At 44.8% G+C, this 288,358-nt stretch overlaps 3 protein-coding genes across 6 annotated transcripts; 2 read left to right on the top strand and 1 right to left on the bottom strand.

Moving 5' to 3' along the window:
• Positions 1-9,825: 9,825 nt before the first annotated feature.
• FAM181A (family with sequence similarity 181 member A) lies at positions 9,826-10,545 on the top strand. The gene has a single exon (XM_033951092.1). The coding sequence runs from the start codon at positions 9,826-9,828 to the stop codon at positions 10,543-10,545; it is 720 nt and encodes a 239-aa protein (XP_033806983.1).
• Positions 10,546-30,603: 20,058 nt separating this feature from the next.
• ASB2 (ankyrin repeat and SOCS box containing 2) lies at positions 30,604-106,416 on the bottom strand. Of its 4 annotated transcripts, XM_033953400.1 has the most exons (10): positions 106,182-106,416; positions 95,187-95,479; positions 81,387-81,485; positions 59,946-60,112; positions 57,929-58,084; positions 47,706-47,951; positions 46,859-47,033; positions 40,856-41,423; positions 34,631-34,784; positions 30,604-31,349 (listed from the first exon to the last, which is right to left on the bottom strand). In XM_033953400.1, the coding sequence occupies exons 2-10, from the start codon at positions 95,462-95,464 to the stop codon at positions 31,219-31,221; spliced, it is 1,974 nt and encodes a 657-aa protein (XP_033809291.1). In that variant the 5' UTR covers positions 95,465-95,479; positions 106,182-106,416; the 3' UTR covers positions 30,604-31,218. The 4 variants fall into 4 exon arrangements, with proteins under 4 accessions (XP_033809291.1, XP_033809293.1, XP_033809295.1 ...); XM_033953402.1 differs by lacking the exons at positions 95,187-95,479; positions 106,182-106,416 and adding an exon at positions 81,852-82,022; XM_033953404.1 differs by lacking the exons at positions 95,187-95,479; positions 106,182-106,416 and adding an exon at positions 81,761-81,969.
• Positions 106,417-145,740: 39,324 nt separating this feature from the next.
• Positions 145,741-285,752, top strand: CCDC197 (coiled-coil domain containing 197). The gene is made up of 9 exons (XM_033952631.1): positions 145,741-146,228; positions 152,212-152,257; positions 174,182-174,358; positions 198,022-198,179; positions 211,250-211,332; positions 221,819-221,991; positions 225,777-225,887; positions 262,703-262,819; positions 282,262-285,752. Exons 1-9 carry the CDS (start codon positions 146,122-146,124, stop codon positions 282,469-282,471), a joined length of 1,182 nt encoding a protein of 393 aa, XP_033808522.1. The 5' UTR covers positions 145,741-146,121; the 3' UTR covers positions 282,472-285,752.
• Positions 285,753-288,358: the final 2,606 nt, after the last annotated feature.

Below are 288,358 nucleotides of genomic sequence, written 5' to 3'. Positions count from 1 at the left end.
ATTGGACATTTCCGGGAACATTACAAATTAGGGTGCTGTGTACACGGTTGAGGCTTTGCTGGGAAATTTACAAGAGTGGGGAATGTCATGGAGATGTGCTAAGATTTCTCAATACATTTTTTGAATAGTGGGGGTTTTGATTTCTTTTCGAAATGATTTGCCGTCGGTCGTTGTCAGCAATGTTGGAGAGGTGGTGATCAAGTTTTGCTGCTTGTGTTAATAGTAGGTTGTCGTACATCTTCTTTTTTTTTTATTATTATAATTTTGAATACATTACAATATCCAATAATTCCAAAGGAAAAAAGGAAAAATCACACCAAACAATACATAATCAAATCATACATACATAGTTCCTTTTAAGCCCACATCAATGGGGAGAACACGTTACTATTTCTAATCAAATAAATTCAAGAAAACTAAAGGACAATAATTCTCGGTTCGTACTAGACCACCTTGAATCATTCCTTACTAAATGGGATATTAATTTAATTTCTCCTCTTATTCTCAGCTAGATGAAACAAACTCATTTCTGTTCTCTCGCAACTAAAAATTGTTGTAGTTGTATAGGATCCCAAAAAGCATACTCAATATCTTGTAACTTAACCAAACATTTACAAGGAAATTTCAGGTAAAAAGATGCCTCTAGGGCCAAAACTCTATCCTTCAATTTCAGAAATTCTTTCCTTCTCAATTGAGTGGTTCTAGAGACATCTGGAAAAATCCTAACTAAATCCCCACAAAATTTCATTAACCTGTTTTTAAAATAATCGTACATCTTCTTGTGCTGTTGTACCTTTGATTGGGAGGTGGGTAAGTGGGGTCTGAGTTCTCCCTGGATTGGTTGATTTGTTCCGGTTTGGGCAATTGATTAGGTAGGTGGGGGCAGTGCCGTTCATTACTTTGAATAATAGTAGAATTTAAATAGTATTCGCTCTTGGGTAGGTAGCCAGTGTGAGTCTAGGTAAGCGGTGGTGATGTTTACTTGCGTTGATATCCACATTTCCATTGTGCATATTATTGTTAATTATCTATACTGCATGTACTAATAAAAACTTTTTTTTTTTAAAGTAGACAAGGTTCTTTTTATGCCGGATTTGCTTTGCCTTGTTGTTTTGTTTTGTTATTTGAAAACATTTGTTCATTGAAACAGTATAAACAAACGCGAACACTTCTCCCTCCGTATTCGCGGGTCAGCTCCGCCCCTAACCCCCACGAATACGGAAAAATCGCAAATAATTTTTTATATGGAGAAAAGTGAAGCCAAGAGGGGTGGTGAAAAAAGAAACATAAAAAAGGGGGGGCTTACATAAAGTCGGAGCGCAGCCAGCGCGGTATGAATCAAGCAGTAGTGGCGAGGATGAAATGGGGAGCGGAACGTGACACGCAAAAACAAAAACTAATCGAATGAAAGGGAGAAAATAAGGTTCTGTGTGAGCACGACGGCGCTTGAGAGACCAGAGGTGAGGGGGATGTGGAAAGAGAAGATAGTGAAGGGTCTGTAGCAGGAAATCAGGGGTCAGAAAGGACCTGCCTCACCGCAGTTACAACAGTAGGACGCTGGTGAGACAAGGATGATATCATTTGGGGAGGAGCCCTTCTGTTCTTCCTTTTCCCTCTTGCATATACAAAGAACATGGGCCAAGCAGGGAAACACAAAAGGCTTACAGTGGCTTCTTGGGGTTCTGAACTGCCCAACCTGTGACTGACCTTCAAAAGACTAAAGGTCTTGTCACGTTAGACTACAAATTGCCACCTGCCAGGATTCTGATGTAAGTTGAAGAAAGTACGATATTCTGTCTTGATAAAGGAGTGCATATTGTGGCCAGGCCAGGCCCCAGGTGAGTGGGCAAACCCAGCTCGGACAGCAGGTAAGATTTATTTGTGCACCTTTTATATGGTGGGTGGAAGGAAAACCCGGACACTGGATTTCTTAACCAAAACTTAACTGGGTTTATTAAGGCAAAAGAAAAAATTCCCAAAATGAACAATTAGTTCTCCCAGGCATTGATTATGCAGTTCCTTTTCCCTTAAGTCCAGTGCACTCCCTCGGTGCCTCAGTCCAGGGACTGGATAGTCCTTATCAACAAAAGGATAAATCAAAAATCAAATCGGCTTTTCAGTCCCTTCAATGTCCAATATTCTCCCTTCTCAGGGCAGCTGGCTTCTATTAGCTACAGTTCTTGACAGCACAGCTGAGCACTGCCAGCCTTCCTTTCAAATATCTTTCCAGTCAGAGAGAAAAAGAAACATCCTCTCTCCCACTATTTTCCCTCTTTAGCACTTTGTCCCCTTTTAGGACGCTCACAGCCCTGCCTTGCAGGCTGTGTGGAGCAAGCCTCCCTGTACCAAGGTCTCCAGACCCACCCGATATGCCCCCTAACGTCCTTTAGCCTTAGTTCTTTGGGAACTTGGTGAAATGAAGTTTAAAGAACTACTGTTTTAATTAGGCACGGCTGCCTTCTCACTACCTGCAGCCTTACTCTAGCTCAGGTTTCTTTGGGCAGAGACTTGTCTCATTACTGGGAGGAAGAAAGTAACCACACACTGTTCAATTATATGTCCATGTCTTCCTCCAGCACACTTTCTACTAGGTCAGCTTCATTGTACATTTCCCATTCCCGTATCCCTGGGACTGGAGGTTTCCATTAAGTCCTCCACTTCCTGCTTTACTTCCCATCCCCCTCTCTGAGTGCTTGGGAACTTTTCTGAACAGTTTTCTTCATTATCATAATAAACTTCCAGCCCTTCACCCCAAGGCTTAGTTGGAAAGTTACTGTACCTCCCTGGAGTTAGACTTTCTTTCCTTGCTGGCTGGCCTCGTGAAAACCCTGATAGAGACGTTTAAAGGCCTACGTGGCATAAATGAACATGAGGCGAGTCTCTTTCAATCAAAGGAAACTCTGGAATGAGTAGACATATGATGCTAGTGAAAGGGGAAATTCAGAAGTAACCTCAGAAAATACTTTATCACGGATAGGGTGGTAAATGCTTGGAATGGTCTTCTGGTGGAGGTGGTGGAGACAAAAAGGCCCGGATTCCACAAACGGTGCCATTACCGTTGGCTGCCGAAAAAAACCAGCTGCCGATCACATGTCAACCACGCAATGGCGCTATTTGCAGAATTACAGCTAGGTGAAAGGTAAGCGCTGGAAACATAGGCAAGGGTTTTAAAGGCCTACATTTCTGCCACCTACCTATCATGAGACATGACGCCTACGAAGGTGCCTTACGATGCCCAAGTCCACTTCTGGTGTTAACCACATCTACAGTGGCGTTAGGTGTCATAAGGTGTCTCCTTAGGCAGGATAATGGTGATCTTTTGGGAGATGCCCTTTGGTGCCTCTGGTTTGTTTGTTTTTTTTTATTGAGTTTTGTTTTTTTAATCAATGCAGCCAATGAGTGCGCCGATTAAAGTTAGCTGGTGCTAGGGTGCCTACTGCCGCCAAACCTTGGGTGCAGTTTTAAGAATCGGGCCCAAAGTGTATCTGAATTCAAGAAAGCTTGGGACAAGTACTTTGGATCTCTAAGGGAAAGGAGGGGATAGTAGATGGCATAGTTAGGAAAATCAATTACCCCCAAAGCAGTCCCTTGGGCGAAACATGACTATGTCAGGCCCCAGGAGCATAAATTAGTGAATAAAAACTGCCATTATGCATGGTCTATGCTAGAGAATGACACGGTGACAAAATTCATCACCGTTCCTGTCCCCGCGGATAACCGCGGGAAATAATCCCATGTCATTTTCTAGTGTCTATTTCAGCCTCGGTCCTTCTACACCGGCATTCTTCAAAGCAAAGCTTGAGGGTCAGTGGTTGTGGTCATTTATACTCTGATTCTTATGTGAGCCAAGGATAATGAAGCCATTGTGACATCACTAATGTGACTGGCTCTTAGGCACTGGTGGAATGAGGCATTATGACATCACAATATCTGCTCTGGATACCAGAGACTGTCATTCTGATGTGTCTGTTTCAACCTCAGTCCTTCTACACCAGCATTCTTCAAAGCAAAGCTTGTGGGTCAGTAGTTGTGGCCAGTCATACTCTGATTCTTCCCTCTCTCCTTAAAGAATGACATGAAGATTGTTTACCGCGGTTATCCGCGGGGACGGGGACGGTAATGAATTTTGTCACCGTGTCATTCTCTACGCTTCTTTTTCACCCATAAGAACATAAGAATTGCCGTTGCTGGGTCAGACCAGTGGTCCATCGTGCCCCGCAGTCTGCTCATGCAGTGGCCATTAGGTCAAAGATCAGTGCCCTATTTGAGTCTAGCCATACCTGCGTACGTTCTGGTACAGCAGGAACTTATCTAACCTTTTCTTGAATCCCCTATAACAGCCTCCGGAAGAGCGTTCCAGATTTCTACCACTCTCTGGGTGAAGAAGAATTTCCTTACGTTTGTCCGGACTCTATCCCCTTGTATCTTGCAAACCCATCTGCCTTGTTATTTCATTAGATCTATTTGCAGTCTTGACAACTAGTACACAGTAACAATCCATGTGATAGCTGTCACAGCCAGCCACACCTCTACCGGAACCTGTCACGCCCAGATCCCGCTCACTCCCATCTAATGCACGGGCTTCCTTACTAGCTCACTAGGCAGCACTGGAAACTCTGCTCCTTAACATTTAGTGAAAAGGCCCCCTAGGTATAAAACAGGTGCCTGTTGTGACATTCCATGATAAAACCATCCACAAATTATATTTGCAAGGAATAAAGCTCTTGACTGTACAGGGATCCTGTAACTTAAAATATGCATTACATATTACAGCCAAATGCCAATGCTTAAGCTTCTTCTGTAAGTCAACTATCTGTCCCTGCAAATTGAATAGAATAGGCAAGTAGTTTGTTGCAGGGAGAAATGTTTATTAGAGAATGGCATAGGAACGGCTGCCCGTGGGGCAGAGACGGGGACAGAGCCCATAGGGACGGGGACAAGCTGTGTCCTGTGCTATTCTCTAATATTTTAAGCTTGAGACTAGCCTTAAACAGGCTGTTCCAACGAGATGGAACAGCATCTATAACATGCAAGTATCGATATGTAAAAACTTAACAAATCTTAGACAACTGGCAACTGAATTCATTGATTTTTTTTTTTTTTAAACTGCAGAAGTTGCTTTGGGATTTAAATGATCTCCTGTTAAATGATATCATTTGTGTCTTGTCTGCCTTTGAGGTGGCAACAAGTTTTGTCTGCTGATCCGATTCCTACCACCTGCAGTGTCATTCCATCATGTGCCCAATTGCTTAAGCATCTTACTGTTACTGCAACAAATTCATTCATTGTTGCTGACATCAAGGAATATTTCCCAACATTTAATAGATACATATTTTCCTGTTCATCCACTTCATTGTGTTGGTTCTCTTTTACACCAATGTCTGAAAGGCAATCCATTTATCTTCTCAGATGACAGGCAACCGAATCTTTCAGAAAGTTGTACCAAAACCAGTTGTACCAAAAGCTCTATTTGTGATTTACAAACAACACTTGAAGAGAATATTGTCCCTTTTTATATTTTAATAAAAAGATTTAAATATAAAATAAGGGACTCATAATCGAAACAGAAATACATCTAAAAACCCGCCCAGACGATCAGAAGGACAGGTCATCCAAATGTCGATAATCTTAATGTGATTGAATATATATAACACTTATTGTAATTTTGAAAATGAATAAAGAATTAAAAAAAAAAAAAAACACCTGCTTTTTAGACGTATCCAGAGACATTTTAGGCTTCAGAATCTCACTGTGCGCCTAGAACAGAAAGGGGCATTTTTGGAGGAGTGGTGTGGGTGGGAGGTGGGCCAACCTACACTTAGTCGTACTGATGGGATAATCGAAAGTTTGACAAGACCATTTAGATGGAACTTATACGTTGTGACTTAGGAGATCTAAACACAGGTCTAAGTGCCCAAAAGGTATCCAAAGTGACCAGATAACCACTGTAAGGACAAAGTACAGACCCAACTGCAGGGACAAAGTACAGACACACACACACTCCCCCCGTGTTCACTGACACCCCCACACCGCCATAAAAATCGGGGGGAAAACATATATACCTGCCTCCAGAACATCAGCACCTGGCATAGGAAAGCTTAGTAGAGCTGCACAGAGGTAGCTTAAGTAGTCTGGGGGTGGGCAACTGGACCATAGAGAGGAGGACCTGGGCCCATAACTCACTCTAACCACTACATTAATAATGCAAAATGTGAGGCCACCAAAAAAAAACCCAAACTCTACTGTACTGCAATATATAAGTGCCACCTGCAGCAATAAGGGCTATTGGGGTTGTAGACAGTTGGGTCTAGTAAATTTTGGGGGCTCACTATAAATTATAAAGGGGTTATGGTGAGATATACAGTGCATGTAGCACTCTTTTTGTGAAGTTCATAGCAGTGCCCTGTAAGATGCCCCACTGCTCTCTTGTTATGTCTGGGCAGCCAGTCCATCACTTTGCTGGGCCCCTCCCATGTCCAAGAGGTCTTGTTTTGGACATTTCTGACTTGGATGTATTTTTGGTTGAGAATATGGTATATAGATAGACATAGTGGCGGGCTGGACGATCAAACGCCCAGGACGTACAAATGGACGATTTTTGGAAAAAAAAACGTATACTTTAGACATATTTTTTGAGAATGGACATTTATGCCCTGCAGACTTTGGGCAACTAGCACCCTACATCCAAATTGGACTTAGATGTTTCTTTCTATCTATTATGCCCCTCCAAGGCTTGTGCGTCCGAGGACAGAGTCTATGGAGATGGAGACAAAGCCCACAGACGAATGTAGAGATGATGGGGTATACAAACTTAAGGTTTAGTTTAGTTTAGTCAGGGATGGAGACAAAGTGGGGACCAGGGACAGAGCCTGCGGGGATGGAGCAGAGATGGGGACAGAGCCTGCGGGGATGGGAGTAGAGCCTGTGGGGACGAGGACAAATTTTGTCCCCATGTCATTCTCTAATTGTTTACTCCATTACCGGGCCCTGGATTCTTGGTCTTGCATATCTAAATACTAAAAATCCTGGGTCCTAAAACATAAAGCGCTAATTCATTTGCCTGCTTGGTTTGCATCAGCTGTTTCTCCTGGAGCCTCTGACTTTGTGTCTCACGCAGGTTTACGCCTTCAAAATGCATGTTTGAACCCTAAGGCAGGTGTGTGATACGCCGAAACGCAGTGCTGTGTCGGATCTATGGGCTCCTTTTACTGAGGTGCGCTGGCATTTTTAGCGCATGCACAAGATTTGCGCGTGCTGTAGCGCGCACTAGCTGAAAAATGACCACCTGCTTAAATGGAGGCGGCCACGCGGCAATGTAGCACGTGCTATTCCGCGGGTTAAGGCCCTAACGCACCTTTGAAAAAGGAGCCCTATATCTTTGTGGATGGGCACAATAAATTTATGATTTTATTGATCCTCTTAGTTTCATCCCACTCCAGGAGAGTCTTCATATTTCTTGATGACCTTTCATTGTTTTTTTAAGTGTTACTGTAGTGTACTAAATGCTTCCCCTTGCCTTTCCTAACCTACCTGACGCTTTTCATTTAATCAAGTGACACAAGGAGCCGACAGCAAGGCCATCTGGAAGCAAATGGAAAGGAGAGACAGGGGAGATAGGATTCAGACGTTCAAATACTTGAAGGGTATTAACGTAGAACAAAATCTTTTCCAGAGAAAGGAAAATGGTAAAACCAGAGGACATAATTTGAGGTTGAGGGGTGGGAGACTCAAGAGCAATGTAAGGAAATTCTACTTTACGGAGAGGGTAGTGGACGCCTGGAATGCGCTCCCGAGAGAGGTGATGGAGAGGAAAACGGTGACGGAGTTCAAAGAAGCATGGGATGAACACAGAGGATTTAGAATCAGAAAATAAGATTAAATATTGAACTAAGGCCAGTACTGGGCAGACTTGCACGGTCTGTGTCTGTATATGGCCGTTTTGGGGAGGATGGGCTGGAGAGGGCTTCAGTGGCTGGGAGGGTGTAGATGGGCTGGAGTAGGTTTTGACGGAGATTTCGGCAGTTGGAACCCAAGCACAGTACCGGCTAGAGCTTTGGATCCTTGCCCAGAAATAGCTAAGAAGAAAAATTTTAAATTGAATCAGGTTGGGCAGACTGGATGGACCATTCGGGTCTTTATCTGCCGTCATCTACTATGTTACTATGTCTTTAAGCCCTAAACTAGCGGTAAATAATTTCCGCAGTCCTAATGAGGGCAGCCTTGTTTTTATACGCTCGAGAGTATTATTTCTCCTCTACTCACGCATCTCAGGGGAGCCATTTACATTGTGGCATTCCGATTATTTTCCTGTGCTCTTAAATTACTTTTACCTCTGAGGAAAAGCTCTAAAGCCAGAGGAGTCCCATAGCTCTCCATCAATGAAGGAAGCAGCTCAATTAGCATTTCACACGCTTTTCATTCCCTGCCCTTACCTTCCCTGTAGTGGGCATGCTTTTCCATTAAAAAAAAAAAAAAACAACAACCAACTGCCCTGTTTCTGCTCCTTACCAGCGTTGGCAGGGTGACAGTAGTCGAGTGTGCAAACTTGTGCTATTGTCCCTGGGCCAGAGGGAGCCATGGAGACTCGCTAATATGACACAGGAAAATGTTTGCTGATGGCAGTTCTATGGGCTTTGTCTAACTCTTTCTCCATCATGACGACTCGATTTAAGTCTCTGTTTGACTACAAATGAAAGAGTGCTATCCAGGTCCAGGCCTTTGTCCGCCAGGTTTGAATGGGTAATTCAGCTTTTGTGTGGCTCAATTGAAGGGGCAAACATAAAGACAAGGATTCTTAAGCGTTCAAGCTCCCTTTCCATGGATATCTGCACATCTCTTTAGAGATTTGTTCCTTTCCTACCTTTTCTGACATCATCCCCCCCTCCTTAAAAAAAAAACAACAACTCCTGATCAAGAACAGCTTACAAAAGTAGGCTCGCCTCATCCCCAAAGCTAGCATTGTCCAGTGGCACTGAAGCATAGCTACTGCCAGTCTTCAGACAGTTTTTCCACACTTTGGAGGGGGAGGGAAAAGGCGTCTGTTTCTTTACTCACCACAAACATATCATCATGTTTTTTTGGTTTTTTTTTTTTTTTTTTTTTAAGGGGGAAAGAGAGAGGGGAAGAGGGAGACAGAGAGACTGAGCTTAGTAGAAATAGCAAAGAAATTCTTGTATCTGTGAGTTGTCTTGGGGGGGGGGGGTCCTCATGGTGAGAATTTGTGATGGCAAAGAATGTGGGAACAGGGAGTCTAATGCCTGATTGGGGATGCTTTGTATTTGCAAAGTGGCTTCTGATTGGCCTAGAAAGCCCCCCTAACTAGAAGTGGTTGAGATTCATTCAGATTGCCCAAGTGCTAAACCCCCTCTAAACCCTTTGCAGCTCCTTAAAGGTTGGTAGTGTATAACCCGTCTAACAAGATTAGGCCGAGCTAACGTTTTTCCCAGTCTTCAGGGTGGGGTGGCTTTCAGAGCAGAATTGATGACCTTCTATGCTTAACCCAGCAACTTTTTCGAACAGATACAAGACTTACCGGCGACTGCGTTTAAACTTCGGTGTGGGTGGTCGAGTTCAAATCTTGTTCCTTGCAACATCTAATTATTTAATAGCCGGACAAAAAGGGTGGGGTTTGTTTTTTTTTTAGGAAAAGACACAATTTTGGCAGAAACTTTTTGGAAACAATTGACTCCTCAGGGTGTGGTTTTTTTTTGGTGTGTGTGTGGGGGTCGTTTTGGAAATATACCAGTCCATATCAAGCCTTTGGTGTCCGGATCTATCATTTGCTCGTTTTCATGGGCATCGCGACTTTGCAGAGCCTCCCGTGACATGGCCTCGGACAGCGAGGTGAAAACCCTGCTGAACTTCGTCAACCTGGCGTCCAGCGACATCAAAGCGGCCCTGGACAAGTCCGCTCCCTGCCGGCGATCCGTCGACCACCGCAAATACCTGCAGAAGCAGCTCAAGCGCTTCTCCCAGAAGTATTCGCGAATACCGCGGTGCCATCCCGGCAAGACGCCGGACTCGAGTGCCAAGAGGGGGGCGGAGGAGAGAACTCGGGGCGCCGATCACAGCCCCTGCGGGGGTCCGCAAGGAAGGTCCGAGAGGCCGGATCAGGTGCCCATGAGAAAGAGACAGCTTCCCGCCTCCTTCTGGGAAGAGCCCAGACCCGTCCCGGGGCTCCAAGGGCTCCCCGGGGGCAGGCACGACCCCCCCAGCGCCGCGTATGAGCGCAAGAACCCAGAGGCGGGGGGTCAGGAGAGCCCCGTCCCCGCGTCCCCCCCAAAAGAGCCCGTCCCGGCCAGGCTGAGCGGCTGCGGCTGTTGTCCATTTCAGTACCACGGACAGCCCGTCTACCAAAGCCAAGGGCCAATGCCTCCCTCTAGCTGGGCTCTCTGGAGGAAAACCACGGCTCCCCCCGGGGAGATCCCCCACTTTTGCAAAGACACCGTGAGCGGGCAGCAACTTTACAGACCTGTGGTCCTCAAGCCCATTCCTACCAAGCCTGCGGTCCCGGCTCCGGTGTTCAATGTGTTTGGATATATTTAAAGATGGCCAGGAACCGGACTGTAGCACTATATTGGTTCTTGAGAAGGAACTTAATGACTGATCTTATTGTACTAAAATGGGAATGGTGGCCTGTTTTGTTGGGGGAGGGAGGGGTCTTATATCAAAAGCACAGTTTGATATTTAAAAAAAAACTAACTCATTTGTAAATAAACTGTGAACCCTGTTTTCAAAGAGGTTTATCGCCATGGGGGGGGGGGGGAATGATAGAAGCCAGTTTGTTAGAATTTAAGTTATTTGTTTTTTGGGGGGGTTTTTTTCCAATGACAGTCTTGGAACCAGGCAAGGTGTTTATTTAGAAAGTAGAAAGGCCTCTCCGGATTGCATTGCCCTGGGTTCTCCAGTCCAACCATTCCAAATAATACCGGTTTGCAGCATAAGGAATTAAAGATAATATGCCTTAAAATAATTATTTGAATGGAAGCTTCTTGTTTCATAACAGTCTTTTTTTATGGCACTTTTGGAGCAGGCAGGGCTTACATTTAAGGAAGTTTTAAGGAGCTAAGAGAAGGGAAGAATATTTCCTTAACCAGGGCTCACATTGGGAATTGTTTCAGTTATTCTCCAAAAATGAGATCTGATTAAGAACGTTTGGCATTTTATACAAAATGAAGATACTGAATTATATTTTAAAATAAATACACACGGTAACTTTTTTTTAAAAATTATTATTCATAATGTATGGGTTTCTTTGGTTGCCTGTTTTGAAGGGAAAAATCTAGGTTTGCTTCCAGTATTTCTACTTGGTGTCCAGTACCTGCTATTTATTGCTTTTCACGCATGGATAAGGGATAATAATGTTATAAAGCTTTTCCTGACATATTAAGCATTTTCTACATGCAGAAAAGGTTTCTTATCAAATAGCTCTTGGGTTTACAAGTCCCCAAAGTAGACGCAATAAAATAACTATACATATCAGAGTACATCCCTAACTCAATGGCCCCAAAAATGCAAAGTCAAGTATTTATCTTTCTTGTCTTTAGGGCATTGTCTCCCTTTAATTATATCCTGTAGGCAAATTAAAGTTGGTTAAGAAAGACTCCCTCGTATGTTGATGCAATGAACTGGTCTTCTTAGGGCCCTCAAAGGCAAACCGTTAGGGAATGAGACATTAAAAGTGGTTATTTATCCAATTATATTTTTTATGAAATACATTTCAGTTTCTAAATGAACCAATCAGCAGGACAGTAGGTGCTGAAAAAGGGCACCAGCTCGAGCCCTAAAATAGAAATTCCCAATATTTGATTTGCGTAGATAGGACATGCTAAATAATGTGCATTGAAATTCTACCTAACCTCTGTAAAGAAAAAGTGTGTTTGGCTAAAGAAACATGTCCCCTAACCAAGATTAATTGAGGAAAGCTTACCCTGCCCAGGAAGCTGAAGGGGTGGGGCCGTTTCTCTGAACCCCCCTGACTCATTACAATATTTCTGTGGATTAGTCTGCTAGTCAGTGCATGTGGGAGTGTTAGGACCAAGCTCAAGAGTATTGTTCTTACTACACACAGATGCAGAATGATGAAACGCCCAGGGATGGCCCCATCTCTGCATTTTGCTGTCCATCTGCAACGTGTCCCCTTGCTTCTGAGCCGGGTAATTATCTGCCCGCCGATAAACTTGCCTCACGATATTGATGTGCGCTTTTCAGTACAGTATTTGCATTCACCCGGTTCAAGGCACAACGATTTCATAGTATCTCCATGTCGATAGTGTGTTGAGAAAAGTATAGTTAATATCTACTAAAGCATAGCAATAACTATAAGAATCTGCCTTGCTAGAGTGCCTTGTTTCATCCGACGTGAGTTTGGTAGGTCCGCAAAGGTAGCGTGTGATGGAATGACGTCATCAATTCGAAGTTGGACGGTCACGTTCCAGCCCTTCTCTCCATTCACACTTCTCTGCTCCGGGACAAAAGCCACGTTGCCTCTCTACACTTCCCTAATTAAGTAAGACTTAAACAGTTGTTTTATTTGAACGCTGTTGGCTTTTAGACTTTTCCCACACAAAGCTATAAAGTCTGAGGTGTAATGGGGTTGCTAACTCCGCTATATTCCACTCCTTAAAAAAAACCAAACCCAAACAAACCAACCAGAAATTCGGCTTTGCATATGTAATAAGATATTTATTAAAACTTAGTGTACATAAGAGTTGTGGCACCACAATTATAAATAATGGATGAATAAGAAAACAGAAATGTAAAAAGAGCTTCTGTACAAAAAACAACAACAACTATACAAACAGTGCATTTGTCAAGAAAACAAGTGAATTGCACATCTTGGTTTAAAAAAAAAAATGTAGTCTATCATTTCTATATATTTCATATCGCTACAATCGCACTTACTATATATACATTGTGACCAAAGTCTTGCCTACCACTCCTTTTACCTCAAATTCTGCAAATGCTCTTACATATATTTGTAGAATAAATCTCCTTTGTTACAGGACAGCTTTCTTAGCAAAAAATAAATAAATAAATAAATTGATTAAAGGTTCAGTATTCAAAAGGGGACCTTGTTCCAGTGCAAATGACTACATGTCACGCAAGCAGGGTAACTGGACCATTACAGTAGTGGTTGACAAGATAATGTCCAGTTCGTCTCTGGATCTGGCTTATATTTCACAGGGCATGCGCAAATTACTACCATTAGCCGTCTTGGTAGCAGAAATCCACTTCTTCTCTCACATCTGTAAACCACACGCCCTTAACTACTAGCAGCACATTTCTGTCCCAAAGGATCCTCTATAAATGCATCTTTATCAACAGACTTGTTACGTTATGACATAAAACCCAGCCCACAAAGTACCCTGGCTGCGATTAGGATGCATTCCCAAGTGACATTGAGGCAAAACAGACCAACCAAGCTATGTTCCAAATCAATTTCTTAACTCTCGCCAGACCTCTGCACAACTTTTTGCTCACCACAGACTCCAACCGCATGCTTTATTTCTATCGTTTAGATATCACTCTTCTGAATGAGGACATCGGGAGGATCATTTCTAAAGCCATTTACATGCATAAATCACCAAGGGTAAGGGTATACCTTGAATGTATAATAGCAATTTGGGTGTCCTTTTGCTAGCAGTGAAGAGAGGCGTTCATGGGAGTAGCGTATTTTCAGTGGGAAAGTATTTCTATGTTTTCTTATCCACAATGTGAATAATGGATGTATTTGGGAGGAAATTCTATAACATATATGTAAATATTATATGTGCATGTATACATACAGGCATTCATGCACTACTGAACCATATGAATATGAACATGTGTTGCACACATATCTGCAGTATTCATGGCTAGATATGCATTTCATAGGAAGTGCAGTTTTTGTGCATTAGAGAATGACATGGTGAGAAAATTCATCACTGTTCCAATCCCCATGGATAAATGTGGGAAACAATCCCATGCCATTCTTTGGAGTCTATCACAACCTCAGTCCTTCTACACCAGCATTCTTCAATGCAAGGTTTGAGGGTCAGTGGCTGGGCCCATTCGTACTCTGATTCTTATGTGAGCCAAGTATAGGATGAAGAAGCCATTGTGACATCACTGATGAGGTGGAAGGAGGCATTATGACATCACAATCTCAGATCTAGAATGTTGCTACTCTTTGGGTTTCTGTCAGGTACTTGTGACCTGGGTTAGCCATTACTAGAAACAGGATACTGGGCTTGATTGACCTTCAATCGGTCCCTGTATGGCAACGCTTATGGTCTTATGTTCTAACCATCTGGTGTCATTCTTTAGTGTCTATCTCAACCTCAGTCCTTCTATACCAGTGTTCTTCAAAGCAAGGCTTGAGGGGTCAGTGTCTGGGCCCATTCATACTCTGATTCTTCCCTCTCTCCTTAAAGAATGACATGGAGATGGTTTCCCGCGGTTATCAACAGGGACGGGAACTGTGATAAATTCTGTCACCATGTTATTCACTAATGCACATACATTAGTCACATCCCTTGCCCTTTTTTTCACTTTACTGTACTAGCATGCATATAATTTGCATCCTGTTTGCTTTGGACATTGGGGAGATAGTTTTCAGCGCTGTCCTTACACTTGGCTCTAGGACTAGAGTTTTGAGCATCGAGCCTTTAGAGAGTAATTTTATAAGAGTTCACTCAGGTTGAGAGCAAGAAGGCACCTAAGTGCCTATTTATCTTTATAAACTAAGTGACGGATATTGTATACCTCCCTTGCAGGCATGGACATTTGCACTTATTTTCTAGCCGGTATAATCGCTTGCACCGGTCCTAGATTATTCAAGCCTGGGCATAAATAAACATAAGAATTGCCGCTGCTGGGTCAGACCAGTGGTCCATCGTGCCCAGCAGTCCGCTCCTGTGGCGGCCCCTAGGTCAAAGACCAGCGCCCTAACTGAGACTAGCCCTACCTGTGTACGTTCTGGTTCAGCAGGAACTTGTTTAACTTTGTCTTGAATCCCTGGAGGGTGTTTTCCCCTATGATAGACTGGAAGAGTGTTCCAGTTTTCTACCACTCTGGGTGAAGAAGAACTTCCTTATGTTCGTACGGAATCTATCCCCTTTCAACTTTAGAGAGTGCCCTCTCATTCTCCCTACCTTGGAGAGGGTGAACAATCTGTCTTTATCTACTAAGTCTATCCCCTTCAGTACCTTGAATGTTTCGATCATGTCCCCTCTCAATCCCCTCTGTTCGAGGGAGAAAAGGCCCAATTTCTCTAATCTATCAAGTGGGGGAATGGGACTGTACACATCAGCCTTGGAAACAATAAGCTTTATTGATTATAAACACAGATATAAACTAAATACATGAACTCAGCATCCTTTACTTGTATGACCCGACACGGTGCACGTTTTGACCTCTAACAGGAAGGCTTCCTCAGGGGTGGAGTCAATCCAGGAGGTGCAGAAATCGCAGTCACGCAGCTTATGCATCGATTTATTTTTTATTTTTTCCAGTCGTTTACTTTCCTCAGCACCGCACTAGTGCTTGTGTACATTGCCACGGATTTGGAGCCTTCCTTTTGTGTGTCATAGCACCACCTACTGGATTGACTCCTTCAGCCCTGAGGCGGGCTTCCTGTTTGAGGTCGAAACGCGCAACGTATCGCATCATGCAAGTAAAGGACGTTGAGTTCCTGTATTTATGCATGCATGTAGTTTATAGCTGTGTTTATAATCAATCAAGTTTATTGCTTCCAAGGCTGACGTGTACAGCTCCATTCCCCGCTTGGTCCTTGTTCCGGTTTGTTTGACCTTGTTTTTGTGCTTTGCATAAATGAACTTATTTCATAAATACATTACATTATATTAGTGATTTCTATTCCGCCATTACCTTGCAGTTCAAGGCGGATTACATCCAAACTAAAACAAGAATTACATTCAAAATTTGAAGGAATAAAATAAGCGATGACATAAAATTTTTAAGGTAATAAAAATGTTGGGTAACAGAGTTACCAACGGGAAGTAGAAGTCTTTAGGAGATAGGAATAGGGTGAATTATGGGGTTTTAGATAACGTTTGGTAAATATAAGAATATTAGAGAGTATTAAGGGTATAATCTACTCCTGTACTTGCAAACTGTGCCCATTCTCCACTCAAACTCCATTCCTGCATCCACCCCACCATCCCCCCTTCTAGCAAAGCATGCACCATCATGTCACAGCTTGGAAATTTACAGGAGGGTGGTTCTGAAAAGTTTGGTAAAAAAAAAAACAAGTTAAACAATGTAGGACTAGGCACTTAGGGCTCCTTATAAGTAGGTGCGCTAGCGGTTTTAACGCATGCTACAATACCACGCGTGCTAGATGCTAACACCTCCATAGAGCTGGCGTTAGTATTTTCCGTGTCGTGCGGGGTTAGCGCGCACTAAAAACGCTAGCGCGCCTTCGTAAAAGGAGCCCTTAGTCCAGCGGGTTTCCAGGGTTTTTTTTGTAAGCTATTTTTCCTACAATATGGAAAAAAAAACTGGAATCTTGCTGGGCTAAGCGTAGGGCTCCTTTTACGAAGGCGCGTTAGCGGCTTGAGCGCGCGTGGCTTTTCATCACGCGCTAACCCCCGTGTTAGCTGAAAAACTACCACCTGCTCAAGAGGAGGCGGTAGCGGCTAGCGCGGCCGGTGGCTTAGCGCGCGCTATTACGTGCGTTCAACCGCTAACGGGCCTTCGTAAAAGGAGCCCTATGTGGTTGAATTTGCTTTTTTTTTTTTTTTTTTTACCATACTTTTCAAACCAGCCTGGTAGGTATGTTGCCATACATGTGCAAAAATGACTTTACAAAATTATCTCCCTGATGTCTATAGTTCTACCCCCTTAAGGAATAACTTACGGAAGGTTTGCGCTGTGTAGTGAAATCATAATCGGATAGTTCAGAGATGATGGATTACAAAATCATAGGGAAATAGGGAGGAAAACCGGTGCAAACTCAAATCCTTCTTGAAAATTTTTGGAAAGATGATTTTTTTTTTAAACAAATATCCTCCCCCAACATAGGGTACTTAAATCACTGAAACAAATTACTTAGGGAGGTGGTACAATCACATAACATAAGAACATAACATAAGCCAGTGATTCCCAACCCTGTGCTGGAGGAACACCAGGCCAATCGGGTTTTCAGGCTAGCCCTAATGAATATGCATGAGAGAGATTTGCATATGATGGAAGTGATAGGCATGCAAATTTGCTTCATGCATATTCATTAGGGCTAGCCTGAAAACCCAATGGGCCTGGTGTTCCTCCAGGACAGGGTTGGGAACCACTGACATAAGCAATGCCTCCGCTGGGTCAGACCTGAGGTCCATCTCTGTCACTGAATGTTTATCAGAGCAGATTACAGACGTTGGATCAAACGTAGACCTGTCTCTCTAAGAATGTACGATTACTTGACCTCATGCAAACTTATCTGAAATTTTAATTAAGTACAAACTTTATGTCCATAGAGTATGCAGACCTGCCATTGTTAATAAAATTAAAGTTCTAAAACACTGATGCCTCTCAAAACAATTCTTCCATGTTGTTACAGATGTACAATTCTGCTAAAATCTCTAGAGAGGTTCTTAGCTTCCAGAGTGTGCATTATAAGGAGGGTCACTGGGTGTGATTAGCATTATATTTGCACATGAACAGAGAAACTTGATGTACAGAAACTCTCTGCTAGTCACCTAGGCTCTGATTCTACAAATGACACCTAAAACAGTCACTGAGGAACTAGATAATGACATGAGGACAAATTTGGCCCATCCTCATGGGATCTATTTCCAGTCCCGTCCCCGGGAGTTCTATCCCTGTCCCTGCCTCATCCCTGCAAGCCCCGTCCTCATCTGCACAAGCCTCAAAAGCTTTAGAATCATAAGTAGCAACATTCTAGAGCTCAGATTGTGATGTCATAAGGCCTCATTCCACCAATGCCTAAGCTCCGTCCTCATCTGCACATGCCTCAAAACACTTTATAATCCTAAGTAGCAACATTCTAGAGCTCAGATTGTGATGTCATAATGCCTCATTCCACCAATGCCCAAGCTCTGTCCTGATCTGCACAAGCCTCAAACACTTTAAAATCATAAGTAGCAACATTCTAGAGCTCAGATTGTGATGTCATAATGCCTCATTCCACCAATGCCCAAGCTCTGTCCTGATCTGCACAAGCCTCAAACACTTTAAAATCATAAGTAGCAACATTCTAGAGCTCAGATTGTGATGTCATAATGCCTCATTCCACCAATGCCTAAGCTCCGTCCTCATCTGCACATGCCTCAAAACACTTTATAATCCTAAGTAGCAACATTCTAGAGCTCAGATTGTGATGTCATAATGCCTCATTCCACCAATGCCCAAGCTCTGTCCTGATCTGCACAAGCCTCAAACACTTTAAAATCATAAGTGTTCGAGGCTTGTGCAGATCAGGACAGAGCTTGCAGGGATGAGGCAGGGACAGGGACAGAACTCGTGGGGATGGGATGGGGGTGGAGATAGATCCCGCGGGGATGGGGACAAATCTCTCACTGCTCCTTGTGACCCTGGACAGTTCACTTAATCCCCTCATTGAACCAGGTACACTAGATAAAGTTTGAGCCCACCAGGACAGATAGAGAAATATGGTAAAGTACCTGAATGTAAAGCACTTAGGATATAAGTGGTAAATAAATAAATAAATAAATTTGTCCCCCGCATCATTTTCTACAGACCACATTAATCTTAAGTTTAGGTGCCGTTTACAGAATCACGCCTAGTGGCACATGCCCACGATCCACCCTTACCCACAACCCACTTTCTGGTAGGCACCTAGCAACCAATTAATTTTAATTTAAGCCAATTGTTGCTTGTTATCTGTGCCAATTAAGCTTTGAAAATAATTAAGTTAGGTACCTAACTTTAGGCATTTTTAGCTGGGCCCTACTATATAAACCAGGTAAGAATTCCAACTTAGGCTCAATGTAAAATTATGACAAGAGTGGAACTTTAGCTATTAGGAGATAGTTTTAAGAAAGTCCGTTTTGAACTATGGACCTTCTAATCCGGAATGTGAAACGTGCGAGGCTGAGCTGTCAAATATGTGCCTCAAAGCACAAGGAAGTTTTGCACCGAACCAGCAAAAAGGAAGAGCTTCTGCAATTGAGCGTGCAGCAGCCACCACTCTTACCAGACTTATAAATCCCCATGACAGCTATAAATTAGGTAACTGCGAATGCACAGTTTAGCCCTGAAACGCTGACAAATTGATCCCCCGAGTGATCTGCATAATGCCTTGGTGTCTCACCTTGCACGAGTCACAAAACCACACTTATGGAGTAAAAAAATAATCAATCTTTCCTTTTAAATAATGGCGAAAAAAACCTCAGACGCCCACAGTTATGCCATGTGCATCAAAGTAAGTACTGCTTACTCCGTGGCGTAGTAAGGGGAGGGGGTGGTCCGCCCCGGGCGCCATCTTGTGAGGGTGCGAGCACACATCCTCCTTTCTGTCTCCCCCGCCACGCTTGCGTGCCGTTTCCCCTTCCCCCCTATCTATAACCTTCCTGGCAAGAACAACCCCCAACCCGCTGTCGTGCTAGCGTCAGCTCTTCCTCTGATGTCACTTCCTGACATCAGAGGAAGAGGTGACATCAGAGGAAGAGCTGATGCTGGTGCTACAGCAGCTTGGGGGTTGCTGCTCGCACCAGGAACATTACAGAGGTACGGGGGAAGGGAAGCAGCACACATGTGGCAGGAGGGGGTGGGGAAGGAGCGTGGGGATGGGGGGGGAGCAGGTGGCCACCATCCCAGATGCCTCTCACCCTTGCTACACTATTGTACTTACAGCTGTATTATGACAGGTAGATGTCAATCACAGATTTAAAAAACCTTAAATTACTTAAACTGTCTTATTTTTCATACAGGATGCTAGGAATTATTTTAAAAAGACTAAGAATGTTATAATGCCTCTTTATCGCTCCATGGTGCAACCTCATCTGGAATATTGCATCCAATTCTGGTCTCCTTATCTCAAGAAAGATATAGCGGCACTAGAAAAGGTTCAAAGAAGAGCGACCAAGATGGTAAAGGGGATGGAACTCCTCTCGTTTGAGGAAAGATTAAAAAGGTTAGGGCTTTTCTGCTTGGAAAAGAGACGGCTGAGGGGAGATAGGATTGAAGCCTACAAAATCCTGAGTGGAGTAGAACAGGTACAAGTGGATCGATTTTTCACTCCGTCAGAAATTACAAAGACTAGGGGGACACTCGATGAAGTTATAGGGAAATACTTTTAAAACCAATAGGAGGAACTTTTTTTTTCACTCAGAGAATAGTTAAGCTCTGGAACGCATTGCCAGAGGATGTGGTAAGAGTGGATAGTGTAGCTGGTTTTAAGAAAGGTTTGAACAAGTTCCTGGAGGAAAAGTCCATAGTCTGTTATTGAGAAAGACATGGAGGAAGCCACTGCATGCCCTGTATTGGTAGCATGGAATGTTGCTACTCTGAGATTTTGGAATGTTGCTACTCTTTTGGGTTCTAGAATGTTGCTGCTCTTTGGGGTTCCGGAATCTTGCTATTCTTTGAGATTCTGTATGGAATGTTGCTACTCCTTGGGGTTTGGCCAGGTACTAGTGACCTGGATTGGCCACCGTGAGAATGGGCTACTGGGCTTGATGGACCCAGTAAGGCTATTCTTGACACACAAGCTGTTCCACTAGGTAAGTTCAGATGAATACCAAAAACAGTATGACAGTCTAACTTCCACAGACCAACAAGCCAATGCTTAGAACTCCAATCCTATTCGTTATAGCGCAGAAGCATACCACGAGAACAGCACTGAAAAATAACTTCCCAATGTTCAACACCAACAGTATGCAAATCATATGCATGCAATTACCACCCAAGCTAAGTACAAAACTATGCATAAATAATATTACTCTTCTCATTTTTGAGTGTAAATTTATTTGTAGTATGACCCAGTGAAGATTGAATGTGTAAAGCCAGTTGTTATGAAAGCTAGTTGAACAATTGGTGGCATTTCTGAGGGCCGATAGAGTGATTCTAATAGAAGGTTTTTTGGAGAGTTGAAAAACATCTTTCCTAAATTCAGATTGTATGCAATTAGTGTTAAGCATTGGGAAGTTATTTTTCAGTACGAAGGAGGAACATGCCCAGCGCATGCGTAGGAGAGTTGTGCAGCAAGCAAAGCTCTTGTGCGCATGCCCAAGGGAATGGGTGCAACAGAGATTGAAAGTACGGAGAGTCCAGACCGAGGAGTTTTACAAACCATTACTCTCCATTCGAACTCCTACTGCTTGTGTTTAGAGCTGAATCCTTGGCTGGAGGGACAGCAGGTCAGGCCTGAGCTAAGGTTCTCCAATTCCTCCCACCACTGGGCAAAACATTCTCATCAAAACCGTGAATCACCCCCTCACCTCTCCGGCCCTTGCACGTATCCTGGGTACAGGGAGGCTGCAAAGTCCCCAAACTGTGGTTCATCTGGGAGTTCAATCAGCAACCTGCCGCTGCAAGCACGAGAATGGCGAGAAGCCCTCGGCTGCTTCCCATCTCCCCGACACAGGGGCAGACCGTCCTATAAATGATTGCCGAGTGCCTTGATTGTAAGCTCTTCTGAGCAGGGACCGTCTATTGAATGTTAAATGCACAGCACTGCATACGCCTTTCATTCATTCGTTCAATTTTCTATACTGTTCGGTGCTCTAGAAATGATAAAACAGTAGTACCTGAGCGCTCACGCGCCTTTGCCAATCACCGACGGAGCTGAGAGATCCGTTTTTTGGAGGCTGACCAGAGTCTGCTGAAGATGGAGGGAGTGAAGGCAGAATTACTCTTAGCTACAGCTCCCCTGAAATCCTATCCTAATGCTAGCTCTGAGCTGGAGTTAGGTCTCCTGCGTTGAGGGCATAGTTTGACTTGTGCACTGTTTCTGAGCATTGGAAGGGAATATCTAAGCAGCTCGTTTGAATACATCCACATACTATTTGCAACTGTTCTTCATCGCCCGGGCTGTTTCCTGTGCTGGTGTCTTCTGAACGTTGCTTGTCCGCCGCTAACTGCCTCTAGCACTGGCGTTAGGTTCTGAGCATCGTCCTCAAGAGAAGCACAGAATAGCCTCTCCAGTGTTTGACCACATGAAGGATACGAAGTGATTCATTGCCCCAGAAGGACAAAGAGAGGCAGGGGCCTACTCATACTATAAAAATGATTTCTCTCCTTAAAAGTTATAGATAGTAATACTGAACAGGGTCTAGAGTATATGATCTGCAGCATGAACAAACCGGATGGCAGGAAAGATTTAGGAATACTATTAATTTACAGACCTCCCGGCAACTGGAATAAAATAAGAGGGTAAACCTTTAACTTGATCTCTCACTTTGCCAAACCCTTGATCTCACAAACTTTGCCACCTGATATTTTTAGAAGGCTTAAACCTACTGTACATTTGAAAATGCATGACAAACCCAAAGCTTGTACCTTTTAAAAACTTACTAGATCAGGGGTCTCAAAGTCCCTCCTTGAGGGCCGCAATCCACTCGCGTTTTCAGGATTTCCCCAATGAATATGCATGAGATCTATATGCATGCACTGCTTTCAATGCATATTCATTGGGGAAATCCTGAAAACCCGACTGGATTGCGGCCTTCAAGGAGGGACTTTGAAATCCCTGTACTAGATCAATTCAACTTTACTACTTTTCCATGTGATCCTATTTATAAAGACGGTCATTGTCTAGACTTCATATCGGGCATATCTAAAAACTTAAAAGTTTCCCCTTGGTAGACTATATTAAATGGGAACCAGTTATCTGGTCAGACCGTTACCTCTTAAATTTTTACCTGAAACTGACAAGTATATCAACAAATACAGAAGACTCGTCTATAATAAGGCAGGGCAAGATTCCAACAGATGAATTCTGGAGCACGATGGACCACTTAGAACCTATAGGGGAAGACGTAGATGAAGTTTTAACCTCTTCAGTTTTAGATAAGATCGCACCAACCAGACATGTAAAATTAAAACAGAAAAATAACCCATGGTTTTCTGAACCATTACTAGCCATTAGAACAAAAGTAAGAAGACTGGAAAGGCTCTGGAGGAAACACCAAAACAGAAACATTATATTACCTGGGGAGCAGAGAAATAAAACACTAAAAATGACCTATAATGGAAGCTAAGAAAGCATACTATGATAGCACTAGTCATTAAGCCCGTTACATTAACGGGTGCTAGAATAGATGCGTGTCTTTCTTTCTTTCTCTCTCTCCTTGGCCGCTGTCTGTCTGTCTTTCTTTCTTTCTTTTTCTCTCTTTCCTCGGCTGTCCACCACCACCCCTTGCCTGCTCCCCCTGTCCAGCAGCAGCCCTTCTCTCCTGGTTTTACCTCCCCCCCTGTCCAGCAGCACTTCTTCCCTGCTCCCCCTGTCCAGCAGCAGCCCTTCTCCCTTCCTTTTACATCCCCCCCTGTCCAGCAGCACCGCATCCCTGCTCACCCTGTCCACCCCTTCTCCTTTCCTTGCTTCCCCTGTCCAGCATCTGCTAGCCCAGGCAGCCCCCAGCACACCCCTCCACCCAAAGCAGCCCCCTTTCCCTCTCCCCCTCCACTTCTTACCAGCATGGGACACCTCGCAGCCTTTGCTGAGACAAACCACCACTTCTTACCAGCATGGGGCACCTCACAGTCGTTGCTGAGACAAACCACCGCTCAATCCACTGCACACGCCCCAAGCCGCCCCACGTGCCGCAATCTGCCCCAAGCCGGCGCACACGCCGCAAATGGAATGCGGCCACGGAGGCACACATCACGGCGGCAGGGATCACGGCCTCCTAAGTGCGCATGCGCGCTTAGGCTTTTATTAAAGAGGATGATCATTCAATTAGGGCTCGATGGCCTTCTCAAGATTTCCACTTCATTAATATCTACCAAAGATATAACAGCAAATTCCACCTTATACCAACCAGATGAATCCAAATTGGAACACTGTTTTCAAGAAAAGATTTAGGGCTCCTTTTACGAAGGCACGTTAGGGACTTAACGCGCGGAATAGCGTGTGCTAAAATGCAGAGTGCGCTAGCCGCTACTGCCTCTTGAGCAGTCGATAGTTTTTCGGCTAGTGCGCTAATCCAGTGTGTGCGCTAAAAACGCTAGCGCACCTTCGGAAAAGGAGCCCTTAGTTCGATAAAAATTTACACACTCCTTAATAGACAGTTTCAAGACAGCTAACAGAAACTGGAATAAATTCTCTCCTGTTACCTCATAAGATATCTTGGAATTACTGGAGAGAATCAATTTTGTTAATATATGCTTAGGAAGAGGTATATATCCTATAACTACAACATTATCAGCCATCACCCTGACTCTTAAACCTAAAGCATCAGGTAGGGATTTATCAAAAATCAAAAACTTTCGGCAGGTGGTTGGAACACCATGACCTGCAAAAATGTTGGAATTCTGTGTCAATATGAGTAAGACCAAGAGCTGGTCTCGACGTGTGGAAGTTAATATGGGGCTAGAAGGCCCGTGTGTCCACCCGCCTGGACTAGTTAGTCGGGGGAAGAGGAAAAGAAGGTGAGGACAGTGTGGGCTAGGGGATAAAGAGGGGGGAGTTGAAGTAGGGGCTTATTCCCACCTTGGTCAATCAAAACGTTTGGTTGGCCGAGGTCTGGAAGGTTCTGGGGAGGGGGGATGCTTAAGCCGGGACCTCCGTGAGGGTCAGGGCATTCCTGATCCTTGGAGGTGGCTTGGCAGCTTTTGTTTCCTTCAGCGGCAGCAGCATTACCTGGTCACAGGATTGAGGATATATGGCGGCATCTCAGAAGAGCCAAGAGACCAGGTCTAACGTCAGGCAGTTGGATGAGGAACCAGTGGACTTGTCCTTCCATGCCGGTGACTCCTTTGATGAAGAGCAGGTGTTGGATCAGGTAGGTGAGCCAGAGTCATTGTCACAGTGTCTCTCTATGCTCACGGCCCTGTTTGCTTTGGCTGCAGCATTGGCCGAGCAACAGGAGCACTGGGGCAGGAGAGGCAGTACCACAAGAGGACAGGGCCAGTCGGCTGGGGAACACATGGAGTGCACCGATATGCGCGGGTTGGTACAGCAACCTCAGCCAGGGCTTTGCGAGGAGGAGGTGCAGGGAGTTCCCAGGTCAGTGGCGGGTGTTATAGTTGGGGGGCACGGTGAGGCAGCGGTTCCCAGGGTGGGGTAACCCATAGGCTGGGTTCTTAGTGTATCCGGTGTAGTGCTGCAAGCGTATTTGGCTGTACGGCCTCAGATAAGCATGGTGGTGCTGCTGCATCAGAATGGCTCCCCCCTCACACGGTATCAGTTCCTGGCGGTGTTGAAGAAAACCTTACAGGGGTGCGAGATGGACCCTGCTAAATTTGGGATTCACTCCCTTAAAATCGGGATGGCCACGAGAGCAGGAGTGGCTGGTATGCCAGATCAAGGTATTCAGTGATTGAGAAGGTGGTCATCTGGAGCGTTAAAGGGGATATATTCAAGTGGAAAGGACTAGGGGGGTCAGTCCGAAGAGCCCGGGTTCAGTTGCTGGGTACATGGGGAGAGGGGGGATGAACAAGTTGGGAGGGGCTCATGTTTGCACTTGAACTCAAGACTTTTGCTCAATGGTTGCTGGCATGTGCTGTTACTAAATCGCTTGCTGTACCACATTCGCGCTGTGAACAGTTATGCTGTATTTTACAGATGCTAGGCCCACATACTATTCAGTGTGGATTGTCGTACACTCCTTAGTCCACAGAGGGGGTGGGGGGAGAGAGCTGCCTGTCGCCCGGAAGGCCTGCACCTTGGCCTACAGTGGCTGGGGGTACGAGTCTCCTCGTGAGGGCAGCGTGGAATGCAGTGGTCCCAGCCCTTGCAGTTATTGTATTCCCTGCAGGATCGACCTCGTCATCCAAACATGCTGATTCTCCACCTGGGTGGCAATGAAGTGGATGCGTGGACTGGAAAGAGGCTGATCGACACGGTTCAGGATGACTTGCGCCTGGTGCTAGCTTGGTTCCCTGGCACAAGGATAGTTTGGTCTGACGTCATGCCTCGCCCTTGCTGCCTAGGGTTTAAGCGGTGGACACTGGGGCTTACCAAGGTCAACTGTTGGCAGCTCAAGGGGGTTTACAGCTGTGCTATGATTGGATGGATGTCTTGTGCCTCGGTCTTTTTGCAGGGGATCAGGTGCATCTCTCCAATGTGGGTTTAGATCTGTTCTTGGATGGTTTTGCAGTTTGCTGTGAGAGGTGTCTTGCAGCTGATTGCGGTGGGTCACAGCCCTGTTGATTGGGGGGAGCCCGTAATGAATTACAGGCCAGTGGCGGTATCCCAAGCTACTGAGTGCTTGGGGGGGTGCTCATCCAGCGATAAGTGGTGAGAGGACGTGAGCTCAGAGAGCAAGCATCGGTGGCTGGGTAATAAGAACATAAGAAGTTGCCTCCGCTGAGGCAGACCAGAGGTCCATCTTGCCCAGCGGTCCGCTCCCACGGCAGCCCATCAGGCCTACTTGCCTGAACAGTGGTCCTTGACTAATTTTATAACCTACCTCTAATTCTCTAATCCTATTCCTATAACCTACCTCTACTCCTATCTGTACCCCTCAATCCCTTTGTCCTCCAGGTACCTATCCAAATCTTCTTGGAAGCCCTGTAGCGTGCTCCTGCTTATCACATCCTTCGGTAGCGCGTTCCATGTTTCCACTACCCTTTGGGTGAAAAAGAACTTCCTGGCGTTTGTTCTAAACCTTTCCCCTTTCAATTTCTCTGAGTGCCCCCTTGTAGTTGTGGTCCCCCATAATTTGAAAAATCTGCCCCTGTCTACTTTTTCTATGCCCTTCATGATCTTGATAAAGGGGCATGGAGGCTCATGCCACCCTCAGGCCCTAGCTGTGGATGGCGGGTTAAAATGGGAAGTTAAGTTTAAAGAACGTTTCTATGGTAGCTTGGATTCTGATGTTTCTGTTTGTAGAGTTATTATGGTTCCAAAAAAAAAAACAGGGCTGCGGCCTAGTTTCACCAACTGAAGTGTCAAGTGTTTTGTGTTCAGAATGTTTTAAATGCAGATTGTTCAGGGCACAGGATATTTATGAAGAACGTGGTGGGTGGGGGGGAGAGAGCGGGTGGCTGGGCCTTTCCAGGTCCAGATGTTAACAACTATCAGAATCCCTAAGCAAGGCTGATGGATTCTACAGTTTGCAACACGGTTTCAGGAAGCTGCATAGTACAGAATCATTACTACTTAAAATTGACATCAAAGGCAAAATCTTACCTACGCACAGGTAAACAATCCATATTACTACAGTTTGACATTTCGGCTGCATATGATGCTGTGAACCACTCTCTACTACTTCTAATGTTGAGTGAATTAGGCATACACAGAATGGTCCTAAAATGGTTTACCGAATTCTTAGAAAATAGGACCTATGAAGTACAAAAAGGAAATAAGAAGTCCCAAAAATGGAATATCTTCTCTGGAGTCCCATAAGGATCTCTGCTGTCTCCCTCCATGTTCAACATCTACTTAAGAGTTTTCGGAAAATTATTCTCCTCCCATCAAGTCCCCATATTTTTATACAAGGATGATATCTTCCTACTTTGTTTAGCCAAAAATTATTTTGCTGCCACCCTTCAACACTTAGCGAAGACCATTGAAGGTCTGAGCACATAGACACAAAAGAACTTCCTTCAACTTAATAAACTGAAGACCAGAGTGCTTTGGTTCAGTGATTACAACTCACTACTACACTTGGACCTGGATATTGACCACTGGTGAAATCCTTAAGATTGAAAACACTTCAAAAATACTAGGAATTACCCTAGATCAGGGGTAGGGAACTCCGGTCCTCGAGGGCCGTAATCCAGTTGGGTTTTCAGGATTTCCCCGATGAATATGCATTGAAAGCAGTGCATGCAAACAGATCTCATGCATATTCATTGGGGAAATCCTGAAATCCCGACTGGATTACGACCCTCGAGGACCAGAGTTCCCTACCCCTGTCCTAGAATGTAACTTAACATTTGAAGCCCAGATCAACTCCCTAGTCAAAAAAATTCTTTTCCAGACTAAGACAACTAAGGACGATAAGATCCCTTTTAGGCCAAGCTAATTTTAGAATTATTGTGCAGGCGGTCCTATTCCCAAACCAAGACTATTGCAATTCCTTATATTCATTGTATACAGCACCACTGAGAAGGAGCACAAGAGATTGCAACTGCTGCAGAATACGGTGGCCAGATTGATTTTTGGAGTAGGCAAATTCAAGAGAGCCAGCCCACTGCTGGAAGAATTACACTGGCTGCCAAAGAAAAAAAGGGTTCACTTCAAGATCACTTGCATGGTCTATAAAGCAATTTATGGTGAAAACTCAGACGGACTAGTATAGGACTAGTATAGTCAAGGTTCCTCACTCCTACAACTCAAGAATGAACGACACATCTTAAACTAACCTTTCCTTCCCCACGCCATGTTCACGGGAAAAAAATATTTGAGACTACCTTCGAACTCCTGGGCCCCAAAACCTAGAATAGTCTACCCTTATATTTGCGTCAGGCCCACTCCTACTATCTGTTTTTCTTGTAATGCCTGTTTACTAACCTCTACGCTCTCTAAACTCTTATTGTTAATTTAATAACTGATCCCAAATATTATTGCAAACCACAATGACTCCTTGCTGAAACTTGTGGGATATAAGAAACTATATGGTATGGTATGAAGCGTCCTTTCTGTGCTACAAAAATATTGTTACACATCTGGACAGTAAAGCTGAGACCGACAGTTTCCACTGGCCATTCTTACGTCCTCCTCATCAGCGACTTGACATATATGATGGAATTTAGATGAATTTGGGAAAGATCATTCAGAAAAGGAAACCCTAAGGGAAGTAATCAATGTGGGCCACCATCAAGATGTGCCATTTTACCACAGATCCACAGATTCTGCAGTGAGACCTGGTTATTAACTGGGATTAATAGAAAAATAACACGTCTGAACAGCAGCCTACGTTAATTAAGGAGAGGGGGGGGGAGTTATCAAGGAAAAAAGAAATGTCTCTAGAAAATGAAAGCACTGTTAATAAAAGTGAGCGAAGTACAGAGCAACGAAGCCATTGTGACATCACTAATGAGGTTGGCTCGTAGGCATTATGACATCACAATATTGTCTCTGGATACCAGAGACAGAAACTCTTCACACTAAGAGAGAAAGCTAGCAGTGGGGGGTTACTGTTAAGATGGGGTTACTTTACCACTACTAACTCGTACTATTTTAGTAGAGGTCCCATTTCATGCAATGAGACCTAGTTACTAATAACTGGGATTAACAGTACAATAATGTATCTTAACAGTGGCCCATTTTAGTAACTACACCCCTAACTAGTAGATCTTGACAGAAAGACATTAAGGGGTGTAGTTACTAACACAGGCTGCAATTAAGACATGTCATTTTACTGTTAACCCCAGGGAAAAGAACATGTCTCAACAGTAGCACGTCATTCACTGCACTCCTTGATGCACTGGTTAAGTGCAGTGGCGTAGTGAGGGTGATCAGCGCTTGGGGCAATGGCACCCCTCCCCCACATCCCTTACTCATCTTTGGAGGAAGCAGCCACCAACTTACTGCCCGTGTCGGCTTCGGCACTCTCTCCGATGTTAGGTGCGGGTCCTGGAAGTGATGTCAGAGAAGGCGCCAAAGCCAACGCAAGCAGCAAGTTGGTGGCTGCTTGCTCCAGAGTTAAAAGGGAAGGGGCGCGCGCGTGGCAGGGGGCGGAGAGGAAGGTGACGCCGGGATGGACCAACTACGCCACTGGTTAAGTGCCAGAAAGCTTTGTGGTGGCTAAGCCATGGAGAAGCCAAAGTTCAAAAACAGCGTTTCAGAAGTCTGTGTCTCTGTATTACAATGCTGGCAGAAGGCCGAAAGTATAGGAGAGCAAGGTCTAAAATTTCAAAGGCAGGGGTTGTCATTGTGGAATAAATTGACAGGATCATTAAGTGCACTTCTGTATTTACAAAAGTTTAAGAAAAGTACTGAAAACTACTTTGTTTGTGAAAGTTTTTAAACAAATGGATAGTAATATTTTTAAGGAGATAATGAGATTATTGTATATTTTATGTATGTTCCTGGAGGAAAAGTCCTTAGTCTGTTATTGAGAAACACAGGGGCGAAGCCACTGCTTGCCCTGTATCTGTAGCATGGAGTATTATGACACCTTGGGTTTTAGCCAGGTACTAGGGGCCTGGATTGGCCACCATGAGAACGGGCTACTGGACTTGATGGACCATTGGTCTGACCCAGTAAGGCTGTTCTTATGTATGTTTTAAAAATTATGATTGTGGTTTTGTGAGCTGCTTAGGTATAAGCGAGTAAGACATTTTGTTTAAATAAATAAAACAAAACACAGTCCATAATCTACCTGAAATACAAAATAACAGAAAGCAAAACCGGGCCTCGACTGAAGTCACAAGGTCAGGTCTCCATCTTAAAACTCTGTCATTCATGCTGACCTAGAGATACTTCTGAGCCACTGCCCTGGCCCTTATTAATAGGAACTTACAGTATAAGTCATAGAAATGGGAGGTTGAGGAGACTCGAGGAACTATTTTAAGTCACATTCCGGTACTTGTAATACTAAAGAACATGAGAACCCCCCTATACATTATAAAATATGTTTCAAGCAAAACATTAGATGATGTGTAAAACAAAGCTTCAGTCAAAGCAATATCATAGTGGATTAAAATGTGATCAAGTTTTCACTTTTGCTAGTCACTAACTTCAGACTCATTTCACCTTCCTCATCAAGGCCACAGGATCAAGAGGATCCAAATTATTCAGAAATTAATCTGGTTAATGATTGCCTCTTAATGGAAATACATTGTTCTATTTTTTTCCTTTTGCATGAACTGATGCACTGGATTTCTCAGATTGTTCCCCATCCTTCCAAATACCTCTTAAAAGCACTTTCTTCCTGTATCTGTCTCTCTCACCTGTCTTTTCCCTCTCTCTCTGTCCTTTACATCCTCTTTCCCCGGTTCTCTCGCTCCATCCCTACTCCCCCTCTTACAATTATGCATATTCTCCATTTCGACAGGTAAGCTGTGGCATTTCTCTTATGCCCTTCCATTCAATTTATAGACACATTTCCAGGATGGATATATTACTGTCTCTTAAATACATCAAGGCCCTTCCTCAGCCTCACTTCAAGAAGCTGTTGGTAAGCAGCATCAGCATTCGTACTTCAGATACTGGATCAGTCTCTGAGGAAGTGGCAAGTCCTCCAGCAGTGCAAAACGGTTCCTGCCAAGAATACTTCGGATTTTCAGGCGACAGAGATGAAAAAGAGATCTCGGAGGCTCTAGAAAAATAAAGCAAATGTTGATGAAGAGTGTTGGGGGATATTGTGACATCAGATGCAGAGAATTTGCCAGAACTAACGTCCATTCACACCAGGGCATTTTATTTTATATGTATGAAAAAATTAATCTGATTTAAATACATAAGTACATAAGCATTGCAATTCAACAATAGACCGAAGGACTATCAAGCCCAATATCCTGTTTCTTACAGTGGCTAATATAGGTCAGTACCTGGCATGACTCCAGTAGAACGGGGGTTCTCAACCCAGTTCTTGAGCCACATCTAGTCAGTCATGTTTTCAGGATACCTACAATGAAGGTGCGTGAAATAAATTTGCATGCCCTATCTCCATTGTATGCAAATTTATTTCATACACCTTCAATGTGGGTATCCTGAAAACCTGACTGGCTAAATATGGCACAAGAAGTGGGCTGAGAACCCCCTGCAATATACTAATAGATTCTATGCTGCTTATTACAGGAGTAAACAATGGATTTTCCCCTGTCTAGTTTAATGGTGTCAGGTCAAAAGCGTGCCGGACAAAGGCGCGTGGAGGTGTGCGCTGCAGAAAATTACTGTTTTTAGGGCTCTGACGGGGGGGATGTGGGGGGGGGAACCCCGCCACTTTACTTAATAGAGATCGCGCTGCGTTGGGGGGGCGTTGGGGGGGTTTGGGGGGTTGTAACCCCCCACATTTTACTGAAAACTTCACTTTTTCCCTGTTTTTAGGGAAAAAGTTAAGTTTACAGTAAAATGTGGAGGCTTACAACCCACCAAACCCCCCACAACGCCGGCGCGATCTCTATTAAGTAAACTGGGGGGGGCTCCCCAACAAAACCCCCCGTCGGAGCCCCTAAAAACTGTAATTTTCTTCGGCACGCGCCTCCGTCTTGCGCTCAGTTGTCGGCGCGCGCCTTTGTCTTTCGCGGGGTTGTCTATGAACCAGTTTAATAACGATTTATGGATCTCTTCCAGGAACTTGTCCAAGCCATTTTTAAACTCTGCTATGCTAATGACTTTGCCAGCAATGAATTCCAGAGCTTAATTATACACCGAGTAAATAAATATTTCCTCAGATTTGTTTGAAATGTTTATCATGTATTCCCTCTTTCCATTCCACTCCACTCAGTATTCTACAGACCTCTATCATCTCTCTCTTCAGCCACCTCTTCTCAAGCTGAAGAACACTAGCCTCCTTAGTCTTTCCTCATAGGGGAGTCGTGCCATTTCCTTTATCATTGCGGTTGCCTCTCTCTGTACTTTTTCTAATTCAGTTGTTTGTTTTAATTTGGTGACCAAAACTATAATTCATGGTGTGGTCACACCATGGAGCAATATAGATAAGAACATAAGAATACTGGGTCAGACCAACGGTCCATCAAGCCCAGTAGCCCGTTCTCACTGTGGCCAATCCAGGTTACTAATACCTGGCCAAAACCCAAGGAGTAGCAACATTCTAGAACCCTAAACAGTAGCAACATACCATGCTACCGATCCAGGGCAAGCAGTGGCTTCCCCCATGTCTTTCTCAATAAGAGTAAATTGTCCAAACTCTTCTTAAAACCAGCTACGCTCTCCACTCTTACTACAACCTCTGGCAATGCGTTCCAGAGCTTAACTATTCTCCGAGTGAAAAAAAGGTTCCTCCTATTGGTTTTAAAAGTATTTCTCTGCAACTTCATCGAGTGTCCCCTGTTTTATTCCCTATTCCTTTCCTAATAATCTCTAAACTTTTGTTAGCCTTCTTAGCTGCTGTTGCACACTGAGTAGAGGATTTATCGTCTTTTGTTATGGAATTTTTAAAAAAACGTTTTTAGGAAAATTAAAGATGAACCACAAATCCATACTAATGGATACCTGGATAATTAATTTGAGCGTGAAGCGTGTTAATGTTTTCAGGCAGATACATTTTTGTGGAATATTTTCCTTCATCAGTATGAACCATTGCATAGTCTGGAATGTTTCTGCAATTTTTTAAAACTTGAACTTTATTGAATTTTATCAAAGTTGGTATAAAGGTTCTAATGATATGATGGTACATTTGTTTGGCTGGTAGGAAAGTGCAGGGGCAGATGCATGCATATAATTTAAAAAATACATTAATCTATATGTATACTTTTAAATTATAGGCATAAATATTTGCACCAGCTCTAAGGCACACTTAAATGTCTGCACACAATGTATACAAGATTTCTGCCACTTACACTAGTACTTCATAATGACAAATAGTTGCCTACTTGTCTTTATAAAATTGACTTAAAATATGTACCCTTATAAAATTACCCTCTATATCTATTAAGTTGCCCTGCACAGCGAAATATTTTGCATGTAATTGCAGAAGACTTGCATAGCTTGGTGTTAGTGAGCCTTTTGTAAAATACACAAAAATTTGTGAACATCCTGACTTGGTCATGCCACTTTCTCTCTAGATGCCCCCCTAATCAAAATCAGACTTCATATGTATTGAGCAGCATTTTAGAAAGCACATTTTGTTCACAGGAACAAAAACAAAAACCCCCAGATTGCCTACCAACATCAAGCCTCTAAGATCAGATTTATTCCTAAAATAAAACTCAACATGGCCACGTTTTGCCCACAGGCTTCATCGGGAGTATTGCCTTACAGATGCAATACCCTTAATGAAGCCTGAAAGCAAAACTTGGCTATGCTGGATTTTATTTGGGGAATAAATTTGATCTTAAAGATTTGACATTGATGTGGCAAGCTGTTTTTTTTTGTCCCTAACCCACACATACAAAGCTACCTAACACTGCGGAAGAGGTTTCTACCATGGGCCAGTGAGGTAAATACTTCGATGCTCATAGGAAATCTATGAGCATCAGAGCATTTATCTCGCTGGCCTGCAGCAGAAACCTCTATCAAAGCTTTGTAAAAGTCAGTGTAATATTTTTAAACATTTTTTTGCACTTGCTGGGGACATACAGCCTTATAAACAGTACTTTAATCACTAGGGATCATTTCAGCAACATTTAGGATGGATACTTGGGGGGAGGGGTGGGCATGCTGCTTAAAGAATTCTTGAATTATAATTATTCTACTAACTTTGTGCACTGATTTTCATCTGCCTTTTTCTTGGTAAACAATACCATGGATTCCTAGAAAAATGCTGAATATAATTCAAAATAATTTCAAATGCTCTGGCACACCCTATGACAGCTAAATAAATGAATAAACCATGCAATGAAAAGACACGTATGTGAACAAAAGGAAAACAAAACCAAGTGTTGATTTTTTTTACTTCTGAATAAAAAGAGTTACCTGCTTTCCTCTTAATGTCAGCCCAGTCCTCATAACTATCTAAGTGCTCCTGTAACCTGGCACAGAGCCGCACGTTACCCACATAATCCAACAGTACATCGATGATCGGCCCCGCCCAGCGACTAAACTCGGGTGTAGAAACCATTTCACAAAACTGAAAGAAAAGCAAATCGTTGGGTCAGAATAAGCAGAGAAACAAGAGACACAAGGAGGCAGAGGCAACAGAGAACAGGATTATGTGAAACTGCAGGGAACAGGCCTAAAACCGCTCCTAAAGTACAAATTAAAGTGAAACATCTCACCTAAAATACAAAATACATAACATAATAAATATCTAATAGGACCTTTTACTAAACTCTGTTAGATGCTAACTCGCAGCTTAAATTGGCGTACACTCACATCCTGTGGCAAGTGCCAATTTAATGCATGCTAATCCCTGTGCTAAAAATTTTTTTCTAGTTTTTTGGACAGGGGTGAAATCAGGGGACATTCCCACTCTTAAGCAACAGCACCATGTGCTAACTGGTTAGCACAGGATTACCATGGGAGCCCTTACCACCCACAAAATGGATTCTGAAAGAAGGAGATCCCTAAGGGAAAGGGATTGGGACTTGTATACAAGTACTCTCCCGAAATTTGCGGGGGTTCCGCTCCAGGAACACCCGCGAACTATGAAAAACCGAGAATACAGTTTTCCAGCTGATCGAAGGCAGGAGAGGGCAGCTGGGGCGCCGGCGGGTGCTTAAATTGTACTTACGAAGCCGGGCGCATTTTCCGACCGCCTCTTCCTGGTACTAAAGTCATGGTTGCACCAATCAGGAGCTGCTTTGACACGCTATCTGGCGTGTCAAAGCAGCTCCTGATTGGTGTAACCATGACTTTAGTATCAGGAAGAGGCGGTCGGAAAATACTCCAAATTACTGAGTCTGCGATTTGCAAACCGCGAATTCACGGGGGTTTACTGTACTGCCTTTTTATAGTTATACAACCACTCTCAAAGCGGTTTACAAACAGGTACTTCAAGCATTTTCCCTATCTGTCCTGGCGGGCTCATAACCTATCTAATGTACCTGGGGCAGTAGAGGATTAAGTGACTTGCCCAGGTCACGGGGAGAAGCGTGGGGTTTGAACCCACAACTTCAAGGGTGCGAAGGCTGCAGTTCTAACCACTGCGCCACACTCTCCTCCTGAGTGGTGTAAAATGGGTACAAGTGGATCGATTTTTTACTGCATCAAGGTTTACAAAGACTAGGGGACACTCGAAGTTACAGAGTAATACTTTCAAAACCAATAGGAGGAAATATTTTTTCACTCAGAGAATAGATAAGCTCTGGAATGCGTTGCCAGAGGATGTGGTTAAGAGCAGTTAATGTAGCTGGTTTTAAGAAAGGTTTGGACAAGTTCCTGGAGGAAAAGTTCATAAACCTCTGTTGAGACTGACATGGGAGGCGCCACTGCTTGCTGTGGATCGGTGGCATGGAATGCTGCTACTATTTGGGTTCTTGCCACATACTTGTGACCTGGATTGGCCTCTATGAAGATGGGATAATGGGCTGGATGGACCCTTCTACTTGATTCCACATACTGTTATCCCTGCAATCTGTCATATCCTTAACATACTGTGTTTCTCCAAAAATAAGCCCTAGTCCCAGGATTCGCCGGCAGACTCCCTTCCCTCCCTCCCATCTCTTGTGCAGCAGAACACCCTTGAGCGAGCATCCGCCCCTGCCGCGCAGCCGAACCCCCATCATTCCCTCCCTCCCATCCGAACCCCGCTGACCACGAGCGAGCCCTACATACCTCCCTAAGCAGCGTTGGGCCGGCAGCACTCTAAACAGGCTGTTTCGGCCTTGTCCGCCCGTGAATTCACTCTGCCGTGTTACTGATGACACTTGTCTAATTTTCGGGGCAACACGGCATCCATTTCCACTGTAACTGTTCCCGAGGACTTCAACCATGCGGAGGTTAACCTGCTTCTCAAAAAACCATCATGGGACCCCTCCCAACTGCCCCTCCAACTATCGCCCTGCCTCCCTTCTTCTGTTCCTATCCGAGCTACTCGTGCATGCTGTTCTCTATTGCTGCCTTGACTTCCTTTCATCTTAACTGACTCTTGATTCTCTAAGCTATTTTTCCTATGATATGAAAAAAACTGGAAACTCACTGGACTAAGGGCCTGTTTTACAAAGCCGTGCATTAACGGCCCCGAAGCCCATAGAGATTTAAAAGGCTTCAGGGCTGTTGCCGTGCGGCTTTGTAAAACAGGCCCTAAGTATATAGCCCTCGATGGGAACTATTTTGTTTAACTTGCTTTTTTACCAAACTTTTCAAGCCACCCTCATATTGTGTGACAGATTGTTTTTTCTCTCCTTGATACGGTAGTATTGTTGTTATGTAGCATTTTCCTTTTTCTTTTGCCTGCAATTGCTCTGAAAATGTAATGATTGTAAAAAGCAAATATCTAATTTACAAAAAAAGTCAAAAATATGCTAAAAGACCGAGTCCGTTTGTTCACAGAGTTTTGAGATTGTGCTTCTTTCACCCAACTACTTCATTCCCTGAAGCTTCAGAAAGATTTTTTTAAAATTAAAATTGTGCCATTCTGCTTAATGTAAAATGTCATGTATCCCAGAGGAGATCAAAGACACAACAGGTCTTTTATCCCAAAGGTTTAAATTCTTTCACCCAACTAAACCTAACCCAACTAAACAGAACCCTAAAGCCCTCAATGTGCAGCGGCGGCGAAGAAAGGAAACAGGATGTTGGGCATGATTAAGAAGGGGATCACGAGTAGATCGGAAGAGGTCATAATGCCACTTTACAGAGCAATGGTCAGACCGCACTTGGAATACTGTGTCCAACACTGGTCTCCATACCTTAAGAAGGATATAACTCTGCTGGAGAGGGTGCAGAGGCGAGCCACGAAACTAGTCAAAGGTATGGAGAATTTGAGCTACAAAGAATGTCTCAGAAAACTGGGACTGTTCACCCTAGAGAAGAGAAGACTGCGAGGGGATTTGATAGAGACTTTTAAAATATTAAAAGGATTTGATAAAATAGACCAGGAAGCAGCATTGCTAACATTTTTGGAAGTGACACGGACACGGGGTCACAGCCTGAAACTGAGTGGCAGCAGGTTCAGGACAAACGTCAGGAAGTTCTGTTTCTCACAGCGAGTGGTTGGCGCTTGGAATGCTCTCCCGGAAGAGGTTGTGGCGGAGAATACTGTTCTGGGTTTCAAGCGCAAGTTGGATGCACACCTTCTTGTAAATCATATTGAGGGATACGGGAAATCCGGGTCTCCAAAAAGGAGAACCTAAATGGGCCACCGCGTGGCGGATCGCCGGACAAGATGGACCTCAGTCTGATCCGGTGAAGGCGTTTCTTATGTTCTTAACTACTTAGGGCTAGATTCACTAAGCAAACCGATCGGTTTGCGACCGCTCTGCGACTCGACTTTACTCCGGCCCGATTCCGATCCATGCATGCAAATGAGAACAGCACGCAAAGTAGGCAGGGACACGATTCACTACAGAAATCTTGCCACAGACTGGGTTGGCTGATCAACACAAGAAGCGACTGCTGTAGACCAGTCGCAAACGTCCTTTCCGACTGTCCTCGGCCTGAAATCCCAGCCCTGCAGCCCATCTCTGCCACTCTGCTTCCTGCCCCTTCCACCCATCGAAGACACAGCAAACGCCCTTTCCAGCCGAGCCCTGCTCTTGCCGCCCCAACTCCCTGCTCTCTGCTGCCCTTCTCCGCAGTGTGAGCCCGTGGTTTTAAAGCAAGTTTGCACTTCAGGGAAGGGTGGCAGAGAGCAGGAGAGTCAATTGCCTGCTTTAAACGTCTTTTGTAACTGAGGGATAGGGTCACAATTGAATTGACTTCCAGCTGTCTTTTTATTTCTGCCTAATAACATCTCCTCCTTTAAGAGCAGCCTGCCGCCGGGGATCGGTCTATTTCTGCCTCATAACATCTCCTCCTTTACGAGCAGCCTGCCGCCGGGGATCGCTCTATTTCTGCCTCATAACATCTCCTCCTTTACGAGCAGCCAGCCACTGGGGATCACCCTATTTCTGCCTCATAACATCTCCTCCTTTATGAGCAGCCTGCCACCGGGGATCGCCCTATTTCTGTCTCATAACATCTCCTCCTTTATGAGCAGCCTGCCGCCGGGGATCGCCCTTCCAGAGCAGGAGAGACGGAGCCAGTTAAAACTCCCTCCTCAGCTAAAAACGAACACCAAACACATGCGCAGACCATGTACAGGGAAAGCAGATGGTGTGCGCATACGTCAGGATCGAACACTAGCGATCCATGTCGACGTATGGGGCGTTCCTCTGATCACCCCCATTAGAATATTATTGACTAGTCTTTAAGCCCGTTACATTAATGGATGCTAGAATAGATGTGTCTGTCTGTCTGTGTTTCTTTCTCTCTCTCTCTCCTTGGCCGCTGTCTGTATCCTTCTGTCTCCCCCCACCCCCCTGAGCAAAGATGTCTGCCCCAGGACACACCTTCCCCCCAAAGCAGGCCCCTTTCCCTCTCCCTGTCTCTCCATGGTCCTCTTCTGTCTCCCCCCACCCCGAGCAAAGCTGTCTCCCCCCCCAGCACACCCCTCCCCCCAAAGCAGCCCCCTTTCCCTCTCCCTATCCATGGCCCCTTCTGTCTCCCCCAGCACACCCCTCCCGCCAAAGCAGCCCCCTTTCCCTTTCCCCCTGGCTCCCGGTATTGATTCCCTTCTTACCCTCCCAACATCCAGGCGTCTTCTGGCCTGCTCCTCTTCACCAAAGCAGCCTGCGATCATGGTGGCCGGCTTTAGTTAACTTCGCAGGCTGCTCTCCAACTCGGTAGCACATTCCCTCTGACGTGATCCCGTGCGTCAGAGGGAGCGTGCTACTGAAGCTGGAGAGCGGCATGCGAGGTTCTTTAAAGCCGGCCACGATCGCAGGCTGCTCTGAAGAGGAGGATCAGCGGCGGCAGTGGCGAGTGAGGGCGGGAGGTGACACGGAAACTCCTTCTTCTGCACGGAGGTGGAGAGCGGCTTGCGAGGTTCGCTACAGCGGCTGGCGAACCTCAGCAGGCTGCTTTGAAGAGGAGCGGGAGGGAGGAGTCGCTGGTGTCTTCTACACAGTCACGCGCAGGCGCCGTGAGGACTGGCACAGAAGCACACCTCACGGCGCCACCGCTCACGAATTTTCAAGAGCGCACGCGCCTCTAGCATTTTATTATTATTGATTGCAGAATCCATCGGACATGGATCGGTCACGATTGATCAGGTTAGTGAATTTAGCCCTTAATTTCCTGAAGCTTCAGAAAGATTTTTTAAATATTAAAATTGTGCTTAATTTAAAATGGCATTTATCCCAAAGGAGATCAAAGGAACAACAGGTCTTTTATCCCAAAGGTTTAAATTTAAGGGATGGACAGAAGGCCTGCAGAGAGCTTCCTCATTCAGTTTTATTTGCAAAATATTTTCTATTGCGGAATATTTTTCCCCAATTAAAATAAATTGTAGAAAATGACGAACAAGTAATGAAGAATTTAGGGAATGGAGGACAGGAAACTGAATTAGATATTTGCATCCTTAAAATTCCACAAACTCTCAAATACTTCTAGGGTAAATCAATCTGCTTTATCGATAAACATTGCTTGCAAAAATGAACTATTTGCAAGAGGAAGTGATCTCCTTGTTCTAGTGAGACCATGGGGCTCATTTTCAAAGCACTTAGACTTACAAATTTCCACAGGTTACTAAATCAAGTTTCAAGTTTATAAGTGTTCAAAGCGATGAACATACATAAAAAAAACATTTAAAATTACAATATTAAAAAGTAATACAATATTTAACATAAACATTAAAATGAACTAGACTATATACAAACTTAACAAACAAGAAAAAAAAGGACGAAAGGGATTTGAACTACAAATTATTATAGAAAGAGTGGTCGGGAAAAACACAAGGTCGGGGATATAAGATGTCTGGTCAAATTCAACATAGTTAATAAATCCCAGGTTGAGAATTATTACTCAAAAGCATCTTTGAAAAGGAATGTTTTTAAATTAGTCTTAAATTTATCAATATTGTGTTCTTCTCTTAAATAAATTGTAAGTCTAAGTGCTTTGGCAATATCCCTCTATATCACATCTCAGAGTCAATTACAGCAATCTGACTCTTACATAGCAAAAGTGAGAAGCTATCTTGGGAAGTTTCAGTTACCTTACCTGTATAATCTTGGGTTGTTTATTGGCTGTATCCTGAGATTCATACTCTCTCCGTCTGACATCTTCTATTGGAGGGTGGAGTCCACAACCATACTCGCAGTTAAAACAGGAATATGCATCACAGCCAAGATCCATTAAGTACTTTAACAAACTAAGGTACTTCATTGAAAACATGATGGTGGCAGGGAACGATGTGGGATGAGTGGCAATGTATGCATCAATATTTGCCCCATGATCAAGAAGCATATTCATTGTCTTGAGGCAGCCATGGCGGATTGAGATTAAAAGAGGGTTGATAAGGTCCACATTAGGATTAGCTCCAGCATCCAGGAGCATTTCTGTGGCATCAATGTTGTTATTAATAACGGAGAAGTAGAGAGCAGTGCTGCGCCTGTCCTCGTACAATCTGGCACGTTCAAAAGACAGAGTGGCGTTGATGTCATAGCCGGCGTCAATCAGCTCTTCCAAACTGCTATCGTTATTACGCTCTGCAGCAATGTGGAGAGGGCTGATACCACTGCGCTTGATCCGAATCCGACTTGTCACAGGGATCAGCATGGACACAATCCTATGGAAGACAATTCATTGAACAAGACATTACACTGTGGATTGACACAAACTAGACAAAGAATCCAGAGTTTCCTCTAATCTGGGCAAAGAAAGAATATAATGGTTATCAAAAAGGGTAGCTTTCCCTTCTACAGCTCACCAGAAGGCTTGGATTAAAACCAATGGCTTCCCATACATAAAACAAAAACAACAAGCAAAAAAACCTCCAACTCCACTTGTTGCAAAGAGAGCAACAAAACAATGCCGACAATCAAAAGATGGCAAAGTGGAGTCGATGCACTGAATGGTCACAGGTTTATTAAACACACAAAAATACTATGTAAATTAAAATCAATAAAACCAATTCCAAATAGTGCAAATAAAAATAAAAGAGTGATCCTTTCCCCCTCTCCAGTTATCCTTACTCTTCAAAGCCTCAAGAATGTCAACTGCTTCCCAAACTGTATATACTGGAACTGCACTATCTCCGATTTGTACATCTCCCCAAATTGTAAATCTACTGGAATAATCCAATCTTCTTTGCTATATCCCATTCCCAAAACTGTAATTCACCTATCTTATTGTAATATCTCCTGGAAATGTCCAGATGTCTCTTTTGTAATCCGCCCAGAACTGCAAGGTACGGGCGGAATAGAAGTCAGTAATTTAATGTAATGTAATGTAATGTGTCAGTTTATATTGAAATCACACACAGTCTTATGCGCTTAAAGAGATGCCTCTTGGATATTGGTTCCAGTTTCAGCAAATCAAAATGGCCGACAAATGGCATGGCGATAGAATGGACATCAATCGATGAATGAAATCTTATGACCCTACACGGTCCGTGTTTCGGCTTGCGCAATTGCCTTCATCAGAGGTCCATGGCTGGAAATTGAATATCAAAGATGAACATTTATTTAAAAGCGCACAGGAGATGTAAAGCGTTACAGGTTACACAGAATACGGCAGCAAGATTGATAATAGGTCTGCCTAAATATGATCATATTTTGCCTCATCTCCAAAAATGCATTGGCTACCAGTCACCTTCAAAATGCAGTACAAAGTTTTAATGATCTGTCATCAATTTTTGTACAGAAATATTCCAGAATTGATTAAAAATCTAGTTATATTCCAAAAAGATCTTTGCGTTCTGAGAATTTGGCCTTGCTGAAGGCAATTATGAATCTAAGGTTAGTTGATACTAGCAAAAAGACCTTTTGCTGTGCAGGAGCTAGGATCTAGAACTCTCAGATAGGACAGCTACGGATTTGCTGTGAGAGAGGTATGTTTAGAAAATTACTTAAAACAGAATTATTTGTTGATGCTTTCTTTTAGACATACCTTTTTTTGGTAGACCTGATGAATTGTTTATGATCAACAGTTACGTTACTAATTCATGTCTATGGTATGCCGTTAATTATGTTGTTCTTAAGTTCTGTTTCTATACAAACTCATTTTAGTATTTTTTAGCTATGAATTTTAAGGCTTGTTTGTATGTTTATTTTATTACTAGTCTTTTAGCCCGTTACATTAACGGATGCTAGAATATATGCCTGTCTGTCTTTCTTTCTTTCTGTCTCTCTCTCTCTCTCTCTGTCTTTCTCTCTCCTTGGCCCTTTTTCTTTGTCTGTCTTTGTATGTGTTTCCCTGCCCCCTGTGCAGCAGCAGCAGCAGCAGCAGCATTTCCCCCCACCACCCCTTCTCTTCCCATGGTCTGGCCTTCGGCCCCCCCTTCCCTTCCCGCGGTCTGGCCTTCTCCGTTATTGCCTTGTTCCTCCCCTTCCTCCTGACCCCCCACCCATCTTTTGTAGTCTACACATCTATCTCTCCTCCTCTCCACTGGATCAGCATTTCTTCCTTCTGCAACTGCACCCCCCCAATCTAGCATCTGCCCCCTCTCTTAACTCTCCCCTTATGCTCCAGGTTTCTCTCTCTTTCCCTTCCCTCAGCTCCCACAAACCTAGGCCTAGCATTTCTCCCCCACTCCTGGGTCCAGTTTGTCTCCCCACCCTCCCCCTCCCTGTGCCTGGGTCCAGTATTTGTTGTGCCTCCTTTCCCAGGTCTCCAAACTCTGTATTGGATTTCAGTAGAAACAGAGCTGAAAGCTGTATACTTCATATCTGCGCCCAACTTTTTGATTATTATAAAGGATCATTGCTCTGCAGCATCTGTCCAGAGAGGAGCATGTGAGCAGCCGGCATTACTGTCCCTTTAAGAAAGTTTTCACAGCTCCCACGATCACTGCCACCGCTTCAGTCCATCGGGTCCCTCCGAGGAGAGGGGCGGGGAAACCAAGGTCCGCACGCCGGCGAGCCGCTAGGAGAAACGGAACTGATTCCAGGGGTGGGGAGGAGGTGGGGGGGACGGTTGCATGTGAGCTCCCACCTCCTCCTCCCCCACCCCTTCCCAGGTCACCGCCAGACAATGAAGGGCTGCTGCGCCTTGGGAGCTGAGCGCGTGCGGTGGAGCTGAGCGCGTGCGGCGGGGCCGCGGCATGAGCCATTTGGTCAGTTTGCGCAGGCGGCCGTCCTCGCGCTCGGTCCACCGTGTGCGCGGGCTGCCTCTGCCCTCAGGGTTGCTCGGCAGCGATGCCTTCTCCCTCGGCGCCGGTCCCTCTCCTCTGACCCCCCCCCCCCCCCCCAGCAGCATTCTCCGGGAGCTCCCTTGGCGATCCTCCAGTAACGGGCTTGTGGAGGCGATCGGCAGCTGTCTGCGGTCCCAGCTTGTGGAGTGGATTCTGGTGACGTATTAAGCGCGCATGCGCACTCTCACCTAGCGCGACAGATCGGATCTCAGGGAATACGCGGCAATAATGCGCATGCGCGGCTAGCATTTTATTATTATAGATGTTTTAAGATTATGTATGTATATTCTGTTAACCGATTAGTTGTAAGCGGTATAGAAATTCTCAAAATAAATAAACGCAGACAACGCCAACGCTGAGCAATTGCTGGGCAGACAATTTTATATACAGGTGCCTAAATTTAGGAGCCAACAGTGTTCCTAGTTTATAAAACACCAGGGTTTACATAATATGGTTGGTGCCAAAAATTGACACTTATATGCACAAGTGCAAGGTACTCTAAGCCAATGGTTCCCAACCCTGTCCTGGAAGACCACTAGGCCAGTCAGGTTTTCAGGACAGCCCTAATGAATATGCATGTAGCAGATTTGCATAACTGACACCTCCATTATATGCAGATCTCTCTCATGCATATTCATTAGGGCTGTCCTGAAAACCCGACTGGCCTAGTGGTCCTCCAGGACAGGGTTGGAAACCACTGCTCTAAGCAGTCTGCTCAATATTCAGAAATATTTAACTGGCCAGGAACAGCTCCTGGCTGGTTAAATAGCATTTAGCCGGCTCAGCACCAAAATTCAGCACCAGATGACTGTTGAATATTAGCATTTAGCCCAGGCGACACAGCCAGTTAACGCCAATATTCACTGACTGACCAGCTAAGTTGAGTGGCCAGATAACAAATATTAGTTAAACTGGCTACGTTAAAAGCAGCTAAAATAGACCAGAAATTCAATGCCGGTCACCAGATGTGGCTCAGTACTTAATTTCCAGGTTCGCTGCCCACCACGAGAGTCAGCCAGGCTATATCACTTGATCTGAAAATCGAGCCTAGTGTGTTTAACTCCATTACCACGTAGTTGTCAGCAGGCTATACACATGTCACATCATGGGCAACTCATGGCATGACACAAGCAATATGTGAGTTTACAGAACACTATCAGCTGGTTCACAAGATGGGCCCTCTGATGCCAGCCACTAGCCAATTTTAAGTAGGTGCACCTAATGTTTATCATGCCAATGCAGCTTTGAATTAATATTCTCTGATGACTTAGGCATGTCCTTAAGCCATTACAGAATTAGTGCTAAGCCCGCCCCCTTTGTAGTACCTAAAATGAGACACCAATTTATAGAACTGCTGCCATAGTCTACAAAACCCTTAGCAAGCTCTGGATTCTGAACGTAACTAAAACATAATCTAGATCTCAGATTAAGGACCTGAAACATCAAGATTACTTCCCTAGAAACACAGACTGGGAGAAGAGTCGTAGGTGGCAGTTCTGTAAGTGGCACCTAATGAGCACTCTTAGTTCAATTCTATAATGGCTTTGGGGTGCACTTAAGTTGTTTCAGACTAGTAGAATAAATTCACTTTGGTGTGCCTAAAGATAAAAGGAATGGGGCGACTTCCCTATGAGAAAGGTTAAATAGTGGTGTAGCGAAGGTGGCTGGGATGGTGGCATTGCTGTGCCATGCACACCTCCTCTCTTACTTGCTGCATGAGTGCGCCCCCCCTGCCCCCACATACCTCTTAAAATGTTCACTAGTGTGAGCTGCAACTTCCATATGCTGCTCATGCCGGCCTTGGCTTCTTTCTGACATCACTTCCTGGTCCCACAACCAGGAAGAACATTTAAAGAGGTGCACAGGGGGCGGAGAGGGTCTGTTGCTTGATCCCACAATTCCTCCCCCCCGGGCCTACCAAGGTACTCCTCATGGCTGCCTTCTAAAATAGCTGCTGCGACCTCTTATGGCAGCTCGCATTACAGGAAATGCCACGAGCAGATGTGAAAGAGCACAGGAGCCATTTTAGAAGGCAGTTGCATGGAGGCAGAAGCGAGAGGGTTGCACTCCTGCAACAAAGACCACGCTGGACTACCAGGTACCTCGGTAGGTCTGGGATGTGGAGGATTGGGGGGTTGGGGGGGATTAAAGGGTCGAGGCTTGGAGAGGGGAGAGAACCTTGGCTATGGATTAGGAGGAGGGGGAGGGAGGGAGAGAAGAAAGGCGCAGAGACCTACAAGGGGTTGAAGGGAAGAAAGAGAGGCGAGAAGCTAGACTTTGGGTAATGAAGAGAAAGCGAGAGACCTAGAATCTCTCAAACTCCCTTTTCTATCCCTTTGCGGTTCTTTGTAAATCTTGGGTCAAATTTTTAGGATAAATTTGCTCTTTGCTTTAAAAGTTTGCCGACCCCTGATCTATTCTAGAAATTAATGCACAGAAATGGTGGATCTCTTATAGAATTGCCCTAAACATATGTAAACATTTTGATTAATATTTGTTGCAGATATCCTATAATCTAGAGGAGATGTGCACAGTGGCTTTCTCATCTCCGAATGGTATCTGATATAGTATTATAAATTTGCTATTCCACTTGCTATAATGCCAACGACTTCAGTCTAAGTCAGCGGATGCATTCAATCACTCTCATACTACATTTAGAATTTCATTATATAGTAAATTTAGTTCAAAATGAGAACGAAGAGGGAGGAACAGAAGAATGAAAGAAAAAGAAACTAAAAGAGGAAAAAGGAAGCGGAGAAAGAGAAGGAAAATTCATATGGCATAAATTATATCTAATTTGTGTTCTTGTTACTCTTTTGTTACACAGCGAACCCACCCAACAGATGGAACCTGCAATCAATTACACGTACTCTTCATTGTCCTTCTTCTTTGCCGCTACGTGAAGTGGCAGAAAACCATCCTTGTTGGCTCTGTTAGCGTCTGCACCTTGAGACAACAGGAACTCCACAATGCTAGTGTGTCCATTCTTACCGGCTTCATAGAGAGCAGAGGCACTGTCGTTGGCCTGGGTATTAATCTCAGCGCCTACAAAACCAAACCAAGCTTATTATATATAGCAGGACTGTTAATAATAATAATAACAGCTTTATTTTTCTATACAGTGCTTCCCCGCAAATTTGCGGTTGGCGATCCCGGTCATTCGAGGTATTTTCCGACCGCGAATGACCAGGCAGGAGAGGGCAGCCGGAGCACCGGTGAGTGAAGGAAATCACTCGCTGTATGCTCCGACCGCTTCTTCCTGTACTAAAGTCGGGCCTTAACAATCAGGAGCTACGTGTCAAAGTCATGACTCACTGAATCGGCGAGTCTGATTTTTTTTAAAATAGTGAATCAATTTGAATCGATTCACCGAGGTGAATCAATTCAAATAGGCGAATCGGGAAGCACTAAAGCTCACTCCTTCCCACCACTGTCAAGCAACCCCCTCCCCCCAGTAGCAGGAGGGATGCCCACTCCCTCCCGCCACCACTGTCAAGCACCCCCCGGGTTTTGAAAAACCATCTGGACACGTCCAGGGAAATCTAGACGTTTGGTAACCCTACAGATGCATGTCTAACTTACAATACACTTTTAAGTTAGACATACTGTATAGGAGGAAGCCCCACTTATATTCCACCCAGGCTCCAACCATATAAATGGTCAGTGTCTGTGGTACGTGCATAAGTGAAAGATGGTGTTTTCATTTTTTTTACTCACCACACTTAGCAAGGTATCGCAAGGCATCCAGCTGCCCGCTCTGGGCTGCCACAAATAAGGGTGTGATGCCATATGCATTCTTTGCTTCAATCTTTGCTCCTCCTGTCACCAAAATATCAGTGACCTCAAGGTCATTGCGAGCCACAGCCTCATGCAAGGCCGTCCAGCCCCGATTACAGCGGTGGTTCACGTCAGCATTGAACTGGACCAGCAACTTCACAGCTTCCAAATTTTTGCGCTCACAGGCTGTTTAAAAAAAAAAAAAGGAAAGATGTGCAAATTTAAGCAGTAATATATGATTGTGCAAAAAAAGAATTAAGCATACTTCCTGGTAGAGCAACGAGTCTCAAGGTCTATAGCACTCAGGAAGGAGAAGGAATTGCATTGATGCCTTGTACTCAGGCAAGTCACTGCCTCATGTGCCCATTAGACTGTAAGATTCTTGAGTCAAGAGATGTGAAAGGCCATTCTAGAAATTGGCACTTAATCTTAGAGACTCGACTCATGAATATTTACATTACGTAGGTATTTAAACGTCTCTATCATATGTCCCCTCTCCCGCCTTTCCTCCAAAGTATACAGATTAAGATCTTTAAGTCTGTCCCCTTATGTCTTCATCATTAGGCATATGAGGACAGGCTTAAAGAACTCAATCTGTATATTTAGGAGAAAAGGCAGGAGAGGGGACATATGATAGAGACGTTTAAATACCTACGTAATGTAAATATTCATGAGTCGAGTCTCTTTCATTTGAAAGGAAACTCTGGAATGAGAGGGCATGTTAAGAGGAGGATAGGCTCCGGAGTAATCTGAGGAAATACGTTTTTACGGAAAGGGTGGTAGATGCGTAGAACAGTCTCCCGGAAGAGGTGGTGGAGACAGAGACTGTGTCTGAATTCAAGAGGGCCTGGGATAGGCACGTGGGATCTCTCAAAGAGAGAAAGAGATAATGGTTACTGCGGATGGGCAGACTAGATGGGCCATTTGGCCTTTAACTGCCATCATGTTTCTATGACACCAATAGTGTGACTCGTTTATAGACTTCTAACCCTTAGGTGCATAATTAGTGGCACAAATTGATAGTTTCAAAAAAAAACATGAGAATCTAAAGTTACTCAAAAATTAAATCTTAAATACAAAAAACATAGAGTATACTTGTACAAAATTAATCTGAGGACCTCATACACCCGGGACATAACTCACCGTTTCACGCCTTGGTTTCAGCACCACACCACTGAAGCTGAATTTCAAGATGTCATATTATTTTTTCTTGAAACCGCACAAGCTCATACAATTTCAGCCGATCCTTGCTTACAGGCGTGAAACGGTTGAGTAACCGTTAGGCTAAAGTTAAGTGCTTCTTCCATTTCTTTGATACACACATCATATTGAAAATTCAACAAAAAAGAAAAAATGGAAATGTATAAGTAGGACCGATAATGAATGCACCACCCCAGGAAGAGCATGGAAGAAATTCGAGTAATGTCCCAGGTGTATGAGGTCCTCTATTAGGTTAATATTGCACAAGTTTACAAACTGATAGTTCTGCACGAAAATGCTAAGTGCTATCTTACAAGCAGTGCACCTAACTCGCTTAACACACCACTGTCGGGGGTATAGACATAGGAGGACCGTACATGTAGGCTTGTCATGGGCATATTGACACATGCAACTTGCAGAATTCTATCAGTTGGACACACTGCATGGTGCGGTTGGGCACGCCCACTTATGCTAGCCTTTGACCTGTTGTAATTAGGCGCATCTAGCTTTTGCCACATCAATGCAGCTTTGTGGTAATATTCCATAATGCCTTTTGTGCCCTTAGGCCATTAAAGAATTGGCACCAAGAGCCAGATTCTGTAATGGGTGCCTAAAAAAGCATGTCAATCACACTTAGGCGTCCATTACAGAATCATGCTTAGCGGCGCCTAACTTTTAAAAGCTTCAGCACCTGTAATGTAGGCCAGAGTTTTAAAGGCCTACGTTATAGGCACCTAAATCCTTTAGAGCAGTGGTTCCCAACCCTGTCCTGGAGGACCACCAGGCCAATCGGGTTTTCAGGCTAGCCCTAATGAATATGTATTGAGCAGATTTGCATGCCTGTCACTTCCATGCATGCATATTCATTAGGGCTAGCCTGAAAACCCGATTGGCCTGATGGTCCCCCAGGACAGATTTGGGAACCACTGCTCTAAGGAATATGCATGGAGCAGATTTGCATGCCTGTCACTTCCATTATATGCTAATCTCTCTCATGCATATTCATTAGGGCTAGCCTGAAAACCCAATGGGCCTGGTGGTCCTCCAGGACAGGGTTGGGAACTACTTGCTTTAGAGAATCGTGCCTAGCAGCGCCAAAATTCTTCTCCACCCCTAAACATGCCTGCTTTGGAGTTAGGTGTTGATAGGCGCATTGGGTGCCTAACTTTTAAGCGTTCATTCATTTAGGCACTTATCTTTAGACTTCTTTTACTACTACTATTGTTATTTCTATAACGCTACCAGACGCACACAGCGCTGCACAGAGTCACAAAGAAGAAGAAAACAGTCCCTGCTCAAAAGAGCTTACAATCTAAACAGGATGTCATGGATAATCAGCTGGCTGGGTTGGAGGTCAGAGGAATAGGGTTAAGGATTGGAGGCTCTATCAAAAAGGTGGGTTTTCAGTCTGCTTTTAATCAAGGGAAGGGGCTTGACGGACAAACTCGGGTAATTTATTCCAGGCATAGGGGGCAGCTAGATGAAAGGAACGAAGTCTGGAATTGGCAGTGGAGGAGCGGCTTATCTGAGGAATGAAGTTCTCTGGGAGGTGTATAAGGAGAGAGAAGCGAGGAGAGATATTGAGGGGCAGCAGAATGGACATATTTGTAAGTCAGCAATTTTCCCCCAAGTGTATCCCATTGTGGTACCTAAGATGAGGTACCAATTTATAGAATTGCTGCCAAAGTATAGCTGAAAATGTTTCTGCGCTGAAATGCTGTGCACGTCCAGTAGCACCATAAACATGCTACAATTTATTACTATCACGCCCTAACTCATGTTTCTCCAGTATTCTGTGACAAAAAGTGACGATTTTCTTTGAATCGCATTTCTTTTGTCTTTTTATTATTGAGTTTTAAAACATGTGGGCAGAGGGTGCAAAATGCTGAGGAGCGACTCATGAAAGCTCTAGGTCCTTTTGACCATATTTCTTCTGCTGTTTGATGCTCATTGGCTTTTGTAAAAAAAAAAAAAGTATTTAAGGTTTTAGTGTTAGCTTTTAAATTCTTTCATGAAATGGATCCACATTACCCCCCTCCCCCCTTTATACAATACCGCTCAGCTAGCTCGGTTTTGTAAAAAGGGGGGGGGGGGGTATATGCTGGAAAGGTTACCTGTATATCATCCAAAGTGGTCCTTGAGTTTACAACAAGAGCAACGTTTCTGCATCCCCTCTGCGAGTGGGCTCGTAAATGAGCCTACTCCCGGTTTATGACTTAGCTGTGGAACCAACTCCATTTTTTTTGCATCAAATCGCTAGACAATGTGATGATTTTCGAAGAGCTGTTAAAAACGCATTTCTTTGGTTTCTAGATAAGTGGCTAAATTCACGGTTTAGAAGTATTGTAAATATGATTTAACTAGACATAGTACATTGGATTTTAAATCTTGATGAGAATGTGAAATTTAAATTTAGATTTATTATGATGGCATCACTGTATTTAACAGTGTTCCCGCTAAGCTGCGCTGGCCTGCGCTCGCGCACAAAATATTACATCGCAGCGCAAAGTTTCTCTTCACAGCGCACACACGCGTCGGTAAGGTAAGGGGACGCATTGGGGGGATTGCACTTCCCCACAATTGCCATGCTTCGGTTCCTCTTCTTCCTTCCTTCCTCCCCCCCCCCCGCGGGACCCTGCGGCACCATCAACTCTTACTCCCTCTAATGTCGGCCCTGCAGCTCCAGACTTCCTCGCACCTTCTCCCCTCCCCCTTTGGATCGCTATTATTTTAAATGTTATAGCCGCGGAGCTGTATCCATCAGTGGAGATGTCTAACCTCGGCCTGCCCCGGAACTCTTACTGCAACAGTGACTTCCTGTTCCTGCCTAGACGGGCGTCTGCTGCAGTAAGAGTTCCGGGGCAGGCCGAGGTTAGACATCTCCACTGATGGATACAGCTCCGCGGCTATAACATTTAAAATAATAGCGATCCAAAGGGGGAGGGGAGAAGGTGCGAGGAAGTCTGGAGCTGCAGGGCCTACATTAGAGGGAGTAAGAGTTGATGGTGCCGCAGGGTCCCGCGGGGGGGGGGGGGAGGAAGGAAGGAAGAAGAGGAACCGAAGCATGGCAATTGTGGGGAAGTGCAGAGCTGCAGGGAAGAGTGTTGCGGTACCCAGCTGGAGGGAGAAGGAAGATGAGGGAGGGAATTAAAGGAGATGCCAGGGCTTGGAGCGTAGGAGGAAGGTATGCCAGTCTAAGGGAAAAGGAAGGGGGAGATGTGAGAGCATGGAGGGGGAGCGAAAGATGGAAGAAAAGGAAAGGAGAGAGATGCCAGAGAATCAGGGAAGGGGAGATACCAGACTATGAGGAGAGGTGTGGGAGAGGGAAGGCGAGGAGAGAGATGCCAGACCAATGGGGTGAAAGGAGAGATGGAAGGGGGAGGCATACAGTTTCTGGAAGGGGCATAGAAGGAGAGAAGATGCCATATAGGGGAAGAGAGACGGCAGACAGTGGATGGAAGGAAGAGAGTTACAAGAAGATGAGGAAAGGAGAAACCACAGAAGACAAAGGTAGAAAAAAATTTCTATTTATTTATTGCTTTAGGAGACATGTGTCACTGTTTCTGTGAAGCATTGTATGCAGAGTCCAGCTTCTTGCTGGTTCAATTTAACCTTTGTCTATGTATTTTTATTTTATCCCCCCTTTTACAAAACTGTGAAGCGTTTTTAGCACCAGCCTTGGTGGTAGCAGCTCTGATGCTCAGAATTTTATGAGCATCAGAGCTGTTACCTCCGTAGCTAAAATCCACACTACAGTTATGTAAAAGAGGGAGGGGTTAGTTTGTGATTACATATTCCTTACTAGGCGAAGGTGTTTTCTGTGTTCTGTGTGTTCGAAAGACATGGTTTTCTGTTAGGATTGACGGTGTAGGATTGATCTGTGCTGGTCTGGCTTGTTTAGTTTTACAATGGGTGTATTGATGTACTGCTCACTGCAATATGTAAGATGCTGCCTTTTCCTAGGTACTCATGTGTGACGTGTGGTTTGTTACTAAAAATCATGTTTTTCTTACAGATGGGGGGGGGGGTGCCAAAAAATGATGGGCCCCGGATGTTACATATGCTAGGTACGCCACTGTATGTAAAGATACCAGAAAGCTGGCGTAGCAAAAACTTCTAAGTTTTGAGTATTTAACCCTCCCACAATCTCACGGGCACTCGTTTCAAGTTTATTGAGATTTTGATTTAAACGCAATATCAAATATTTTCAATGCGTATAACAAAAATAAATTTGGGGAAATAAATAAAACCATTTGAACCAGTGTTCCCGCTAAGCTGCGCTGGCGTGCGCTGGCGCACAAAATATTACATCGCAGCGCACACGTTTCTCGTCACAGCGCACGATCGGAAGAGGCGTACGGCAGATGGCAGGGCGGCGAGAGGAGAATCGGGCGAGTTGGCTCATAACTTGCTGGCGCCCGATATTTTTGGCTCACGGTGAAAAAAGTTTGCTCACAACACCCGCCCGCTTAGAGGGAACACTGCATAGGCCCCCTTTTATCCAGCTGCGTTAAGGGTTTTTTCATCGTGGGTAGCTGCGGTAAAAGCTACGACGCTCATAGGAATTCTATGAGTGTCAGAGCTTTTACCACAGTGGCCAGCAATAAAAAAAAAAAACCAACGCGACTTGATAGAAGGAAGCCATAATTTGTTATGTGTTTGTCATGATAAATATGGATGTATTCACGTAACCCATTCTGGGCTACCCTGGGAGGATGGGCTAGAAAATTAAACAAACCTAAACCATCTGCTATTCTCAGAGAAAATGCAGTGAGACTAGAGTGCATTGTGATGTCATCAGGCATTAAGAGAACTCTCTTTCCATTGGTTGATCGTCACCTGATATTCTCAGCGTTCAGAGAAGAGTTGGAACATGTGATGTCAAATAACTGAAGTGGAATTTTCTGATATTTTAATATTTGCGCATAAACAAAAGGTGGAAGAGACAGAGCCACAGACTATTTGAGCTCTTGTGCTAGTGCTGCCACTTTTAAGAAGTAACCTGAGGACCTCAAACCTGGATATTACAGGTAAGGCACATTTAAAGGTTCCATTTGGTCCTCCAAGGGACACATTTAGGGCAAAGTGAATGTCAATATGTTCTGACTCGCACATCTGAGCTTAAACTAAAGCATATTCATGGAGCTAAGAGAAGATTAGGTACTTACTTCGATAATCTTCTTTCTAGTAATGTAATGTAATGTAATTTATTTCTTATATACCGCTACATCCGTTAGGTTCTAAGCGGTTTACAGAAAATATACATTAAGATTAGAAATAAGAAAGGTACTTGAAAAATTCCCTTACTGTCCCGAAGGCTCACAATCTAACTAAAGTACCTGGAGGGTAATAGAGAAGTGAAAAGTAGAGTTAGAGGAAAAATAAAAATAAAATAAACATTTTAACAAGACAGCATTGATCTAAATACTTTGGAAGGTAGAAGAGAGGAGAGAAAGGAATAGAAGCAGAAGGGGGAGCCGTTGAACAGTAGAATTCTGGAGAAATTTAAATGATAGAAATAGAACAAAACAAAGACAAAAGGCAAAACAATAGATAAGATTAAAGATAAATCATAAGCTGGAAAGAAAAATAAAATAAAACTTTGTCTTCAATCCACGGTTTCAGCGTCAGTGATGAAGTGGAGCAAGTAAGTTTAGGAGGAGCGATTGACGTTTCCAGAAAGGCATGTGTGTCTTGGAACAGTGAATTGTGTACCCCTACTCACGAGTTTGTATAAAAGGCATCATCTACATTTTTCAGCTCCACCTCTTCTGACACTGTTCTGTGCTCCTCAGTTCGTACCAAAGCAGGGAGCCTATGAGCATTGAGAGCAGCGAAGGGCATTCAGCGCAGTTTCCTGCGTTAAAAACCGCTATCACGGTTTAGTAAAAGGGGAGAGGGTATATTTGTCTATTTTTGCATAGTTGTTACTGAGGTGACATTGCATATTTTAAAGTCATCTGCCTTGACCTCTGAAAACCCCCCGAATACAAATGATAATTAACATTTTCTCTGCGTACAGTGTGCTTTGTGTTTTTTAAAATTTTATTCTTGGCAGATCATTTTGACTTGGTCATTTTAAAAGTAGCTCGCAAGCCAAAAAAGTGTGGGCACCCCTGCTCTAGACACATGCCTCTGGGCCCACCCTGTTCCACCTCCCAGGCCCGCCGCATTCTACCCCCCAGCCCTGCCTCCACAAAGCCTCCTCTCTTCTTCCCCAACAAACTCCGGCCGCGTCTGGAGGGCCTGGAGCATGAGCGGACGTGTGCGACATCATCCATGCACACTCAGAGGCCCTCCAGATGCAGCTGGAGCTCTCCAAAACCTGGACAAACTGCTGGGTTTTGGAAAGGCCATCCAAGCACCTGGACAATCCTTTAAAAAGAGGACATGCCCTGGTTTTCCCGGACATCTGGTAACCCTAGGCTAGTCCTTCTGCTTTTCCTAGTCAGGTTCTATAGACGGGAGCTATGCACCAGGGATCCTTCCACAACTCTACACCGTGGGCTCTAAATCTGTGATTAAACCAACCTCTTCCTTGTTTTTACCATGCTAAAAAGTGCTAGAAAGAAGAAATCTTTTAAGAGCTACGGTTAATATAACTTAGTGTGTGGTTTCTGGTTTAACTAGGCCTTCTAGCTCTAAAGAGCATTTTCAGCTACAAAACTGGCTGATCTGGAAGGTGTATATTGCAAAAACGTACCACTAAAGCAATTTTTTTTAAATTCTTATTTCTCTCTGTTAATATTAAAACAAATTTGACCCTCCTGCTTTGATCACTGTCATAGGGTCCCTGGTGGGGTCACATGGCAGGAAGTTAATTTCCCCAAAGGTTGTCTGACTCCACATCTAGGCCCAGAAGTACGTGAATCTTAGCCAAAAATCTGTGAATTGTATTTTGCAACACCAGAATGAAGTATTCTGGTGCTTGACACATTTAGCAGGTAAAGAAATATAGCCTCTGGCGAGGATTGCTCTGTTCAACCAGCAGCACTGGAAATGCATCATAAAATTTTCGGTCACCCCAACCTATTTCTGTTCCAGCGGGAACAAAATGTTTATGTTCGGTTCTATAATGCAAGGCCTAGCTCTGGGTTCCATGTACACAGCTGTCCTTCAACCTTGTCTTTCGCCTAGAATCAGTGGCGTAGCGAAGTAGAGAGGCGCCCAGGGCAGTGGTGCTGCTCCCATGCCCTCTTCTCTGCCCCCCCACCCCTATCCGCTCCTTCCCTGCTCCCTCCTGCCGTGCACACGCACCCCCTTCCCCCGAACCTCTTCAACGTTCACGACGCAAGCAGCAACCCCAATCTGCTGCTCATGCCAGCGTCAGCTCTTCCTCCGATTTCACTTCCTAGGAAGTGACATCAGAGGAATAGCCAATGCTGGTGGGAGCAGCAGGTTGGGATTGCTGCTCGCGCTGTGAACATTAAAGAGATACGAGGGAAGGGAAGCATGCACGTGGTAGGGGGGGTCGGATAGGAGGACGTGTACCAGCAGCCCCACCAAGACAACGCCCGGAGCAGATCACCCCCCCCCCCCCGTCCTTACTACATCACTGCCTAGAATGAAGCTATGGTGGAGTGATGTATTGCTCTAACAAGCAGTGGCATATTTGGTGGAGCAAAAACCCGAGGCGGAGTATCTCCTGCACCAGGCAGTGGAAGGTGCATGGATTGGTCATGGGTTACCTGCACGCAGCCGTCAGCTCTGCTGGTTCCCTGCCCTGGATCAAGAAGTTGACATCAGAGGGGGTGGGGGCCAGTAGAGCCAATGGCCACTAGCAGGCAGACTGCAGACCCGCAACTGCTCCAGCAACTCCGAGCTCCCTGCACCTGGGGCAAACCACCCCCTGCCTCACCCTAGATACGCCATTGCCGATAGGCTAACCAGCATATGACACTCTGAAGGGGAAGAGGCTTACAAGTTCTTTTTTTTTATAAGTTTATCCTCTTTATTAACTTTTTCACAACCAAATACACTTCTCTCTCCATATTCGCAGTTTCAGCATTCACAGTTTCGATTATTCACGGTTTTTAGCTTGCTGGCTCCTCCCCCCAATTACATCAGCTTGCATAGAGAAATCACCGATTTCCGGTACTCTCTTCACCATGTTTTGTCTCTCCTTCAGGAACAGGCCAGGTCTCCCACCATGTTATTTGCGGTTTTACCATATTCACGATGGTTTTTAATAGAAAACAGCGAATAACATATGAAAAAGTTATTCGCGGTTTTTCTGTATTCACGGGTCTGTTAATCCCCTATCACAGCGAATACGGAGGGAGAAGTGTGTAGGACAGTGCATTTCATGTGAACATGATTTATCAGTCCTCCATTTTTCACTCTCTCCCCTCTCCTTATCCACCTTATCTTCCTTACCCCTTGCCCTCTCTTTTTCCCCCTTCCCACCCTGCCAATATTTTGCCATCCCTGCCCATTCTCCACCTCTTTATTTTACTGATTATTCCTAAAATCTGTTAATCTTTCCAACCTTGTTACCAGTTCTAAAATGTTCTCTCCAACTTTGAAGTGTAAGGGCTTCGCAAAGATCTGACATACAAAGCCTTGAATTACAGAAATAATTATTTATTGAAAAAAGCAATGTTTCCATTGGAAGGAATATAGCACTGCACAGTCCCAGCAAGTATTTCAGTTTAGCCTATTTCAGTATTATTTTCACTTCCAGAGTGTTTGAAATTGTATAACTGCCTCTCCCACAGAGCTGCTCAGTTCAACAAGGAAGATATTAGGCCAGTCCAGGATTTCTGACAACCTGATCCCGATTCATTATGGAATCTGCCATGCTGGTTTTGGTGGGTAGGATCAGGGATTATATGTACCACACTGCTTTTGGGAATTAAGATCAGAAACAGGACTGGCCAAAAATAATCAACTTCCTGGAACTTGATAACTTCGCATTCTAACTATCCCTTACAAAAATCTGACAGAGTTTACGTTACTCTTACCCTTATAGAGAGGAGTTTCTCTAGATTTATTTGCGATGTCAGGTTCAGCACCACACTGCAGCAAATAATGTATGCACTCATTATGCCCCCTTATGGTCGCTAGGTATAGCGCAGTTTCCTCTTGAAGTGTCCTCCGATCAATTGCTGCAGGGCAAGCTGTTCAAAGAATCAACAAAAAACTGTATTTTGAAAACAGACAGAAAAATATGAATAGAAATACATACAAAGGCCACAAAATCTGTCTAGTTTGCCCCAACAGAAACTTTGCAAATTCTGGCAAGTTTCAAGAATTCTGCAAATGCTGAAAAAAATCATCCTACAAATCTCAAAGTACCAAAAAATAACACGTTAGAAACACTTATGAATCAATTACTGGGGATAGAGGTAAATTCTGGCCACAACATGCTCCTTAACATATGTCAAAAATGGCAATAACATGTGTTATATTATCATAATGCACATTAATATTAGTTACCATGGCAGCCTGGCGCCTAGCTGTAAGTGCCACAAGACTACCACCAGGGGTTGCTGGTGCCATTTTGCACCCAGCACCAGGAGGGGCAGAAGCAACTGTGGATCGCTCTTGCCCCATACTCCCTAGATCCCAGGGATTTATACGGGTAGGCCCAGGGTGGCTTACATGAAAGAAGGAGTCATTGTTGGAAAGAGGGGCTCTTTGAGGGGGTTGTGATAGAAGAGATCTTCTAGGGAATTATGAGGCAGGGAAGTAGTTTGGGAAAGGGGATGTGATGCAGGAGGGGGCTTCAGAGAAGAGAGAGATTATGCATTATTGCCCATCCCCTTTAAGATGTGATTCAAGCGCTTTGTCTCTCACTCATTAGGAGCACACCCATTAGGAGTGTGTCACACTCATTGGAAGGCTCTCTCACTCTCAAATTTTTTGAGCCTGTTCCCATCACACTCATTTGAAAGCTCTCCACTCATTTGAGCCTATTCTCCCTGTGAGAGAGATGAGTGGGAAAAAAAAGGTTAAACAGCATGCACAAATAGGCCCAGATTCTCTAATATCGCTAGTAAATTGATTGGGTCGATGTAGTACCTGCAAATTGTCTGATTTCAAAATGGCAATCGATGTTGAAACAATTTCACATGAATGCAAATGAGTTTCACGGAGATCTGCCATAATCCCATCCAATCACTCACTGGAAAAGCGACTGACACATGCGAGGAGCTGGCAGGGGAAGCCCGAACAGTTGAGCAGCAAGGAAAGGCCCGAAGCAGCCTCCTGCCACTCAGCTGTTCGAGGAAGGAAGATTTTCTTTTTTTCTAGTAGGCACAGATGTTTTGCAGGTTACAAACACACACACAATATCTACCCCCATTAAAAAAAAAGTTGTGTTGTCTGCCCCCCCCCAAAGGACCCCTCCCAATGACAGCCTCTTGTGAATATTGGTAGGAGGGATGGTCACTCCCTCCTGCCTCAGTGGCCATCCAGACCCCCCCATGCTCCCCGATCCACCCCCCCGTACCTTATTCAGAAAGCAGGAGGGATGCCCACTCCCCTCCTGCCAGCATGCCTGCCTCTACAAAATGGCGGCCCTTCCCCTTCCTGGTGCATCCTGAGATGCGATAGCGATGTCAAAATAGTATTATCCTAGAGCCCCTGATTCAAGGCTTATCAAAGCTGGGGCCCTTGTCAGGACTTTGGAAGGGAATCTGGACCACTGTTTTATAATTATTATTTATGAGATATATTATGTGGATGTAGTCAATGACCTGTGGCTCCAACAGTAATTTTAAGTTCAATAAATTCTCAAATATAATTATGCAATGGACCTATGATTGTAGTTTACAAACCAGTATCTAGAGATAAATGAGAAGATTTTGGGCAGTTTCATGTATGATGTTCCTTCATTAATTTTATATCCCTTGCATTATGTAATATCACAACTGTAGATTACATCACAGTGGTTTTATTTTCTTCCCTTTTTCGGATATTTGCTGTGGTTTTCTTTCTCTGTGCTGTTCAGATGGTTTTTACCAGTTTTATCCTTACCTTTTAGCAAAAGCTTTAAGCATTCCAGTTGCCCGTAGTATGATGCTTCATGCAAAGGCAGCCACCCGTCTTTATCAGGCTCCGCAGGGTTTCTCTCCGATTTGATTATATTAGTCAATGTGTTGACATCTCCATTCATAATCGCTATCACTATTGGGTCTTGTTCCCTGTAAAATGTAGAGAAATGTTAAATGGCACTGTGTAAAGCTGCAGCAGCTATCACTTATTAAGTGTTTGTGAAGCAGAAAAAAGGATCTGAAAATGATGTAACTAGAAAACCACCAATGCCTGAAAACTAAAAGCTTGCACCTTTCACTAAGCATTACAAAGTTGTTTGGGAAAAACCAAGTTCCCCCAGATGACAGCAAGAAAATACTGCAACCCATCCACATGATACTGTTCTTCCTTTCTACACTACTGAAATTATAGAGTGACTGCTTAGATTAGACGATATCTCTCCTTATGTTATACAGTTACCATCATGTTTCTAAGGACTCTATCTTGAGTCAAGAGTGTACATACAAGAGTTCCTGCTTAGACCACACCCAGTATTCCTCCTTTCCCATATCCACCACAAGACTTTGTAGTTAATTAAAGAGCCAAACATCTGGCTTCCTACATTCCTGTGGCCTTTGCTGGATATTACTTCACTACTATGAGGGAGTCATACCACCCCCTTTTGCTGGATACTTCCTCACATTATCAGAGCCACCGTGACATAGGTAGCTCCTCTTCAGGAGGAAGTGATATGGGCAGGAGGAGTCAGGGAAGCTGCTGCCAGGAACTTGAAGTATATAAGGCAGGGACAGAACTAAGTTTGACAGGCCAAAGGGAGTAGGAGGAAGTGGCCCCAGCACTAGGATTACCAGATTTTTCATCTGGTAAAAGAGGATGTGTGGCCCCGCCCCCATTCCACCCCCGGGTCTGCCCCAGATGCACTCCAGCCCCAGCCCCGATCACACCAGCGCGGTAGAGGGAAGGCCGTGAAGCAGCCCGTTCAGAGCATTGCCGCCACTGTTTTTGGATGCCTCGGAGGTATGTCAGTCTCACAGTGGGAGGGTTGGTGGGGTTCTGCTGCACAGGGGGATGGATGGGCAAGAGGGGAGGAAAGATGCTGCACATGGGGAGGGTGAAATGAAAGAGGAAGAATTGGGGTAGAGGAGAGGAAGGGAAAGATGACATGAGAACAAAAAAAAAAAGACATCCCCTGAAAATAAGCCCAAATGCATTTTTTGGAGCTAAACTCAATATAAGATCCTGTCTTATTTTCAGGGAAACAAGGTAGTATCCTCTAGTTCAGTGATTCCCAACCCTGTCCTGGAGGAACACCAGGCCAATCGGGTTTTCAGGCTAGCCCTAATGAATATGCATGAGAGAGATTTGCATATGATGGAAGTGATAGGCATGCAAATTTGCTTCATGCATATTCATTAGGGCTAGCCTGAAAACCCAATTGGCCTGGTGTTCCTCCAGGACAGGGTTGGGAACCACTGCTCTAGTTGATTGTCATATTATCAAATAGTTTAAATATATTCTCTAACTTATTCTCAAGTATGATGTTAGTGAGTTGGGGGGTGGGGGAAACTACATTTGAGGCAGTCGTTGCTGTGAGGTTTGTCAGTTTTGCTGGAATTTTGAACAATTTCATTAAGTCTGATTTGTCCACCTCAATCATATCTGAGTACCATTTTCATTTGTCTGTTATAATATCCATGTTGTTTCCTCGCTCGATTCCTGCTTTTCTCCAAGCTCTGTCTAGCTTTCGGCATTCTCTTTTCAGGCTTCTCAGTTCTGCCGAGTACCATGATTTCTTCTTGCTTCTAGGTACTAGTAAGTCTGAGTGAATTTTCTTTCCGTGCTCTTTAATCTTCTTGAATAGTCAGTGAGGGTTGCTGGACCTCCTAATAACTGTAGGAATTAGGCTTTTGTGACCATTCCTGGACAAATTTTGTAGATGGGCTGCCTTTATAATTTTTCCAAATTGATCGCTACATTCTCTCTCCTCCCCGATTCCAGTGCTCTCCTGCTCCCCTCAATCCTCCATTAATACGATGCTGCCTACTCTCTCCTACTTCTTTTGGTCTATGTGGGCCAATGTAAGCATACCTCCACTTTCTTCTGGCTCACATGAATCCATGCAAATCCCTCCTGCTGCCTTCAGAATAAAATATGGGGTAGAGGGCCGTGGAAGGGTCTAGGTGACCAAGGAGGGAGTAGGCATCTCCGCCATGGGGAGTGGTCGAAGGATCCCGTGGGTCTAGCGGGTGGCTGAGGCACGAGGGACACGCATAAAACACACCTTTAAAACACTTGTATATGTCCCTCCTCCCTGGTCACAAGGAGCAGCATGGGTTTGAACCCACCACCTGAGGGTATAGCTTTAACCATTGCACCACACTCTCTCCACAATGAATATTGAGGACATAAATACTGCACAAATGTCATTTCCACCTTCTGTTTCACACTGTTTTGTTAATTATCAGAGTTAACATCAGGAATAAGGAGACTACACAATTATGGAGGGCCTCCAGGCTGTTCATTGGGGCCTTTTGACTCACTTATTATCCATGCTTCTCTTCCGTTCACCCCCCCCCCAAACACACACTGCCACTGTTAATTATTGCTGCAAGTTCTAATCTGAGAAAGCAGAACACTTGATTGTACACTTAGGAAGATGTTGCCTCAGCATAGCTTTGTTCAGTGGAGTAACTCTGTGTGGTCTGGTAGAGCCCTGGGAATCAGTGTAATTAGTCTAAAAGCCTCTTCAGCTGGTGCATCATTAGCTCCCCCCAAGTTCTTTGGTTGAGCCAGTGGTCTCTCTTTACGCACATCTATTTGTTCCGGAAAATATAGAGAAGAAAATGCGGCTGATTAGTTAATGGCCACCTGTGGAATTGTTGCTGTTTTTTTTAATTATTCTAATTCACTGTCAAATAAGAATAGGAAGCACCCATGGCACAGCCAGGACTAAATGGGCCCTGGGTGGAAAAATTAAGATGGACTCCTAAAACACCATCTCTCCCAAGGTGGCAGGAGTTGAAGGAGAAGGAATCCATTCAGAGCTGCAGGAAACAAACCCTGCAAAAAAGCATACACATTCCAGGCCTATACAGAAAACCTGTCATAGTGATAAACATAGAAACCGACATGCAAGAAACTCACATTTTAGAACAAAATCAGAAAAAAAATACTTTTTTTTTTTTTTTAACCTTTGTTATCTGAGCATTGCTTTGGTCCCAGTGTCTCTTTTCTCGGTTCTTTCTTAACTCTCTTTCTTAGATCTCCTGTCCCTTTGAAATTTCTTCATTCTCTATGTCCAATTTCCATCTTTCTTCCACATACCTATCTACCCTGCCCAGCATCTCCCTTTTGTGCCCCTGTCCTCCTACCATCGTTTTCGCCATCTGCAAGCACTTTGCGCTGCTGGATAGGTGGACTTACACGCCTTTCAGGCTTCACTTGTTTTGTCAGGTTCTCTGCGTCATTGTATATAGAAATTTCAGACCCCTGAGGAAGGAGTGTTTTCCAAAACACGGACCATGTCGGGTCCTGTGGACTCACACCTGAGAACCAATAGATTTTATTTGAATGCTACATTGGACCATCTTCAATAAAAGATTGGTTTTTACACCTTGTACACTGTATCTGAAGTTTTTTTCTGTTTTTGTTCCTACCATGTTCAGCATCTGCCCTCTTAGTATCCCTATCTTCTCTCCTTATTCAGCATATCTCCTCTGTGTCCCTATCTTACTCTATTCAGTATCTCTCCTCTGTAACTCTTTCCCTCCCCTTGGGTTCAACATCACACCTCTGTATCCCTATGTCTCTATCTTCTCTTGTCTGTGGTCTGTCCCTCCCTATGTCCAACTTCTCCCCTCTCTTCCCTTCCTCCTGCCTTCCCCTGAAGTTCTGTAGTCCAGTATCTCTCTCTTTCCCTTCTCCCATTAGTCCAGTGTCAGCAAACCCTTTCTTCCCTCTGCTTCCCATCCCAGGTCCTGCATCTCTCCCCTCCCCAGGTCTGGAATCTCTTTATCGCCCACCCCACTCCTATGTGCGCTGGAATCTCTCTGTAGCACCCCTCCCTCCATGGGTTCCCTAAACATGCAGCAAATCACTAGCAGAAGCAGTGACAAAAAAAGGCTGCCTCCGGCTGGCCCCACTATAATCCAACCCATAGGGAGATGCATCAGAGAATCTTGACACTGCACGAGGAAGGCCCTAGTGGGGATGGCTAGAGGTAGCCTGTTCTCATCACTTCCTCTGCTATGGTTTTGGAGGACAGTGAGGGGAAGCAGCTAGAGATGCCAGATATATGAGGGGGGGGAACAGAGGAAGAGAAGAATGTCAGAACTGAGATGAGAATGATTCAACTGCCAGGCAGCCCCTACCACTGGGCAGCTCTGGACATTTTGCAGAACTCACTCAGTGGTAGCTATGCCTCTGGAATATACCATGTTCTTTAAATTGCAAGGGAAAACAGAAAGGGTATGCAGGTTTCATACATCTGCCACTGTCATAGCAAAATTTGATTTTATTCTAAAGCCAAGCTCAATGTGACTTATAATCAGGACTTTGCTTAGATGCCTTGACTCCATTGGCATTTCTGGTCAGGTACTAAATTGGTTCTTAGATTTCCTAAAAAAACATTCTTACCAGGTTTACAGTGAAGGAACTTTCTCTCCAGCTTGGAGTAACCCCTGCGGAGTTCCTCAGGGCTCCCCACTCTCCCCTTCACTTTTCAATATCTACATGGCATCATTGGGAAATATGCTATCCGATTTAAAATTGAAATCATATATATACGCGGATGACATCACAATAATTATTCCCATAACCTCACTGACCCAAGAGACAAAACAATTCACCTCATCTGTCCTTACCAAAGTAGAACAATGGACTATGCAATTTAAACTAAAACTGAATTTGGAAAAAACTAAGTTTTTCTTTTTATCAAGTCCCAATAACCTCTCTGAGATTAAATGGGTCAGACTACCCAATTAACTCTACAATCAAAATCCTTGGTGTCATCTTGGAGCGAAGCCTGACTTTTGAGGATCACACCAACGCTCAGGTTAAAAAATGTTTTTACACTTTATGGAAACTTCGTACTATTAAACATTACTTTGATTTCCTCTTTTCAACTGCTGATTCAATCTCTCATCATAAATACCCTAAACTATTGCAATATCATATACTTGGGATCTTTAAAGAAAACCATCAAACGACTGAGAATTGTCCAGAACACTGCAATCCGTCTCATCTTTGGCCTCAAGAAATCGGATCATGTAAGCCCATATTACAAAAAACTACACTGGCTGCCTGTGGAAGCCAGGGTCATCTTTAAGTTTGCTTGCCTTTGCTTCAAAACCATAACAGGTTCATCCCCAATCTACCTGTCTCACCATTTCGAATTTTCAGGCACAACCTATACACTTAGGCCCTGATTCTTTAAAGTGCATCCTGATTTTAGGCGTCCTACAGCTGTCTAATCAGCCAATCGGGATGCACGTTTTTAAAAAAAAAATGCTCCCCAGGCAAGCCTGAAGGCACCTCCGGGAGCCTAGGGAGACCCGCAAGATGCCTAAGCTCGTCTAAGGGCCTTAGGCTGAACCTAGGTGGCCCTACGCGTCTCCCTAGTAGAGGAGAAGCTTAAAATGTAGGCCAGCAAAATGCTGGCCTACATTGTAAGTAGACGCGGCCGCTATACTTATCGCGGCAAGGGATCTCCCTGCCGCGATAAGTATAGCGGGCCGCGGCCCCCTGACCAGGAGGGTGCCCAAACCCTCTGCCCGAAGACGCACCCCCCCCGACACTACCGACCGCCCCCCGACACTACCGACCGCCCCCCCCTGACACTACCGATCCCCCCCCCGACAATATCGATAGCTGGCAGGAGGGTGCCCAATCCCTCCTGCCCGAAGATGCACCCCCCCGGCGCTAACCCCCCCCAAACCTCCACTCCACCAAACCTGTTCTTAGAAGGGTCTTGCACGTCTTGAGCCGGCAGGCACGCCTCATCGAAATGAAGTGGGCCCGCCCCATCCCGCCGAAGCCTAAGGCCTGATTGGCCCAGGCTCTAGAAGCCTGGACCAATCAGGCCTTAGGCATAGCGGGTCCGCCCATCCCCACTTAATCTAAGGCCTGATTGGCGTGAACGGACTGCTGGGCACGATGGACCACTGGTCTGACCCAGCAGCAACAATTCTTATGTTCTTATGTTCTCCATTGCCCCAGGTACGTTAGATAGATAGTGAGCCTGCCAGGATAGATAGGGAGAACATAAGAAGTTGCCTCCGCTGAGTCAGACCAGAGATCCATCTCGCCCAGCGGTCCGCTCCCGCGGCGGCCCATCAGGCCCATTGCCTGAGCAGTGGTCCTTGACTATTTTTATAATCTATCTCTACTCCTATCCCTATCCTTAATTCTTATCTGTACCCCTCAATTCCCTTGTTCTCTAGGAACCTATCCAAACCTTCTTTGAAGCCATGTAACTTGTTCTGGCCTTTCACAGCTTCTGGAAGTGCGTTCCACATATCCACCACCCTTTGGGTGAAAAAGTACTTCCTAGCGTTTGTTCTAAACCTGTCTCCTTTCTATTTCTCTGAGTGCCCCCTTGTACTTGTGCTTCCCCATAATCTGAAAAATCTGTCCCTGTCCACTTTTTCTATGCCTTTCAGGATCTTGAAGGTTTCTATCATGTCTCCTCTAAGTCTCCGCTTCTCAAGGGAGAATAGCCCCAGCTTTTTTAGCCTGTCAGTATATGAGAGGTTTTCCATACCCTTTATCAGTTTAGTTGCTCTTCTCTGGACTCCCTCGAGTACTGCCATATCTTTCTTGAGGTGCGGTGACCAATACTGGACACAGTACTCCAGATGTGGGCGCACCATTGCGCGATAAAGTGGCAGGATGACTTCCTTTGTCCTGGCCGTGATGCCCTTCTTAATGATTCCAAGCATTTTGTTTGCTTTCCTTGAGGCTGTGGCGCATTGTGCCGATGCCTTCAGTGTTGTATCAACCATTACTCCCAGGTCTCTTTCAAGGTTACTTACCCCCAGCAGTGATCCCCCCATTTTGTAGCTGAACATCGGGTTCTTTTTTCCTACATGCATGACCTTACACTTCCCTATGTTAAAACTCATTTGCCACTTATTGGCCCACTCTTCCAGTGTCGTCAGATCCTTTTGGAGATTTTCGCAGTCTTCCGTTGTTTCAACCCTGCTGTATAGTTTGGTGTCGTCTGCAAATTTAATGACCTCGCATTTTGTTCCCGCCTCCAGGTCATTTATAAATATATTGAAAAGGAGCGGTCCCAACACCGACCCCTGCGGCACCCCGCTCGTGACCCATTTCCAATCTGAATAGTGACCCTTCACTCCAACCCTCTGTTTTCTGCCTGCCAGCCAGTTTTTGATCCATCGGTGGACCTCCCCTTGTACCCCGTGGTTCCATAGTTTCTTAAGCAGTCTTTCGTGTGGTACCTTGTCGAAGGCCTTTTGGAAGTCAAGGTAAATGATATATATGGATTCCCCTTTATCCACCTGTCTGTTCACCCCTTCAAAGAAGTGTAATAAGTTAGTGAGGCATGACCTACCCTTGCAGAAGCCATGCTGACTTGATTTAAGCTGTCCATTGGCTTCGATGTGTTCACAGATGCTGTCCTTGATCAGCGCTACCATCATCTTTCCCGGGACCGAGGTCAAGCTCACCGGCCTGTAGTTTCCCGGGTCGCCCCTCGAACCCTTCTTGAAGATTGGCGTGACATTTGCTATTTTCCAGTCCTCTGGGATCTCTCCAGTTTAAGGATAAGTTGCATATTTGTCGAAGTGGCTCTGCTATTTCGTTCCTCAGTTCCTTGAGTACCCTTGGGTGAAAGCCGTCTGGACCTGGTGATCTGTCGCTCTTTAGCCTGTCTATCTGCCTGAGGACATCCTCTTGACTTACCTCTAGTTGGGCCAGCTTATCTTCCTGATCACCATTTACGATCTCTTCTGGCTCCGGAATGTTGGTTGTGTCCTCCCTCGTGAAGACTGACGTGAAAAACTCATTTAACTTGTCAGCCATCTCTTTTTCCTCTTTTACCACCCCCTTTCTGTCTCCATCGTCCAAGGGTCCCACTTCCTCCCTTGCTGGTTGCTTCCCCTTAACGTAAGGGAGAAATACTTGAGTACCTGGGAGGGGAAGGACCACCATTTTGAAGAGACGGGCCTGCTGGCCAGAAGGGGTACGCCTCCCTCTGGACAGACTTTGTAAACAAGGGGGATTTAGGGGAGTCATCGGGGGCACGATGGTGGTAACAGGAGGGAATGGGCAACTCTCCCACTGCCGGGGAGAGGGGGGGTCAGGGGTTGTTGCATGACAGGAGGAGGGAGTGAGCATCTCTCTCGCTGCAGGGGGGGGGGAGTTGGTTACATTACATTACATTACATTAGTGATTTCTATTCCGCTTGTGCCTTGCGGTTCTAAGCGGATTACATTAGAAGATGGCTGGTCATTTCCAGGCGATGACAATACAATTATTTGTATAACTTTACAAACTTTGCATACCTAACTTTACATAACTTTTCGTACATAACTTTACATAACTTTACGAATTGTAGACTCTGCAGGACCCCAAGAGGGAAAGAAACATCAGTTGGTTGTTTTTTGTTTTTTTTTCAGCATGTCCTTTATAAGCTGAACTCTGGGGCAGCATGTCTCCTACTGGGGGGAGAGGTCTGCAGGTCCCCTCCAAGGGAAAGAAGCATGGGAGATTCTTTCTCCTTAAATTCAGATTGGGAGGAGGGTGGGGCAGAGCCCTCGGGGCTGCAACAGATTATCAGAGGTTTTCCCAAAAACAAGCAGATAGGACTTACCTTTGAACCCCAATCGGCTCCCTTCAGAGGCCGGCTGTAAGAGGCAGCATGCCGTCTGGAGGGTGAAAGCCCCGATCTGTTGCTTGCAGAGGCTGTGGATTTACGCAGCAGCATGCAAGACTCCTATCGGCTGCCCTGCAGAGGATGGCTGCGTGGCAACATGCAAGGATTCCTGGAGAGATCTCTCGGTCTGGCGAGACTCCTATCGGCTGCCCTGCAGAGGTTGGTTCTAAGCGGCAACATGCAGGGACTCCGGGAGATATTTCTCTACCGGGCCAAGTGCAGGCGGGGGGATTAGCTGAGCCAGGGCATCCTGGAGGCTCCTTGCCACTGTAGCATGTGGATCCCCCGCTGCTGCATTCTGATGAGGATGGCTGCTGGAGGAAGATTCTCGGGCCTCACTTCTCTTCATGCCCTGCGGAGGCTGGCTGTCAGCAGCAACATGCAGGAACTCCTGGAGAGATCTCTCGGTCTGGTGAGACTCCTATCGGCTTCCTGCAGGGGCCGACGGCTAGCGACAGCATGCAAGACTTCCGGGAGAGATTTCTCGACCGGGCAAGTTGCAGTCGGGGGGGTTGACTGAGCCAGGACGTCCTGGAGGCTCCTCACCGGATTCGTCTGTGGATCCCCCGCTGCTACGCTCCGATGAGGATGGCTGCTGGAGGGAGATTCTCGGGCCTCACTTCTCTTCATGAAGTCTCTCAGTGCCCTCTTCCTTAGCTTGCGTGCACGTGGTGACATGTGCGCACAATGCAAGCCACACGGAAACCTCGAGCGCCGGATCCAATCAGTGGGCGCACAATTCATGAGGATCCAGTGTGTTCATCCTCCTCCTGCATCCCAGTTGTTTCTTTAGATGATTCAGGCATCTTCAGGTTGAGTAGAAAAGTTGTAATGGAGAGCTGTAGAAAAATCCGACCGATGGGAACGGGCGGAAACTAAAGACTGGTTGTCAGCAGAAAAGCTTTCTGGCAGGTCTGAGCTATCAAGCCTTATCCTGTCAATGTCCGAGCTAATCAGCACTCAGGCAATGACCAGAAAGTAAGGCTACGACAGCTCAAACCTGCTGAAAAATTTGCTCACAAATGTAGGACAGCAAGGTTAGGGAATCACCCAGCAATAACAGAGACATGCCCGGAGTGCTTCTTTAAATATTAATGACCTCATTGTAATACATTTACATGGCAGAGTCGGAGGCCGTTTTGATAATCCACCACTAAAATAAATGAACGCTAAACCGACTGGAACTGGTTTAGGAACCACATTAAAAGTTCTGAGAATCCTCCCCTCTGTTTCCAAGTAACTAACTGCACAGAAATTCTTTTTTTTTGCAATTATTTTGTTTGAGGGCGTGCGGCAGCAGCAGAGAGCAGGTGTTCCTGCATCGACATTACCATGTGCTAACTGGCTAGCGTACAGTTAATGCAGGAGCCCTTATCGTCTCCTAAATAGGTTGTGGTAAGTGTTCCCATGGTAATTTCTTTATATGACCAATTCTAAATGGTAGCATTATTGCACAACCATTAATAAAAATAATAGAAAACAAGGCTTTTTATATATATATATATATATATATATATACACAGTTGCAGTAAAAATAGCCTTAGCACACAGGAAAGACTCTCGTAAGGGTGTGCTAAAGTAAATTCTTACCCAGCATTGGAAAAGGACCCCTTAGTGTTCTAGAATGTTTCCCATCAGACCCCCCAGAGCTTTGGCTACTTTTACTAAAACAATTTTATTGATGAGTTGAATACCATATAACAGCTGATTTATGGAAAAAGCAAATTCGACCACGTGACTCCATTGGCTCCCAGTTTATCTCAGAATCCAGTTTAAATGTTTTTGTATTATTTTCAAAATTTTATATGGTATTTTTCTTCCTCTTCTATGGAATGTTTATAGATTTTCATATGCGAGAGGAACTCAACGATTTAAACTTTCCCTCCCTTCTAGGAAAGGAACTCAAGGAATCAAGAATTTTAGCCTTTCTCTGGCTTTTAAATTTCCCCCAATTATGGAATGAACTTCCTTTAATTTTGAGGAGTCCCAGCTCTTTTCAATCTTTCCATAAATCTTTAAAAACATTTCTATTTGCTAAACATTTTAAAAATTAATCCTCTTGTATTTTAGCTTATTTTTTTAACTTATTGTTAACCGCGTCGAGCTTCCTCTGGTTGAAGACCCGGTATATAAAATTAAGTTTTAGTTTAGTTAGAAACATGTCAATCAGACACTGTACAAGCAAAGGGCATCATCAAAAAGAAAATAGAATCCAACATCATCAGCCATTTTAGCAAAATTTCACCCACAAAAAAACCAACCCCCTTCTCACCCCTACCCCTTCTATCTAACCTTCCCCCGTTATGGAGAACATGATATGAAAAACCGACAAAAATACAGCAACAATATGTTCTTCAAGGAAATCCAAAGAAGAAACACATGCTTAACCCCTTTCCCCCTATTAAGTCTTGCATGGGTCACAGGTAATAGGAAACTGAGCTCTAAAGCAGAGGTGTCAAATGTCAGTCCTAGAGAATGACACGGTGACAAAATTCATCACCGTTCCCGTCCCCGCGGATAACCACGGGAAATAATCCCATGTCATTTTCTAGTGTCTATTTCAACCTCGGTCCTTCTACACCAGCATTCTTCAAAGCAAAGCTTGCGGGTCAGTGGTTGTGGCCATTCATACTCTGATTCTTATGGGAGCCAAGGATAATGAAGCCATTGTGACATCACTGATGTGATTGGCTCTTAGGCACTGGTGGAATGAGGCATTATGACATCACAATATCTGCTCTGGATACCAGAGACTGTCATTCTGTTGTGTCTATCTCAACCTAAGTCCTTCTACACCAGCATTCTTCAAAGCAAAGCTTGCGGGTCAGTGGTTGTGGCCATTCATACTCTGATTCTTCCCTCTCTCTTTAAAGAATGACATGAAGATGGTTTGCCACGGTTATCCGTGGGGACGGGAACGGTGATTAATTTTGTCACCGTGTCATTCTCTAGTCAGTCCTCGAGGGTCGCAATCCAGTCGGGATTTCCTCAATGAATATGCACGAGATCTATTTGCATGCACTGCTTTCATTGTATGCTAAAAGATCTCATGCATATTCATTGGGGAAATCCTGAAAACCTGACTGGATTGCAGCCCTCGCGGACTGACATTTGACACCGCTGTTCTAAAGGTTCTGAAGTTGCGAAGAATATAACATTCACCTTTAAGAGTACAGTGCTAACCTCGGTCATTCGCGGTTGGCAATTCATGGTCCCAGTCATTTGCGGTATTTTCCGACCATGAATGACCGGGCAGGAGAGAGCAGCCGGAGCACTAGTGAGTGAAGGAAATCACTCGTGGTATGCTCCGACCGCCTCTTCCTGCACTAAAGTCGGGCCTCACCAATCAGGAGCTGCGTGTCAAAGCATCTCCTGATTGGTGAGACCTGACTTTAGTGCAAGAAGAAGCGGTTGGAGCATACCGCGAGTGATTTCCTTCACTTGCCAGCGCTCCGACTGCTCTCTCCTGCCCGGTCATTCGCGGTCGGAAAATACCGGGTCGGCTGCCCTCTCCTGTCTCCCTCACTGAAAACCGTATTCGCGGTTTTTCAAGATTCGCAGGGGTTCCTGGAACAGAAATCCCACGAATATTGGGGGAGTACTGTATAGGGAAGGTCACCCACACAACTAATCTCCCCCTCCCAACCAAAACAATCTACTCATTGCAGAAGTCAATCCCAGAGGCTTGGACTCTTAATAGCCTCCAGTGCTGCCTTGTCTACTTTTAAATATACCAGTATCTGTAACTCTACTTCCATGATGAGCCTATTAAGTCCTTGCCTTGTGCCTGTGTTGTCCTTCTGCTTTGATACCAAGCAGAAGTGTGTATTCAAAATATCTGCTTTCTTTACTAAACCATCCATCTTCCTCTTTGAATCTTGTGGTTCTCCTTTCGATCTTCCTCTTTCATTTACATATCTGAAAAACCTTTTGCCCCTGCCTTTGCTGACTGAGCAGTGTATTGCTTCGGTTTGAACCTTTGCTAGACTGTGCTCTTCCTGCCTCCCTTTGGTTCTCCTATAAATTTGACTATCCTCCTCCTTCTCTACCTGTTTATGTTTTCAGCATTCCTGATTTTCCTGCTTTTAGTTTTTCTGTTAATCCACAGGTGCAAGTGACGCTCTGCTGTAAAAGTCTCGGTTGAACAGTGTCTGCAAATGATTTTTTTATATACATTTCCACAGTTGCTTTACTAAGTGCCACCAAGAATGATCCCAACTGAGCCATTCCTGAAGTCTCTTATCTGCCTTATCTGTGAGTTAACGCTAAAGCGGGGACTGTGTTATATTTGAACCTCTAAAGTACATGACAGGAGTGGAGTGGAGCAGCAGGTAGAGAACCAGGGGAGCCCAGTTCAAATACTTATGACCTTGGGCAAATCACTTAATCCTCCACTGCCTCAGATACAAACTCAGATTGGAAGTCATTCAGGGATAGAAAAACTGCCTACTGTACTGTATATCAGTGCACTCTGCTTTAATGGCCTTCAGGTTTGCAAACAGTAAATACAAAAAAAAATTAAATTACATAATAATCATAGTTTTACTGGGGACAACAGCGCTGCGTGCATCTGGTAGCGCAGAGATAGGCAATTCTGGTCCTCGAGAGCCGGAGCCAGGTCAGGTTTTCAGGATATCCACAATGAATATGTACAAGATGTATTTGCAAGCACTGCCTCTTTGAGATGCAAATCTATCTCATGCATATTTATTGTGGATATCCTGAAAACCTGACCTGGCTCCGGCTCTCGAGGACCGGAATTGCCTACCCCTATGGTAGCGCTATAGAAAGTTCTTTTTGGCAAGTCCCAATAACAAGATCACAAATTCCTCTGAGATTAAATGGGTCAGACCACCCAATTAATTCTACCATCAAAATCCTGGGTGTCATCTTGGATCGAAGCTTGACTTTCGAAGATCTCACTAACTCTCAGGTAAAAAAAAAAAATGTTTTTTCACTTTATGGAAACTACGTACCATTAAACACTATTTTGATTTCTTCTCTTTTCGACTGCTGGTTCAATCTTTGATCTTGCGTATCTTAGACCATTGCAATATTATATACTTGGGATTGGGATCCTTTAAGAAAACCATCAAACGACTGAGAATCGTTCAGTCCGTCTCATGTACGATCTCAAGAAATCAGATCATTAAGCTCCTATTACAAAAAAACTACACTGGCTGCCCTTGGAAGCAGAGGTTATTTTTAAGTTTGCTTGCCTTTGCTGCGAAACCATAACAGGCTCACCCCCAATCTATCTATTCCATCATTTCAAATTTCTAGGCACAACTTGCACACGTGTAGTGCCTACTTGATCGCCTTTCCATCCTTGAAGGGCTGTATAACACCATACGCTCAAATGCTGGGCATGCTCCTACCCTGCCCAGGCATCTCCCTCAGCCATGGCCCTTTGGAGTTGGGCGCATGGAACTTAGATATGCTGGTTGTTGCCAATCAGCGCTTGTCAAGGCCAATTACTGATCACTGGTACCAGTTTACATATATATCTGATAATCACACGAATGCCTTTTATCAAATTCCCCAGAATGTCTGAGATAAAGCTATGCTTCTTGTCTTCTCTTTTCAGGTTTTTGTGGCACCCAAATCTACTTCTTTTAGCAAATTCTATGTATTTTCATGCTGAGAATACTTTGTGAATGAATATATTATTTGGGGGAAAAGTCTCAAAAGCCTGCCTAAAGATACATTCCAGGAATCACCGTCCCCTAAGCAGAGTGGGAGTCCTCCAACTGCATAGCTGCTGGTGGGTAGGGGGAGAGGGGTGCTTCAATATTTTATTTCCAGTCACTAGGGGCAGGCAGAGCTAGCCTGTCCCTCACTATTAAAAATGTGAAACATAGATGGCAGATAAAGGCCAAATGGCCGATCCAGTATGCCCATCCGCAGCATTCACTATCTACTCCTCTAAGAGACCCTACATGCCTGTCCCACGTTTTCTTGAATTAAAAGTCTTTGTCTCCACCACCTTTACTGGGACCCTATTCCACACATCTACCACCCTTTCTGTAAAAAAAAGTATTTCCTTAGATTACTCCTGAGCCTATTGCCTCTTAACTTCCTTTCAGATGAAAAAGACTTGCCTCATAAGTAGGTATTTAACGTCTATCATATCTCCCCTCTCCTCCAAAGTATACATATTGACATCTTTAAGTCTGTCCCCATACGCCTTATGATGAAGACCACACACCATTTTAGTAGACTTCCTCTGGACCTACTCCATCCTTTTTATATCTTTTTGAAGGTGCGGTCTCCAGACTTGTACACAATATTCTAAATGAGGTCTTACCAGAGTCTTATACAGGGGCATCAATTTCTCCTTTTTCCTACTGACCATACCTCTCCCTATGCACCCTAGCATCCTTCTAGCTTTCACCATCACCTTTTCAACCAGTTTGGCCACCTTAAGATCATCACTTACTATCACACCCAAGTCTTGCTCCTCTTTCCTACACAAAAGTTCTTCACCGTCTAAACTATACCATTCCCTTGGGTTTTTGCAGCCCAAATAAATGACCTTGCATTTCTTAGCATTAAATATTAGCTGCCAAATTTCAAACTATTCTCCAAGCTTCGCTAAGTCCTTCTTTATGATATTCACACTATCTCAGGTGTCTATTACAGATTTTGGTATTATCCACAAAGAAGCAAATTTTACCCAACAGCTCTTCAGCATTATCATTTATAAAAATGTTAAAAAGAACAGGCCCAAGAACCGAATCCTGAGGCACACTACCGGTAACATCCCTTTCTTCAGTGATCTCCATTGACCTTCTCTTGCCTTCCACTCAACCAGTTCCTACCCAGTCCATCACTTTTAGGACCCATACCAAGGGCATGCAGTTAATGAGCGGCATTCAATAATTTATCTACCTCAGTAGGAAAGAAAAGTTTTCAAAAAATTTTGTTTTATTTTTAATATAGCTCCCCTGATAGCTCCATACACTTCATCCACTCTTCCTGAAGTGACATTAACCCCTTTGAAAAGAATTCTTCCATCTGATTTTCAAACCAGGCTGTCCCAGCTTCCTTGTCATCTTTATCACTTGAAAACCGCCGTCCATGGAGAGATTTCTTCAAAACTCGCAGTAAATAATGAGGGAGACAGGTAAGGACTGCAGGGTGGATGATTCAGCTGCTGAAACCCACATTCTTGGATGGTAGCCTATGATTGTCATGACATGTGTACTGGTGTATTGTTGTAAAGGAACAGCATGCCTGCTATGAGTTTTCCTCATCTTTTCTCCTTTACTGACTCCAGCAAAGCGATTATGTTAGTGTAACTCTCCCCAGTTATGATTGTCTTGTATGGCATGAACTCCAGAAGCAAACGTCCATCATCCAAGAAGATAGTTGCCATGACTGCCTGCAGATTTTTCTGTCTTTAATTTTTTTGGAGTGGGGGATGACTTGTGCTTCCACTGCATCAACTCCATTTTGGACTCAGGATTAGACCCAAGTCTTTCATCTCCAGTCACCAAACGATGAAAAAAATTCACTTAGTCTTCACAGAGCATCTCTAAGTTCTCCTGAGAGCACTGGAGCTTTGTGGCTTTCTGACATGGTGTCAGCATTCTTGGAATCCATCTTGCACTAACCTTTGACATGCCCAACTTTTCATTAATTATTTTCCAAACTGTACCTGCCAAGATGCCCATGTCTTCAGCTATTGGGGAAACCTTAATTTATCTGTCTGACAAAATTAAATCCTTGACTTTCTTGCATATTTCTGTGGAAGTTGCTTCCCGATTCAGGGAAAAAATTTTGATTTGATTTTCCTGCCCATTTGGGTGTTTTTTTTCAAACATTCTGGCAGGTTTATTTTGTAGCCTCTTCACCCTATCCAACCCCACACCTGTGCTGTGGTGTAAACAAAATAAACAAACAAAAAAGATTTTTCTTCTCTCACACTCACTAACACCAGCTCTGGCAGGATACATGTCAAATCTGACATATTGTAATCACAAAATAGAAAATAATATTATTTTTTCTATCTTTTTATTGTCTGGTCATTTTATTATTCAAATCATGTTGGTCCCAGGTTCTGGTTTCTCTTTGCCTTCCATTAACTCGCTCACCAGGATCTCCTGTCCATTTGACATTTCCTTCTCTGTACCTTTCATTCCACTGCCATATTCAACATTTCTTTCTTGCTGTCTACCATCTCTCTCTCCCTGCTTTGTGCCTTGCGTCAAACTTCTCTATTCACCTCCATGCAGCATCTCTCCCTTCCTCCCTTCCATTATCATGTGAAATATTTCTCTCCATGTACCACCTCTCCCTGCCCTCTACTCAGTGTCCAACATTTCTCCCTGTCTTCTCTAGGTGTATCTCCATCCCCTCTACCATATGCAGGATTTCTCCCTCTCACCTCTTTTTCTTACACTCCCTTCCTCTCCTCCACCCCATGTCCAACAATTCTATTCTTCCTCTTCCCTGTGCGGCAGCTTTCCGTTCCTCCCTCCCATTCCCCTGTGCAGCACTTGCCGACTGAGCCCACGCCCCCTGGAGATCTGACATACCGTCGTTGCAGAAGCAGGCTCTGAACAGGATGTTCACGGCCTGCTCTGCCAGGGCTTCCCTCTGCCACATCATCAGATATGTCATCAATGACATGGCAGAAGGAAGGCCCTGGCGGGGCAGGTCACGAGCAGCCTGTTCAGAGCCTGCCTCTGCTAGTCATCCACTGCTGCTGCTTTAGGAGGCCCTGGAGGTATGTCAGGCCTCACTTAGGGGATGGGGGAGGGTTTTTCACTGAATTGGTGAGTCCAGATTTTGGGGAAACAAATTGGTTTGAATCGATTTACCAAAGTGAATCAATTCAAATTAATTGGTCACCAAAGTGAATCGGTGAATCGATTTGAATCAGGCAGCACTATTATCCAGTGTGAGGGTCATTTTCAGTGGACTCTCTACCACCACACAAACTGCTTGCTCCAAAATTTTACTTCGTAGGATGATAAGGCAGACTCACCATAAACTGCAGGCATGCGTTAATGGATCTCCTTTGGCTTCATCCCTTCTTTTGTGACAAATTTTAATCACTGAATGGTGCTCCAAATCTAGCAGTTTCTTACTTGATTCGCACAAGGACTCTCCTGACATCCTGTGTCTTGGAATGTTAGACTCGTACTGAGCCGCAACTGTGCATGAGTAACCTTGAAACATGCCACAACATGCACAGACTTGTTTCAAACCACCTTGCTAAGTTTCTTTCATATTCAGGTAGATAAATTCTTGGATGCCCATTGTATTTATTAGATCCCCTGTGTGGAACACCGTCAAAGGCTTTGCTAAATACACCATATCTAGTGCACTCCCTCAAGTCAATTCTCTGGTCACCCAGTCAAAGAAATTTATCAGATTTATCTGACAAGACTTGCCTCTAGTAAATCCATGTTGCCTCAGATCTTGTAATCCACAGCTAGAACTGTAGCTGAAGGACTCCCGCTCAGCTTAGAGCAGGTGTCTCTCAAACTGTGTGCCCCAAAGAGATTCCAGGTGTGCTATGAGAGATTCCAGAGTTTTACAAAATGCCCTTCATAAGTATACACTAGAACAGATGACATGTACTTTGTACAATGCATTTGCAAGAGTCTGTCAATGTTATGAGCATCTGTGGGCATAAGGATACAATCGCCCAGACAAGCATCATTCTTTGATGTGATTGGTCCTTGAAAACTAACGTCAAGTAATTTTTGTTTTATTTTTTAAGCAGTAGTTATCCTAATTTGAGCAGCAAAGCAATCAATGTTTTGTTACCATTTGGATCTTCTTATCTTTGCAAACTTGGATTTTCCGCTCCAACAGAAATTAAATTAAAAAAAAGAGAATGGCTGCAGCTGGTGGATGATGAAATGCGTGTTTGCTTGTCGACAAATCGAGCCGCGTTTTAAGCTCATTGCACTCAAAAACGAGCACATCCATCGCATTGATTAGCAATTCTATTCTATCTACTTTATTTTTTATTTAATAATCTTTTTATTTTAGTTTATTATAATCTTTTTATTGCAATCAAAGAACAGTACAACAACCACACCAAGACAATAAAATTCTGTAAAAATAACCCATCCAATCCCCCCCACCTATACAGGACTCTCTATTATATCTACTTTAGTTTCACTGTTGTTACAATTACCCATACATAGCTTGAAGAACTTTAAATAAATAACTCAAATTTAAATTTTTGTTGGTTTTGCAATTTTATAATTTCAATTATAACGTATGGCAAAAAACATTTACTCCATTCAGTGTGCCGCAACTAAAAATGTTTGAGACATTGGCTTGCCTTAGTGGGTACAGTGGCCAGGATGACGGTGTCAGGTCAAAAGGACGCCGGGAAAAAGGCGCGCACAACGCGGAGGTGCGCACCGAAGAAAATGACTGTTTTAAAGGGCTCCAACGGGGGGCGTGGGGGGGAAACCCCCCCCCACACACACTTTATACAGACCGCGCCGCGTTGTGGGGGGTTTGGGGGGTTGTAACCCCCCACATTTTACTGAAAACTTCACTTTTTCCCTAAAAAACAGGGAAACAGTTAAGTTTCCAGTATAATGAGGGGGGCTACAACCCCCCAAACCCCTCACAACGCCGCCGCGATCTGTATTAAAGTGTGGGGGGGGGGTTTCCCCAACAAAATCCCCCATCGGAGCCCCTAAAAACACTCTATCTTCGGCGCGCGCTTCCATCTTGCGCTCAGTTGTCGACGCGCGCCTTTGTCTTCGGCGGTTTTGTCTATGAACCCAGGATGATGAGTGCGAAGCACAAATTCTATATCTGCAATTACACACTTAATTGCCATTCTACAATACTAGTAATAGTCCTGAGTTATGAATTTAACTAAGTCTGAGCACATAAACTAGCTCAAGAGGTGGTGTAAACTCCTGCTGAACTACTGTTGGTAAAAGTACCATATGCATTGATTATACTTTCAGCTTGTGTGGCTGTCTACATCTATTGTTCTGTGTTGGCTGCAGTTGATCTAGGCTCCCTCCTCTTTGAAGCTGTACCTAGTCTTGCTAATAGGCCAACTCTGAATCACAGTCAGTTATTGGTTTAACACTGTGGTCTCAAATTTGCAGCACGGGGGGCCACATGCAACCCACCAGGTATTATTTTGCGGCCCCCAGTCTGTACTAGTGCTGCCCGCTCTTTGCAGCATCCTCCGGCTTCGCCACTGGCCTCCTGCTCTTACCTTCAGATAATTACCGTATCCTGCAGATAGGATTGCCGTGCTGTAGCGATCTTTGCAGGCTGCCATCGTCCTCAGCAGCACATTCCCTCTGCTGCGATCCTGCCCCTGACATCATAGGAGGGGCGGGACCACGGCAGAGGGAACGTGTTGCGGAGGCCGATGGCATCCTGCAAGGAACGCTACAGCACCAGCGATCCTCTCTGCAGGCTGTGGTAATTAGGTGAAACTAAGACAGGGTGGCTAGGGGGGAAGCTGGAGGATGCTGCAAAAAAGGGGGGAACATGTAGGCCTTCGGTGGGGGGGATTTATAAACTATAAAGAGTTTTACCTTATGCAAAATTATCATTAACTATTTTTTCTGCGGCCCTCCAAATCCAAAATGTGGCCCTGCAAAGGGCTTGAGTTTGAGACCACTGCTTTAACATAAACTCCCAAAAGATCTCAGATAGAATGAGTGGATAAGCAAGTCCTGCCACAGTGTGTGCAGCCAGTGTTAGTCCTTGTGTGTGAGTAGTTGATTAGTTTCTTCTTCCATTAAAAGGTTTTTCCTTTTAAGTTGTGCACCTAACAAACAATGCAATCTCAGCAGTAGCCTGAAAACATGATAAACATTTAAAACATGCAATGAACTTTCTATGCTTAAAACTGCTTTACTGTAGATGTACTTTTGCAAGATAATGAAGGCCCCCATTACTGGCAGGGAATCTTTAATAGCTGTGTACTGGTCACACAGCTGTCCATGAACAGAAGGGGGCTTCCTTTGCAAGCTGTTCTCTAGCTACCATAACAGGAGGTAAAAGCTGTCATAGAAAGAGATCCTAGGAGAATTTTTTTTTCTGCCAGCCAGAAGTCTGGTTTTAAGCTAATGTAATTACTGCAGATCTGGGCCCTGGACGTTAATTAAAGCTCTCAATTGTTTCACTTTAATTCCAGAACAGCAAATATCTCGTTCAAAGCCATGTTTGAAGGTTATATCTCACAAAGAGTAAAATCCCAAAATGAGCATTTTTATAGTCTCTATAACCTTCTGTGCTAAGGGTAATTTCTTTACAGGTGTAGTGCAAAAAAATCTGTTGCTTTCACACTGGTGCTGAGTTAGATTCAGCTGGTGGCAGCAGAGCAGACCCCTTCCTAACCCTCACCCAGTCTTATAGAGAGGGATTGGAGTGCATCGATAAGACACAGATGCTGCTTTTTTTTTTTTGGGGGGGGGGGGGAGTGGGGAAATCAAGGGGCCCATAGTAGTTTTCTGAATAATAACACCACACATTCATTGCACCGCCGATCACAGCAAAGGCAGAAGGAATCACTTACACAGGGTGCGGGTTGATGAAGAGGCTGCCATCGTATCGCCTCCTGACCCCTCGGCTAGACCCGGCGCTGGGAGGCTGCGATCCACTGGACTGGACGGGCCTGGAGAGAGAGGGACAGCAATGAAACAAAGCCAGATAGCGCGAGTACGAGAAGCAGGTCATGGCTGGCTCGGCAGGCAGCTGCGGGTATTTTTGGTGCAGAGAGGAAGGATCGGGATGACCATATAAGAGAAAGAGGAAGGCTGGGGAGAGGGCTGCTGCCCTTCCGCCTCCCCCTAGGGGGATGCTCCCAGCGGTGACCCGGGAAGAGGACCTGAGCTTTTAGGATGCTGCTAAACCAGCGTAGGGTTCTCTCTGGGCTTCCGAAAGAGAAACCTCGCAGCTTGCACCTTGGCAAAAAAACCTTAAGCCAGAGAACCCATCGCAAGGTGCACGAGACCAGCAATAGGAAGGATTTCTGAAGAACACCTCAACCCCCCTTCGAATCTTCGCGAGCAGGCTAGTCTGCGCGACGGCCTCGTCCTTCCTTCTGACGTTACTTCCTTTTCGCGGGACCAGGAAGTGATAGAAGGAAGGCGCAGCCGACGCTTCGAATCTTCGCGAGCAGGCTAATTTGTGCGCCGGCCTCATCCCTCCCTCTGACGTCACTTCCTTTTCGCGGGACCAAGTGGCGTTAGAAGGAAGGCGCTGGTGGCGAAGAGGTGCAGTTACGGGGGAATGCCTAGTATCTGTACAGTGGCATACCTAGGGTATGTGGCACCCGGGGCCCATCATTTTTTGACACCCCCCCATGTAAAAAAATATTTTTTGTAATGACCATGAAACGGAATAAATGGTCAGAATAGAAACAGGCAGTGAAAATTTTCTTATATTCCAAACATAACATAACATAAATTATGTCTGAATTGTCATGACATCAGAAGTACATATGGAGTAGTTGCAGGTGATGCTTGGGACAGTTCTGATTGTGTTAGTTCGGTTTTATGTGTTTTTTGAATAGAAGGGTTTTTATTTCTTTTTGAAGGTTTTGCAGTCTGTGGTCGATGTCAATTGGTTGTAGAGTTGGGGGTCGAGTGTTGCAGCTCGAATGGCTAGGAGGTTGTCGAACAGTTTTTTTCTTTTGACGTTTTTGGTTGGAAGGTGTGTGAATGGTGCGTGAGTTCTCCTATGTCTGTTTGAAGTGGATTGAATTATTTAGCTGAAGAAATTAGTTACCCACTCATCCCACACACATTAATTCTCTTCCATTTTTGTTCCCATTATAAAAAACACTGAGTTCCCAGAAAAAAAATACATTAAAATAAGAAGTGAAAACAAAGGCCCCTACAGATGAGAACATAACATAAGAATAGCCTAACTGGGTCAGTCCAATGGTCCATCATGCCCAGTAGCCCATTCTCATGGTAGCCAATCCAGGATACTAATACCTGGTCAAAACCCAAAGAGTAGCAACATTCCATGCTACCGATCCAGGGCAAGCAGACACTTCCCCCATGTCTTAATAACAGATTATGGACTTTTCCTCCAGGAATTTGTCCAAATCTTTCTTAAAACCAGCTACACTATCTGCTTTTACCATAACTTCTGGCCACTTCATTTTTAAGTTTAGATCTTTCCTTTCAAACAGAGACCTTGCTAGATGTCAAATACAGCACAAGGTAACTTCACATGGACTTAGCTGTGCAGGAAATGTGAATCTCCTCATACACCCACCATATAGTGCAAAAATGTGCAAAGGTCTGTTTTTTTCTTTCGATCACTACATAGCCTAATGCCACACAAGCAGCGCTGTTACAAACATATTCTGTAGGTCAATGCTTAGGATAACAAAGTTTTTTTCCTTCCTTGGACCAGAAGGAGATACTGATAAACCACTGGAAGAGATCCCAACACAACACCCAAAGACCCACTCAGTGTGTGAACCAGTTGAGTGGAGTGGACTAACTGGGGGGTGGAAATGGGCCCGGAGTTTGCTCAGCAGAATTTCCCAGACCTCCTCTTCCTCTCAACACATTGACACGCTGCCACCACCACCACTAGAAACACCTCACTGGGTAGGCCAGCTATGCTATAAACTTTATAAAACACATTATTATATTTTCTTATAAAGCACATATTTTAACTGAACTCTCTGACATCCTCAGCCTTTCCATTCACAAAAATAGAAGGAAGAAAAGTTCCCATTTCCTGCTGTTTCATGTCCCCAGCCTATACAATATTTTTTTTCTGCAGACCCTTCAAAAGTCTGACCAAATCCTCGTTTCACTTGCATTATAAAGTACTGAGGATGCCATCTCTCCCCAATCCCAGGTCCTAAAGTCTAAGACAGTAGCGCAAACTAATGCTGCCAGATTCAGGAAAAAAAATTTCGATTCGATTCAGCCTATTGAATTGGTTTTTCAATTCAATTTTCTTGCCCAGTTGGGTGATTTTTTTCAAAACTCCTGGTGGGTTTTATAGCTTTTTCACCCCCTTTGGCTTCTCCTAACCACACTGGCGCTGTGGTGTAAATAAAATAAAGAAACAAAAAGAACTTTTCCTCTCTCTGTTAAATCCTAGCTCACGTTTGCAGTCCAACACCAGCTCTGGCAGGATACACATTTCAAATCTGACATATTATAATCACAAAACAGAAAATAAAATTAATTTTTCTACCTTTTGTTGTCTGGTTATATTTCAAATCTTGTTGGTCCAAGGCTCTGGTTTTCTTCTGATAACTTGCTTGCCAGGGTCTCCTTCTTTCTGCGTGCTAACCATCCATCTGCCAACTCTGTCCTCCCTTTCCATTTCCCTTCCCTCCCCAGGAAGTCTGGTATCTTTCCTTTTTTCATCTCCCTCCACAGATCCACCTTTTCTTAACTACCCTTTCATCCGGCATCTCTCCCTCCTTCCCCACCACCCCAGAGTCCACCATCTCTCCCTTTCTTTTCCCAATTACCCTCCTATCCAGTATCTCTATCCCTCCTCCACACCATCACTTGTGTCCAATTTCTCTCCCTTTCAGTTCCTTCCCTCCCTAAATCCCATGGTCCATCATTTCTCTCCCTCTCCTCTATTTTCAGACCCATTATTTCTTCATCCCCCCCCCCAAAGTTTGGCATATGCACGTCTCTTTGAACACCCCCTTCCCTCCGTGTACTTCTAAACCAGGGTCCCCCCCAAAGGCCTGTCCCCCCTTAAAGGTCTGCCTGTCCCCCCTTGAAGGCCTGTCCCACCCCCTTGTAGGCCTGTCCCTCCCCCTTGTAGGCCTGTCCCCCCACCTTGAAGACCTGCCTGCCTGTCCCCCCCTTGAAGGCCTGTCCCCCCCCTTGAAGGTCTGCACCCTCCCCCGAAGGCCTGCCCCCCCTTGAAGGCCTGTCCCACCCCCTTGTAGGCCTGTCCCCCCCTTGAAGGCCTGCCTGCCTGTCCCCCCCTTGAAGGCCTGCCTGCCTGTCCCCCCCTTGAAGGCCTGCCTGCCTGTCCCCCCCCTTGAAGGCCTGTCCCCCCCTTAAAGGCCTGTCTCCCCCTTGAAGGCCTGCACCCCCCCTGAAGGCCTGCACCCCCCCCTGAAGGCCTGTCCCACCCCCTTGTAGGCCTGCCCACCCCCTTGTAGACCTGTCCCCCCTTGTAGACCAGTCCCCCCTTGAAGGTCTGCACCCCCCCCCCCGAAGGCCTGTCACCCCCCTTGAAGGCCTGCCTGCCTGTCACCCCCCTCCCCCTTGAATGCCTGCCTGCCTGCCCACCCGCCCCACCCCGAAGGACCGCTCGCCCCCCTGGCCTCCCCGCACCACCTATGAAGCAACACTACCTATGCTCCCGGCCTTGCCGTTCAGTCCCCACCACCACCACCACCACCCCCGAAGGACCGCTCGCCCCACTGACCTTCCTGCACCACCTATGAAGCAGCCGCAGCAGGATCGCGACGTCAGCTATCCCTGCGCTGCTTAGGTGCTGCTTCCTGCGCCACGTTCCCACCCCTCCTCTGACGTCAGAGGAGGGGCGGGACCGCGGCGCAGGAAACAGCGCCCAAGCAGCTCAGGGATAGCTGACCTCGCGATCCTGCTGCTTGCTGCTTCACAGGTGGTGCAGGAAGGTCAGTGGGGCGAGCGGTCCTTCGGGGGTGTGGGGGGACTGAATGGCAAGGCCGGGAGCACCCCTTCAGGGCTGGCACCCGGGGCGGACCGCCCCTCTCGCCCCCCCCTTGGTACGCCACTGTGTGTTAACCTAAGATTATTTAATTACTGCCTCCGTTTCGGAAACCAGGCCGGATGAAAAGTTTTCGGCGTGGTTTCCTGAGCTCGGCTCTGATCAAAGGCTCCCGGTGTAGGAAGGAACCGAACGAGCCCCAATTGGTTGGAAATCCGGGGTAGTTTGTAAAGGTGCTGAGAAAAAAAAAATTCAGACAGTCCTTCTCAGACCCATGGAGAATATATGCTGTGCGAGCGTCAGAGATCACGGATTTTTATATTTCTTGAAGCCCGAGAGTTATTGCAGTCAGTCCGTGGGGGAATAGGAGGAAATGATGAATCGACTCGTATCAGAGAAAGTGGTGTAACTGGCAGGACTCACTAAATCGAAAGTGAATCGAATCTGACAGCACTACTGACTAGGATTGGTTACAAGTTTGAAATGGGCACGTTTCCAGCAGGGTTATACAAGGCTGGAAAGGGGAGCATTTACCGTGAGCTGCTAAGGCTAGAGAGGAACAATACAGATTGAATTCCCACTAAACCAGAAAGGAAAGGTCCGTGGTTCCCAATAGAGAAAGACACAGGGGACAAATTTGTCCCCCCTCCCTCCAGGAACTCAATTTCCCCATCCCGTCCACATGCGTTTTGTCCCTGCCCCATTACTGTAAGCTCAGCCTTAACTGCACAAGCTCCAAACACTTATGATTTTAATGTGTTTGAGTCCTGTGCAGATGAGGACAGAGCTGGCAGGAATGGGAAAATGAGTTCCCACAGGACAGGGAAAAATTTGGCCCCTTGTCATTCTCTAGTTCCCCAAAACCTTTAACAGGCTAAGATACAAGTCCAAGCAATTCCCAACTGGGACTATAAGAGAGAATTAGAGGAATCTCAAGCGCTCACAGCTAAAAGCTCAATGTATCTTGAGAGCTGATAACCATAGGGTGAGCAATCATTGATCCTTTTAGATTCTCCCATAATATAATTATTTATCAAAACACTCTGTGTATTTTTTTATATTTTTCGCAAAAAAGTTTTTTATATATATATATACATCTTCTTCTTATAATTTAATTGTTGGTACTTTTAAATTTCTCTATATAAATCTTAAAGAAGGGGAGGAGAAAAAGGTGGAAAATTTTGGCAGGGGAAGATCTGAGAAGTTCAAGTGTCAAAGAGTGATAACGTCAGTTTTTCCTGATGAAGCTCTTGTAAAATCAACCAGAGCGAAACGGAGATCTTCCGTAGCTATCATGTCACTACGCTATTAAGTTAAGTTCTTTAAGATTTATATAGAGAAATTTAAAAGTACCAACAATTAAATTATAAGAAGAAGATGTATATATATATATAAAAAACTTTTTTGCGAAAAATATTTAAAAAATACACAGAGTGTTTTGATAAATAATTATATTATGGGAGAATCTAAAAGGATCAATGATTGCTCACCCTATGGTTATCAGCTCTCAAGATACATTGAGCTTTTAGCTGTGAGCGCTTGAGATTCCTCTAATTCTCTCTTATAGTCCCAGTTGGGAATTGCTTGGACTTGTATCTTAGCCTGTTAAAGGTTTTGGTGTGTTTCACATATTTTTTTGAGGTTATTTAATTCTCTAGTTCCCAACAAGTCAGGTTTTCAGGATATTCACAATGAATATTCATGAGGGAGATTTGCATGCATTGCCTCCACTGTATGCACATCTCTCATTGAGTATTCATTATGGATATCCTTATTACTGGTAAGCCCCCCCGGCTAGGCTTGGTGGGAACTGATTTAGGAAATATAGGTTAATCTGGGATATATGCTGTCACTGTCCCCTAAACCCAAAACATACAGCTCAGTTTCTGCCTTCATATGTTCCACTATGTAGCCTTTTCAGCCTAGTTTGGCTATACAGTACCGGTAAATATTCTTAGATGTACAATTATGTATTAAAAAATAACTGCTCTCACTCTTTACCACTATCAGGTTGGATCTCAGTAATCTGAGAGCATTTTAAACATTTCAAATAAGTAATATTTTAATGGGGGCGAATGTGAACGATTCCTTCAGAAAATGTTTTCCCAGATATTTATAGATCTCAACCTGAGTTTACAGGGTTAGGACAGAATTAATGCATAGGCACGTGTCTAGGGCTCAAAGTCAGGAGGACTCCAAATCTCCTACCAAAGAGTGGTAAATTTCTGACAGACGTGGGCTACTTGGGGTCAGGAGAGGGTCCCTAAGCAGTGGTTGTAATTAAGGGAGGCCAGTGACTGATAGAACGTTTAGACGGAAATATAATTTTTAGCAACATGCCAGTGGTCTGTATCCCTAGCCATGGCTATGCATTATTGTCCTATTTCCATCTGTATGTCTCTTTCCAGATCCCCTGACTCCAAATCTTTGGTTACAGCCTACCTATTCTTCCTTACCTTTACATTTTACAGAGACTCCCCACCAATCCTTCCTTAGTCACTACTAAGGCTGACTTAATCTATGGACCATGTGAGGCTCTGGCCCAGGGCGCCGGCACTCAAGGGTGTCAAATTCCTGAACCTATGATGTAATTGGCCTATAAGTTAAGTTTGGCTTCTCACTTTGAGCAACAGCGGTCTGCAGTCCCAAATCTTGACTCCCAACATACAGGCAGGAGGCAGATACAGGATGCAGCTTCAGTTCTTCCCTTTTTCCCTCCATTAATGCTTTCTTTGGTGATGTGCCTGACATTCCACCTCCCCCCTTGCAGCTGTTGGTCTGTGAGGCTGCTGGGGCATCCCCCCCCCCCAGCTGGAGTTAGCCTCTGATAGATGCACAAAGCACCTTGGAATGGCCCCCCTCCACCTCTGTCACCCCCCTCCCAGAAGACATGCCAGTTGGCCCCAAGATGGGGGCAGGGGTGGGACATGTTGAGGGGCAACAAAGCAAAAGTTGGTCCAGGGTACCACAACCTCTTGAGCCAGCCTTGTTTGCTACTCTCCCAAACCCTATACTACCCTCACTGATGTTTCTAGAGCAGCCCAAAGAAGCTACAAGGGCTAGTCCTCCTGAGTATGGTAAAAGGTTGTGGCTTGTGAGTACAATGATTAAAATAGTGTGTTCTCACAGGCTGCATCCTGCTTCTGGATTTTATGCAGGAGGCAGGAGCTGTAAGCATAAGAATTACAATACTGGGACAGACCAAAGGTCCAACAAGCTCCATGTCCTGTTTCCAACAGTGGCCAACCCAGGTCCCAAGTCCCTAGCTTTTACTTTTTAGTTCAAAACTCTGCTTTTTTAGCAAAGTTCATTTAGGCAATAGTGTAGCCTTTAGAGTCTCGGGGTTTTTATATAAAAAGTGTTTGAGTCTAGATTAATATTCTAGGATGCATTTCAGAGCATAATATCAGATTAGGGCACAGATACTGTAACAGTTAAGAACATAAGTATTGCCTCTGCCGGGTCAGACCAGGGGTCCATCGTGCCCAGCAGCCTGCTCCCACGGCAGCCCTCCCGGTCCTTGACCTGTAAGTTCCCACCACTTGAATTGTTTATGCCCTAATCCTGAAGTACCCTGTATAGTACCCCTCTATCTATACCCTGTAATCCCTTTCTCCTTCAAGAAGTCATCCAGGCCCTTTTTGAAACCCATTATTGTACTCTGTCCTATCACCTCTCCTGGAAGCACATTCCAGGTATCCACCACCCTCTGAGTGAAGAAGTACTTCCTAGCATTCGTCTTAACTCAGGGGATGGTGGAGGAGGGAGCCGGCAAGATGGTAAACACCCAGGGGCAGCAGAGGAAAACACTGCATCGCCCTCAACCGGGGCCACACAAAATCCTTCACGGGGCCGCAGGTTGGACACCTCTGCTTTATATGATGTCATTAGTCATGAGCAAGGTGTCGGCATATGCAGTTTCTGCCTGCCGCATGCTCTGGAACAGACAATGGGTGAGCAATTCAGCCTTCAAAACTACCTTAAACAGACTGCCCTTCAGAGGGCAGATGCTATTTGGTAAGGGCCTCAACGACCTTATGGCCAGTGTGGCAGATTGCCGCCACTACAAATCTACCCAATAGCAGACCTCGCTGACCTGCTGGAATAGTGTCCTGCAAACTTTGTTGAACCACTGCACACTAAACGTAGTGGCCGTGGCTTGAGGCATTCGGAAGTGCGCAGATGTCACCGTGATGACCTCACGGTGACATTTGCACATGTGTGAAAACCCTCCAGATGGACCCTAAGCTGCCAGTGGGGGGTGCCAGCAGGGAAGAGGGCCGGAAAGGAGAAGAGGCGCTGGCTGATTGCGTACAGCACATGCCTCTCCTGCCCAGTGTGTTGTGGCACACCTGAAACCTCAGGAGGCCCAGTAGTGTGCCGCGGCACAAAGTTTGCAATACACTGCTCTGGGGAAGCAAAGTCAATTTTCATCCCTCATAATGTTCCCACCAATTTTTATGCAGGTTCCTCTATTCGGAGATCTTATCTGGGGTCCAGACAATGGTTTGGCAACTCTAGACGCAGGCAACCCTCAGGATCTCATGTCAGGACAACAACCTCCAAGAAATCACAATAACTCTAGGTCGGTTGCTATGCTCCTGCACATTGGTGGGAGATTGTCTGCATTCTGGAGGGAATGGGAGCAAATTTTCTTGGACCGTTGGGTTCTAGATCTTATTTGAGAGGATCACAAGATTAAATGTTATTGCCTTCCTTCAGATCTGTTTGACTCTCCAGATGGATGGACGGACAGAAAAAGTAGCTAGAGTGATGGTGCAAAGGCTATTGGACATTCAAGTTATAGAACCAGTTCTCAAAGAAGAATCGGGCTTTGGCAACCGAAGCACTAAACGCTGCCTCCACATGCGCCCCCACATCCAACAGTAATGCTGAGATAAAGTATTCTTGGAAGACCAAGTAGCCGCATGACAAAACTCCTCCAAGGAAAAACCTGTGGACTATGTCCAAGTAGCCGCCATTGCTCTGGCTGAATGGTCATGAACTTCTTCCGCCAACTAAGTGTAAAGAATGTCCTCCTGGACCCTTCGAGCGATGGAGGCTTTGGACGCTGCCATACGTTTGTCGCATCCCTTGAAAAAGAGCTGATCTAAATGACTAAAAGTAGTTAGAAACCTACAGATTGCGGAGAATGCTACGCACTTTTAAAAAATGCAGTGATGAAAAGCTCGCCTCCCCATTCCTTCTCTCAGGAAGAAGGAAGGAAAAGTAAGAGCGGCATAAAAGAAAGGATGACACTACCTTAGAAAGAAATTGTGGTACTGTCCGAACTGACACCCCAGAATTTGTAAATCAGAAATAAGAATCCCCGCTGTACAAGGCCTGCAACTCAGAAAACCTTCAAGCTGAAGCCATGGCCACAAGAAACACTGTGTTCAACGTCACAGCCTTTTAGAGTTTCAAAAGACAAGGTTGAAACGAAGCCTTCTGTAAACTGCAAAGAAGTTCCTTAAGACTGTACTCTGGACAGGGCTTCTTAAGAAGTGTACAAATATACTGTACTCCTTTTAGCAACTGAACTACATGAAGCTGAGAAGGAAAAGCCTCCAAACGGAAGCATAAGCCACAGGTGAAGATGTCTGTATCGCTTGGAGAAGAGAAGAAATAACCTGCTTCACATAAACCTTACACATCAGCCATGACTTTTCAAAAGCTAGGTCGTAATTCCAAAATAGGACAAATATCCATGTTGATCGAACCCTAGGTGAGTAAATCTGGAGATACCAGAAATCTCAACATGTGAAAGCAAGCCGAAGTTCCCAGTGGAGTCACCACCATAGATCCTAGAACCTGTACAGAATCCCATACTCTTGTTCTTAGTGACTGAAGAAGGCAAACCTGAGACTGTAACTGTCGCCCCAGTCTCTGGGAAGAAACACATTCCTCTCCTACGTGAACAACATCCCCTGATATTCTAATAATTAGTACAGGAGAAAAGAGCTTCCACGAGATGGATCTCAGAACTGTAGGCTCTTTCCTACAGAGAGCCCTTCCTAAGGATCTCGGAGGCTGGGATTTCTCTGCACACAGTACCTTCTTTCCTACCGAAGGTTGTGTCTGCCTTTCATGTCAACCAAGAGGTCTGTTTACCTGCTTTTTATCCTACTGGTTCGACCAAGCAAGATGTGATATTGCAGCAGCTGGCTGTGTGAAGAATTTTACTCCACTACTTGGAAAGGACAAATGAGTTTTGCCTTTCGACCATCTTTTTGTTCTAACCAGTCAGTCCCAATGAGGCAGACCAGCTTCCAAGGCCAGATGCATTTGCATGGCAATTTTGTTGGTGTACAGTGGCAAGCAGCCACCTATTTCCTTCAAAGCTCATTTGACCAAAAGTGTGGTATCTTCATGGGTGGAGTCCCGGGCAATTCCACGTGAAGAGATCTGGTCCACTCTCCATATCTTTAAAGCCCGCCCTGTGCATTCTGCAATTTGCCTGCTTTCTACCTTGGACAACTCTATGGTCCAGAACTGGAGTAGTTCTCCTGTCAGTATGATTAACTTGTTATTGAGCTTTGGAGTTCTTTGAGTTAGTGCTAGCTGCACACAGCAGGTTGGTTCATTGATACACTTATGTTGCAAGTTCATGCTAATAATTGTTCTTTTTCATGAGTTATACAGGAGAACAGATGTATATTCTTTCTGGGGAGCTGTACTCTACTAGTGAATGAGGAGGAGCTGAAAGATATGATTGACACCCTTCTGCAAGTGGTTTGCAAGCATGGATTAATATGAGACCATAAGAAGTGCCATCTCCGGAATAGACCCTAGGTCCATCAAGTCCGGCGATCTGCACACGCGGAGGCCCCGCCAGGTGTACCCTGGCATAGTTTTAGTCCCCATATCACTCCAAGCTTCTCCTAAGGAGATGTGCATCTAGCTTACCCTTACCTATGTCACCTTATGCCACTCATAAGGAGATGTACATCTAACTTACCCTTAAATCCTAGAACGGTGGATTCCGCACTTACCTCTTCTGGGAGAGCATTCCAGGTATCCACCACTCGTTGCGTGAAGCCAAACTTCCTGATATATGTCCTGAACTTGTCCCCCCTTAGCTTCAGTCCATGTCCTCTTGTCTGTGTCACATTGGACATTGTAAATAATTTTTTTTTCCTTCTCTATTTTGTCGATTCCTTTCAGTATTTTGAAAGTCTCGATCATATCCCCTCGCAGTCTCTTCTCAAGGGAGAACAATCCCAGTTTCTTAAGTCGTTCCTTGTATTCCAAGTTCTCCATGCCCTTTATTAGCTTCGTTGCTCATCTCTGCACCCTCTCGAGTATTTTTATATCCTTCTTTAGGTATGGATACCAATGTTGGACGCAGTATTCCAAGTGTGGTCTGACCATCGTTCTATAAAGCGGCAGTATTACTTTCTCCGATCTGCTCTTGATTTCCTTCTTTATCATGCCTAGCATTCTATTCGCGTTCTTTTGCTGCCGCTGCGCATTGCGCCGACGGCTTCAGGGTCCTATCGATTAATACGCCCAGGTCTCTTTCCTGTTCGGTTTTTCCCAGAGTTGCACCTAACATACTATACTTGTGTTCCTTATTTTTTCTGTCTAAGTGCATCGCTTTGCATTTTTCCACATTAAACTTCATCTGCCATTTATCTGCTCAATTTTCCAATCGGCTCAAATCACTCTGGATTTCCTCACTGTCCTTCTGTGATTTGATTGCCCGGCATAGCTTTGTGTCATCTGCAAACTTGATGATCTCACTGGATGTTCCATCCTCCAGGTCATTTATGAAGATATTAAATAAGATGGGCTCAAGTACTGAGCCCTGGGGCACACCGCTAGTCACAGTCTCCCAATCTGAGAATTTCCCATTTATGCCCACTCTCTGCCTTCTGTTCTCCAGCCATTTACCTATCCACCTTAGTATGTCTCCTTCTATTCCATGGCCTTGTAGTTTCCTGAGGAGTCTTACATGTGGAACCTTGTCGAACGCTTTCTGAAAATCCAAGTATATAATATCCACTGGTTCTCCATTATCAATTTGTCTGTTCACTGTCTCAAAAAATTGAAGTAGGTTCGTCAAACATGACTTCCCTTTCCTGAATCCATGTTGGCTGGCTCTCATCAGGTCGTGTGTGTCTAAGTGCCGGGCTATGCTATCCTTGATCAGCGCCTCAACCATCTTCCCAGGGACCGACATGAGACTTAACAGGTCTTTAGTTGCCCGGTACTCCTCTTGATCCTTTTTTAAATATCAGCGTGATGTTCGCTATCTTCCAGTCATCCGGTATCTGTCCTGTTTTGATTGACAGGTTGGCAAGTTTTTGCAATAGTTCTCCGATTTCCACTTTTAGCTCTTTCAAGACTCTTGGATGAATTCCGTCCAGTCCAGGAGATTTGTCACTTTTGAGTTTGTCGATCTGGTGGTAAATCTAGTCCAAGTCCACTTCTACTGTTGTAAGGATGTCCTCTGTTACTCCTTTGAACACTTTTACTGCTTCTGGAATTGTTGCAGTGTCTTCCTTGTAAAGACAGACGCAAAGAAGGAATTTAGTCTGTCTGCGATTTGTTTGTCTTCCTTGATGTACCCTTTCCTTCCCTGGTCATCCAGCGGTCCCACTGCCTCTCTTGTGGGTTTTCTCCCTTTCACATACCTGAAGAAGGGCTTGAGGTTTTTGGCCTCCTGCGCTATTTCTCCTCGTAGTCCTTTTTGGCATCCCTCACCGCCCTGTGACACTTCTTCTGATCATCCTTGTGTTTGTTCCAAGTTTCGGTTGTTTTCGTGTGTTTCAATGCTTTGAAGGAGTCCTTCTTTTCTTTTATGGCTTCCTTAACCTCTTTAGTAAGCCATGCCGGCTCTCTTTTGCCTTTGGTTTTCTTTGCTTTGGACATCCGCAGAATGTAGAGGCTTTGTGCTTTCGTGATAGTATTTTTCAGAAGGGACCATGCCTGTTCTACCGTTTTGACTTTGCCCATTTTTTTCTTGATCCGTTGCTTCACAATGGTTCTCGTGCTATCGTATCTTCCCCTTTTAAAGTTTAAAGTCGTGGTTGACGTTTTAGTATCTTTCCCCTTTCCGACATCGAGTTTGAAGTTGATCCTGTTGTGATCACTCGTCCCCAGCGGGACTGTGACTTCTACTTCCTTGATCGCCTAATGTGTGGATTTTGGATATATTAACAGAAACAAGATTATGCAGGTAAGAACCTAATCTTTCAATATTCACGCAAACTGTTTGCACAGCAAAATCTGCGCAGGACTTTTACCATATTTGACATAAAATCTAAATATCAGTTAGCTCCTGAAGCAATTAGTAGAAAATGCTGAGCAAGTCTGGGATTTTTTTTCTTTAAAATTCACTTAGTTGTGGGCCCAGGAAACTTGGCCCAAATTTCAAAGCCTGGTTGCTCCTGGGCAAGGGGAAGCTAGGGGCTCTGCAGAGGCAGTACTTACAGCCCCCTCTCCTCTTCTCCCAGGGAGTCCCAATCATTGCTGAAATTCAGGATTTGTCCAGTAGGCAAGGACTGTTGTGATAGCCTAAGTGGAAAAGATTAAAAATGGAAGAAAATGCCACACCTTTGTGAGTGGGGAGTTATGACCTTGTGATATTAAACTGAACTCAAAAGCCCAAATGCAGAATTAAAACTCAGGACCAAAAATCCATGATTACATACTCATGTTGCAGCCTGCTCACCTGCTCTTGGGGTTAGGCTGGCACTGGGAGTTCTGGACCCAAGTAGACGAATGAGATGCTCTGTTGGGTCGACTGACTGTGGCAGCCTCTGCACTTGCTGCTACGACCATCTTCTGATGGCCCTGCGCTGCTGCTGTTTGGCCCGAAGAGGTGTCCATCAGACTCTGTTCTATAGCCATCTGGATCAGTTCCTCCTCACTCATGCTGCTGTACAAACTGTACTCTTCAGAGCCCAGTGTACTAGTCTGGGGCCTTGAGGCTGAAATTTCTGTAGCCATTCCAAATTCCAATCACTACAGGACAAGAAAACACAAAACAAAATTAAGCAACAGAAAACATCTTTTCTGAAAATTAATTCCACAACCTTTTTCTTTTTTTTTTCTTCTAAGTATTCTCTTTAAAATAAAAATTTGTCTGTTTTTTTCCAAATTATCTGGCATTCTTAAGAGAGCTATTGCATCTGGGCTATAGAGGTTCTGCTCTTTCCCACACTGTCTCCTATAGACAGGTTGAAAGCTCACATTAATTTTGATATTTAACACTGCAGAATGCATTTCCTGAAACATTAGGAATGTGCATTCATTAGCATGAATTTTAGTATGAACATAAGAATAGCCATCCTGGGCCAGACAAAGGTCCGTCTAGCCCAGTATCCTGCTTCCAACAGTGACCAATCCAGGACACAAATACCTGGCAAAATCCCCCAAAGCAGCAAAATTTCATTTAGCACGGTATCTTGCATCTTTTTTTTTTTTTTGTACCTATTTAATTACACCGGTACTTTTGCAGCCAAACCAGATCCGTGTACCATGACCATTGCAGCCAGTCTGGAGCAACCAGGATTACTAACTCCAGGTGTGTCGCTATTCTTTGAATGATCTTGCTTATTATCAGCCATGGAGGAAACAGCAGCCCTGTTCCCAGCCAGGGTTGTATGAAAGCGTCCATGCCTACTGTTATTTATCATTTCTATAGCGCTGAAAGGCATACATGGTGCTGTACATTTAACATTCAATAGACTTCCTGCTCGGAAGAGCTTACAATCTAATTTGGACAGACAGGACATCTTAGGGTTGGGGAGTTTCTAGCAGAAGGAATGATACAATACACACATCCCAACAGCTTTCCTTAACATAAACTCTCTAAATGATATCCCCCCCCCCCAACATACTATCAAAAATCATCTGGCACAGAGACACCCACCTCCTAGCTCTCACACAAACTCCATCTCTTTTTCAACATCTCTATACAACCCCTTTATAGCCCTCTCTTACACCCTCATGCACTTACTGTGATTATCTCCAGGGTCTAAGACTCTCTTGATTGGCCTGGGTACCTAAGGCCCCTCTCATAGGAGGAACTTAAGGTATCCAGGCCAATCAGGGCCTTAGGTCCCTCCCCAGTGCATCCCAGGATGCACCGGGAAGGGGAAGGCCCACCATTTTGAAGAGGCGAGCCTGCTGGCAAGAGGAGGTGGGCACCTGGGTATCCCCCCAAAAAAAACAGTACAAAAATTAAGATTAGTGCAAAACACTGCAGTTTGCTTGATCTTCGGACTGAGAAAAAAAGACCACATTAGCCCCTATTACAAAAAATTGCACTGGCTACCAGTGGAGGCGTGAATACTGTTCAAATTTGCTTGTATCTGCTTCAAACAAGTCTGGGGCCTAGCACCTTCCTACCTGCAAACACACTTCACTCTACACAACCCCACACAAACAACCAGAAACAAAAACATCTTTGCATACCCGAAGATCACAGGCTGCAAATACAAATCCTTCCTAGACAGAACCTTCATATTCTAAGCAAACAGACAGAGCAATCCTGGCTGGGAAATCACATAAATAAAGCCAGACAGACCTACAACACATTCCGAAAATCAATTAAAACTGTTCTATTTGGCAAATTCCTTGCTTAATCAGATCACCTCTCTCAAGTATTTTTTTTTTTTAATTATTTTTTTTTCTCCCCCTTATAACCTCATTGTATTATGTAACATCTTTCTTTTCTCATGTATTTTTCCCCCATGCTTCTCCAATTCATGATGTAACTTCATTCTTCTTGCATTTTGTAATTCGCTGATTGTCCAACTTCTTTCTATGTGAACCACCTAGAAGTCAGTTTGACTATGGCGGTTTAGAAAAATAAAGTTATTATGATTATCTCCCTTGCTGGCTTCTACAATAAGGTACAGGGGAGGGGCTATGGGGTTCTGAGCTGCCCCCCCCCCCAGACCCCTAAGGCTGTCTTGTTGGTGGGAGGGGAGATATTCATGTAGGGTGAAGAGGCATGTGGGGGAGTGTCATGAGGGGGTTTCAGGTGGCCTGGATGCACAACTGGGTTGCTAAGGCAGGAGGGAGTGGGCATCCCTCCTGTCTCTCTGTCTTGGGGGCAGCTATCGTCTGCGGGAGAGCGCATATGGTATCAAGGATCGGCAGCTGTGGTCGGGAGGGGATGGAATACACAACCTTTTTTTTTTATGGGAACAGATATTGTGCTTGGTTAACATTATCCACAACATCTGTGCCCATTAAAAGAAAAAAAAAAAAAAAAGGTTTCCTGCCCTGAACAGCTGAGGCAGGAGGCTGCTTTGGGGCTTCCCCTGCCTCTCAGCTGTTTGGGCTTCTCTTGCCGGCTCTGTACATGTGTGAAAATAGCTTTTTCAGTGACTGGTGGGGTGGGATTATGGCCCACCACCATGAAACTAATTTGCATTGAAAGTCTGTTGTACATCAGTCGCCGTTTTAAAATTGCTCAATGAATCGGTCAACAGCGACCCACTTGGCTAGAGTGACATTCAAATAACCACTGACACAGCCTTAGGGCGCAATGTGGCCACGTCGGGTGCTGGTAATTAATAAACCGCATACATCATATTTCAGTTGGTCTGCTTTGTGTTTTTGCTGTCACTTGTGGTTTTGCAGATTTGTCCATCTTCATGTGTTAGTACCGGATTTTGCAAAACTACACATCTAAGGGAAGCCAAGTAAGAAGCAGATTTCCAAAATTCAACTTTTTTTTTGCAGTTTGAGGTCATTCTGAACACCAAGGAGGTAAGCAGCACTCTTCCTCAATCACAACAGATACATTTTAAGTATTCATATATTTTCATTGCAAAAAAGGAGATACAAGTATAATTTTAAGGTCTACTCAAATCACAGGACACAACCTCTTAAGTTCCAGATACATACACACATAAGTAGCGCCTCTTCTGAAATAGAGTTTTTTCACACGCGTAGACATTCTAAAATTGCTTTCATAATAAGAGGATAGCTGCCTGTGGAAAAAACCTTGTTTAGCCCAACCAATTGGCTTATACTACTGAGACTCTATCACAGTGGTCTCAAACTTGTGGCCCAGGGGCGCACCCGCCAGGTACTATTTTGAGGCCCTCGGTATAATTATCATAATCAGAAAAGTAAAATAAAACAGTTTCTTGATCATATGACTCTCTAGCTATAAATTACAATATTATTATTAAGACTTAGCCAAAAGGAAAGATTTATAAACTATAAAGATTTTTACCTCATGCAAAATTGTTATTTCTTTAATAAGACATTAACTATTTTTTTCTGAATCTGTCCAAGTACCTACAAATCCAAAATGTGGCCCTGCAAAGGGTTTGAGTTTGAGCCCTCACCACCATCCTCTGCAATTCTCTCAGGCACACGCGTATCTTGTCAGTTACAGCTATCCATCTATGTAGGTGATTCCAGGTGTCCACTACCCTTTCAGTATATTAGTGTTTCCTCATATTGCCTTCCTTTCTATTTGATATCTGCTATTGAGATAGATATGGGAGAAGCCATTGCTTGCCCTGGGATTGGTAGCATGGAGTGTTGCTACTATTTGGGGTTTTGCCAGGTACTTATGACCTGGATTGGTCACTATGGAAACATGACACTGGACTAGCTGTACCATTGGTGTGACCCAGTATGGCTATTCGTAGGGTGCATGGAATCTGGTAATTAGTTCCACAGTCTACAAGTAGGACCAACAATTGACCACATCCTTGTTTACTTCTTGTTCTTGCAGTCTAAGAACTAGTTAGTCCCAACCGACCGTGTAGCAAATCTTAGAATATACCACTGTAACTGAAAGGCTTTGCTATGTACAACCTTGAAATATGGAAAAGAATCCACAGCCAATACAATACCTTCAATTCTTGATCTTGGATTCTGGAGCTTCCTTTTCTAAGGAAAATGCTCTCACTTCTGCTTCTGCTTCAAAGCACTACATGGACTTGCCCCTAAATACATAACTGACCTTTTCTTCTTCTCAGCCAACAGACACAAGAGAAGCTCACATTCCAATTTCGTTTCCCCTCCAGTGAGAGGTTGTAAACTGAAAAAACACCATGAACACCTTCTCTCACACCAAGCAGCATCATGGGGTAAAGACCTAGAACAATTGCTTTCGCCCACTACTTATGAGGAATTTAGGAAATGTCTAAAAACACACTTGTTCATAAAGCATCTAGACAACTGATCCTCTCTTTTCTCTCCCCTCTATAGTGATTAACTTATCCTATTGATCACTCTCTCCTCAACAATGAATTTCCTGTCCTATTAATTCTCTTTCTTCCTCCCCTCTTAAAGTCAATCAATTTGTTACCTTTGCTTAATCTTCTGTAAACCGCATAGAACTTCACGGTATTGCGGTATATAAGCTGTTATTATTAATGAAGCCTCCTGGATAGCTGAAAATTTCTATCATATCCCTCTTTTTCTTCTTTTCTCCAGAGTAAATTTTGAGCTGCCCAGTCACCCTTCCTCATTGACTGAGCTGCTTGCACAATGAGCAAAGTATCCAAACAATATTCAGATGTTCTCTTAACCCCAAATACTAAGCATTAACTCCATTTAATTGCATGAAGTTCCACAAACTCCGAGATGTGAATAATCAGAACATGATTTTTTTGGAGGGAGCCACTGCAATTCCTACTTTGTTACTAGGCTAGCTTTGATCTCTGCAGCCTCTTTTGCTCAGGATTCTTCTCAAACCTCTCATTTATCTTCCTTGAGGAAATGATGGCAGACTGCTCCCTCTGAGGGTTAATAGGGATTAATGAATGTACAAACGGGCACTTCCTTACACAAGAGTGGGCTTGATGTATTAGCCATTTTTCCCACTGGCACTGAGTGACAAAAACTTCAGTAAACAGGACCTGCTGTGTTCTAGATGATTTCTTATAAAGTAGGCACTTAAACGACAGAAACGGTACCTCTCATCTCTTTCCAATTTTTTTCACATCTATTAGACACCTGCTGGCAGCAAAGAGTTGCAGTCACACAAAAGGCTTTCTCATACAACAATGCCCTCTGGCTCATGGCCCTGGGGCAGTGACTTTATCAGCAGTTTTCCTTTCTGGCTTCACAGAGTGGTCCCAGCATATTTGCCGGTTATGTTTTCATTTCACATCTCAGCCCGGCAAGCATTCTTGAGTCCAAATTTGGCCTTGTAAGGGCAAATGTGAGCTTTCTACCATCTATTCCCCAATTTTAATTTGATCCTTTTACATTCATGGGTATAAGACAAGATGAAGTGCTTCTGTAAAATTATTTAAGCATTCCTTCCTCTGAAGCAAAAATATAAGTTAATATTTGAATTATATAGGTGAAGCCTTACGCTGTCTTGAGTGGTAGATGGCACAGGTAAATAACTCTTTTAAATAATTATTTTTAGTGCAGTATTTTGGCAAATGCAGCACTGGACTCAAAAATCCTTGTTCGAAGTGCCTCAAAGTCATCAATCACACCAGCTCCAGAGAACATTTAGGTTCCTAAAAATGCCCCACTCATTAGTATCATACAGTACATATGAAATGTATATTTCAGCTGAATCTTAGAGAGACTGAATTTATCTTAAAAGTCAAAAAGTGTTCTACACACCTACTATAAAAATTGTCTGAACAGCCCTGCAGGGACAGTTCAAGGCTACGAATGGGGATCGTTAGTTATTGTATGTGCAGGGAAGCTTATATGATAAAAATAAATAGATAAAGTTATGGCACTATATGCAATGTCATTTGTCCAGAAAATGAATAAAATAGAGCAACACCATATGTGGGTATACTGTATGCCACTACCACCCATTTCTATAGTGCTACTAGGCGTATGCCAAGTCCAAAGTGGTGAATGGCAACAAAATGAAAAACTCCACTAAGGGCTCCTTTTACTAAGCTGCGATAGCGGTTTTAGCGTGCGCGCTAGACGCTAACACCAGCATCGAGCTGGCGTTAGTTCTAGCCACGTAGCGCGGGTTTAGCGCACACTAAAAACGCTATCGCAGCTTAGTAAAAGGAGCCCTAAGTCTTGACGCAATAGCGCTGAAATCTCAATATAAACGTCACACTATAAAAGATCCTCAGAACGCCAACCAAGTGACGTAACTCAGCGTGGCAGCACTCCTCATTGATCCTTGTGACCCGGTGAAATATTTAAACCTTCTTTGAATTTTTACTTTTAACTTGTGACGTTCTTGGTTACAGTAAATAGCTTAAACTTAGCTTTAAATGTTGCTGCACCACCCCTCGCCGACACGTTTCATTGCTTCATCAGGGTCAGGGGATGATACCAGAGCAGAAAGAACAGCTCATTAGCCTGTCAAAAAAACCGCAGAGGTTTTAAATAATTCACTGGGTCACAAGAATCGATGAGTCCTTCTCCAAGGACCCTCAGCCACAAGAGGGCATCCGCTTAAACTCAGGGGCGGGAAATTTCATGGGGACACCAGAAAGTATTTCTTCACCGAAAGAGTGGTTGATCATTGGAACAAGCTTCCGATACAGGTGATCGAGGCCAACAGCGTGCCAGATTTTAAGGGTAAATGGGATGCCCATATGGGATCCTTAAGAGGGTGGAGTTAAGGATGGGTCATTAGGAGAGGGATCTCCAGGAGAGCAGACTCAGGGGGGTGGGTCTGTGGAGTGGGCAGACTTGATGCCGTCATTTTTCTATGTTTCTATGTTTCTATGCCACGTTGAGTCACATTACTTGGCTGGTGTTCTGAGGATCCTTTATTGTGTGACATTTATATTGAGATTTCAGCGCTATTGTGTTGAGACTAGGCATATGCAGCACTATACACATTATATGCAGGTACTTTATCTGGCAGACCAACAGACAAACTTAGATTGCATAAGATTCAGAATGCAGCTGTATGTTTGATTTTTGATTTAAAGAAATTGGATCACGTTACTCCCTACTACAGACAGCTCCGTTGGTTACCATTTGAGGCCAGGGTATTGTTTAAATTTGGGACTTTTTGTTATAAGGCCCTACATGGCCAGGCACCCGGATATTTCCTGGATCAATTTACACTTTTCAAAGTAGATCATCCGCTATGGCTAACTTTTTTTTATTTGTGTTTCCTTCTGTGCGAGGCTGTCATTATAAGAAATTCTTGCATCGAACAATTGCATACCCAGGCTGCTAGTTGGGACACAGAGCTACATACTTTGCTTGTTTCCTTGGTCTCATATATGCTCTCTCTTTGTAAGATTTATGGGAAAATAAGGAATGTGCATTATTTTTGCAATTTGCTGTTTTGTACAGTTTCTTGATTATGTAAACCACATTGATCTGGAAGGTTTTGCAGTCTAGAAATGTATTTTAATTTAATGTATTGCTAGTGGGCTCAAAATCTAGGGGTCTCTTTTACAAGGCCAAGGTAGCAATGCTAGCGTAGTAAATGCACTAAAGGCCAATCAATTCCTATGGGTTTAGGTACATTTACAGCAGCATCGCTACCCCAGCTTTGTATAAGATCCCCTAAGTATTTTTTTTTTTTTGCACTTGGGACAACAGAGGGTTAAGTGACTTGCCCAGGGTCATAATGAGCCGCAGTTTGAATTGAAACCAGTCCTAAATCAAATAAAGATGTACTGTGGGATCAACTTGAACCTGTCAATACTACAATAACATCCCACTCGTTTCATATACAATAAATTACTAATAGAAAAGAAAAGGATCTCAGAAATGAGCTTGGTTGTCAGGAACTTTGATCTAGACCAGGGGCAGGCAATTCCGGTCCTCAAGAGCCACAAGCTGATCAGGTTTTCAGAAGATCCACAATGAATATGAGTATGAGATGGATTTGCAAGCACTGCCTCCTTCAGATGCAAATCTATCTCATGCATATTTATTGTTGATATACTGAGAACCTGACCTGCCTGTAGCTCTCTAGGACCGGAATTGCCTACCCTTGATCTAGACCAAGTCTTACAAGGTTCCACGTTTCTATCATGGATCCTGAAAAACCTCTCCAGAAATTCATACTAATTTATGATATATAACAGCCCACACTTATCTGCAATCTAGCAGGCAACCCTGTCCTGACTGGACCCGTTTTGCCTTGATTCACAGGCTTCTTCAAGGGTTCACACTTGGTTGTTTTGGACTGTTTTACAAAACTGACACCACTCTAAAGACTGCTGCTGGCAAAATGTGATAGATCAAAGTTTCTAGCAACCAAGCTGGTTTCTGAGATCCTTTTCCTCTCTGATAGTAATTTATTGTATATGAAAGGAGTGGGGTGTTATTGTACTATTGATAATTGAAACCAGTTCCTCAGCATCAAAGCCTACTGCACTAACCAGTAGGCTAGTTCTCCACTCCAGTGTGTGCTGGTTTTCTGCATGTGCACACACAGGCCTAGATTCACTAAGGGCACGGATCGGATCCGTGAGGGATCCGATCTGATCCGTGTCTGGGGGGCTGATTCACGAATAGCCCTCATGCAAATGAGGGCGATTGGAATCACGCCCCAACCGCCTGCCCAGATTGCTCTATAGCGATCCCAACGCATGCGCAGACCATCTGTAGATGGTCTGTGCATACGCTAGCCCTCCGTGCCCAGCAGAGCTTAATTTTACTTTTTTTTACTGTTTTTTTACTTTTTTGCAAGCCCGTAGTCTTAACCACAGCGGGGAAGGGCAGGAGAGTTGGGAAGAATCGGGGCAGGAGAACTGGGCAGAAGATTTGGGGCAGAGCAGGGCGGCAGGAGAATCACAGCTTGAGCTAGGGCAGAGAGCAGGAGATTCGGGACAGAGCAGGGGCAGGAGAATTGTGGCTTGAGTTGGGGCAGAGAGCAGGAGATTTGGGACAGGGCAGTTGGAAATGACATGAACAACTGGTCCCCAGCAGCTGCTTGTTTGCTGATCGGCCAGCCCAGTCAGTGTTGCTTTTTTTTTTTTTTTTTTAAGTGAATCGCTGCCTGCCTACATTTGAATGCCATTCCCCCTCATTTGCATGCGCAGATCAGAAGATGATCGGGACAAAGGTTAATGAATTGGGTCGGAGGGAAGTCGGGTCGCAAAGGGGTCGCTAAGTGGTCTGAATTTGATCTGTGGGCTTAGTGAATCTAGCCAATAGTAGTATATATGCAGATATCCTGCAGGTTTAAAATGGCCGCTATTACTTCCTGTGGTAGCCTCAGAAGACAAATCTATATCATGTATATTTATTGTGGATATCCTGAAAACCTGACCTGCCTGTGGCTCTCGAGGACCGGAATTGCCTACCCCTGTTCTAGACTATGCTGCCATATGCACACTAGGATCATCTTGATGTCTTCTCCTAGATACAAACTTATCCCCCCCTTTTATGAAGCTGCATTAAGCTTTTTTTTATCGCCAGAGCTAATACCGCCGCAGCCAGAAATTCGTAAAAGGAGGCCTTAGATTATAAGCCCTCTCGAGACAGGGAAATACTTATTGTGCCTGAATCTAACATGCCTTGACCTACACCTGAAAAAGGCAGCTAAATCCAATTCCAGTTTCCAATGTAGAATTTTCCTGGTGCTTCCTGAGGTCTTCCCAGAGAATATGATGCCAAATAGGCAGCATGCAGCTTACAACATTACACTTGAGCAACACCAGTTGATGCAATCCTATAAAGTCAAAATATCAGGTTATGGCTCCTGAGCAAGCAGTTTAGGGATCTGCGAGTAAACAAAACCATGTAATCCTCAGCTGTCAGGACAGATCAAACTGTTTATACAGCAGAGGTGCTCCCATGCAGTTTGTCATGTCACTGTGTTTATCAAGTGCAGTCTCGGAGAACCAGCAGTAGGGCCCTTTTCGAAGTACTTTTGTGTACCGTTGGCCTTAGGTTTTTTGCATTTTTGCAGCATCTAAATTTAGGCATCTTGACATACATGATGAGCGTATTCTATGATGACATTTGAGTGTGCATTATAGAATACTGGCATGCCTTATACAAATGTACCCATAATTACTCCAGCCATAGACTTAGTTCCTCATCGGGTGTTTAAATCCAGCAAGGGCATGTGTAACTTACAATAATCTGCAAGTAGGGCACGTATGTGGCAGAACTGCTTATACATCTCTCATGCTCTGCCCATGTGAGCGCCCCATGCATTTATATTCTATGCCCTGTTCACGTACCCTCAGAGTTAGCACTTAGTCACTTTGCTACCATTTAAGTGTGCAAGTGAAAAAGTGACAGTATTCTATTAATCTGCACAAATGTCATCTAAATTCAGTTATATATTGCCCTTATAATGTCTAGACTGTCCCACCATGTGCAGACTGGGGTCACCTGATATCCTCCGGTTTAGAAAAGGCTTCTCCTTAATTTGCTACTTGGATATAGAGTTGGGGGAGCAAGGGGAATGTGTTTATAAAGCAGGCATCAAGAACATTGAATTTCCCAAATTATGTTCCTAGCGTGCAGATACTGTGTATTTGTTCAACATAATATCTGCAACTGTAACGGCAGATTAAACACACACAGAAATGCAATGGCATGCAGCGTTCTCGAAATAAACACCATCTTTTTGGTTAGCTTCCAGCAAGTCTGGCCTTGACAATCACGCAGTTTGCTTTAGACACACATTTAAGGACTAAATTCTACTCAATAACATATCAACATTAAGTTCGTGCTTGGAATAAAACTAGTTTGAACATGTAGCTTCCCCTGGTATTTTTTTTTCTTTTTCTAAAACAAATTCAACACAGAAAATAACCACTACCTGGATTGCTTGAATCGTATTGTTTATCTCCCAGCTTTTTTCCTGGTAAGAGGTTGTCCTCATCTACTGTGCTGGAGTCCTGCGCCACTCTCTTTGAAGACTGGTGTTTATTTCTGGACCACCGCATGATCAGCGGTGACAAGCCAAAACTTCACTTGCTCCATATCTCAGATTTCCCATGTGAAGATTACAGGCAGAAAGCTGTGATCCTCGCCCCTTTGTGGGATTACACTGTGTAGAACTTCATAAAGAATCCTGCACTTAAAAACATAAAAAGTTGATTTTATTTAAATATATATATATATATATATATATATATATATATATAAAACATCATTATTCATTGCCCTTGACAACTCAGCCATATATGGATAAGTTGCTGTAACTGAAGGTTAAAAAAAAGGTTTATTACAATAAACATTTCCAAGTGAAGAAAACTGGCCTGAAGGGTTTACAGTGCTCTCATTAAGACTGGATTCTTTTTCTTTTTTTTTTCCATTTGCCTGCTCTTCTGTAGAGGATCACTTTCTGAGAAATTTGCATTTTCACAGTAAGCTATTTAAACTTTGTATGAAGTTGGAGGAAAATACCCGTTTGCAGTTCTGATTTACAGAGTCTAAAACTTACAGCTATCTGTCTAAATCTGCTCTCAACATAAGCTCAGAAAAGTATTGCAGTTTCTTTTACTGTATGTTCAGTCCTAAGTAAACAGACTTGCAGCATATGATAACCTAGTCCTAAAATCAGCTTCAGAGGTTTCAGAGGAGGGATTCATAGGGGTTGGTCCCTCTTCTATCTTTCTCTACTCCTTTCCTATGTATTATAAGGCTTTCTCTGATTCTTAAGGTAATTAAGCATTAATTAAAGTTTAGAGAAAATAACCCACCCCCCTTTATGAATTCTGAGTGTCAGAGCTAATACCACCGCAGCCAGTGATAAAAAAAGGACTAGCTCGGCTTTGTAAAGGGGGAGGGGTAAATGAAGCAAATATACAAAATTATTTTGGTGTGAGGTGAAGCTGACTGCAAAAATATAAGACTATATGAATGCACCTTTTGTTATCTTATTACCTGTAATAATTGTCTTTTTTTATTATAATCTAATCTAATACACAACTTATTCATGGCACTATACCAAAAAGGTTCAAGGCGATTACATCCAAAGAAGCCGTAAAATCTAAAGGAGAATACAAAAGCAATCAAAATATCATCATACCATGAATGAAGCACTTTAATAAAAAAAAAAAGAAAAATATATCCCTGGCATTTAAAAAAATTTTTTTTAATTCTTTATTTAATTTTTCAAATACATTTCCAAGCATAATCATCTTGAACAGAAAGATCGACAGAAATTAAGATCTCAGATATGTGAGTCATAAAAACACTAAATCACATTTAAAGAAATATCAAACAACTTTCTGTCATTCTCAAGTCCTCAATTATAAGGGGTTCCAAGATTCAGGGCTCCTTTTATCAAGCCACGCTAGCAGGGTTAACGCGTGCAACTTTTCATCACGCATTAACCCCCTGCGCTGGCCAAAAACTACCGCCTGCTCAAAAGGAGGCGGTAGCGGCTAGTACGGCCAGCGGTTTAGCACGGCTTGATAAAAGGAGCCCTCAATTAAGTGACTAAATAAATTCAATATACTTAAGTCAAAAGGAAAAAAAAAAGACAGCCTGTAATGGTAGGAGATTAACCTTTTCCTATCGTGTGAACCGGATGACGGGACATTCCAAAAATGACATAGTCGGTGGATAAACAGTCTGTATGGACTAATAAAGAGCCAGGAACACAAAATATTTGAATTTACAGTCTTATGACTTATTTACATTATGTTTACAATAGCCATAAATGATAACGGTGAATAACACAAAACTTTGCTAAAATAATTACGATTGGAACCAGCGTAATGTAAAATTTATTACGATAGGAAAAGGTTAATTCTTCATTTAGAGCAGTGGTCTCAAACTCAAACCCTTTGCAGGGCCACATTTTGGATTTGTCAGTACTCGGAGGGCCACAGAAAAAAATAATGTCTTATTAAAGAAATGACAATTTTGCATGAGGTAAAACTCTTTATAGTTTATAAATCTTTCCTTTTCGCTAAGTCTTAATAATAATATTGTAATTTATAGCTAAAGAAACATATGATCAAGAAACTTTTATTTTACTTTTGTGATTAGGATAAACATACCGAGGGCCTCAAAATAGTACCTGGTGGGCCGTATGTGGCCCCCGGGCCGCAAGTTTGAGACCACTGATTTAGAGGTTGTTATAGCTTATTCTTTATCAAGGCATTTTAGAGACAAAAATCCAGTCAGCTGGGATGGATCAAAGAAAACATATTTAAATAATTTATATCTAATTATGCACTTGCACGATTAGCGCAGGAAAAAATCTCCACCAATAGAAGTTACTGCAGATCTCATCAGCAAAAATTCTCGCCTTCTTTAGAGACATTAGAGAAATTCTCGCTGAGTATCTTTAGAGACATCAGGAAACATCAATATTTTTTGACCCCAAAATTTTTTAGACTTCGGTGCGGCAGGGAGGCACGCAGGCTGGCTGGCTTTAGGGGAGGAGTGGGACAAAGGCTGGAAGGCAGTGAGGGGGGACATAGGAAGGAGGGAGGGAGGCAGAGAAGGGGGGGGGTTGTAAGCAGAAGAAGGACTAGAGAGAGAAAGGCCTGGATTAAAGGGGAAAGGCAAGAGGCAGATGCTGGACTATGTGAGGTGCAGACAAAGTAGGAGAGACCCTGAGGAAGAACAGAGAGATGGAAGGTCATAACAGTAGAGGGAGAGCAAGGGAGACCTGGAACAGAGGTGGTAGGTACAAAGGAGAACTGACACTAGATCTGGGGAGGGTAACAGGGAAAAGAGAGAGAGACCTGGATGGGGCTGGATTGTGAAAGAAATGTTGGATAAGAAAGAAAGAAAGATTGGATGCACTGTCAGAAGGAAGTGCAACCAGAGACTCATGAAATCACCAGACAACAAAGGTAGGAAAAATGATTTTATTTTCAATTTAGTGATCAAAATGTGTCAGTTTTGAGAATTTATATCTGCTGTCTATATTTTGTACTATATTTGTCTATTTTTCTATAGTTACTGAGGTGACATTGCATATTTTAAAGTCATCTGCTTTGACATTTTTTAAAAAAAACCTGAAACTCATAAATAATTAACATTTTCTCTGCGTACAGTGTGCTTTGTGGGTTTTAAAAAAAAATTTATGTTTACCATTATGAATTAATAAGATATTGTGTGTATAAGAAAAATGAATGGAAGAAATTGGGGGTGGGGCTGGGTCAACAATTCAAGCTGTCCTGTCCATCTAGTAAAGGTATTAAAAGAGTCAAGACTCTTTGTCAATTTCTGCCTTTTAAGTTTACCCGACTTCGCTTAAGAAGTTCTGGTTCCCTTCCCTTTTTTCATAAGTCTCTGAAAACCATTCTGTTTACTAAACATTTTGGAAACTAATCTTTCTTGATAATTCTCTATATGCCCTTATTGGCCTAACTTAATCAATGTAAACCGAGTCGAGCTTTCCTGGATTGAAGTCTCGGTATACAAAGCTAAGCATAAGATTAGATTAGGATTGGGGTGTGGCTAGATCGGGATTGGGGTGGGGCTGAATATTAATAGATGTCCAGTTTTGATGAAAAAAATTAATGGTCACGTTAGTTATAACCAGTTTTGCTGACTATTTTAAAGCTCATAGCATGTAAACTGCAGTTACTTCCTGTTAGTTTCAATTCTGAATGTTATAGGTCATCCCTTTGCATATGATCCTTCCTTCCTCTCTGGGAAAGAGAAAGACCTGCTTAGGCCTATTTCAGTCCTCTTTCAGATGTCTTTTCTCATTAGTCCTGGGCTCCACCTTTTTGCCTTCTGGATATGCCTGCTTCCCATTCTATGTGCAAGGAGCAAAAGAAAAGTTAGATAGTAAGTAGAGAATGACAAATGGACAAATTTTTTCCCATCCCTGCAGGAACTAATTTTCCCGTCCCAGAGAGTTCTTTTCCTGTCCCTGCCCCTGCCCCATTTCTGCAAGCTCTGTCCTCATCTGTACAAGCCTCAAACACTTTAAAATCATAAGTGTTCAGGGCTTGTGGATTACAGGATTGGGACAGAGACAGGGACAGTGACAATAGATCTTCTGGTCGAAAGGTGTTGAACTGAAGTAAACCTACTTATTCTACCTGAGAGAACTCCTCTAGTTCACCTACACCTTTATACAGTAATGGCTAGATTTACTTGAAATTAAGTGCTGAGTAGTGTGGTGCTAAGTGCGATCCTATAATAAGTTAGAGTTACCAGATTTTTGTCTGGAGAAACCTGGACACATGGCTCCACCCAGTTCCGCCCCTAGTCATGCCCTGTTCTGCCTCCAGCCACGCCCCATTCCGCCTCTAGCCCTACCCCCCTACCCCCCCCAGCCTCATCTTTGTTTTCCAACCTCCGGGCCACATCTGGAGGGTCTTTGAACATGCGCAGAAGCATGTGACATCATTCATGCATGCTCAGAGGCCCTCCAGATGCGGCTGGGAGGTTGGGGATTTCCAAAACCCGGAAAACTGCTGAGTTTTGGAAAGTCAATTAAAGCACCCAGACAGTCCTCTAAAAAGAAGATGTCCGGGTTTTCCCAGAAGTCTGGTAACCTTAAATAAGTGCACTGTATAGAATCATGTTTAATGCTGCCTAAGCGGCATGAGGTTAGGGCCAGTGGCGTAGGAAGCAACCCCCATGCCCTCCTCTCTGTTCCCCCTGCTCCTTCCATACCCCCCACTCCACACTCGCACCTTCCCACCCCGTACCTCTTTACATCTTTGCCAGCACGAGCAGCTTCTCCAGCTAGCTGCTCACATTGGCGTTCCCTCTGACATAACTTCCTGGCCCCATGACCTGGAAGTGATTTCAGAGGGAGCAGTACAGAGAGGAAGACCCAATGCTGGTGGCAAGAACAATGAGTTGTGAAGGTTACACTGCCGATGGGGAGGGGGGTGGGTACCCTCGGGAGGAGGGGAGGAGAAGAGAAAGGAGGAAGGGAAAAAAAAGGAGAAGAAAGACCATGGAATGGGAAAGGAGGAAGAGATGCCAGACCTTGGGAAAGGGGGTGAGGGAAAGGAAGGAAGGAAATGAGATGCTAGACCATGGAGGGGAGGGAGAGATGCCAGGGCATTGGGGGAGGAAAGGGAAGGAAACAGACAGTGGCGTACCTAGTATATTTGATACCCAGGGTGATCATTTTTTAATACTCCTTTCTTTTTCCTCCTCTCTATAAAAAATATATATTTTTAGTAATAATCCAAAAGTCACACAACAGTGGTGTACCTATCAAAAGGCAGCATCTTAAAACACTTCAGTGAGCACTAGGACTTCAATACACCGATTGTCAAACTAAACAAACCAAATTAATACAGATCGATCTTGCACATTCAATGATAACAGAAAACCATGTCCTTTTCAAACACACAGAACACAGACACATCCTTATCCAGTATGGAATAAGTAATCACTAAAAATAGAAATATTTAGACAAAAGTTAAACTAAACTGCCAAGAAGCCAGACTCTGCATACAATACAACTCCACTGAAACAGTGACACATGTCCTCTAATACTTTGCAAAATATAAAGATAGCAGATGTAAATGTGAAAAAACTGACAAATAATCACTTTACAAATCAGCAAATAGAAATAAAATAGGGAAAATAATAAAATACCATTTTATTGGACTAACATATTTTTCAATTAGCTGTCAGAGGCCAAATCTCCTTCCTCAGATCAGTAAAGTATACTGCTGTTACAGTATCCTGTCCTGATGAAAGAGGTTTTGATCTCCGAAAGTTAGTAATCCAATAAAAAGATTATCTTATTTCCATTTTCTATTTATATAAACATTTATCAATACAGCTACAATACCACTTTATTCTAAAGCAACAAATACTATTTTATTCTAAAGCAACATAAGAACATAAGAAGTGCCTCTGCTGGTTCAGACCAGAGGTCCATCATGCCCAGCAGTCCGCTCACGCGGGGTCCACCAGGTCCAGGACCTGTATAGTAACCCTCTATCTATACCCTTCTATCCCCTTTTCCTTCAGAAAATTGTCCAAACCCTTCTTGAACTCCAATACCGTACCTTGTCTTATTGCACCCTCTGGAAGCGCATTCCAGGTATCCACCACCCGTTGGGTGAAGAACTTCCTAGCATTGGTTCTGAATCTGTCCCCTCTTAATTTTTCCGAATGGCCTCTCGTTTTTGTAGTTTTCGAAAGTTTGAAGAATCTGTCCTTCTCCACTTTCTCCATGCCCTTCAAGATCTTGTAAGTCTCTATCATGTCCCCTCTAAGTCTCCGCTTCTCCAGGGAAAAAAGCCCCAGTTTCCAATCTTTCGGCTTATGAAAGGTTTTCCATACCTTTTATCAAATATGTCGCTCTCTTCTGAACCCTCTTGAGTGTCGCCATATCCTTCTTTAGGTATGGCAACCAATATTGGACACAGTACTCCAGATGCGGGCGCACCATCGCCCGATACAACGGCAGGATAACTGCTTTTGTCCTGGTTGTAATACCCTTCTTGATTATACCTAGCATTCTATTTGCTTTCTTAGTGGCCGCTGCGCACTGTGCCGTCGGCTTCATTGTCTTGTCGACAATTACCCCCAAGTCCCTTTCTTGGGTACTCTCACTCAATAACAACCTTCCATCGTGTAGCTGTATCTCGGGTTTCTGTTTCCTATGTGCAAGACTTTACATTTCTCTACACTGAACTTCATCTGCCATCTCATCGCCCACTTCCCTAGTTTGTTCAGGTCCCTTTGTAAACCTTCGCAGTCCTCTATAGTCCTAGCCCCACCAAACAGTTTGGTGTCATCTGTGAATTTTATATCTTTTTTTATACCTTTGTCATTTCTCCTTTAATCATCTTCTCTTCACACTCTCTTCTTTTTATCCAGTGTCTGTCCTCTCTCTCCCTTCCAAGCAACATCTGACCCCCCTCTCTCTGCCCCTTTCATCCACTGTCCAACCTCTCTGCTCCTTCAATTCACCATCTCCCCCCTCTCTCTCTGCCCCTACCACCCACTGTACATTCTCTCTCCCTTCCATCTGGTGTCTTCCTTCTCCTTTCATATGGCATCTTCCCTCTTTCAATGCCCCTTCCATAAACAGTCTGTCCTGTGCCTCTTCTCTCGTATATACAGTACATGATTCTTTACAGAATCCTCCCTCCCTCGAGATTTCTCTCTCTGTCTCCACTCCTTTCCCCATGCTTTAGCATCTCTCTCTTCTCCTTTCTTTCCTTCTTCCCCTCCACCCCCACCCCACAGTCTGGCATCTCTGTCTCCTTCCCTCCCCTTATCTCCATCACAAGCCTTGTTATTACTTCCTCTCCTTCCCTTCTATCTCTCCCTCCCCTTCCATGCTCTGGAATGTCCTTCCTTTCCTGCCCTCCCTCTTTTCCCCCTGGTCTGGTATCTCTCTCTTTTCCCTCCCTCTCCCTCCATTCTGGAGCAGCATTGCTCTCCTCCTCCCCTCCCCCAATGGGTACCTCCCTCCTTTTCTCTTTCTTTATCACATCCCCTTACTGCCAGAAGCACAGCCTTCACAACTCGCTGCTCTTGCCAGCGTCAGGCCTTCCTCTCTGCCAATCTCACCTACTTCCTGCTTCCACGAAGGCAGGACCCAGCAGAGAGGAAGGCTGAACGCCAGTAGAGCAGCAAGTTATGAAGGCTTCCGGCGCCTCTGCTGGAAGGGGAAGACATTCCCAACCTTGATTCCAGTCCTCATGGCACCCCCTTATAGGCTGCACCCAGGGCGGTCCACTCCCCCCCACCCCAGTACACCAGTGGAAGTTTCTGTCTGCAATCTGCATCTTGATTTTGTTCAGTGTATTTGAGAATTGACTCACAAAGCTGATCTGCTGTTTGTTCCCACAGCTGTTATAGGGCCTGAAGTGATCTCAGTGGCTGTTTTCCAGGCACATGGTTCCTTGGAATGATCACCATGTTTTTTGGTTCTAGATACAGGAATGGGTCCATTGGGTGATTTGTTGGTCATCAAGACTTTCTGAGGTGGTTTTTTTTTTTTTTGTGTTTATTTTTTTTACTGAAACAGTAATAAAAGGAATATTAAGAACAAAAGTTATTTTCCATTCACTCTTCTGCTTGTCAGTCCTCATTGTCCTTGCAAAAATTTTTTATGGTTACACTGTGCTCATATATCCACATCAATAGTCCTCTAGGGGCAGAGTAATATTAATATAGATTGTAAGCTCTTTGGGTCAGGGATTCATTGTATTTTTGGGCGTGATTTCTAGAATTTCAATGGGGCCTGCAAACTCAGTTTCAAAAGAAAATGTTTTATAAAACTACTACTACCTAGGGAATGAACCAGGACAATAGCCCCCCTTCGTAATACCATCCCAAAACCGAACTTGTAAACTGTTAACCCCTAATCACTAACTATGAATACTCCATTCAATTTATGGAATTTTTCTAATTCTTTGTAAGCCGCATGGCCCTGCAGCATACGAACTGTTGTTATCACGATTAATGTTGTTATAATCAGATGTACACTGCTATACTCTGTAATTCGCTGTCTGTACAATTTCTCTTTATTGTAAACCGCCTAGAAGTCGCAAGATTGTTGGCGGTATATAAGAATAAAGTTATTATTATTATTATTATCAAGGTTGTGAAGTTGTAGTATGGGAATTTTGTTGCCGCTGCTGTTAGTAGCAATAAGTTGGAAGCTCTGTCTTATGTGGGCCTCTGGGACTAGCAGTCAAGTCTTATTCTTGATCAGATTGTTCTGCAGTGGGAAGTAGTAATCAGAGTCTCTGTAAATTTGTGTGGGTTTAGGTTTTTTGAGGGGTTGGTATTGAAATGCTGGGAAGTTAGGCATGCAAGTGCAGATGAAACTGCAGTATCGGTGTTTAAGAAATTGGTATCATTATAATTGGTTAGCAAAGTTACACCTGAGAATGGAGTGGATACCGCACCAGTCACAGAAGAAAGTGTTTATGAACAACTTGGGAAAAATTGAAGGTGGACAAAGCTATGGGACCGAACGGGATCCATCCCAGGATATTGAAGGAGCTCTGAGAGGTTCTGGCGGGTCCTCTTAAAGAGTTGTTCAGTACTTCTGTAGAGATGGGAGAGGTTCCACGGTACTGGAGTAGAGCAGATATGGTCCCTCTTCACAAAAGTGGTTGCAGAGATGAAGTGGAAAACTACAGGCCGGTAAGCCTCACTTCGGTTATTGGAAAAATAATGGAAACATTGCTGAAGGAAGGGATAGTGAAATTCTTAGAAACTAATGGATTACAAGATCTGAGGCAACATGGGTTTACTAAAGGTAAATCATACCAAACGAATTTGACTGGGTGACCAGAGAATTGGATCAAGGATGTGTGCTAGATGTAATTTACTTGGATTTCAGCAAAGCCTTTGGCATGATTCCTCATAGAAGGCTCTTGAATAAACTCCATGGGCTGAAGTTAGGCCCCAAAGTGGTGAACTGGATTAGAAACTGGTTGATGGACAAACACTGGAGGGTGCTGCTTAATGTAATTAGCTGGGCGGAGGGAAAGGTGAGTAGTGGAATGCCTCAGAGATTGGTGCTGGGACTGATTCTGTTCAATATGTTTGTGAGTGACATTGCTAAAGGGTTAGAAGGTAAGGTTAGCCTTTTTGCAGATGATACCAAGATTTGTAACAGAGTGGACGCCTCAGAGGGAGCGGCAAACATGAAGAAGGATCTAACATCTGGCAACTAAAATTCAATGTGAAGAAATGCAGAGTGATTCATTTGAGGGGTAGAAATTCAAGGGAACCATATGTGCTGGGAGGTGAGAGTCTGATAAGCACAGATGGAGAAAGGGACCTTGGGATGATTATGTCTGAGAATCTGAAGGCATATAAACAGTGTGATAAGGCGGTGGCTGTAGCCAGATGGATGCTAGGCTGTATAGAAATAGGCGAACCCACAAGTGTTGATGCCACTGTACAGGTCATTGGTGAAGCTACATTTGGAGTATTGTGTTCAGTTTTGGAGGCCATATCTGGCGAAGGATATAAAAAGACTTGAAGTGTTCCAGAGGAAGGCAACAAAAATGGTAGGAGGTTGGTGCCAAAAGACGTATGAGGAGAGACTGGAAGCCCTGAATATGTATACCCTAGAGCAGGGGTGTCCAATGTCGGTCCTCGAGGGCCGCAGTCCAGTCGGATTTTCAAGATTTCCCCAATGAATATTCATGAGATCTATTTGCATGCACTGCTTTCATTGTATGCTAATAGATCTCATGCATATTCATTGGGGAAATCCTGAAAACCCGACTGGATTGCGGCCCTCGAGGACCGACATTGGACACCCCTGCCCTAGAGGAAAGGAGGGACAGGGGAGATATGATTCAGACGTTCAAATATGTAAAAAGGTATTAATGTAAAACACAATCTTTTCCAGAGAGGGGTAAATGGTAAAAACCAGAGGGCATAATTTGAGGTTGAGGGGTGGTAGACTCAAGAATAATGTTAGGAAATTCTTCTTTACGGAGAAGCTGGTTGATGCATGGAATGCACTCCTGAGGGAGGTGGTGGAGAGGAAAACGGTGACAGAGTTTAAAAAAAAAAAAAAAAAGGGAAAACGGCAGACTTGAACGGTCTGTGTCCCGTATATGGACATTCAGTTGAGGATGGGCTGGGGAGGCTTCGATGGCTGGGATAGTTTAGATGGGCTGGAGTGAATTTTGACAGAGACTCCAGTATATAGAACCTAGAACTCTGGGTTTCTGGCCCAGAAATATCTAAGAAAAAGGACTATTTAAATTAAATGATTAATTTATAGAGGAGAGGAGGGCCAGGTGAGATAAGATTAGATAAAGACAATTAAATACTTGAAAGGTATTAATATAGAACCAAATATTTTCCAGAGAAGGGAAAATGGTAACGAGGGCATAACTTGAGGTTGTGAGGAGGAAAACTTAGGAGTAATGTTAGGAAATTATGTCCTCCTGAGGGAGGTGGTGTAGAGGAAAACAGTGATGGAATTATTAAAAGCATGTGATAAACACAGAGGATCTCTAATTAGAAAACAAATGGTATAAATTAAAGAACTAAGGCTGATACTGGACAGACTTGTACGGTTTTTGACCTATTTATGATAATTCGGTGTAGGATGGGCTGAGGAGGGCATCAATGGGAACTCCATTAACTGGGACATAAGGACATTACTGGCCAGACTTTATAGTAGATATCCTGCAAACAACGGGATGGTTGGATTAGCTGGAGTGAGCTTAGATGGCAACTTCAGCAGTTGGAACCTAGGACAAGATCAGGTGGACTTTGATCTATGGCCCTGAAATATCAAAGAAGAGACAAGTTAATTTAATCATGTATATTTAATGAGAATAACTAATGGGCAGATTAGATGGACCATTCAGATCTTTTATCTGCCATCATTTACTATGTTACTATATTTTGTTTTGATGAGGTTGTGTGATATTTAGGGCTACAGAAGCCTACTGGATGCATATTGAATGGATGTCCTCCTTAGATTTTGATAATTTTCAAAGAGGACTTGGTCCTGTCATTGTTTTTTTATTATTTATTCTTCTTTGAGATTTAGGTTAGTCCCTAGTGGGCTAAAGCAAGCTGTTGTAGTTCCACTCATATTCTGGGTGGATTGTGCTAACTTGTCAGCCAACATTACACTTTTGGAAAAGCGTGTGTTTTGTCAGTTAGGGGAATTAGTGATGGGATCAGGGTTGCCTACATGGTTTGCAGAGTGAATTTGTTGCAGGGCACAGCACTGAGACAGTTTTGGTTGCTTCTCTGAAATGTGCTGGCATTACTTGATGTGGCTGACAAATAGAACATAAATTATTGTGGTAGCAACTGCTTGAGCTGGGCATTTCTGAGACAGTGCAAAATTGGCTTGGCTCCTTTTTGTTAGCATGCATACAGAAAATGATTCCTGGAATGATCCAGGATGTGTCGAGTTAGGATAAAACTTGTATTTAAAAAAACTTTACTGTAACCATGGCAAATTATAACCCATTAACTATATTATGTATGTTAACCTGTAATCCCCAACATACCCCTCTTCCTTTTTACCTTGCTTCCCTCCATTTATTCCCACCCAAACCCATGTTGTCTTATCCCATACACCTGTACTCTCCACAAACCTCTAAATGTAATTGTAACTGTACCAGTACCAAGTAATAATAATAGCTTTATTTATATCCCGTCATACCTTTTCAGTTCAAGACGGTGTACAATAATAACAGGGTACAGTGAGCTTACAGTGCGAATAGTTAGGCATAGATATTACAGCATTATAGAGGGAACAAACAAGTAGAGCTTATAGCAAAAAAAGAGAAATGGCATTGGATAAAGAGAGGTGCCTTTGAATGCATCGTTAGAGTGGGAACGAGCAAGCAGAGGGTACGCATTGGAATTGGCGTGGGATTGAGCAAGTTGTGGGGATTATGCAAACTGGAGTATTTCAGATGTGGGGAGGGCGTGTAGCTTAGGAAGTGAGGTGGGGGGAAAATGGCTGGAATTGGGGCTCAGGCTGTTAGATGAATTTGTCGAATAGGTTGGTTTTTAGTGCTTTTCTAAATGAGTGGTATAATAATAATAATAATAACTTTATTTTTATATACCGCCAGCTATCTTGCGACTTCTAGGCGGTTTACAATAAAAGAAACTGTGAATACAATGAAGGAAAATGTAAATACAATAAAGAGATACTTTACGTACAATGAATTAAAGAGTATAGCAGTGTATATCTCAATACAATAAAGGGAAACTTTACGTACAATGAATTAAAGAATATAGCAGTATACATCTCGTACAATGGATTAAAGAGTATAGCAGTATACATTTGATAATATTAATAATGTTAGTAACCGTTTGTGTGTTGCAAGGCCAGGAAGTGCCAAGCTGTTTGCATAGAGGTAGAAATGTTCCGTAAATTGAATAGAGTGTTCATAGTTAGTGGTTAGGGGTTCAGGAGGAGGCCACTTAGGGTGGTGATCCAGATTCCTGCTTGAAAGGCTAGAGTTCGGTCCAGGAATCTCTTGAAATGACAGCCTCTTGGCGTGGGGAATGTGAAAAGTAAAGGTCTTCGGAGAGGCAGGGTTTGTCTGGCCTATAACCCTTCATTGGAGTTCCTCTTCTATCCCAATTCCTGTAAACCATGCCGAGCTCTACGATCGTGGAGAGGTTGCAGTATACAAACCTAAGGTTTAGTTTTGTAGGGAAAAGTGGCTCAGGAGATAGGTTGGAGCAGTGCCAGATAGTGTTTTGTAGCATAGGCAGCCGAATTTGAATATGATTCTTGCCTTGATTGGAAGCCAGTGAAGTTTCTTGAAGTACGGGGTGATATGGTCGAATTTTTTCAGGCCAAAGATCAAACATACCGCCGTGTTTTGGATTAACCTCAGTTTCATGATGGATTTCTTGTGGGATCCAAGGTAAATAATGTTGCAGTAATCTAGGGATCCTAGGATGAGGGATTGAACTAGCAATCTGAATGATGTGAAGTCGAAGAGAGGCTTTAGTGTGCGTAGTTTCCACAGTATGTTACAGCATTTTTTTATTAGGATGTTGGTATGGGCCTCAAGTGTCAGATGTTGGTCAAAGGTGAATCCTAGGATTTTTATTGTGGGGTTGATGATGAATTTTGTTCCGTTTAGGTCAATTGAGGGTTCAATGGCTCTGTTTGCTTCAGTACTGTATACCGTCTTGAAATGAAAAGGTATGACAGGATATAAATAAAGCTATTATCATTATTAACCCGTTCTGAGCTTGTTGGGGAGAATGGGATAGAAAGTGAATTTAATAAATAAATTAATAAATGAAGGAATCTGTGTGGAAACCCCTCGTTTCAGGGGTTCTGCAGGGATCCTCTTTATCTGTTGTGTTGTTTAATATCCATTTGTAGTCTCTGGTCACTTATTTATTGGGGCCAGGATTTTTTTTTCATTTATCTACACTAATGATGTGAAAATTCTGATTCCATCTGAGTGGGACTCAATAGTTTGATGTGTGGCCCCTACCATCTGGAATTTACTGCCAATAGATTCATTGCATTAGCCTGAAAGTATAACAAGAAATTGTAAAAATGTACTTTTTGATTAAAATGGTACTTGATACGTAATTTTAAACGTGATTTTCGTGATCAGCAGCCAAAAATCTGTGCAATACACCCGCAAGTGTTGAAGAAGCAAAAACTTTGTTGTCCGGTGTATCCATTGTGCGACCTCCCTTCTTAAATTTAAAACCAGAGCTGTGGAGTTGGTAGATAAATCCTTCGACTCTGACGCCTCAGTTTCTGGTACCCACAACTCCGACTCCAGTACCCAAAAATGACTCTGACTCCACAGCCCTGTTTAAAACCCTGCTGTAGACCTGATTTTTACATCCAGCCTTATCAGATTACATTCAGTGCTAGGACATTGTCTTCCTATTGTGGAAAGACTAGTTTTTAATGCTCCTTTGGACCTTTTGGTCCCCCTTTCCTACTGGGTGCTGCTGGATAAGCGTTTAATAAAATATTTTGAATAAACAATAAACAATATTATGGTTTTGATTTTGTACTACTACTACTACTCCTCTTTCTAGCCCTTGGGTCATGTGATTATTTCGTATGTTCCATTGTGCTTATCCTATTGTTCACTGTCATGTTGAATCCCAAATGGCAGTATACCAAAATAAAATAAAAGCTGTTAACAGTCAAGGACTGAAGTTGCCTTCACCTATTGCAGAGACTTTAACATGAATTTATATAGAAACATGATGGCAGATAAAAGGCCAAATGGCCCATTCACAGTCACCATTATCTTTTCCTCTCTCTGAGAGATCCCACCTGCCTATTCCAGGCTTTCTTGAAATCAGACACAATCTCTATCTCCACCACCTCTTATGGGAGACTGTTCCACGCATCTACCACCCTTTCTGTAAAAAAACGTATTTCCTTAGATTACTCCTGAGCCTATCACCTCTTATAGAAACATAGAAACATGGCAGATCCACTTTTCTCTTTTAGTTCTCCTTTTCTTAGTCAACAGCCAGCAACACTGCGAAGGGACAGGGAGCTTGAATTACTATCCTGGAAGACTTCCTGTCCTCTGGTGATAGGGAAGACCTTCCTTTGCACAACACAACTCTTTGACTGCTGACTCAGGCCAGAACCGATAGAGAGTTAACCTTACGGGAACCCCCTGCTGTCACAGCCTCACTCCAATACCATGCTAAGGTCACTTTTTTAGATGCAAGTGGAATGAGAAGAAGAGGGAAGAATGACTTGATCGCACCAAAAGCTAATCCATTTAAATCCAACCACACTTGAGAATGGAATGACAAAACTGGAAATATCTAAGGCACATATTCTGATTCACGGTACCAAAAGGGACTAAAGATGTTGCATAATAAAGCTAAGGCAGCAAAAGGCATCATGTTTTGGAACATGACACGTATTTGAATTACCTAATCATCTTTATTTACTTGTCACAGAAGCAATAAGTGGACATGTATCTAATTTAATAAAGTGCAACCAAATGCATGACATGTGTGAGATCATTAATGCATGGCTGCACTAGATACTTTGGATTAAATTTTCTGTTCTGTTTTACATACAAGCAGTACTATAGATATTTCCCTTATGGTTCTGACATCTCAATAGTTTACACCAGATCACTTATCAGAAGCTAAATTAAGCACAAGTGTCTGAGCAGAGTAGCACATGATATTAATACATTCCTGTTGCACAATGTATCATAGGGACTTGATAAAAATAGCTGTGAATATGCGACTACTAAAATCTTTGATTACATTTATTTTCCACAGAATAAAATCTTTAGAAATACAAGCACTAACGTGTTAAAGATAGTGCAAGTCTTCATTTCAAGCAAGAAATGGTAGAAAATTCCATTAGGAGATGCAATTTGCGGATTAGTGTTTTCTATGTCTGCAATAGTTAGGTTTCTAAGCGTTATCTAAATGAAGTTCTGAAAGTACCTGAGTCCTTTTATCCACCTCTATAAAAATATATTATTTACCTAGGAGAGTTACTGTATTTTTCGCTCCATAAGATGCACTTTATCCCAGGACAAGCAGGCAGCTATTCTTGACTGATGGGTGACGGCACCGACGGAGCCCCGGTACGGACAATTTTAGAGTGATTGCACTCTAAGAACTTAGAAAGTTCTGGTAGGCCGCACCGCGCACGCGCGAGTGCCTTCCCGCCCGACAGAGGCGCGCGGTCCCCAGTTTCTTAGTTTCCGCGGAGCTAAGAAGACGCGTCTCTCTCAACGGCTGTTGTGAGAGGATTTTTTGTGAACTTCCCGCTCGCGTAAACTTTTTGAGGAATATTATTTCCTTTCCTTTTTTCTTTATTTTCTTTCTTAAAAAAAAAAAAAAAAAAAACAACATTTTGTTTTTTTGCCTGTTTTTCGACCTTGCCCCGGCGGGGCCTTTAGCCACCATCGAGGCCTCGGCCTTCGATTTGGCTGAAGCCGTTTTTACATTCATGCCCCCCCAACCCGGCTTCAAAAAGTGCCAGCGGTGTGCACGACCAATTTCACTAACTGATCCTCATAATTGGTGTCTCCAGTGTCTTGGTCCCGACCATCGAGCGTCAACCTGCACCCGCTGTGCAACTTTAAAAAAGAGAACTCTTAAAAATCGAGAGATTCAACAAAAATTATTGTTTGGTGCCGAGATGTCTGATTCTACACCGGCACCGACATCGGCACCGGCGCAGTCGGCACCCACATCATCGACACCACGCGATACCGCGGCGGTGTCGACTCCAGGTAAGCCGGCTAAGAAGCCTTCCCCGTTGGAGCGTCCTCCGGTCTCGATGGCAGCGAGTCCAATTCTGCCGACCTCGAGGCGCCCACGGAAGCGCTCCGCTCCAATAGAGGTGAGCCCCTCGACATCGGGGTCCTCATCCTCGGAGCGTAGAGCGGCACCGCAGGTACCATTAAAGAAAAAGACGGTACCGGTGCCTTCCCTTGAGGAGCGTATAGCTGCTGTTCTGAAGGAACAACTTAAAGAACAGCTACAGCACCTCCTACCTCCAGCCCTGGCATCGAATTTGCCGGTACCAGTCCGGTCTGAGCCACCGGTACCGATAGTGGACCGTCCTATTTTATCGACGTCCACTCTATCGGTACCGGTACAGTCGGTTTCCTCGGTCTCCATGCCGATTCTGGCGCCGGAGCCGAGAGCTCACCATCAAGCTGTACAAACTTCGGCTCCGGTGCGTACTGTAGCATCTCCCGGTACCGAATCGGGCAGGTCAGGGAAGTCTCTTCACAAGTCCCGGCATTTAGAGCCTTCCACTCCAGAGTCTCGAGACCGGAGTTCTCAGGTTCGAGACCCTGACTTATGGGGTGACTCGGAGGATCCTCTTCTTTCGGAGGGAGAATGCTCTTCTGGTGATGAGGACCCGTCTCTTTTAGAAGCCTCCTCTAAACCAGAAGTATCTTCCTTTTCTTCATTTTTGAAGGAAATGTGTGATTCTCTCTCCATTCCTTTGGAGGCTGAGTCAAAGAAATCCAAGGCTTTCCTTGATGCCTTGGACTTTGACCAGCCTCCAAAGGAATACCTTAAACTCCCTCTCCATGATATATTGAGAGAGACGTTTTATAAAAATCTGGAATCTCCTTTAACTATTCCTGGAGCGCCTAGAAAGTTGGATTCCTTGTATAAAGTCATTCCTATTCCTGGGTTTGACAAGCCCCAATTAGCTCATGAGTCCCTTTTGGTTGAGTCCACTTTGAAAAAGTCCAAAGGGGCTAGTGTATATGCCTCAGTCCCTCCTGGCAGAGAGGGCAAATCTATGGACAAGTTTGGTAAAAGGCTATACCAAAATGCTATGTTAGCAAATCGATCAGGAAATTATGCATTCCATTTCTCTTTTTATCTTAAGCACTTAATACAAAATATCACTGCTTTTGAGAAATATCTTCCTGATAGGAAAAAGTCTGCTTTTCACCACACTTGTTCATCTCTTTTACAGCTTCGAAAATTCATGGTAAGATCTATCTATGATACTTTCGAGCTGACCTCCAGAGCCACGGCCATCTCAGTGGCCATGCGAAGGCTAGCCTGGCTTCGTGTTTCAGAACTGGACGTTAATCACCAGGATAGGCTAGCCAATACACCTTGCTTAGGGGATGAGCTGTTTGGAGATTCCATGGACTCCACTACCCAGAAATTATCGGCTCATGAGACCAGATGGGACACGCTTCTTAAACCTAAGAAGCCTCCACCAACTAGGCCCTTTCGTCCACAATCAACCTACCAACGTAGATTTGTGGCTCGTCCTCTGCCTCAAACTGCTCAACAACCTAGGCGTCAGAGGCAACAGCGTCCAGCTGCTAGACAACCTCAGCAACAACAGCAGGTAAAATCTACTCCTGCACAAAAGTCTACTCAACCCTTTTGACTTGGTTCTCCAGAACATAGCCAGTCTTCTCCCTCCTATTCAACTTCCACAGCCTATAGGAGGACGTCTTTCTTATTTCATAAGCCGTTGGGAACTTATCACGTCAGATCAGTGGGTTCTGAACATCATCCACCACGGCTACTCTCTCAACTTTCAAACTCTACCTCCTCCAAGTCAACCAAAAGAGTCTGCTTCGCACAATCAGTCTTTCCTTCTTCTCCAGGAGGTTCAATCCCTTCTCCTTTTGAACGCCATAGAGGAGGTTCCTCTAGATCAAAAGGGACAGGGATTCTACTCCCGTTACTTTTTAGTCCCCAAAAAAACAGGAGATCTCAGACCAATTCTAGATCTCCGCGATCTCAACAAATGTTTGGTCAAAGAAAAGTTCAAAATGCTCTCTCTAGCCACTCTTTATCCTCTTCTAAATCAAGGCGACTGGCTATGTTCTCTCGATCTCAAAGAAGCGTACACTCATATACCGGTCAATCTGGCCTCCAGACAATACCTACGCTTCATGATCAATCGTTGTCATTACCAATACAAGGTGCTACCCTTCGGTCTTGCCTCCTCTCCGAGAGTATTCACCAAATGTCTGATTGTGGTGGCTGCCTTCCTGCGATCTCACCACCTTCAGGTCTTTCCTTACCTGGACGATTGGTTGATAAAGGCCAATTCATCTCAGACTGTTCTCCTGGCCACCAACCAAACCATCAGGTTTCTTCAACTTCTGGGGTTCGAGATCAATCTACCCAAATCTCATCTCATCCCCACTCAGAGACTTCAATTCATAGGAGCTGTCTTGGACACAATCCTCATGAGAGCGTTCCTGCCGTCCAATCGTCTTCAAACGCTTCACTCTCTATGTCAGCAGGTGCTTCCACAGCGTTCCATCACAGCAAAGCAAATGATGATTCTCTTGGGTCACATGGCCTCCACAGTTCATGTCACGCCTCTTGCACGTCTTCACCTGCGCACTCCTCAATGGACACTAGCTACCCAGTGGTCCCAAGCGACGGATCCTTGCTCACGTCACATATCTGTGACATCATCTCTTCGTCAGTCTCTACAATGGTGGTTGGTATCCTCAAATCTGTCCAGAGGTCTTCTGTTCCATCAACCTCCTCATCAACTAGTCATCACCACCGATGCCTCCCCTTATGCATGGGGAGCTCATTTGAACGAGTTCCAAACTCAAGGTCTTTGGACTGCCCAGGAAAAGAAGCGTCACATCAATTTCCTGGAACTCAGAGCGATGTTTTATGCCCTCAAGGCCTTCCAACATCTTCTTTTTCCTCAAGTTGTCCTGTTGTGCACAGACAATCAAGTTGCGATGTACTACATCAACAAACAGGGTGGGACGGGCTCTCGCCTCTTATGCCAGGAAGCCCAAAAGATCTGGACTTGGGCCACAAATCACCATCTATTCCTGAAAGCTATTTACATTCAGGGAGAGGAGAATTCCTTAGCGGACAAGCTCAGCAGAGTTCTCCAACCTCACGAATGGACAATCGATCCTGTAACTCTACAATCCATCTTCGCTCAATGGGGCACCCCTCAGATAGACCTCTTTGCAGCTCCTCACAATCATCAGCTGCCCCTATTCTGCTCCAGACTCTACTCACCTCACCGTCTGGCAGCGGATGCTTTTCTCCTCGATTGGTCCAATCTGTTCCTGTACGCTTTCCCTCCTCTGCCTCTCATGTTGAGAACCTTATTCAAGCTCAAGAGGGATCAAGCAACCATGATTCTGATTGCTCCGAGGTGGCCCAGGCAACATTGGTTCTCCCTTCTACTTCAACTCAGTTCCAGGGAACCTTTTCTTCTGCCTCTGTATCCTTCTCTGCTTACTCAGCATCAGGAAACTCTCCTACACCCCAACCTACAGTCTCTGCACCTGACAGCTTGGTATCTCTCGGGCTGACTTCTCATGATACACTCTTGTCTCAGCCTGTTCGTTCGATTCTGGATGCCTCCAGGAAACCGGCCACTCTTCAATGTTACCATCAGAAGTGGACACGGTTTTCTTCATGGTGTTTTCTCCATCATTATGATCCCACTTCCCTTGCAGTGGAGACATTATTGGATTATCTCCTTTCTTTGTCAGACTCTGGCCTCAAGTCCACTTCAATCAGAGTCCATCTTAGTGCTATAGCAGCTTTTCATGAGCCAATCCAGGGAAAACTCCTCTCAGCTCATCCCTTAGTGTCCAGGTTCATGCGGGGTCTTTTTAATGTGAAACCACCTCTTAAAGCCCCTCCTGTTATCTGGGATCTTAATGTAGTTCTTTCCGCTTTAATGAAGCCTCCATTTGAACCCTTGGCTACTGCTTCTTTCAAGTTTCTCACTTGGAAGGTGCTTTTTCTTATTGCTCTTACCTCTGCCAGGAGGGTCAGTGAGCTCCATGCACTAGTGTCGGATCCACCTTTTACAGTCTTTCATCATGACAAGGTGGTTCTGCGTACTCATCCAAAGTTTCTCCCGAAGGTTGTCTCTGGATTCCATCTCAACCAATCCATTGTTCTGCCTGTCTTTTTTCCAAAACCTCACTCTCATTCTGGTGAACAGGCTTTACATACTTTGGACTGTAAGAGGGCTCTGGCTTACTATTTAGACCGTACTAAGCCTCACAGATCATTCCCTCAACTCTTTCTGTCCTTTGATCCAAATAAATTGGGACGTCCTGTTTCTAAACGTACGTTGTCTAATTGGCTGGCAGCGTGCATTTCATTCTGTTATGCTCAGACCGGACTGACACTGGAAGGTTCTGTCACAGCCCATAAAGTCCGAGCTATGGCAGCATCTGTAGCTTTCCTCCGATCCACGCCCATTGAGGAAATCTGCAAAGCTGCCACTTGGTCCTCAGTTCATACTTTTACATCTCATTATTGTCTGGACACATTTTCCAGACGGGATGGACACTTCGGCCAATCTGTTTTGCAAAATTTGTTTTCCTAATGGCCAACCTTCCCTCCATCCCTCTTTTATTAGCTTGGAGGTCACCCATCAGTCAAGAATAGCTGCCTGCTTGTCCTGGGATAAAGCACAGTTACTTACCGTAACAGGTGTTATCCAGGGACAGCAGGCAGATATTCTTGCGTCCCTCCCTCCTCCCCGGGTTGGCTTCTTAGCTGGCTTATCATAACTGGGGACCGCGCGCCTCTGTCGGGCGGGAAGGCACTCGCGCGTGCGCGGTGCGGCCTACCAGAACTTTCTAAGTTCTTAGAGTGCAATCACTCTAAAATTGTCCGTACCGGGGCTCCGTCGGTGCCGTCACCCATCAGTCAAGAATATCTGCCTGCTGTCCCTGGATAACACCTGTTACGGTAAGTAACTGTGCTTTTTTTCCCCCCAAAAAAAGTGGGTGGAAATAAGGGTGCGTATTATGCAGTGAATAACCCTCCCCCCGGTACCTTTATGTAATCCTGGTGGTCTAGTGCTGCATTGGCAGGCTCCCATGCTGGATGGCCACCCGAGTCCCCATCTGCCGCGGCAGTGAGAGGCAGGCGCGAGCCCCTAGCGCACCTGCCTGGTCCTGTGCTGCTGCCTGAATGGTGCCGTTGGTTCTCAGGAGACTCACGGAAACTGACGGCACCATTCGAGCAGCTGTGTGGGACCAGGCAGGAGCGCGCCTACCTCTCACTGGAGCAAAAAATACGGAATTTTTGTTCCTGGAGTGCTCACACACACACAAAAAGTAGTTAATGGTATTTTAACCTGGGTCCCTTAGTTTAATCTACTGCACTAAACACCAGGCTGCCCTGCTCTGGAGGGACATCTTTGTGTCTTTTCTAAGAATGCTGTCAGACTTTCATTGTCCCTTCTTTTTTATTGTTTAATTTGTTGGAAGTTCCAAGTTGTAAAATGGCTGTTCAAACCAGGCACCTGTTGTGGATGTTATGAGCCGGACTTCTCTATTCTTATTTTGCTGTCCTTTTGAAAATGCCCTCCACATGTAATATCTGTGTTGCTTTTTTTTTTTTTTAATTTAAAAAAAAAGCCTTTGTAGCTGTTCTAAGAATGCTATCAGACTTTCATTGTCCCTGCTTTTTTAGTGTTTAATTTACTGGAGGTACCAGGGGAGGGGGGAGGTCCTGCAGAAAGGTACTGGGAAAGGGGGCCCACCTGCTGGAATTATAGTAAATTTACAACAAATGTACAGCTGAGACAAGAGGCCTTGTGCTGGACATGTGAATTGCTTTAAAAAAAGAGGAAATAAAAATGTAAAGGCATTTTCCAAAGCTGAGCAAGAAACAGAAAGAATTCCCTACATGCTAGCCACTAGGCACTTCCCTGTGCCCTGTCCCGGCCTACCACTAGACGGGGCACAGGGTGCAGAGCCTGGCAAGGAGTGTGGGGTTGGGTGCAGAGCCTGGCAGGGAGAATTTGGTTCAGAATGGGTTTTTTTCCTCTAAATCTAGGGTGCGTCTTATGGTCAGATGCGTCATATGGAGCGAAAAATATGGTAGGTCTCAAAATCCTAATCAGCAGAATTTATCTGCTGATAGTTTGGATTTATCTAATTTCCTGAAGAGGTTGGGTACCGAGACTCGTGTTTCTGCTACTCGTGTTTTGCTATTGATTCTGATAGGGAATGGATGCTTAAATTGTTCAAATATAAAGATGTTATCTTTTTGTCAAATATTATATAAATGTATTCAGATGTCTCTCATCCTACCCAGACGAGAAGGAAACCGTTTCTTATTTTGAGACCTCAAGTGGTGCAGTTAAGGGCGACTTTTGTTCTGAAATACCCCTTTAAGTGTATTTTGGCATATAAAGAGAACAGGTATGCTTTCTATGAGCCATGGCAGTTACCTAAATTTATTTCATCTAAGGACAGTATGTAATCATTTATGGTCCTAGCTTCTTTCAAATCTGCTCAGAGAGGAATAGTTCGAGGGCAGTCGAGCCTCATCTTTAAGTTTTCCTTAATATTTCTTTGATGGTTAATTTCAGCTAATTTTTCAGCTCCGTCTTTATTAGATTGTGGACTACGTATACTGTGTAATGTGATATTTACCTATGCATTATGATTCAGTATATATTGTATGAATATAAGAACATAAGAAGTGTTTTAAGTTTCCAGTTGACCGCACCGCGCATGCGCGAGTGCCTTCCCGCCCAGCGTAGGGTGTGTCTCCTCAGTTCACATAGCTAGCAGAGAAGCCAACCAGGGGAGGTGGGTGGGTTGTGAGAATAGCTGCCTGCTGTCCCTGGATAAAGCACAGTTACTTACCGTAACAGGTGTTATCCAGGGACAGCAGGCAGATATTCTTGACTGATGGGTGACGGCACCGACGGAGCCCCGGTACGGACAATTTTAGAGTGATTGCACTCTAAGAACTTTAGAAAGTTCTAGCTCGGCCGCACCGCGCACGCGCGAGTGCCTTCCCGCCCGACAGAGGCGCGCGGTCCCTCAGTTAGTATAAGCCAGCTAAGAAGCCAACCCGGGGAGGAGGGTGGGACGCAAGAATATCTGCCTGCTGTCCCTGGATAACACCTGTTACGGTAAGTAACTGTGCTTTATCCCAGGACAAGCAGGCAGCATATTCTTGACTGATGGGTGACCTCCAAGCTAACAAAAAGAGGGATGGAGGGAAGGTTGGCCATTATGAAAACAAATTTTGCAAAACAGATTGGCCGAAGTGACCATCCCGTCTGGAGAATGCATCCAGACAATAATGAGATGTAAAAGTGTGAACTGAGGACCAAGTAGCAGCTTTGCAGATTTCCTCAATAGGAGTGGAACGGAGGAAAGCTACAGATGCTGCCATAGCTCTGACTCTATGGGCCGTGACAGAACCTTCCAGTGTCAGTCCAGTCTGAGCATAACAGAATGAAATGCACGCTGCCAGCCAATTAGACAACGTACGTTTAGAAACAGGACGTCCCAATTTATTCGGATCAAAGGACAGAAAAAGTTGAGGAACTGATCTGTGGGGTTTCGTACGCTCTAGATAGTAAGCTAGAGCCCGTTTACAATCCAAAGTATGCAGAGCTTGTTCCCCAGAATGAGAATGAGGTTTTGGAAAGAAAACCGGCAGAACAATGGATTGGTTGAGATGGAATTCAGAGACAACCTTAGGGAGAAACTTTGGATGTGTACGCAAAACCACCTTGTCATGGTGAAAAACCGTAAAAGGTGGATCTGCGACAAGTGCATGAAGCTCACTGACCCTCCTGGCAGAGGTAAGAGCAATAAGGAAAAGCACTTTCCAAGTGAGAAACTTGAAAGGAGATGTAGCCAATGGTTCAAATGGAGGCTTCATCAAGGCGGAAAGAACCACATTGAGATCCCAGATAACAGGAGGGGCTTTAAGAGGTGGTTTCACATTGAAAAGCCCATGCATGAACCTGGATACCAAGGGATGAGCTGAAAGAAGTTTTCCATGGACTGGCTCATGAAAAGCTGCAATGGCACTGAGGTGGACTCTGATGGAAGAGGACTTAAGGCCAGAGTCAGACAAAGAAAGTAAATAATCCAACAACGTCTCCACTGCCAGGGAAGTGGGATCAAGATGATGAAGAAGACACCAGGAAGAAAATCTCGTCCACTTTTGATGGTAACATTGTAGAGTGGCTGGTTTCCTGGAGGCATCCAGAATGGAACGAACGGGCTGCGACAAAAGAGTATCAGTCGAAGTCAGCCCGAGAGATACCAAGCTGTCAGGTGTAGAGACTGGAGGTTGGGATGTAGAAGGGTTCCCTGCTGTTGCGTAAGCAGAGATGGAAACAGAGGAAGAAGAAAAGGTTCCCTGGAACTGAGTTGAAGTAGAAGGGAGAACCAATGTTGCCTGGGCCACCTCGGAGCAATCAGAATCATGGTGGCTCGTTCCCTCTTGAGCTTGAACAAGGTTCTCAACATGAGAGGCAGAGGAGGGAAGGCGTACAGGAACAGATTCGACCAGTCGAGGAGAAAAGCATCTGCTGCTAGACGGTGCGGAGAGTAAAGTCTGGAGCAGAATAGGGGCAGCTGATGATTGTGAGGAGCTGCAAAGAGGTCTATCTGAGGAGTGCCCCATTGAGTGAAGATAGACTGCAGAGTTACAGGATCGAGTGTCCACTCGTGAGGTTGGAGAATTCTGCTGAGTTTGTCCGCTAAAGAATTCTGTGCCCCCTGAATGTATATAGCTTTCAGGAAGAGATGGCGATCTATGGCCCAAGTCCAGATCTTCTGGGCTTCCTGGCATAAAAGGCGAGAGCCTGTCCCACCCTGTTTGTTGATGTAGTACATCGCAACCTGATTGTCTGTGCACAACAGAAGGACCTGAGGAAAGAGAAGATGTTGGAAGGCCTTGAGGGCGTAAAACATCGCTCTGAGTTCCAGGAAATTGATTTGATGCTTCTTTTCCTGGGCTGTCCAAAGACCTTGAGTCTGGAACTCGTTCAAGTGAGCTCCCCATGCATACAGAGAGGCGTCGGTGGTGATGACTAGTTGATGAGGAGGCTGATGGAACAGAAGACCTCTGGATAGATTTGAGGATACCAACCACCATTGAAGAGACTGACGAAGAGATAATGTCACAGATATGTGTCGTGAGCAAGGATCCGACGCTTGGGACCACTGAGTAGCAAGGGTCCATTGAGGAGTGCGCAGGTGAAGACGTGCGTGAGGTGTGACATGAACTGTGGATGCCATGTGCCCCAAGAGTACCATCATTTGTCTGGCTGAGATGGAAGGTAGTGAAAGCACCTGCTGACATAGAGACTGAAGGGTCTGAAGACGGTTGGATGGTAGGAAAGCTCTCATTTGGAGTGTATCTAGGATCGCTCCAATGAATTGAAGTCTTTGAGTGGGGATGATATGAGATTTGGGTAGATTGATCTCGAACCCCAGAAGTTGTAGAAACTGGATGGTTTGGTTGGTGGCCAGGAGAACTGCTTGAGCGGATGTGGCTTTGATCAACCAGTCGTCCAGGTAAGGAAATACATGAAGGTGGTGAGAGCGTAGAAATGCCGCTACCACAATGAGACATTTGGTGAATACCCTTGGAGATGAGGCTAGACCGAAGGGCAGTACCTTGTATTGGTAATGACAATGATTGATCATGAATCGGAGATATGGTCTTGAGGTTACATTGATCGGTATGTGAGTGTAAGCCTCTTTGAGATCGAGGGAGCATAGCCAGTCGTTTTGATTTAGAAGGGGATAAAGGATGGCTAAAGAAAGCATCTTGAATTTTTCTTTTACCAGATGTTTGTTGAGATCGCGAAGATCTAGGATGGGTCTGAGATCTCCTGTTTTTTTGGGGACTAGAAAATAACGGGAGTAGAATCCCTGCCCCTTTTGATCTAGAGGAACTTCTTCTATAGCGTTCAGAAGGAGGAGGGATTGGACCTCCTGAATAAGGAGGGCCGATTGAGGACTGTTCAAAGCAGACTCTTTTGGCAGGCTTTGAGGTGGAAGAGTCTGAAAGTTGAGAGAGTAGCCGTGGCGGATGATGTTGAGGACCCATTGGTCCGACGTGATTACTTCCCACCGGCTGAGGAACAGAGAAAGTCGACCTCCTATAGGCTGAGGCAGGAGAGCAGGAATAGGGATACTGGCTATACTGTGGAGAATGAAGTCAAAAGGGCTGTGACTTCTGCTGAGGAGGTTGTTTCACAGATTGTTGCTGCTGCTGCTGTCTGGGAGGCTGACGTTGTTGTTGCCTCTGACGCCTGGGTTGCTGAGCAGTGGTAGTTAATGGACGAGCTGTGAAGCGGCGTTGATAGGCCGACTGCTGTCTATATGGTTTTGGCGGAGGAGGCTTCTTTTTATTTTTAAGCAGGGTATCCCAGCGCGTCTCATGAGCCGAGAGCTTTTGTGTGGTTGAGTCCATGGAATCCCCAAAGAGCTCATCCCCTAGGCACGGGGCGTTGGCTAACCGATCTTGATGGTTAACATCAAGCTCGGATACCCGAAGCCAGGCCAAACGGCGCATAGCCACCGACATTGCTGTCGCTCTGGATGTAAGTTCAAAGGTGTCATATATGGATCTAACCATAAACTTACGTAATTGGAAAAGAGACGACAAGCAGGTGTGGAAGGATTGATGCTTTCGTGAAGGAAGATATTTTTCGAAAGAAGCCATGGTGGTAAGGAGATGCTTTAAATAAAAAGAAAAATGAAAAGCATAATTACTAGCCCTATTTGCTAACATAGCATTTTGGTAGAGCCTCTTACCAAATTTATCCATGGCCCTTCCTTCTCTGCCAGGAGGGACAGATGCATATACACTGGCTCCTGAAGTCTTTTTAAGGGTGGACTCGACAAATAATGATTCGTGTGGAAGTTGAGGTTTGTCGAACCCAGAAATGGGAATTACTTTATATAGAGAATCCAGTTTACGTGGGGCCCCTGGGACAGTTAAAGGAGTCTCTAAATTCTTATAGAAAGTTTCCCTCAAGATGTCATGAAGGGGAAGTTTCAAAAATTCCTTTGGAGGCTGATCAAAATCAAGGGCATCCAAAAAAGCTTTAGACTTTTTGGATTCAGCCTCCAAAGGAATGGACAAGGATTCACACATCTCTTTCAAAAAACAGGAGAAAGAGGAAGTGACCTGTTTGGAGGATGGGTCAGGGACAGCCGAATCCTCCTCCTCTGAGGAACATGCGCCTTCAGAAAGAAAGGGTTCCTCTGAGTCTCCCCACAGATCAGGGTCTCTGACATGGGAAGAATGGTCCTGAGACTCAGGTGTCGACGTTTGTATGTGTCGGGTTTTGCGCACCGACTTACCCGACCTCATCGATACCGAGTCAGGAGATGTTATCGGTCGCACCGATGCCGAAGTCTGTACCGATTGATGGTGAGCTCTCGGTTCCGGTGCAAGGACTGGCATCGATACCGATGAGGTTAGGTGAAGCGGTACCGAAACAGTGGAAGCGAGTAACACGGGTTCCACAATCGGTATCGATACGGGTTGTTCCACAACCGGTACCGATAGCTCGGTGCGGGCCGGCACCGGAAGGTTCGGTGTCATGATAGCAGGAAGGAGCCTTTCTAATTGCTCCTTAAGCTGCACCTGAAGGATGGCCGTAATGCGGTCATCGAGGGATGGCACCGGTACCGCTTTTTTCTTCTGCGGTACCTGCGGTGCCGCTCGACGCCCCGGAGATGAGGAGCCCGATGTCGAGGGACTCACCTCTATAGGAGCGGAGCGCTTCCGCTGGCGTCTTACAGGCGGCAGGATTGGACTCACTGCACTCGAGGCCGGAAGACGTTCCAGCGGGGAAGGCTTCTTAGCCGGCTTACCTGACTGTTGAGATGCCGGTGTGGAATCACGCGGCGTCGAAGACGAGGGTGCCGACTGAATCGGTGCCGAAGCCGGAGTCGAAGGAACGGGGTCGGACATCTCGGTACCGAACAGTAATCGCTGCTGTATCTGGCGATTTTTTAATGTCCGTTTTTTTAGAGTAGCACAGCGGGTGCAAGTAGAGGCCTGATGCTCAGGACCCAAACACTGTAAACACCAGTTGTGTGGGTCCGTGAGAGATATAGGCCTAGCACACCGCTGGCACTTTTTAAAACCCGGTTGAGGGGGCATGAAAGGAAAAACGGCTTCCGCCAAATCGAAGGCCGAGGCTTCGATGGTGGCAGAAGGCCCCGCCGGGGAAAATCAAATTAAGAAAAGAAAAAATATTTTTTTTTTTTTTTACAAAAAAGAAAAAAAAAGAAACGAAATAAGGCCAAAAGCCAAAAAGTTTACGCGAGCGGGAAGGCAATAGAAAAAAAGTTTCAACAGCCGTTGAAAAAAACGCGTCTTCTTAGCTCCGCGGAAACTAAGAAACTGAGGGACCGCGCGCCTCTGTCGGGCGGGAAGGCACTCGCGCGTGCGCGGTGCGGCCGAGCTAGAACTTTCTAAAGTTCTTAGAGTGCAATCACTCTAAAATTGTCCGTACCGGGGCTCCGTCGGTGCCGTCACCCATCAGTCAAGAATATGCTGCCTGCTTGTCCTGGGATAACACCTGTTACGGTAAGTAACTGTGCTTTATCCCAGGACAAGCAGGCAGGTATTCTCACATATGGGTGACCTCCAAGCTAACCAGAATGGGATGGTGGGAGCGTTGGCAAATTAGGAGAATAAATTTTGTAATACTCTCTGGCCAACATGGCCACCCCGTCTGGAGAAAGTATCCAGACAATAGTGAGAGGTGAAAGTATGAACCAAGGACCAAGTAGCAGCTTTGCAAATTTCCTCAATAGGTATAGATCTGAGAAAAGCTACCGTAGCTGCCATTGCTCTGACTTTATGGGCTGTGATTCAACTCTGTAGGTGTAATCCAGCCTGGGCATAGCAGAAAGAGATACAAGCAGCCATCCAGTTGGAGATGATACGCTTAGAGATTGGATGCCCCAACTTGTTTGGATCGAAGGAGACAAAAAGTTGAGCAGTTCTGTGTGGTTTGGTGCGTTCCAAATAGAAGGCCAAAGCACGTTTACAGTCTAGAGTATGAAGGGCTGATTCTCCAGGGTGAGAATGAAGCCTTGGAAAGAACACTGGAAGAACAATGGATTGGTTGAGATGAAATTCTGAAACCACTTTAGGTAGGAATTTAGGATGAGTATGGAGGACCACCTTGTCATGATGGAAGACAGTGAAAGGTGGGTCAGCTACTAAAGCTTGCAGCTCACTGACTCGTTGAGCAGATGTGAGGGCAATGAGAAACACCACTTTCAAAGTGAGATACTTTTTGGAGTCGTGGAGGCAGGAGGACACTCGGTCGAAGGTGGAACCAAAGCCGCTTTCGAAGTCGAGGGAGTTGTTGAAGAATCCATCCCGAAAAGCTTCTTCACTAAAATCTGACGATGTTTAAGGGCTCAAGGTTGAAGAATAGCACAGCGCTCGCACGACTTCGGTTGATGGTCCGGCCCAAGGCACTTGAGGTGCCAATGGTGCATGCTGGCACTGGCTACACTTCTTGAAGCCCGTTGTTGCCAGGACATAGAAGGAAAAATAGCCGTCGCAAAGTTGAAGCCCACGGGCTGCGGCCAAGCGGCCTGCCCCGGCAGTCGAACAGAAGATTAAAAATTTTTTTTTAAAAACTAAAAAATCTATAATAATAAAACCCTAAGCGCACATGAGCACTCTTACCGGCGTGTTCCGGGATCCTTGATCTGTAAGTCCGTGGCCGGCATGCGCGCTTACAAAGTTCCCTCTGTCGCAGACCCCATACTCCACAACATGGCGAAGTTTACGATGCAGGCAGGGATCAAGAGAGGAGCCACTGCGGCAACTTTAAACGGCCAAAGTGAAGTTTACAATGCAGGCGGGGATCAAGAGAGGAGCCGCCGTGGCAACTTTAAACGGCCAAAGTTTATTTTTAAGTTCAAAGCTGCTGCCGCGGCTCCTTTTACAAGCCACACCTGCGTCGGAGAAGGCTTCCGACGCAGGTGGCAATCGTGAAAGGAGCCGCGGCGGCACATTTAAACTTAAAAATAAACAACATCCTGTCTCTGGTTCACTATGAAACCTCACACAACTTTATTGGCCTGACAATTGCACGTACCTAGACCAATGCGAACAACGCCTGTGCTGCTGAACCAACTCTGGCCATTGGAGAAGGTGCCTACGTCAAAGGAAAAGCTTCCGGTGTCAATAACACACACACTCCTCCCTACTGAAAGCAACAAAACAAACTGTAAGAGTCTTTTAAAACAGTACAAGTCAGGAAGCTACAGACAACATTTTGTTGATTATTCAGTGGTGCGCGATAAATCGGTGAGTGTATTTGCTTTCGTAGCTCTGTGCAGCTGCACAGGGAAATGGAAGGAAGGGAAATGCTGCTGCTGCACAGGGAAGTGGGTTGGGGGGAAATGCTGCTGCACAGGGAAATGAGGAGGGAGGGAATGCTGCTATGGCTAATGCACAGGGAAGTGGGGGAAGAGAAATGCTGCTGCATAGGGGGCAGGGAGAGAGACAGAAAGAAAGACAGACAGACAGACAGCGGGTGGGAGGGAGAAAGAAAGATAGACAGCGGGAGGGAGACAGAAAGAAAGGAAGAAAGACACAGGGGCAGGGAGACAGAAAGACAGACAGAGAGACAAAGGGGGCCAGGGAGAAAGACAGACAGCAGGAGGGAGAGAGACAGAAAGAAAGACAGACAGACATATATTCTAGCACCCATTAATGTAATGGGCTAAAAGACTAGTAAAAGAAATAACAGCGATTCGTAAAGAAAATAAACACAAACCACGGTGAGAGAAGGCACGAAATAACAAAGTTAAACGCAGAGTCAAAGACGGATTTCTCGGCTCCGCAGAAAACTGAGGAGACACGTCCTGCACTGGGCGGGAAGGTACTTGCGCATGCGTGGTGCGGCTGACTCGAAACTTCTAGTTTCTACAAGCAAGTCTGCATGCGAGGCTGTCCACATCCGGGCACCGTCAGTGACATCACACATATGTGAGAATAGCTGCCTGCTTGTCCTGGGATAAAGTCTTTAACGTGGATAACCCCCCCCTCACAGCACAGTTACTTTCCATAACAGGTGTTATCCGGGGACAGCAGGCAGCTATTCTCACATATGGATGACGTCATCGACGGAGCCCGGATGCGGACACCTCACAAGCAGACTTGCTTGAAGAAACTCGAAGTTTCGAGTTGCCCACACCGCGAATGCGCGAGTGCCTTCCCGCCCAGTGCAGGGCGCGTCTCCTCAGTTCAGATAGCTAGCAGAGAAGCCAACCAGGGGAAGTGGGTGGGTTGTGAGAATAGCTGCCTGCTGTCCCTGGATAACACCTGTTACGGTAAGTAACTGTGCATTATCCCAGGACATGTAGGCAGGTATTCTCACATATGGGTGACCTCCAAGCTAACCAGAAAGGGATGGTGGGAGTGTTGGCAATTTGGGAGAATAAATTTTGTAATACTGTTTGGCCAAATTGTCCATCCTGTCTGGAGAAAACATCCAGACAATAGTGAGAAGTGAAAGTATGAACCGAGGACTAAGTAGCAACCTTGCAAATCTCCTCAATAGGCGTAGATCTGAGGAAAGCTACTGAAGCTGCCATTGCTCTGACTTTATGGGCTGTGACTCTACTGTGTAGGGGTAATCCAGCCTGGGCATAGCAGAAAGAGATGCAAGCAGCCATCCAGTTGGAGATGGTACGCTTAGAGATGGGATGTCCCAACTTGTTTGAATCGAAGGAGACAAAAAGTTGAGGAGCAGTTCTGTGTGGTTTGGTGCGTTCCAAGTAGAAGGCCAAAGCACGTTTACAGTCCAGAGTATGAAGAGCTGATTCTCCAGGATGAGAATGAAGCTTAGGAAAAAACACTGGAAGAACAATGGATTGGTTGAGATGAAATTATGAAACCACCTTAGGGAGGAATTTAGGATGAGTACGGAGAACCATGTCATGATGGAAGACAGTGAAAGGTGGATCAGCAACTAAAGCTTGCAGCTCACTGACTCTTCGAGCAGAAGTGAGGGCAATGAGAAACACCACTTTCCAAGTGAGATACTTCAGATGAGCCTTATCAATTGGTTCAAATGGAGGCTTCATTAGTTGAGCAAGGACAACATTGAGGTCCCAACCACAGGAGGCGGTTTGAGAGGAGGTTTGACATTTTAAAATCCTTTCATGAATCTGGAAACCACTGGATGAGCAGAGAGGGGTTTCCCTTCAATAGGCTGATGGGAAGCTGCAATTGCACTGAGATGGACTCGTATAGATGTAGTCTTGAGACCAGAATTGGATAAGTGCAAAAGGTAGTCCAAAACAGAAGATAAGGAGGAATGTTGAGGCTCCTTATGATGAGAAAAACACCACGTAAAAAATCTAGTCCACTTTTGGTGATAGCATTATCTAGTGGTAGGTTTCCTTGAAGCTTCTAAAATGTCTCTTACAGCTTGAGAAAACTGAAGAGGGGGTTATGTTGAGAGGTACCAAGCTGTCAGGTGTAGAGACTGCAGGTTGGGATGAAGCAGAGATGGAAAAATTGGTAGAAGATATGGCTCCCTGCTGAGTTTAAGTAGAAGGGAGTACCAAGGTTGTCTTGGCCACCAAGGAGCAATTAGAATCATGGTGGCATGATCGTTCTTCAACTTGACCAGAGTCTTGAGAATGAGAGAGAATGGAGGGAATGCATAGAGGAAGAGATTCGTCCATTCCAGAAGAAAAGCATCTGCCTCGAGGCGGTGAGGAGAGTATATCCTGGAGCAGAATTGAGGCAGTTTGAAGTTCCAAAAAGGCAGTTTGTAGCTGCAAAAAGGTCTATCTGAGGCATTCCCCACTGTGAAAAAATGTGATGAAGAGGGGAGGAATGGAGTGTCCATTCGTGAGGCTGCAGTAGACGACTCAAGTTGTCCGTCAAGCAATTCTTCACCCCTTGAATGTAGACTGCTTTGAGGAAGGTGTTGTGGCAGATTGCCCAGTCCCAAACCTTCAGAGCTTCTTGACAAAGGGAGGCAGACCACGTTCCTCCCTGTTTGTTGACATAATACATGGCGACTTGGTTGTCCGTCCAAATGAGGATTACTTGGTCGTGAAGCAGATGTTGAAAAGCATTGAGAGCTTTGAGGATCGCTCTGAGTTCCAACAGATTGATATGACACTGACGATCCGTACTGGTCCAGAGGCCTTGAGTACGAAGACCATCGAGATGAGCACCCCAAGCGTAGGTCGAAGAGTATGTCGTGAGGACCTTCTGATGGGGGGGAGGCGTTTGAAAAAGCAAGCCTCTGGAAAGATTGGAAGAGAGCATCCACCAACGGTGAGACTGATTCAATGAACGAGTGACTGATATGTGTTGAGAAAGATGGTTGCAAACTTGCATCCATTGAGATGTCAGGGTCCACTGAGGAATTCTGAGGTGAAGTCTGGCAAAAGGAGTCACATGTACTGTGCAGGCCATGTGACCCAGAAGTACCATCATGTGTCTCGCTGAGATGGAAGAGCGGGAAGACACTGTATGACAGAGTTGAAGAAGAGCTTCCATTTGTTGTTGTGGAAGGAATGCTCTGAGTTGGACAGTGTCCAGAAAAGCTCCAATGAATTGTAGATTCTGCGAGGGCTGAAGTTGAGATTTGGGAAAGTTGATTTCGAAACCCAAACTTTGTAGGAACCAGGTAGTCCGTTGGGTCGCTACAATAACTCCTTGAGATGTGGAATCTTTGAGCCAGTCGTCGAGGTAGGAAAATACCTGAAGACCATGATTCCGTAGAGCTGCTGCTACCACTACCAGGCACTTGGTGAACACTCTAAGAGACGAGGCCTGGCCAAAGGGTAGTAAACATAGAAACATAGAATATGACGGCAGAAAAGGGCCTACGGCCCAACAAGTCTGCCCACTCAAATAACCCTCCCCTCTAAGTTCCTCTTTGAAGTGAGCCCACGTGTTGATCCCATTTGATCTTAAAATCAGTCACGTTACTGGCCTCAACTACCTGAAGTGGAAGATTATTCCAACGGTCGACCACTCTTTCGGTGAAGAAGTACTTCCTAGTGTCACCATGGAACCTCCCGCCCCTGATTTTCAGCAGATGCCCCCTTGTCGCCATAGGGCCTGTAAGGAAGAAGATATCTTCTTCCACCTCAATGCGGCCAGTAATGTATTTGAACGTCTCTATCATGTCACCCCTCTCTCTGCGTTCCTCGAGAGAGTAAAGGTGCAACTTACCTAGTCGTTCTTCATAAGGGTCATCCTTGAGCCCTGAGACCATCTTGGTGGCCAATCGTTGAACCGATTCCATTCTTAGCACATCCTTCCGATAGTGTGGCCTCCAAAACTGTACACAGTACTCCAGATGTGGTCTCACCATGGACCTGTACAGCGGCATCACCACCTTGGGCCTTCGGCTGACAAAACTTCTCCGGATGCAACCCAGCATTTGTCTAGCTTTAGATGAGGCTTTCTCCACCTGATTGGCTGCCTTCATATCTTCACTAATGATTACTCCCAGGTCTTGTTCTGGTTCTGGTTAAGGTCTCACCATTCAGAGTGTAGATTCTGCATGGGTTTCTGCCACCAAGGTGTATTATCTTACACTTTTTGGCATTGAAATTCAGCTGCCAAAGAGTAGACCAGTGTTCCAGAACAAGTATGTCCTGTGTCATAGCATCGGGCATGGCATCTCCGCTCACTATGTTGCACAATTTAGCATCATCGGCAAATAATGCAATTTTCCCCCGAAGTCCCTGAGGCAGATCTTGTATGAAGATATTAAATAGGATTGGGCCCAGGACCGAGCCCTGCGGTACTCCACTGTGCACTTCCGACTTTTCAGAGGGGGTACCGTTTACCACCACCCTCTGATGTCTACCACTGAGCCAGTCTTTAACCCATGCAGTTAATATTTCTCCTAGCCCCAATGAACTCATCTTATTCAAAAGTCTACGGTGTGGGACGCTGTCAAAAGCCTTGCTGAAGTCCAGATACAACACATCCAGGGACTATCCTTTATCCAGTTCTTTTGTTACCCCGTCGAAGAAGCTGATCAAGTTGGATTGGCAGCATCTCCCCTTAGTAAATCCATGCTGGTGTGGATCCCTCAGTCTCTCGTCATCCATAACTGTGTCTAATTTGTGTTTAATCAATGTTTCCATAAGCTTGCACACTATTGACGTGAGACTTACCAGTCTGTAATTTGCAGTGTCTAACCTGCATCCCTTTTTATGGAGCGGAATGACGTTAGCTGTTTTCCAGTCTAGTGGAACTTTTCCCGTGCAGATTCCCCACCCGAAATCTGAGGTATTGTCGGGAGGCCGGATGAATGGGGATATGAGTGTAGGCCTCCTTGAGATCCAGAGAGCTTAACCAATCGTTCTGCTCGAGAAGGGGATAAATGGATGCCAAGGACAACATTCAAAACTTCTTTGACTAAAAATTTGTTGAGAGCCCTGAGATCCAGAACGGGCCGCAGATCGCCAGTCTTCTTCTGAACAAGGAAGTAACGGGAGTAAAACCCCCCTGTTCTGCTGTTCCAAAGGAACTGGTTCGATGGCATGGAGATGAAGCAGAGCTTGAGCTTCCTGAAGAAGAAGGGCGGTCTGGGATGGATTGGAAGGATACTCTCTTGGAGGAAACTCTGGTGGAATCTGAGAGAAATGAAGAGAGTATCCTTCCCTGATGATGGAAAGTACCCAGAGGTCGGATGTAATTGTCGTCCATCAATGGTAAAAATGATGGAGACGACTTCCTATAGGGGGAAAAGAAGACAGAGTCAGAACGGTGAAGGTTATGCTCTGTTTTAAACAGTCAAAAAGGCTGAGGAGCCTTAGTGCAGCCTTAGTTGAAGTTTTTGTTGCTTTTGAGGTTGCTGTTTCTTTAGAGGGCGATTATAAGGAGCCATCCTCGGAGTAAAACGCCGCTGATAGATAGGAGCAGGACGTGCAGGTTTGGCAGGAGCTGGCTTTGGCTTGGGTCTGACAATAGAAGCAAAAGATTTTTCATGGTCAGACAGTTTCTTGGTGGCTGCCTTGATGGATTCACAAGGGATATTAGCCAAGCGGTCTAGAAGATTAGGGTCCATGTCAATGATACGAAGCCAGGCAAGACGACGCATAGCTACAGAGCAAGCAGCTGCTCGGGCAGAGAACTCGAAGGCATCATAAGAGGACTGTAGGAGATGTAATCTGAGTTGAGATAAAGAAGCCAGGACTTCTTGGAATTCAAGGTGCTTTTGAGTATCCAAATAAGTCAAGAACTTTGGTAATAGAGAAATAAAGAATTCAAATAAGTAATAAAATGAAAATTATAATAGAGGACATCATGGCATTTTGATAGATGTGAAGTCCGAATTTGTCCATCGTTTTCCCTTCCCTTCCAGGAGGAACTGTGGCATAAACCTTGGAAGGATGGGACCTCTTTAAAGAGGACTTGACAAGCAAGGATTGATGAGATAACTGTGAATTGTCAAACCCTTTGCGATGCACAGTCCAATTTTCCTGGAACAGCTGGTATGGAAAAAGGTGTTTCCATGCATCGACCAAAAGTCTTATTCAAAAGCTTATGAAGAGGAAGTTTAGAGACTCTGCCGGGGGTTGAGGAAGATGCATGACTTATAGATACTCCTTAGAGTATTTGGAGCCAGTATCTAATTGGAGATCCAAGTCCACAGCCATCTGAAGAAGAAAAGATGAAAAAGAAAGCTGATCTGCCAACGCTTTGCCTTGAGAAGGACTCGAGGACATCGAGGCAGCCTGGGTTGAATATGAAGCTTCGGCAGAAAAAAGGCATCAAAGGAATATGGTGACTTGGACAAGGCAATGGAAACCGGGACATCCTAGATGACATCCTTGGAGTAGATCGAGGCTTAGTGGAAGAAGGTCTTTCTTTAGAAGAACTATGCCTGGAAGGATGCCTTGATGAAGGCCTCAATCGTTGATGAGAACTGTGCCTGGAAGCAGATCTCGAAGATCGAGGAGACTTCTCCTCGGAGATGGAAGCAGCCGATGGTAGCAAAGAATGTATAGGCTGTAGATTGAAGCTCCAGAGGCTTGGTGGAGGAAACTCTATGCACTCCCAAAGACTCTGCTCCTTGTATAGAGTGTGAGGATTCCTTCCGAGGCACTTGCAAAGAATCTGCTCCTTGCTGTACATGCTTTGATGCCAGACCAGACACTCGCAGAGACTCTGCTCCCTGCAAAGAGTGTGTAAGCTCAGACTGAGGCAGGGAAAGCGGCTCGACCTCGCGGAGTCTGCTGAATACCCAGGCTGGATAAGAGGAAGAAGCTTCGGTCCCATATTAGTAAGGAACTGAATGAATTGCTTCTCTAACATGGTCTGGAAAGAAGCCGGCAAGGATGGGTCCACGTCTGAAACCGGACCACCTGCTTTGGCTGGAGGTTCCTTTGAGGTAGTGTGAGTGTGCTTCGACTTGGAAGTCTTAGCCACTTTAATCACTACCGCTGGAGCTGACTGCTGAGCTATCTGACTTGAGGAAACAGGTAAAGATACAGCAGATGTCGTCGAAGAAAGAGCCGCTGCAAACGACGAAGGTCTGATGAGGCTCGAGATGGAAGCAGTAGAAGCAGGAGGAACCTCGGTAGGAGTCGAGGCCGAGGTCATCTTTGAAGTCGAGGGATCAGAAGATTCCATCTCGAAGAGCTTGTCCACCAAAATACGACGACGAGTAAAGGCTCGAGGCTAAAGCATAGCACAGCGCAGGCACGACCTCGGTTGATGTTTTGGCCCAAGGCACTTGAGGCAGCGACGGTGTGGGTCCGTAAGAGAGATCGCGCGCTGGCACTTGCTATACTTCTTGAAGCCCGTGACAGGCCGGGACATAGAAGTAAAAATAGCTGCCGCAAGATCGAAGCCCTTGGGCTGCGGCCGAGCGGCCTGTCCGGGAAACAGACGGAAGAGGAAAATTTTTTTTTTTTAACTAAAAATGAAAGAAATAAAATAAGAACAGCAATTCGAGAGGAAATAAATACAAACCGCGGTTCAGAGAAGGCACAAAGTAACGAAGTTAAACGCAGAGAGTCAAAGACGGACTTCTTGGCTCCGCGGAGAACTGAGGAGACGCGCCCTGTGCTGGGCGGGAAGGCACTCGCACATGCGCGGTGCGGGTGACTAAAAACTTTGAGTTTCTTCAAGCAAGTTTGCTTGTGAGGCGTCCGCATCCGGGCCTCGTCGATGGCGTCACCCATATGTGAGAATACCTGCCTGCTTGTCCTGGGATAAAAAAGGATATCAAAGCAGATCAGAATCACACCTTCTCAACTTGCTTGCAGTTCGGAAAAAAAAACTGGAAGGGACTCTATAGCACTGGAGAAAGACTCATATGTCCTTTACACCAGAAAGGCCACTGCTCTAAACATTCAGGGCCACATTTTATAAATGGTGCAACTTGGCACAATTAGCAATCAACTACTAAATGCCGCCTAGTGGCTCCTAGGGCTAGGCTTAGATATATTAGGCCAGGTTTTACTTCCTCGTATTTACCGGTGCCTAACTCGGATACCTAAGTCAACCACACTCTGGCCTTCAGTGCTCTTTAACAATTCTTGGAGGAGTAATGTGAACTTCGGCGGAAATACAAAGAGACCTTCCGAGCAGCCCTGGTCACAACAGCGTCAGAGGCTGGCGCGTCTGCTGTTTACACGCATTCCCACTCTCACCCCTTTTTTTTTTTTGCTTTGCACTTCGGGGTGCAGCTCGCGAAGCCTTAAGGTTCCAGGGACCTAACGTTCTATGGCGCGAGCCGGACAGTTTGAAGGGGTGATAGGAAGAAAGGGCAAGAGAGAACGTCCCCGTAGCAACGTGAATGGGATTGGCCAGATACCTAGACATCGAAGTACATGTTGCCATGGCAGCACAATGCTGGCCTGGGGGGGTCCGTGCGGTGTCGCTGCACCAATACCCAAGTAGCAACGTGAGTTCTGCTGTTCCGGCCATTGCGACTTTGCAGTTCGGGTTTTCCGTCTCGGTTCCCATCGCTCCGCCTTCCCGGTATTCCAACCGCACGAACACAAGTTTCACTGCACAGGGCTTGCGTGCTCTGAGCCCCTTCCGAACGGCGAGGAAAAAAAAGTTAGCTGTGGCTTTCCACCATGAGCGGCAAGGACTCGCCGGGGCTGAGTGAACTTGAGCGCCACTACAGTCTGCACATTGCAAAACCCAGGAGAAACGTTTTCGTGACACAATTAGAAGAGGGAAGGTAAAAACACTTCTCTTTCTCTTTTAGGGGTTTTGTTGTTGTTGTTGTTTTTTTTTTTTTTTGGGGGGGGGGGGGGGTTGACTTAACCACTAGGCTGAATTAGGTCGTCGCCAAGGGTGGCAGGGGTGCAGCCAAACCAAATGCAGTCAAAGAGAAACAATAGTCTCTTTAACACCCAACACATTGAACTGTCAGCGCCAACCTTTTGACTAATAGCCACGTAGCTGAAAGAAAGGTGTTTGCAAGTTATTCTCTTAAATATAGGTATTCGAGAAGCAAAGCTTTAATATTTAAAGGCATGATATGTAATGTTTGTGTTAATCAAGTTTTCTATTCAAGGTCGGATTAAATTACAAGAGGTTGGGTCAAGTTACCCAGGAAGTTACAATGGGCAGTTTTGACACAGACATTCTATAGTGTTGATAGTATTGTATAGGTAGATCAGCACAGTTAATAATACAGTTGGGTCATATATTCATAGTTACAAGTAGGTCATCGTTGGCTCATTGTTATGTCCCAGGAGTTGCATTAGACAGTTCAGAAATGAGCTTTTACAATTACCATTTCAATTACTTCAGAGTTGTCTCCCTGTCTTGGTATAGAAAAGCTTTTAAAAGTTCCCTGAACCCGAGATAATGGTCACAAGATCATAGGACTAGATTCACTAATCTGATCCGTGGCCAGGGGGCTGATTCATAAGTCACAAATGAGGACGATCGGAATCACGCCCCCCAACTGACCGCAAGGATCGCTCTTCAGCGATCCCGACGCATGCGCAGACCATCTGTAGATGGTCTGCGCATGCGCTGGCCCTCCGTGCCCGGCAGAGCTAAAGAAAACTTTGTTTTACTACTTTTGTTTTTTACTTTTTCGCGAGGCCGTGGTTTTAACCTGCTTAAAACCCGCGGGTTAAAACCACGGGCTCGCACTGCGGGGGGAAGGCAAGGAGAGTCGGTGCAGAAGAACACTTCAGAAAAGGACATTAAGCATCCAACAAGAGGCAGGATTTCAGGGCGGCAAAGAGAAGGAAAGGACAGTTGCGGCAGAGAGCAGGGCAGTCGGAAAGAGTCTGAGCTACTGGTCCTCAGCAGTTGCTTCTTTTTTGATCGGCCAGCCCAGTCGGTGTCCCTCATTTTTTTTTTTTTTAGTGAATTGCTGCCTGCCTATATTTGCATGCGCGGATCAGATCGGACGTGGATTGGATCTGGAGTAAGGTTAGTGAATTAAGTCGGGGTCGCTAATTGGTCGGGACTTGATCAGTGGGCTTAGTGAATCTAGCCCTTTGTTAGGTAGTCGGGTGCATTGCCTATCTGGATCATAACGGCAGTGATGCCTAATTTCAACTTGATCCTTGCGGTTATGGGCAGCCAATGTAGTTTCTTATAGTAAGGCTATAGATGTTCTGATTTCCATAATCCATGTATGAGACTTACTTCTGCATTTTGAACTAGTTGTAGATTCAATAGCAACGTTTTAGAGCAAAGAACTAGTGTTACGGTAACAGGGCCGCCATCAGAAATTTCTGGGCCCCTTACTGAGCAATCCTATTGGGCCCCCCATGCATCCCTTTCCCCCCCCCCGACGCCCCCCTCTTCTTCCATGGGCCGAATACACACATACTTTTCTGCTAATGCTCCACCTAAGCCAGTCCCGTAAAATCTTCTCGCGTCCATTGGGTGATTTGGCATAGAGGAGATATTAATAAAAAGAACGTCTGTTAAGATCTTTACTCATAGACTGTGCCATTTGCTTTAAATCATCTTCCATCATTAATCCAAATTGCACAATTCTTTCTCTGTCTTTGTCCTGAATGGCATCTGGCCACATTGCTGGATCCTTCCAGTCAACAAATTTATGAGCAGGCGCGGAGAACGCATTTTTAAACAAATGTAGTTTATCCTTGTACTCTTTATGTAATTTTAATCATCTATGGATATGTTTGTATGTTTATTGTTCAAATGGTTTTATTTATTTCCCCAAATTTATTTTTGTTGTACGCATTGAAAATATTTGATATTGCGTTTAAATTAAAATCTCAATAAACTTGAAACTTGAAACGAGTGCCCGTGAGATTGTGGGAGGGTTAAATACTCAAAACTTAGAAGAATAACAATTTACTTAAAGTTTTTGCTACGCCAGCTTTCTGGTATCTTTACATACAGTGGCGTACGTAGCATATGTAACGCCCGGGGCCCATCATTTTTTGGCACCCCCCCCATCTGTAAGAAAAACATGATTTTTAGTAACAAACCACACGTCACACATGAGTACCTAGGAAAAGGCAGCATCTTACATATTGCAGTGAGCAGTACATCAATACACCCATTGTAAAACTAAACAAGCCAGACCAATCAATCCTACACCGTCAATCCTAACAGAAAACCATGTCTTTCGAACACACAGAACACAGAAAACACCTTCGCCTAGTATGGAATATGTCATCACAAACTAACCCCTCACTCTTTTACAAAACTGTAGTGTGGATTTTAGCCACAGTGGTAACAGCCCTGATGCTCATAGAATTCTGAGCATCAGAGCTGCTACCACCACGGCTGGTGCTAAAAAACGCTCCACAGTTTTGTAAAAGGGGGGATAAAATAGAAATACACACTTTCAACGCTCTAGCTCAGAGATGCCCAAACTTTTTGAGCTTGTGAGCTACTTTAAAATGACCAAGTCAAAATGATCTACCAACAATAAAATTTAAAAACACAAAGCACACTATACGCTGAGAAAATGTTAATTATCATTCCTATTCTGGGTTTTTTTCAAAGAGGTCAAGGCAGATGACTGTATGCACTGTCACCTCAGTAACAACCATACAAAAATAGACAAATATACCCTCCATCCTTTTTATTAAACCACAATAGCAGTTTTTAGCGCAGGGAGCTGCGCTGAATGCCCAGCGCTGCTCTTGACACTCATAGGCTCCCTGCGCTAAAAACCACTATTGCGGTTTAGTAAAAGGGGACCATATTGTAAAATATAGACAGCAGATATAAATTCAGAACTGTGCATAGTAAGTGAAGGGAAGTTTTCATCTCTGGGAATTTACCCAGTTAACTATTAAGTTATTTGGGCAAATTCCTTTGAAAACTGTGGTAATACTGCCTCCACTTTGCTAAATTTAAAATAAAATAATTTTTCCTACCTTGTCTGGTGATTTCATGAGTCTCTGGTTGCACTTTCTTCTTCTGACTGTACATCCAATCTTTCTTCCCTTCTATCAGCCTGTATGCTTTCTCTCCTCCACACCTCATTCCCTCCCCCAACTTTTTCTTCCTCTCTCCCTGACCTTTCTTTCTTTTTTTCTGTTTCTCTTCTTTCCTTCTGTTTCCCTGCCTGCCCCCTTTCTTTCTTTCTCCCAGCTGTTCCCCAAGCCACTGCCGCTGCCATCGGGGAACAGGACCCACCAATGGATAACAGGCCCCAAAGCCGACGCCGACGCATGCTCTCCCTGCTTCGGGCCGATCAGTCTTCCTCTCCCCGACGTCAATTCTGCCGTCGGAGAGGAAGTTCCGCCCAGCCAGGCAGCGATTGGCTGGCCCGAACTTCCTCTCCGACTGCAGAATTGACGTCGGGGAGAGGAAGACTGATCGGCCCGATAGATTAGATCGCCAAGACAAAGTGAGTCCTGGGTGATCGACTCACTTTGCCTTGGCGAGCTACTGGTGCCCCTGCCTTAGAACACTGCCTAGGACCCTGGGGGAGGCCGGGCTCCCTGTCAGCTCCGGGCCCCTGAATGCAGGACTGGTAGTACTGCCCTGATGGCGGCCCTGTACGGTAGTCTAGTCGAGATAGGATTAGGGATTGCACTAAAATTCAGAAAGCCTCTGTTTCAATAAGATCTTAGCTTTCTCATCATGAGGAAAGATTGTTTTATATTATTGATTGTACGTGGCTCTTCATTGATACAGGTTGTTATGAATTTCTACTACTAAGATTTGGGATTGTAGTTCTAATAGAAAGTCTGTGTCATCTACTGTAATCCTTGGAGTGTAGCATGGGTCAGATGAGGGTCCTAGCCAAAGGAATTTGGTTTTGTTCTTATTTAGTTTAAGGCAGTGGGTTGAGGTCCAGTTTTCTATGATGTAGACACATTTTTTGACATTGGTAAGGGTGGTTGTCTAATGCAGCTGTTACAGGTAGCATGATCATTATCTGCTAGGTGAAATGTTTTATTCATGTGAGATCTAGATTGGCTTCAAAGGAATCCCTTCCTGTTTTATCCCTCCCCTTTTTCCTTCCTTTTATTTTTTTATTTACATAATGTAATTAAAAATCTTCCTCTCCCCCTTTTCCCTCTTGCCACCTACCTATCTCAATTATGTCCTTGTCTTGGCCTCAATCTCCCCCATTTTTTTTTTAATTTCAATTTATTATTTTCTTTAAGCAATTTAAAATATCTTTTTAATTTCTATTATTGTAAACCGACCAGATACTTGTGATGGTCAGTATATCAAGCTATAAATAAACTTGAAACTTGATTAGAACAGGGGTGCCCACACTTTTTGGGCTTGCGAGCTATTTTTAAAATGACTAAGTCAAAATGATCTACCTGAAAACCCTACTGGAATACGGCACTCGAGGACCGGAGTTCCCTACACCTGATCTAAATGCTGTGCATCTAAAAATTATGACACACACTGGTGCTTAGCACGATTATATAAAAGAAATGTGCATCTTATAGAATCATATAGAGTCAGCATTTGACTTTTTTGTTGCTATATATAGAATATGACCCATAATGTGTGTATATTGGATACATGCATGCATTTATGTATCCCCAAAACCGATCCCTGCAACTATATCCCATACATATGTTTCATAAAGTTTGTCAATAACTTATGAATTTGTATGTGTGAATATATATATATATATATTCACACATACAAATTCATAAGTTATTGACAAACTTTATGAAACATATGTATGGGATATAGTTGCAGGGATCGGTTTTGGGGATACATAAATGCATGCATGTATCCAATATACACACATTATGGGTCATATTCTATATATAGCAACAAAAAAGTCAAATGCTGACTCTATATGATTCTATAAGATGCACATTTCTTTTATATAATCGTGCTAAGCACCAGTGTGTGTCATAATTTTTAGATGCACAGCATTTAGATCAGGTGTAGGGAACTCCGGTCCTCGAGTGCCGTATTCCAGTAGGGTTTTCAGGTAGATCATTTTGACTTAGTCATTTTAAAAATAGCTCGCAAGCCCAAAAAGTGTGGGCACCCCTGTTCTAATCAAGTTTCAAGTTTATTTATAGCTTGATATACTGACCATCACAAGTATCTGGTCGGTTTACAATAATAGAAATATATATATATATATATATTCAACACACACACAAATTCATATTGGCTCATAACATAAATGAACCTATTGGAGGTACTTTAAATAATGCCCATATATATATAATGTGAGATCAAGATCTATTTATTTAAACAATCTGTATGAAATTCTTCTTAATTTAGGAGCAAAACCAACACAAGTAGAGATGGAGGAGATATATCAACTGGGACTTTATTGTATTTTAAAAACAAACAAACAACTGATTCAGCATGGCTAGTGTTTCAGCACCTAAGTGCCTTCCTCAGAAGTCAAAACTGCTGCTATATTGTGGTGTTTTGATAGATGATAATTCATATAATGAGGAAAAATTCCCAAACACTGTAATGTCATCCATCTGGACACAATGAAATAGCTTGCTCATGGCACCCACTACACCTTATGATTGGCTTCCCTGCTACTGACAATAACATAACATGACCGAAACACTGGCCGTGTTGAGTCAGTTATTTGTTTTCTGAAATGCAGTAAAGTATCAGATGATACATCTTCTCCATCTCTACTTGTGTTGGTTTTGCTTGATTTTTTCTAGAGGTGTTCTCGCCATTCCTTGATTCTGCTTTAGGAGCAAACCAGACATTACTAAGAAGGCTTAACTCTGTCCTTGTTTTTACAGGGATGAAGAGGAAGGTGATGTAAACTATATCCCTATAATAAGAGAGGTAAGATGTTCAGTCAGTGTTTTAGATTCCAGCACAGGGGCTTATGAAAAAATATAAACCACATTCCATAGAACATTTATGCATATGCTATACCTTTGCCTGGTTGTTCAGTCAAAGTTCTAGGTTCCAGCACAGGGGCTTATGTTCATGAAAGGAATATAAACCGCATTCCACAGAACACATATTTAAAAATGTAAATAACTCTCAGCTTTAAACAGAATAAAAAAGCTTAAAGTAAAAAAAATACGAGTAGCATATCTCCTTAAAACCACACATGAAGCTTTACAAAGCGAAGTCACAAATCATGAATCTAGTGAATAGCACTAAGAATATTACAAAAAATTATATTATAGTACAGTAGAATCTGTTAACTGGCTCTTCTTGTACAATCCGCCAGGGTTCTTGTAGGTCTGGTAGCTTCTGCTGCTGGGCTACTAAAACTTGATCCCTCCCCTTTGGGCTACCTGCCTGAGAGTTTCCTGTCATGCTCAGTTTTGTACCTGCAGTTTCTCTGCATGGTTTAAAAAATCAGTCTCTTCTGCTTGTAATTTGTTTTCAATTCCTAGTCTTTTTTTATTTAGTTTGCGGGTTTGCCCACGTGCTGCGGATCAACTCTGTGTGAGTGATCCTTCGGTGGGAGATCACAGACATTTTAAATTTTGTCTGCTTCTGGAATGTGCTCTGTAAGCTTAACCTGCAGTAAGCTTTTTGGATAGCCTGCAGATTGGATCAGATCTCCGGGATCAGGAACCATCTCTCCCCTGGTTTGTCCATAAAGGGATAGAGTGCAGGCTGCTGCAGTTCCTTGGAGGTACGCCGTGATCAGAACCGTGCCTCTTGTCTTCCCTAATTTCCCTGAGGGGTCCTGGTGGTCGTGATCTGAAGTGACAGGGAAGGTGACGCAGTCAGAAGGCCTGAAAATTCAGTTTAGTCAGTTCCTGAGGTACTGATCTCCTTGCTTGTACTGTGTATTGCAGGCTGCCGTAGACTTTCATTGCAGCACTTGTTTCAGTGGTGTCTGTGAGTCAGAGTTTGCCAATTTTGAGGGGTGTTCAAATCGGGGTTTTGGGTGGTTTCCCTGCATGCCCTGGTGGCCCCCCCCACCTGTAAAATCCTAAAATTGCACTTCCTGCTATTGCCTCGGTGCCTGCGTCAATTTCTATGCTATTGCTGTTGGCATGGCTCTTCGGTGGGTTCTGCTGACGTGGCTAGCTTAGTGGATCTCGGGGATTCCCAGAACTCTAATTTCTGCGATCTGGGAGAAGATCAGATGGTGTGCAAGCTCTTTAAGTCCAGTCACCTTCCTGGTCTTATCTCTGAATCCCTGCGGACATTGAGACTTGATTCAGACTCAGCGATTCAGGCAGAGTTCTTGTATGTCTGGTAGCTTCTGGTGCAGGGCTACTAAAACTTGATCCCTCCCCTTTGGACTGCTTGCCCGGGAGTTTCCTGTCATGTTCAGTTAGTAGAAAAGCCAGGTAGATCTATGACAACAGGAAACAAGAAAAGAAAGAGAGCGCAGGCACCCCACCAACCCTTAAACCTTACAAAAGGGAATACGCATGTAATTCTTAGGGAGGTTGGTTAAAGACAGAAATCCAGCTTACCAGTTACTGAAGAGGCGACCTGCAAATCGGACAAAACAGATGGGCGGGAGTTCAGCCTCCAGAGGAGATTTACAAGAAGGAAGATTAGCAGAGGTAAGAAACCTTATCTTTCATTCTTGTACAATCCCTCTGGAGGTTGAACTCGAGGGACATACCAAAGCAGTTGCAAATCTCAGGGGGAGCCCGATGAGCTTACTGCGAGAACAGAAGCGCCAAAGGCCGTATCATCCTTAGCCGCCACATCAAGCTGGTAAAATCTGGAAAAAAGGTATGAAGGGAAGCCCACGTGGCCGCCTGACAAATCTCCTCAGCTGAGACCACATGAGATTCAGCTCATGAGGAAGCCATTCCTCTGGTAGGGTGAACCTTCACACCAAGAGAAGGCTTCTTCCCCGCCACTACATAGGCCGTGGAAATGGCTACACGTATCCAACGCGAAATGGTAGCTTTGGAAGCAGGCCGACCCCGATGCGCAGGGCCTGCCAGGACAAACAGATGGTCCGACAGACGGAAGTTGTTAGTGGCCTCTAGGTATCTCAAAATGAGATGCCGTACATCCAGAAACTGCAAAACACGGTCCTGAGACTTGGAACCCGAAGGAACAAAGGCTGGCAAACAAACTTCCTGGTTGACGTGGAAAGTGGAAACCACTTTCAGAAGAAAAGAAGGCACAGTCCTCAAAATCACCGCAGACTCCATGATGCGAAGAAAAGAATCTCTGCATGACAAAGCCTGAAGCTCGGACACTCGCCGTGCTGATGTGACCGCCACCAGGAAGACGGTCTTAATGGTAAGATCTACCAGAGAGATTCCATCCAGGGGTTCATAGGGCAGACGAGTCAGGGAGCATAGGACCAAATTCAGGTTCCATGACTGGCAAGGCAGTCGCAAGGGAGGCCTCAGCCTCCCGGCCCCCCTCAAGAACCGGATAACATCCGGGTGAGAAGCCAGAGAACCCCTGAACAAAGAGGGACCTAAACAGGAGAGTTCTGCATTCTGAACACATAGAAAAGAGACCGCCAGACACTTTTCTGAGGCCAGCTTGCAGGAAGTCCAGACCATGAGTCACACACCAAGCCTGAAAACACCTCCAGGCTTTCGCATAGGCTGATACAGTCTATTTCCGCTTGCTCTGAAGGAGCATGGCGATAACCGCAGAGGAATAACCCCTAGCCGTCAAGGCTGCCAGCTCAAGCGCCAGGCCGTAAGACCAAAGCGGTCTTGAAGTGCAATCAGCCCCTGCGTGAGCAACTTCCAGTGGCAAGGAAGACACAGATCCTTCTCTGAGGACAACCTCACAAGGTCTGTGTACCAAGGTCTCCTGGGCCAGTCCGGAGCCACAAGGATCACCGAACTCCTGTGAGAGGACACCCAGCGCAGCACACGCCCTATCATAGGCCATGGGGGAAAGAAGTACAGAAATTCCCTTTCAGGCCAAGGTTGAACCAGCTCATCGAGTCCTTCACTGCCAACTTCCTTTCGTCGCCTGAAAAATCTGTCAGCCTTCCTGTTCTGAGAAGATGCCATCAGATTGAAGGTAGGACGACCCCAGTGGCGCACTATGGCCTCGAACGCCAGCCCGGACAGGGACCATTCTCCCTGGTCCAGAGTCTGACGACTGAGAAAGTCTGCCTGAACGTCCCTTCTGGATTCCATACGCTAGAGGGCTCATAATCGAAACTTAAACACATCTAAAAACCTACCCAAGTAGGCACTTGGATGACCTAAAAGACAAGTTGTCCAAGTGCCAATAATCAAACCAAATTTCTGGATGCATCCAGGAACATTTAAGGCCTCTGAATGCCACTGTGCGCCCAGAGCTGGCTGGATGTGCTGACCTAAACTTGGTCGTCCTGCAGGGATAATCTAATGTTTCACGAGACTTCCTGGATGAAACTTATACGTTGTGACTTAGATGATGTAAAAGCTTGTAGAAACTTTTAGAAGTTTCGAGTTGCCCACATCGCGCATGCACGAGTGCCTTCCCGCCCAATGCACCGGGCACATCTCCTCAGTTCTTTCTCTTCCGCGGAGCTGAGAAGTCTGTCTTTGACTCTCTGCGCGAAGTTCCTTCACTTGTGCCTTCTGTGCCCGCTCATTATTGTTGGCTCACATTGCGGAGCTTTTTCGGCCTATGTCCCGACCTGTTACCGGTTTTAAAAAGTGTGTCAAGTGCCAGCGCGTGATTTCGTTGACGGACCCTCATCGATGCTGTCTTCAGTGTCTCGGGCCTCAACATCTTCCGAAATCATGCCGGCCTTGCTCCACACTTACAGCACGTGCTTTTAAGCGTCGCTGCATTTTGTGGGAGTCGCTGTTCAGCATGGAGGCGTCCCCGGAGCTGCCCTCATCGCAGAGCGCCATGCCTTCGACTTCTGCATCAACATCTTCGGCCTCGAGTCTGCTCAAGCCTGTCTCGTTCGTGCCGGCTTCGACTCCGACGTCTGCTGCGGTGCCTTCCGCTGTCTCCTCAGATCAGGTAATGCAGCCTCCCATTCCTCCAGTGGTGCTCAAGGTGCCCAAGGCTTCTAAGCCCAAGCCCCCTGGCGGCCGAGTTAGCGATGTCCGTGCTGGAGGTCCCATTGCGGATGTGGATCCCTCTTTGCCGGCTTCGTTCCATGCCATGGTGGAGAAGCGATTTGTCGAGCTCTTTACTAAGATTGGGCCGACGCTTCTCTCCCAGATCCAGCCTGGGCACGCGGAAGCCTCCCGCGAGGTCAAGCTGCCTCTGGTGCCTCCTCAGCGCACATTCTCGCTGCTGGGAGCAGAGTGTGGTCTGGCTTCGGGGCATGCCTCGCAAGGAGCAGAGTCTTTGGCCATGCCACCTTTGGAACCGATATCCTCGATGCATGGCGCATCCATCTTGCCTGGACCGGAACCTTCCTCCTTGATGCCGAGCCTCAAGCCTTGGGGAGCGCCTCGGGGGGCTTCGCCTCAGCCTCCGCTGCTTCGATCCACAGCCTCCAGTCCCATCTACTCGGTGGCTGCCTCGTCTGGGCTTCGCTCGCCTCGACGCTCGAGGCCTGCTTCTCGACACAGTTCCAGTCGTCGATCAAGGCATTCATCGAGGCATGCCTCGCCTCGCCTCGTCGTAAGCAGCCTTTTCGGGAGTTTTCACCGGATTACTCGCCTCTTCCTCCTATGCCGGAACTCGAGGACTTCGTGGGTTCGTTCTCTCCCTGCCGGTCCTCGGCCTCAGCGGACCAGGCCGCCTCATCTTCGAGCCCGTCTCGAGGCCCGGCCCTGGCTGACCAGTTGTCCTTCTCATCCTTTCTGAGGCAGATGATGGTGGATCTGGATATCACCCTGGATTCGGGTTCCAAGTTTTCTAAGGAGTATTTGGAGACGATGCATCTTCCCCAACCTCCTGCTGAGTCTCTCCGTCTGCCTCTCCATAAGCTTCTGGACCAGACTTTCATGAGATGCTTCGAGAATCCATACTCCATCCCTGTGGTCCCAGGGAAGTTGGATGCCAGGTACCGCACGGTGCACCATAAGGGCTTTGACGGGGTGCAGCTCTCTCACCAGTCCCTATTAGTTGAATCCTCCTTGAAGCAGTCTCATCCCTCCCAGGTCTATGCCTCCACTCCTCCTGGCCGGGAGGGCAAAACCATGGACAGACTTGGCAGGCGCATCTACCAGAACTCGATGATGGCTTCTCGAGTCCTGAATTACAGCTTTCATTTTGCGACCTACTTTGAGTTTGTTCTCTCCATTCTTCACAAGTTTTTGCCCTATCTGGACTCTCAGTCTCGCTTCGAGTACTCGGAGGTCCTGGCGTCGTTGTCCCAACTCCGCCTGCAGATGATGCAATCGTCTTACGACGCCTTTGAACTCTCGGCCAGAGCTGCTGCTTGTTCGGTGGCCATGAGACGCTTGGCGTGGCTCCGGACCATTGATATGGACCCGAATCTCCAGGACAGGCTAGCGAACGTTCCCTGTGCGGGAGCGGACCTTTTCGACGAGTCCATTGAGGCAGCGATGGAGAAGCTGTCCAAACATGAAAAATCTTTTCAATCTATTCTCCGCCAGAAGCCCAAGCCTGCTATCACTTGTCCGTCTCGCCCGCCTATGATCTATCAGAGGCGCTACCCGCCGAAGCAGACCCCCACCATCCGTCCGCCTGTGAAGAGACAGCACCAGCAGAAGCCCCAACAAAAGCCTCAACCTTCTGCTGTCCCCAAGGCTCCCCAGCCTTATTGACTGTCTCGTAGGAAGCATAGCTATCATCATTCTGCCCTTCCCGTTTTTTCCCATTGGAGGTCGTCTCCATTACTTTTACCATCGATGGACGACTATCGCCACCAACCTCTGGGTCCTTTCCATCGTAAGAGAGGGATATTCTCTTCAGTTCCATCAAGTTCCTTCGGAACATCCTCCAAGAGAGTATCCTTCCAACTTAACCCAGACCGCCCTTCTTCTTCAGGAAGCTCAGGCTTTGCTCCGGCTTCGTGCCGTCGAGCCAGTCCCTGTGAACCAACAGAACAAGGTTTTTACTCCCTGTACTTCCTTGTTCTGAAGAAAACGGGCGACCTGCGTCCTATTTTGGACCTCAGGGTGCTCAACAAGTTTCTGGTCAGGGAGAAGTTTCGCATGTTGACCCTGGCTTCTCTCTATCCCCTCCTCGAGCAGAACGACTGGTTATGCTCTCTGGATCTCAAGGAGGCCTACCCTCATATTCCCATCCACCGGTCTCCCGTCAATACCTCAGATTTCGGGTGGGACATCTTCATCTTTAGTACAGAGTGCTCCCTTTCGGCCTAGATTCGTCGCCCAGAGTCTTCACCAAGTGCCTGGTTGTGGTGGCCGCAGCACTCAGGAACGATGGTCTACAGGTGTTTCCCTACCTCGACGACTGGCTCATCAAAGATTCCACGTCTCAGGGGGTCGTCCAGGCCACTCAGAGGACGATCTGGTTTCTGCAGAGTCTGGGATTCGAGATCAACTTTCCCAAATCCCATCTTCAACCTTCACAGACTCTTCCCTTCATCGGAGCTGTTCTGGATACTATTCAACTCAGAGCGTTCCTTCCTCCTCAATGCCTGGCGGCTCTTCTTCATCTTTGTCACTCTGTCTCTTCTCGCCCGTCTATCTTGGCGAGACACATGATGGTGCTCCTGGGCCACATGGCCTCTACAGTTCACGTGACTCCTTTTGCCAGACTTCACCTGCGGATTCCTCAGTGGACCCTGGCATCTCATTGGTCGCAGATCTCCGACCCTCTGACTTGCCACATTCAGGTCACTCCTGCTCTGCTGCAGTCGCTTCGCTGGTGGATGCTCTCTTCCAATCTTTCCAGAGGTTTGCTGTTTCACATGCCTCCCCATCAGAAAGTCCTCATGACCGACTCCTCGAACTATGCTTGGGGGGCTCATCTGGACGGTCTCCGCAATCAGGGCTGTTGGACGAGTGCAGATCGTCTGTGCCATATCAATCTCCTGGAACTAAGGGCAATTTACAATACTCTCACTGCTTTTCAGCATCTGCTTCACGACATGGTGGTCCTCATTCGCACGGACAATCAGGTCGCCATGTATTATGTCAACAAGCAGGGAGGCACGGGATCGGCCCCCCTCTGTCAGGAAGCTCTGAAAGTTTGGGATTGGGTGATTCGCCACAACACCTTCCTCAAAGCTGTCTACATTCAGGGGGCGGACAATGCCTTGGCGGACAACTTGAGTCGTCTTCTCCAGCCTCACGAATGGACTCTCCATTCCACGCCCCTTCATCACATCTTCTCCCTGTGGGGAACGCCTCAGATAGACCTCTTTGCAGCTCCCCACAACTTCAAACTGCCTCATTTCTGCTCCAGGATCTACACTCCTCATCATCTTGAGGCAGATGCTTTTCTTCTGGACTGGGGGAATCTCTTTCTGTATGCGTTTCCTCCGTTTCCTGTCATTCAAAAGACTCTGGTCAAGCTCAAGTCCGACTGGGCCACCATGATTCTGATTGCTCCTCGGTGGCCCAGGCAACCTTGGTACTCCCTTCTTCTGCAACTCAGCAGCAGGGAGCCCTTCCTTCTACCAGTGTTTCCATCTCTGCTTACGCAGCATCAGGGATCTCTGCTTCATCCCAACCTGCAGTCGCTACACCTTACAGCTTGGTTCCTCTCAGCGTAATTTTCACCAGCTGTGCGGGATGTTTTGGAAGCTTCAAGGAAGCCTGCTACTAGAATATGCTATTGCCAGAAATGGTCTAGATTCTCTACTTGGTGTTTTTCTCATCACAAGGAGCCTCTGCATGCCTCCTTGTCCTCTGTTTTGGACTACCTTTTGCACCTGTCTCAATCTGGCCTCAAGTCTACATCGATTAGAGTCCATCTTAGTGCAATTGCTGCTTTTCATCAGCCTCTTCAGGGGAAACCTCTTTCTGCACATCCTGTGGTTTCCAAATTCATGAAAGGACTTTTCCATGTCAATCCTCCCCTCAAACCGCCTCCAGTGGTTTGGGACCTCAATGTTGTTCTTTCTCAACTTATGAAGCCTCCATTTGAACCTCTTAACAAGGCTCCTCTGAAATTTCTCATTTGGAAAGCGGTGCTTCTCATTGGTCTCACTTCTGCTCATCGAGTGAGTGAACTTCAAGCATTGGTTGCGGATCTGCCCTTTACAGTGTTTCATCATGACAAGGTGGTCCTTCGCACTCATCCCAAATTCCACCTCAAGGTGGTCTCGGAATTTCATCTGAATCAATCAATTGTTCTTCCTGTGTTTTTTCCAAAGCCTCATTCTCATCCTGGAGAATCAGCTCTTCACACTGGACTGTAAACGTGCTTTGGCTTTCTACCTGGAACGCACCAAGCCTCATAGAACTGCACCTCAACTTTTCATCTCCTTCGATCCGAACAAGTTGAGACGCCCTATCTCTAAGCGCACCATCTCCAACTGGATGGCGGCTTGTATTCTTTCTGCTATGCCCAGGCTGGATTACCCCTTCACAGTAAAGTCACAGCCCATAAGGTCAGAGCAATGGCAACCTCTGTAGCTTTCCTCAGATCGACACCGATTGAGGAGATTTGTAAAGCTGCCACTTGGTCCTCGGTTCATACCTTCACCTCACACTATTGTCTGGATACCTTCACCTCACACTATTGTCTGGATACCTTCTCCAGACGGGATGGACAGCTATCTTTTTCATCTTTTCTTCATCAGATGCTGTTGACTTGGATCTTCAATTAGATGCTGGTTCCAAATACTCTAAGGAGTATCTCGAAGTCATGCATCTTCCGCAACCTCCAGCAGAGTCACTTAAGCTCCCGCTTCACAAGCTTTTGTCTCAGACTTTTGGTCGATGCCTGGAGACCCCTTATACCATTCCAGCTGTTCCAGGCAAATTGGACTTTAGATATAAAACTCTCCATCGCAAAGGGTTTGACAACTCACAGTTATCTCATCAATCCCTGCTTGTGGAGTCATCCTTAAAGAGGTCCCATCCTTCCAAAGTTTATACCACCGTTCCTCCTGGAAGGGAAGGGAAAACTATGGAGAAATACGGACGTCGCATCTATCAAAATTCTATGATGTCCTTAATTATAATTTTCATTTTATTACTTATTTTGAGTTCCTCATAACTCTTTTGCCTAAATTTTTGAGTTATTTGGATACTCAAAAGCACTTTGAATTTCAAGAAGTCATTGCTTCTCTATCACAACTCAGATTACATCTCCTTCATTCGTCTTATGATGCCTTCGAGTTGTCTGCCCGGGTGGCTGCTTGCCTTGCTTTGTACCATTGACATGGATCCTAATCTTCAGGACCACTTGGCTAATATTCCTTGTGCAGGCAATGACCGCTTTGATGAATCTATCAAGGCAGCCACCAAGAAGTTGTCTGAACATGAAAAATCTTTCGCTTCTATTGTCAGACCTAAGCCCAAGCCAACTCCTGCCAAGTCTACATGTCCTCCTCCCATTTACCAGAGGCGTTTTGCTCCAAGGGCGGCTCCTTATACTCGCCCCCCCTCCTAAGAATCAGCAGCCTCAGAAGCAATAAAAATCTCAACCTTCTGCTGCACCTAAGGCTTCACAGCTTTTTTGACTGTTTACAACAGAGCAAAACCTCCATCGTTCTGTCTCTGACTTCTCTTTCCCCTATAGGAGGTAGTCTCCATTATTTTTACCACCGACAATTACATCCGATCTCTGGGTGCTGACCATCATCAGGGAAGAATACTCTCTTCATTTCACTCAGGTTCCACCAGAGCTTCCTCCAATTGAGTATCCTTCTAATCCATCCCAAACTGCCCTTCTTCTGAAAGCTCAAGCTCTACTTCGTCTCCATGCCATCAAACCAGTTCCTTTGGAACAGCAGAACAGGGGTTTTTACTCCCGTTACTTCCTTGTTCCGAAGAAGATGGGTGATCTGCGGCCCATTCTGGATCTCAGGGCTCTCAACAAATTTTTGATCAAAGAAAAATTTCTAATGTTGTCCCTGGCATCCCTTTATCCCCTTCTTGAGCAGAACGACTGATTATGCTGTCTGGATCTCAAGGAGGCCTACACTCATATTCCCATTCATCTGGCCTCCCGTCAATATCTCAGATTTTGTGTGGGGAATCTACATTATCAATACAGAGTGCTGCCCTTCGGCCTGGCTTCATCTCCCAGAGTGTTCACCAAGTGCCTGGTAGTGGTAGCAGCAGCTCTAAGGAACCATGGTCTTCAGGTATTTCCCTACCTCGACGACTGGCTCATCAAAGATTCAGCATCTCAGGGGGTTATTGTAGTGACCCAACAGACTACCTGGTTCCTACAAAGTTTGGGATTTTAAATCAACTTTCCCAAATCCCTACTTCAGCCCTCCCAGAATCTACAATTCATTGGAGCTGTTCCGGATACTGTCCAACTCAGAGGATTCCTTCGACAACAACGTCTAGAAGCTCTTCTTCAACTCTGTCATACAGTATCTTCCCGCTCTTCCATCTCAGCGAGACACATGATGGTACTCCTAGGTCACATGGCATCCACAGTACACGTGACTCCTTTTGCCAGACTTCACCTCAGAATTCCTCAGTAGAACCTGGTATCTCAATGGACGCAGGTTTGCGACCCACTTTCTCGACAAATAACATTGAAGCAGTCTTTCCGTTGGTGGATGCTCTCTTCCAAACTCTCCAGAGGCTTGCTTTTTCAAATGCCCCCCCATCAGAAGGTCCTCACAACAGATTCTTTAATCTACGCTTGGGGCGCTCATCTCAATGGTATCCATACACAAGGCCACTGGACCAGTACGGATCGTCAGCGTCATATCAATCTATTGGAACTCAGAGCGATCCTCAAGGCTCTCAACGCTTTTCAACATCTTCTTCACGACCAGGTAGTCCTCATTCGGAAGGACAACCAAGTCGCCATGTATTATGTCAACAAACAGGGGGGGACGAGATCAATGTTCCCTCTAATTTTTCATAGGCTGTGTGCGCAAAAAATTTCATCTGTGCGCATTTTAAAGAAAAACTAAATTTGTGTGCGCTATAAAAATGATTGCCAGAGGGCCCGGAGTTCAGTTATGGGCAGGTCTTTGAGTTTAGTCTGAATTAAAGAAAACACAATGTAATTTTAGTTACACTTTATGTTAGTTACACTTTATGTAACATAAAGTCTCATTTCAATAAACATAAATTATGTTTCATTGAGCGCTACCTATAAATAAGGTATCATTGTATTTTATACTTAAAATTTAGAAAATAACAGCAATTTAGTTTTCAAAGTTTTTCCCTGCGATCTTTCATATTTATCCAGTCCGAATAAATTCTGTCAAGATCTGTTGAGCCTCCATCTTGAAGGTGACTCTTAACACGCATCAGCATTTCCAAATGCTCTAAATGTAAACGATTCCTTTGTTTAGTCTTCAAATTGTTCATTAGACTAAAACCACGCTCACAATCTGAACTAGATGCTAAGAATGTGGCACCAATGTCCATCAATTTTGCTAAATCTGCAAATTGATTATTCTGAAATGCAAATTTCGTCATATCTGGAAAGCTGTTTATCAGATTGCTTTTGATTTTTTTCTGCAACAATGAATTTAAAGTCATTGTATTGCTGAATAATAACACTTTCCTCCGGAAGAAATTGTTTATATTTTAAACAAAGAGATCTGATATGTCCATTTCCGAAATCAAAGTCACATTGTGATATTGCTGTACAGTCAAAAGCAGACCATTCCTCAACTTAATTTTCAGGAAATCTTTCACCCAGATGCAAACATAGGATGTTGATGAAGGTTAATATGGAATTAGTATCCACTGAAATTTTTTCTCCAGACCTCATCCTGTTGTCAAGAAGACTGTTGACTTTATCATTCCACTTAACTTTGTCGCCTAAGTATTGCATTCGAAGTTTGTTCAATTTATCCTGTGCAAGATGATAAGCTCCCAATGGTGTCAAACCACGTTTTTGAAATGCCATGGTTAAGGAAGCCAGTTATGATAAGACATCATTCAAAACTTCAAGTGTAATATGAAATTGTTCACTGTTCAGCTTCTTATAGCAGTACTTTGCAATAGGATCATTATCTTTGTTTTCTTCAAAATATTTTAGCATTTCGAATAATTGCTTTAAGTGCAAAGTGTCTAGATGACCAGCGCACTTCATTCAGAGGTCTGAAAGCAATTGATTCACATTCGGATGCATCTGCTATTTCTTGAAATTTGCATTGTTTAGTAGAAGACCAACAGAACACCGTGTACACAGTTCTCATTACAGTTTCTACTTCTTTCATCAATTTTACTTCTTTCCATGAATCAGAAAGTCCTAAATCTTAAAGTTAAAAAAAAAAAAAAGAAAGTCCTAAATCTTTCCGATGTGCAACACAATGTTGCTGCACTAAATGTGGAATGTCTTTTCTCAGCTGTGCTGCAACACCATCTATTTTGCCCAACATAACAGAGGCACCATCAGAGGTGAACATAACCATTTTATTCAGGTCAAGTTCATGTTTCCTATAGAATTCCCTAATTGCTGTTACTATTGATGTAGCATCACATGCTTCCAACTGTAGCATCCCACCAAATGATGTCCTATACTCATTTGAATTGACTGGTCGATACTTAAAGTAGAGTATTAAGTACTTGTTGCTAATTTAATGTCTGCTATACGATCATCTTGCACGATGCCATTGATAATTCCAAGAAATTCAAACGCATAGTTTTTGCTTCTTCAGCTATCAGGTATACTAACATACTTTGTCATGTGCTCATTGATATCTTGAACAGAGAGCATTGAGATAGTCATCTTAATGGCCAGCACAACACTGTCGACAAGAACCTTAATTTCATCAGGACTGGAATGCTTCCGTTCATTACTAATTTGCCTGTTTTCTTTTTTGGTTGGGCTTTCAAGCAACATGTTAACCAGTCCCCCTCTTAAATTTGGATTTTTACTTCTGAGTTTCCTAATACTGTCGGTGTGAGATTTACTTGATAGATGGCATTTCAGAAAGTCCAATTTCCAAACATCATCCCATATTTTTCCAGTAGAGAATTTTCCAGTTGCTTTGGCATCTTGAGAATAACAACACACAACTCCATCGTCTTCATCATAGGTAAATATTTCACACAGTCTAGCACACATTGTATTTCGAGATTCCGGTGTCTCCGTTTCAACAATTTCTTCAAGCCATTCAGACCTAAAAGCTGTTGCAGCTCTCTTGCGTTTTACACTTTTCACCATTCGCAGTTTAGACATTTTAAGAGTTATATCTGGTTGCAATTTAATAAACGAATACAGTTATACAACCGCAGTACCATGTTGCACACTACGATTCCACGAAATAAACAATATGGCGGAACTTCAGGAAGTCAAAGAATTGGAAGTGTTTCATATCCTATGGGCCATAGGCTATGGCCCTATGGGGCACGTGACGTGTCAAGTTGAACTGCCAAAGATAATGGAATCACGTGAATGACTTAAAATTTATATTATAGCGCTTCAATAAATGTAATAAATGGGAAATCGGAACAGCTGGTCTTCTGCAACATTTCATTTTAGCAGTGAAAATCATTTTAGGCAAAAATTTATTTTTTTGTGCGCGCTATATATTAATTTGTGTGCGCGGGTTCAGCAAGTTGTGTGCGTGCGCACAGCTTAGAGGGAACATTGGACGGGATCTGCCTCCCTTTGTCAAGAAGCTCTGAAGGTTTGGGATTGGGTGAATAATTGCTTGGCGGACAACTTGAGTCATTTTCTGCAACCTCACGAATGGACACTCCATTCCTTGCCTCTTCATCACAATTTTTCACAGTGGGGAACGCCCCAGATAGACATCTTTGCAGCTTCCCACAACTACAAACTGCCTCAGTTCTGCTCCAAGATATACTCTCCTCATCGCCTCGAGGCAGATGTTTTTCTTCTGGAATGGATGAATCTCTTCCTATACACATTCCCTCCATTCCCTCTCATTCTCAAGACTTTGGTCAAGTTGAAGAATGATCTTGCCACCATGATTCTGATAGCTTCTCAGTGGCTGAGACAACCTTTGTACTCCCTTCTACTTCAACTCAGCAGCAGGGAGCCATACCTTCTACCAGTTTTTCCATCTCTGCTTACACAGAGTTAAGAGTCTCTCCTTCATCTCAACCTGTAGTCTCTATACCTGACAGCTTGGTACTCCTCTTCAGTTTTCTCAATCTGTAAGAGACGTTTTAGAGGCTTCTAGGAAGCCTACCACTAGACAATGCTATCACCAGAAATGGACTAGATTTTCTACGTGGTGTTTTTCTCACGATAAGGAGCCTCAACATTCCTCCTTATCTTCTGTTTTGGATTATCTTTTGCATTTATCCACTTCTGGCCTCAAGTCTACATCGATCCGAGTCCATCTCAGTGCAATTGCAGGTTTCCATCAGCCTATTGAAGGGAAACCCCTCTCTGCTCATCTGGTGGTTTCCAGATTCATGAAAGGACTTTTCAATGTCAAACCTCCTCTCAAACCGCCTCCTGTGGTTTGGGACCTCAGTGTTGTTCTTGCTCAATTGATGAAGCCTCCTTTTGAACCAATAGATTCGGCTCATTTGAAGTATCTCACTTGGAAAGTGGTGTTTCTCATTGCCCTCACTTCTGCTCGAAGAGTCAGTGAGCTGCAAGCTTTAGTTGCTGATCCACCTTTCACTGTCTTCCATCATGACATGGTTCTCCGTACTCATCCTAAATTCCTCCCTAAGGTGGTTTCATAATTTCATCTCAACCAATCCATTGTTCTTCCAGTGTTTTTTCCTAAGCTTCATTCTCATCCTGGAGAATCAGCTCTTCATACTCTGGACTGTAAACGTGCTTTGGCCTTCTACTTGGAACGCACCAAACCACACAGAACTGCTCCTCAACTTTTTGTCTCCTTCGATTCAAACAAGTTGGGACATCCCATCTCTAAGCGTACCATCTCCAACTAGATGGCTGCTTGCATCTCTTTCTGCTATGCCCAGGCTGGATTACCCCTACACAGTAGAGTCACAGCCCATAAAGTAAGAGCAATGGTAGCTTCAGTAGCTTTCCTCAGATCTACGCCTATTGAGGAGATTTGCAAGGTTGCTACTTAGTCCTCGGTTCATACTTTCACTTCTCACTATTGTCTGGATGTTTTCTCCAGACGGGATGGCCAGTTTGGTCAGACAGTATTACAAAATTTATTCTCCTAAATTGCAAACACTCCCACCATCCCATTCTGGTTAGCTTGGAGGTCACCCATATGTGAGAATAGGCTGCCTGCTTATCCTGGAATAAAGCACAGTTACTTATCATTACAGGTGTTATCCAGGGACAGCAGGTAGCTATTCTCATAACCCACCCACTTCCCCTGGTTGACTTCTCTGCTAGCTATCTGAACTGAGGAGACGCGCCCTACGCTGGGCGGGTAGGCACTCGCGCATGCGCGGTGTGGTCGACTCAAAACTTCTAGTTTCTTCAAGCAAGTCTGCTTGTGAGCTTCCGCATCCGGGCTCCGCTGATGACGTCACCCCATATGTGAGAATAGCTGCCTGCTGTCCCTGGATAACAGCTGTTACGTTAAGTAACTGTGCTATTTTAGAACTCCTGGACTAGACTAAAAGAAGTAAAAAAAAGTGTCTTCATTTGGGGTTTTTTTTTTCTACAAAATGTTTGTCTTTAGTACTGTAGCTTTGTGACTGATCCAGTAAAACAGAAGCTGATAAAGGTAAGGCTGAATTGCTAAATAAATATTTCTGTTCTTTGTTCACAGCTGAAGTGTTGGGAGCAGAACTGCAAAATACAAAAGCAAATAGGGCTGGAAGTTTGGTAGACCCTGACTGATTTTCAGAGGATTGTGTTTGTAAGGAGCTAGCTTAACTAAAAGTGGACAAAGCAATGGGTTGGATAATGTACATCTGAGGGTACTGAAGGAACTTAGGGAAGTTCTGGCAGCTCCACTTTCTGACCTTTTCAATGCTTCTTTAGAGTTAAGTGGTACTGGAGAAGGGTAGATGTGGTCCCTCTCCATAAAAGTGGAAGTAAGGAAGAAATAGGGAACTACAGGCCTACAAGTCTGACTTCTGTGGTAAGTAAATTAATAGAAACTCTTTTAAAACAGAGAATAGTAATGTTTCTGGAGTCCAGCAGATTACAGGACCCAAGGAAACATGGATTCACTAGAAACAAGTCTTGTCAGACAAATCTGATCAATTTCTTTGACTGGATAACTAGAGAATTGGATAGAGAGAGAGAGTGCTGGATGTGGTATATTTAGATTATTAACAAAGGCTTTGAAAGTGTTCCACACAGACGTCTAATAAATAAACTTAATCTCCTTGGTATGTACCCCAAAGGGCTAGATTCACTAAACCTCCGATCCGTGTCCGATCCGTATGTGATTGGAGGCAGGCCGACCGATTCACCAACCATCTGCAAGCAAATGGGGGCGATCGCAGGCACGCCTCCAACCGACTGCACGGATTGCTAGAGCCCTGACAGTAGTGACAGGAGAAACAGCCTCCCTTCACTGCTGTCAAGGCTTCTGCCGGTTTTTAAATTTTTTTAAAATCGGGCAGATATTTTGCTTGTTTTACACATGCAAAATATCAGCCCAATTTAAAAAAAATTAAATCCCCTTCCCTCTCTCGACAAGTGCCCCTTCCCCTCTCCCTCCCTGAACCAAAAAATCAAAGCTGCTTTTAAAATTATGGCAGGAGGGTTCCCACTCCCTCCTGCCATCTTTACTATTTACCCTACCCCCAAAAACAAATGGCAGAAGGGATCCCGATGCCCTCCTGCCACCAAAGGGACGCCCCCTCCCAGATCCTGGCCAGACCACCCCTCTCCCCATACCTTTAAAAATGGAAGCAGGAGGGGTAGCCAGTCCTTCTTGCTCCTTAGGCCTCCAGTGATCTGATTTTCGGGAGCAGGAGGAAGCACAAAGTTCTCCTGCTGCTCTGCCGGGCCACGATGCAATACCAGCCTTTGGCCATGCCCCGGTACATCATGTGATGCACAGAGAGGGGCCTAAGGCCCTGATTGGCTGAGGCGCCTCAGGCTCCTCCCTTGGGAGGGGTCTGCGGTATCTCAGCCAATCAGGGACTTCCTTAGGGAAGAGTCTAAGGAAGTCCCTGATTGGCTGAGGTGCCCCCAGGCCCCTCCCAAAGGAGGAGCCCAAGGCGCCTCAGCCAGTCAGGGCCTTAGGCCCCTCCCCGTACATCGCACGATGCAACAGGGTGTGGCCTAAGGCCGGTATTGCATCATGGCCCAGCAGAGCAGCAGGAGCAGGAGGACTTTGCGCTTTCTCCTGCTCCTGAAAATCAGATCATTGGAGGCCTAAGGAGCAGGAGGGACTGGGCACCCCTCCTGCTCCCAACATTTTTAAAGGTACGGGGAGGGGGGGTGGGTACGGCGGGCCGGTGGCAGGAAGGAGGCCTACAGAGCAGGAGGGACGGTGCACCCCTCCTGCTGCCAACTTTTGCGTATGGGGTGAGTGTCGGGCCAGGTTGGGGATGGGCCATATTTGACTCTCCTGCTCTCTGCCGCCCTCCCTGCAGTGCAGCCCCGCTTTAAAAACATGGACTCGCACTGCGGGGAAGGGCGGCAGAGAGCAGGAGAGTTGGGGGAGCTAAAGAGAGTTGGGGCAGGCAGAGAGCACGAGAGTCGGGGGAGGCAGAGAGACAAGAATTGGGGCAGAGCAGTTTTTTACACAAGCAACTGGTCCTCACCAGTCGCTTGTTCTTGATTGGCCAGCCAGTCGTTGTGTAGGGAAAAAAGTGTAGTGAATCACGTCCTTCCTGCTTTGCATGTTAATTCCCCTCATTTGCATGCACGGATCTGGATGGGATTGCTACACAGGTTAGTGAATCGGGTCGGAGGGAAATTGGGTTGCAAAGGGCTCGCAAACTGATCGGTACACGATCGGTTTGCTTAGTGAATCTAGCCCAAAGTGACAGACTGGGTCAGGAACTGGTTGAGTGGAAGGCGAGAGAGGATAGTGGTCAATCACGATCGCTCTGAGGAAAGGGATGTTACCAGTGGTGTGCCTCAAGGTTCAGTTCTTGGGCCTATTATTTTTAACATTTTTGTAAGCGATTTAGCTAAAGGGCTGTTTGATAAGATTTGCATGTTGGTGGATGATACCCAAATCTGCAATAAAGTAGACACCCCTGATGGTGTAGAAAACATGAGGAAAGACCAAGTGAAGCTTGAGGAATGATCTGAAATTTGGCAGCTAAGATTTAATGCTAAGAAATGCAAGGTCATGCTTTTGGGTTGCAAAAACCCAAGTTAGGGGGTAAAGAACTTTTCTGCCAAACGAGGAGTAAGAATTGGGTGTGATAGTATGTGATGATCTTAAGTTGGCCAAACATGTTGAAAAAGCAATGGCGAAAGCTAGAAGGATGCTTGGGTGCATAGGAAGAGGAATGGCCAGTAGGAAAAAGGAGGTATTGATGCCCTGTATAAGACTCTGGTGAGACCTCATTTAGAATATTATATACAGTTTTGGAGGCCGCACTTTCAAAAAGATGATGGATGGAGTTGGTCCACAGAAAGGCTACTAAAATGGTCATTGGTCTAGGTTATAAGGCGTATGGGAACAGACTTAAAGATCTCAATATTATATTACATTAGTGTCTTCTAGTCCACCAATACCTTTCGGTTTTAGGTGGATTACAAAATAATTTGTCTGGGCATACCAAGTGAAATTACAAGATAATTAGAAGAAGCATTAGGGTCCTGGGATTTATTGAGGTTAGTTTGACTTGATAAATTTCCTAAATAACTTGGTTTTTAATTCTCTCCTGAAGGTTTTGTAGTTGGACATTGTGATCTGTAGGTTGGAGATGTGTTGGTCTAGTTTCGCTGCTTGGGTGGCTAGTAGGCCGTTTTTTCTTAAGTTGTATGCCTTTGATTGGGGGGTGAGTGAAGGGTGTCTGTGTTCTCCTTGGTCTGAATGTGTTGTTCCTGGTTAGATGACTGTTTAGATAGATTGGTTCATTGCCATTCAGGGCTTTGAATAGCGTGCAGTAAAATTTGTAGAGTATGCGTGCTTATACAGGGAGCTAATGTGAGTCTTGGAAGGCAATGGTAATGTGGTCGTATTTTTTCAACGAGTGTATCATTCTGAGGGGCTGTATTTTACACTGCTTGTAATTGTTTTATCATGTTGGCAGAGCATGACAGGTATAGGATGTTACAGTAGTCTTGAGTCCTAGAACCAGGGACTGAATCAGGAGTCTGAATTGTTTTTTGTTAAAGTATTTTCGGATTTATCTTAAGTTGTGCATGACTGCAAAGGCTTACTGGACTATTTTGTTTATTCGACGTTGCATGGTGCAGCCTTTTTGTCTATCACTGTTCCCAGCAGTTTTAGATTGGGTTGCAAGGGGTATGTGATTGAGTTTATTTCACAGTTTGTTGTGGTTTTGGTTTTTTCGAGGAGTAGGAATTTAGTTTTGTCTTGGTTCAGCTTTAGTTTGTGGTCTTTTATCCATTTTGTAACTGTTTCTAGTGTTATGTGTAGTATGTTTGTTGTGTTGGAGGTATGTTAGTTGAAAGGAAGGAGGATGGTGATGTCCAACCTGCTTGATGACAACAAGCAATTTCAAATCTTTTCGCAAAGAAATCAAAACCCATCTATTCAAAAAATTTATACAGATGTCATAACTCCAACCTGGATTCCCCTCAGTGTGACTCCCCCATCCTCCCTTCTTCATCAGTTACCCTTCCCCTCAAAGCCCAAGCTTGTCAACTGCTTCCCTAAATGCATATATACTGAAACTGCACTATATCCTATCTGTACAGCATCCCGAATTGTATATCCACTGGAATAGCCCAATCCTCCTTGCCGTATCTCATTCCCTAAACTATACTACACCATTCTTCTTGTTAACTCCTCTGGAAATGTTCTTCTTCTTGTAACTCTTCTGGAAAAGTCCAGAAGTCTCTTTGTAATCATCCTGGAAATGTCCAGATGTCTCTTTTGTAATCCGCCCAGAACTGCAAGGTTGAGGCGGAATAGAAATCAGTAATGTAATGTAATTTGTGTAGCTGTATGAAGTTATGCCTAGTTTGTCCAAGCAAGTACCGAGTGTGGCTATGTAGAGATTGAAGAGTGTTGGAGATAGTGGAGAGCCTTGGGGGACTTCACAGGGGTTGGTCCAGGAATCCAATTTTTCTTTGTTTGTTTTAACTCTATATCTCCTGGATTGAAGGAATCCTTGAAACCATGTGTAAACTCAACTTGTGATTCCTATTGCTTCCATTGTTTGCAGTAGGATATCATGGTCTACCAGGTCAAATGCTGCAGTGAGATCAAGTTGTATGACTAGCATTTTTTTGCCTTTATTTAGATGTTGTCTAGTAGAGAGTCTAGTAGTGTCTCTGTGCTATAGTTGGCCCTGAAGCCTGATTGTGAGGGGTGGAGTATGTTATGGTTTTCTAGGTAGTCAGTGAGAAGTTTTGCCACAAGGCCTTCCATTAGTTTGATGTGTAGCGGTATGGAGGCTAGGGGGGTCTGTAATTGGATGGCTGATCTGTTATGCCCTTTGGGTCTTTCAGAATAGGGGTGATAATGATTTTATTGAGATCTTGTGGGAATTGGCCATCTGTAAGCATGCAACTCATCCATTGCAAGAGGTGAGTACGGAATTTTGTTCTGGAGGTTTTTAACAGGTATGGGGAGCAGTGGTTGAGGTCGCATGCTGCATGGCTTTATTTTTTGTATAGTCTGTTCAGGTCAGACCATTGTATATCTGGAAAGTCTGACCAGGTTCTGTCTGCACAGGACTCTTTTTCTGTGGGGTGTAGTGTGATCTAGTCAAGGTGGTTTGAGGTCCCGGTGAAGGTATTCCTGGCTATTGAGATTTTGTTTCTAAAGAATTCATCCAGTTTGGTTGGGGGGTGGAGTCTTTTGTGGCCAAGTAAGATTTGGGCCAGGCAGAGAGTGAGTTTCCTTAGTAATTTTAAAAGTTTCTTGGTGTCTTGGATTTGGAGGAAAGACGGGAGAGGGAAAATATGATAGAAACATTAAATACCTAAGTGTCTTAAATACACATGAAACGAGTGAATTTTGAAAGGAAACTTTATCCCATACCCTCTCACTCTGGAGTTAAGATGTGATAGGCTTAGAAGAAATCTAAAGAAATACTTTTCTATAGAAAGGGTGGGAATAGTCTGGCAGAGGTGGTGGAGACAAATGCTCTGTCTGAATTCAAGAAAGTGTGGAACAGGACATGGGATCTATTAGGGAGAAGAGGAAATAGTAGATGCTGCAGATGAGCAGACTAGATGGACCATTTGATCTTTATCTGCTGTTATGCTTCTGTGTTTCTATAGTGAAGGAATTAAAGGTTTCAAAGGATGGACTATGGGGTATATTTTCACATTATTATTTTTTAATAAACTAACCCCCAAATTCTGTATATCGCACCTTATGCTTGCAAATCGGTGCGCACAGCCAATTTGTGTGCATAACTTAATTGTTTAATAGGCCTAATTAGTGCTGATAATTTGCAATTGATTTTAATTGGCATTAATTGGAAGTTGTGTGCTTAACTTGGCACAATTCTATAAAAGATATATATCAGTTCAAGTGCAGAATGCAGAAAAGGCATGGTTAGGGGTGGATCATGGACATTCATATAAGTATGCATAACTTTATAGAATATGCACTGATATCCACACAACTTAGATGCAGGTATTTTTGGCCAGGTTTTCCTTGGCCTAAATGAGCGCTCCTACTACTTATGTGATGCACTGGCGCTAAGCGTGATTCTATAAGGTGAATGTAATTTTTATAGTATTGTGTTTAGTAGTGTGCTAGTTGGTGCCGATTCTTATTAGGCATAATATATAGAACCAGGCCCTAAATGTGTCCATTTTTATTTTAAGCCAGCCAGCAAGATTCTGGAGACAGACGCCAACACGAAGCAAAAAACTCTTGTTCTGAAGAAGGAGGTTGAGTTTGAACATGTTACAGCTCAACTTCTTGCTAAACAGCAGGAGTTTAAAAAGCGAATGGAAACATTGGAGCAGAAAAGGGCTGAATTTGTAAAGCGTCAGGAGGAGGTAAGCAGCATCATGTCCATTCCCTTACAGAACACTGCCTCCCAAAGTCAGGTTTTTCTCTGGTTCTCTAGATAGCTGAACAATGAAATTACAAACAATGTAACCAGGACTGTAGACCAATCCTGCACATACAGTTTGAGTAGTCGCTATCGAGATTTGTATTATCCCAGGACAAGCAGGCAGCCTTTTCTCACATATGGGTGACGTCATTAGCGGAGCCCGGATACGGAAGCTCGCAAGCAGACTTGCTTGAAGAAATCTCGAAGTTTCGAGTCGACCGCGCATGCGCGAGAGCCTTCCCGCCCAGCATAGGGCGCGTCTCCTCAGTTGTCAGTTTTCCGCGGAGCCGAGAAGTCCATCTTTGACTCTCTGTGTTTAACTTTGTTACTTTGTGCCTTCTCTGAATCGCAGTTTGTATTTTTTTTTTTCACTAATAGCTGTTCTTGCTTTATTTCTTTTATTTCTAGTTTAAAAAAATAATAATTTTTTTTCAATCTTCCGTCCGTCTGCCGGGGAAGACCGCTCGGCCGCAGCCCAAGGGCTTCGATCTTGCGGCGGCTGTTTTTCCTTCTATGTCCCGGCCTGTCACAGGCTTCAAGAAGTGTAGCCAGTGCCAGCGTGCGATTTCCCTTACGGACCCACACCGTCGGTGCCTCAAGTGCCTTGGGCCGGAACATCACCCAAAGTCATGTGAGCGCTGTGCTACTCTTCAACCTCGAGCCCTTAAATGTCATCATCTTTTGGTGGAGAAGCTCTTCGGGATGGATTCTTCCTCCGATCCCTCAACTTCGAAGGCACCTTCGACCGAGACTCCTCCTGCTTCTACTGCTTCCATCTCGAGCCTCACCAGACCTTCGTCGTTTGCAGCGATTCTCTCTTCAACGACACCTGCTGTATCTTCCCCTGTTTCCTCAGGTCAGATAGCTCAGCAGAAAGTTCCAGTGGTGATGCTTAAAGTGGCTAAGACTTCTAAGTCGAAGCACATTTCCACTGCCTCTGTGGAACCTCCAGCCAAAGCAGGTGGTCCAGTTTCAGATGCAGATCCATCCTTGCCGGCTTCTTTAAAGACCATGTTGGAGAAGCAATTCATTCAGTTCCTTACTAATATGGGACCGAAGCTTCTTCCTCTCATCCAGCCTGGGCATTCAGCAGACTCCTGTGAGGTCGAGCCACTTCCTTTGCCTCAGTCTGAGCTTACACACTCTTTGCAGGAAGCAGAGTCTCTGCGAGTCTGGTCTGGCATCAAAGCACGTGAAGCAAGGAGCAGAATCTTTGCAAGTGCCTCGGCAGGAATCCTCACACTCTATACAAGGAGCAGAGTCTTTGGGAGTGCATCGAGGTTCTTCCATCAAGCCTCTGGAGCTTCGATCTACAGCCTCCAGTCCTATCCATTCTTTGGTGGCATCTGCTGTTTCTGTCTCCAAAGCAAAGTCTCCTCAATCTTCGAGATCTGCTTCCAAGCACCGTTCTTACCGACGATCGAGGCCTTCATCGAGGCATACTTCCAGGCATAGTTCTTCTTCTAAAGAACGCCCCTCTTCAACTAAGCCTCGCTCGAGGTCTCCACTTCCGAACCTCGAGGATGCAGCGGTTTCGATTGCTTCATCCAAGTCTCCATATTCTTTTGATGCCTTTTTTCCTGCCGAAGCTTCATCTTTGACCCAGGCTGCCTCGACGTCCTCGAGTCCTTCTCAAGGCAAAGCATTGGCGGATCAGCTATCTTTTTCATCTTTTCTTCGTCAGATGGCTGTTGACTTGGATCTTCAATTAGATGCTGGTTCCAAATACTCTAAGGAGTACCTTGAAGTCATGCATCTCGCTCAACCGTTGGCAGTGCTCTTCAATCTCTCGCTAAGTACGGGGAAAGTTCCGTTGGACTGGAAAACAGCCATTGTCGTTCCTCTGCATAAAAACGGTTGCAAGGCTGAGGCTGCAAACTATAGACCGGTGAGTCTCACCTCAATAGTGTATAAACTCATAGAAACACTAATTAAGCATAAATTAGATACGATCTTGAATGAGGGAAATCTCCGGGATCCCAGTCAACACGGATTCACCAAGGGTAGGTCCTGCCAGTCCAATCTTATCAGCTTCTTTGACTGGGTAACAAGAAGGCTGGACTCGGGAGAGTCCTTGGATGTCGTATACCTAGACTTCAGCAAGGCTTTTGACAGCGTCCCACACCGCAGGCTGCTGAACAATATGGAATCGATGGGGTTAGGACAGACTCTAACTGCATGGGTTAAAGATTGGCTTAGTGGCAGACTTCAGAGGGTGGAGGTTAACGGTACCCTCTCTAAAATGTTGGAGGTGACAAGCGGAGTGCCGCAGGGTTCAGTCCTGGGCCCACTCCTCTTCAACATATTCATTGGGGATCTGACTCAAGGGCTTCAAGATAAGATAACCTTATTCGCTGATGATGCCAAACTATGCAATATAGTAAACGGCTACAATCTACAGGATACTATGGAGCATGACCTGCATACTTTAGAAAGTTGGTCCTCGATCTGGCAGCTGGGCTTCAAAGTCAAGAAATGTAAGGTCATGCATCTCGGTAACGGAAATCCATGCAGAACTTACACCTTGAATGGAGAAACTTTAACCAGGACTACGGCAGAACGAGACTTAGGAGTAATCATCAGTGCAGACATGAAAGCTGCCACTCAAGTGGAGAAGACTTCATCTAAAGCACGGCAGATGATAGGTTGTATCAAGAGAAGCTTCGTCAACAGGAAGCCTGAAGTCATAATGCCATTGTACAGAGCTATGGTGAGACCTCATCTGAAATACTGTGTGCAATTCTGGAGGCCACATTACCGTAAAGATGTGCTCAGAATTGAATCGGTTCAGCGGATGGCCACCAGGATGGTCTCGGGGCTAAAGGGTCTCTCGTACGAAGAAAGACTGAACAAATTGCAGCTCTACACTCTCGAAGAGCGTAGGCAGAGGGGAGACATGATTGAGACATTTAAGTACATCACGGGATGGGTCGAGGTGGAAGATGATATCTTTCTTCTCAAGGGACCCTCGACCACAAGAGGACATCCGCTCAAACTCAGGGGAGGGAAGTTTCGTGGAGACGCCAGGAAGTACTTCTTCATGGAGAGAGTGATTGAGCATTGGAACAAGCTTCCAGTGCAGGTGATCGAGGCACGCAGCATCCCAGACTTCAAGAATAAATGGGATATCTATGTGGGATCCCTAAGAGGGTCATGCCAAGGAATAGGGTCACTAGGGTATAGACTTGAAAGAGTGGGTCAGTAGAGTGACAGTATAATTACAATTATACTTAAGGGGGTCAGTAGACTTAAAAGGGTGGGTCAATAGTGTGGGCAGACTTGATGGGCTGTAGCCCTTATCTGCCGTCATCTTTCTATGTTTCTAATCTCCGGTAGAGTCACTTAAGCTTCCTCTTCACAAGCTTTTGTCTCAGACTTTTAGTCGATGCCTGGAGACCCCTTATACCATACCGGCTGTTCCAGGCAAATTGGACTCTATGTATAAAACTGTACATCGCAAAGGGTTTGATAACTCACAGTTATCTCATCAGTCCCTGCTAGTTGAGTCCTCCTTGAAGAGGTCCCATCCTTCCAAGGTTTATGCCACTGTTCCTCCTGGAAGGGAAGGGAAAACTATGGACAGATTCGGAAGTCGCATCTATCAAAATGCCATGATGTCCTCTAAAGTCCTCAATTATAATTTTCATTTAATTACTTATTTTGAGTTCCTCATTTCTCTATTACCAAAATTCTTGACTTATTTGGATACTCAAAAGCACTTTGAATTTAAAGAAGTCCTTGCTTCTTTATCACAACTCCGATTACATCTTCTCCATTCATCTTATGATGCCTTCGAGTTGTCTGCTCGCTCTGTAGCAATGCGTCGCCTTGCCTGGCTTCTTACCATTGACATGGACCCTAATCTTCAGGATCGCTTAGCTAATATTCCTTGTGTGGGCAATGACCTCTTTGATGAATCTATCGAGGCAGCCACCAAGAAATTGTCTGAACATGAAAAATCCTTTGCTTCTATTGTCAGACCTAAGCCAAAGCCAGATCCTGCCAAACCTACATGCCCTGCTCCTAGCTATCAATGGCGTTTTGCTCCGAGGACGGCTCCTTACAATCGCCCTCCTCTTAAGAAACAGCAGCCCCAGAAGCAACAAAAACCTCAACCTTCTGCTGCACCTAAGGCTACTCAGCGTTTTTGACTGTTTAAAACAGAGCATAGCCTTCACCATTCTGACACTGCCTTTTTTTCCCTCTATAGGAGGTTGTCTCCATCTTTTTTACCACCGATGGATGTCAATTACATCCGACCTCTGGGTACTTACCATCATCAGGGAAGGATACTCTCTTCATTTCATTCAGGTTCCACCAGAGCTTCCTCCAAAAGAGTATCCTTCCCAGACCGCCCTTCTTCTTCAGGAAACTCAATCTCTACTTCGTCTCCATGCCATCGAACCAGTTCCTCTGGACCAGCAGAACAGGGGATTTTACTCCCGTTACTTCCTTGTTCAGAAGAAGACGAGCGATCTGCGGCCCATTCTGGATCTCAGGGCTCTCAACAAATTTTTGGTCAAAGAAAAATTTTGAATGTTATCCCTGGCATCCCTTTATCTCCTTCTCGAGCAGAACGACTGGTTATGCTCTCTGGATCTCAAGGAGGCCTACACTCATATCCCCATTCATCCGGCCTCCCGTCAATACCTCAGATTTCGGGTGCGGAATCTGCATTATCAATACAGAGTGCTGCCCTTCAGTCTGGCTTCCTCTCCCAGAGTGCTGCCCTTCAGTCTGGCTTCCTCTCCCAGAGTGTTCACCAAGTGCCTGGTTGTGGTAGCAGCAGCTCTAAGGAACCTCGACGACTGGCTCATCAAAGATTCAACATCTCGGGGTTATTGTAGCGACCCAACGGACTACCTGGTTCCTACAAAGTTTGGGATTCGAAATCAACTTTCCCAAATCCCATCATCAGCCCTCACAGCATCTACAATTCATCGGAGCTGTTCTGGATACTGTCCAACTCAGAGAATTCCTTCCACAACAACGTCTGGAAGCTCTTCTTCAACTCTGTCATACAGTGTCTTCCCGCTCTTCCATCTCAGCGAGACACATGATGGTACTTCTGGGTCACATGGCCTCCACAGTATACGTGACTCCTTTTGCCAGACTTCACCTCAGAATTCCTCAGTGGACCCTGGCATCTCAATGGACGCAGGTTTGCGACCCACTTTCTCGACACATAACAGTCACTCCTTCATTGAAACAGTCTCTCCGTTGGTGGATGCTCTCTTCCAATCTCTCCAGAGGCTTGCTTTTTCAAACACCCCCCATCAGAAGGTCCTCATGACAGATTCCTCGACCTATGCTTTGGGGCGCTCATCTCGATGGTCTCCATACCCAAGGCCACTGGTCTCCATACCCAAGGTGTCATATCAATCTATTGGAACTCAGAGCGATCCTCAAGGCTCTCAACGCTTTCCAACATCTTCTTCACGACCAGGTAGTCCTCATTCGGACGGACAACCAAGTCACCATGTATTATGTCAACAAACAGGGAGGGATGGGATCTACCTCCCTTTGTCAAGAAGCTTTGAATGTTTGGGACTGGGCAATCTGCCACTACACCTTCCTCAAAACTGTCTATATCCAAGTAGCGAAAAATTGCTTGGCAGACAACTTGAGTCGTCTTCTGCAACCTTACGAATGGACACTCCAGTCCTCACCTCTGCATCACATTTTTTCACAGTGGGGAACACCTCAGATAGACCTCTTTGCAGCACCCCACAACTACAAACTGCCTGAGTTCTGTTCCTGGATATACTCTCTTCATCGCCTCAAGGCAGATGCTTTTCTCCTGGAATGGACGAATCTCTTCCTCTATGCCTTCATGCCACCATGATTCTGATTGCTCCTCGGTGGCCGAGACAACCTTGGTACTCCCTTCTACTTCAACTCAGCAGCAGGGAGCCATACCTTCTACCAGTTTTTCCATCTCTGCTTACACAGAGTCAGGGATCTTCTTTATCCCAACCTGCAGTCTCTACACCTGACAGCTTGGTACCTCTCAACTTGACTCCTCTGCAGTTTTCTCAACCTGTCAGAGACATTTTGGAGGCTTCTAGGAAACCTACCACTAGACAATGCTATCACCAAAAATGGACTAGATTTTGTACGTGGTGTTTTTCTTATGATAAGGAGCCCCAACATTCCTCCTTATCTTCTGCTTTGGATTATCTTTTGCACTTGTCGACTTCTGGCTTCAAGTCTACATCAATGCGAGTCCATCTCAGTGCAATTGCAGTTTTTCATCAGCTTATCAAAGGGAAACCCCTCTCTGCTCATCCAGTGGTTTCCAGATTCATGAAATGACTTTTCAATGTCATACCTCCTCTCAAACCGCCTCCTGTGGTTTGGTACCTCAATGTTGTCCTTGCTCAATTGATGAAGCCCCCATTTGAACCAATTGACAAGGCTCATCTGAAGTATCTCACTTGGAAAGTGGTGTTTCTCATTGCCCTCACTTCTGCTCGACGAGTCAGTGAGCTGCAAGCTTTAGTTGATGATTCATCTTTCACGGTATTTCATCATGACAAGGTGGTCCTTCGCACTCATCCTAAATTCCTCCCTAAAGTGGTCTCGGAATTTCATCTCAACCAATCCATTGTTCTTCCAGTCTTCTTTCCAAAGCCTCATTCTCATCCTGGGAAAATAGCTCTTCATACTTTGGACTGTAAATGTACTTTGGCTTTCTATTTGGAACGCACCAAATCACACAGAAATGCTCCTCAACTTTTTGTCTCCTTCGATCCCAATAAGTTGGGTCATCCTATCTCTAAGCTTTCCATCTCCAACTGGATGGCTGCTTGTATCTCCTTCTGCTATGCCCAGGCTGGATTACCCCTACACAGTAGAGTCACAGCCCACAAAGTTAGAGCAATGGCAGCTTTAGTAGCTATCCTCAGATCTACTCCTATTGAGGAAATTTGGCCCTCGGTTCATACTTTCACTTCTCACTATTGTCTAGATACTTTCTCCAGACAGGATGGACAGTTTGGCCAAACAGTATTACAAAATTTATTCTCTTAAATTGCCAACACTTCTACCATCCCATTTTGGTTAGCTTGGAGGTCACCCATATGTGAGAATAGGCTGCCTGCTTTGTCCTGGAATAAAGCACAGTTACTTACCGTAACAGGTGTTATCCAGGGACAGCAGGCAGCTATTCTCACAACCCACCCACCTCCCCTGTTTGGCTTCTCTGCTAGCTATCTGAACTGAGGAGACACACCCTACGCTGGGCTGGAAGGCACTCGCGCATGCATGTTATCCCAGGACAAGCAGGCAGCATATTCTCTACATGTGGGTGACATCATCCATGGAGCCCCGTCGCGGACAGCTTTTCAAGCAAACTTGATTGAAGATCTCAAAGTTTGCTAGTGCTGCACCACGCATGCGTGTGCCTTCCCGCATTAGAGGGCGCGTCTCCTCCTTGTGGTCTTCAGTTCTTAGTTTTCCGCGGAGCCAGAAAGCCCTGTCTCTCTTCTCTGCGTTCTAAGTGCCTTTCTTGCACCGTGGCTTCTTTATTTTCACTTCAGGAGTCGTGCGGTATTTCGTACTTTTTTCTTCACTCGTGTGTTTTTTTCTTTTTCGATTTGGTGACCGGGGGATCCCGATTCGCCTTGGCCACCTGGCCTCAGGTGGCCACGGCCTTTCTTTTACCTTATGTCCTGGCCTCTTACCGGGTTTAAGAAGTGCACGCAGTGCGGTCGGGTAATTTCCATCACAGACGAACATCGCTGGTGTATCTTGTGCCTGGGTGCTGATCACCCTACGGTCTCTTGCCCTCGTTGCGCTACCCTTCAGCCTCGGGCTCTTCGATGGCGGCAGGCCAGAATTGTGGAGCTCTTTGCCATGGAGGCTGACCTCACTTCGGCCCCAGTCTCGACCCCAACCTTGAATACCTCGGCTTCGGGTAAGTCTCCTCTTCCTCTTTCAGGTTCAAGTTTCAAGTTTCAAGTTTATTAGGTTGCTTGTTGAATCGCTTAATCAAACTTCTAAGCGATGTACAATAAAATATAAATGAAGGGAAACAAAAACATTACATACAATTTCTCAATTATAACGTAAAAAAAAAAAAAAAAAAAAAAAGGGTAAAAAGGGAAAGAACTCCATTTTTTATAGTAAAGAAAGAACATAAAGGGAAAACACATAAGGAAGTTAAAATTGGCTGAAAAATAATTTACTAAAATAACACTGTATAAAAAATTTTACTTAATTTGCAAATGCATCCTTGAACAGAAAGGTTTTTAATTCGCATTTAAATTTCCCGAACACTTTCTCCTCCCGTAAAAACATAGGAAGCGCATTCCAGATCTGGGGGGCTGTACATGAAAAGATATATTGTCTTCTTGTGCCTATTACTTTCAAAGTAGGAATTGATAAGAGATTCCGTTCACTAGATCTTAAAGTTCTTTTAACAGAATATGGGATAAGTAGTCTGAATAAAAATGCTGGAGTTTTATTTTCTAATGTTTTAAAGATAATAGTACATAATTTGTGTGTAATTCTGTGTATGACAGGAAGCCAATGAGCCTTTTTAAGGAGTGGTGTCACATGGTCGAATTTTTTAGATTTTGTTATTAATTTAATGGAAGCATTTTGAATAATTTGTAAACGTTTAATTTCTTGTAACGTAATTCCTGTAAATAATGAGTTGCAATAATCGATTTTAGACATCACCAGAGAGTGAATAAGAATATTAAGTGCTCTAGGACAGAGGAATTTAGAAATGGATCGAATTTTCCGCAATCTATAGAAGGTGGTTTTAACAATACTACTAATATGATCATGATAATTTAGTTTGTTATCAAAAATTACTCCTAGAATTTTAGTATTTTTAACTAATTGAAGAGGAATATTTTGAATCATAATAGGAGTAACTAAGGAAAAGTTTTCCTTCCAAGGAAATAGCATGATGTTAGTTTTTTTAATATTGAGAGCCAACCTGTTTTTGTCCAGCCAATGATGAATTTGTTCCAGTTTCTCAGGTTCGGTTCAATTGCAGAAGAAGCCACCCTTGGAGTCTCTGACCATCCAGGTGGTGAGTGTAGTCCCGCCGGCCTCGACGAGACCACCTTCTAAGATCTCTAAGCATGCCTCCACCATACGGGAATACTCTTCCTCGAGGTCGCCCTCGGTGGAGTGCAGTGCGGCACCTGTCGGTTCCAACTTGGTCTCAGTGCCCATGTTTGAGGATATTCTGAAGGAAATCATCTCCTCTGCTTTGGCCCAGCTTTCCCTGACCTCGACCTCGCTCATTGCGAACCAGTCTGAGCGTCGCCCCGAGGTTTCTCGAGGCAAGGTGCGTCCGTCTTGGCGCATGTCCTCGACTAATTCCTCTCCTCTTCCTTCGAGGCATGCTTCTCCCACTGGTTGCGGCACCGGTCGAAGCGTCTTTCTCCTTAGTACCGGAGGCCTACGAAGAACCCAAGGGATTCTTCCCAGAGGCGGGGTAGGTCGCCGGGCCCTCGCACTACTGGGTCCCTCAAGCCCTCGGAACTGACTTTGTCCGACCTGAATCTGCGGCGGTCTCCCGTGCAGGCTCGGGTTTCACACCATGAGGCCCTGGTGTCGGGGTAGTTCTGCCTCTTTTTCCCGACGCTTATTTTCGTCCCGGGGCTCTCCGGGGCGACTTCATCGGGCCTTGGCGCCCCGGACCCTGGGGTCCTGTCCTCCGGGGACCTCTAAATGCAAGCTGTCGTCGACTTCCCCCCCGTTCTTTTAGCGAGGTGTCCATGCTTGTTGACACTGATGTGCCGGCGCAGTACTCCAGGGAGGCTTCCCCCTCCTTTTCTGCTGCCTTGCAGTCTCGCTCGGCCTCCCCCCTTAAGGGGCAGTCTGAGAGCCGACCTTCTTCCTTCACCAGATTTGTGCAGGACATGGGGAAGGCATTGCATTTGGACCTCCAGTCTGATTCCAGGTGTACCAAGGAATATCTGGAGGAGATGGAACTTCCCCATCCTCCTAAGGAGTCCTTGCAGCTCCCCCTGAATCCGGTGTTGCAACAGACTTTTTTTTCAAAATTTGGAGACTCCTTATGCTATCCCGACCATTCCATCTAAAATGGAGTCTCGGTACCGGACGGTCTCCTGTAAGGGGTTTGAGAAGGCTCAGCTGTCCCACCAGTCTTTGTTGGTGGAGTCTTCCCTCAAGAAGTCTCACCCTTCCAAGGTCTACGCGGCGGTCGCGCCGGGCCGGGAAGGCCGGACTATGGATAAGTTTGGCAGACGCCTGTACCAAAATTCCATGATGGCTTACAGGGTCTTGAACTATAACTTTACTTTCACGTCCTATTTGAAGCAGTGCATTAAGTCTCTGCCGTCTTTCCAGGATGATTTGCCGGTCCATCGCCATGCCGAGTTTCGCCTCTTGTGGATATTCTTTCGCAGATTCGGCTTTATATGTTTCAGGCCTCTTATGATGCCTTTGAACTTTCTTCCAGGGTCTCTGCCTTTGCGGTGGCCATGCGTCGCTTAGCGTGGCTCCGCATAGTAGATATGGACCCGAACCTGCAGGGCCGGTTGGCGAATCTTCCGTGCTTGGTTAACGAGCTGTTCGATGATTCCATCGAGGCCGCCACCAAACGCCTCTCTGAACATGAGCGCTCCTTTGCCTCCTTGGTCTGGGCCAAGGCGAAGCCCGCTCTGCCCAATTCTTATAGGTTGCCTCCCTGGTGCTATCCACAGAAATCAACGCCGGCGTTTTCTAGGCCGCCTCCTCAGCGCCCACAGCAGCAGAGGGCGCCTCCTAAGCCTCAGACCCCTGCAGCTGCCAAACCGGCGCCGTCCTTTTGACTGTCCTGGCGGGAGGGGGCTGACCTCCTTGGCCCTTCCCCTCTTCCTATCGGGGTCCATCTCTGCGCCTTCTCTCACCGCTGGGCGTTGATCACTGCAGACACTTGGGTCCTCTCCGTCGTCAGGGAGGGGTATTCCCTGAACTTCCGGACCTTGCCACTGGACAAGCCCCCAGGAGAGTCTCTTTCCAACAGGGCGCAGCTCCCCTTGCTTCTCCAGGAGGCTCAGACCCTCCTTCACCTTCGGGCAGTGGAGGAGGTTCCCCTTTGTCAGCGGGGCTCCGGGTTTTACTCCCGGTACTTTCTGGTTCCCAAAAAGACCGGGGACCTCCGCCCTATCTTGGATCTCCAGAAGCTGAAGAAGTTCTTGGTCAGGGAGCGGTTCCGTATGCTCTTTCTTCCCACTTTGTATCCTTTGATGGACGAGGGGGACTGGTTGTGTTCCCTCGACCTGAAGGAGGCCTACACTCATGTTCCGATCCATCCGGCCTCCCGAAGGTTCCTTCGTTTTCAGGTGGAAGAACTTCATCTACAATATCGGGTCCTTCCGTTCGGACTTGCTTCGTCCCCAAGGGTCTTCACGAAGTGCCTCATGGTGGTGGCAGCAGCCTTGCGGTCGCGGGGACTTCAGGTTTTCCCATACCTCGACGACTGGCTTATCAAAGCCCCGTCGAGGAAGGGGGTTATTTCAGCGATCCGTCAGACTATTATCTTCCTTCAGCATCTGGGCTTCGAAGTCAACTTTCCAAAGTCCCAGTTGTGTCCTTCTCAGTCCCTGAAGTTTATTGGAGCCACATGTAGAGAATATCTGTCTGCTGTCCCTGGATAACACCTGTTATGGTAAGTAACTGTGCTTTATTGTTTGATGAAATTTGGCTCTTTGTTCTCATTGACATACCAAATAAAATTGTATCATACGATAAAGCCACAGGATTCTCCAATAAACAATTTATTTGGGTCCAAATTGATTTCCAAAAGGTCAAGATAAAGGGACAATAGTATAACAAATGATCTAGCATCCCTAACTCAAGATTACAATGCCAACATCTATTAGACTTAGAGCTATTTAACTTTTGTAATCTAACTGGGGTCCAAAATGCTTTATGCAAAAGAAAAAAACAAGTTTGTCTCATAGATGCGGACACTGTACATCTCATCTTCCAAGACCAAATTCGTGGTCATTGAGATGCAGAAATTTGATGCTTAATCTCAATGCTCCAAATATCCCTAAATCTAGTTTTTTTTTTTGAAAATATGTTTATTAAAGGATCAATGCATACGAGAATATACAGAGTATGACCATACAATAGGGACATCATGTACAATAATCAAAGGTGCAGGCAGAGAATGAACAAACATGAATAAATCCACAACATATCAACTCCCATGCAGATCCAAACAATAACTACGCATCTGCAGGTATGCAAACATAGACCCTGCGGTCCAAGCCCAGCGGTCCCGACATGCCAAAAAAGAGGGAACCGATCCTGACCCCACTTCAACCACCTGCCCCACAAAGCGACACCCAGACGTCCGAACTGAGGCAAAAAATGCATGCAACGAACCAGCAGGAAACTTAGGATTACCCACCAGTTCCGTAAAAGGCGAAGGACCCACCGCGCCCCCCAAGGAAGACCGCCACCAGCTCCAGGCCATTTGTAAGGGTCGAAGCATAGAAGGGCAGGGTCCCGCCCCATGCCACAGGAGGTTAAAAACTGACACCGGAGCTGACAAAATGTGCCAGAATCCAACCGGGGCAAACCTGGCAACTCCCGTATATAATTCATGCACCCATCTCAACAAAGCAGCCACATTGTAAAGACGCAAATCGGGCAAGTTCACACCACCGTGTTCTCGCCCCCTAATCAGTTTGTTATAGCCAATTTTCACCCGGCGGGAGCGCCATACAAAGGACGAAACGACCCCCCCAATAAGCCTGCACATCCTTCTGTTTAACCCAAAGGGGCACCATTTGTAGTGGATACAGGAGTTTCGGCAAGAGGACCATTTTAATAAGGGCAACGCGTCCCAGGGGCGAGAGGGGAAACTCCATCCATCTCCTACAGAGAGCTCGGACTGCATCTAATTTATCAAGTACATTCTTCCGATATACCACCCCCGGATCTGCATGCAGAAATATTCCCAGATATTTGAGCGTATCCTTAGACCATTGCAACGGAAAGAAAGGATCATGCTGCAAAACACACGGGGGGCGGACCGCCAGAGCCTCTGACTTATCAAAGTTAATTCGCAACCCAGAAAAGGCTCCAAACATCCATATAAGATCAATTAAACGAGGAACCCCCTCTTCAGCATCTCCCAGAAAGATGAGCATGTCATCCGCAAACAAATTAATTTTAAATTCTTGGGAACCCAACCGAATACCACGCAAGTCGGGGCTCTGACGGAGCTTAGCCGCAAGAGGCTCCAGAGCCAAGACAAAAAGCATCGGAGAGAGGGGACAGCCCTGACGCGTCCCCCTCTCGAGTTCAAAAGAAGAGGTAAGCTCCCCGTTAATCAGAATTTGGGCCGTAGGATGAGCGTATAATGATCGAATCCCAGTCAGAAAGCTCCCCATAATGCCGAACTGAGGAAGAACCCAAAAAAGATAATCCCATAGCACTTTATCGAACGCTTTTTCCGCGTCCAGACTGACTATAAGGGCATTCTTCTGTCCCGGGTGTTGCCCAACAAGTTCAGGATTCTGAAGCTCCGAAAGCGCCCTCAGCACATTAGCAGATGAATAGCGGCCCGGCACAAAACCTGCCTGGTCCGAATGAATTAAATTGGGCAAAACCCGACCCAGGCGAGCCGCCATAATAGCAGCAAACAACTTGATATCTTGATTGAGCAGAGAAATAGGTCTATAGGATCCCAGTTGATCTTCTGGTCGACCCGGTTTCGGTAGAACCACAATATTAGCGTGAGTTAGTCTATGCGGAGGCAGCTCACCTCTACTAAGAGCCCCACACAGGGCTTGAAAGGGGCCCACCACTCGTATCCCCAATAACTTATAATATTCAGAACCCAGTCCGTCAGGCCCAGGGGCTTTAGCCAATTTTAAGGCCCGAATAGCTTGTTGGATCTCCAACCCTTGCACCGGGGCATTTAACACCTCCCGCTGCTCATGTCCCAGGGACGGAAGCTGTAGGTCCTTAAAGAAAGTCGTCCTCTGTTCTGTGTCACAGGTCCCCTTATCATATAGAGCCCTATAGTAGTTAACAAAACTCTGCTGTATCCCAGCTTGGGCAGTTATCTCTCTACCATCAGACGCCCGAATCTTTGAAATTATTTGCTTCGGAGCCCTGGAGGTAGCCAAGGATGCAAGCAGTTTCCCCGCTTTGTTACCCCAGCGGTGGAGGCGATATTTATACAATCTGATATCTCTGAGGGCTCTTTCCGCCAGTAAGTCATTAATTTGCCTACGTAGGTCAAAATATTGAGATCGAGCTGCCGTGGCACCCGGAGCATGTAAACTCCCACGCAGCGCGGCCAAACGTTGTGTTAACGTCCAACAGTGTCTTATCTTGGGCTCTGCGCTTGCGGGCAGTGTACTCTATAATTTTACCCCGCAAGACCGCCTTGCTCGCCTCCCAAAACACCACCTCTGATACATCAGAAGCAGGGTTGTCGTTTACAAAGAAATCCCATTGTTGTTCCAGAAAATCCTTAAACTCATCATCTTCATATAATGTGGGATTCATACGCCAACTGGTAGTCGACCCCTGGGGCCCCGGCCTATCAATGAGCTCCAGCCAAACCAAGTGGTGATCTGACAAAACCCCGTCTTCAATCACCACTCGTGGAATACCCGCCAGCAGAGAAGGAGCCACCAACAGGTAGTCCAAACGACTGTGAACATCATGCACTAGAGAGTGAAAAGTGAAATCAGATTCAGTAGGATGCAGTGTGCGCCAGACATCAATCAGACCCAGTTTTCATGGGTCAGGCGCACCTTAGCTGGATATAAGAAAGCAAATTTTATTCCCCTTGCGACCAGCTGCGAACAATATGGTATGAAGGTTCTGCGCTGTTCAGCCACCTTAATAGAGGAATCTTGGAAGATCAAAATCTTGGCACCCTCATATTCCAGCCGCCGGGACTTCTTAAATAGCTCAAGCAGACGGGCTTTGATAGCATAATTATGAAAGCGGGCCAGCACAGCTCTCGGTCTACCAGCGCTCTCGTGCTCTCGTCGCTGTCCCACCCGGTGGACTCGTTCCACCACCACTGGGCCCGCATGTTCCAGGAGGCCCAACTCCTTCGGCAGCCACTTCTCCACAATATGGAGGAGCTCAGGGTCCTTAACAGACTCTGGAATTCCGATGATCCGGAGATTCTTCCGTCGGGCTCTATTTTCCTGATCTTCAACTTTCTCCATGAGCTGACCAACTCGAGTTTCCAGCAGGTCTAGCCTCCCGTCTGCTACCCCAGCACGATCCTCCTGGGCCAACATCCTCTGCTCCACGTGCTGCAGCTGAGCAGCTTGTCCCGCCAAGGTGTCCTTCAGTTCATCCATAGAGGCATTCAGTTTAGCTAGTTTGTCATCTAGCAACTGTGACAAATGCCTCATGGACATCTGCAGCACATTGTCGAATCGATCCGTCGGGACGTCGGTTTGCGTGCCAGCCATCTTGCACGCTGGGCTCCCACACTGCTTCGCCGGCCGAGAAACTTTCGGCGGCATGCCCTGCGGCCAAAACTGCGTTCTGCGCCTCTCCAAACCGCAACAATGTGCCCCTGCACTAGCGCCTGCACTGGCGTTTAAAAAATTAAAGTTTCACCCGACATGGGCGGCGATTAGGGGGGAGAAACCGGGAAGTCGGAGCGGAGCTCTGTGCACGGACGTCCGCTCAGGAACCCGCCATCACGTGACCCCCCCTAAATCTAGTTTTAGGCTTTTTATTTACAAATTTGTTTATCAATTTATACCACTGTGCGGCCTGGTGTCCCAAGAAGTCCACCTGAAAGCATAAAAATTCCAAACTATATTGCATGTTAAGATTTTTCCATTCAGGGAACCCTACCTGAATGGCGTGCTTCAGCTGCAACCATTTAAAGCTTTGTGATTTATTAAGACCATATTTATGTTGCAGCTGTGAAAAATCAAACAGTTTACCATTTGAAATAACATCAGCTAAAATCCGAATACCTGCTCTCATCCAATGCTTCCAGATGACCTTAAATCCGCCAATTTGAATCTTGGAGTTTAACCATATAGTTTTGAAAGGTCACTTGGACACACAAAGTCAGAGGCGTGAAGAAAGTACAAGAGATTTATTACAGAATGCATGCTGGACCCCTGAGCTCCAAGCTGGCTCAGAAGTGCCGAAACCAGGAAGTTACAGAGATATTTATTCATTTTTCTGGCTATACAACTGAATTCTAGAAAAAGCTTTTCACGTGTTACTTTTCTTAACATTCATTGGTTCTAAGCTCACACTAGCAGGTCACTAGCAGGACACTTATCTAACTCTTACAGTTAAATGTACAGAAGGGCAGGGTACATCATGGCTCAAACTCTTATCTATTTAGCTTACAATGTGGTAAGGTAGGGACATACATTTTAGGCAGATGAGGTCAATAGATTGTACACTGTTTTCAGCTATGTAGGCCAGAGCAATATTTTAAACAACAATTAACCATTTCATAAGAACATAAGAAGTTGCCACCACTGGGTCAGACCATTGGTCCATCGCGTCCAGCGGTCCGCTCTCGCGGTGGCCCATCAGGTCTATGACCTGTAATGTGGTTCCTGTCCATTTCTGTAACCTACCTCTTTTTTTTTTTTTATCTGTACCCCTCAATCCCCTTTTCTTTTAGGAACTTGTCTAAACCTTCCTTGAAACCCTGCAATGTGCTCTGGGCTATCACAACCTCCGGAAGCGCGTTCATGTGTCCACCACCCTCTGGGTAAAAAAGAACCTCCTAGCATTTGTTCAATTTCTCCGAGTGACCCCTTGTGTTAGTGGTTCCCCACAGTCTGAAAAATCTGTCCCTGTCCACTTTCTCTATGCCCCTCAGGATTTTGAAGGTTTCTATCATGTCTCCTCTAAGTCTCCGCTTTTCCAGGGAGAAGAGCCCCAGCATCTTCAACCTGTCAGCATACGAAAAGTTTTCCATACCTTTTATCATTTTAGTTGCTCTCCTCTGGACCCCCTCGAGTACCGCCATGTCCTTCTTGAGGTACGGCGACCAGTACTGGACACAGTACTCCAGATGTGGGCGCACCATTGCACGATACAGCGGCATTATGACTTCCTTCGTCCTGGTCGTGATACCCTTTTTAATGATACCCAACATTCTGTTCGCTTTCTTTGAGGCCGTTGCGCACTGAGTTGATGCTTTCAATGTTGTGTCCACCATCACCCCCAGGTCTCTTTCAAGGTTGCTTACCCCTAGCAGTGATCCCCCCATTTTGTAGCTGAACATCGGGTTCTTCTTCCCTACATGCATGACCTTACATTTCTCTATATTAAAACTCATTTGCCATTTTTTTGCCCACTCTTCCAGTCTTGTTAGGTCTCTTTGCAGGACCTCACAGTCTTCCGCGTTTCTAACCCTGCTGCAAAGCTTGGTGTCATCAGCAAATTTAATAACCTCACATGCCGTCCCCGTCTCCAGGTCATTGATGAATATATTGAACAGGATTGGTCCCAGCACCGACCCCTGTGGAACTCCACTCGTGACCCATTGCCAGTCTGAGTAATGGCCCTTTATTCCAACCCTCTGCTTCCTGCCTGCCAGCCAGTGTTTGATCCATCGGTGGATATCCCCCTGCACCCCGTGGCTCCACAGCTTCTTAAGTAGTCTTTCGTGGGGTACCTTATCGAAGGCTTTTTGGAAGTCAAGGTAAATGATGTCTATGGATTCCCCTTTATCCACCTGGTTGTTTATTCCTTCAAAGAAATACAGTAAGTTCGTGAGGCATGACCTTTCCTTGCAGAAGCCGTGCTGGCTCGCCTTCAGTTGTCCATTGCCTTCTATGTATTCGCAGATTGCGTCCTTGACTAGTGCTTCCATCATCTTTCCCGGAACCGAGGTCGAGCTCACCGGCCTGTAGTTTCCCGGGTCACCTCTTGATCCCTTCTTAAAGATGAGCAGGACATTGGCTATTTTCCAGTCTTCTGGGATCTCCCCAGTTTTTAAGGATAGGTTACATATTTGGCTTAGTGTATCCGCTATTTCGTTTCTCAGTTCTTTTAATACCCTTGGGTGGATGCGTCCGGACCTGGTGATTTGTTGCTCTTCAGTCTGTCTATCTTTCTGAGAATATCCTCTTTGTTTACCTCTAGTTGGACTAGCTTCTCGTCAGGGTCTCCGTTTATGTGCTCCTCGGGTTCTGGGATATTGGATGTGTCCTCTCTCGTGAAGACTGACGAGAAGAACTTGTTTAACCTGTCAGCTATCTCTTTTTCCTCCTTTACTACTCCCTTCCTGTCTCCATCGTCTAACGGTCCCACCTCCTCCCTGGCTGGTTGTTTCCCCTTCACATACCTGAAGAATGGTTTGAAGTTTCTTGCTTCCCCCGCCAGCCTCTCCTCATATTCTCTTTTTGCTTTCCTAACCTCTCGGTGACAGTCCTTTTGGTGCCTTTTGTGTTCCTTCTGGTTGTCCTTTGTTTGGTCCTTTTTCCATTTTCTAAATGATGTTTTCTTGTCCCTTATCGCCTTTCTCACCGCATTTGTTATCCACGCCGGGTTTTTGGTTCGATTTTTTTTGCACCCTTTCCTGAACCTGGGGACACAGAAAAAGCCAGATCTTTCATGGCTTTTGTTAAATTTAACATGTGAAAAGCCAATCTGGTGTTATTAGATGAATGTCTTTTAGCAACGAATCCAGTTTGGTGCATATCAATAATAAAAGGGAGAGCCTTAGCTAAACGCAAAGCTAATGTCTTAACTAAAAGTTTCCCATCTACATTAATTAGTGAAATAGGCCTGTAATTTGAAACCAAAGTAGGATCTTTATTTGGCTTCGGCAAAACTATAGTTAAAGATTCTGCCATAGTACCTATGATACAACCCTGAGTTAGTTGAGTCTGATATAAATTTAATAAATGAGGTAAGAGGGTATTTTGAAATAATTTATAAAATTCTACCGTAAAACCATCACCACCTGGAGTGGATCCAACTCTAAGAGACTTCAACGCTGTTTCTAACTGTTTTAGTGATATAGGCTCTTCTAAACTCCTCTTTATATGCTTGGGGATATTCGGTCTATTAATTAATTTCAAAAAATCTAATCCATCTTTTTCCCTATTGTCATAAGGCTCAAAAGAATATAAACTTTTATAAAATTTTAGAAATTGACTTAAAATATTTCCAATTTGTGTATGTGTATTCCCTTTCTCATCTTTTAAGTCCAATATTTTTATTAATTTTTGTTCTTATTTTCTTTGCCTTAAGGTAATTCGCCAATAATCTTCCCGCCTTATTTGAGTTTCCATAATACAGAGTTTGCTGATAAAACAAATCTTTTCTTGCCAATTTTGAAGAAATCTCATTATATTTACCTTTCGCTTTTAATAGAGCTTGCGTAGTATGCTGCTCCCACTTCTCAATTAATTTAGATTTCAAATTCTTAATTTCTTTTTCCAAATTAGAAAATTGTTTTTTAAGTTGCTTTCTAATATATGCAGAATATGAGATAATATTACCTCTCATGGTGGCCTTAAATGCATCCCATAATATTTCTATACTAATATCCTCTGAGGAATTAAATTGAAAAAATTCAATCATTTTTGCTTGAAATTCTTCAAGAAAGATTGAATCCGCAATCAATGTATTATCGAATCTCCATACAGATCTACTATTATCTTGTTCAGTAGATTTAAATTCAATCCACACATCACCATGATCAGACAAAATGATCGGATCTATGGAGGCTTGTGTCACTTGCTGGACTAATTGATTTGAGACAAAAATATAATCTATTCTTGAAAAAGATTTATGGACATGTGAACAAAAAGAAAATTCCAGGTCATTAAAATGAAGTATCCGCCCTATATATATCTTTCAAATCATAAGATTGAACCAAATTATCTAGTCCTAATGATTTCAGATATTTGCTAGGTTTTTTATCCATCCAGGGATCCAAAACAGCATTAAAGTCTCCAGCCACTACTAAATTAGAAGCAGCCAGTGGGAGCAACAATTGTAATGTTTTGAAATTTTATTTTGGTTCAAATTAGGGGCATACACATTAAATAATGCCAAGGTATTATTTCCCATGCTTATTTCTACATGTAACTACCTACCCAAGAGATCAAAATCAATCATTTGAAAATTAGATGTGCATTTTTTACTTAGTAGGATGGCAACGCCCGCTTTTTTCCCCAATTGCAGGGGCAAAAAAACAATTTTTAACGCAATCCCCTTCCAATTTCTTTGATTCTGCAGCTTATAGATGTGTCTCCTGTATAAAATATGTCAGAATTTTGTTTTTTCAAAAAGGTAAGCATTTTCTTCCTTTTAACTTGATGGTTGAGGCCATTAACATTTAAAGAAAATATTTTAATCTCCATTGTTACATTTGTAATCTTCAAAATATCTAAGCCAACATAAATAGGTAAATTTAATTAGTTTTTGATGAACAAATACCATTTTCCAAAGTATTACCCTCTGAATGTAAAACATTTCTATCTCTATCCCATACCCTTTACCCCTACCCCTCCCTCTCTTTCCCCCCATGACTAATAACAGTGAAAACTTGGAACCGCACATATTAGATCAGGCAAAGAAAATACCCCCACAAACCACAATTATACACCAATTTTCATATTAATTCATCTACCCTTTATTAATTTTTGTCCTAATATCCTAATATCTACTCTCTAACTCATACTTTCCTGACTCTTAATAGCTTAATATCAATTAATATGGAAGTAAACATATATTGGCATAATAAAACATTCAAAATTAAATTTATCATAAAGCTCTTATTTTTATATCAATTTATCAATATTCAAATATATTTCATAACCATTCCTATATCAATTTCAGTTTATATGTAAAATCTATATAAAATTATTTATCTTTATTTCATTCCCTATATATTATTCCCTAAATAGCATTTATCACAATATTATATTATCACATATATATCTGGTATATATAATTAATAGATATATGATTAATATTCTCTGTATATTGAATATATTGATTTTTATTAACCTCTATAGCAAGTATTTAATTCTTTTAATTACTCAAATCAGGAGGGTAAAGACCTAGAACAACTCCTATTGCCCACCACTTATGAGGTATTCAGAAAACGCCTCAAAACCCACCTATTCCTGAAATACCTAGACAGTTGACCCACTTCCCTCTTTCCCCTCCCTTGCCCTTTCTCCCCATTGTTCCCCACATCCCTTAAGTTAATTCAACTTGTACGTTAACTCAACTTGTACTCCACTAATCTTTTGTAAACCGCATAGAACTTAACGGTATTGCGGTATATAAACTGTTATTGTTATTATTATTATTTATTATTATTAAACAGTAAAAGCAAAAACATAAGAATAGCCTTACTGGGTCAGACCAGTAGTCCATCTAGCCCAGTAGCCAATCCTCATGGATGCCAATCCAAGTCACCTAGCAAAAATTCAAAATGTTAAAAAGAATGGGCCCAAGAATTGAACCTTGAGGTACACCATTGGTAACATCCCTTTCCTCGAAGCAATCTCCATTGATCACTACCTTCTGTCGCCTTCCACTTAACCAGTTCTTAAGCCAGTGCATCACTTTAGGGCCCATACCAAGGGGACTCAGTTTATTTGTTAGACGCCTGCGTTCTGTCAAAGGCTTTGCTAAAATCTAAATATACCATATCTTGCGCTCTCATTCTGTCCAATTATCTGGTCATCCTGTCAAAGAAATTGATCAGATATGTCTCTAATGATTCCATGTTGCTTCGGGTCCTGTAATCCATTGGATTCCAGAAATATCACTATTCTCTGTTTTAACAGCATTTCCATTAATTTACCACAGAAGTTAGATTTACCAGTCGGTAGTTCCCTACTTTTCCTTACTTTCACTTTGTGTAGAGGGATTACTCCACTCTTAGTCTCTCATCTCGGTCTCCTACTCTCCTCCTTGGCTCGGGTCTTCTCTCGACTCAGCAGCTTGGGGCCTCATGAGCACGGGGCTCGGGTCCTCGGCTTCTCAGCAGTTTGGGGCCTCCTGAGCACGGGGCTGGGGTCCTCCTCGGCTCCTCAGCAGCTTGGGGCCTCCTGGGCACAGGGCTGGGGTCCTCCTCGGCTCCTCAGCAGCTCGGGGCCTCCTGGGCACGGGACTGGGGTCCTCCTTGGTTCCTCAGCAGCTCAGGGTCTCCTGGGCATGGGGCTGGGGTCCTCCTCGGCTTCTCAGCAGCTCAAGGCCTCCTGGGCATGGGGCTCAGGTCCTCCTCGGCTCCTCAGCAGCTCAGGGCTTCCTGGGCACAGGACTCGGGTCCTCCTCAGCTCCTCAGCAGCTCAGGGCATCCTGGGCACGAGGCTGAGGTCCTCCTTGGCTCCTCAGCAGCTTGGGGCCTCCTCGGCTCCTCAGCAGCTTGGGACCTCCTGGGCATGGGGCTGGGGTCCTCAGCAGCTTGGGGCCTCCTGGACATGGGGCTGGGGTCCTCCTCAGCAGCTTGGTGCCTCCTGGGCAAGGGGGTCAGGGCTTCCTGGACTCCTAAGCAGCTCGGGGCCTCCTGGGCATGGGGCTTGGGTCCTCCTCAGCAGCTCGGGGCCTCCTGGGCACATGGCTCGGGTCCTCAGCAGCTCGGGGCCTCCTGGGCACATGGCTCTGGTCCTTCTCAGCTCCTCAGCAGCTCGGGGCATCCTGGGCACGAGGCTGGAGTCCTCCTCGGTTCCTCAGTAGCTCGAGGCCTCCTTGGCTCCTCAGCAGCTTGGGGCCTCCTCGGCTCCTCAGCAGCTTGGGACCTCCTGGGCATGGAGCTGGGGTCCTCAGCCGCTTGGGGCCTCCTGGGCATGGGGCTGGGGTCCTCTTCAGCAGCTTGGGGCCTCCTGGGCACGGGGCTCAGGGCTTCCTGGGCTCCTAAGCAGCTCGGGGCCTCCTGGGCACGGGGCTTGGGTCCTCCTCAGCAGCTCGGGGCCTCCTGGGCACAGGGCTCGGGTCCTCCTCAGCAGCTCGGGGCCTCCTTGGCACAGGGCTCGGGTCCTTCTCAGCTCCTCAGCAGCTCGGGGCATTCTGGGCACGAGGCTGGAGTCCTCCTCGGCTCCTCAGTAGCTCGAGGCCTCCTTGGCTCCTCAGCAGCTTGGGGCTCCTGGGCATGTGGCTGGGGTCCTCCTCAGCAGCTTGGAGCCTCCTGGGCACGGGGCTCAGGGCTTCCTGGGCTCCTCAGCAGCTCGGGGCCTCCTAGGCACGGTGCTTGGATCCTCCTCAGCAGCTCAGGGCCTCCTGGGCATGGGGCTTGGGTCCTCCGCTGCTCGGGTCCTCGGCTTGAAAGGCTTTGTGTCCTCGGCGATAGGCTTTGTGTCTAGTCATCTCCACCTTGGGTTCAGTCTTTCAGTCGGGGCCTTTCGGGGGATCGGGCGGCTCACAAAATTTATACAGGCTGTCTTCCCGCTCCAGCCTTGCATGTGACACCTCCTGACCAATCCACAGCAAAATTGCACAAAAGGGATATTTGCTTTCATTGGGAATTGTTGCATCCTGGAGAAAGATAATATCAAATTATCTATTTCTTTAATATGTACAAATGTCTTGCGTTTACGAAAAGGATGGTGGAAGTGAGAAATCAGTTTAAAATCTGTGGTCAGCCCTTTCAACCTGATATACTGATTAACCGTGATATTTTCCCCACAGTACAAAGAAAATGCTTTAAAGTTTGACAAGTTCCTTAAAGACAGTCATGCAAAGAGAAGACGAGCCGTACAGAAATACCATGATGAAGTCAAACTAAACAACATGAAACAAAAGGAGATAAATGACCTCATCCAGGAGCAGCAGGAGCTCAAATTCAGGTATGCATCTGATTTCATGATGTCTAATTTGCCCTTTTACCCCCAAAAGGTGTACAAGGTAAACACCATTAAACACCAAGGGCCTCTTCTATCAAACTGCACTAGCAGTTTCTAGCGCGGTGAGCCGCGCTGAATGGCCCGTGCTGCTCCTGATGTTCATAGAGTTCCTATGAGCGTCGGGAGCAGCACGGGCCATTCAGCGCGGCTCTGCAATAAAAACTGCTAGCTCAGTTTGATAGAAGAGATCCAAGTCATTAAGTTTAATGTTAAATATACTGTATACAGATGTGGTTCTCTCAGAATACGAAAATAGATAATTTTGGAATTTGGAGAGAGTGTGGAAGGGTTGGATAATTTTTCCTTATAAGATAGGAGAACCCAGAACATTGTTACTGGTAGGTTGCATAGGATTGCGGTAAGAACAGGTTTACCATGAAAATTAAATGTTACCATATTGGCTCCAGTTTGCTGAGGCAGGTATAGAATTGAAGCAGTATTGATGAGGCTAATATTGAAATTGTTACTGGTGGTCAAAATGTTGCTGATAGATTGTGTTGGATAAGCTGGACACCATACTGTATATGGTCTGTGGATGGATATTGGAGACTAACTGCTTTGAAGGGCTGAAAAGAGAGTGGGATCCATTTGTTCAAGGAAAATGTTAAAGGTCATGTTCAAAATGTTTAGGCAGTTGATTGTTCCAAATATTCAGTGACAAGGTGTGGTAGCCATGTTAGTCCATTTTTTAAGATAATATACAGAAATAAATAGAAACAAAAGGAATAAAGGTTGATGATAACCTTATTAATTGAACTTGTCATTAGAATGCTTTTATGTTTCACTTATATATTGTAACCCGCACTCTCAGGGCAATGTGTCCAGGACTGCGGGAACAAGGATTATGCCCTTGTGATCGGCGGAAGGCTCCACAAGGAAAGAAAAAGCAAACTAGTTTAGAATAAGGATTTTGCCCACAAGTCAGGTAAGTTTTCATGAAAACCAGGACTGGATTTATTTGAGTTGCCAAACAGTGAAACCAAAAACATAAATAATTTGTCAGGGCTTTTCAATCAAACAATCCAGTCTTTTCAAACACAAAAGAAAAACTCAATTTCAGTATCATATCAATGAGCCTCAGCTTCAAAGTTCTTTCAAAAAGAAAAAAAACTAACAAAAAGAAAACAGTCTCTTCCCTTTGATAGTACACTTGGATTATGGTCAGTGACACAGCACTGCACTCCTTCAGCAATGTAAATTATGCTGACCAGGTGGTGTGCTCCACGTGTTGTAATATCGCTACAAAATAGAGCCCTCTATCCCACCTCAAAACGTGGGGCTAAATCCCCTTTAGGCAGTTTCCTTACTTGACTTGGAGAAACACACTTCCATGGGTTGACTTTCTGATTGAACCTCTGTGCCTGGTTCTAATCCCAATTCCATGGCTTGTGGAACTTCAGAGAGGTCAGGAGTCATCTCAGTCCCAGCTTCAACAATCTCCATGCATTCTGGAGTTTGTTGGTCCTGCAGAACTCTTAGTCCTGAGCTAGGTTGCCAGTACTTTCCTTGTGACTGTTCTCCACCTCTCCAATTCTCCCTCTGCCTTTCCAACTGCTCAGACCTGAGATTAAGGAACTTGCAGCCCCGCCCAACCTTCCCAGGTGCAAAGCATTTCCAGTCACAAGACCTGGGAAGTTGAGGGGGAGGGGAAGTCTGTAGCTCAACCCCTAAGCTCCCTCTTCTGGCTTTAGTAGGAATAGCAGGCAAAAAGGAAAACTGTTCTTTAACTTGAGCAGAATGGGAACTAACTGCTCCAGGCATAGGCCTTATACTAGGGCCAGTCCTAGCAGGCCTACCTTGCATACCACAATATACAGTACTGGTATTTATCTGCATTTGCTTATTCCTGATTCTGAAGAAGAAGGGTTACCTTGGAAAGCAATGAACTGTTAGTCTAGTAAAAAATATATCACCTTTATTCCTTTTGTTTTGTTTTATTTCTATATATTATCCAAATATTCAGGAACTTCCATTATCCCAGGACAAGCAGGCAGCATATTCTCACATGTGGGTGATGTCATCCATGGAGCCCCAGTATAGACAATTTTAAAAGTGCATTGCCACTTTAAGAACTTAAGAAAGTTTGCCCGCACCACACATGTGTGAGTGCCTTTCCTCCCAATGCAGGCTCGCAGCTCCTCAGTTCTTAGTTTCCCGCTTCTCTGCAGTGGTGGATGAGTTCTTCCTTGCTTTCCAGGGGTTTTTTGTTCCATACCTCCACATCAGAAGGTTCTGACCGCACACTCGTCCTCCTATGCTTGCGGGGTTTATCTGGACAGTCTTCATACTCAAAGTTGATAGTCCGTTTTTTTATCTATATCTTTTGGAAATCAAAGAAATCTACAATGCTCTTGAAACATTTCAGCACATTGTGACGAGCTATATCCTCCTAACCCCCATGGACATTCAGGTTGCAATGTATTACATAAAGAGGCAAGGGTTCTCCTCTTCCTTGTTAGGAGGCCCAGAAGACTTGGAACTGGGCGATTTCTCACAATATAATTTTGGAAGCAGTATTCTCTTGCAGACAGATTTAGCAGGTTTCTTCAGCCATATGCATGAACGCTCAACTCTGCAGTTCTGCATCACACATTCTCTCTTTGGGGAGCTCCTCAGATAGACCTATTTGCGTCCCCTCACCATCACAAGTTGCCTCAATTTTGCTGCAGGCAGTGTTCTTCCCAATGTCTGGAACCTGATGCATTTCTTCTGGATTGGACACGCAAGTTTTTTTGTGTTTCCTCCAATCCCTCTCATGATTCTGTTGGCCCAGGCATCCTTGATTCTCCCTTCTACCTCAGCTCGGTATCAAGGAACCAGTGCCTCTTCAGACTTTTCCTTCTTTTCAAATGCAGAGTTACGGATCTCTTCTGCTTCTCAATCTACAGGCGCTACAACTTACAGGTTGGTACCTCTCTGGTTGACTGGACTGAGCTTTATCTTTCTCATGTATGTCAGACGTATTTTAGAAGCATCAGGAAAACCATCTATGCAGCAGTGTTACCAGCAGAAATGGATGTGATTTTCCACTTGGTGTACTTTTCATCATCATGATGCTGTATCCACCTCTATATCTGCAGTATTGGATTTCATAGTAACATAGTAGATGATGGCAGATAAAGACCCGAATGGTCCATCCAGTCTGCCCAACCTGATTCAATTTAAATTTTTTTAATTTTTTCTTCTAGCTATTTCTGGGCAAGATTCCAAAGCTCTACCCGGTACTGTGCTTTGGTTCCTACTGCTGAAATCTCCGTTAAAACTTACTCTATCCCATCTAAACCCCCCTGGCCATTGAAACCATCCCCAGCCCATCCTCCACCAAATGGCCAGATTTATCCAATTTAGGCCTCAAGACCAGTTCGATTCAAGTTCATCTCAGTGCTTTCAGTGCTTTTCACAGCCCAGCTGATGGGAAACATCTAACTGCTCATCTTGTTGTGTCCAGATTCATTAACAGATCTTTTTAAGGTCAAACCACCTCTCAAACCATCTCCAGTATGGGATCTCAATGTTGTTCTCTCTAGACTTATGAAGTTTTCCTTTGAACCAATGTCCTCAGCTTATCTGAAATACCTTACTTGTATAGTGTTTTTTTTCTCATCTCTTTCAGCTCTCTTCAAGGAATGAGTGAACTTCAAGCACTGGTGGCGGATCTACTATTCACAGTGTTTCATCATGACAAAGTTGTGCTTCGCACCCATCCAAAGTTCCTTCCAGAAGTAGTCATGGAATTCATCTAAATTGACTCATTTTCATTCTGGAGAAACAGCTCTTCATACTCTCGTTTCCAACGAGCCTGGGCCTTCCTTCTTACACAGAATTCAGCCACATAGAGCATCTCCTCAACTTTTCATAGCCCACAAGATCTGAGCTATGGCAGCTTCTCTTGCTTTCCTATGCTCAGTTGCTATTGATGAAATATGTAAAGCTGCTACTTGGTCCTCAGTTCATACATCTCACTACTGCCGAGCCCCTCCCCTCGGATTGTTAGATTTTTCTTCTGCTGCTCCTGACAAGTCTCAGCTCTCCCTTCTCTCTGACTCTTAAAAAAAAAAAAAAAAAGGATACACAGCAAAAGAAAAACAACACTGGTTTGAATTTCTTAAAAAACAAAAACAAACGCTAAAACAGTGAAGAGCTGTCCATCACCATCGCAGCGGTACTTTTCTTCATCAAAACAAATAGAATGGCAGCTAGGATCGCAAAACCACCAGTTTCTCTCCTCACAGATACCCCGATATCTTTGACTTCCTCAGCGCCACTGCACTCCAATGGCTCAGCGAGCTGTTCCAGCCTGCACTTGACGCCGCACGCTTCCACCCTTAGGGCCCTGGTCTGGTACCGCCAAGTGTGGGAAGCCTATCATCTCCACCTCAACCTGCCGCCAGAATGCCAGTAGAGATGGCTGGAGCAAAGCAGAAGCTGCTGGTATTGGGAAAAATCTACTACTCCTCCATCGGCTTCAACAAAGGCAACACAAGGCACACAAATGAAACAGGCTCCACGTCAGAAAGATAAATCAGTGAAGACTCCCAGGGGCTGAGTTTCAGCCCTGTGGTCCTCTCCCAGAACAGCACTTCTGAGGATGTATGTAAACCTCCCTCTAAAAATAAACAGCCTCTCAGGCATCCTTAGACCAGGACCCCATACCATAAAACGCTCTTCCATGCCTCTCCTAGTGCCACAGTATCTAACTTTTTTTCTCACTTTTACAGAATTTATTAGGGATAGTGCTGCATTACTACAGCAGTCTTCCCCTGCTCCACCAATCCCTCAGTAGAGGTTCAGCAATGTTCTGAGTGCATGGAGCACCGTCCTACCAGACGCTTTCCTCCCTGAGTCTGCCTCAATCCACCTGGATCTTCACTGGAATCCTTGTACCTCTATTTGTGCTTCTCCACCACAAGATACAGCCTTGTACAAAGGGTGGCTTGATCCTGCAGACTCCCAAGCATTATCCACATCAGCAACCGAAACAAGCGAAGGAATATCCCAAGTTCTTACAAAAGGTGTCCACCTTACGTAGTCTTCAGCAAGCTTCAACATAAGCAGGAAAGAAAGATTTTCGAGCTATTCAGTCCTGCAAAACTCCATCAAAGGAGTTTATTGCATTGCCAATATACCAAGTACTCCAGGGTCTTCAGCTTGAGAATGGCACAAACCGCAGTCTGTCTCTACAGTGTCTAGACAGTTAGAATTGAAGTACAATTCTAACTGTCTAGACCTGGGTATGATCTTCAACAACTGCCCCACTATTCCATGGTCTTGGAATCAGACCTTAAAAAAGCTAAAGCAACAAAAACACAATACAATTCTCTTTCAGTGAAAGAATATTATATACTTGATGCTATGGGCCACAAGGTCTACCAAGGCTCAATGCTTTCCTCCAAGATAATAGCTCACCAGCTCCAAAAACTCCATTTTCAGCACGCCATCCTTCAGCAATTGGAAATGGCCTTACCGGACAAAGTGCCAAATTTACGTGTTTTACTTTGAGTCAACTTACTACCTCATTAAAACTAATTATGTTTTGAACTGCAGCAGTAGTTATTGCCTCTCATCGCAGAGAAGGCCTCCATGACAGACTGGCGGATGCACCCTACCTGTGGGATAGTTTTTTCAGTGCAAAGGTCAAAGATAACAGTTTCACAGCTCAAAGAAGATTTTACAATTGAGCATGAACTTTCAGCAACTTCTTCAGACCAATCTCTGTTCCGCTGACCCTCCCTCTCTTCTTATCGAAGAGCATTTCACCTACAATTTTTTCAACAGTACTATCCACATAGAAGGTTTACCCCCTACAACCTACCTAATCTACAGAGATCACAATCTTCTTCTTATTCTCAAAAACAATGTTCAAAGGACAGGAACAATCCGCTACATCTCAGGTGCCTCCGCTCAAACCTAATCCTAGTTTTTGACCAATTACCAGTGGGGGTGGGGGTGGCTAACACATTTCTTTTCAGCATGACAGCGCATCACAACGGACAAGTGGGTGTTAACCATCATCTCTCAAGGATATTCCCTAAATTTCCTTTCTCAAACTCCAATCAATATTCTGCCTCCACCTTCCAACACACCTCCCCAACATATCCCACAACTTTCAGAGGAGATATCTATCCTTCTTCACACAAACACCATCAAGGAGGTACCCCAACATCAGAAAAATCTAGGCTTTTATTCCAGATTCTTTCTCATACCAAAGAAAACTCGAGGCCTCCACCCTATTCTTGACCTTTGACCATTGAATGCCTGCCTCAGAAGAGAAAAGTTCAGAATGTTTCCTCTTCCAGTTATACTTCCACTTCTCAGACAAATCAATTGGTTAGCCGCCCTAGATCTCAAGGATGCCTACACTCACATTCCTATTCGCCCTTCCCACTGGTAATTCCTTTGTTTCAAATTTCTCAACATCCACTACCAATACAGAGTACTTCTTTTCAGCCTCTTATCAGCATCTCGAGTCTTCACGAAGTGTCTGGCTGTGGTAGCGGCCCATCTAAGGAAGCAACATCTTGCAGTGTTTCCTTATCTTGACAACTGGCTACTCATGGCACATTTCAAGGAGCGTTTGCTGCACACCATCAAGTCAAAATACAAACCTTACAAGATCTGGGTTTTCTAATCAACTACAAAAAGTCACAACTCATGCTAGTTTGCTCTCTCACATTCATTGGCGCGCATATAAACACCATCACTGTGAGAGCTTACTTTCCAGAAGATTACCATCAGACCATCATCAATTTAGCCTTTCATCTCAGGCAATCCTCTTATCTTACAGAACGAAATGTCTTACGTCTCTTAGGTCATATGGCAGCATCACTGTCTTTGGTACCGCATACAAGGCTACACATGTGACCGCTTTAATGGCACCTCAAGATATATTGGAATTGGCGAGCACATCCACTTTCAAGAAAGATTCCTCTTATTAACATACATCAAACCTTTCATCCTATGGTGGACCACATTCCTTTCCCTGCAAGAGGGATGCCCATTCGAATCTCCACCTGCTCAGCTCACCATCAGCACATCTCAACCATATTCAAACTCAAGGTCAATGGACATCATCAGAAAAACATTTCCATATAAACCACTTGGATCTTCGAGCAATCTACTATGCTTTTCGAGCTTTCCGTCCTTGGATTTGCAATCAATGCATTCTAATACAAACAGACAACCAAGTGGCAATGTTCTAATTGTGAACAAACAAGGAAGTTCCAGATCCCTTCCACTATGCAGAGAAGCTTAACGTCTGTGGACGTTTGCTTTGTCTCTTCTAATAGACCTGCATGCAATTTACATTCCAGGAGCAAACAATATTTATTTATTTATTCAATTTTCTATACTGTTCTTCCAGGAGAGCTCAGAACGGTTTTACAAGAGTTTAATCAGGTACTCAAGCATTTTTCCCTGTCTGTCCCGGTGGGCTCACAATCTATCTAATGTATCTGGGGCAATGGGGGCATTAAGTGACTTGCCTAGGGTCACAAGGAGCAGCATAGGTTTGAACCCATAACCCCAGGGTGCTGAGGCTGTAGCTTTAACCACTGCGCCACACCATGGATTCGCTTAGCAGGAAACTCGATCCTCACGAGTGGACCTTAAACCTGAACATGCTTCACCGGGTGTTCCAACTTTGGGGAACCCCATTGATAGATAATAATAATAATAATAATAACTTTATTCTTATATACCGCCAACAATCTTGCGACTTCTAGGCGGTTTACAATGAAGAGAAACTGTACAGACAGCGAATTACAGAGTATAGCATTGAACATCTAGTGATAGTAACAGGAGAGTTACAGGGTCTGTGTATTACACAGTTTCACAATGAGTAGCATTATACAGTCGATCTTTTGGCTACTCAAGATAATGCACAATGCCAAAAATTTTGTTCCCTGCGCCCATCTCCAAAAGCAAGGGATGCTTTCTCTATCCCGTGGAACCAACACCTTCTTTATGCCTTTCCTCCAGTTCCACTTATTTCCAGAGTCCTTCGCAAAGTCAACAGTGACAGAACTCACATCATTCTCATTGCTCCCTGTTGGCTCAGGCATATCTGGTATCCGCTACTCCAGGACCTCCTAGCTGCTCTTCCAATTCAATTGGGAAACCACCCTTCTCTGCTTTCACAACACAATGGGCATCTACTACATCCCAACCTTTGTAGCCTTAACCTCTAAGCATGGAAATTGAGACCTCAATCTTAGCCAGTATTCTAGTCTCCCAATCTGTGGAAACTGTCTTTGTGGCAGCCAGATGTCCCTCAACTAGAAAGTCTTATCAATCTAAATGAAACGTTTTTCAATTTGGGCACATTCTCAAGTGCAAGACCCCCTTCAATGCTCTGTCCCTACAGTATTAACATACCTTCTCCACTTTTCAGATTCAGGGCTTAAATCCAACTCTGTCAGATTCCACCTCTCAGCAATTTCAGCATATCATTCCCTCATTGATGGAAAACCCATTTCACAACACTCCTTGGTTTCTTGCTTTTTTAAGACATTTCACCAACCTTAGACCTTCTCTGAGAGACCCTCCCTCTTCATGGGAATCTTATCATAGTATTAAATCAACTAATGTCAGCTCCTAGGATTTGCTCTATTAGCATTCCTCATATAGAAAACAGCCTTTTTAACAGTTCTCATTCTGCGAGGTAAGTTTGTGAACTTAAGGTTTTGGTAACATATTGCCCTTACCTTCAATTTTTCCCGACTAAAAGTACGGATATGGACTCACCCAAAATGCCTTCCAATGGTGGTTACTGACTTCCATCTTAACCAGACTATAATTTTACTGTCCTTTTTTCCTCCTCCTCATTCTTCTCCAGCGGAAGAATCCCTGCATACATTAGACTGCAGATGAGTATTGTGTTAAATGTACCACAGCCTTCTGTCAAACAAATCAATTTTTTGTCTCCTACAACCCATTTACCCAGGGTCAACCAGTTGCTAAAAGAATTATATCCTTATGGATCGTGCATTGTATCTCTTTCTGTTGTAAGAAGGCTCAAGTGCCAATCCCTGGTATACAGTCATGTGAAAAAATTAGGACATCCCAAGAACTATTCAGTTCTTTCTAACTCTTTTTTTTTTTTATCTCTGGAAAAGAAAGTGATGTAATTGCAGGTAAACAACAAAAATCTTCCTTGATTTACTTATGAAACAAAAGATATCCACAAAAATATGTATTCTAACTGAAGAATAAATAAGGACACCCCCACATATCCTCCCACTTAAAGTGGCTCAAATCACACAGGTGTATCACATCAGGTTCACATGATTAGAACACCGTTACTCAGCATTTTGAAGGAGGTTTGCCCTACTTAACATAACATATCAGCAGAATTCTAGACCGCATAGCCATGAGTTCAATGCGGTTAACAATAGATTATACTAAGGAAAAAACAAAGAATGTTATAAAGAATACAAAGGTATCTAATCAAAAATTTAGAAAAGAGAGATGTTTTCAACAGCTTTCTAAAATGTTCATATGAAATAGATTTAACTAACATTAGTCAGAAATCTTTATCATAATACACCGCCTGATAAGCGAGAGTGTGTTCGTGATATTTCTTACTTTTATAGCCCTTGACCGAAGGAAACGTAAACAGAGCATGTGATTTCCTACTATTCTTCTGCGATAAAATATCAAACCTGTCAACAAGATATCACGGGGCAAGTTCGAAGACTACTTTATAATATAAACATCACAACTTAAAAATTACCCGAACCTCCACCGGAAGCCAATGCAATTCACAGTAGCAAAGTGTCGCGTGAGCAAACTTCCTCAGGCCATAAATCAATCTTACCGCCGTATTCTGCACCAAGGTCAGTCTAACCATATTTTTCTTTGTTCTTTTCAGATAGACTATATTACAATAGTCCAATAGGCCCAAAAGTAGTGACTGAACAAGGATTCTAAAAGCAGCAACCTCAAGATAGGGTCTAATGGTGCGTAATTTCCATAAAGTATAATATCCTTTTTGGACCACTGTATCGATCTGATTCTTCATTGTCAGGCATTGATAGAAAACTCCTGGTATTTTAATTGTTGGACTTAGTGTAGTATGTATGATACTGAATTAATCTTGATTATTGATTCAAGAGGGATCTTTTGAGACAAAATGAAAAAAAATTAGTTTTGTCCTGAATTAATTTCAGTTTAAATTCCCGCATCCAGGACTCCATCAGAAGCAATACCAGCTCAATAAGTTGGATGCTGTTGAGTAAAGCTCCGCAGCATGGGATGACTATTGTGATATCAACTGCATAGCTGAAGAGTTTTAAATCCAGGTTACTCAATGAGTGGCCCAGTGAAGAAAAATACACGTTAAATAGTGTAGGAGAGAGTGGAGAGCCCTATGGGGACTTCGCAGGGGCTTTTCCAAATAGTAGAAGATGTATCATTAAATCTAACCAGATAGTCTTGCTTCAAGAAACCCTTTGAACCATGTAAGGACTTTGCCCTGAATTCCCAAGGCATCTAGCAATTCCAACAATTTAAGATGGTCTACAAGATTGAAGGCAGTACTTAAATCAAATTGGAGTACTAAAGCATTACTACCCTTGCTGAGAAGGCTGTTCAAATGATCAAGTAGAGTAGCTAACACCGTCTCTGTACTAAAGTGAGATCTGAAACCTGATTGAGAATCATGTAACAAGGAATGATACTCCAGATATTTTGTTAATTGCATTTACACCAGCCCCTCCATGATCTTTACAAAAAAAGAGATGGAAGCTATCGTTCGGTAATTTGATGGCAAAGAAATTGATTCCTTATTATTTTTGATGATTGGGGTAATGATTATATTGTCCTCTTCTTGAGGGAAAATGCCATTATCTAAGGAATCGGTTATCCATTCTAACACTTTTAGTTTGAATCCTGGAGGTGCACAGGTCATAAGATTAGCAGGACAGGAATCCAACATGTAGTAAGATTTAAAATATCTGCAAAAAAGTTTAGTAAAATCTACCCAATCTGGGTTATCAAAAGTGAACAATATTAAATCTGCAGGAACTTCATTCTGGACCCTGCCCAAACAGTCTCTGATGTCCCCTGGCATGACAAACGTGAAGTTTGTAAACCCATAATTTTAGAACTGAAGAATGTGGCTAAATCATTTGCGGTGGGTAGTGGTAGTTGGGACATTTGTAGATCTTTTGTCATATTAAACACCTTATTCACCAGATTGAATAGTTTTTTTAATATTAATGTTAGTAGTGCCTACCTGAGTTGGTATGCTCATGACTGCTGCGGTGAGAGTGAACACCATGGTGAGATCAAAAGAGCTGACGTCATCAGTAATGTGGCAGAGTGAAATCCGACGGACAAGGCCAAGCAGCCTGTTTAGAGTGCTGCTGGCCCAACACTGCTTCGGATGAAGGTAGGGCTTGCTCGTGGTTGCTGGGGAGGGAAGGATGGAGGGTCAGCAGGAGTTCGGCTGCGCGGTAGGGGCGGGAGGGTACTCAAGGGTTCGGAGGAAGGGAGGGAAGGATGGATAGAAGCAAGGGTTATGCTGCACAAGGGATCAGAGGGAGATAGAGATAGAAGCTGGGCAAGGCTGCACGAGGGATGGGAGGAAGGGAAGGATAGAAGCTGGGCAAACCTCTGCTGCACAGGGGGATGGGAGGGAGGATTGGGAGAAAAGATGCTGCACATGTGGGGGAGAGAAAGGAAAGAGGAAGAATTGGGGTGAAAGAGAGGGAAGGAGAGATGATCCTGTGCATACCCCGAAAATAAGACTAGTGCCTTTTTTGGGCCCCAAATGAATATAAGACACTATCTTATTTTCAGGGAAACACGGTAACTAGAGGACAAAACTAATAATCTGAGGTGAGGGGCTCCGGAGGCAGGGTACCCTGCACATGCTCAATAAGCTTAAAACCTTACTATGCCTAGGAGAGAGCAGTGACACTCAGGCTCAGTTGGAGGACTTCACCTTCAAGTGTGGCTGCATTCCTCTGCTGTCTATGGAGAACATCTGTTACAGGTAAGCAACTGTGCTTTTTGGGGCAAGAGCCAGGGTCCCCTACCCCTAAAATTACTAAAATTTGACCCTTAGTGTAGCTCCCACAGGCCGGTTTTGACACTAAAATCACTGAAAATGGGCATGAGCTTTCAAAAATCACGTACTAAGATCTAAAGAAGAAATTGATGACGTCTTGCATTCTTGTGTAGAGTTACACCAGAGTTACACCTTTAGATAATAACATTCATACAAAAAGTCTAGTTTCATCCAGGCCGATATAATTACTAGAACTTGGCACCACAACCTAAAAAGTATGGAAATAATAGGAGATTTGTTCTGATGGTTAGAATATTACTCTAAAGGTCAGGATAACTTCCCAGACACAAGTTCAGACATAAGTATGTGTATTTTATACCACATACAAAAGACCTGTACTCAGACGATATGAATCTTGGGGATAGGGGAAGATATCTTATAGTGAAACTTAACAAGTAAAATGAAATAATGTACTGGATTGTTTGTTCAAAATTGCCTGGGTAATGAATGTTCTTATTACCTCTTCTTCACCCTAGTAATATAAAGAAATAAAACAAAAAACAAAGGAAATGGTAATATTTTTTTTTTATTAGACTAACTCAATGCATTTTATGATGAGCTTTCGAAGGTAACCCTTCTTTAGATCAGAAATAAAGCAAATGTTGACATATCAGTATGTATAAGGAAAACATGAAAGCAGTTCAGGGATAGATAGAGAAAGAGAGCAAGGTGGGAAGGAAGACAAAACTATTTTTAGAGTAACTCTCAAGAACCAGAAACTACAGTTATGCGACATCTGCTAATCCCCATGGGTGCTGGATAACTGAGTTTACTTCATTCCAAGGGATCAGTTATCTTACTCCCATATCTTTGGGATAGTCTAATAAGTGTCCCACAAATTAAAATATACAGACTTTTCAAGCTGTTGATGATGCTTAGAAGTAAAATCAAATAAGCATGAATGATCTTCATACAGGTTTTTTTTTATTGCATCTATCTACAGACAACAGAAGCTGAAAACCTTGGTTGCAAATTACAAAATCTATGAAGACTACTTAATGAAAGTTATTGCTCAAGTGCCTAATAGTACGTATCTGCTAGATTTTCAGCTAAGTTCTAATGCTGTACCATTTCTGCTTGAAAGATTCCATTCGTACATGAGGTTGAGTATAAGTTTATGTAATACAATGCATGTCATGTTCTGTTACATCCCTTCTGGATTCCATACACTAGGTGTTCAATCCCAACCAGCAGTCCGGGTATTGCAGAAATCCACAACTTTTATGAGCAAATGTTCCACCTCCTTAGCCTGAGAGTTAGTAAACAATTCCAGATACAGTTTCTGCAAGCAGTCCGTGCAGAACTCTTTTGCAGATGCTCTGCTTCTATTTCTTATTTTTTTCTATAAAATTCATTTCTCGGTGGCTTCAGTGCCTTGAGACCCCTCCCCAGTGGTCCTCTGTCAGAGAAAAGGACGCAGTCATGTGGTGCCGGACTGCCACTTCACAGAATAGCTCAGGTGGATCTGTGGAGCCTGCCTGCTGTGTGTCACCTTGAAGTACCAGGGGTCCTTTCCGTGGGAGTCTGCTGGCCAGTGACCCTGTCGCAGGTTTCTAGTGCAGACTGTGTGCGTTTAGATGAAAATCCACCCGGGTTGTAAGACACAGGCTGCCTTTCCCACCCCCGAAGAACTTCCATTCTGTGCATTTGGTGCTGTTTCTGGGCAGAAAGTCCTTTTTCTCCACTCAGCTACTTTTAAAAACTGACAGGCAAAGGCACTGCAGAACTGTGAGTACCTCCATTATTTTCTATGGAAACTTCAGAGGTGGCTTTTGGAACAATTTAAAAGTCATTTTTCATAGTTTCTATGGTCCCCCATCTCCCCAGACCCCAAATTACTATTTTTTAATTTTGATTTTTGATGCAGATTCGTGACATGGCCATCTTCAATTTTAAAATCGATCTTTTTTTCTAACTTTTTTTTTGCCTCAAAAACCACTCCATTTGACTCAAAATCAAATCTGTTGAATGTGGACATTGATTACGCCGGATGGGTGCCAGATCAGCGATTGTGTTCTGTGTGCCGCGTGCCGTAGCGCACTGGGGGAGGGGGCAGAAGTTTGGACTTCGCCTCCTCCAAGTCATCTTGGGCTGGAGAGCTGGCCTGGGTCTGTGCTTTCTGAAGAAAATCTTGCTCAGAGGCCGTTCTGGAGTCTGACGCAGTACACCTGCGTTCAGAGTATGGGGACTTTTTTTGATGCAACACATGTACCTGCCATGGTTGCGGAGTGGGCCTTTTCACCGGATTTTATTCAGATCCTCTGAAAGGCCTATTCCTCAGACCCTGCTCGTTTGACGCAGCTGGTGGACGCGTTGGGACCTTTTTGGTCTGTGGTGAAGCTTCCTGTTCGGGAGTGCTCTTGTCTGGCCATGCCAGACTTCGATTGCAGTAGTTGTCATGCAGATTTTTAATTCTTCTGTTTCCTGCCAGTGCATTTAATTTGGATCTGGCTGATGCCTTTGCTGAGATTGATTTCCTCAGCTGCCCTGAGCAACCAGATTTGGAGGTGCTGACCCTTCTTCACATTTTAAGCGGGCTTCTGTCTGCGCCTTTCTGGATGATGATCTGATAGTGCTCCATTTGGATTTTCCACCTTCCAGTTCTCTGGCTTCGGTCCTGGACTGTTCTCCTGTGCTTTTTTTCCATCCAGTCCACAGCTCCTTGGTCTGGTTTCAGAACAATGTGATCCCCAGAAAGCTCTTTCCAGTCTGCTAAAGCTATGACTACGCTTTATCACCTGGATCCTGATTTTTGGCAGGTTTGAACAGACTGAGGTAGATTCTACCTTGGCACCTGTTTTCCAGTGGACAGCCCTCCCTAGTGATGGGGTAGTGGGGTTTCAGGACTCTCGGGATCACATGATGGATGTTATGTTATAAAATATTCTTTTCTAGCATCCTCAGGTAGCTAAGTAGCGGTGACCACTTCCTTTATGGTGCATGCCTGTCTTACCAGCCTGTGCAATGCATCCTCTCTGGAGGTGTATGCCTGTCCTACATTGGTGCTGGTTGGTGTGGCTTTGGTGCCGGGCGCCCTTTATGATCTCATTCAAGTTCTTAGTACATTCTCTGCTGGCGCAGTATCTGAGTGCCAAACTCTTTGGATCTGTCTTTGGATGAGGATGTTGCCTTGAGGATCACCTTCAGCGGCCATCTTTTGAAGGGCCAGATTCTTGTTGGTATAGTTCTGGATGACTTCTACTCAGGTGTTGCAGTCCGCCGCCCTACATTGCTCCCCATGAACCAATTTCGCTGGACGTCGGGAGGGGATCATAGTTCTCTTTGTTCCCCTCACAGGTGTCATCAGGGATACTCAGGTTTTTTCTCCCAGAGACATTCTCAGGGCTACGCCCATGTTCCACGGTTCCAATTCCAGGCGTCCTCAGGTTCCTATGTAGATGTAAGCGCCTATGTCGCCAGGCTGTCTTCTCAGTTTTGTCAAGAGTTGACTCGACTTTCATCGGACACTTGTTAGTCCTCCTTTGCCCGCCTCCTGCTTGGTTTCTGGACTCTGGCAAGTCAAACACAACAGAGTCCAGAGTCGGAAATACTATGCAGCACCTCTTAGTCATCAGGATGCTGGAACCTATTCCAGACCATGAATGGAGAATTAGGCAGATACTCCTTATACTTTCTCGTGCCAGAGAGGTTCAGAGGATTGGAGACATTCTGAATCTACAATCGGTCACCCGCTTCTTGCAAATTCCTTTTTTCCGAATGGACAGTGACATATACGGTGATAGCTGCTGTCCCTCCAGGGGAGTTTCTAGTGACCTTGGATCTCACAGAGATTTCCATCTTATTTCAATCTGCCCAGTGCTTTGCAGGTTTCTGTGTTTCTATGTTCTGCAACAGCATTTCCAGTATGTAGCTCTGCCCCTTGGGCCTCGCGATGGCTCCCACACTTTTGTCTCAGTGATGATAGTTGAGGCGGTTTTCCACAAGCAGGGGGTCCAAGTCAACCCTTCCTGGGACAGCGGGTAATCCAGGCTCCATCTCATTGGGTGTATGAAGGTGCTGTGGGGACAACAGACATTGGCAAGTTCAGGAAGAAACGCTTGGCATCCTCCCAGTTCCTGGAGTTTCTGGGGCTTCTCTTCGTCTCCAGACAGGATCATGTGTTTCTTCTCAGGGCCAATAGAAAGAACCTTAGTCAACAGATCAGAATTCTCTTGGACTGTCCGGCTCTTTCGGCCTGGTTTTATCTGCAGGTTCTGGGGTCTCGGGCAGCCTCCTTGGAGGCAATACCCTGGGCCAGAGCGCCCATGCGCCCTTGACGGGAGTCCCTCCCATCTTGGTGATCTCCACTGTGTTTTCCCCTTTGGATGTTGCTCCCCTGGATGGAGTCAGCTAGCAGCAATTTGAGCTGGTGGCTTCAGGGGGTGGTTCTTGGCCAGGGCTGGGTTCTTCGGATTTCTGAGTGGATGACTCGTAAGACAGATACCAGCCTACTGGGTTGCGAGCTCTCTGCAGGACCTGCTCCATTTAGAGGCAGTGGACTCCTGGTCTGCAACGTTGGTTGACCTATCGTCTGAAGCTTCAGGAAATTTGGGCGCTACTCACTCTCCAGCCCCTTCAGAATAGGTACGCCACAAGGGAGCTCTAGTGCTCTTTCTCTCTCTTGTGCCAGAGGCATTCCACTGGGCAGAGGCGAATCATCTGTCTTTTTTGGTGGCTCATGGGGCCATAGTCGACAATGTCCCAGCAGTCTTCCTCAACTGATAGTTCCTGGTCTCGGGAGCATGGTCCCTCTCGCAGGAGGCATTCCATCTGCTCTTATAAGAGCTGGGGTTTGCCCCAGAGGGTTTTGTTGGCTTCGGCAGAGAGCTCAAATGACAAGGTGCTTTTTTGGTCAACAAACAGCAAGGGAGCTAGGGCCAGTTGCCTTGGTTTGGCCCTGGCTGATGTTCCCTCCGTGGCCTCTGGTTGGTCGAGTTATTCATCGGACAATGAAACATCCCTTCACAGTACTCCAGGGAGGCTTCTCCTTCTTATTCTGCAGCACCTCGATCTCGCTCTACTTCCCCTCCTGAGGGTTCTTCATCTATGAAATCCACATCGTTTTCCAAATTCGTATTTGACACGAGTAAGGCTCTTCAAATTGATCTACAATCAGAGTCTAGGTATACTCCTGAGTATTTGGCTGAAATGGAATTGGCCAATCTGCCAAAGGACACTTTGAGACTTCCCATGAATCCTGTTTTAAAGCAAACTCCTGAGAAATCTTGAGACTCCTTATTCTATTCCGGCTATACCCTCCAAAATGGAATCTCATTACCGCACGGTTCCTTGTAAAGGGTTTGAGAAACCGCAATTGTCTCACCAATATTTGGTGGTAGAATCATCTCTCAAAAAGTCTAATCCTACCAAAGTCTATGCTGCAGTCACTCCAGGAAGAGAGGGACGGACAGTGGACAAATTTGGACGCTGTCTGTATCAAAATTCCATGATGGCAAACAGGATTTTGAACTACAACTTCATATTCACCTCTTATCCCAGGACAAGCAGGCAGCATATTCTGTACATGTGGGTGACGTCATCCACGGAGCCCCGTCGCGGATAGCTTTTCAAGCAAACTTGATTGAAGATCTCAAGTTTGCTAGCACTGCCCACGCATGCGTGCCTTCCTGCTCCACTAGAGGGCGCATCCCCTCCTCATGGTCTTCAGTTCTTAGTTTTCCGCGGAGCCAGAAAGCCTTGTCTCTCTTCTCTGCGATTTCTATGTGCTTCTCTAGCACCGCGGCTTTCTTGTTTTAATACGGGAGTCCTTGTGCACGTTGTTACTAATTTTCTTTCTTGATTTTTCTTGTTTTGTACTTTTCGGTTCGGTGACCGGGGGCTCCCGATTCGCCGTGGCCGCTTGGCCTCGAGTGGCTGCGGCCGTCTAAACTTATGTCCCGGCCTCTTTCCGGGTATAAGAAGTGTTCTCAGTGCGGGCGGGTTATCTCCATCACTGACCCGCACCACTGGTGTATCCTGTGCCTGGGTGCTGATCACCCATCGGATTCCTGTCCTCGCTGCGCCACGCTTCAACTTAGGGCTCTTTGGCAGCGTAGGGCCAGGATGGCAGAGCTTTTCCATTGGAAGCCGCTTCTGCTTCGACTCCGGTCTCGACCTCGGCTTCGGCCTCGGTTTCGACATCGGCCTCGAAGACCTCGGCCCCGGGCAAATCGGCCTCAACATCGAACACCTCGGCTCCGGGTAAGTCTCCTCTTCCTCCTTCAGGTTCAGCTCAGCTCCCGAAGAAGCCTTCCTCGGAGTCCCTGGCCATCCAGGTGGTGAGTGTAGTCCTGCCGGCCTCGACGAGACCGTCGTCCAAACCCTCCAAGCGTGCTTCCACCACACGGGAATACTCATCCTCGAGGTCGCCCCTGGTGGAACACACTGCTGTACCTGCCTGGCCGAATATGGTCACGGTGCCGATGTTTGAGGAGGTACTGAAGGCTATCATCTCCTCGGAGCTCTCTTCAGCGTTGGCTCATCTTGCTCCAACCTCGACCCCGCGAGCAATGGACCAGCCTGAGCGTCGCGTCGAGGTTTCTCAAGGCAAGGCGCATCGGTCTCTGCGTCTGTCATCGTCTGATTCCTCGCCTCTTCCATTGAGGCATGTTTCTCCCTCGGGCCGGCCTTGGTCGAGGCACCGGTCGAGGCGCCTTGCGAAGCGTCCGCGGTACTCTCCCCCAAGGCGGGGCAGGTCCCCGGGTCCTCGCACTACTGGCTCCATTAAGGCTTCGGACCTTGTGCATCTGTCCAATCCGAGTCTGTTGAGGTCGCCGGCCAGGTTGGATTCCCCGATCCGGGAGGAGCCTACCTCAGGAGACCCGGGCTCATTTTCCCGAGGCTTGTCCTCGGGCCGAGGCTCTCTGGGACACCGGACTCGAACCTCGACGGCCCACGCCTCGCGGTCCTCTCCCCCGGGGACATCAAGGCGCAAGCCCTCGTCGCCGCCGCCTCGTTCTTTCAGTGGGGCTTCCTCGGCGTCCATGCCGGTGGATACAGATGTGCCCCCACACTATTCTCGGGGGGCTTCCCCCTCCTTTTCAGTGGCTCTGCGGTATCGTTCCACCACTCCACCTGGGGAGTACTCGGAGAGCAGGCCCTCTTCTTCACTCGCTTTGTGCAGGATGGGCAGGACTTTACACCTGGACCTTCAATTGGATTCCAGGTATACCAAGGAGTACTTGGAGGAGATGGAGCTTCCCCATCCTCCTTGGGAATCCCTGCGGCTGCCTCTGAATCCAATATTGCAGCAGACTTTCTTTCGTAACCTGGAAACACCTTACACTATTCCAGCTATTCCCTCCAAAATGGAATTTCGGTACTGGACGGTGCCTTGCAAGGGTTTGAGAAGGCGCAGCTCTCCCACCAGTTTCTGGTTGTGGAGTCTACCCTTAAGAAATCTCACCCGTCAAAGGTCTATGCCGCTGTCCCGCCGGGCCAGGAGGGCAGGACCATGGATAAATTCAGGAGGCGCCTCTATCAGAACTCCATGATGGCGAACCGAGTCCTGAACTATACTTTTACATTCACTTATTATCTTAAGTGGTGCATCAAGTCCCTGCCATCCTTCGAGGATGATTTGCCTTCTGGGCACCGTGCGGAGTTTCGCCGGCTTCTGGATATCCTGTCGCAGCTGCGGCTGTACTTGTTCCAGGCCTCCTGTGATGCCTTTGAACTGTCCTCTCGGGTCTTGGCCTTCACAGTGGCCATGCGTCGCTTGGCATGGCTCCTGCAGGACAGGTTGGCCAATCTTCCATGTCTTGGTAATGAGTTGTTCGATGATTCCATTGAGGCTGCCACGAAGCGCTTCTCTGAGCACGAGCGCTCCTTCGCCTCCCTGGTATGGACCAAGGCGAAGCACGCTCTGCCCAAGTCCTATCAGCTCCCTCCCCGGCGGTATCTGCAGAAGTCCACACCGGCGTTTTCTCGCCCTCCACCTTGTCGGCCGCAGCAGCAGAGGGCCCATCCAAAGCCTCAGACGCTTGCTGCGCCTAAACAGCAGCCGTCCTTTTGACTGGCTCGGCGGGAGGGGACTGGCCCCTTCCACCTTGGGGGTTCCCCCTTTGCCCATCGAGGGACATCTCCGCGCCTTTTATCCTCGTTGGGTGGAGATCACTGCGGATTCTTGGGTCCTCTCCGTCATTCGGGAGGGCTACTCCCTCAACTTCCAGACTTTGCCTCCGGACAGGCCTCCCGGACAGTTTCAGTCCAACGGGACGCAGCTTCCTCTGCTTCTTTTGGAAGGGCAGGCCCTCCTTCGCCTGCAGGCTGTGGAAGAGGTTCCCCCGGGCCAACAGGGCTCCAGGGTGTATTCCCGGTAATTCCTGGTTCCCAAAAAGACCGGGAACCTTTGTCCCATCCTGGATCTGCGGACTCTGAACAAATTCTTGGTTCGGGAGAAGTTCCGCATGCTTTCGCTTCCTATTTTGTATCCCTTGATGGACGAGAGGTACTGGTTGTGTTCCCTGGACCTGAAAGAAGCCTACACTCACATCCCAATACATCCGGCTTCTCGGAGGTTTCTCCACTTTCAGGTGGGAAGTCTCCACTTGCAGTATCGAGTCCTCCCGTTCGGGCTCGCTTCTTCTCTACGGGTCTTTACGAAGTGCCTCGTGGTGGTTGCAGCGTCCCTGCAATCGCAGGGCCTTCAGGTTTTCCCGTACCTCGACGATTGGCTGATAAAGGCCCCATTGAGGGAGGGGGTTACCTCAGCGACCCGTCAGACTATTATCTTCCTTCAGTGTCTGGGGTTCGAGATCAACTTCCCCAAGTCTCAGTTGTGTCCCTCGCAATCCCTGCAGTTTATCGGGGCCGTGCTCGACACGCTCTGCCTTCGGTCATTTCTGCCACCGCCTCGGCAGGCTGCCCTTCTGCAGCTGAGTCAGCTGGTGACTCAGCGGGGTTCGGTCTCGGCCATGGGGCACATGGCCTCCACCGTTCATGTCACGCCGTTCGCCCGGTTGCATTTTACTCATAGTGCTCATGTCTGCATGATGTGTCAGTGAACTTTGAGCACCTGTGTCTAATCTAGCCTATACAAGATTATACCATGATTGAGTAGTCCTTTGCACTCATCCAAAATTCTTGACCAAAGTTTTCTCAGAATTCCATTTTAACCAGTCCATAGTTCTAATCTAATTTTCTATTTGTGCGTTGCTCATACTTATGCAGGCTCAAGGTGACTTTAAAGAGAGGAGAAGAGGGGAGAGGATGGAGAGGGAGGGAGAGAGGGGAGGAGGATAGGTTGAGGGGAGGGGAGATATAAGAGGGGGGGAGGGGAAGGGGAGGAGAGGATGCAGGAGATTAAGTGTCAAACAGATGGGTTTTCAGTTTTCTTCCAAAGCCACATTTCTATCCAGGAGAAGTAGCTATTTACACTTTGGACTATAAACATGCTCTAGCAAACTAGCTGGGCCGGACGAAACCTCATAGAATATCCTCCCAGCTTTTTATGTCTTTTGACCCTAACAGACTTGGAGTTTTTGTTACCAAGGTGGAGTTTCTGTTACCAAAGGAATCATCTCCACTTGGCTAGCGGATTGTATATCCTTTATTTATACTTAGGATGGGCTGACTCTGCAGGGCCATGTAACAACCCACTGTGTCCAAGCTATGGCTTCCTTGGTAGCTCATATCTGCTTTACTGCTATTGAGCCGATTTACCATAGACCTCAGAGCCACCACTCCTCCATCCATATAGCATATTTCTCTGGGGAGCTAACTGTGCCAATCCTCATTGGTCAAAGGTTCCCATATAGCATATTTCTCTTATAGCATATTTCTCTGGGGAGCTAACTGTGCCAATCCTCATTGGTCATTGACCAATGAGGATTGGCACAGTTAGCTCCCCAGAGAAATATGCTATATGGATGGAGGAGTGGTGGCTCTGAGGTCTATGGTAAATCGGCTGATATGACTGTGATAAATGTGATATGAAGGAGAGTTAATGAGAAGAAAGTATCTTAGAGTATTTTTTTTTTGAAGTAGTGTTGAAACACTCTAGGTGAAGGTTTTAAGCCATTTTGTATTACTTCTATTGAGGACATCTGCAAAGTGGCTACCTTTGCCATACTTTTTACCTCTCACCATCGTTTAGAACAGAACTCCAGAAGAGAGAGTCTGTTTGTAGAAACAGTTCTGCAGTATCTTTTTCTTTCCTGAGCACCAACCTTCCAACCCTCTTTTGTTTCTTCAGGCTCAGATTATATAACCATTATCCTTCTCCACAGCCATGATGATGGCAGCTTGGAGGGTCCCATATGTGAGAATATTATGTCTTTGAGGACAGTAGGCATATTCTCACAACCTGCCCATCTCTCCTAGTTGGCTTCTTAGCTTTGTTATTGAACTGCAAGTCCTGCAAACTGACATCTGATGGGAAGGCACAGCACACGCACGGTACGGGCACTGCCTTAAAAAATTTAAAGTGATGGTGCACTTGGTAGTGTCCATACTGGATTTTGTGGATGATGTCACCCACATGTGGATAAAACAGCCTCATGTGAAGCAACGTAGACAACAGCAAAGTGAGGCAGTGATTCCAAAATAGAAGAGCCAACAGAAGATTATTATGTCTAGTGGTGGGTGGCACAGATAACTTGATCCAACACAGTTGGTTATGTGCAGCTGTTTGGAGTCAATGACCCTTTTACAATAAGCCTTTTACAAATTTTATCGGTGGTTGTGTGAAGATGCTTTCTCAAATAGTTTGCATATATGACCCCTGATGCAGGCTTTTTTTTTTTTTTTTTTTTGCTGAAACACAGCTGTGTCGGGTCGTTATCTGTGCCACTCACCACTGGACATAATAAATTTGTGTTGGTTCTACTGCCTCGCGTTGTTGTTGCTACCCACATGTGAGAATATATGCCTGCTGTCCTCGGAGAACACTGGCTATAGATAAGTATCTTTGCTTTAGTCTATACTTTTACACATATATTAGGGGCATAACCATTAGTGTCTAATTTATAGAACTGCTCTCATAGGGTCCACACAGTGATCTAACCAGTAGGATCAACAAATTCAAGGTTTATTCACATGTGCAGAAACTTTGAGCATTTTTAATCTATCTATCTCTGGTTCAGGCATTGAGGGTTTTACAGGGCACAGCTCTTCTTGTAACTTGAATTCAGATAGATCTTATGTGACCACTTTCCTGTGGACTAATGTGCCATTCAGTATTAAGTCAATACAAGTAGGGAAAGAAGAGATGAATAAAGATCCCAAGTGGAAGCATGTCTTCTTTCCCTACTTTTATTGACTGATTTGCATTTACTTGGGGGCTCTTTTCCGCTCTTCGATTATAGGTTATTCAGTATTAAAGCACATCAAATTTTTATTTTCTCAATACTGTCATATTTGGTCAGTGCATATAAATTTTACTATTAAGATGCACATTACAAACATACATGATCTGTGATTTCAGTACAAAAGAAATATATCTGCTTACTTTAGGTGAAGAGTTGTCTGCAAGTGCAGTGATAATCTACTTTCTTCCCTGTTCCAATCACAGATTACCTAGATACTGGTATGGAAACACCAGTAAAAGCAATCGTCTGGAAACATGAAGCTTTGTCAGCTACAAACAAGACCTTGCTAAGCCACCTGCTCTTACACTCTGAGGATTATGAGAAGGCCCGGCTCAAGCTGGATCAACTGCACCAAGAACATAATACCAGGAAACTTGTAATACCACTTATGGAGGGCAGCATTTTAAAAAGGATGTCCATATCAGTACATCACAAATAGATATCCATTTCATATGTATTTTAGAACAGGATACAACCTGTTCTAAAAGACATGTGAGATGGATATTGTCAGCCTAGCATTGCTTATATATTCTTTATGCAAGCACTCTTGAGTGGTCTTTGTCAGTGATTTTACTTCCTAATGAAACCTCTGTGAAGGCATTGAACCCAGGACCTGGCGTTTGTAAGGGCATCTCACATATCCCCTCCATCCTTACAGATATCTGCATGGTGGAATATAAAACTAGCCTTACTGGGTCAGACCAATGGTCCATCTAGCCCAGTATCCCATCTTCACAGTGGCCAATCCAGGTCACAAGTACCTGGCAAAAACCCAAATAGTAACAACATTCCATGCTACTGATCCAGGGCAAGCAGTGGCTTCCTCCATGTCTGTCTCAATAGCAGACTATGGTCTTTTCCTCCAGGAACTTGTTCAAACCTTTTTTAAAACCAGCTAAGTTAACTGCTCTTACCACATCCTCTAGCAATGCGTTCCAGAGCTTAACTCTTTTCTGAGTGAAACATCCATATGCTGAACATCCATTTTATAAACTGAAACATCAGAATTATGAATGGGGCAAAATGAGGGGTATGGACATGTGTGTCAGCAGAGAAATGTCCATATTATAAAATGCTGCAATGTTCTAAAGCAGCTTCTCAAAGTAATTTTTTCTTACTACTTTTCTAAAATACCTTATATTTCTAGAGTAGATTTGTCAGTATGCCACCACCAGCCATATGATAATTCTATTGGTTGCATGTATCACTCACGGCATAAATTCATCATCCAATCTGCTTTGCTATATATTTCTTTTCTTTTTATAATTTTTCTTTTCGTTTTGTTTTTATATTTAATACTTATTTCATTAATTCATTTAAAATGCTACCTATTCGGTTAGCTTATAATAATTAATGTAAGAAAACACCACTTAGCTTGAAGCTGTTTACTCTGGCTCCTGCTGTTAGTGTTTCAATCTTATCTGTTACTCTTGTGCTGGGAAGGAGAGGGGGAGGAGGATATTATAAAATGGCCACAGAGGCATCCAAGTGGAGGAATAGTTTAATGGTTAAAGCAGAGATTGGAGGTTGCCTGTTGAAGTTCCACTGCAGCTTGTAAATTTATTTTTTTGTTTGTTTTAAATTGTGAATACAGTACTCCAGGGACAGAAAATCACCTACTCAATCAGAGCATCTTTCTCTAACCTGGACATTCCAAGCACCAGGTCTAAAAACGCTTGTCTATCTTTTTGAACATGGATGTCCTTTACCCTTCTGCAATTAGAGCTGGACTTCCATCTTTTGGCCCCTCCCTAGTCCCGCCCCAAACACACCCAAAATTTGCCATGTGGACGTACTGACGTGCTAGACATCCATATTCTGGCTTTATAAGAATCGGAAGTTGGACATCCATGTAGTATAAATGTCTAAATGCAGGTTTTTAGATGTCCAAGGCATAATTAGAGCCTCTAAAATAATCATCACAATGTTATACATGTAGGGAATCATTTTAAAAACCATTTGCATTCATAGAATAGAGATTTTTATGCACAGAAATTACTTATTTTTAAAACTGGAATATACAGTGCCTTGTGAAAGTCTTCACACTCATACATTTTTAAATTCTGTTGTTTAAAAAAAATACAATTCAAAATGCATGCATTAGGAGCCTTAAGTAATCTATTCAGCATATTCCTTATTTCCAATGTGAATGAATAATTATTGATAGAAATATTCAAGAAGGAGAGGTTCTGATGACAGAAGTTTTACACAAAATGGAACTATAAAGTAGGACATCTCATGCACTGGACACTTTCCCCCGATATTCAGCGGTATTTAGCTGCCTGGGAATGACTCCTGGCTGGCTAAATACCACTTAGTCGGCTATCCACCGATATTCAGCAGGAGATGGTCAGCTATCTTCCGCTGAATATTCAGCTCACTGGATTGGCCAGTGACTGGCTATGTCACATGACATAGCCAATCGCTGCATTATTCAGCAGCTAGTCAGTTAAGGCTAGCAACTAGATAGACCAGTCTAAAAAGCATCTCTATCTTTTACCGTTTGGCCTTAGCCAGCCAGCTGCTGAATATCAGCTTGGCCAGTTAAGTTCGAGGCGGTGAACTTTACCCCAGAAATTCAATGTTGGTAGCCAGATCCAGCCCTGGCATTGAATATCCGGGATCACTGCTTCCCATGGTCTCAATATCAGGGCTTTTGTAAACACTGGGGCTGAAATTCAGACAACGGGAGAGAGGTTCTTCAACTCCAGTGTTCAGCACTAAATCCAGATATTCAATACTGGGCCGTTTCCAGTGACTGGTGTAGAATATCGGAGGGGGGGGGGAGGAGGTGCTGCTAAAGGTTAGCTGGATATGCGATATTCAGCACTGACTGGCTATCTTTTTAGTGGCCAAAGATAGACCAACTATTTAAGTGGCCTTTTTTTAAGTGCTAAATTTAGCTGGCTAGCGGTTAGTCAACTGAACGCTGTTTAATCAGCCATGAGCCATTCCTGTCAACCCATCTGTTTGATACTTAGGCCCAACTTCTGTAACCAGTGCCTAAAGTTAGGCACCTATTTCGGAGGCGCCCACTTAGATAGGCGCCTATCTAAATTGAAGAACAAGCTCAATTAAGCTTTTAATCAGCACAGATTGAAACATAGGTGTCTGTCAAGAAAGCGCAATTCTGCAACAAGGCGCCTCTAAAAATTTAGGTGGCCTTCAAAAAAATAGGCGCTATGCACGTTAGGCGTGGGCGTGGCTACATGTTAGGCGCCTTGTTGCAGAATCACTGTGCTTAAGCATGCTTAAACGCTCAGCTAGGAGCCTAACTTAGTTGTGCCTAGAGCTGGCCTATTTCTTGGGTGCCTCCAGAATAGGTTCCGCTCAGCGTAATTCATTAAACAGCACCCAATTGTACTTGAATCGTGCTGAACAGTGCCTAATTAGGCGCCTAACTTTTGGGTGCTTCTTATAGAATTTGCCCTTTAATCTCCTTTACCCTATCCTCTCTCCCTTTCCCCTTCCTCCTCTCCCCCCTCTTTTTCTCTCCCCTTCCTCTCCCTCCTACTTATCTACCTCCTCTCTCTTCCTCCTTTTTCTCTCCCCTCTTATCTCTCTTTACAGTCGCCTTGAGCATGTATAGGTATGAGCGACGCACAAATAGAAGATTAGATTAGTTAAATAGCACTGAATATCAGGCAGTATAACTTTACTGTACTGGAAAAGCAATGGGATCATAACCCTAAGGTAATTATGGAGAATGAAGAGGGGACATCCCCATTTCAACCAAATCCCTGAATGCAAGGAAACAGCCATAGCAGTAAGGAGAATAACACCAGAACAGCATTGATTATAAAAGTGTCTGTTCCAAGCAATCATTCTGTAAATTGGGTGGAGAAGATCCTTAAATACCAGGAAGGAACAAGTTAGGGAGCAAGAAATGTGGCAGAAAGAGGAATATTGAATTTAGCTCTCAGCCTGTTCAACAAGTTTTAAGTGGGCAAGAGCCTGTCCTACCTACTTGAACCACATTTAATATCAACCCTTACACTTTTTGCTTTGTTTGAAAGTGTCATAATCCTCCTTGTTTACCTTTGAGTCATAACAGTGAAATGTAAATCCTCAGGATTAAATGTACTCAGTGCCCATACTAATCAAATGAGTAAATGGCCCCTTGAATAGAGAGACAATTATTACCTGTGTCCCTTTTTTCAGATTCTGACCAGTGAAATTGCACACCTTCAAATGAAATATGACAAACAACGGGAAACAAGCATGCAGTTGGAGATGAATGTTAACATCCTCAAAAGTCATTTCCGACATCAGGTATGGTGCAGCCTCCAATAGTGATTTTGTTCTTACTCCATCCGTTATTCCAAGCAAGTTAACCGGCTGAGAATGGCTGCCTACCAGTTACCTTGCTTGTTCATAGCTATCCAGTCATTCTGTATCACCCTCTAAACCGGTAGTTCTTTACTGATGGATTATATCTCTCTATAACCAGCAGGTGGAGACTGTGACCAAAAGTTTGGTTGTAGTATATTAGCTGAGGCTGTCCGTCCCAAACCAGTCTTTCTCAGTCTCCAAGCAGGTGAGATAGGAAAAAGTTAAGGCTCCCCCTGTTGGGGCTGTTGGAATTTGTTTAGGACTCCTGGTCTCCTTTTTAGTACCGGACAGAGCTTGGACGGGTCCTGTTTGGAGGTCCATCCAACCTCAGGGGTGTCAAACTCGGTGGGTCTTGGGCTGGGTCCTTCCTCCACCTCCCCAAGTTTTTGTAGAGGTGCCTCAGAGGGCAGCCTGGCTACCAATACCGGTCAGGCTTCGTCCTTAGAGTGCCAGTGGAGTCTTGTTCTAAAAAAAAAAAAAAATCCTGAGGCTGTGCCGGTCTAATGGGCTCTTCCCTTTAAATTTACTGTATTTTGCTGTATTTTTCTGATAACCAGCACTTACTTTACAGCTAGGTTGCGTATTGCACAATGAGCACTTTGCAGGGGAAAAAGTGCTCATTGTACTCCAGACGCGAGGCACTTGCGACTGGCCTGTGCAAGATCTGTGCAGGCCAGAGTGGTAGGGAATCCTCGTCGGCATCGGACACTGGCAGCCAGGGAACCCCACACAAGTGCCTCGTGAGTCAACAGCTGATTGCAGGGAACCCGTGCTTCCCCAATGTCCCTGCGGGAGGTTTCCCAGCTGCCAACGGTCAGGGAAAAAAGGATTCCATTACTGCCGCAGCTGCTGGGGACTCCCTTACCACTGCTGCCGGCTTGCCTGCTTTAACAGCTGGGATGGTTCAGGCCTCTCAGCCCATAAAGTCAGAGCCATGGCGGCAACAGTAGCTTTCCTTAGATCTACTACTATTGAGGAAATCTGTAAAGCTGCTATTTGGTCCTCGGTTCATACCTTCACCTCTCATTATTGTCTGGATGCTTTTTCCAGATGGGATGGCCATTTCAGCCAGGCAGTGTTACAAAATTTATTCTCCTGAATTGCCAACACTCCCACCATCACATTCTGGTTAGCTTGGAAGTCACCCATATGTTGAGAATAGGCTGCCTGCTTGTCCTGGGATAAAGCACATTTACTTACCGTAACAGATGTTATCCAGGGACAGCAGGCAGCTATTCTCACAACCCACTCACCTCCCCTGGTTGGCTTCTCTGCTAGCTATCTGAACTGAGGAGATGCACGCCCTGTGTCGGGCGGGAAAGCACTCGCGCATGCGTGGTGTGGCAGTCGCAAACTTTCTAAAGTTCTTCAAGCAAGTCTACTTGCGAAGCGGTCCGCATCCAGCTCTGTGGATGACATCACCCATATGTTGAGAATAGCTGCCTGTTGTCCCTGGATAACACCTGTTAGGGTAAGTAACTATGCTTTCTATGTTCCTACAGACTTCAAATATTCCCCAATCTGGGTGATTGGTTAATAAAAGCTACCTCCCCACAACTAGTGCCCTCAGCAAAACATCACACAGTAGCTTTCCTACAGCTCCTGGGATTTGAAATCAGTTTTCCAAAATTTCATCTTCACCCCACTCAGGTCTTGGAGTTCATAGGGGCCGAGCTCAATACCATTCTTCTAAGAGCTTTCCTGCCTCAACGAAGAAAAGTCATCTTACTTCACCTTTGCGGTCATGTATCCAATCTACAAACCATTTCAGCAAGACAAATGATGCGACTCATGGGTCACATGGTATCCACAATTCATGTAATTCCCTTTGCTCTTCTTCATCTAAGATCAGCTCAGTAGACTCTAGCCTCTCAGTGGTTCCAGGCAACAGATTCCTTATCCCAGCGGATCAACGTCACCTCGCCTCTTCGTCAATCTCTCCAATGGTGAATGGACTCGACCAACCTTTCTAGAGGCCTGGAAAGTGCATCAGAAAGTGCTTACGACAGATGTGTCCTTGTTTGTCTGGGGAGTTCAGGACTCAAAGGATGTGGTCACATCAACCTGCTAGAACCCTGAGCAATGGTGCCGGGAAATGAACTTCGGATTCCTGAATCACGGAGAGGCACTACAGGGATCAGACGGACTCCACCTGACCAACAGAGGTAAGAACGTCTTCGGACACCGACTAGCCCGCCTACTTCGAAGGGCTTTAAACTAGGTAAGTCGGGGGTGGGTACCCACTTTTACACCAGAGCAGTAAGTAACAATCCTGATGTGGCGAACCAAAACTCCGCTTCTAAGTCTGAGGTAAGTACCCTTACTGCAAAAGAATCGCTAGGAGACACTTTAATTCAAATGGGTGGCTCTCTACAGGAGAGTAATAAACATAAAGAGTGGAGAGCTATGTATGTTAACGCACGCAGCCTAGGGAATAAATTTCTAGAGCTGGAAACAGAAATAGTTAATGCAGACCTTGACGTAATAGCAATATCCGAAACATGGTTCACAGACTCTCATGGGTGGGATATAACTATACCAGGATACAACCTGCTTCGCCAAGACAGAGAGGGTAAGTTAGGAGGAGGGGTAGCACTTTACATCAAAGAGATCATCAAGACAACCAGGATCACAGATGTCAAGTATACTGGGGAATCCATCTGGGTAAACCTGGCCAGAGGCGGAGAAAAATGCCTGTACCTTGGTGTGGTATACAGACCTCCAAGACAATCGGAGGACAAGGATGCAGAATTAATTGAGGACATTGAGAATATCACCTTACGGGGGGATGTTGTTCTGTTAGGAGACTTCAACATGCCTGATGTAGACTGGAACACACTCTCAGCGACAACTTGTGATAGCAGGAGGATATTGACGTCCATGAAGGGAGTACGGCTCAAACAAATGGTACTAGAGCCCACCAGGGCCCAGGCCATCCTGGACCTGGTACTTACGAACGGGGAAAGCGTCTCGGAGGTCTCGGTGGGAGAAACGCTAGCCACCAGTGATCATAACATGGTATGGTTTAACCTTAAGAAAGGCTTCCCTAGATCACAAACAAAAACAAGGGTACTCAATTTCCGGGGCACTGACTTCGCACGCATGGGAGATTTCGTTCATCAGAAGCTGCAGGTTCAAGAAGTAACTGATAATGTGGAAGCTATGTGGTCAACCTTGAAATCGACTTTTCACGAGGCAACTATCCGCTACATAAAATCGGTAATTAAACAACAAAGAAAAAAGAAACCCCAATGGTTCACTGATGAGGTCTTGTACCTCGTCAAGGAGAAGAAAAGAGCATTTCTCTCATACAAACGCACCGGGGAAAAGGAAGCAAACATTGAATACAGGACAAAGTCTACAGTGGTCAAAACAGCAGTCAGGGAGGCCAAGCTTCAAATGGAAGAAACTCTAGTGAAGAACATTAAGAAAGGGGACAAATCCTTCTTCAGGTACATTAGCGACAGGAAAAAGAACACAAACGGGATAACACGCCTTAGAACGCCAGAAGGGGATTATGTGGAAACAGATTCCGATAAAGCCAAACTACTGAATGATTACTTCTGTTCAGTCTTTACCTGTGAGGCACCAGGGCACGGGCCACGGCTGGAAACAAAGCAAAGCATGGAAGACCCATTTCAGAATTTTGAGTTCACAACTGCTGATGTTTACAGAGAACTGTCAAGACTCAAGGTGAACAAAGCCATGGGACCGGACAATTTGCACCTAAGAGTGCTCAGAGAGCTATGCGATGTTCTGGCAAAACCGTTTGCCATGCTCTTCAATCTCTCCCTAAGTACAGGGAGAGTCCCCCTGGACTGGAAAACAGCTAACATCGTTCCTCTGCACAAAAAGGGTTGCAGAGCAGAGCCTGCGAATTACAGACCGGTGAGTCTCACATCGATAGTGTGTAAACTCATGGAAACTCTACTTAAAGGTAAATTAGACACGATATTGGATGAGGGGAATCTAAGGGATCCCTGCCAACATGGATTCACTAGGGGCAGGTCATGCCAATCCAATCTTATCAGCTTCTTTGATTGGGTGACAGGAAAGCTAGACTCGGGAGAGTCTCTGGACATAGTGTACTTGGATTTCAGTAAAGCTTTTGATAGTGTCCCACACCGTAGACTATTAAACAAGATGAAATCGATGGGGTTAGGTGAGAAACTAACTGCATGGGTCAATGATTGGCTGAGTGGAAGACTTCAGAGGGTGATGGTCAACGGCACCCTCTCTGAGACTTCGGAAGTGACCAGCGGAGTGCCGCAGGGCTCAGTGCTGGGACCATCCCTTTTCAACATATTCATAAGGGACTTGACCCGAGGGCTTCAGGGTAAAGTAGCACTGTTTGCCGACGATGCCAAACTGTGTAATACAGTAAGCGAAAGCAATCTCAAGGATAGCATGACGCATGATCTGATCACGTTGGAAAACTGGTCCTCGATATGGCAGCTGGGCTTCAATGCTAAGAAGTGTAAGGTCATGCATCTCGGCAGCAGAAATCCATGTAGAACATACACCTTGAATGGAGAAACACTAGCTAGGACTTCAGAAGAACGGGACTTGGAAGTAATCATCAGTGCAGACATGAAGGCTGCCAAACAGGTAGAGAAGGCCTCATCCAAGGCAAGGCAAATGATGGGATGTATCAATAGAAGCTTCGTTAGCCATAAACCTGAAGTCATAATGCCACTTTACAGAACCATGGTGAGACCTCATCTCGAATACTGTGTGCAATTCTGGAGGCCACATTACCGTAAAGATGTGCTTCGAGCTGAGTCAGTCCAGCGGATGGCCACTAGGATGGTCTCCGGACTCAAGGGTCTCTCATACGAAGAAAGACTGGGCAAATTGCAGCTCTATACTCTAGAAGAGCGCAGGGAAAGGGGTGACATGATAGAGACATTTAAGTACGTCACAGGTCGTGTCGAGGTGGAAAATGACATATTCTTTCCCAAGGGACCCTCGGTCACAAGGGGGCACCCGCTCAAACTCAGAGGAGGGAAATTTAGTGGTGACACCAGGAAGTATTTCTTCACAGAAAGGGTGGTGGATCAATGGAACAAACTTCCGGAGCAGGTGATCAGAGCCACCAGCGTGCTCGACTTTAAGAATAAATGGGACATCCAGGTGGGATCCCTGCGAGGGTCGAGTTAAGGAGCTGGGTCATTAGCACTCAGACTTAATGGGGTGGGTCAGTAGAGTGGGCAGACTTGGTGGGCTGTAGCCCTTTTCTGCCGTCATCTTTCTATGTTTCATCTTTCTATGTTTCTAATCCGCAATGCGTTCAAAACATTTCAGGATCATCTCTCCAACCAAGTTCTCCTGATACATACAGGCAATCAGGTAGCAATGTACTACATCAACAAACGGGGGAACAGGATCTCCTCCTCTGTGTCAGGAAGCTGACACATTTGGAATTGAGCAATTTCTTGAAACTTGTTTCTCAAAACCATATATGTGCAAGGGTAGCAGAATGCTGTAGCCGAGATACTCAGCAGATATCTTCAACCACACGAATGGACTCTCAGCTCCAGAGTTGTGCATTACCTATTTCCTTGGGGGAGTCCTCAGATAGACCTGTTTGTGTCTCCCCACAACCACAATTTGCCAGAATTCTGCTTCAGACAGTACTCTCCTCATCGTCTCGAAGCAGAAGCATTTCTTCTGGATTGGACCCACAAATTCTTGTATGCCTTTCTACCAATCCCTCTCATAGTAATATAGTAAATGATGACAGATAAAGACCTGAATGGTCCATCCAGTCTGCCCAACCATACATTCTTCATAAATTAATCATTTAATTTAAATGGTACTTTTTCTTAGATATTTCTGGGCCAGAAACCCAGAGCCTTGCCCGGTAGTGTGCTTACATTCTAGCTACTGGAGTCTCCATCAAAAAAAACCAAGAGCCAACATTCTGCGGGAAGGCAGTCACACATACGCAGTGCGGGCAGTCTAGAAACTTCAAAAGCTTAAAGTGATAATGCACTTTGGTACTATCTGTACCGGGCTCCGTGGATGACATCACCCACATGTGAGAATACCTGCCTGCTGTCCCCGGATAACACCCGTTACGGTAAGCAACTGTGCTTTATAAGAAATATTACAAATAGAAAGGAACTAATTCTAAAGTCCTGATGGAAATCCAGTTAGCATCCTAACTATAAACATTGAGATCTTTTTAATTACCGTTTTTTTCATGTTCCAATATAAATTTTTCTAAATGGGAATGATCAAAAAATATAAATTGTTTACCCTGATAATGTAAAATACATATACAGGGAAAACACAGGAAAAAGTTGCTCCAATAGCCAAAACCCTGGATTTCAGGGCCAAGATCTGTTTCCTAAGTTCCTGAGTGGCTCTCATTACATCTGGAAAAATTTGAATTGGTTGTCTGCAAAACCAACTTTTGGCTAAGGATAACAAAAACTTAAAATGTCAGGACTCGAAGATCTATATCATTCCTGATTTTGCTAAAATAACAGCCCAGAAAAGAAAACAGCTATTGGATCTGAGACCACAACTTAGGGCTTTGGGAGCCAGATATGGTCTAATATATCCGGCAACTATGCGGGTCACTCACAAGAATAAAACTTTAAATTTTGAAGACGCGGCAAAACTTAAAGAATTTTTAGACCAATGCGAGTCACCTATGGCTACATAGAGATGTTTATGGATGAGTGATTTTTTCTTGATTTAGTGTGTTTAATTTTATTTTAAAGATTGAAGACTTATTTGGCTTTTAAGGTTAATAAGATTTTGATGACAATACTACAGTTGAATTTGAACTACGCTCAACATTCTATTTCTGACTCGTGGTCATTTGGAATGTGCAGGAAAGCTCCATTACAGCAGATCTTTTATAATGCACAAGTAAAAACGATTGATTGAACTGATGTGCCGTTTTAAAGTTTTGGGATGTGAAAAGTTCAGATGTTTATATAAAAAGATTGGGTGTTATAAATTGTGTGTATTAACTGATGAGATTGAGGAAGTGTGATGAAAAATTTACTATGCATCAATAAGTGTGAATCTGCAAGCAAGAATGGATTTGGAATGTGACTATATAGAGTCTAAAATCTCTCATTTCAAGGCTGTTGAGTTTATTGCAATGCATGGATTAAGATATTGCATTGGAAAATCCATTAATTCAATGGTGGATCTAAAATAGATATTTTTTGCCAGAATTTGGTCTGACTTTGCAATATGAGATGGAAGATTTGTGATGGTGTACAAAAATGAACAGAGATCATGCATTTATTCCAGGACAAGCAGGCAGCATATTCTTTACGCATGGGTGACGTCACCGACGGAGCCCCGGTACGGACCTTTTTAACTAGAAAGTTCTAGTTGGCCGCACTGCGCATGCGCGAGTGCCTTCCCGCCCGACAGAGGAGTGCGTGGTCCCCAGTTTCTTCGTTTCCGCGGAGCGAAGAAGACGCGTGTATTCTCAACGATCGTTGAATCCCACTTTTTGCCTTCCCGCTCGCGTTTTTTCTCTCTATTTTTCTCCCTTGCCCTTCGGGTTTTTCTCTTATTTTATTTTCTCAAAAAAAAAAAAAAAATTGATGGACTTTTTTTTTACTTTGTTTTCGTTCCAGCCCCGGCGGGGCCTGTTGTCACCACCCAGGCCTCCGGGTTTGATTTTGCGGAGGCCATGTTTCCATTCATGCCCCCGCAGCCGGGTTTTAAGAAGTGCCAGCGGTGTGCACGCCCGATCTCCCTCACTGACCCACACAATTGGTGCCTACAGTGTTTGGGTCCTGAGCATCGGGTGGACTCCTGCACCCGCTGTGCCACTCTTAAAAACGTACTCTGAAGAATCGACAAATCCAGCAGAACATCCTCTTCGGCACCGCATCTGCTATGGAGCCGCTTGCGTCGACTACGGTACCGCCAAAATCGGCACCCACCACTTCGACGACGCCCGATCCTTCATCGGCGCTGCTGGCGCCAGGTAAGCCGGCTAAGAAGCTTTCCACTTCCCTGGAGCGCCCTCCGGCCACAGTGGCGACACCGGCCCTACCGGCTTCACGCCGACCCCGGAAACGCTCTACCCCGATCTCGGTGAGTGCCTCATCATCGGCCTCCTCATCGCCGGGGCGTGGAGCGGCACCTAAGGAACCGAAGCAGAAAAAAGCGGTTCCGGTGCAACCCCTGGATGACCGCATCGCGACCATCCTCCAAGACAAATTACAGGAACAGCTGCAGCAACAACTCCAGCACCTGTTACCGACCCTCCTGGCACCGCTCCTTTCGGTACCAGACCGGCCCGAGCCTCACACCGCCCAACCGGTATCCACTCCATCGGTGCCGCTTAGCTCTTCCATGCCGATCCTCTCGGCTGAACACCTTCGTACCCATCCCGTGCGTCATACCCACGCCGATGACGATCCTCCTCGGTACCAGGCTGGGCACCGGTCCCCCCCGGACCGAGACCGGCACCGTTCTTCCCAGGAACGAGACCAGCACCGATCTTCCTCTCCCGGTAATGTCTCGGTGCGCTCTGGCAAGTCTCTGTCCAAGACCCGCCATACTGAGCCTTCCACCCCGATATCTCGACATGCACACACTGATGTCAGGGACCCGGACTTATGGGAAGACTCCCCTCCCGGTACCGAGGAGGACGCATCATCATCGGACGAGGAGCCCTCAGCGCCCGATACCACTTCTAAGCCGGAGCAATCCTCCTTCTCAAGATTCCTCAAGGAGATGTCAGCGGCTCTCTCAATCCCTCTAGAATCTGACTCCAAAAAATCCCAGGCCTTTCTGGAGGCCTTGGATTTTGAACAGCCTCCCAAGGAGTTTCTCAAGTTACCCGTACATGATATACTGCGGGAAACTTTTTATAAGAACTGGGAGAACCCACTCACCGTTCCCGGGGCCCCCCGTAAGCTGGATAGCCTTTACAGGGTCATCCCGATCCCAGGTTTTGACAAACCTCAGCTGCCCCATGAGTCTCTCCTAGTTGAGTCTACCTTGAAGAAAACTCAGGGCTCCAGTGTTTATGCCTCCACCCCTCCTGGCAGAGAAGGCAAAACGATAGACAAGTTTGGCAAGCGCCTTTATCAAAACGCTATGCTGGCCAACAGGGCGAACAATTACACATTTCATTTCTCATTTTACATGAAACACCTGGTGCAACAACTGTCCGCCCTTCAAAAATACATCACTGAGCGCAAAGTTCCGCTCTTCCAACAGGAAATTTCCAGCCTCCTTCAACTGCGAAAATTTATGGTGCGCTCTATTTATGACTCCTTTGAGCTGACCTCCCGTGCATCTGCCATGGCCGTTGCCATGCGCCGCCTGGCCTGGTTGAGGGTATCTGATTTGGATATCAACCACCAAGACTGCCTAGCCAACGCTCCCTGTCTTGGGGATGAACTTTTTGGGGAGTCCTTAGATTCAACCACCCAGAAGCTCTCCGCCCACGAGACCTAAGAAAAAGGCTCCACCTGCTCATCCTTACAGACCACAGTCCTCGTATCAGCGCAGGTTCTCTGCCAGACCCCTCAATCCGCCTTCACAACAACCTCGGCGGCCCCGTCAGCAACATCAACATACTCAGGCTCGTTCTCAGTCTACTCAACCTGCCAAGCCTCTCCCTCCTTTGAAACCCCCCCAGCCCTTTTGACTCATCTCTCCAGGGCATAGCCAGTCTCCCTCCCTCGTTGCCTCTTCCTCAACAAATCGGAGGCCGTCTCCAAATCTTCCTCAGCTGTTGGGAGGTCATTACATCAGACCAATGGGTCCTCAACATCATCCGCCACGGCTACTCTCTCAACTTCCAAACTCTTCCACCAGACAATCCTCCCGTAGAGTCTGCTTCTCACTCCTCCCAAACCCCCCTCCTCCTGAGGGAGGTCCAATCCCTCCTTCTTCTCAATGCCATCGAAGAAGTGCCTCCGGCCCAAAGGGGTCAGGGATTCTACTCCCGCTACTTCCTGGTTCCCAAGAAGACAGGAGACTTTTGTCCCATCCTCGATCTCAGGGACCTCAACAAATGTCTGGTCAAGGAGAAGTTCAGAATGTTCTCCCTTGCCACACTGTACCCTCTTCTATCTCACCACGACTGGCTATGTTCCCTGGACCTCAAAGAGGCCTACACTCACATCCCAATCAGTCCGCCTTCATGTCGCTACCTACAGTTTCAGATACAGCACCGTCACTATCAGTACAAAGTGCTACCTTTTGGCCTCGCTTCATCGCCCAGGGTGTTCACCAAGTGCCTTACTGTGGTGGCGGCCTTCCTCAGGTCTCACAACCTCCAGGTGTTCCCCTACTTGGACGATTGGTTGGTGAAAGCTCCTACGTCGACGCTTGTGCTGCAAGCCACTCATCACACCATCTCTCTCCGCCATCTCCTGGGGTTCGAGATCAACTACCCCAAGTCGCATCTGCTTCCTACACAGCGACTTCAGTTCATTGGAGCAGTTCTCTTCACCACACTAATGAGGGCATTTCTCCCCTCCAATCGTCAACGGACCCTGCTCCACCTCTGTCGTCAGGTGCTCCTACATCACTCCATTCCTGCCCGACAGATGATGGTCCTCCTGGGCCACATGGCCTCGACAGTACATGTACTTCCTCTGGCACGTCTCCACCTCAGAACACCTCAATGGACTCTCGCCAACCAATGGTCACAGACCACGGATCTTCTTTCTCATCCCATCTCTGTGACATCGTCTCTTCAGCAATCTCTTCAATGGTGGTTGAACTCCTCAAATCTTTCCAGGGGTCTGCTCTTTCATCTACCCCCTCACTCCATGATCATCACCACGGATGCCTCCCCCTATGCGTGGGGAGCTCACCTAGGAGATCTACGCACCCAGGGACTCTGGACCCCACAGGAGCGTCAACATCACATCAATTTCCTGGAACTCAGAGCCATGTTCTATGCCCTCAAGGCCTTCCAGCACCTTCTCTTCCCTCAGGTTCTTCTCCTGTGCACAGACAATCAAGTCGTCATGTACTACATAAACAAGCAAGGCGGCACCGGATCTCGCCTCCTTTGTCAGGAGGCTCTCCGCATCTGGACCTGGGCCACGGGCCGCAATCTCTTCCTCAAGGCTGTCTATATCCAGGGCGAGCAGAACTCCCTGGCCGACAATCTCAGCCGCATCCTTCAACCTCACGAGTGGACTCTGGACCCTTCAACACTCCACTCCATCTTTGCTCGCTGGGGCACTCCGCAGGTGGACCTCTTTGCAGCGCCTCACAACCATCAGCTGCCCCAATTCTGTTCCAGACTCTTCTCTCCTCATCGTCTGACCCCAGATGCATTCCTGCTCGACTGGACGGATCGGTTCCTCTATGCCTTTCCTCCACTACCTCTGATGTTGCGGACGTTATCCAAACTCCGCAGGGACCAGGCCACCATGATTCTCATCGCCCCTCGGTGACCTCGCCAACACTGGTTCTCCCTCCTGCTTCAGCTCAGCTCCAGGGAGCCCATTCCTCTTCCTGTGTTTCCTACTCTACTTACACAGCAACGTCAATCTCTACTGCATCCCAATCTGTCTTCGCTCCACCTGACAGCTTGGTTTCTCTCGGACTGACCTCTCCAGAGAATCTATCTCAGCCTGTCCGTCGCATTTTGGATGCCTCCAGGAAACCGGCCACCCTCCAATGTTACCATCAGAAGTGGACCAGGTTCTCCTCTTGGTGTCTACTGCATCATCACGATCCCACCTCATTAGCGGTGGAAACTGTACTGGACTATTTGCTCTCTCTGTCCGCTGCTGGCCTCAAGTCTACCTCAATCAGAGTCCACCTCAGTGCCATCACTGCGTTCCATGAGCCTATCCTCGGAAAACCTCTCACGGCTCATCCTCTGGTTTCCCGGTTCATGAGAGGCCTCTTCAATGTCAAACCGCCTCTGAGGCCTCCTCCTGTCGTCTGGGACCTGAATGTGGTTTTATCAGCCCTCATGAAACCTCCTTTTGAGCCTCTTGCCACAACTTCGCTCAAACTTCTAACATGGAAGGTGCTTTTCCTCATTGCCATCACCTCTGCCAGGAGGGTTAGTGAGCTGCATGCACTGGTCGCCGATCCACCTTTCACTGTTTTTCACCATGATAAGGTGGTTCTGCGTACCCATCCTAAATTTCTTCCCAAGGTGGTCTCGGCTTTTCACCTCAACCAGTCCATTGTGTTGCCTGTCTTTTTCCCTAAACCCCATTCTCATCCTGGGAAACAGGCGTTGCACACACTGGATTGTAAGCGTGCCCTTGCATACTACCTTGATCGGACCAGGGCTCACCGCTCGTCCCCTCAGCTCTTTCTGACCTTCGATCCTAACCGTCTGGGTCGTCCTGTCTCTAAACGGACGCTTTCCAACTGGCTTGCTGCCTGTATTGCGTTCTGTTATGCTCGGGCCGGTCTCTCACTGGAAGGTGCTGTCACGGCCCACAGGGTCCGAGCTATGGCTGCTTCTGTGGCTTTCCTCCGTTCCACGCCCATTGAGGAAATCTGCAAGGCTGCCACTTGGTCCTCAGTTCACACGTTCACTACTCACTACTGTCTGGATGCCTTCTCCAGACGGGATGGACACTTCGGCCAATCTGTGTTACAAAATTTATTTTCCTAATGGCCAACCATCCCTCCTCCCTCTCTGTTAGCTTGGAGGTCACCCATGCGTAAAGAATATGCTGCCTGCTTGTCCTGGGATAAAGCACAGTTACTTACCGTAACAGGTGTTATCCAGGGACAGCAGGCAGATATTCTTACGTCCCACCCACCTCCCCGGGTTGGCTTCTTAGCTGGCTTATCTTAACTGGGGACCACGCACTCCTCCGTCGGGCGGGAAGGCACTCGCGCATGCGCGGTGCGGCCAACTAGAACTTTCTAGTTAAAAAGGTCCGTACCGGGGCTCCGTCGGTGACGTCACCCATGCGTAAAGAATATCTGCCTGCTGTCCCTGGATAACACCTGTTACGGTAAGTAACTGTGCTGTATGATACGGCTGATCTCTGCCTGACATCACATGTCTGAATCTGATTGACATGACCATTATAAGTCTTACTGGCAAATCTTAAAAGATGAAAGAAAATTCTGGAACTGGAATATATTACATATGGTTGATGAAGATTTTGAAAGATGGATTGGAGTTTATCATAATAGAAACTGTGCTGTTATGAAGAATTTATTGTGGATTTTTATGGGGAGCTGTGCTGCTTTGGATAGATTTGTTTTTGAAAATTTTTATTGTCTCTTAAGAAGAAATAAGTTAAGAGTATTGATTGCATTTTACATTTAATTATTTGAATGTGTAAAGTAAATTGGGGTGTTGGGATCTACTTTATTCTAGAAAATAGGTATGGAATGGAATAATATAAAGTTTGTTTGGTTATTTATTTATACTGTTCTTATTCTAGTAAAGAATGTGAAGCGAAAAGATAGTTAAAAAAAAAAAAGAGGGAGGTAATTCTTGATAAAAGAGTTTAAATGAATATGTGATTTCAGTTTAATATTATGATATTCTGGCTAATGATAAGAATGCTTATAGATATAACTTGTGGGGAGCTTATCGGTTGCTTGGTCTAGAATGTGCGTTTCAAAGTTTGCATTTATTTTATGGGAGGGGTGGGAGGGAGTAGGGATTGAGGATATTAGGAGGGGTATAGGGGAGGGGATGGGGTTTATTTTTTTTTTTCAATATGGGGTAAAGATTATATAATATTGTCAGGATGGATATTTTGGGTTATTGTTTTGTTTTAATATTATGACTTTTAAGATTTTTTCATTAAACGTTAAGGGGGTAATAATCAAAAAAAAAAACAAAAACGTCTAAAAAGTGTCCTAAATGGCTATTTGGACGATCAAAAAGCCTGATCGTCCAAGTACCCATAACCAAAGCTGGTTTTTAGACGTATCTAAAACCAACTTAGGCCTTTCCCCTGCCTCTAAACACACAGAGAGAAAAGAGGTGTGTTTAGAGGAGGGGAAAGGGCGGGCAGTGGGCGGGAGGTGGGCCGACCTACATCTAGCCGTACAACAGGTATAACCAATACAGTTTAGTCGGCACTTAGACCTTTTTCACTTAGACGAAATAAAACCAGGTCTAAGTGCCGAAAAACGGGCCGCTGAGCTGATGGCCGCTGGCGCCATCAGTTCAGCGGCCCGGCAAACTAACCATCGCGGCAGGAGAGATGCTTCATCTCCCCTACCACGATGCCATCACTCTTCTACCCGAACTGCCGCGACCCGCGGCAGTTCGGGTAGAGGAGTGATGGCATCACGGTAGGGGAGATGAGGCATCTCTCCTGCCACGATGCATCACTCCCCCCCCACACACAACATCAGGGCAAGAGGGAGCTCAAGCCCTCTTGCCCCAGCCAACCGCGGCACCCCCGACACGATCGGGGCAAGAGGGAGCCCAAGCCCTCTTGCCCCGCCGACTCCCCAACAATATCGGGCCAGGAGGGAGCACAAGCCCTCCTGGTCCTGGCGACCCCCCCCCCCGTTAGTTGTTCGGGCCAGGAGGGAGCCCAAACCCTCCTGGCCACGGCGACCCCCTACTCCACTCCGCAATACATTACGGACAGGAGGGATCCCAGGTCCTCCTGCCCTCGACGTAAATCCCCCTCCCCCCAATGACCGCCCCCCCCCAAGAACCGCCCCCCCAGCCGACCTGCGACACCCCTGGCCGACCCCCACGACACCCCCACCCCCCTTCCCCGTACCTTTGGTTTAGTTGGCCGGACAGACAGGAGCCAAACCCGCCTGTCCGGCAGGCAGCCAACAACGGAATGAGGCCAGATTGGCCCATCCGTTCCAAAGCCCCGCCTACTGGTGGGGCCTAAGGCGTCTGGGCCAATCAGAATAGGCCCGGGAGCCTTAGGCCCCTCTTGGGGGCGGGGCTTTGGGCACATGGTCGGGTTGGGCCTATGTGCCTCAGGCCCCGCCCCCAGGAGGGGCCTAAGGCTCCCGGGCCTATTCTGATTGGCCCAGGCACCTTAGGCCCCACCAGTAGGCGGGGCTTTGGGACGGATGGGCCAATCCGGCCTCATTCCGTCGTTGGCTGCCTGCCGGACAGGCGGGTTTGGCTCCCGTCTGTCCGGCCAACTAACAGGGAAGGGGGGTGGGGGTGGGGGTGGGGGAAGGGGGGTGGGGGTGGCCGTCTGTCCGGCCAAAGGTACAGGGAAGGGGGGTGGGGTCGGCCAGGGGGGTCACGGGTTGTCTGGGGGGGCGGTCGGAGGTTCTTGGGGGGGGCGGTCGTTGGGGGGAGGGGGGTTTACGTCGAGGGCAGGAGGGCCTGGGGTCCCTCCTGTCCGTAATGTATTGCGGGGTGGAGTAGGGGGTCGCCGTGGCCAGGAGGGTTTGGGCTCCCTCCTGGCCCGAACAACTAGCGGGGGGGGGGGTCGCCAGGGCCAGGAGGGTTTGTGCTCCCTCCTGGCCCGATATTGTTGGGGAGTCGGTGGGGCAAGAGGGCTTGGGCTCCCTCTTGCCCCGATCGTGTCGGGGAGTCGGGGGGGGCAAGAGGGCTTGAGCTCCCTCTTGCCCCGATGTTGTCGGGGGGGGGGGGGTCGCGGTTTGACATGGCAGGAGGGCTTGGCCACCCTCCTGCCTGGATCGTTGGGGAGGGGGTATTCTGTAACCAGTGTTGTTTTTGACAGGCACCGGTTACAGAATCCAGCTTTTAGGCGAAAGACCCGTTTCAGAATTTTGAGTTCACACCAGGTGAAGTTTACAGTGAACTGGCAAGACTCAAAGTGAACAAAGCCATGGGACCAGACAATTTGCACCCAAGAGTGCTCAGAGAATTGAGCGATGTCCTGGCGAAACCGTTGGCTGAGCTATTCAATCTCTCCCTAAGTAAGGGGAAAGTTCCCCTGGACTGGAAATTAGCTAATGTCGTTCCTCTGCATAAAAAGGGTTGCAGGGCAGAGGCTGCGAATTATAGACCAGTGAGTCTCACATCAATAGTGTGCAAACTCATGGAAACACTAATTAAAAGCAAATTGGACACGATCTTGAATGAAGGGAATCTTCGGGATCCCAGTCAGCATGGATTTACCAAGGGTAGGTCCTGCCAATCCAATCTCATCAGCTTCTTTGACTGGGTAACAAGAAAGTTGGACTTGGGAGAGTCTTTGGATGTCGTGTACCTGGACTTCAGTAAAGCTTTTGACAGTGTCCCACACCGCAGGCTGCTAAGCAAGATGGAATCGATGGGGTTAGGAGAGACACTAACTGCATGGGTCAATGATTGGCTGAGTGGCAGACTTCAGAGGGTGGTGGTTAATGGTACCCTCTCTAAAACATCGGAGGTGACCAGTGGAGTGCCGCAGGGCTCGGTCCTGGGTCCACTCCTTTTCAACATATAGGGGATCTGACTCAAGGGCTTCAAGGTAAAATAACACTATTCGCCGATGACGCCAAACTATGTAATATAGTAAGTGAATGCAGTTTACAGAATTATATGGCGCAGGACCTGCTTACATTGGAAAGTTGGTCCTCAACCTGGCAGCTAGGCTTCAATGCTAAGAAATGTAAGGTCATGCACCTCGGAAGCGGAAATCCATGCAGGACGTACTTCTTGAACGGAGAAACTTTAACTAGGACTTCAGCAGAACAAGATTTAGGAGTAATCATCAGTGCAGACATGAAAACTGCCAATCAAGTGGAGAAGGCTTCATCTAAGGCAAGGCAGATATTGGGTTGTATCAATAGAAGTTTCGTCAGCCGAAAGCCTGAAGTCATAATGCCGTTGTACAGGGCCATGGTGAGACCTCATCTGGAGTACTGTGTGCAATTCTAGAGGCCACATTACAGTAAAGATGTACGCAGAATTGAATCGGTTCAACGGACGGCCACCAGGATGATCTCGGGGCTCAAGGGTCTCTCGTACGAAGAGAGACTGAACAAATTGCAGCTCTACACTCTTGAGGAACGTAGGGAGAGGGGAGACATGATCGAAACATTTAAGTACCTCACGGGACATGTCAAAGTGGAAGATGATATTTTCTTTCTCAAGGGACCCTCGGCCACAAGAAGGCACCCGCTCAAACTCAGGGGCGGAAAATTTCATGGCGACACCAGAAAGTATTTCTTCACAGAGAGAGTGGTTGATCATGGGAACAAGCTTCCAGTGCAGGTGATCGAGGCAGACAGCGTGCCAGACTTTAAGAATAAATGGGATACCCATGTGGGATCCCTACGAGGGTCAAGATAAGGAAATTGGGTCATTAGGGCATAGACAGGGGGTGGGTAAGCAGAGTGGGAAGACTTGATGGGCTGTTGCCCTTTTCTGCCGTCATCTTCTATGTTTCTATGACTGGCTCCTCCTTCGCCTAAAAGCCCTTCTGTTGGACGTTTGTGGCCTAGGCGTGTTTTTGTTTCATTATGGCTAAAAAGTGTAGACGTGCTGTGGGGGTACTTGTAGACGTAGTGGAGATTGGGTGTTTAGGCAGAGGAAGGCCATAATCAAAACATGGACGTTTGTTTTGGTTATGGACACTTTCCCTGCTTCTGGGTTGAACGTTTAGGGACTTAGGCCAAAAGGGGACTTAGATGCTTTTTTTGATTATGCCCATCCACTGGTCTCAACCATCCGATAAAAAGGAAAAAAACATTATTGTATTTAAAACAGCAGAATGCGGACGTTTATTTCATACAGGAGACTCACCTTACTGGAGATGAATCAAAGAAATTAATTGGTAATTGGTTGAAGGATTGTTTTTTTGCACCTGCGATAGGGAAGAAAGCTGGTGTAGCTATTTTGATTAACAAAAAGTGCTCTGCAGGATTCAGTATGGTGGCTGCAGATCAATTAGGAAGATGGGTGCATGTGAACATGAGTATGGGCAATAATACTATTGCGCTTTTTAATGTGTATTTCCCTAATTCGAATCAAATTGAATATTTTAAAACTCTACAACCAATAGTTTTACCACTGGCTGCTAATAAATTGGTAGTGGCAGGAGATTTTAATGCTGTTATGGATCCTTTATTGGATAAAAAATCTAGCAAAATTAAAAAATCATTAGGGTTGGATAATTTTGTAAATTCTTGTAATTTAAAGGATATTTGGCGAATTCTTCATTTTAATGATCAATAATTTTCATTTTATTCGCATGTTCATAAATCTTTCTGTAGAATTGATTATATTTTTATTTCTGATGGGTTAGTACAAGATGTTACTCATGCTTCTATAGATCCAATAATTTTATCAGATCAGGTGGTGTATGGATTAATTTAAATCTTACTGACCAAAAAAATGTTAGGCCTGTCTGGAGATTTAATAATGCATTGTTACATATCCAAAATTTTGTGAAGAATTTCAATCAAAAATTGATGAATATTTCCAAATTAATAATACAGAGGAAGTATCTATAGAAATATTGTGGGATGCTTTTAAGGCAACAATGAGAGGACAGATTATATCATTCTCAGCCTATTCTAAAAAACAATTAAAAAAGCAATTTGTTGAGTTAGAATAAGAAATTAAATTTCTGGAGTTAAAGTTGATTAAAAAATGGGAGAATTCTACGTTACAAGCTTTATTAAAAGTTAAATATAAATATAATGAGATTTCTTCTAAATTGGCTAGGAAAAATATTCTTTGTCAGCAAGCTTTGTATTATGGTAATGCAAATAAGGCGGGAAGATTATTGGGTAATTATCTTAAAGTGAAAAAAAGAAGGATGAAAATGAATGCAATTAAAGATGACAAAGGAGATATTAATTTTCAAATTGGATGTATTTTAAAACAGTTTTTAAAGTATTATAAAAACCTGTATTCTTCTGAGCCTTATTTAGATAAAGAAAAGGTTGGAATAGAGTTTTTACATTTTATTGAAGGTCCGAAGGTTCCTGATCATATAAAAAGAAGTTTGGAAGATCCAATATCACTAAAAGAATTACAAACAGCATTGAAATCTCTTAGATTAGGGACCACTCCAGGTGGTGATGGTTTGACGGTAGAGTTTTATAAAGCATTTCAAAATACCCTTTTACCTTATTTATTAAATTTGTATCAGAATCAACTTAAGGAAGGTTGTATATCAGGCACTATGGCAGAATCGTTGACCATTGTTTTGCCAAAGCCAAATAAAGATCCCATGTTGGTTTCAAATTACAAGCCTATTTCTTTGATAAATGTAGATGGTAAATTATTAGCCAAACTTTTGGCAATGCGTTTGACAAAAGCTCTTCCTTATATAATTGGTATGCACCAAACAGGGTTTGTTGCTCAGAGACACTTATAATAATACTAGATTGTCCTTGCAAATGTTATATTTAACAAAAGAAATTGGAGATCCGGCTTTTTCTGTGTCCCTAGATGCAGAGAAAGGTTTTGATCGTGTGGAATGGACATTTATGTATCAGGCCATGGAATGGTTTGGTATTGGTTCAGGATTTATACAAATGATTCAAACTTTGTATAGCTCTCCTGTTGCTAGATTATATATCAACAATAATTTTTCTGATTGTTTTAAGCTGCAAAGGGGAGTTAGACAGGGTTGTCCTCTATCTCCTTTGCTTTTTGATATAGTGCTTGAACCCTTATTATTAGCTATTCAACAAGTGAAGGAGATACAGGGTATACCGCGTTCTGGTAGAAAGTATAAAGTATCTGCATATGCGGATGATATACTGCTCCATTTGAGAAATCCTGAAACAACCATTCCAAGTTTATTTGATTTGATTAAAAAATTTGGAAATTTCTCAGGATATAAAATAAATTGGTCTAAATCAGAAGTTCTTCCTTTAAATGTGCATTGCACAAGAGGATTATTTGAATCATTCCCTTTTATATGGAAAGAAGAAGGAATAAAATATTTAGGTATATGGATAAAAAACACACTAGATGAAACAATTAAAATGAATGAAAAATGTTTATTGCAAAAAGTAACAGAGTTATGTGAGCAATGGAATCCTTTACATTTATCTTGGTGGGGAAGAGTCCAAACTATCAAAATGATGATTTTGCCTGTTGTTTTTTACCAAATGGGAATGATACCAGTTTTTTTTCAGGGGTCTTTTTATAAAAAATTGAATAGTATTCTTAGTAAATTTATTTGGCTGGGTAAGACTGCAAGAATTGCTTTAGTGACTTTACAAAAGCCAATTGAGGAGGGAGGGGTAAATTTTCCAAATTTTATAGGTTTCATCAATCCTATATCTTGCGCCAAGGTATGTATTGGGTCCTCCCAGAACTCATGGAGAAGCTTCCGGACTGGTTGTGGTTGGAATGGCAGCTCATGTTTCTTATCAGGCTTCGTCATCTGCTTAGTATAAAAATGCCTAAAATACGGAAAAGTAACAGGATAATAATGGACTCATGGACAACATTAAAATATGTTAACAACTTAACTCCTCTTCCAATTCAACAATCTACTTATCAAAACATATGGCTAAACTCCAAGATACAAATAGGCGGATTTAAGATTGTCTGGAAGGATTGGATTGAGGCAGGAATACGTACTTTAAATGATGTTATATCTGATGGTAAGCTGCTGGAGTTTTCAAAGTTGCAACATAAATTTGGCCTTAATAAAAAGAAAAGTTATAAATGGTTGCAATTGAAGCAGGCCATTCAGGCAGGGTTCCCTGAATGGAAATCTTTAAATAATCAATTTAGTTTAGAATTCTTATGCTTTCAGGCAGACTTTCTGGGTCACCAGGCCGCACAGTGGTACAAAGTATTATCTGGCTATTTAAATAAAAAACCAAGGACTGTACTTAGAGATATTTGGAGCATTGAGATCAAGCATCAAATTAATGCATCTCAATGGCCACGTATTTGGTCTTGGAGGATAAGATGTACAATGTCTGCGTCTATGAGGCAAACATGGTTTTTCCTGTTGCATAGAGCATTCTGGACCCCTGTTCGTTTACAAAAATTGGATTGCTCTAAGTCTAATAGATGTTGGCATTGTCATCTTGAGCCTGGAACTCTAGATCATCTATTATTTTTTTGTCCTTTTATTAATAGTTTCTGGAAAATGATCTGGGGTCAAATAAATTGTATGTTGGAAAATCCTGTAGCTCTGTCATATGACACAATTTTGTTTGGTGTGTCTATGAGGGCCAAGTGTCAGTTATCCTCTAATAATAATAAGCTTTTGATGATTTTAACAGGGGTTGCCATTCAACAAATAACATACAAATGGAAGAACTATAAAGGGTTAAATTACTGCTTTTGGTGGAGTTCGGTGTGTCATATGTATGAAATGGAAAGAATATTGGCTGTTAAAAAAGGATATTTTAATAAATATAAAGATGTATGGGGCCATTAATAAATTATTATAATAAATAATTAGCATTTATCCCCATTTTCTATATATATTTGGTGAGTGGGGGGTGAGATTTTTATTTTTCAAAAGTAAATTTAAAAATGGATATGATTATTTAGAATGTGTTAGATATTTACAAATATATCTTCAGGGGGTGGGGGGTGGATAATTTTTATTGTGTGAAATTTGTAGTATTTCAAGTGGAAATGTATATTATGAATTGATTTGTTGTACACTTGTTTGAAAATTTAAAATGAATAAAGATATATAAAAAAAGAATACTGAAATAAGCTAATTTTATAAAGCAAAATTACATGATCATGTTTACACTTCTCATGCAAGACCAACTTTGGCTGCCAGTTATAGTGCACTTTTCAAGATATTGATTTTGGCTTATCAGGTTTTTTATATGGGGATTCCTCCCTCATTCCATAACACTCCTGTCTTGTATTAACATCTTTGTTATGGAGATTCGATAATACATTGTTAGAGGATTCAAATTTTCTTGAAGAATTTCAGTTAAAAATGAGTGAATTTTTTCAAATTAATGATTCAAAAGAAGTCTCAGTGGTGACCCTATGGGATGCTTTTAAGGCTACCATGTGAGGTCAAATTATTTCATATTCAGCATATGTTAGGAAGCAGCTCAAAATGCAATTTTCTAATTTGGAACGGGAAATTAAGGTTTTGGAGTCAAAATTGATTGAAAAATGGGAACAAACTACTCTACAGGATCTTTTAAAAGTAAAATGTAAATATAATGAGATTTCTTCACAATTTGTAAGGAAAGATTTGTTTTCTCAACAGATCATGTATTATGGTAGCTCAAATAAGGCGGGAAGATTATTGGCAAATTATCTTAAAGAAAAGAAGAACAAAAATTATTGCAATAAAAGATGAAAAAGGTGATATTCATTCTCAAATTGGACGTATTTTAAAGCAATTCTTAAATTTTTATAAAGCTTTGTATTCTTCCAAGCCTTATTCAGATAAAAAAAAGATGGTTTAGAGTTTTAAAATGAATTAATGGTCCAAAAATTCCTGATCATATAAAAGGAAGTTTAGAAGCGCCTATATCACAAAAAGAGTTGTAATCAGCGTTGAAGTCCCTTAGAGCTGGATCCGCTCCAGGTGGAGATGGTTTCACGATAGAGTTTTATAAATCATTTCAAAGTACCCTCTTAGTTCATTTATTAAATTTATATCAGACCCAACTAACTAATGATTGCATTACAGGTACTATGTCGGAATCTGTTACTATAGTTATCCCAGGACAAGCAGGCAGGTATTTTCACAAGTTGGTGACGTCATCCAACGGAGCCCCGATGCGGACATCTCACAAGCATACTTGTTTGTAGAAACTTTAGAAGTTTCGAGCTGCCCACACTGTGCATGCGCGAGTGCCTTCCTGCCCGATGCACCGGGCGCGTCTCCTTAGTTCTTACTCTTCTGCGGAGCCGAGAAGTCTGTCTTCGACTCTCTGCGCGAAGTCCCTTCACTTGTGCCTTCTGTGTCTGCGGTTTTGGGTTTTATTGCTCATTATCGTTGGTTCACATTGCGTTTTCTTGTTTTTCAAAAAAAAATAAAAAATTTCTTTCGTTCGTTCGACCGGGCAGGCTGCGTGGCCGCGGCCCCGCAGCTTCGATCTTGCGGCAGAGCTTTTTCGGCCCATGTCCCGGCCTGTCACTGGTTTTAAAAAGTGTGTCAAGTACCAGCGCGCGATTTCGTTGACGGACCTTCATCAACGCTGTATTCAGTGTCTCGGGCCTCAACATCTTCCGAAATTGTGCCGGCCTTACTCCACACTTACTGCACGTGCTTTCAAGCGTTGCTGCATCTTATGGGAGTCGCTGTTCAGCATGGAGGGTCGCCGGAGCTGCCCTCATCGCAGAGCGCCGCGCCTTCGGCTTCCACTTCAAACTTTTCGGCCTCGAGCCTGCTCAAGCCTGCCTCGTTCGTGCCGGCTTCGACTCCGACGCCTGCTGCGGTGCCTTCCGCTGTCTCCTCAGGTCAGGTAACGCAGCCTCCCATTCCTCCAGTGTGCTCAAGGTGCCCAAGGCTTCTAAGCCCAAGCCCCTTGGCGGCCGAGTAAGTGATGTCCGTGCAGGAGGTCCCATTGCGGATGAAGATCCCTCTTTGCCGGCTTCGTTCCATGCCATGATGGAGAAGCGATTTGTCGAGCTCTTTACTAAGATTGGGCCGACACTTCTCTCCCAAATCCAGCCTGGGCACGTGGAAGCCTCCCGCGAGGTCGTGCCGCCTCCGGTGCCTCCTCGACGCACACTCTTGCTGCTGGGAGCCGAGTTTCGGCGAGTGTCTGGTCTGGCTTCGGGGCATGCATCGCAAGGAGTAGAGTCTTTGCCCATGCCGCCGTCAATTCACTCGATGCATGGCGCTGAATCTTCCACCCTGCCTAGAGCGGAACCTTCCTCCTCGATGCCGAGCCTCGAGTCTTGGGGGGTGCCTCGAGGGGCTTCTTCTCAGCCTCCTCTGCTTCGATCCACTGCCTCCAGCCCCATCTACTCGCTGGATGCCTCGTCTGGGCCTCGCTCACCTCAACGTTCGAGTCGTTGCTCGAGACATTAATCGAGGCATGCCTCGCCTCGTCGTAAGCAGCCCTTTAGGGAGTATTCTCCGCCGGATTACTCGCCTCCTCCTCCTATGCCGGAACTCGAGGACATCGTGGGATCATTCTCTCCCTGCCGATCCTCGGCCTCGGCGGATCAGGACGCCTCGACTTCATCGAGCCCTTCTCGAGGCCCGGCCCTGGCTGACCAATTATCTTTCTCATCTTTCTCGCGTCAGTTGGCGGTGAACCCTGGGCTCGGGTTCCAAGTTTTCTAAGGAGTATTTGGAGACGATGCATCTTCCCCAACCTCCTGCTGAGTCTCTCCGTCTGCCTCTGCATAAGCTTCTAGACCAGACCTTCATGAGATGTTTCGAGACTCCTTACTCCATCCCCGCTGTCCCCGGGAAGTTGGATGCCAGGTACCGCACAGTGCACCATAAGGGCTTCGACAGTGCACAGCTCTCTCACCAGTCCCTCTTGGTTGAGTCCTCCTTGAAGCGGTCTCATCCCTCCCAGGTCTATGCCTCCACTCCTCCTGGCAGGGAGGGCAAGACTATGGACAGATTTGGCAGGCGCATCTGCCAGAACTCGATGATGGCCTCTCGAGTCCTGAATTATAGTTTTCACTTTTCGACCTACTTTAAGTTTTTTCTCTCAATTCTCCAAAAATTTTTGCCATATTTGGACTCTCAGGCTCGTTTCGAGTACTCTGAAGTCCTAGCGTCCCAACTTCGTCTGCAGATGATGCAAACGTCTTACGACGCTTTTGAACTCTCTGCCAGAGCTGCTGCTTGTTCGGTGGCCATGCGACGTCTGGCATGGCTCTGAACGATTCATATGGACCTGAATCTCAAGGACAGGCTGGCGAACGTTCCATGTGCGGGAGCCGACCTATTTGACGAGTCCATCGAGGCGGCAACGGAGAAACTGTCGAAGCATGAAAAGTCATTTCAGTCTATTCTCCGCCAGAAGCCCAAGCCTGCTATTGATCGTCCGTCTCACCCGCCTATGATCTATCAGTGGCAATACCCACCGAAGCAGGCGCCCACCATCCGTCAATCTGTGAAGAGGCAGCACCAGCAAAAGCCCCCACAAAAGCCTCAGCCTTCTGCTGTCCCCAAGGCCCCTCAGCCTTTTTGACTGTCTCGTAAAGAGCATAACTTCCATCGTTCTGCTTTCCCCGGTTTTTCCCATCGGAGGTTGTATCCATCATTTTTATCATCGATGGACGACTATTACCACCGACCTCTGGGTCCTTTCCATCGTAAGAGAGGGATACTTTCTTCAGTTCCATCAAGTTCCTCCGGAACATCTTCCAAGAGAGTATCCTTCCAACTTAACCCAGACCGCCCTTCTTCTTCAGGAAGCTCAGGCTTTGCTCCGGCTTCGTGGGCCAACAGAACAAGGGTTTTTACTCCTGGTACTTCCTTGTTCCGAAGAAGACGGGCGACCTGCATCCTATTTTGGACCTCAGGGTGCTCAACAAGTTTCTGGTCAGGGAGAAGTTTCGCATGTTGACCCTGGCTTTTCTCTATCCCCTCCTCGAGCAGAACGACTGGTTATGCTCTCTGGATTTCAAGGAGGCCTACACTCATATTCCCATCCATCCGGCCTTCCGTCAATGCCTCAGATTTCGGGTGGGACATCTTCATCTTCAATACAGAGTGCTCCCTTTCGGCCTGGCTTCATCACCCAGAGTCTTCACCAAGTGCCTGGTTGTAGTGGCGGCAGCACTCAGGAACCATGGTCTTCAGGTGTTTCCCTACCTCGACGACTGGCTCATCAAGGATTCCACGTCTCAGGGTGTCGTCCAGGCGACCCAGAGGACGATCTGGTTCCTGCAGAGTCTGGGATTCGAGATCAACTTTCCCAAATCCCATCTGCAACCTTCCCAGACTCTTCCCTTCATCGGAGCTGTTCTGGATACTATTCAACTCAGAGCATTCCTTCCTCCTCAACGCCTGGCGGCTCTTCTTCATCTTTGTTGCTCAGTCTCCTCTCGCCCGTCCATCTCGGCGAGACACATGATGGTGCTTCTGGGCCACATGGCCTCTACAGTACACGTGACTCCTTTTGCCAGACTTCACCTGCGGATTCCTCAGTGGACCCTGGCATCTCAATGGTCGCAGATTTCCGACCCTCTGACTCGACACATTCAGGTCACTCCTGCTCTGCTACAGTCTCTTCGCTGGTGGATGCTCTATTCCAATCTCTCCAGAGGTTTGCTGTTTCATATGCCTCCCCATCAGAAGGTCCTCACGACCGACTCCTCGAACTATGCTTAGGGGGCGCATCTGGATGGTCTCCGCACCCAGGGCTATTGGACGAGTGCGGATCATCTGTGCCATATCAATCTGCTGGAACTCAGGGCGATTTTTCATGCTCTCTCTGCTTTTCAGCATCTGCTTCACGACATGGTGGTCCTCATTCGCACGGACAATCAGGTCATCATGTATTATGTCAACAAGCAGGGAAGCACGGGTTCAGCCTCCCTCAGGAAGCTCTGAAAGTTTGGGATTGGGCAATTCGCCACAACACCTTCCTCAAAGCTGTCTACATTCAGGGCTTGGCGGACAACTTGAGTCGTCTTCTCCAGCCTCACGAATGGACTCCATTCCACGCCCCTTCATCACATCTTCTCTCTGTGGGGAACGCCTCAGATAGACCTCTTTGCAACCCCCCACAACTTCAAACTGCCTCAGTTCTGCTCCAGGATCTACACTCCTCATCATCTCGAGGCAGATGCTTTTCTTCTGGACTGGGGGAATCTCTTTCTGTATGCGTTTCCTCCATTTCCTCTCATTCAAAAGACTCTGGTCAAGCTCAAGTCCGACTGGGCCACCATGATTCTGATTGCTCCTCGGTGGCCCAGGCAACCTTGGTACTCCCTTCCTTCTGCCAGTGTTTCCATCTCTGCTTACACAGCATCAGGGATCTCTTCTTCATCCCAACCTGCAGTCGCTACACCTGACAGCTTGGTTCCTCTCAGCGTAACCCCCCTTCAGTTTTCACAAGCTGTGCGGGATATTTTGGAAGCTTCAAGGAAGCCTGCTACTAGACAATGTTATTCCCAGAAATGGACTAGATTCTCTACTTGGTGTTTTTCTCATCACAAGGAGCCTCAACATGCCTCCTAGTCCTCTATTTTGGACTACCTTTTGCACCTGTCTCAATCTGGCCTCAAGTCTACATCGATTAGAGTCCATCTTAGTGCAATTGCTGCTTTCCATCAGCCTCTTCAAGGGAAACCTCTTTCTGCACATCCTGTGGTTTCCAGATTCATGAAAGGACTTTTCCATGTCAATCCTCCCCTCAAACCGCCTCCTGTGGTTTGGGACCTCAATGTTGTTCTTTCTCAGCTTATGAAGCCTCCATTTGAACCTCTTCACAAGGTTCCTCTGAAGTATCTCACTTGGAAAGTGGTGTTTCTCATTGGCCTCACTTCTGCTCGTCGAGTTAGTGAGCTTCACGCATTGGTTGCGGATCCATCCTTTACAGTGTTTCATCATTACAAGGTGGTCCTTCGCACTCATCCCAAATTTCACCCCAAGGTTGTCTCGGAATTTCATCTGAATCAGTCCATTGTTCTTCCTGTGTTTTTTCCAAAGCCTCATTCTCATCCTGGAGAATCAGCTGTTCACACTCTGGACTGTAAACGTGCTTTGGCTTTCTACCTGGAACGCACCAAGCCTCACAGAACTGCTCCTCAACTTTTTATCTCCTTCGATCCGAACAAGTTGGGACGCCCTATCTCTAAGCTCACCATCTCCAACTGGATGGCGGCTTGTATCTCTTTCTGCTATGCCCAGGCTGGATTACCCCTTCACAGTAAAGTCACAGGCCATAAGGTCAGAGCAACGGCAGCTTCTGTAGCTTTCCCCAGATCGACACCAATTGAGGAGATTTGTAGAGCTGCCACCTGGTCCTCGGTTCACAACTTCTCTTCTCATTATTGTCTGGATACTTTCTCCAGACGGGATGGACAGATTGGCCAAACAGTTTTACAAAATTTATTCTCCTAAGTTGCCAACTCTCCCACCATCCCATTGTGGTTAGCTTGGAGGTCACCCACTTGTAAAAATACCTGCCTGCTTGTCCTGGGATAAAGCAATGTTACTTACCGTAACAGTTGTTATCCAGGGACAGCAGGCAGCTATTCTCACGTCCCACCCACCTCCCCTGGGTTGGCTTCTCTGCTAGCTATCTGAACTGAGGGGACGCGCTCGGTGCATCGGGCGGGAAGGCACTCGCGCATGCGCGTGTGGGCAGCTCAAAACTTCTAAAGTTTCTACAAGCAAGTATGCTTGTGAGATGTCCGCATTGGGGCTCCGTTGGATGTCGTCACCCACTAGTGAGAATAGCTGCCTGCTGTCCCTGGATAACAACTGTTACAGTAAGTAACATTGCTTTTTGCCAAAGCCAAACAAAGATCCCACATTGGTCTCAAATTACAGGCCTATATCTTTAATTAATGTAGATGGTAAACTTCTGGCTAAGACATTGGCTTTACGATTGGCTAAGGCTCTCCCTTTTATTATTGGTATGCACCAAACAAGATTTGTTGCTCAGAGACATTCCTCTAACAACACCAGATTGGCTTTTCATATGTTAAATTTAACAAAAGCCATGAAAGATCCAGCCTTTTCTGTTTCCTTAGATGCAGAAAAAGCTTTTGATCGGGTGGTATGGATCTTCATGTATCAAGCAATGGATTTGTTTGGAATAGGTTCAGGATTTATACAAATGATCCAATCCTTGTATAGTTCCCCGTTCGCTAGACTGTATATTAATAATAATCTCTCTGAATATTTCAGTTTGCAGAGGGGAGTTAGACAGGGATGTCCCTTATCTCCTTTGCTTTTTGATATTGTATTAGAACCCTTGTTGTTAGCTATTCAGCAGGTGAAGGAGATACAGGGTATTCCTTATTCAGATCGGGAATATAAGGTCTCTGCTTATGCAGATGATATACTGCTTCATTTGAAGAATCCTGAAACAACCATTCCATGCTTACTTGATTTAATAGAGAAATTTGGAAAATTTTCAGGTTATAAGATAAATTAGAGTAAATTAGAAGTTCTTCCAATTAATGTCCATTGCACAAAAGGATTATTTGAAACATTCCCCTTTCTATGGAAAGAGGATGGAATAAAATATTTAGGCATTTGGATAAAAAACATTGGATGAAACAATGAAAGTGAATGAAAAATTTTTATTACATAAGGTAACAGAAATGTGCGAGCAGTGGAATCTTTATATCTTTCTTGGTGGGGGAGAGTCCAAACTATTAAAATGATGATATTGCCTGTGGTTTGTTATCAAATGGGTATGTTACCAGTTTTTTTTAAGAGGTCCTTTTATATAAAAAGTTAAACAGTATTCTTTCAAAATTTATTTGGCTGGGTAAAATTGCTAGAATTTCGTTAGTATCTCTACAAAAGCTAATTGCGGAGGGAGGGGTAAATTTTCCCAATTTTTATAGGTATCATCAATCCTATATTTTGCGCCAAGGTATGTATTGGGTCCTCCCAGAGCTCATTGAAAATATCCCAGATTGGTTGTGGTTGGAATGGCGACTCATGTTTCCTCTGCGACTATCATGTTCTCAGTATCAAGATGCCTAGATTATATAAAGAAAACAGAATTTTAGTGGATATATGGAAAACCTTACGATATGTCAACAATTTAACACCTATCCCAATACATAAATCAACAAATCAGACTATATGGTTAAACTCCAAGATTCAAATTGGCGGATTTAAGGTCATCTGGAAGCATTGGATGATAGCAGGAATATGTATTTTAGATGATGTTATATCTAATGGTAAGCTGCTTGATTTTTCACAGTTGCAGCATAAATTTGGACTTAACAATTCACAAAGTTTTAGATGGCTGCAATTGAAGCAGGCCATTCAGGTGGGGTTGCCTGAATGGAAAAATTTAAATAATCAGTATAGCTTGGAATTCATATGTTTTCAGGTGGACTTCCTGGGACACCAGGCTGCACAGTGGTATAAATTGTTAGCTGAATTTGCAAATAAGAAATCAAAAACTGGTCTTACGGACATTTGGAGTTTTGAGATTAAGCACCAAATTTCTGCGTCTCAATGGTCATGAATTTGGACTTGGAGGATGAGATGTACAATGTCGGCATCTATGAGACAAACATGGTTTTTTTGGTTACATAGAGCATTCTGGCGGTTTGTTTACAAAAGTTGGATAGCTCTAAGTCAAATAGATGTTGGCATTGTCATCTCGAAGCAGGGACTTTAGATCACTTATTGTTCTATTGTCCTTTTATTTTGGCATTTTGGAAATCAATATGGGGCCAAATTAATTGTTTGTTGGAAAATCCAGTGGCATTGTCTTATGATACTGTATTATTTGGTATGTCAATGAGGGATAAAAGCCAAATATCATCTAAGAACAACAGACTTTTATTAATAATGACAGGAGTCGCTATACAACAAATTATGAGTAATTGGAAGAATTGGACGAGGCTTAATTATAGTTTTTGGTGGAATTCACTGTATCATTTGTATACAATGGAAAGGACATTGGCCATTCAGAAAGGGAATTTTAAGAGGTTTCAGGAGATTTGGAAGCCATTAACAAAATATTGTAACGTTTAAATAGTGTTTTCCCCTTTAAATATGCACATCCGGGAGGGGGGAGGTGGGGGGATGATAGGTTAATGAATTTTGAATAATTGATATGGATGATTACAGATATTTTATGTATGGGCATTGTGATTGTTTAGGGGGGAGGGGGATTCTAAAATGGATATTATAAGAATATTAAGTGTGATATTTGAGTATAAAATGTTATATTTACTGTTACACTTATTGTAAGAATTGAAAATAATAAAGAAGTGGGGAAAAAATCTTTGTTTCTCACTGTTCTTCTCAAGCCAATTTTTTTTTAGTTATTCCACCTTTTACCAAACTGTGGTTGGATGTTTCTCTTTTTTTTTTTTTTTTTTTTAATCCTTTATTCCTTTTTAATCATTCAACAAGTGAACAAGAAAAACCATACATAGTCTCAGAAACAACACTTGATAAATCCTTCAAGACAATAACAATTGTATATATATATAAACCCATAACCCACCCTCCCTACCAACACTATTTTTCTTTATTCATTTTTAACCTCTCAACAAGTGTACAAGAATCATAAGAAACAACACTTAGTTAAACATTTGAAAAACTTATCATTATACTCTATTAACATAAAAGAAATCCTTACCCTCCCCTCCCTCCATCCCTATTAATTATTTTAGTTCAACACTTTGTCCAAACAACCCCTCCCCCCTCCCTTCCTTAAATGGTGCATCTTTAAAAGAAAAATGGTATCTATTCATTACAAAACAATGTTAATGGCTCCCATATTTTAATAAAACTTTTATAATTTTGAACGTTCCATGTTATATAAATGACATAGCGAATTCCACCAAAAATTAAAGTTAAGTCTGCTATGATCTTTCCAATTATTAGTAATATGTTGAATGGCAACTCCTGTCAAGATCAATAAAAGTTTGTTATTATTCGCCGATATCTGACTTTTTTTTCTCATAGACATGCCAAATATCACAGTATCTTTCTCTTAACACTGCTACACAATAGGCTTCTACCAGATGACCATTCATAGAATTGCCCCTTAGTGATCAATGTAGTGCCCACAACTACAAAGCTGCAGAAAGAGCACTGCTTAATGGCCCCTGACAAAGAACTGTGGCTGTAGTGACTGGGTTAAAGTGAGCTGAGTGAGGTGTATTACAGAGCTACAAAGGGGGCCAACCCACTCAACATGAGATTTAGGGTCTACCTTCAGCCTGCCCCACCCTACTCATTGCTGTACCCATCCCCACCAATTGCTCCACCTCTGGCATAGCTGATAAGCATCCAGAAGCAAAAAGAAAGGCCCTCCCTATCCAGCAGCAGCAGGAAATGCTTTGTAAAACATCATCTCCTGCTTCTTAGGGATTAGCGTTCAAATAAAAGAACTGTCTTCTCATTCAAATTGGTAACCAAACTTCAGGATTGCAACCGTCACGTTTGAAAGTCACTCAGAGGTATAGAGTTCTTCAAGAAGAGAGTTGCGCCCTCTAGTGATGAACCAAAGTATATTTTTCAGTCGTTGCAACTTTATTAGTTCTGGTTACGCTCCAAGTTTGATTACAAAAGTAAATAAATAAATAAATAAATGTCTTTACAGTCTTTCAAACACTTGTATGAAAATACTTTGTTTTTTCTTATCTTTACAAATCTTTTCAAATGAACATCGCTCTGTGAGAGCAGCTTGATAATTCAGTTTATAACAGGTTCGGGGTCTCTACGTGGCCCCGTTTCGATTCCTTCTTCAGGAGACCCTATTGTATGTAAATTGAAAAACCTTTTCAATGCTGATAGAATGCTTCAAGTTTGCAATGTGGTAACATCTGAAATATAGAGTATATATAAACAGCCGGGTATGAGAGTAGAAATTTCACTATCCTCACTACGGCAAAAATTCTAAATTAATTATAAAGCTACTATAGGAAGCGAGGCACAACAATACATACCGTCAAAAGAACGCTGTCGGTGCTGTGAATTTAAACTGTCAGAGAAAACATAGCATCAGCTGTCTGGTTTAAAAGAGTACAGGGGGAGGAGTTTATTACACGTCAGAATTAGAATTAGAACTGACGTGATTCCTAGAATGTTGGTGAATAAGTACATAGAGTGATGAGTTACTGTTTAGCATTAAAAAATACTATTTAGCATTAAAAAATACAGGGAAGATTTTAAATGTTATTGTAAAGACAGTGAAATATGGATTAGCAGCAGGAAATGATGTGTTATGAATAGTTTCCTCCTGTCACTTGACAGGGAGTTCCTCTCAGCGGGAGATTATGACTGACTCATGGGAGTGCAGGAGAAGACCCACAAGTGGGAGACTTGGTAGGTCGGATACTAGCTAGGAGAAAATCCTTGAGTGTTTGCCTATGAAGGCCTATGATACCAGATCTGTACTCTGGCTCTGATTTAAACTGGAAGCCTCCCTGAATGTAAAAATCTTAACAACCAATATAGTTTAGAGTTCCAGTGCTTTTAGGTGGACTTCCTGGGACACCAGGCCGCACAGTGGTATAAATTGATATCTGGATTTTTGAATAAAAAAACCAAAAACTGGTCTTAGGGACATTTGGAGCATTGAGATTAAGCATCAAATTACTGCGTCTCAATGGCCACGAATTTGGTCTTGGAGGATGAGTTGTACAATGTCAGCATCTATGAGACAAACTTGGTTTTTTCTGTTGAACCGAGCTTTCTGGACCCCTGTTCGATTACAAAAGTTAGATAGCTCTAAGTCAAATAAATGTTGGCATTGTCATCTCGAAGCAGGGATTTTAGATCATTTATTATTCTACTGTCCATTCATTTTGGCTTTTTGGAGATCGATTTGGGGCCAAATAAATTGTTTGTTAGAAAATCCTGTGGCTGTATCCTATGATACTATTTTATTTGGAATGTCAATGAGGAAGAAAAGTCAAATTTCTGCAAATAATAATAAATTATTACTTATTATGACAGGAGTGGGACATGGTCATACCAGGTTACAACTTGCTTTGCCGGGACAGGGAGGGCAAAATGGGAGGAGGTGTAGCATTATATACTAAAGATGACATTAAAGTCACCAGAATCACAGATGTACGGTACACTGGGGAATCCCTTTGGGTAAATTTGGCCAGAGGGAAGGACAAATGCCTGTATCTTGGCGTAGTATATAGACCCCCAAGACAACAGGATGACCAAGATATGGAATTAATCGGAGATATAGAGAATATCACCTTGCGTGGGGACACAGTATTGATAGGTGACTTCAACATGCCTGATGTGGATTGGGTCACGCTTTCCTCTGCTTCAGGCAGCAGCAGGAGGCTATTAAACTCCTTGAAGGGAGTAATACTAAGGCAACTGGTGTTGGAACCAACAAGGGATCAGGCAATCCTAGACCTGATACTTACCAATGGAGAAAGTGTCACAGAGGTCTCGGTGGGCGACACATTGGCCTCCAGCGACCACAACATGGTATGGTTCAATCTCAGGAAAGGTTTCACTAAATCTACCACACTGACCAAGGTCCTTAAATTCAAGGACACAAAAATGTGGTCAACTATGAAAGCCACCATACAGGAAGCAACAAACCGCTATGTTAAATCGGTAAGTAAACGGAGTAGGAACAATAAGCCACAGTGGTTCTCTGCGGAGATCTTGGACCTCATCAAGGAGAAGAAAAAAGCATTCATCTCTTATAAACAATCAGGGAAACAGGACTCCAGGGAAATCTATCTGGCCAAGTCAAAAGCAGTCAAAACAGCAGTTAGGGAGGCCAAATTCCGCATGGAGGAGTCTTTAGCAAGGAACATAAAGAAAGGAGATAAATCCTTTTTCAGGTATATCAGTGACAGGAACAAGAACTCAGGTGGGATAGTACGCCTCAGGAAACCAGAGGGAGACTATGCAGAAACGGACTCGGAAAAAGCCCAACTGTTAAATGAATACTTCTGCTCAGTCTTCACCCGCGAGGCGCCGGGACTTGGTCCTCAGCTGCAGACAAGGGTTGACTCAGCTGATCCGTTTAGTAATTTCGAGCTTACACCCAGCAGTGTCTACTGCAAGCTGTCAAAACTCAAGGTTAACAAGGCAATGGGGCCTGACAACCTACACCCCAGGGTGCTCAGGGAGTTGTGTGATATCTTGGCGGAACCGCTATCCGCGCTCTTCAATCTCTCCCTTAGTACAGGTAACGTCCTGTTGGACTGAAAAATGGCTAACGTCATCCCACTTCATAAGAAAGGCTCCAAGATGGAGACAGCAAACTACAGACCGGTGAGTCTCACATCAATAGTGAGCAAACTAATGGAAACTCTAATCAAACACCAATTGGATACGATCATGAACGAGGAGAATCTACGGGATCCCTGTCAACATGGATTTACTAAGGGGAGATCCTGCCAATCCAACCTGATCGGCTTCTTTGACTGGGTGACGAGAAATGACTGGGTGACGAGAAAGCTGGATGTTGGGGAGTCCCTGGACATCGTATACCTGGACTTCAGCAAAGCATTCGATAGCGTACCACACCGCAGGTTGCTGAGCAAGATGAGTTCTATAGGATTGGGCGACACGTTGACGAAATGGATTGGGAACTGGCTTGAGGGTAGGCTTCAGAGGGTAGTGGTGAATGGCACCCCCTCCGAAACGACGGAAGTGATCAGTGGAGTGCCACAGGGCTCCGTCCTGGGCCCGATCCTGTTCAACATCTACATAAGAGACTTGGCAGAAGGGCTCCGAGGTAAAATAACATTATTCGCTGATGACGCCAAACTAAGCAATGTAGTGGCTAAGAGTGTACAACAGGCAAAAATGCAATGCCCGACAACATGATGCACAACCTACTACTACTGGAGCGCTGGTCTAGGTCCTGGCAACTCAGCTTCAATGCCAAAAAATGCAAAGTCATGCACCTGGGCAGCCAAAATCCATGCAAGACTTACACCCTAAATGGCGAGATCCTAACAAGAACTGAAGCAGAACGTGACCTAGGGGTGATCGTCAGTGAGGACATGAAGGTTGTCAATCAAGTGGAGCAAGCTTCCTCCAAAGCAAGGCAAATCATAGGTTGCATACGCAGGAATTTCGTCAGCCGTAAGCCTGAAGTCATTATGCCATTGTATAGATCCATGATGAGACCACACCTGGAGTACTGTGTGCAATTTTGGAGGCCGCATTACCGAAAAGATGTGCTGAGACTAGAGTCGGTCCAGAGAATGGCCACCCGGATGATCGCGGGTCTCAAGGATCTCCCGTACGAGGAAAGGCTGGATAAGTTACAGCTCTACTCACTCGAGGAACGCAGAGAGAGGGGAGACATGATCGAGACGTTCAAGTATCTCACGGGTCGCATCGAAGTGGAAGAAGATATCTTCCTTCTCAAGGGTCCCACGGCAACCAGGGGGCACCCGTGGAAAATCAGGGGAAGGAAACTGCACAGTGACACCAGGAAATTCTTTTTCACTGAAAGAGTGGTTGACCGCTGGAATAATCTTCCACTTCAGGTCACTGAGGCCAGCAGCGTGCCTGATTTTAAGGCCAAATGGGATAGACACGTGGGATCTATTCACTGAGTTAGGTGGGGAAGGGTCATTGCGGTGGGCAGACTAGATGGGCCGTGGCCCTTATCTGCTGACTATTTCTATGTTTCTATGAGTTGCCATTCAGCAGATTACATTCAATTGGAAAAACTGGAATAGATTGAATTACAGTTTTTGGTGGAATTCACTGTGTCATATGTATAAGATGGAAAGAACGTTAGCGTTGCAGAAAGGAAATTTTAATAATTTTCAGGAGGTTTAGAGACCATTAATATAGTATTGTAATGAATAAATTATAATTTTTCCCCAGCTGATATAATTGTACAGGGTTTTTTTAGGGGGGAGGAAGTCTATATATTGATGGGCTGGATTAATAGAGAATAATATATATATATGTAATCACATGTGTAATGACAGGGTTGGGAAGGAGGGATTTATTTTTATTTTTAATTGTGATATTAATAAGAATAGATACTCAAGTGATATTGTATAAGTATAACTGTTATTTTCTGTTGCACTTGTTGTAAGATGAAAAAATGAATAAAGAATATAAAAACAAACAAACAACTGGAAGCCTTAAAGTGCAAGAGAAAATGATTGGGTCAAAAATAAAAACAAAAACTTATTCTATGATTTTTATCTGTATGTTACCAAATTTGTAAACCATTCCATTGTCCTATGTTCATTTACTATATAATTATTAGTTCAAACATTTTATTAAATTTTTATAACAGACAAAATACAACTAAGGAGAACTTTATAAATGAACACTCACAGTTTATGCTTTGGATTTTTACAGAAGGAAGAACTATCCAGCTTCTTACTGTGCATTACTAACCTTGCTGAACAATGCCATATTCCACACTATGGCCCTCTTGAAGATCTACCGTTATTGTCAAAACTTGACATGATCAAGGTAAGCAACTCTACTTCTGTATTGTTTCCCTTTATAGAAGTGGAGCACTGTCCCTGAGTTAGGCAGAGTGATCAGATGAAATGCTGGCTAGGTCTTCAATGAAACCTTTGTTTCCAGGACAACCAGCATGATTCATCTCAGGTTCTGACAAAAACCTAAAGACTAGAATGGAGGAGGGTATCATAGTGTGCAGAGGTAACAACAGAAAAATCACCTAGAAAGCATTCTGGACTCGATTCAAGTAGGATTAATTGCACCTAATGTCCATCTGATCCTATATAATTGCTGCTTTTTTTTTTTTCTTTATTCATTTTTAAAACTTACAATAAGTGTATCACCAAATAAAAATAATTTACACTTAAATAAAACACTTAATATTCTGCAATAATCCAGTTTAGAACGTATCTCCCTCCCCTCCCCCCAATCAATAACAATCTTTGAACACAGAAAAACATATAATAGTCCCTACATTTATACATTTATATATAACATTCCTTACATTTATACAAATACCAAAATTTACTCCCCCCTTCCCAACCTTGGACAAGGGGAAAAATAGTGTTCATTCATTACAATAGTTTGTTAAAGGCTCCTAAACATCCTGAAATTTTCTTAAATACCCCTGCTGTGTGGCTATTACCCTTTCCATTTTATATATATATTACATAAAGAATTCCACCAGAAACCATAATTCAATCTACTCCAATTCTTCCAATTATTTGTAATCTGTTGTATGGCACAGTATAATTATAAATTACTAGTGTTTTAGCCCGTTACATTAACGGGTGCTAGAGTAGATGTCTGTCTGTTTTTTTATTTGTCTCTCTCCTTGGACGCTGTCTGTCTGTCATTCTTTCTGTCTGTGTATCTCCCTGACCCCCTGTCTCTCTATCTTTATTTCTAACTCTATCCTCTTCCCTCAATCCTGCATGTGCTCTTTTTTCTTTCTCCTCTCCACTTCCTTCCAACGTCTGCTCCCCCTGTCCCCCACACTTCCATTCAGTGTCTTGTCTCCCTCTCTCTACCCTTTCCATCTACTGTTCACCCTCTTGAAAGGGGGCGGAGCCAACGCGGCGAGCGCTGAATCGGGTTGCCAGAGCAAAGGAGAAGAAGGCAGCTGCTCTGGTAGCCTGACTGAGAGAGGGAGAGTCGGAGACACAGAGTTCTGCACAGGGGAAGGAGGCAGGAAGAAGCACAGGACTCGGGGAAGCGGCGAGAGTACGCTCCACCCACCCCCACCGCGTCAGAGGCAGCGTCGGACTCCCCCTTGAAAGGGGGCGGAGCCAACGGCGCGCAGCCGTTCGGCACGCGGCGAAGGCAAGCGGCAAAGGCGCTCGCCTTAGCGAGAGCGCCTTTGCAAAGGGCCTTTGAGAAGGGACAAGGCAACGGAGTAAGACAGAAGTGTAAAGAAGCGACAAGTACAGAAGGAAAGCACAGAAGGTAAGAAAGAGACAGACACAAAGGGCCAAGCCGTTCACACAAGTATAACAAGCAGGCAGAGGGAGAGAGTGAGAGAGAGGACACCAGCGGCTGGTAGAGAGAGAGAGGACCCCAGCAGCAGGTAGAGAGAGAGAGAGACACCAGCACAGAGCACCAACACAGAGAGAGAAGAGACAGAGAGGACACCACCAACAGGCAGTGAGCGAGAGGACACCAGAGACAGTTAGTGAAAGAAAGAGAGGGCACCAGCACAAAGTGAGAGTCAGGGAGGACACCAACAGCAGATAGGGAGAGAAAAAGGACACAAAGCGGACACAAGTCAGAAGTAATCTCAACTGATATCTTAAAGAAGGAACAACAATGGAAGCAGAAGGAAGCCAGAAGATGAGCTTTCCAGTGTTCTGCACAGACTGTCATATGTATGACTATCTCCCCTCGGGGAGACAGTCATATGTATGCAGTCGGTGTCAGGAACTGAAAAGCTTGAAGAAGGAGGTCAAGCGACTAGAGGACAAGATTCAGGAGCTAGAAGGATTTCACACCACGGAGAGACACATTGAGGAGGAAGTCAGGGAACTCGAGAGATTCATTGAAGAGGCATACAGGACGAAGGTGGAAGAGAACGAACTTCAGATGAAAGAAGAAGCTACACGGATACCAACATGCAAGGGAGAGCAAGAAGAAGATTACCTCAAGGATGACACCCACAGAGGACTACCGCAAGAGGGGGAGATTTTGGCTAGTCGAGGCCCAAAAGAAGAAAGAGTGAAGTACATTGAGGACATTGACTTGAGACCGAAGCGAAAATTGAAGAAAGGAAAGTCAGCAATCCTAGTGGGAGACTCGATCCTTAGGCATGTGGACAGCCACATAGCAGGAGGGAGAGAGGACCGACTGGTGACCTGCCTTCCGGGAGCAAGAACCAAGGACATCGTGGACAAAATTGGAATGATCCTGGAAGGGGCGGAGACAGAAGAGACCGCTGTAGTGATCCACATCGGGACGAACGATGTCAGCAGGAGAGACTACAAAAGAAGCACGCTGTTAGAACAATTCAAGATTCTGGGAAGGAAGCTGAAGATGAGGGCCCAGAAGATAGTGTTCTCAGAGATCCTACCAGTACCGAGGGCAGATGTGAAAAGACAGGAGGAACTACAATCAATAAATACGTGGATGAGGAGATGGTGTGAGGAAGAAGGATTCCACTTCGTGAGGAACTGGACGGCGTTCTGGGGCAAGAGCAAGCTCTACAGGAAAGATGGACTGCACCTGAGCGCAGCAGGAACTAGACTCCTAGCAAACAACGTCAAGAGAGGAATAGAACAGGCTTTAAACTAAGAAGAAGGGGAAAGCCGACAGTTGACAAAGGGTCGACGATTCGGAAGACGGTATCCTGTGAAGATACCGAGGGGAAAAATGGCTGGGAAGGAACAAGGGACAAACTGCAGGAGTCGACTAACCCAGAAGAAGTGGTTACAATGTCTGCAGCACAGGGAAAAGAAAGGAGGACAGCAAAATACCAGGATCTAAAGTGCATATATGCTAATGCAAGGAGCCTAAGAAACAAAATGGGGGAACTAGAAGCCTTGGCCAACGCAGAAGACATCGACATCATTGGAATCTCTGAAACATGGTGGAATGAGGAAGGCAAATGGGATACAGCACTACCGGGATACAAGCTCTATCGCCAGGACAGAACAGGACAAAAAGGAGGTGGAATAGCCCTATACATAAAAGAAGGCATACAATCCACACAAATGGACACAGCAGAGACGGCCAGCAAGCCAGAATCTCTATGGGTTAAAATACCGGGAAGGAAAGGGCCTGAAATAAAGATGGGCCTATTTTATCACCCACCTGGGCAAACCAGAGATATCGATGAGGAAATGGAAGCCGAGATAAAGCGTGAATGCAAAAGCGGCAACACGGTTATTATGGGAGACTTCAACTACCCTGGGATAGACTGGAGGCTTGGAAGCTCGAAATGCGCTAGGGAGACAAAATTCCTGGAAGCTACACAGGATTATTTCATGGAACAGCTTGTTAGAGAACCGACAAGAGGAAATGCCACTCTGGATCTAATCCTAAATGGGTTAAGGGGACCTGCAAAGGAAGTAGAAGTAGTGGGACCGTTGGGAAACAGCGATCATAATATGATCAAGTTCAAGGTTGAGGTAGGAGTGTCAAAAGGCAAGAGATCCATTGCGACAACCTTTAACTTCAGGAAAGGAAACTACGAAGCAATGAGGGAATTGGTAAGGAAGAAACTTAGGAACACTTCCAAAACATGGCTAACGGTAAATCATGCCTGGTCCTTCTTCAGGGACTTGGTGAGCGAGGCGCAAAATCTGTATATCCCCAGATTCAGGAAGGGGTGTAAAAAGAATCGAACAAAAGACCCGGCGTGGATAACCAAAACAGTGAAGGAAGCGATAGGCAATAAGAAAAAATCATTCAAGAAATGGAAAAAGGACAAAACTGAGGGGAACTGGAAAGAACACAAGAAGCATCAAAAAGAATGTCACCGTGAGGTTCGGAAAGCCAAAAGAGAGTATGAAGAGAGGCTAGCCAGGGAAGCAAGAAATTTCAAACCATTCTTCAGATATGTTAAAGGGAAGCAGCCGGCTAGAGAGGAAGTGGGACCGCTGGACGACGGAGACAGGAAGGGAGTGGTGAAGGAGGAGAAGGTAGTGGCAGAAAGGCTTAACATGTTCTTCTCGTCTGTATTTACAAACAAAAACACGTCCAACATACCGGAACCTGAGCAATTCTTCAACGGAAGTCAGGCAGAAAAATTAACATCCATAAAAGTGAGCCTTGAGGACGTTCGTAGGCAGATAGAAAAACTAAAAACTGACAAATCCCCGGGTCCGGATGGCATACATCCAAGGGTTCTGAAGGAATTAAAGGAGGAGATAGCGGAACTACTGCAGCAAATTTGCAACTTATCCCTGAAAACAGGCAAGATCCCGGAAGATTGGAAGATAGCCAACGTTACGCCCATCTTTAAAAAGGGATCAAGAGGTGACCCGGGAAACTACAGGCCAGTGAGCCTGACTTCGGTTCCAGGGAAAATGGCAGAAGCACTGATAAAAGAAAACATCGATCAACATTTTGAAAAACATGAACTTCTGATAACCAGCCAGCATGGTTTCTGCAAGGGAAGATCGTGCCTAACAAACTTATTGCACTTCTTCGAAGGGATCATCAAACGGATGGACAAAGGAGACCCCATAGACATCATATATCTAGATTTCCAAAAAGCCTTTGACAAGGTGCCCCATGAACGTCTACTCCGGAAACTGAAGAATCATGGGGTGGAAGGAGACGTACATAGATGGATCAGAAACTGGTTGGAGGGTAGAAAACAAAGGGTAGGAGTGAAGGGTCACTACTCCGACTGGAAGAGGGCCACGAGTGGTGTCCCACAGGGCTCGGTGCTCGGGCTGCTGCTATTTAATATCTTCATAAATGATCTAGAAACAGGGTCGAAGTGCGAGATAATAAAATTTGCGGACGACACCAAACTATTTAATGGAGCTCGGACTACAGAGGACTGCGAAAAGTTGCAAAGGGACTTGAACAAATTAGAAGAATGGGCGGCGAAATGGCAGATGAAGTTCAACATTGAGAAATGTAAAGTATTACATGTGGGGAGCAGAAACCCGAGGTACAACTATACAATGGGAGGGATGTTATTGAATAAGAGTACCCAGGAAAGGGACTTGGGGGTAATGGTGGACATGACAATGAAGCCGTCGGCACAGTGTGCAGCGGCCGCTAAGAGAGCGAATAGAATGCTTGGTATAATCAAAAAGGGTATTACAGCCAGAACGAAAGAAGTTATCCTGCCGTTGTATCGGGCGATGGTGCGCCCGCATTTGGAGTACTGCGTCCAATATTGGTTGCCGTATCTTAAGAAGGATATGGCGTTAGTCGAGAGGGTTCAAAGAAGAGCAACACATCTGATAATAGGTATGGAAAACCTGTCATATTCTGAGAGATTGGAGAAGCTGGGTCTCTTTTCCCTGGAGAAGAGGAGACTTAGAGGGGATATGATAGAGACTTACAAGATCATGAAGGGCATAGAGAGAGTAGAGAGGGACAGATTCTTCAAACTTTCGAAAAATAAGAGAACAAGAGGGCATTTGGAAAAGTTGAAAGGGGACAGATTCAAAACAAATGCTAGGAAGTTCTTCTTTACCCAACGTGTGGTGGACACCTGGAATGCGCTTCCAGAGGACGTTATAAGGCAGAGTACGGTACTGGGGTTCAAGAAAGGATTGGACAAATTCCTACTGGAAATGGGGATAGAGGGGTATAGATAGAAGATTACTGCACAGGTCCTGGACCTGTTGGGCCGCCGCGTGAGCGGACTGCTGGGCACGATGGACCTCGGGTCTGACCCAGCAGAGGCATTTCTTATGTTGTTATGTTCTTATGTCTTGCCCCTTCCATTTACTGCTCTCTCTTCTCTTTCCAGCCAGTGTCCGCCCTCTCTCTCTCTCTCTCTCTCTGTTCCATATGACATCTCCTCCTTCCTTTCCCCCTTCCTTTTCCCTTGGTCTGGCATACCTTCCTCCTTCCCTCCATGCCCTGCCATGTCTTCTTCCCTCTAAGCCATTCTCTCCCCCTTTGCTTCCTTTCCTCCTTGAACTTCATCGGGCAGCAGCAGCATTCACAATTCATTGCTTTTGCCGGCTTCAGGTCTTCCTCTCTGGCGGGTCCTTAGGCAGGACCCGCCAGAGAGGAAGGCCTGAAGCCGGCAACAGCAGCGAATTGTAAATGCTGCTGCTGCCTGAAGCACCCGAGGCAGACGCTTCTCTACCCTCCCAGCCCAACCCCCGGTGGCTCTCTTATGTCTCCCTCTCATGTGACATGACCTTAACAAACCTCCCTCCAGCATTGGCAGCCGCAGCACACTAAACAGGCTGCTTCGCAGCTTTCTCCAGCAGTTGAGTCCCTCTGTCGCGTCACTGATGACGTCGCCAGCAGGAGATTCACCGGCAGGAGAAAGCCGCGAAGCAGCCTGTTTAGCGTGCTGCGGCTGCCAAAGCTGGAGGGAGGTTTGTGCCAGTATGTGGCTGTGAGTTCGGGCGATTTCGGGCCTCCTACGACCCCCGTCTTTGTAAAGCAGGGAATCCAGCGCTGGTGGCATGTCCTGCTGGCGAGTGTACGTAGGTGTAAGGCTGGGGACTCGCGCATGCGCACTCCTGCGGCCACAGACCTACAGATCATGGAAGCACGCAGATAGGAGTGCGCATGCGCGGCTAGGGTTTTATTATATAGGATTATAATAGATATCAAAACTACTTAGACATCTGGCAAACGGTTATTAAAATACAACATGGAACAAAAGACCCCCCTCTGACATTAATTTGAGAGACTGGGCAAGTCTCTCAAATTAATGTCAACATCAAATGTGTTGGTCAGAGGACTCAGGCACTGCACACTGAAAAAGGACTATTTATCAGTTATGCTGAAGGGATGATCTAAGTGCTAAGCCAGAGTAAGGAAGAACTCTGTAAGAGATTCGCACCAGCAGGTATTCCATTTACTTTGTGGTACCTAAGAAGAGAGGGTCTTTTCGACTCATTTTGGATCTGAAAGGTGCAGACAGGGCACTTCGGGTTCCATCTTTTTGCATGGAAACCCTGAAGTCCATAATTTTTAAAAAAAATTCTTTATTCCTTTTTAATTCTTACAACAAGTGTACTTAAAAAATAATTGTCGCTGTTCAACAAGGAAGAATTTCTGACTTCTGTCGACCTGATGGAGGCCTATCTGCATGTTCTGATTTGGGCCTCCCATCAGCAATTCCTTCACTTTGTGATTTTGGGAAAGCACTATCAGTTTTGTGCACTTCCCTTTTGTCTGGCCATGGCCCCTAGGACTTCCACCAAAATTATGGTAGTTGTGGCTGCGGCCGTGCGCAGGGAGGGCATTCTGGTTCATCCCTATCTGGACAACTGGTTGATTCAAGCAGTCTTTTCAGGAGAGCTCCCGGGTCACGACTCAGGTTGTAGAGTTTCTTCAGTCGCTAGGCTGGGTAGTCAACCTGTCCAAAAGTCAGTTGACTCCATCTCAGCACTTGGAATATCTCGGTGTTCTCTTCGACACCAGCTTGGTGAGGGTGTTCCTTCCTGAGGCCAGAGTGTTGAAATTGTAGTTGCAGATTCGCTCCCTGATGAATTATCGTTGCCCTCGAGCACAGGAGTTTCTGCAGGTTTTGGGGTCAATGGCAGTCTCCCTGGAGGTAGTCAGGTAGACTCAGGCTCGCATGCGCCCTCTTCAGTATGCGCTTTTTTTATGGTGGTCACCACCGATTAACGATCTGGACTCTCCCGTCCTTCTTCGGGGGTTAGTTTGCGCTGGTGGCTACAGTCTTCCAACCGGGTTCAAGGGGTGAGTCTTGCTCAGTCCCAGTGGACAGTGTTTATTATGGACGCCAATCTCCTCATTTGGGAAGCTCAATGTCTTGGTCGCTCAGCTCAGGGCAGCTGGTCACCGGTGGAGGCATCCTGATCGATCAGTATTCTGAAGACTAGAGCCATTTGATTGGCGTTAGTAGCCTTCCAGTCATCGTTGGAGGGCAGGTTGGTTCAGGTTTTCTCAGACAAGACCACGGTGGTGGCTTACGTCAATTGTCAGGGGGGAACCAAGAGTTATCTGGTAGCGCAAGAGGCAATTCTTCTCTTGGAATGGGCAGAGGATGATCTTCTGGACATCTCGGCTACCCACATAGCGGGAATGGACAATGTCTGGGTGGACTTCCTCAGTCATCATGTGCTGGATCCCGGCGAGTGGTGTCTCAGGCTGGAAGCCTTCAAGTTGATTGTTCAGTCATGGGGTCAGCCAGTCATGAACCTGATGGCCATGATTGTCAATGCCAGTTTGCCATCCCAGGGATTGCCTGGCCGAGGGGCTGAATGCTCTGGTGCAGGCTTGGCTGATGGCCGGCCTGCTGTATGTCTTTCCTCCATGGCCTCTGGTGAGCAGTTATTCACATTGCCCGGCATGCAGGCCGCGTGATCCTGCTGGCCCAGGCACCCTTGGTACGCAGCGCTAGTTTATCTTCTCGTGGCAGATCCTCTTCCTCTGCCCCTCTCACCCGATCTTCTGACTCGGGGGCCCATTCCCATGTTCGATCCAGGTCCCTTTTGCCTCAGTTTCCATCTGCTGGCAGAGGAACTTAAACCCATCCATTCTGTGCCGGTCTGGAGGAACTAAAAGAAAGAAAATTAGTAGCTAAGAACCTAATTTCTCCACTTTGGTGTAGTCATCTACCAATGGTGTTCCAAACACTCAAACATTCAATGTCTTCTTGAAATAGTGAGGATAAAAACTGGAGTGCTTGGCAACTCCTTGCAACAAGGCCTCACGCTGTACTGAGTGCAAATTTTAAGAAAAATTGAGCTTTATGTAATCAGTGGCTTTGAGGGACCCCAGGATGGACTTTAAATTTTTTTTTTTTCTGATCAGGCACAATCAAATTCATGGAAAAAATGTCAATTCGCACAGTTTTTCCAACTATAGGTTTTTCTGGGTAACCCTAATATCCATATTTTAATCATTCCTTTAAGGGATTAGGGCAGAGGTCAGGATACAGATGAGTTGAAGGAGGGCTACCAAATATCTTTCCAAGCAAGCCTTGACACTGTCGATAGTGTGTATCAAAGACATCTGCCCCACCAGCCTGTCTTCAAACTTATCAGTGGATGTAACCTCAAGGAGGTGGACACTTCCAAATATATTTTGTCTATTGAGAAATACTTTATCCTTCAAGCATGAGGCTTTTCCCCCTTTCTGTCATGACCTTAGGTAGAAGGGCAGAGGGTAGCAGAAAACACACCCCCCCAGAATGATGATGTTGGCCACCTCAAAAATCTCCAGGGGCTGCCATTGGCCCCAGGCCTTGCATTGAAGAACAGGATTTCTAGTGCAATTGGAATGGTATGCTGTACCTTAGGGTACTCTATCCATTCTCGTGAGCATACTGTAGAAAGATGTCAATCACAGTTTTAGAAACCTCCTCATTCTCCCAGGAGTCTGCCCATTCAGTTTCTCTTTTTGCGGTTTACGTTCTAGTAATGTACTTTTTCATGGAATCAGAGATCCATTTTGATAAGGGTCTACTCTGCATTGAAAGGAGCAGATTTTAAATCTGCAGCTGGCAGTATATCCTTCAGGGACCTGTTTCAGTCAACCTGCTGAAGATCGTGGCACTCCTGGCCCTTGCTCACCCCTTTCATTTGGTCAAGGGCTGGAGCACAGGCTGTTTAGGTGCTAATAGCGTTCCAATTGCATTTTGTGTCTCTCTTCCCCCCTCCCCCCCCACCTTTTTCAGAGAGGTCTGGGAGATTAAAGGTCGGTCCTTGGAGGTCTGACTGGCAGCCCGAAGATTCCAGTGATGGCTTTCGAGGTGTGTTCAATATTTTATCTACCTGACTATGAAAGAAAGTAGCAAGTGTGTTGAAACAAGTCTGTGCATGTTGTGACATATCTCAAGGTTACTCATGCACAGTTGTGCAGTACAAGTCTAACGTTTCAAGAGACAGGAATAAATTGCGAATCGAGTAAGAAATGGCTGGATTTGGAGCACCATTCAGTGATAACATTCTCACAAAAAAAGGGAAAAAGCCAAAGGAGATCCATGTATACATGACTGCAGTTTATGGTGAGTCTGCCCCATCATTCTACAAAAATAACATTTTAGAGCAAGCTGTTTAAGCGGGTAGAGAGTCCATTGAAGATGATCCTCACACTGAATGGCCTGTGAAAGCAACTTCCACAGAAATGTGCAAGAAAGTTGAGAATTTAATTTTGTCAAACAGATGAATTAAGGTTTCCCGAATAGCTGAAAAAATGGGCATCTCGGTAGGTACAGTTTGGAAAATAATCCATGAAAAGTTGTGCATGTCCAAATTTAGTGCAAGATGGGTTCCAAGAATGCTGACATCATATCTGAAGGCCATGAGGTTCCAGTGCTGTCAGGAGAATTTGGAGATGCTCCGTGAAGACCAAGTGAATTTTTTTCATTGTTTAGTGATTGGAGATGAGACTTAGGTCTATCACAGAGATCCTGAGTCCAAAATGGAGTCAATGCAGTAGAAGCACAAGTCTCACCCCCAACCCAAAAAAGTTTGACAGAAAAATCTGCAGGCAAAGTCATGGCAATCGTCTTCTGGGATGATGAAGGACTTTTTCTTATGGAGTTCATGCCACACAAGACAACCATAACCGGGCAGAGATACCCCAACACAATGTGGGAGTCAGTCAGAGAAAAGATGAGGAAAACTCACAACAGGCGTGCTGCTTCTTCACAACAATCTCAGGCTGCCATTCGAGAATGTGGATTTCAGCAGCTGATCCATCCACCCTACAGTCCTGACCTGGCTCGTCATTGCAGGAAAAGTGGATGAAGTATGTGGAGCTCTCAGGGGATTATATTGAAAAATAAAACTATTTTTTTAAAACTATTTTCTTTCCTACTGAAGTAGATAAGTTATTGAATGGCTGTCATATCTCTCCCATCTGGGACTTTGGAGACTGCTTAGGTACATCCCTAAGGTTTAGCATACCATTCCTATTGCACTGGAAAAAGAGATTAGGTTTTTACCTTGATAATATTGTTTCCAGTAGATAGGAATGGTATGCTGAACCCCCCCCGTCCGATAATTTATGATGTGCCTGTTTCTGCCTTATGCTTCATGGTCCTTTCCCTAGCTAAGACTTCTCTGCTAGTTGGACTATGGGTATTATTCAAGCTGCTACTTTTATTCAATGTGATGTACTGTTCAGTGCTAATGTTTATTCATTACAATTTCATTATTGACTGTTATAACATTATATGGGCAGATCAGAACCTTGGTTTTGGGGAGGTCCCCATGTTCCTCTTCCTCATGTCTTTTTTTAGAACTCTTGGATGCTTTGAAACAAACCGAAGGGGGCATCAGACTCCTGGGAGAAGGAGGAAGTTTCAAAAGCTGTGATTGACATCTTTCTGCAGTATTCTCACAAGAATGGATAAGTAACCTCATCTATTTTTATTTTATTTGTTCTGCTTGACTTGAATAGATTGTAAGCTCTGTCAGTCAGGTACTATCTCTTAGGTGTTTGTGTACAGTGCTAACACTGTAGAAATCATTTGTTTATTTTAAAAAATTTGCTGTACCACCTTTCTAAAAAGGTCAAAGTGGTGTACAGATAAGTTCTAAACTGGATTATTGTAGAATATTAACAGATTATTGTAATGAGTAGATAACATTTTTCCCTTAACAATAAAATTGTAAATGAGGGGGTAGGGGGGGTTTCTGATCTTTTATTAAATGTTTGGAGTAATAGAAAAGAATATATTGTATAATATAAGTGAATGCTTATTATATGGTAGAAATGGGGGGGATAAATTTCATTAATGTAGGATGACTATAATAGAAAATCAATTATTACATAGGACTATATTTTAATGTGGGGATGGGGAGGTATGTTATGTGATTTAATGGGTTTATTCCTGATGAATGGGATGGGTGGGGAAGAGGTCTTTTTATATGCATTTGACAATAATTGTTAGAATGTCAAGTGATTTGTACGAATTATCTGATTGAACATTGTACACTTGTTGCAAGAGTTAAAACTGAATAAAGAATTAAAAAAGAAAAAGAAAATCAAGTGATGTTTTTAAGTTTAAATGTTATTTCCTGATACACTTGTAAGTTGTAAAATGAATAAAGATTTTTTAAAAAAAGTGTTGTATCTAAGTTAGAAATGTATTTATTTGCTGATATACTTATTGTAAGTTTTAAAAATGAATAAAGAATTTTAAAAAATAAATAAATAAAAGACAAAAAGGAACTCTAGTTTCTTCTTTAAAACATCACATCCATAGTGCTTATAGAACTCAGAATGCAATTCAAATCCTCACTTTAAACTTGGATTCCTTTACCGTTACATATTAAAATAAAATTTAGAAAACCAAATCAATTCTTTATATATACTAGAATAAAATTAAATACACATTTAAAACATCTGCACAAATCGCCATTTTTCTAATATTTTTCTATGAATTATGTAAGACTTAGGGTTGGGTGGGGGTGGGTGGGTTTCCATTATATGAAAATAAAATAAGTAGAGGGATTCGTGGGGAGGAGGGGGAGGGTTATATTTACAATTATAAGATATAATGATAAGATGTACAAGTGCTTACATTTATGTTTATTTATTATAAATTTTTGTACACTTGATAAAAGTTTTAAAATGAATAAAGAATTAAAAAAAAAAAAAAAAAAATCACATCCGACATTCACATACCCAAAAAAACAAAAACAAACTCTTACGCAGAAGCCTAGCAGACAAGTCTCCAGAAGTATCATATGTAAGTTAGTTTAAAAATTAGTTTTTAACGCCTTTTTAAAAGCTTGAAATACTTTTAAATCTCTAATCAATTGAGGAAGACTGTTCCACAGTCTAGGGCAGGGGTGCCCACACTTTTTGGGCTTGCGAGCTCCTTTTAAAATGACCAAGTCAAAATGATCTACCAACAATAAAATTTTTTAAAACACAAAGCACACTGTACATAGAGAAAATGTTGTTTTGGGTTTTTTTAAATTCTTTATTCATTTTACATCTTTCAACAAGTGTAACATAAAATAACATTTAAACTTAAACAATAAACTTGATTCTCTATCAATTTAACTTAAATCATAATACTTAAACCCTCCCTCCCAATCCTACTAATTCATATGTATTACATATATCATATAATATATTATATATTCTTTCCTATTAATTTAATATCAAATCAGAAATCCCACCCCCCCATACTTTGCAATTATATCTATTAGGGAAAAATGATAATCTAATAACTACCCATTGCAATATTCTATTAATGGCAGAGAAAATGTTAATTATCATTTATATTCCGAGGTTTTTTCAAAGAGGTCAATGCAATGTTACCTCAGTAACATCTATATAAAATTAGACAAATATAACCCCCTCCCTTTTTACTAAACCACGATAGCGGTTTTTAGTGCAGGGAGCTGCGCTGAATGCCCTGTGCAGCTCTCGATGCTCATAGGCTCCCTGCACTAAAAACTGCTATTGCGATTTAGTAAAAGGGGGCCATAGTGCAAAATATAGACAGCAGATATAAATTCTCAAAACGGACACATTTTGATCACTAAATTGAAAATAAAATCATTTTTCCTACCTTTGTTTTCTGGTGATTTCATGAGTCTCTGGTTGCACTTTCTTCTGACTGTGCATCCAATATTTCTTCCCTTCTTTCAGCCTCCTGTATGCTTCCTCTCCTCCAGACCTCATTCCCTCCCCAAACTTTTTCTTCCACTCTCCCTGTTCCCCTGCCCTTTCTTTCTTTCTCCCTGTCCCCTTCTTTCTTTCTTTCTTTCTTTCTTTCTCTCTCTCTCTCCCTGCCCCTTTTCTTTCTGTCTGTATTTATCCATGCCCCCTTTCTTTCTTTCTGCCCCCCTTTCTTTCTTTCTATTTCCATTCTTTCTTTCTGTCTCCCTGCCCCTTTCTCTCTCTCCCTGCCCCTTTTCTTTCTGTCTGTCTCCCCTTTCTTTCTTTCTGTTTCCCTGTCCCCCCTTTTTTTCTCCCTTTTATTTCTGTTTCCCTTCTTTCTTTCGGTCTCCCTGTCCCCTCTTTCTTTCTGTTTCCCTTCTTTCTGTCTCCCTGCCTGCCCCCTTGCTTTCTTTCTCCCTGCCCTCCCCCAAGCCACCACCGCCGTCATCAGGGAACAGGCCCCCAAGCTGCCCACCGCCAAGTTGTGAGCTGTCCCTGCTTCCTGACGCGGTAAAGAGAAGCGCCGGGCTGACCAACTTTCCACCCAACATCAATTCTGACGTCGGAGAGGAAATTCTGGGCCAGCCAGGTAGCAATTGGCTGGCCCGGAACTTCCTCTCTGATGTCAGAATTGACGTCAGGGGGGGAAGCTGGTCAGCCCGGCACTTCTGTTTACCGCATCGGGAAAGCAAATGTTGTCCATGGAGAAGCAGGTAGAATGCGAAAGCAACACGAGTCTATCATGGAGCCCGGGATGGGCTCCACGATCGACTCGTATTGCCTTTGCGATCAACCTTTTGGGCACTCCTGGTCTAGGGTATAAAAAAGAAAAATACTGAGCTCTGAGTAGATTCTTAGTAGGCTCTAGAAGGGGTGGGGAGAACTAGCCAATTAGCATCCAATGAACCTAGCTGGGGTATAGGTTGAGATTAAATTTGAAAGATAAGTGGGAACACCTAAATAAAGAGTTTTATGAGAAAGACATAGCATCTTATATTGAATTCTGTAACTAACAGGCAGTGGCGTACCTAGGGTATGTGGCACCCGGGGCCATCATTTTTTGACACCTCCCCCATGTAAAAATTTTTTTTGTAATAACCATGAAAAATAAATGGTCATAATAGAAACAGGCACTGAAAATTTTCTTTTATTGAACCTCATATATGTAACCATTATTCCAAACATAACATAAATTATGTCTGAATTGTCATGACATCAGAAGTACATATGGAATAGTTGCAGGTGATGCTTGGGACAGTTCTGATTGTGTTAGTTCGGTTTTATGTGTTTTTTGAATAGAAGGGTTTTTATTTCTTTTTTGAAGGTTTTGTAGTTTGTGGTCGAGGTCAATAGGTTGTAGAGTTGGGGATCGAGTGTTAGGAGGTTGTCGAACAGTTTATTTTTTCTTTTGACGATTTTGGTTGGAAGGTGTGTGAATGGTGCGTGAGTTCTCCTATGTCTGGTTGAGGTGGATTTAATTATTTAGCTGAAGAAATTAGTAACCCCCCCCACCTCCATTCCACACACATTAATTCTCTTCCATTTTTGTTCCCATTCTAAAAAACACTGATAAGTTCCCAGAAAAAAAATACATTAAAATAAGAAGTGACAACAAAGGCCCCCACAGATGAGAACATAACATAAGAATAGCCTAACTGGGTCAAACCAACGGTCCATCATGCCCAGTAGCCCATTCTCATGGTAACCAATCCAGGTCACTAGTACCTGGTCAAAACCCAAAGAGTAGCAACATTCCATGCTACCAATCCAGGGCAAGCAGACACTTCCCCCATGTCTTAATAACAGACTATGGACTTTTCCTCCAGGAATTTGTCCAAGCCTTTCTTAAAATCAGCAACGCTATCTGCTTTTACCATAACTTCTGGCCACTTCATTTTTAAGCTTAGATCTTTCCTTCCAAACAGAGACCTTGCTAGATGTCAAATACAGAAAGAACAAGGTAACTTTACAAGGACTTAGCTGTGCAGGAAATGTGAATCTCCTCATACACCCTCCATATAGTGCAAAAATGTGCAAAGGTCTGTTTTTTTCTTTCGATCACTACATAGCCTAATGCCACACAAGCAGCGCTGTTACAAACATATTCTGAAGGTCAATGCTAAGGTTAACAAAGTTTCTTTCCTTGGACCACAAGGAGATACTGACAAACCACTGGAAGAGATCCCAAAACAACTACCCAGGCACAACACCCAAAGACCCACTCAGTGTGTGAACCAGTTGAGTGGAGTGGACTAACTGGGGGGTGGAAATGGGCCCGGAGTTTGCTGAGCAGAATTTCCCATACCACCTCTTCCTCTCAACACATTGACACGCTGCCACCACCATCACCATTAGGAACACCTCACCGGGTAGGCCAGCAATGCTTATAAACTTTATAAAACACGTTATTATATTTTCTTATAAAGAACATATTTTAACTGAACTCTCTGACATCCTCAGCCTTGCCATTCACAAAAATAGAAGGAAGAAAAGTTCCCGTTTCCTGCTGTCTCATGTCCCCGGCCTATACAATATTTTTCTTCTGCAGACCCTTCAAAAGTCTGACCAAATCCTCGTTTCACTTGCATTATAAAGTACTGAGGATGCCATCTCTCCCCAATCCCAGGTCCTAAAGTCTAAGACAGTAGCACAAACTAGTGCTGCCCGATTCAAGAAAAAAAAAAAATTTTGATTCGATTCAGCCTATTGAATTGGTTTTTCGATTCAACTTTCCTGCCCAATTGGGTGGTTTTTTGTTTTGGTTTTTTTTTTTTTTTCAAACATCCTGGTGGGTTTATTTTATAGCTTTTTCACCCCCCTTTGGCTTCTCCTAACCACACTGGCGCTGTGGTGTAAGTAAAATAAAGAAACAAAAAGGACTTTTCCTCTCTCTGTTAAATCCTAGCTCACGTTTGCGGTCTAACACCAGCTCTGGCAGGATACACATGTCAAATCTTTTGTAATCCGCCTTGAACTGCAAGGTATAGGCGGAATAGAAATCCGTAATGTAATGTAATGTAAATCTGACATATTGTAATCACAAAACAGAAAATAAAATTAGTTTTTCTACCTTTTATTGTCTGGTTATTTTTCAAATCTTGTTGGTCCAAGGCTCTGGTTGTCTTCTGATAACTTGCTTGCCAGGGTCTCCTTCTTCTTTCTGCATGCTAACCATCCATCTGCCATCTCTGTCCTCCCCGTTTCCTTTCCCTCCCCAGGAGGTCTGGCATCTTTTGTTTTTTCGTCTCCCTCCACAGATCCATCTTTTCTTTTTTTTTTTTATAGATTTTGAATACATTTACAATATCCAATAATTCCAAAGGAAAAAAGGAAAAATAAGTAAATAAATCAATACATAATCAAACTATACATACATAATTCCTTTTAAGCCCACATTAATGGGGAGCACATCTTGCTGATTTTTATCAAATAAATTCAGGGAAATAAAGGACAGTAATTCTCGATTCAAACTAAGAACCTTGAATCATTCCTTAAATTGGATATTGTTAATCTAATTTCTCCTCGTATTCTCAGGTGAATAAAACAAATCTCATTTTTCATTTCTGTTCTCTTGCTACCAAAAATTGTTGTAATTGTATAGGATCCCAAAAAGCATACTCAACATCATGTAACTTGACTAAACATTTACAAGGAAATTTCAGATAGAAAGATGCTTCCATGGCCAAAACTCTATCCTTCAATTTCAGAAATTCCTTCCTCCTCATTTGAGTGGTCCTGGATACATCTGGAAAAATCCTAACCAAATCCCCACAAAATTTCATTAACCTATTTTTAAAATAAAGTCTCATTATTAACATTTTGTCCATCTCACTCAAGCATGTTATTACCAGGGTGGACCGACTCTGAATCACATCCTGTGTGTCTTCTAAAAATTCAGTCAAGTTTACCTCTGGTGTGGTCAGATGGTCCACCTCCTGGGCAGATTCAAGTTTTTTTGGAGGAATATAATAATAATTATTTATTGGAAAATTCTCTGCATTGGCCATTCCCAGTACTTCTTTAAAATACTTCCTTAATAAAATCTCAGGTGACAATAAATGAGTTACCGGTACTGGAAAATTGACCAAGCGGAGATTTCTTACTCTATACATATTCTCCATATGTTCTATTTTAGAATGTATCACTGTAGAATCTTTAACAGCTGATACCGAGACAGCTTGTAAATTATTACATTGAGTTTCAATAGCATTTAACCGTTTATCCAAACAAACTAAATTAGAATCCACATTTTCTAGTTTAGATGAAACAGACTGAGAAAAATCCCCCATTTGTTTCATTGTTACCCTGAGATACCCTTCAACTCTAGTTATTCCTTTCCATAAATCTTTTAAGGTAATATCCTGCGTTTCCTCTGTTTGTGGATTTTCTTCCACTCTTCCAGAAAAAAATCAATGGTTTAGGAATTTCAGCGTAAACTAATTTACTTGTCTGAGTAGATGAAACCACTTGTCCATCGGATATAGTATCCATCTTTTCTTAACTACCCTTTTATCCAGTATCTCTCCCTCCTTCCCCACCACCCCAGGGTCCACCATCTCTCCCTTTCTTTTCCCAACTATCCTCCTATCCAGTATCTCTATCCCCCCCTCCACACCATCCTTTGTGTCCAACTTCTCTCCCTTTCTGTTCCTTCCCTCTCTAAAAACCATGTTCCATCATCTCTCTCCCTCTTCTCTATTTTCAGACCCATTATTTCTTCCCACCCAAAGTCCGGCATATGCGTGTCTCTTTGAACCCCCCATTCCCTCCATGTATTTCTACACCAGGACCCCCCTCCCTGAAGGCCTGTCCCACCCTTAAAGGTCTGCATACCACCCCTGAAGGCCTGCACCCCCCCCGAAGGCCTGCACCCCCCGAAGGTCTGCCCCCTCCTTGAAGGGCTGCCTGCCTGCCTGTCCCCCCCCCTTGAAGGCCTGCCTGCCTGATCCCCTTGAAGGCCTGCCTGTACCCCCCCTTGAAGGCCTGTCCCTCCCTTGAAAGCCTGCCTGCCTGTCCCCCCCCTTGAAGGCCTGTCCTTTCTTTGAAGGCCTGCTTGCCTGTCACCCCCCCCCTTGAAGGCCTGCCTGCCTGCCCCACCCTGAAGGCCTGATGCCCCGACCCACTCCGAAAGACCGCTCGCCCCCCTGGCCTCCCCGCACCACCTATGAAGCAGCCCGCAGCAGGATCGCGATACCAGCGATCCCTGCGCTGCTTTGGTGCTGCTTCCTCCGCTGCAGTCCCACCCCTCCTCTGACGTCAGAGGAGGGGTGGTACTGCGGCGGAGGAAGCAGCGCCGAAGCAGCGCAGGGATCGCTGGCATCGCGATCCCGCTGCGTGCTGCTTCGTAGGTGGTGCGGGGAGGCCAGGGGTGCGAGCGATCTTTCGGGGGGGGGGGAGGACTGAACGCCAAAGCCGGGAGCACCCCCTCGGGGCTTGCACCCTGGGCGGACTGCCCCCCAACCCCCCCTTGGTACGCTACTGCTAACAGGGAGCCAATGGAGTGATTTCATGAGAGTAAGTCAAAGGAGTCACACAGCAGTATTGTGCAAAGTTTGTAAACATTTAAGATCTACTTAAGATAATCCTTTATCCACATTACAATAGTCTAAATGGGGCATGACAAAAGCATGTATAAATAGTAGTAGTAATCTCTATTACACACTCATTCTGTTATTATCTGTCTAATATATCTCTTTCCATTGCAGGAATTTATTTTGGATAAATTGACTGTTTCACAATTAGGTTCACGATCTGTAAAAAACAGATTGCCTATTTTTATTTCTGGGGATCAATCTCGGAGTAAGAGAATTGAAACCAAAAAGGAAAAGCAGAAGAACAAAGCTGCATCATTTGGTAGCACTGGTACCATTCAGACTCTGCAGAACAATCGAATACTAAGAAACCTGAAGATGTAATAGAGAGTGACGGTCATACTGTTTACACTAAGAGACCAGTGGTCCTATCAGTAACCTACTGGCATTCTGATTTTAAAGTTTTGCCTAATTTGCATTGTATCTTCCACTTTTTTCATTGTTACATATGGGAGATATCCATTCTTTCTTATTACAATAACCAGTGCTACATGAAATGCAACAATTGTATGCAAACCCAATGACAGTCCACCATACCTCGCTTGATCCCAGGCCCTTCAGTAACTTTTTGTCAAAATCAGTTAAGGCTCTGAAGACTCTCCGCCAAAGTGAGCTCCTGACTTAGCCATAACCTGCATTTTTGAAAGCGATTGCAAACACATGGCTAAGATGTCCAGTGCCGGCTGTATCCCTGTGAATACAATCCTCTGAGTCTACTCAAAGTGCCAGCAAGTGGAAAAGCTGGGAACTTAATACTAGAGCCGTAACCTTTTTCCCTCAGCTGGATCTATGTAAACAAACCCAGGATGTTTCCTGTGAGAAAGCATGCGGCCCGCACTTGCAATACAAATTGTCAAGTGAATGCCACCATGGAAACTGCAGGGTAAATGGGGCCAAACTATGTGCTTGGAAGCCTGTGAAAAGAATAACAATTGCTACAAAGGAGGAAGAGGTATACCCAGGCAACTGCTGGAAAGTACTAAAGAAATGCACTCAGAAGAGAGCATAGTTCGTGCCCCTCACTTTAACTGAAATGCATACTGGGCCAAGCTTTCAAATGTGACAGCTGAGACTTCCTGTTTGCCTGACTTTTATGTTTATTAATGCATGTTCTATTTTAATGCATCTTTTTCCTTCTTTGCAGTTCTTAGATTTGGTGATGTGTGTAACCTGGGAAGGTCTTTCTGTGGGCAGAATCCTAATCACTGCCCAGCACTCTGAAAATAATTTTCAGCTGTTGCTGTCTCCACAAAGCCAGTGTAAGATTCACATGGAGAGAAAGGGGCTAATTCTATAAAGTGGACGCTAACATTTACACACGGATTGCACACATGAATGCTTAGAATAATGGTTTATATATGCATGGTTTATATATGCATCGGTTCCATAAATGGGCATAAGCACTAGTCTTTAAAAACACACATCTTACACAGTGTGCATTTTAGAGATAGGTAAACATATAGGTGGCATCTGGGCAAAACTCTCACTTATGCATATAACTTGTAGAATACAATAAATTATCCCTCTTGTTCTTTAATCTCGCACAGAAATGTACATATTTTGGAGCAAATTCAATAAATGGCACTCAGAATTAGGTGTTGGAAAAAATCGGCACGAAACACACTTCTCTAAAGAGCACACCCCTCTTTATACATTTAATGCCAATTCCCATGCCTAACTTTGGGTGCCAGACTTATACCTACGGAAACCCGGTGTAAATGCTGGTGCTATACAAAAATGAAAATGCAAGCTAGTTGTTTACAAAAGTTCCTCTTGAAAATACCAGCTAATTGAACAGTGCATGAATTAAATTGTGTGCGCAAATCTGGGCACCATATATAGAATCCAGGAGCTTATGCACATAGGTAATAGAATGCTAGCAGTTACATGTGTAAGTGATGACATTAGTTAGGCCTTTATTGGTGCTAACAATCAATAATTGGTATTAATTGCTGTTTGTCACTAATGTTCACTTATACGCGTAACTGCAGCCCCTATTCTGGAATGTTAGTACACAATTTGTATTGACATGAGATTGGAAGGGGGCATGCAGGGCAGGAGCATGGCAGAACAGGGGCATGCTTAGTGATATCTTTTTACACACTTTTATAGAATGTCATTTTACATGTGCAACGGCTGCATTTAAGAACGAGTACTTATGCCTGTGTTGACGTGCCATGTAAATGCTTGCACCTAAATGTTGGGGAGTAAATACTGATATACACTCATATTCTAGAATGGCAATTACATGCATAATTGCCATTATAGAATTTGCACTTTAGCTCGAGATAGATTGACGCTTAATTTAAGCAACCTTTCTTGGATTCACCTCTGGAAGCATCTTGGACATTTAGGCATGAGCACTTAAGCCAACTTTATGCTGGTTACAAGTGCTCTCACCTAACTGTATAGGCACATATGTTTCAAAAAGTAGTTGCCATATAGGTTCCCTGTTATAGAATTACTCCCCAAATGCTCATATAAACATTTTTAAAGAGCCCCAGAAGAAATAATCTTTGAGAACAGCAGCTAGTTTGTTGAGGAATGGCATAGTGGTTAGAGCAACAGACTCTTAACAGATTCAAACCCGAGAAACAAGGGTTTGAATCTGCTTGTGGCCTTGGGCGAGTCACTTTACTCTCCATTGCCTCAGATAATGACTTAAGGTTAGATTTCTTAAAACACACTGCTAAACTAATGTGCATTAACACACATTTTATGCAGTGTGACCTGTTTACTAATGATCCCCTTAGGTTGTAATAGTGATAATCCAGTGACAGAGAAATGCCTATTGTACCTAAATGCAGCTCACCTTGAGCTACCAATGAAAAAACTATGTTAAATCTAAATCCAAGGATGTCCAATTCCTTTTTGGGACTTGGCACATAGTGTATTCCATTTCACTGCATTTAAGATGGAATATGTTAGACTGCTTGACCACTTTTTATACAGGTTTATTGTATCTTGGTGTTTTCTGTGCCATTGTATGTTGTAAACCAGTCTGTGACTGATTTTGCTTGAGTTCCAGTACTTTGGGTTTTTCTATGTATAATTTGAGGCATGCTAGCCTGGTAATGATATTTTCCAGATTAGAGTGGACTGTGACTCTGGAGGAATATTAATAAAACATGAATTGTTTTAAACAAGATGTTGCAATGTAAGATTACAAACAAACCAGCTAGCCAACAAGCTGCTGGACAGCTATAAAAGTAAATTGGAAAGTTAATAAGTGGAACACAATGGCATGTTTCTATTTCTTTAATTGGAGACATCTGTATGTAGTAGAGAGTTGCACAGGGACAGAAATTTCACCCATCCCCGTTGGAATCTATTCCATACCTGCTAAGATTCATTCCATCCTCACCCAATCCCACAATTAATCTCCTCCATCTCCACCTGAACCTACAGGAGTCAATACTATTATTTACTTGCTCGTGGCCCTCTGTTTCTTCCCAAGCCCAACAGCCTCCCATGGTTTTTAGGATGATATTCACCTTCAACCAATAAGTGTTCCAAGCCTCAGTCTGGTGTTCCAGTTGGCTCTTTCAGTGCATACCAAGCCTCATTCTCTAGTCACCGGATATTTTAACTATACTTCTGCAGGAATCCCATGGCAAGTTCTTCCATACCAGCGGGAAAACCAATGCAGCTCTTTAGTTCATAGGGCTTGGAGGGGAGAAGCATAGGTGGTGTGTGGTTTGGTAGAATGGGATGGGATAGGGTAGGGATGTATGTGGTGTTATCCCAGGACAAGCTTACACCATATTCTCACTAATAGGTGACGTCACCAACGAGCCCTAGTACGTACCACTTTAAAAGTGAAACGCCACTTTAAGTCTTTAGAAAGTTTGCGATAGTCCGCACCATGCATGTGCGAGTGCCTTCTCGCCTGACATAGGCACGCGCTCCCTCAGTTTCCGTGAAGCTAAGAAGACGTGTTTTTCAACTGCCGTTGAAATTTTTCTCTTTCGCTGCCTTCCCGCTCTTGCGGATTTTTTGACTTTTAGTCATTTCTTCCTTGTTTTCTTCTTTTCTTGTGATATTGTTAAAAAAAAGTAAAAATTTTTGGTTTTTCCTTCTTGCTGGTTCGGCCCAACGGGGCCTGTTCAATGACCTTGGCCTCCAATTTTGATCTTGCTGGGGCTGTTTTCCGTCGATGTCCCGCCCGCAGGCGGGTTTTAAAAAGTGTGGTCATTGTGCTCGGTCCATCTCAGTAACTGACCCGCATCGCTGGTGTCTCCAGTGCTTGGGGCCTGAGCACCGCCCTGAGACTTGTTCCCGCTGTTCTTCCCTTCAAAAAAGAACATTGAATAACTGCCTGATCCAACAAAAACTTCCCTTTGGTGTTGTGATGGAAGGGGATTCTGCACCGCTACCGACTTCAATGGCGCTGTCCAAATCGGCACCACATAATTCAGCATCGCCAGAATCAACTCCGGTGTCGCAACCTTCTGTGGGTAAGCCGGCTAAGAAGCCTTCCCCTTCTGGGCCTCAGGTCAAAGTAGCAGTAAGCCAAGTCCTGCCGACCTCAAAAAAGCCCAGAAAGTGCTCCGCTCCGATATCGGTGAGTGCCTCCTCATCGGCCTTCTCATTGCCGGAGCGTAGAGCCACACCGAAGGTACCAGCAAAAAAGCCAGCGGTATCAGTGCTTTCACTCAAGCAAAAGATTGACAATTTGCTTAGAGTGGAACTGGATGAGCATTTCCAGATGCTGGTGCTGACTCAGCTTATGCCCATGTTGACACCGACTCAGTGCCAGTTCAATCTGAACCCATGACACCAGCTGCTCCTCCCTCTGATGCTCCACCGTTGCGGAGACATTCAACACAGGAGTTGATTCCTCCAGTCCTTCGGTGCTAGTCATCCTTGCCACAGACATCTCCAGAGGCATCTCTGCTGTGGTCCCGAAAGGCATTGCAAAAGCTGAAGCATATTGAGCCTTTGTCACCGAGTCTTCAACACCGTCCACATTCTATTCAGGATTCAGACTTGTGGGGAGACTCTGAACAGGATCCTCTTTTCTCTGAGGATGAAAGTTCTTCTGATGATGGTTCACCTCAACGTTCCTCTCAGGAGCCCCCTTTTTTTCTGAAAAGTCAGGTTTCTTTGTCAAATGTCTGAAACTCTATCTATTCCATTAGAAGCTGACTCTAAACATTCTAAACAGTTCATGGAGGCTCTAGATTATGATCAACCACTAAAGGAACTCCTCCAGCTTCCCCTTCATGATATTTTACGGGAAACTTTCTATAAAAATCTGGAAATGCCACTTTCCATCCCTGTGGCTCCTCGCAAATTAGACTCTCTGTATCGAGTGGTTCTTATTCCTGGTTTTGACAAGCCTCAACTTCCTCACAAGTCCCTACTAGTGGAATCCACCTTGAAGAAGTCTACAGGGGCTAGTGTTTACGCATCTGTACCCCCTGGCAGAGAAGGCAAAGTCATGGATCACTTTGGCAAATGCCTTTATCAAAATGCAATGTTGGCCAACTGCTCTGGCAATTATAATTTCCATTTTTCCTTTTACCTAAAGCACCTGATTAAACAGATTTCACTTTTCCAGAAATACATTCCAGAATGCAAGCTTCCTGCTTTTCAACATCATATTTCTGATCTGTTTCAGCTGAGGAAATATATAGTACGTTCTACTTATGACACATTTGAACTTACCTCCCGTGCTACAGCTATGTCCATAGCCATGAGACGTCTGGCCTGGCTTTGTGTTTCAGAACTTGACTTGAACCATCAAGATAGGCTAGAAAATGTTCTTTGTCTTGGAGATGAGCTTTTTGGTTCCTCCATGGACACGGCTACACAGAAGTTGTCCACTCATGAGACCAGATAGGATACTCTGGTCAAGCCTAAAAAGAAGCCTCCACCTCCTCATCCCTTCAGACCGGCTTCTTCTTACCAACGTAGGTTTGCTGCTAAGCCTGCAGCTCCCGCACAATCTCAACCTAGATGGCAGAAACAGCAACCTTGTCAATAACTGAAACAGGCTGCTCGCCAAAAACCTAAACAGCCTTTTTCACATGTTTCTTCAGGGCATAGCCACAGTCAGCATTTTATAGCCTCTACCTCAGCCCATCGGAGGCTGTCTCCAACTTTTCTTTACTCGTTGGGAGCTCATCACATCTGACCTCTGGGTCTTAAACATCAGTCATTAGGGTCACACTCTTAATTTTTACACACTGCCTCCAAATCATCCTCC

Source organism: Geotrypetes seraphini, chromosome 7 (genome assembly GCF_902459505.1).
Source record: "Geotrypetes seraphini chromosome 7, aGeoSer1.1, whole genome shotgun sequence".
Taxonomy (NCBI): domain Eukaryota; kingdom Metazoa; phylum Chordata; class Amphibia; order Gymnophiona; family Dermophiidae; genus Geotrypetes; species Geotrypetes seraphini.
The sequence above is the reverse complement of the archived record's forward strand: the minus strand, read 5'-3'. Positions and strand labels throughout refer to the sequence as shown.

Excerpts from the sequence above, each read along its gene's own strand:
- FAM181A (XM_033951092.1), top strand. The coding sequence starts at position 9,826 with ATGGCCTCGGACAGCGAGGTGAAAACCCTGCTGAACTTCGTCAACCTG.
- ASB2 (XM_033953400.1), bottom strand. The coding sequence starts at position 95,464 with ATGGCTACAGAAATTTCAGCCTCAAGGCCCCAGACTAGTACACTGGGC. Across the intron at positions 34,785-40,855 it reads AACAACCCAAGATTATACAG|TTTTGTGAAATGGTTTCTAC; the intron begins GTAAGGTAACTG and ends CTTTTCTTTCAG. Across the intron at positions 31,350-34,630 it reads TGACATTAAGAGGAAAGCAG|AGCCTCCGAGATCTCTTTTT; the intron begins GTAACTCTTTTT and ends TTATTTTTCTAG.
- CCDC197 (XM_033952631.1), top strand. The coding sequence starts at position 146,122 with ATGAGCGGCAAGGACTCGCCGGGGCTGAGTGAACTTGAGCGCCACTAC. Across the intron at positions 174,359-198,021 it reads TTGTAAAGCGTCAGGAGGAG|TACAAAGAAAATGCTTTAAA; the intron begins GTAAGCAGCATC and ends TTTTCCCCACAG. Across the intron at positions 262,820-282,261 it reads CAAAACTTGACATGATCAAG|GAATTTATTTTGGATAAATT; the intron begins GTAAGCAACTCT and ends TTTCCATTGCAG.